The sequence below is a fragment of the Trichosurus vulpecula genome, chromosome 7, assembly GCF_011100635.1.
Source record: "Trichosurus vulpecula isolate mTriVul1 chromosome 7, mTriVul1.pri, whole genome shotgun sequence".
NCBI lineage: Eukaryota > Metazoa > Chordata > Mammalia > Diprotodontia > Phalangeridae > Trichosurus > Trichosurus vulpecula.
This window is the reverse complement of record NC_050579.1, coordinates 109,795,008-110,083,365: the sequence shown is the minus strand read 5'-3', so window position 1 is coordinate 110,083,365 and position 288,358 is coordinate 109,795,008. Positions and strand designations below refer to the sequence as shown.

The window sequence follows — 288,358 nt, the reverse complement described above, 5'->3', positions numbered from 1 at the left end:
AAATTGCAAAACTGTCTGGCACACAGAATGAATATCATACTGGTACACCAATCAGATTGGCAATTGGTTTGCAGTCAATGAAAGCAGAGGTAACTACAATGCTCTGGGAGGCTGCTGGGACTATATATCAAACCTTTCTGCATATTGTCTTTATGGACATTTATTCCCCTGTGTGCCACTCATCAGAAGTATTTCAATTGATAACAATGGATTCAAAAGACTATTGATGAGAATTTTGAACTTGAAATCCCTAAACAAAGACTAATGGTGCTAATAAGATATGAACTTTCAACAATATGACAAATTCATTAAATGTCTTAATCTTAGACAAAATGACTGCAGTGATATACCTTATCAAGGCCTATGTCTGGGCTCTTCAGATTTTCAGGAGCACAATATGCTTCAGTTTTAAGTCTCCTATTTTGTTTGCTTCAACATGGCAGGTGAAGGAATTTGAGTCCATGTTATGTGAATATTGGTCAAAGGGACTAGTATTTGTCCTGGAGAAGAGAAGACTCAGGGTAAGGGTAGCGGAAGTAATGATAGCTTTTTTCACACATTTGAAGGAATTTCATGGAGAGGAGGGATTAGATTTGTTCTTTTTTAGCTTCAAATGGCAGAAAGTGAGTCTGGTCACCAGAGACAAATCTTTAGGGAAAGGAACAGAGCAGAAGAATCAGAAGTATAGATTATAAGCAAGTTTTTGTAAAACTGTAGAGAGAAAGGGAAACAACATCTATAAATAATAAATATTTAAATAAGTTAATAAAAATCCAATAAAGCTTTTTACCTTTAATTTTTATCTAGGAGTCCATGGTAAAGAATGAGCTCCACAGTCTTCATCTGATTCAGTAAGACACTCAATCGGCAGAATTAACCTTTTCTCTCTCATGGCTTCACTGTAACTCAGCTGATACAAATTGCTTTCATTAGGGCATTAACAGGCTTCTGACTGCTAGTCTCAAAAAGAATCTGTTGACTTAGCCTATATGGAAATGGCCAGTATGCTGTTAACTGTGATTCAACCTTAGGAGAGAAAGGAAGAACATTTATAAATAATTGTAGATAATCCCTATCTGTGTGAAAAATCAGGAGCCGTGTAAGTTTCATGTAGGACCAGGGAGTACAAAAAGTCACATTCAAGAGTGGAAGGAAGAAAACATATCTTCTAGAAGGTTTTATCAAATAATACCCAATACGTTGTATGAATCAACCTTCAGCCGTTTTGTCTTAGAAATTTTCCTGATTTGAACAAGTAGGAATAAAGCTAAACGACCAGAAAAGGACATTGGTGACACAATAGCCCACAGTATCTCACTACCATCTGCAGAGAACTGATGCGTTCAAACAGATAATTATAGCTGATAGCTCTCAGGTGGGCTGTGAGGAAAACTAGTGATAATCATAGACTCTCCTATCTAGCAATCTCTAGATGAGAGGTATAGGAATTGAAAAATCTCAGGGGTTATCTACTCCAAACCATTCATTTTAAAGATGAAGAAACTAAGACAAGGGAGGTTGTAACTTGCCCAAGGTCACACAGATTGTAAATGGAAAAACCAGGGTTCAGACTCAGGTCCTATGATTGTAAGTTTTTTGTCCTTTCCACCACAACCTACTTCCCTCCATGCTTTAATGAGGAAAGAACTATGGAATCATAGAGTTGGAAGTGCCCTCAGAGGTCATGTAATCCAACTTTTATTTAGCACTTAAACTCTACAGTGTCCCCAACAAGCCTCTGCTTAAAGATCTCTAGGGTCGTGGAACTCATTAAACTCTGAGGTAACCCGCTCTATGGAGGGACAAAGTCTGTGGTTTCACCTTTTTCACCAGTGTCATCTGGGTTCTGATGAAAAAGATCTTGTCCTGTTGTTTGAAGTTTGATCTAGCCATTTGAAAATAATTTGGGCTAGAACTTTTATCTGAGCTTTAGAAATGCATTGAAGCATGAAATAGAAGGACAATTGCTGACTGTCGAGTCAGAGGACATAAGTCAAATATTACCTCCTCAGTTATTTACTACTATATGACCTTGGACAAGTCACTTACTTCTCCAAGTCTCTCTTTCTTCAACTGTAAAATGAGAAGGCTGGGCTAAATTGACTTTGAGATTCCTTCCAACTCTAGATTTGTGATATGTGTATGTACACATATACAAATAATATATATAACACATATAGTTTATATACGTATGTGATTATATATCTATATAAATATATTTATAGATTATGTATGTAAATATATTTATATCTCTACATAGTTATATTTATAGATATACAAGTAGATATAGATACATAAACATTCATACATGTATTATATATACACATATATATGAAGGGAAGGAGGGTAGAGGAGAGAGGGAGAGAGAGAGAGGGAGAGAAACTTTAATAGCTTCAAATTACAATAAGATTTTTAAATAACTTTAAGGTTCAAAAGATGTTTCATACAGCTTATGCTATTTGATCTTGTCAACAACCTTATAAGGTAGATACTGCAGGTATTATTATCAGAGATGAGGAAACTGAGGCTCAGAGAGGTTGAGACCTGGCCCATGGTCACATAGTGTCAGACAGGAGTCAGATCCAGGTCTTTCTCACTACAAGTCTAGCATTATGCCAGCTTTCGTAGGGGTGGGCAAAATTGAAATTATTATTATGGAATTGAGTAGAGTTTATCATGGAAAGGGTAAATCTGACTTGAAATTTCTTCCCTTTCTATTCTTTTTTTTGATATTCTTTTTTCACATCTTCTAGAAAACCACACATTGCATAGGAAACCAGAATGTTCCCTTTTAGTAATATTATAGTGTGTAGCTTTACAGTGTATAAGAACTTGGAACAAGCCATTCCTTTCTTCTCACATATTGTAGATGAGGAGGCAAAAGCTTAGTATATGAAAGTTAAGGAACTTCCTCAAGGGCACATAACAAATTAAGGCAGAACCAGGATTAACTTTTATAGTGTCCAAGTTTCTGATCTGTTCCTAAGTTGACTCACTCTGCATACTATTGCACCTAGATCCTGTTTAACCCCTCACGGGCACATGGACAAAGGCAGCCTGTTAGAGCTCTTTCTTAATAGAATTTCCATTGATTCTTTGCAACTCAGTTGTCCCTTAAGAAAGATGCTGTAGAGAGACAGTGTGAGATTCTACACAAAGAGCCAAGCTTAGAGTCAGGAAGGATCAGGTTTGAGTCTCTCTCCAACTGTAAGATGTAGAGGTTGTGTTGACCTACATTGGCAGAGGGAGTTTGCCTCATGGAGAGTTCTCTGTACCAGTGAAATCATAGGTCAGATTCAAAACCAAAATGCTATAGTTGGTCCTTTGCAGCATCTTTTTATGAATTATTCTTGTCCATTACAATGTAAACTCCCTGAGGGCAGGGACTGTGTTTCTACATGATCTTAATTAAATGCTTGGCTTTTTTGGCTTATGCTAGCTGCCTGTTTTTTAGAGGGCTAATTTTAGGTTATTTGAATTTTAAAGCTTTAATTTAAAATGTGGTATAATAGGGGAAAAAAAACCCTTACTGGATGGAGTCAAATGACCTTGATCTAGTCCCAACTCTATACTAACTAGTTGTATGGCCTTGAGAAAGTCACCAAATGTCTATGAGCTTTAGTTTCTTTATCTGTAAAATAAGGGGCTTAGTTTAGTCGATCTTTAAGGTTGCTTCCAGATCTAATATTGGCAGCTAGATGGTGCAGTGGATAGAGCCCCATCCTGGAGTCAGGGAGACCTAAGTTGAAATACGCATTCAGATTCTTACTAGGCAAGTCACTTAACCACTATTTCTCTCCTTTTCCTCATCTGTAAAATGCAGATAATAATAGTCCCTACGTCCCATGGTGGTTGTAAGGATCAAATGAGAAAATACTTGTACAGCTCCTGGCACATAGTAGGCACTACATAAATGTTAGTTATTGTTATTATTAATATTCTATTTTCTTTCTTTGGGAGAGGGGAATGTCCACATCTGTGATTTAATCAGTTTAGACACTTTGTATTCCTTCCACCAATATAGACTGGCCACTTGTCTATAATTTATAAACTTAAAGAGTTGTCTGAGAATGCTGAGAGATGAAGCAATACCCACAGTCAGGCTGATAGCGTGCAGGATTCAAATCTAGATCTTTCTGACCCTAAGGACCATCCAGAATGTAGTGTGTCGTAATGTCACTAAAACATTCCATGTCTATCTAAATGAGATAGTCTAGCCTAACCAGCCTCATTTTTGTGGCTGTGCTGATAAAGGGATTTTTCTCATGATCCTTCATTGTTACAGTGACCCTCAAGTAATAGAATTTATTCCTACTGCGTTATTTTCCCCATCCATTCCTTTTATGTCATGGTAAAAACTAAAAGCCTCATGATCTCTGAGCTATTTCTTATTTTTAATGAATTCATCTCTCACAATGTCAGTGCAGGTACCTCCGATGGAGCTCCCATGGAACTCTCCTAGGTCTTTTCCAAGTAAGAGGGAATTCTAAGACATTGTGCCTCCTGATTACAAATGGTCTGTGACATCAACAGCATAGATAACAAAGCTGATCCTTATTATCTATGGCTAGAATAAGTTGTGTTTGAAGTTTGATCTAGGTATTGGCAAACAATTTGGGACAGAAGTAAGTGGCACAATAGATAGAGCATCGGCCCTGGAGTTAGGAAGACCTGAGGTCAAATATGGCTTCAGACGTTTACTAGCTGTGTGACCCTGGGCAAGTCATTTAACTCTGTTTGCCTCAGTTTTCTCATCTGTGAAATGAGCTGGAGAAGGAAATGGCAAACCACTCCAGTATGTTTGCCAAGAAAACCCCAAATGAGGTCATGCAGAGTTGGACATGACTCAGATGACTCACCACCACCACCAACAACAGCAACATCCGAGGTAAATCACCCAACATATACAGAGATTAAGTGACTTGCTCAGAGAAGTAGATGTCAAAAGTAAGATCTGAACCCAGGTCTTCCCAGGTCCAAGCCCTGTGCTCTATCCACCATCTCACACCACTTCTTGTGTCTCCACAAAGACCTTAAAAATCTAATTAGGGAGATTAAGAAATACCTATCTAGGACAGCACTATATATATATGAAATATGACTATAAAGTAATGCATTTTTAAAAACAAAGGAGCAGAATTTATACATCTAAATCAGTGTTGTTTCTCTTCCTCTTGCAAAGGGGTTACCTTAGAAGACTATGGGTTTAATAAGATTAATTTGGGTAATAATGTTTTGGGGAATTTTTTTTGAAGAAGAAAGTGGGTAAGTGGGAGACATGGAGAAGGTAGTAAAACTAAAGTAGAGCGATGGATTTTCTCATTTGGTTTATCAGTTAACAATCGTTAATTAAAAGTGTACTGCGTGTCAGCACCATGGTAAACACAGAAGACAAAGAGAAAGCTAACAAGCTACAGTCTAATGTCGGAGAAAAATGCAAATGACTATGTACAAATGAGCTATATATTAGACAAATTGGAAATGAGCAACAGGAAGCCAAAGAGACCAGAGGATGGAGAGCGAGAAGGAGAAAATGCCAGGCCTGAGGGACAGCCAGCACAAAACCCCAGAGTTGAGAGATGGAGGGTCTTGTGTGAGAAACAGCAGTTAGTCCAATGTTGCAAGGCTTGACAGTGTTACACATTGAGAATTGTGAGAGTACCCTATGTGGCATTATACATCCCACCCCTTCAGGCAGTATAGTACACTCAGATATAATTTATCTCAATTCCCTTCTTCTGTCCTGTCTTTAGTAGTAGATGCCACATCCTCTTCCAAATGTCAAAACTGCACATATATAACATATAGGTATACATATAATATGTATGCATATATACACATTTGCTATATGTATACACACACACACACACACACACACATATATATGTATGTGTGTATTCAAAATACCAGTCATTAATAATATATGAAGGGATATTTCCAAGATCATCTACTTGAAAGTCAGGGCCATTCCATTCCAGAGTTAGAAGGTAGAAAAATCAGACCTTTATTTTACTCCTTTATGGATTAATGGAGCATGAAACTTATCGACAAATGCTTCAGCCAGATATTATAGGTTGCAATGCTGTTTTATCCAAGTTCATTTTCCCATTAAGTGATATTTACAGTTTAATTTCTTTTAAAAATAATAACCTTTTTGAATGCTTAGAAGTGAAACTAAAAGCAGATGGGTCCAGTAACATTTGTCTAAGTTGTCCATAAAAATCCATATGCAGGCATGATGGCATGTAAAAATTAAATGTGGTCCCAGGATAGATTTTCTCCAGAGGTCTTAGATTTAAATTCCAGCTCTAATGCTTAGTATCTATGTAAAATTGTAGGCTTTTTACCCATCTATCCTCAGTTTCCTCATCTACGAAATAGGGGGAGTTAGGCCAGATGATCTCTGAGATCTCTTCCAGTTCTAGATTTATGATCCTATGTGTCATTTGTATATTCACAAAAATCTAAGATGCACTTCACCCTTTTAAGAGGCAGCATAGAGACCCAGAGCTGGGCGGAGCATGCCCTAGCGCCCTGAATCAGTGAGCTGCAGCAGTTACCAGACTTCTCAACCCACAAACACCAAAGACAACAGAGAAGGTTAGTGGGAAAAACTGCAGGAGTGAAAGGAGTTCCCTGTTCAGCTACCGCCGGGGGGGGGGGGGGGCCGCGGAGGTGGGGCAGCTACAGAACTACAGCTGCAGTTGCTTCTGGCCCCAGGCCCACCTGGTGGGAGGAATTAAGTGGCAGATCAGAGCAGGAGTGAAGAGCCTGCTGAAGATCTAAGCCCAGTCTGGACTGGGGGTTCTTGGAGAAGGAGCAGTGCTGGTGTGGCAGAGCTGGCACATCCCCCCAAGCATGGAACATAGAACTCTTTAGTCTACAAGCAGTCATACCCCACTGAAAAACTCAAGGCTCAAGTTAGTTGGTTGGGAATATGGCTAGGCAGCGAAAACGCACCCAGATTCAGTCTCAGACTTTGGAATCTTACTTTGGTGACAAAGAAGACCAAAACATATAGCCAGAAGAAGTCGACAAAGTCAAAGAGCCTACAACAAAAGCCTCCAAGAAAACATGAACTGGTCTCAGGCCATGGAAGAGCTCAAAAAGGATTTGGAAAAGCAAGTTAGAGAAGTAGAGGAAAAATTGGGAAGAGAAATGAGAAGGATGTGAGAAAACCATGAAAAACAAGTCAATGACTTGCTAAAGGAGACCCAAAAAAATGCTGAAAAATACACTGAAGAAAACAACACCTTAAAAAATAGACTAACTCAAGTGGCAAAAGAGCTCCAAGAAGCCAATGAGGAGAAGAATGCCTTGAAAGGCATTTAGCCAAATGGAAAAGGAGGTCCAAAAGACCACTGAAGAAAATACTACCTTAAAAATGAGATTGGAGCAAGTGGAAGCTAGTGACTTGATGAGAAATCAAGATATTATAAAACAGAACTAAAGGAATGAAAAAATGGAAGACAATGTAAAATATCTCATTGGAAAAACCACTGACCTGGAAAATAGATCCAGGAGAGATAATTTAAAAATTATTGGACTACCTGAAAGCCATGATCAAAAAAAGAGCCTAGATATCATCTTTCAAGAAATTATCAAGGAGAACTGCCCTGATATTCTAGAGCCACAGAGCAAAATAGAAATTGAAAGAATCCATCGATCGCCTCCTCAAATAGATCCCAAAAAGAAATCTCCTAGGAATATTGTCGCCAAATTCCAGAGCTCCCAGATCAAGGAGAAAATACTGCAAGCAGCCAGAAAGAAACAATTTGAGTATTGTGGAAACACAATCAGAATAATCCAAGATCTAGCAGATTCTACATTAAGAGATTGAAGGGCTTGGAATACAATATTATGGAGGTCAATGGAGCCAGGATTAAAACCAAGAATCACCTACCCAGCAAAACTGAGTATCATGCTCCAAGGCAAAATATGGATTTTCAATAAAATAGAGGATTTTCAAGCTTTCACAGTGAAAAGACCAGAGGTGAATAGAAAATCTGACTTTCAAACACAAGAATTAAGAGAAGCATGAAAAGGTAATCAAGAAAAAGAAATTGCAAGGGACTTACTAAAGTTGAACTGTTTTGTTTACATTCCTACACAGAAAGATGATGTGTTTGATTCGTGAGACCTCAGTATTAGGGTAGCTGAAGGGAATATGCATATATATACATATGTATATGTGTGTGTGTGTATGTATATATGTATGTGTGTATATATATATAGAGAGAGAGAGAGAGCGGGCACAGGGTGAGTTGAAGATGAAGGAAAGATATCTAAAAGAAATAAAATAAAATTAAGGGATGAGAGAGGAATATATTGAGAGAGGGAGACAGGGAGAGATAGAATGGGGTAAATTATCTTGCATAAAAGTGGCAAGAAAAAGAAGTTAAGTAGGAAGGGAAGAGAAGTCAGGTGAGGGGGAATCTTGCTCTCATCAGATTTGAACTGAGGAGGGAATACCATACATACTCAATTGGGTAACTTACCCCACAGGAAAAAAGGAGGAAGAAGATAAAAAAGTGGGGGGATGATAGAAGGGAGGGCAGATGGGGGTGGAGGTAATCAAAAACAAACACTTTCGAAAGGGGACAGAGTCAAGGGAGAAAATTCAATAAAGGGGGATAGGTTAGGAAGGAGCAAAATATAGTGAGTCTTTCATAACATGAGTATTGTGGAAGGGTATACATAATGATACGCATGTGGCCTATGTTGAATTGCTTGTCTTCTTAGGGAAGGTGGGTGGGAAGGGAAGAGGGGAGAGAATTTGGAACTCAAAGTTTTAAAAACAGATGTTCAAAAACAAAAAAAAAAGTTTTTGCAAGCAACTAGAAAATAAGATACACAGGCAATGGGGTGTAGAAATTTATCTTGCCCTACAAGAAAGAAAGGGAAAAGGGGATGGGAAGGGATTGGGGTGACAGAAGGGAGGGCTGACAGGGGAACAGGGCAACCGGAACATATGCCATCTTGGAGTGGGGGGAGGGTAGAAATGGGGAGAAAATTTGTAATTCAAACTCTTGTGAAAATCAATGCTGAAAACTAAGTATATTAAATAAAATCAAAAAAAAAAAGAGGCAGCATAGCATATTAGACAGGAACTTAGAGACAGGTAGACCTAGACTCAAATTCCCTCTGACACCAACTGTGACACTCTGGGCAAGTCTCATAACATCTCTGAGACTCAGTTTCCTTGTCTGTAAAATGGGCCTAACTGATAGTACCTAATAGTGTTTTTGTGAAGATCAAATAAGATATCATATGTAAAGCGCTTTGCAAATATTGTTATATAAATATAAGCTTTTTAAAGTTAATATTTAGCACTTATACAACCTCCTCTTTTCTCTTTTTCCTTGTTTGATGAATGAAAATAACAAATGTGAGCCAACTATCAATTCTATCAAATTCTCCTCTTTTAGAGGTGTCTGCTAGTCAGCTCTACCTTGATGTTGGACACCTTGTTTCTTTTTTTCTTTAAAAAATTCAATTAACAAGCATTCATTTTCTTTCCTTCCCCCCAGAAAGAAAAGAAAAACAAAACCCTTGTAACAACTATGAATGATCAAACAAACAAAAAAATACCACATTGGCATGTTCAAAATATATTTCCCATTTTGCCTCTTAAGTCCATTATCTCTCTTTAAGGAAATAAATAACAAGCTTCATCTTTGGACTTCTGGTATCATGTTTGGCCATTGCACTGATGGAGTTCTTAAATCTTTCAAAATTACCTCCGTTCATTTATAAAGATTGCAAAAAATTTCTCTTTCCACTGTCCTTAGATAAAGAGCTGCTATGCAATGGCCCTGTGTTTACACAATAACCCAGACGTGTAGCCAAGGCAAAGGAGGAAGGAGAAATATGAGTCACAAAGTGTGCACCAGTCCCTATCCTGAGAAATTGTCATTTAATATAAATACTTGTCTAGACTCATGTTGTCTGTCTACAAGGATAGCCCTGTGAGAAACTGTTGTAACTAGAAATGAATCTTCAGTTTCACCATAAACTCCTTTTCTACTCATAACTACCTCAAAAATGTCAGCCTCTAAGGTTACATTAATATTTCAGGGGAGCCAGAATTCACCGATGTGGACATTCTTTCTATTTGTGCAAATTACTATCCATATGTTATTGTCTTATATGATCTGTGTCTATGTCTTTCCATAAATCCAGCAAAGAAAATTGGTCCAACTGCTTGGAGGCCTTCCTTTGGATCCCTGACTATGTCATGGATACCATTGCAGTACCTGGACTGTCTATCTACTATCCTTCTTACTATATGACTGATCAGTCTGGTGGATGGTCAGGCATATCATGGATAACTTTTCTTAAGCCATTTCTTGCATATGTCATTGTCATTACTGTACTTTAGCCTACTCATACCATGTAGCTTTCTTAGATGATATTTTAGTTAAATGAATTCAGTCACATTTTTAGAATACAGAAAAATTCCAATTTTTACTACTTTCTTTATGCATAACTAAAAAAACTGATGTATTTAAAAATCTCAAACTTCTACATTTAGACTTCCCTGAGGAATAGCTGTTCTATTGTTAAAAATAATGATACAAATGATTGCAAAATTGTTCTCACGTGCACTCAGTAATTTTTTATGCAGTCAATTTCCCATCTTGTTTTGAGCCCTATGGAGTAGATCCAAGTATGGATCTTCCCCAGCAGTCAGTAAGAGTACTAAGTTTGTATTAGTTGCAGAGGGATAGTGAAACAAAACAAGGTATGTGTCTTCATTATTTTGCCACTTTAAGAACTTTGTTCTTGTTGTTGTTTGTCCTTCCTTTCAAAGAGGACCAATGACATCATGGGTGATGTGTTGACTTGCTTGTAAATTGTATTTAAGTGAGTAAAAGTTGCCCAAAGTTACCAGCCTCACCGTCTCTTCCTGAGTCATCGAAGTCCAGTGGCAGGACAAAGGTCGCTTGCTTCAGCCACCTCCATGGTTGTTTGAACAAATTGTTCTCATCCACCCATTCTGCCTGGAAAAGTCTTCAAGTGATTGGGGTAAACATCCCCCTAATTCACCAACAGGTTTGAGTCCCATAGGTTACCCTCAACCTGGTTTAGCCCCTCTGCTGAGACAGTTTACTGGTGGCCACTGAGCATCCTACACCTTCTTGGAGCCACAGGTGAGAGTTGGGTGAAGGTGGACACCAAATGTAGGTGAGTAGCCCCGGAAATGGCTCAGGAAGCCCTCACACCAAAGGTACTGGTCCTCCCTGAACACCCCATACACCCTCTAAGAACTATGGATAAAACAACTAGAATGGGAACTAGCAGGTTCCTAAAAGGTTCCTTGTATCTAGAGGTCCACAAAATTTTAAACCTAGTGTTACATAAAAACCACAGTTGGAAGGTAATGAATGTTAGTGTATTACCCAAAGCACTGTAGTTAGTATTTTCCTCTTTCTGTTGTTAAGGAGAGGAGTGCCTTTTAAAAGGAAAAAAAATGTGGTTAAATTCAAAAGCCAGTATTTATGTAGATGTTTGCCTACAAAAGCCCATCTATGCCTTGGCATAAATACCCTCATCAATTGTGCTTAACAATTTTGAAAGAATTGAGAACTTTAATCACTGCAATGATCAACAATGATTCTAGAGACCCAACTGAAGAATGCTACCCATCTTCTTGCAAAGAAGTAATGGACTCAAGATACAGAATGGGGCACACGTTTTTGGACAGGATCAATATGAGAATTTATTTTAATCGATTACATATATTTGTTACAAAGGATTTATTCTTTTTCCCAGTGGGAGAAGTGGGAGGAAGAGAAAATAAATGCTTATTAATTTAAAAAATAATTTAGAAATAAGGAACTATTCAGAACTAGAATAAAGGATATATCATCAAAAATGTATTACTTCAAAGAAAAGAGGTCTTTGTATTTAACATGTATATATATATAAGTATATATATATATATATATATACACACACACACACACACACATATTTATTAAAATATTTCACAAATAAGGGATAATTGATGGACAACTTATGTGTTACACGTGTATCCTCACAATGTCAGGAGGAAGTTAGGAAAGTCCCTAGAATATTACATGGATGACTCATAAATCTAGGGGAAGACCTGGACAAGAGTACAGAGAATGAGCAGAGAAAGAATTGTAATTTGCATTGTTGGAAGGAATATTCATGCTGACAAGATCATAAGGTCCATTTGAGTATCTGAGTAGAGAATTTTTACATATTAAAAATAAAATTCAATAATTTTAAAGCTAAAGTTCTCAAAACTTACATATCATATCATATATTATATTCTATTAATATATATTATACATATCATGTTATATGGAATATGCAGTGTATATTCTATTATATATCATGTTATAGTAAATATATACTTCAATATTCCAATACATCTGTGATGTTATACAGGTGAGTATTCTCTCCAATGACGCTGATTGCAACCAATCCATTCCTGCCCATTATGTGCAATTCTTGTCCATGTCATTGTTATTGTCGTTCTTTAGTCATTTCAGTTGTGTCCAACTCTTTGTGACCCCATTTGGGGTTTTCTTGGCAAAGATACTGGAGTGGTTTGCCCTTTCCTTCTCCAGCACATTTTACTGATGAGGGATTCACATAATTTCTCTTGCATAATTTCTTATTTGTAATATGTTGCAATGTACTAACACAGTCCTTGAGCCTCTCTGTTGTCCTGTGGGTAATTCTCAATTTCATTTCTTCAGAGACAGCAATATTCTGCTACATAAAACCTTATTGGAAGTTTTGTGGTGTTGAAAAGATTGGTCTTTGTTTAAGGGAGAAACTGGAAGTCATTAAAAGCACTACACAATTTCCCAAAGGTAATACAACCTATAAAAGGATCTGCATGCCCTCACTATCTATAGGAATAACTATTTAACTTAACCTCTGCCTTGGACCTCCTTCGTGACAGTAGTAAAGACATTCCCGGTACAATTCCTCATTTGATACTAATAATCAGTAGGTCATTTACTGAAGTTATCTCTGTTCTTTTCTTCACTAAGGTTCAGGTCTGACCATAATACTCCACACCCTCAGTCAGTAAACTCCAGTAGCTCCCTAATGCTTCCAGGACCCAATGTAAAATCCTCTGTCTTTTAAAATCCTTCATATTCTGGTTCCTTCCTACCTTTTTTTTTTTCCTTTATTTATTTTTAGTTTACCACACACGGTTCTACATAGTTTTGAGTTCCAGTTTTTCTCCCCTCCCTCCCCTCTCCCTCCCCAAGACGGCATGAAGTCTCATATAACTGTCATGTATAACTTCGCATTGAATTAATTTATGCTCTATTCAAGTCGTGGAGAAGAATTTTGACCAATGGAATGAATCATGAGAAAGAAGAAACAGAAACAAAAAAAACAAACAAACAAAAAAAAAAACCCCGAAACCAAAAACAAAAGAGAAGCAGAAAAGGCGAGCATGTAGTGTGCCTCAGTCTGTATTCAAACTTCGCAGTTCTTTCTCTGAATGAAGATAGCATTCTCCATCGTGAGTCCCCTGGATTTGTCCTTGCCCCTTTAGGTTGCTGAGAGAAGCGCAGTATGTCAGGGTTGGTCCTCACGGAATCCACATATCTGTGGCTGTGCACAACGTTCTCCTGGCTCTGCTCCGCTCACTCAGCATTATGTCGTGTAGGTTTTTCCAGGTTGTTATGAAGTCTGCATCATCCCCATTTCTTATGGCACAATAGTATTCCATCACCTTCATATACCACAGCTTGTTCAGCCATTCCCCAATTGATGGGCATCCCTTTGCTTTCCAATTCTTGGCTACCACAAAGAGAGCTGCTATAAATATTCTTGTACATATGTGTCCTTTTCCCGCTTGCGTGATTTCTTTGGGATACAACCCTAGAAGTGGTATTACTGGGTCAAAGGGTATGAACATTTCTATAGCCCTTTGGGCATAGTTCCACACCGCCCTCCAAAATGGCTGGATCAGCTCGCAACTCCACCAGCAATGCAACAATGTTCCAATTTCCCCACATCCTTTCCAGCATTTATCATTCTCCTGATTTGTTATTTTAGCCAATCTGACAGGAGAGATGTGGTATCTAAGAGTTGTTTTGATTTGCATTTCTCTAATCAGCAGTGATCCAGAGCATTTTTCCATATGCCTGTAGATAGCTTTAATTTCTTCCTCTGAAAACTGCCTGTTCATATCCTTTGACCATTTCTCAATTGGGGAATGGCTTGTATTCCTATATATTTGGCTTAGCTCCCTGTATATTTTAGAAATGAGGCCTTTATCAGAGATACTAGTTGCAAAGATTTTCTCCCAATTTTCTGCTTCCCTCCTAATTCTTGTTGCATTGGCTTTTTTTGTACAAAAACATTTCAATTTGACATAATCAAAATTATCCATTTTGCATTTTGTAATGCTCTCTATCTCTTGTTGGGTCATGAATTCTTTACTTTTCCACAAATCTGATAAGTAAACTATTCCTTGCTTTCCCAAATTACTTAGAGTATCAACTTTTACTCCTAAATCATGAACCCATTTTGACTTTATTTTGGTATATGGTGTAAGATATTGGTCTATGCCCAGTTTTTGCCCTACCATTTTCCAATTTTCCCAACAGTTTTTGTGAAATAGTGAATTATTAGCCCAGAAACTGGCTTCTTTGGGTTTATCAAAGAGTAGATTGCTAAACTTGTTGATTTCACCTACTTGTGTACCTATCCTATACCACTGATCCACACCCCTGTTTCTTAACCAGTACCAGGCAGTTTTGATGACTGCTGCTGTGTAGTACAGTTTAATATCTGGTGTGGCTAAACCACCATCCCTAGCATGTCTTTTCATTAATATCCTAGATACTCTAGACCTCTTGTTTTTCCAAATGAATTTTGTTATTATTTTGTCCAGCTCAGCAAAAAAAATTTTGGTAGTTCGATTGGTATGGCACTGAATAGATAAATTAATTTAGGTAGAATTGTCATTTTTATTATATTAGCTCGGCCTAACCATGAGCAACTGATATTTCTCCATTTATTTAGATCTGATTTTATTCGCGTGAAAAGTGTTTCATAGTTATGTTCATATAGGCCCTGGGTTTGTCTTGGCAAATAGACTCCCAAATATTTTATAGTGCCTTCAGTAACTTTGAATGGAATTTCTCTTTCTATCTCTTGCTGTTGGGCTTTGTCAGTAATGTATAGGAATGCTGAGGATTTATGTGGGTTTATTTTATATCCTGCAACTTTGCTAAAGTTGTTTATTATTTCAAGTAGTTTTTTACTTGATTCTCTAGGATTCTCTAGATAAATCATCATATCATCTGCAAAAAGTGATAATTTAGTTTCTTCTTTTCCTATTCTAATTCCTTCAATTTCTTTTTCTTCTCTTATTGCTACAGCTAATGTTTCTAGAACCAAATTGAATAATAGGGGTGATAATGGACATCCTTGTTTCACCCCTGATCTTATTGGGAATGCATCTAGTTTATCCCCATTACAAATAATGCTTGTTGATGGTTTTAGGTAGATGCTATTTATAATTTTGAGGAAGGTTCCCCTTATTCCTATGCTTTCTAGTGTTTTTAATAGGAATGGGTGTTGTACTTTGTCAAAGGCTTTTTCTGCGTCTATTGAGATGATCATATGGTTTTTGCTAGTTTTGTTGTTGATATGGTCAATTATGCTAATAGTTTTCCTAATATTGAACCAGCCTTGCATTCCTGGAATAAATCCTACCTGGTCATGGTGTATTATTCTCGTAATGAGTTGGTGCAATCTTTTTGCTAATATTTTATTTAAAATTTTTGCATCAATATTCATTAGAGAAATTGGTCTATAATTTTCTTTCTCTGTTTTAACTCTACCTGGTTTAGGTATTAGTACCATATTTGTGTCATAAAAAGAATTTGGTAGGACTCCTTCTTCTCCTATTTTCCCAAATAGTCTGCAAAGTATTGGAATTAGTTGTTCTTTAAATGTTTGATAGAATTCACATGTAAAACCATCTGGCCCTGGAGATTTTTTCCTAGGGAGTTCGTTGATGGCCTGCTCAATTTCTTTTTCTGATATGGGGTCATTAAGAAATTTCACTTCCTTCTCTGTTAGTCTGGGCAGTTTATGTTTTTGTAGATATTCATCCATATCTCTAAGGTTGTCAAATTTATGGGCATACAGTTGGGCAAAATAATTCCTAATTATTGTTTTGATTTCCTCTTCATTAGAGGTGACCTCACCCTTTTCATTTTTTATACTGGTAATTTGATTTTCTTCTTTCTTTTTTTAATCAAATTGACCAAAGGTTTGTCAATTTTATTGGTTTTTTCATAAAACCAGCTCTTTGTTTTATTTATTAATTCAATAGTTTTCTTGGTTTCAATTTTATTAATCTCTCCTTTGATTTTCAGTATTTCTAATTTGGTATTTAATTGTGGGTTTTCAATTTGCTCTTTTTCTAGCTTTTTCAGCTGTATGCCCAGATCATTGATCTCCTCTTTCCCTATTTTATTCATGTAGGCATTTAGAGATATAAAACTTCCCCTAAGAACTGCTTTTGCTGCATCCCATAAGTTTTGGTATGTTGTTTCATTATTGTCATTCTCTTGAATGAAATTATTGATTGTTTCTCTGATTTGATCTTTGGCCCACTCACTCTTTAGAATTAAATTATTTAGTTTCCAATTAGTTTTTAGCTTATTTTTGCATGGTTCTTTATTAAAAATGATTCTTATTGCATCATGATCTGAAAAGGATGCATTGACTACTTCTGCTTTTCTGCACTGGATTGTGAGGTTTTTATGCCCTAGTACATGGTCAATTTTTGAGTATGTGCCATGTACTTTTGAGAAGAAAGTATATTCCTTTTTATCCCCATTCAGTTTTCTCCAGAGGTCTATCATATGTGCCTTTTCTAAAATTCTGTTTACCTCCTTAACTTTTTTCTTATTTATTTTGAGGTTAGATTTATCAAGTTCAGAAAGGGGGAGGTTGAGGTCTCCCAATATTATAGTTTTGCTGTCTATTTCTTCCTGTAACTCCCTTAACCTCTCCTCTAAGAATTTGTATGCCTTACCACTTGGTGCATATATGTTAAGCAATGATATTGCTTCATTGTTTATGGTGCCTTTCAGCAGGATATAATGTCCTTCCTTATCTCTTCTAATTAGATCTATCTTTACTTTTGCTTTGTCTGAGATTAGGATTGCTACACCTGCTTTTTTTACTTTAGCTGAGGCACAATATATTTTACTCCAGCCTTTTACCTTAACCCTATGTGTATCCCCCTGTTTCAGATGTGTTTCTTGTAAACAGCATATTGTAGGATTATGGTTTTTAATCCATTCTGCTATCTGCTTCTGTTTTGTGAGAATGTTCATCCCCTGCACGTTCAGGGTTATGATTTCTATCTGTGTCTTTTTCTCCATCCTAATTCCCCCTGTTTATGCTTTTATTTCTCCCTTTCCCCTTCTCCTCCCCAACAAAGTTTTGCTTTTGACCGCCGCTTTCCTCAGTTAACCCTCCCTCTTTATTCCCCTCCCTTATCTAACCGTTACCCACTTGCTACTTCTCCTCTTCCTTCTGCCCTCCCCCCTCCCTTTTTCCCCCCTTTCCCTCCCACTTCCCGTAGGACAAGTTAGATTTCTAAACTTATCCGAGTACGTTATTCCCTTCTTGAACTAGATCAGATGACAGTAAAGCTCAAATACTGCTCTTCTCCCTCCCTTCTTTCCCTCTACTATAATATGTTTTTTTGCCACTTCCTTTGGTGTAATTTACCCTTTTCTACAACCTTCTTACCACTTCCCTCATAGCCCTCCCTTTATATCTCTTATTTATATTTTATATCTTTACATCAGTTAATTTATACAGGCATTCACAACCTATGTATATCCCTTTCATTTGTCACAATAGTTGTACCATTCACAAGAATGACTTATATATGTATATGTATATATATATATATATACATAAAAAACATACATAAGATGATATAATCCCACATAAAGATGTAAACAACCTAAGCTTATTGGTTAATGAAGTTTGTGGGGTTTTTCCCCCTGGTTACCTTTTTATGTCTCTCTTGAGGTTTGTATTTGGAGATCAAATTTGCCATTGAGTTCTGGCCTTTTCATCAGGAAGGTCTGGAATTCCCTTATTTCATTGAATGTCCATCGCCTTGCCTGGAAAATTATGCTTAGTTTTGCTGGGTAGTTGATCCTTGGTTGTAGTCCCAGCTCCTTTGCCCTTCGGAATATCATATTCCAATTTCTCCTGTCTTTTAATGTGGAAGCTGAGAGATCCTGCGTGATCCTGACTGTAGTTCCACGATATTTGAATTGCTTCTTTTTGGCTGCTTGCAGTATTTTCTCCTTAAGTTTATAGCTCTGAAATTTGGCTATAATATTTCTTGGTGTTTTCAGTTTGGGATCTCTTTCAGGGGGTGATCGGTGAATTCTTTCAATGACTATTTTGCCCTCTGGTTCTAGGACCTCTGGGCAGTTGTCTTTGATAATTTCTTCGAAGATACTGTCAAGGCTCCTTTTTTCATCGTGGATTTCCGGTAGACCAATAACTCTTAAATTGTCTCTCCTGGATCTATTTTCCAGGTCAGTTGTTTTGCCAATCAGATATTTCACATTTTTTTCTATTTTTTCATTCTTTACATTTTGTTTTATTACTTCTTGATGCCTCATAGATTCATTAGCTTCCACTTGCTCAAGTCTAATTTTAAATGAGTTAGTGTTTACATTTTGCTTTTGAGCCTCCATTTTCAATTGGTTGATTTCACCTCTCAGGGTGTCCTTTTCTCTCTCTAGATTCTGAATCTCCATAGCCATTTCGCCAATCTTATTCTTTAGGGACTTGATTTCGTCAGTGGATTTTTTCTCCCTTTTTTCCATTTTTTCCATATTTTCTTTTAGCTCCCTAATTTGGTTTTTAAAATCCTCTTTTAGCTCTTCCAGCAGTGCTTTTTGGGCTGGAGACCAGATCATATTAGCTTTTGAGGTATCTGATGTATCTACCGTGTCATTGCTATCTTCTTCTAAGTCGATATTTTGATCCTGCCTGTCTCAATAAAAAGAATCTATTGTCCTCGGTTTTTTTGTGTTCTTCTTCATGTTGGATTGCCTTTTGCTGGCGTTAGAACGAATTTCTATCTGTGAGTCTCAGGGCTTTCTGTCCCAGCTTTCTTATTCTGGGGGTTGTGAGTCTAAAACTATAACCTTCAGTTTCCTGAGGTGTGGGGGAGGGGTCTGGCTCCCTGGCGTCTCACTCCCTGTGGGTGCTCTCCAGCACTTGCTTTTCAGCAATGGTCTCAGCCGTTTGTTGTTTGAGCTGATGACTGGCGCTTCCCCTGGGGGAGCAAGGTTACGTCTGGGCTCCTGGCTTGGCCCCCTGCCGACTCTTCCCCTCTGGGACTAATGAGCTTCTAGTATTTGTCCTGTGAAGCCCCGCTACTCTCTCCTCTGTTTCAGTTCTCTTTTTTTTTTTTTTTTCCCGAGGAATTCTCTGGGTGAGGGGGGGAGGGGTTAGAGCCGCTTACCTAGCCATTGAGTCTTCCGGAAGTTCAAGAGGCCGAGATCCTGGGTTTTGCAAGCGGCAGGACTGGGTGTTTTCGCGGCTGGTGGCGTTGCGCTGCCTCTCGTCGCTCCCAGAGACTGCCGTCCTGTGTTGGGAGGCCTGGGGATCTCTGCCGGTTTCGGGCGCCCAGCTTTCTCCCAGCTCGTCTCCCACGTGGATTTCCCGGCTGGCCGCTTCCGCCTTGGTCTGGAGCAGCTCCGCACCGAGCACTCTCCGCGCCTGCAGGTTCGTTCCTCTGGCCTTTCAGACTCTCCCGGCTCGGAAATTTGCCCCACGCAGACTGCTCGCGGTTTCTGACTCTCTCAAATCTGCTCAAATTCACTTTTTTATGGGAATCTGACAGACCTTGTGAGAGAGCTCCGGTAAGAGGCTGCCTTCATGCGGCCATCTTGGCTCCGCCCCCCTTCCTACCTTTTGAGTCTTCTTATATCTTCCTTCATTCCATGTATTCTATGTGATACCAGCCTTCTTGCTGTACCTGGCACAGGAAATTGCATCTAGAGATTCTGGAGCATTTTTACTAGCTGTCCTTCATGCCTGGAACATTCTCCCTCCCTGTCTCTTCCTCCTAGCTTCCCTGGCTCCCTTCAAATCTCAGCTAAAATCTGATTTTCGGCAAGAAGACTTTCCTAGTTCCAACTAATGTATTTGACTCCTGCCTCTGATATTATCTTCAAATGTGTGTGTGTGTGTGTGTGTATCTATATATCTATATCTATATATATCTATATATCTATATCTATATATTATTTGTTCATAATTGTTTATATGTTGTCTTCTCCACTCAATTGTCAACCTCTTGAGGGGAGGGATTGTTTTTGCCTTTCTTTTTATCCCCACTGTTCCTGGCACAAAGTAGGGACTCCATAAATGCAGACTTGTTAGTCTTTCAAAAAATCCTGTATGATTTTAACACAGAAATGGGATACAACTTGGTGAAGAGTCTCTTTGGTGATTTTTTGCTCTACCAAAACAAATGCCTCTTAAAAAAGAAACAAAAGTTAGTTAATCAACAAACATTTATTAAGTTCTTCTTAGGTATCAGGCACTGCACTAAATGTTGGTGATACAAAGGAAAACAAAAACAATTCTTGTCCTCAGGAAGCAAACATTCTAATGAGGGAGACATTTTGTAAATAACCATGTACGAAAAGATTTATACCCCAGAAATGGAAAGTTGTCTCAGGTGAAAGGTGAGGTCAACCAGCAATAAGCGCAGTAGAATCCTAAGCTCCCCATATCTTTCGGTCAATTGTGTTATTGTAAAAATGTGTTTGACTGTGGAATATTACTTGCCAAAGCCTGTCTGTTTCCATTATAAAACCTTATCATGAATGCCCTTGATCTATGTATAGATTAATCTCATAAGAATTGTGTATAATGGGAAAATTGGTGCATGATTCAGTAGCGTTTTATATTCTCTTGGTCACTTTTCCCACCTGCTAATATTAAGGCCTGGTTTATTTTTTCCTAAGCCTTTGTTTTCCTCAGCTCTTTCATATATCTTGAAAACTGATTTTTCAATGTCTTCATAATTGTGTCCCTTACAGCGCAGACCTCCTCTGTATGTATATAAGCTCAAATATTTAGAGCTGAAAGAGACCTTATATTTTATATTGTCCTATCCCCTCATTTTGAAGATGAGGAAACTGAGGCCCGGAGAAGTTAAGTTACTTGTCCAAGGTCTATAAGCAGCAAGTAGAATAGGGATTCATGCTTACAAATCTAATTCCTTTCCCATTGTGAATGTTGCTTCAGGATTTAGGCTACCTGCTTTCCCTTCTTTGCTTATTTCAATGCCATACCTATTTACTCATGCAGCTCATTTGGAGCTGAATATTATCATCCAAATGGACTGACTGTGCTCTCCATGATGGTGAAAAAGAATTTGTAATGAAAAATCTTTACAGATGTTTTCCATTTTAAAAAGTATGATCACAGAACTTCAAGTTCTATTCTTAAATACACTTGGTATACCTTTGCTTAGCTGTGTTTCTTACCAAGACTTCTTTAAACTGGTTTTTTCCTCCATGATTTCTCTCTATTTTATAAAACAATGTTCTTCATTTTCCAGAGTCCTCTATATGACTGTACAAATGGTTGATCTTCTAAAGCTACACTGCTTTTGAATTTCTCTGAAACTCTCCATCATGCCTTCTTTCCCCAGGAAACTCATTATTGGGAAATTTCATTATCCTGCAAGATTGAATCGATCTGTCACTCACAGCTCATCAGTACCCTCTGTGCCTCTGAATGGACCCTTTCTCTAGGGACGAGGCCATGAGCAACAGGACCTCTTTTTAAGAAAAAGGGCTTATAGCACCATCCCTGTTTTGCACCAGCAACACTGCTTTTGGATTTCTCTATCATGCACACCCGCACTAGCTATCTCTGTCCCCTTCCTCTTTTCCATTTCCTTTTGTCTGTTATCTCCCCATGTTAGATTGTATGGTCCTTGACAGCAGGTACTACCTTCTTTTTAAAATTGTTTTGGTACCCCCAGCACTTAGCACACTGACTGGCACATAGTAGTTGTCTAATAAATGTTTATTGACTGACTAAATCTAAACAAGTTATCCTTGGCTACTATATCACTTCCCTCCACATGTTTGTGGGCTAAGGCATATTCTAGGCTCTTTTGGTCTACTTGTTTTGGCAATTCATTCGCATTGATTAAACTTTCATGGAAATTATTATGACTAATGTCAATACATGTTCCTCCATCCATTTCTTTTTATTTTTAGCATTAATAATTTATTTAAATAGATCAGGTTGGGGGAAGGGGCAGAGCCAAGATGGCAGCTGGAGAGCAGGGACTTGCTTAAGCTCTCCCCCAGGTCCCTCCAAACACCTATAAAAAATGGCTCTGAACAAATTCTAGAGCTGCAGAACCCACAAAATAGCAGAGGGAAGCAGGGCTCCAGACCAGGACAGCCTGGATGGTCACTGGAAAGGATATATCTCACAAAGCTGGGAGCAGAGCAGAGCGGAGCCTAGCGTGGGCTACACCAGGACCAACCAGACTGGGAGCAGGGCGGAACAGGCCGTAGGGCCCTGAATCATTGACCTGTGGCAGTTACCAGACTTCTCAACCCACAAACACCAAAGACAACAGAGCAGGTTAGTGGGAAAAGCTGCTGGGACAGAGTGACAGGAGTTTGAGGTTGGCCACTGCTCCTGGGGTAGCGGAGGTGGTGCATCTCTGAGGCTGCTTACAGAGCTACAGCTGCCATTGCCTCTGGCCCCAGTCCCAACTGGTAGGAGGAATTAAGTGGCGGTTAGAGCAGGATGCTAAACCTGCTTTGCCCTCCTTGGATCTGGGCCGTGATCCTGGTTAGCAGGTCTTAGGGGAGAAGGAGCACTGGTGTGGCAGAGCTTGTTGTGTAGAAGTAATTCTGAAAACAGCAGCACAGCCCCTCAAGCTTGGGACAAACTACTCTATACTCTACAAGCAGTCATACCCTGAACAGGCAGCAAAAAAGGACTCAGATTCAGACTCAGGCTTTGGAATCTTTTCTTGGTGACAAAGAAGACCAAAACATATAGCCAGAAGAAGTCAACCAAGTCAAAAATCCCACATCAAAACCCTCCAAGAAAAATATGAATTGGTCTCAGGCCATGGAAGAGCTCAAAAAGGATTTGGAAAAGCAAATAAGAGAAGTAGAGGAAAAATTGGGAAGAGAAATGAGAAGGATGCAAGAAAACCATGAAAAACAAGTCAATGACTTGCTAAAGGAGACCCAAAAAATATTGAAGAAAATAACACCTTAAAAAATAGACTAACTCAAAGGGCAAAAGAGCTCCAAAAAGCCAATGAGGAGAAGAATGCCTTGAAAGGCAGAATTAGTCAAATGGAAAAGGAGGTCCAAAAGACCACTGAAGAAAATGCTACCTTAAAAATGAGATTGGAGCAAGTGGAAGCTAGTGACTTGAGAAATCAAGATATTACAAAACAGAACTAAAGGAATGAAAAAATGGAAGACAATGTGAAATATCTCCTTGGAAAAACCATGGATCTGGAAAATAGATCCAGGAGAGATAATTTTAAAATTATTGGACAACCTGAAAGCCATGATCAAAAAAAGAGCCTAGATGTCATCTTTGAAGAAATTATCAAGGAGAACTGCCCTGATATTCTAGAGCCACAGGGCAAAATAGAAATTGAAAGAATCCACCAATCACCTCCTGAAAAAAGATCCCAAAAAGAAGACTCCTAGGAACATTGTTGCCAAGTTCCAGAGCTCCCAGATCAAGGAGAAAATACTGCAAGTAGCCAGAAAGAAACAATTTGAGTATTATGGAAACACAATCAAGATAACACAAGATCTAGCAGCTTCTACATTAAGGGATCAAAGGGCTTGGAATATGATATTCCAGAGGTCTATGGAGCTGGGATTAAAACCAAGAATCACCTACCCAGCAAAACTGAGTATAATGCTCCAATGGAAAATATGGATTTTCAATAAAATAGAGGACTTTCAAGCTTTCTTAGAGAAAAGACCAGCTCTGAATAGAAAATTTGACTTTTAACCACAAGAATCAAGAGAACCATGAAAAGGTAAACAAGAAAGAGAAATCATAAGGGACTTCCTAAAGTTGAACTGTTTTGTTTACATTCCTACATGGAAAGATGACGTGTGTAATTCATGACACCTTAGTATTAGGGAGCTGAAGGGAATGTACATATTTACATAGACAGAGGGCACAGGGTGAGTTGGATATGAAGGCATGATATCTAAAAAAATGAAATCAAATTAAGGGATGAGAGGGGAATATATTGAGAGAGGGAGAAAGGGAGAGATAGAATGAGGTGAATTATCTCACATAAAAGTGGCAAGAAAAAGCAGTTCTGTTGGGAAGGAAGAGGGGGCAGGTAAGGGGCAATGAGTGAATCTTGCTCTCATCGGATTTGACCTGAGGAGGGAATACCATACACACGCAATTGGGTATCTTACCCCACAGGAAAGAAGGAGGAAGAAGATCCAAAAGGGGGATGATAGAAGGGAGGGCAGATAGGGGGAACAGATAATCAAAAACAAACACTTTCAAAAAGGGACAAGGTCAAGGGAGAAAATTCAATAAAGGGGGATAGGTTAGGAAGGAGCAAAACATAGTTAATCTTTCACAACATGAGTATTGTGGAATGGTTTTGCATAATGATACACATGTGGCCTATGTTGAATTGCTTGGCTTCTTAGGGAGGGTGAGTGGGGACGGAAGAGGGGAGAGAATTTGGAACTCAAAGTTTTAAAAGCAGATGTTTAAAAAAAAGAAGTGGTTTTTGCATGCAACTGGGAAGTAAGATATACAGGCATAGGGCATAGAAATCTGTCTTGCCCTACAAGAGAGTAAGGGGAAAGAGGATGGAGGGGAGTGGGGTGACAGAAGGGAGGGCTGACTGGGGAATGGGGCAATAAGAATATATGCCATCTTGGAGTGGGTGGGAGGGTAGAAATGGGAAAAAAATTGTAACTCAAAATCTTGTGGAAATCAATGCTGAAAACTAAAAACATTAAATAAATAATAAAATATTTAAAAAATAAATAGATCAGGCTGGAGGTTTCTTTTTTTAATTGCATGTTAAATTTTCTTCTAATTTTTCTTCTTTTAATTTTCTATTAATGTTGATCTGTGCTCTGTCAAGTTGGTGATTGGATTGTTCTTTGAAAACTAATTCAAAAATCATTCTCACATGTACTGAATCATTTCTTTCTGTTAAAATAGAATAAGTGTCATATTTTATGTTATTTTGTGTTCATCATATACTATGCCTTCCAGTTCTTTTCTTGAGGAAAGTAAACACGATGTAGACTTTGGAGGATTTTTGATCTATCTTTGAATAGATCAATCTTTGAATGATCTTACCATGCCCTAGGAAGTTCATTATACAGATAAATTTATCATGCTGTAAGATCTTATCAGGCTTGGTACATCACCTCACCACTACCCTCTGCCCCTCTGACTGGAGGGTGGGGCCATGAACTCCAAACTTCCATTTAAGGAAGAGCCAAACTCAGAAATGCATTTCTCATCGGGATGCATGACTTTGGGGTACCTTCCTCCCACACCACCTTTTCAGCTTCCTTTTGTGGTTTATCTTTCCCCATTAGATTTCTTTCTGTGTGTTTGTATTCCTTGCACTTAGCACAGTGCCATGCATATATTAGGAGCTTAATAAACATCTATTGATTATTGACTATCTTACTCTTGAATGATGTTTTTCAAGATCTTTTTTTCTGTCTTCCTGCTTATGCCTGCCTTTGCACCAAAATCACAAAGTATCAAAGTAAGTGTCTATTTATTTTTTTAGAATGTGTCTATCTTTTCATCCTCTCCAGCTAATGATGGTATATGAGAGAATTATTTTATGGTTGTCTTTTTTGCTAATATTTATCATGAGCACAGTAATAGTTGACCAAATGATGTTTCTTATTGCCTTTGGAAAGTGGTAAAACCAACTCTACCAACTTTTTTTTTTGCTTCTTAGAGAAAGACATCTGAGCCATCTTATCATTTAGTTGCAACTTCATCATTAGGTTTTGTTTATAGTGATGGACAGAGCTAGAGATAAAGAGAATGTTAATATTGATGTGATTAAGTTTCTTCAGTAGTATAGTCATTCATTGGCTTTTGGACAAGTGTTTCACATTTAGAATGGCAACAGGTAAATTAAGTTTTAGAGATAGTCTAAAATTTATGTGATTCCTTTTCACCACTCTGACTCCATCACTGAATAACTGGAAGCAGTGGCACCCCTTTTTATAATTTTGTTTCATGGGTTGCCATGGCCAAAGATCATCAATTGGCTAGTCTACTGGAAATGAGTCTCTTCCAACCTAGTTAGGCCTGTCCTCAGACAGAAGAAACAGTCTGTTGCCAGGACTACAGTAAAATTGTTTTTAGAATGGTAGAACTTCCCAGCATTTGCACCAAATTGGAGTAGTCTTTCAAAAACCTAAGGTCGTCTCCAGGTCATAATAAAGCATTAGAATTGAACTTTGTGAAAGACCATATAAATGATATATAAAAAAATACATACCAGTTTTTATAACTCATTTAACATCATATATTTTTGAAGTACTTAACTCTGGGCAAAGCACTGTGATAAATACTGGGGATACAACAATGACAACAAAGAAAAAATTAAGAGTTGCAAATGACTGAAAACGATTGAACAACAACTAATATACAAAGTAGTTTGGGAGAGAGGTACTAGTTGCTAGGGGGATCAAGAAAGTCTTTGTACAGAAAGTGGTCTACGAGCTCCTTCTTTAAAATAGGGAGCGATTTTGTGAAGTAGAGGTGAGGAGGAACTGAATTCCAGACATGGAAGATAGACACAGCAAAAGCATGGAGATGGGAGATGGCGTGTTGAGGGTAAGGAACAAAGAGAAGGACAGTTTGGCTAGATTGTAAAGTTTTGGAGGAGGATTAATGTCCAATGAAGCTGGAAAGATAGGTTGTAGGGATGGTTATTTAGGGCTTTAAAAGCTAAACAAATGAGTTTACATTGATTTTTTTTCTAGAGGCAATAGGAAGGCACTAGAGTTGGTTGAATAGTCAAGTCATATAGTCTTAGCTGCCTTTTAGAAAAATCACTTTGGCAGTTGGGTGAAAGCAGACCTTTGATTGGAGAAAGACTTGAGGAAAGGGGAGCGACTAGGAGGGTGTTGAAACAAACTAGAAAGGAGGTGATAAGGATCTGTCCCAAGGAGGTGGCTGTATGAATAAAGAGAAGGGGTTGATGTGAAAGATTGGGAAGATAGAAATGGCAGTATTTAACAAGTGATTAGATATTGGGTGTGAAGAGTGAGAAGTTAAGGATTATGCTGAGATTATGAACCTAGACCAGAAGAATTGTGGTGCCTTTGTATCTGGATCTAGCAACAGTAGCTTTTGCCCTCTCTTTTCACTTTGTTACCCTAGTGGGATCTCTTTTTTCCTTCTTGTTTATCTTTCTGTTTAATATTCTTTGTTCAGACTTGGATAAATCTAAGTCACCTACAATTATTGTAGTACTATCGATATCTTTTTCATTTAATTAGCTTTCTTCTAAGAACTTAGATGCTATGCTTTCAGTGTTTATAGCTATATGTGTATATGTACATATACAATTAATCATGATATTGATTCATCGTCTATGGTATGCAAACATAAGCATAAGTGAGTTTCCTGTTTTTCTTGCTTGAAAATGCCCTATCTGAAATTATTATTGCAACCTGTTGCTTTGGGGAAAGGCCTAAAGCATGAAAAACTTTGTTCTAGTCTCATATTTAACTCAGTGCATATCTTTAAGTTTTAAGTTATTGGGCTTTGTTTGCTTGTCCATTCTAATTTTATCTTGTATTTTACTAGAGAATTAATCAATTCATAGTTCAGGTCATAATTGTTTTTGTTTTCCTCCATTAAATTCTGTTATTTATATTAATTTCCCCCTCTTTTTAAACTTTTAAAACGAACCCTAGGATTTTTTGTTTTCTTTTTGCTTCTTTTGCTTACTTTAAAATGATCCCTATCTCCTAAAGCAAACATTCCTAAGTTTGCACAGACCCAAATTCCTTGACTCTATTTGCAGTATTTCTCTCTTTCTCCCTTTTTTCCCTTTCCTTTCCCTGACCTGATAAAAGTACCATGGACTCTCTCTTGTCCCATACAACTGTCTCCATCCAGCTCCTTATTTTGAACATTAATTCGTGGCACTCTTTTCAAAGAAAGTTTTGTTCAATTGCTCTGCTTCTTGACTCCTTTCCCCTTTGAATCTATTCTAGGATCAAATCTCCTATTCGTGAGGTTTTTATATACTTTTCTTTACTGTACGACTCCATAAAAGGTGGAGTTTTTGAGGGGGGAAGGGATTAGAGTCTGGCTTCCTTCTCTATTCATTCAAATTAATAGTGTGACTACAAATCTCTGTCATACCTCCCTTGCCCAAATCTTCATTTGAAAGAACTCATTCTGAGAAACCTCATTACCAAAAACATTAATTTTTTAAAAACTTGAATCATGGCATAAGTTGTAGGCAGCCTATGTAGTAAACAGTGAGATTGAATACACATTGAATCTAATGACCCTGCCTGGAGAATGAAATCAAGTGGGCCTTAGGAAGCATTGATAACAATAAGGCTAGTGGAGGTGACTGAATTCTAGCTGAGCTATTTAAAACCTTAAAAGATGATGGTGTCCAAGTACTGCATTCAATACACCAGGAAATTTGGAAAACACAACAGTGATCACTGGATTGGAAGAGATCACTTTACATCCTAATCCTAAAGAAGGGCAATACCAATGACTGTTCAAATTACTGAATAATTGCACTCATTTCACACACTAGCAAGGTTATGCTTAAGATTCTGCAAGCTAGGCTTCAGCAATATGTGAACCAAGAATTACCAGAGGGGGCAGGCTGGGTTTTGAAGAGGTAGAGGAACTAGGGACCATATTGCCAACTGGATTATGGAGAAAGCAAGGGAATTCCAGAAAAACACGTACTTCTGCTTCATTGACTACAGACTAGGGCCTTTGTCTATGTGGATCACAACAGAATGTGGCAAGTCCTCAAAGTGATGAGAGTCTCAGATCTTACTTATCTTCTGAGGAACCTGTGTGTGGGCCAAGAAGCAATAGTTAGAACTAAACACAGAACAACAAATTGGTTTAAGACTGGAAAAGGAAGTCAACAAGAATGTATATTGTCGCCTTATTTATTTAACTTATATACACAGTATACTATATGAAATGCCAGGCTGAATGAATAAAAAGCTGGAATTAAAGTTGCTAGGAGAAAGAAATATCAACAATCTCAGATGGTCAGATGATACCACTTTAATGGCAGAAAGCGAAGAGGAATTAAGAAGCTTCTTGATGAGGGTGAAAGAGGAGAGTGTAAAAGTTGGCTTGAAGTTTAGCATCAAAAAAACTAAGATCTTGGCAACTGGTCCCATCATTTCCTGGAAAATAGAGGGAGAAGAAATAAAAGCGGTGTCAGGTTTTATATTCTCGGGCTCAAGAATTGCTGCAGATGATGACTGCTAGAGATTAAAATTAAAAGACCTTTGCTCCTTTGAAGAAAAGCTATGGCAAATATGGACCGCATATTAAAAAGCAGCATATTACCTTGCCAACAAAGGTCTGTAGAGTCAAAGCTATGGTTTTTCTAATAGTAATGTATGGCTATGAGAGTTGGACTACAAGGAAAGCTGAGCACCATAGAATTGCAGTGCTAAAGCAGACTTTTGAGAGCCCATTGGACAGCAGGTAGATCAAATCAGTCAATACTTAAAGAAATCAATTCAGACTATTCACTGGAAGGTCAAACACTGAAGCTGGAGCAAAGATGGAATTCATTGAGAAAAAAACACTGATTTTGGGAAAGATTGAAGGCAAAAGGAAAGGGGGCAACAGAAGATGAGAAGGATAGATAATGTCATGAATTTGGACAGACTTCAAGAGATAGTGGAAGACAGAAGGGCCTGGCATCTTATGGTCCATGGGGTCACAAACAGTCAGACATGATTGAATGACTGCACAACCAATACCTGTAGCACAGAGTGATTTCCATCTTCCTGACTTCGCACATATTCAGAATGCACACCACCCTCACTCCTCCTCATAGAATTTCTAGTTTCCTTCAGTATTTGGCTCAGTTGCAACTTTCTACATGAGGTTTTTCCTGATTCCCACCCCAGCCCCCAGCTGATAGTGTCTCCCTCAAAATGACCTTGTATTTATCTTGTGTTCACTTATGTATATTTTCTCTCCTAACAGAATGGAAGCTCTTCGAGAAGATTTTTGTCTTTGTCACTCCATGACCTAGCACAGTGCCTGGCATTTCTGTTTCCTAGATGCCTGTTCACTGATTTCAGTGTCCAAGGAAAGTGATAAAAGATCCCTCATACTCTGCCAGAAAGGCAAACTTCTAAGCCCCTAGTAATTTTCACATGGGAAGAGAAAGCAACCAGGCGTTGTGTAAGTGGTTCTGGAGCCAGAACATCAGTGTGTCTAAAATTGGATTTGAACTTGGATCTTCCCGACTCTAGACAGTGCTCTATCCGCTGCACCACAATGATGGCAATATTAATGAGAAGAAGAAGAGGAAGAAGAAGAAGAAGAAGAAGAAGAAGAAGAGCAAGAAGAAGAAGAAGAAGAAGAAGAAGAAGAAGAAGAAGAAGAAGAAGAAGAAGAAGAAGAAGAAGAAGAAGGGGAAGAAGAAGGAGAAGGAGAAGAAGGAGAAGAAGGAGAAGGAGAAGAAGGAGAAGGAGGAGAAGGAGAAGGAGAAGGAGAAGGAGAAGGAGAAGGAGAAATTAACGTTCCTTGGGAGATGATATGTGGTCTGACAGTTCAGAATGATTAAAAAAAATGCCCCAGATCATCACTCTCAGTATTATGATCAAGCTCATGAGCACCTTCCACTTGGCATAACTAACACTAACTGGTAAGAGGATAGTTCGTCCACAATGAGATCCTAGATAGTCGCTAGCCTATTGATGTTTCCTGAAACCTAAGTCTGCTGGGCTGGACATATTTGAGGCATATGATATGGAAACAGCTTCTGAACAGGGAGCCAAATATGGAATAAATGTCAGACAAGGAGATAGGACATGAAAAATCCTATCAACATTTATTAAATTGAAAAAAATCCTAAAGCAGTATAGAATAAACAGCTTTTAAGACAAGACAGAGGAAAGAACAAATTAATCTGGCAAGCAGTCCGAAGAGACTAAGTCATTTATTTTGATCACGTACTACACTTCAGAAATCCCCTAAGGAAAGTCAGCAGCCTGGGCTGTTTCCTGCCCTGTCAAGGAGAGGGTCAATCACTCACTACTCAGAAGACAAACAATACACTGTGTGGAAAAAGTTGTGGGCCACAGCACCACTCACATATGTGAACAGTAACACCATTAATGTCATTTTCTAAAATGAAGGATAGCAAAAAAAGCTTCCTGAGGAATAGCAAAATGTACTCACAACTTATTTATACAGAAATTTAAGACAATACACCGGGGCGGGGAGGAGGAGGAGGAGCAGTGAATCAAAAATCAAAGCAAGGAATCAAAAGTCAAAGACAGTTTTTGAAAATATGATAATTGAGCTCAGAAATTAAGGGAACGAATTTAAACTCTGAAAAGGAAATTCTACTTCATTATAAAATCTAAAATACTAGGTCTAATGTTTTCATTCTAACCCTGAAATTCAAATGTAACACCTCCTTGGGGAGCTACTCTTCCCTAGCCCTGCCCCAGTCTCCCCCAAAGACTGGATTCCCAGCACTACCACTCCAGGTTCAGATTCCCAGGTTGCTCCCCCCAACCCCTTCCCTTGCAGTATCTCTCCTTTACAGATGCTTCAAATGAAGTCTTTGGGTCTACTCCTCTCTGCAAATCTCTCAATTTTCACAGCTAATTCTCCCCTGAATCTGTAGTTAACTCTCTTTTATGTTGTCCAGGGTCAGCTTCTTCATCAAGAAAGAAGCAAGGTTAACCTGTCAGTTCCTCCAGCTTTCTAAGAATACAACTTGAAGAAGAGTTGATGATTTACATCAATAGTCTCCTCACAGAGAGGTCCCCACATAGATGAAATCATAGATCTGCTTTTTTTTTAAAAGTCCATTTATTTATCAGAAAGGTAGCAAGACCTAACATGTACCATGTCACAATCAGAGCCTTAAATTTTGATGCCTCCTCAAGGAGTAAAAAGGGATCCTAAATTCTCTATATCAACTGAGCACAAGCTTTGGAAAAGAGTGATGTAAGTATAAAAAACCCTAGGGCTGACATCTGAGGATCAATCCAACTGAGTTCAATGAGGTCTATCACCTAAAGTTTGGATATCAGGTTACAATTTTGGGGGAGCTATTTATTAAATTATTTCCATGGAATACAGTAGATATGATCTACCTTATTGGGTTTTTTTTTTGGAGGGGGGAGGGCAGGGCAGTTGGGGTTAAGTGACTCGCCCAAGGCCATACACTTATGTGCCACCTAGGTGCCCCTGTGATCTACCTTAGAATCCAAACTAATTATAACACAGATCTTTGCAGATGCCTTTCCATTTGCTGTATGCTGGAGACACAAAAAGATGAATAACATGAAGATCCCTATGTTTAAGGAATTGAGTAGTTGTTTTTTAAGTACCAAAAGGGTGGGAAAAAAGTTTAACCTCCTAAAATATTATTATAAATGTACTTAGGAAGGGATCATCAGAATATAGCATTGTAGTAGGCCTTGCCTGAAGATCTTTAAACCAGGTCAGTTACCCATAAACTGTTAATAACCAATCGAAAAGTCTTCATTAAGCATCTGTTATATTCCAACCACTGTACTAGTCCTTGGGGATAAAAATATTTTTTTAAAAAATCTCTACCTTCAAGGAGTTTACATTTTGTTGGGGAAGACAAGGTGAATGGACATATATGAATATATAAAATTTAAAAAATAAACACAAGGCAGTTAAACACATGCAGGGTAATTAATTGGAGAATGAGGAAAGACTTCATCTACAAAGATGATGCTTCTTTTGGAAAGTGGAACTTAACCATCTCAAACAGCAAATAAGGATACAGACACACCAAGCTCTACAGATTGAATGAGCATAGAGCAGACACATATATTACATAAGTTAAATGTTTTCATTATGTATCTTTAATTCCTTAGGACTATAAATTGCAGAAAAATTGCAGACAGATTTGCATTATAGACGTTTCCCCTCTGAGAGTTCCCTAGGCCAATGAAATCACAAAAATCAAAATAAAAACTTTTAAAATTATGCATTTTCTTAGTTGATTATTTGAAAAAGTTGAAAATTCAGACTGAAGAGAGGATAAGGAGGAATAGTAATCTCTTTTCCAAAGAAACAGAAAAAAACACCATTGAGGAGATGCGATGTCATGAGTTTTTGGTTTTGTTTTTGTTTTCCTGAATGATAGAAACTTGGAGAGCTGAGAATGGGAGTTGAAGAATTTTTCAGGTATAAGATACAGTCTGGTGAAGACTTGTAGGTGGGAGTGGAATGATTGGTTAAAAGGAAAATTGAGAAGATCTGCCTAAGAAGAACAGTGTGGACATGCTGTGTAAGTAGGGATATAGGACACCATTGAAAAGGGAACTTGAAGATGATGGTATTGGAAAACCATTATAATGTGTATTTGTTATTGATATAATATCTGCTGTCATTGTCTTAATCATTGTTATTTTCATAACTTATAAGCGTGTTTGAAACCATCACATGTTGTTATGTATAGCCTGAAAGTAAATTTTGAATTATGACAGTTTTATTATGTATTCTTCCCCAGTACAGTTTGAGGGCTGCTACTTCTATTGTTACATGTTTCTAGGTTTAAAGTATAATGACAATGTCCTTAAACATGAATATTTTATGAATTAAAAATAAGTTTCTATTTCAGGTAAGAAATAAGCAGCATGAGCAGATGAACTCCTAGCAACAAGGAAATTGTTTTCATGCAAATATACTTAGACCAAAAAGTATACAAAGTGTTTTTTAAAAGTACAGTGCATCCTCCATTTTCCCACAAAGCCCCACCATGATGACCACATTCATAATCGTAACCAAAGAACATTTGTCAACACTGGAAACTATAGTGATGTGACTGATTTTGCAAATATAGTTCATTATTTCAATGTACCTGTGACCTCACATATGTGGGTACACCTCTCAACGGTACAAGTGGTTGTAGTATAGTAGATAAAATACTGGCTCTGGAATGAAGAAGACCCAAGTTCAAATCTTGCCCATTTTGATTACTAGCTGTGTAATCTGAAACAAATCACTTAACTTCCCTGGGCTTCTTTTCTCATCTGTATAGTAAGGGAGTTTTGTTTGGATGGCCTCTGAGATACATTCCATCTCTAAATCTATGACCCTAATAGATCAACATAATTTGTAATATTATACTTTGAGGAAATATGGCATAATGGATTGAAAGCTGAACTAGGAGTCAGGGAGATGGGTTCAAGTCATGTCCCTGACACATCGTGGCTACATGACTCTTGGGCAAACCACTGAACTGTCACTCCCAGGGCTCAGAGCAACTATAAGACTATAAATCGCAGAAAAAGCATATTAGTAGAGGAAGTACCAGGTACTGTGTTTAGTATTTTACAAATATGATTTCATTTTATCCTCAGAACAACACTGGGAGGTAGATGTTATTATTATCCCCACATTACATTTGAGGAAACTGAGGAAACAGAAGTTAAGTGATCATTTAGGGTCAGCTAGTAAGTGTCTGATGCCAGATTTGAATTTAGGTCTTCTTGACTCCAGGACCAGCATTCTGATCATTATACCACCTCACTGGGAGCTCCCTATACTACAATTAAATCATATATGGTCCAATTATACATAAAAAACATGCATACACACAGGAGAAACATCTAACATATATGAAGAGTTGTGATTTATGAATACCGATATTATGAAAGTAAACGATTAATACAAATTTCTTGGCCTGAATTAAGTTAACTTTTTTTTCAAGATCTATTTTATGCTATAAAGCTATGAGATACAGTTGATACTGATGTAGATACACCTACATGCATATATTTTACTAGGTACAGTGGAAGAATATCTCGAATCATTCATAGGGCAAAGAATTTTATAATAATTGTTATTTAACATGTTTTGAGCAATAACGAGATACCAAATTTAGCCCCTGTCCCCAGGAAGATTTGACAGTCCCCTAAAGGACATCCCTGAGATAGAGGGATTTGACGTGGAGGCAGATGTGAATCCTAATTGGCTGAGAGCCTTTTGGGAGAGAGAAACAAGGGAAGAGGGAAAGAGGTGGAGTAAGCAGAGAAGGCAGATTTTGAATGGTGAACAGGGCTTGGGGTTTTTGGAGCAGCAGGCATATGAGAAGAAGATGCCACTCCAACATTTCCCTTCATTTCTAGTACCTCCATCCCAGAAGACTGCTAAGATTAGACTTCATATAAGAAGTCATTCTCTGTTCAGTTGAGCTGAGGTTTCATTTCTCAACCTGGTCACAGACTCCCCTGTTTTGCTCTTATGTATTCTATTGCCTAAACTAATTTATATTGTTTCCTTAATTACTATTTTGCTTTCTTACTTTGATAGATACGTGGTTGCTATCTATGATAATCTTTTGTGTTCTAAAGATTTAGAGGGAGGGGAATAAAATTAAGCTGTTACCTTTCAGATGTGGAGGAGGACTACTCGCCCACCAAGCACCCAGTGATTGTGGTTTTTACGCTGAACCCCCAAACAGAATCATACCCCTAGACTGCAAATATCAGATGTAGGGTAGATAGATTTAATTCCAAGCTCCCCACATAGATAGAACTCCAGTCTCCCTGAGACGTGGAATAAGACCTTCTAGGTTTACCTATAAATTCTAATTACATGGGTCCTTCAATTCCTGATCTGCTTGTTTTACGGCCATTTTTAACAGAGACACCTTTGGTAAGCATATTTCTACCTGTTTTATGCCTCACCTGACATTAGTTATCAGAGGGTTGTTGAACAAAGTTATTTCTATTGTTATGTCCTTCAAAGAATCTGGTATGATTTTGTGATGTGATACGTGAGGGAGACATTCATTTTCAAGGCAATGCTTTGCTCTTTTGAACCTTGACAATGATACAAATAGAATAAATACTGGATCCTTGATTTCATCGGTATAGGGAACTCCAAGATGAAGAAACCTCCTCTACAAAAGCAGCTTGGAACTTTCTCCACCACTTACAGTCTTAGAGAGTTGCCTAGAGGTTAAATGACTCGCTCCAAGTTAGACATTTGGTACGTGTTGAACCCAGGTACTTTTGGCATTGAGGGCATCTCTCTCTCCATTTTGCTATGATGCCTCTCAGTGCCAATGCTGAATGCCTTTTAAAAATAGTCAAGAAGCAATAGGTAAAGTGGGATCTTAGAGTCAACTGGCATCGTGGATAGAATTCTGGACTCAGAGTCAATAAAGTTCTATCTCTTACTAGCTATATGGCTTTGTCTAAGTAATTTACCTTCTCCAAGACTTATTTTTCTCATCTGTGAAATGAGGGGGCAGTCAAAATTGAAGAGAAACAGAGGACACTAAACAATATATAAGGATGAGTGACTGGGGCATACTTCAGACTGACAAGAAAGTCATATATTAACAATAACTACATTCCATCATATTTTGTTAAATATTTCCTAATTATATTTTAATCTGGTGAATTCCTTACTTGAGAATGTTGCCAGGTGCAACGTACAGGTGTTTAACACCTCTGCACTCAATGACCTTTAACTCTCCATCCAGTTCCAGATCTATGATTATATGATTTTTAAGTTCTCTATATTGCTTAGTCAATTGTGTGATTATAAAGATGCGATCTGCTATAGAAAAATATTTGCAAAACCCTAAGGTTCCCTTTCCATACCTCCATCAAATGTGTTTTAAACACCTCATGAAAATTTTATGTCACGTTACAAAGTTTTAAGGAGTTAGAAAACAGTAAAATACATATAGCACTAAGATTATATTGAACATAATTTTTTTTTACTATTCCAAGGTAGTTCATCTTCTGATATCAGCATGAATTCCAGTTATCAACAAGAGACAAACTGTTGCTTAGCTGTGGAGCCAAAACTGGAACACAATATTTGCTTTAATTTTCTCCTACTCCTACTCTGAAGTACCAGAGAACACTATGACCCTGTGATCTTCAAAAGTTCAGATGGAATGCTCATGAGCCACCAGAGATCTTGGAGCCAGAGCCCTTGCCAGATTTGTGGCCAGCCCAGTTCACTAGCAGTAAGGCCTCAAGGAATTTCTCTTCAGCAGTTGAGGGGCATACTCTTCCCTATTCCTTCTTAATACATAAAAAGACTTGGCTCAAACTTAACGTAGCTCTACATAGCATTTGCATTCACCAAGGTCACTTCCAAAATGTGGCATGGCCACTAGATGAGTCTATATCTCAGCTACCTCTTGTCTAGGTCTTAGTGATCTTGGGGTCCTCATTCCTTGGATAAATGGGCTGGCCACAAATCTGGCAAGGGCTCTGGCTCCAAGATCTCTGGTGGCTCATGAGCATTCCATCTGAACTTTTGAAGATCACAGGGTCATAGTGTTCTCTGGTACTTCAGAGTAGGAGTAGGAGAAAATTAAAGCAAATAGTGTGTTCCAGTTTTGGCTCCACAGCTAAGCAACAGTTTGTCTCTTGTTGATAACTGGAATTCATGCTGATATCAGAAGATGAACTACCTTGGAATAATAAAATAAGTTGCTGAGTATCTGTGCATGCTCCAAGTTATGAACCAGGGCCCCTTCCATTACGAGTCATAATGCCTTTCTGGAAGCTGGCTCCCCAAAGCATCCTTTCATACGTGGGGACTGTATCATGTGAGCACACTGCACATTCTTCCCAGAATACCGTTACATATATCACCCCTTGCAAGGTCATTGTCACATGACAATCTTATGAGGCAGAAAATGTGGATATTATTGTTCTTTTTTAGACAGGAGGTGATTGATGTTCAGAGAGGTTAATTCTTTGCCTGAAGTCATCCAATGGGTAGTTGGCAGAGATGGCAGCTTGATGGTAAGGGGGATGGAGCACTGGGTCTGGAGTCAGGAAGACATGAGTTCAAAACCAGGCTCAGACACTTAATAGCTGGGTGACCCTGGACAAGCAGCTTAAATTTCTGTTTGCCTCAGTTTCTTCAACCATTTGAGGGGGAATAATAATAGTACCTATTATCCAGGGTTGTTGTATCAAATGAGATATTTGTAAAGCACTTAGTATAGTTCCTGGCACTCTGTAGGTGCTTATTACTAGCAGGTGTCTTATTATTCTGATTATCGTATTATGTCCGGTTGGCAGCATCTACCAAAGTTTGCATTCCCCTGGCACAATATCAAAATGGCATCTCTCTCATCATCATCATCATCATCATCATCATCATCATCACCATCACCATCCATCATCATTAGATGGAATTCAAGCCCAGATTTTCTCTAAATTTAAGGCTCTTTCATTACTACCTTGGGGGAAAATACAGCGATCAGTGAGACATAGCTCGTCCACTCAGTGAGTGTGTAGTCTAGGCTTTTTGCACACTAATGCTAATATTTATTGTACCTCCCTTCTAAGTAAGAAGGTCAATTGCAGTGAGACAACTCCTGATTTCACCTCACACTTACTCTATATAGTAACTCGATATCTGTAACCCTGTGTCTGTAACCCTGAGCAAGTTACTTAATCTATATTTATTTCCTCCTCTGTAAAATGGGTAAAATGATAGAATCTACCTCACAGGGCTGTGTACATGCCAACTATTATTATTATTACCAGGTTTAAAAGTTTTTGGCCACATGTAACCCATTAGTTTTTTATGACGTGGATGGATTGCATTTCACATTGGAAAAGGGAAGTGCCTACTCAAAAGAAATCTTTAAAGTATTAAAATCACATATCCCCAACATATTTTTGTTACTTATCATCAGATCTTTATGTCTATCTATTAGCTAGGCAAGAGAAATTTACTTGTAGACTGACGATTAACTATGGTTCCATAATATACCTAAAAAGTCCCTGTGAGAGGGGGAAAATCTGGTATGGTGCATAGAGCACTGAAGTAGGAGTTGGGAGATCCTGTTTTAATCCCAGCTTTAACATTCACTGGCTATCCTAATGTGGGCAAATCACTTACCTCTCTAGGCCACAGTTTCATCATCTCTGAAAATGAGGGGCTGGGGATTTGATGATCTCAGAAGTCCTCTCCAAGTGTAAAACTCCATGATTTCATGATTTCTTTGATTAATGGTCTGGTATTACTTCCTTTTAACCATTGGCTCCTATACTCTGTGGCCTGGTCCTCCTGGTTAGAAAATAATAAGCATTCAATATATGGAAAGGCTCTTACAACATGCCCGTGTATTAGACTTTACAGAGATAAAAATCCTCCTTCCACTATTGTCCTTTCTTCTTCTATTTAGCTTTTGGCTAGCAAAGGAGGCCCACTACATCTTAACAAAGGGGAAAATTGTGACTGGTACGAAAATGGAAGAGCTCAAGCATAGCTGCTAGCTCTGTACTTGATACCCTCAGGCTATGCCTTCATCTTGGGTGGAGTTGCTGGTGTTATGGTTGCATTCCTGTGCTGCCAAGTGTGAGGAAAGGCAGTAAAAATATGTTTTTCCACTCTTTAGGAAACCACTGACTATTGTCAGACTCCCTCAACAGCTTTATGATAGCACTTTCCCCCATTTCATCGTTTAAAACCAGAAAAGTCTCAGTGAAATGGCCAAATTTTTGAGGTCCCACTGGTAATTAGACAATATAATTTTTTGAGACCTAATTCATTAATTCCTATGTATTATTATGTAACAACAATGCTACTAGAAGCTGCTGTGGAGGTGTAAGACCAACAATACCAGCACACAGGAGTACTGCTAGCACAAGTTCTTTGATCTGCTTTTCTAAGGAAAAGGAGTTTATAATCTCACTTTAATTAAACGTGCATATATCATTCACTTAGTTCAGGGGAAAAAGTCAGCACCCTGAACTTCAGAGAAAATACAGACAGAAATTACAAGCAGAAATTATGTATACAGAGCAAATAACACACATCAGCAGACAGGGCTTCTGTTTGTCCATAGCAATATGTATATAGTTACTAGAGAGAGAAAAGCACCAACATCTGGGTTTTCAAAGTGGGGGAGAGGGGGCTCCTTAACAACTACCCAGAGTCTCATCCGGCAAAATCACAGGAATGCTCTTCCAATGATTGAGCACCCAAGCAAAATGCTAACCTCAGAGTATATATACACTTCTTCAGGGTCAGCCCACAGAGGGTATCCCAACCATGTGACCCAAACTCATGAGACTTAAGCAGGTCAACAAAGACTCTTGATTCATCAAAGACTCTTGATTCAAACAGAAGTAAGTCTTAATCAAAGGCATTTGATTACCTTAGTGCTGAGAAGAACCAGAACTCCAAAAGAAAAAAGAGTAAAACAAAAAGTCCCACTTTGCTTGCCATCACATATCATTGTCAGTAAAATTAGTTGTGATTTGTAAATCTAAAATAAAAACCTAAAGAAATGTTATTATTATTGATACTCTTCTGGCGGATAACATTCTTTGAAGGGATAATTGCAACTACTATGATCTCACTTTTAAAAAAGAAATTACTATCTATTACTACACAATTTCTTATGGAATTGGGACTGACTGACAGAATAGAGAGATAAAACTAAAAAAATCTACAAGAAATTGAGACATCTGAAAAAACTAAATAAACTAAATAAAACTAAATAATAAAAAAATATATATAATACTTGCTAAACAGATCTGAGAAATGATGTAGTTACAGTTTTCCTAAATTTCAGTAAAGCCTTTGATTGTCATACTATGCCTGTGGATATGATGGATATATGAGCTAGATGAGAGTGTAGTTACATGGTTTTGGAACTAGTTGAATAACTAAACCCAAAGAACAGTCATGTACCATTTAATGTTAATTTAGAGAGAATTCTTTAATGGAGCATCCTAGAGATCTGTCTTTTGCCCTATGTTACTTAACATTATTATTATCAGCGACTTAGTTGAAGGCCATATTGTCATGAATATTAAATTTGCAGCTAACACAAAGCTGGGAAGGATAGTAACATTTTGAATGAAAAAGTAAAAATTCCAAAATATCCTGATTGTTTAGAATGATGTTGTTCAGTCTTTCAGTCATGAGTGACTTTTTATGACCCCATTTGGAGTTTTCTTGGTAAAGATACTGGAGTGATTTGCCATTTCCTTCTATAGCTCATTTCACAGATGAGGAAGCTGAAGCAAATAAGGTTAAGTGACTTGCCCAGAATCATACAACTAGGAAATGTCTGAGGCCAAGTTTGAACTAAAGTCTTCCTGACTCCAGGCTCTGTCCACTGCCAACTACCTGCTCCTAGAATGATGCCCTGATTCTACTAAGATAAATTGAATAGAGATTAAGTGTGAAGTCTTTTACCTGAGTTAAAAAAAATCAGCTTCAGAAGTATAAGATCTGGGAGAAATGGCTAAATAGCAATTACTCTGAAAAAGATCTGACCACATCGTGCTGGACTATATATAAACCCAACATGAGTTAACAGTGTTCTATGACAGACCAGAATGCTGATATAATTTAAGACTATGAAGTATCACACTGATAGTAAGTGCCAGAACTGGGACTTGAATCTAGTTCTTCTTATTCCAGGTCCAGTTAGTACTATATCTTTCTACTATATCTTATGCCTACAGTATAGTCTAGCCTACAGTATAGTCAGTATCGTCTGGACTTAGTCATGGTTTTAGTTTGGACCATGCTCCATGCAGCAGTTGGACACAATCTTTAAAAGTCACTTTAATTCTCCAGGCTTGTTTCAGTATCTGGTTGGATTAAAAATGTCTAAGTTTTTTTCCAGCTTTGAAATTCTGTGGAGCTATGACTTTCATTTCCTCAAGGCAAATAAAAATTTAGCACAAAGGAAATTTAAAATATAGATCTATACTTGATGTTTGATTATGACAAACTACAAATGATATATAAATACTGAAATCTAATTCCTGAAATTTAACATACATACGCATTTTTAGATATGTTAGACTGCAACATGAGAGAAAATGTATAGAATGAAAGAGATGATAATCTTCCCATTCTCTACCCTGATCAGGTCATAAATGGAATGTTGTGTTCAGTTCTAGGTGCCATGTTTTAAGAGGGACATTTGTAAGCTAGCAAGTATCTAAGGGAAGGGAAAGGGATGGTGAAGGTCATCAAAGTCATGAAGTATGAAGATCAGTTAAAAGATCTGTTTAGTTGGGAAAAATGAACAATTATTGGGGGTAGAACAGTGGTGGTGGTGGTGTCATATTTACTTCCCATGTCTTGAGAAGTAAAGGGTTTCCCTTCATCAAAGGCCTTCCAGTGAGGGTTATGGAGTCATCCCAGTCAGATATTGTTTGTACTAGGAGAACCCTGAAATCCTTTCTAATTCTATGATTGTGATTATTTGGAATAGCCAGTATTCATAAAGGCAATAGAGCCTGTGTGCAGCCAAGAGAAGATGTTAAGATGAAAGGCCCTGTCTCAGCAATCAACCTCAGTTGACATCATCGCACTGTGGTGAGACAATCAAGGACTAAACATTTTTCCTTCCTGAGGGGAAAAAAGGGATGCTATTTTTTTGTGTGTTTGTTAGCTTGATAACTTTAATGTAAGTAAGCAGTCCAGTGTGTTCCAGAGTAAGGCTACTAATCAGTCTGTCTGGACTGTGAATATTCATTCTTTATCTTCAAGCAGGCTTATAATGAATGCTATTTTCCTATTTGTTGTGGAGTTAGTGTTTAGTGAAAGCACTTTAGAAGTTTGGGGAATGGCAGTCCCCTAAGAATAACATTTCAGAGCCTGGATCCACATTGAGGGAATTGTTTATTAGAAATATAATTAATTGGTGATTTATTCTCTCTCTCCTTCTTTGAAACTACAAAGTATTTTAAATGGATCAAAAAGCTTATTAAGCTTTGGGACATAGTGTAAGAACTATCTCTGTGAGATGGCCACTGCTTTTACATGTTATGCCATATGATCTGTTTTGTTTTGGGGGGCTTTTGGCATTTAAAATACATAGTATTCTTTCCCCTGCACATGGTCCTGAACTGTTTTAGTGAAGGGTAAAATTAGAGAAATCAGAAGATATCAATATTTTCAGATGATTATATGGAAATTCTAAAATCAAAATACTACTGCTGACTTGTAAGCTAAATCTAAAGTTTCTTCTTCCTTTTGGTAGCATACTTTCCCTTGTGGGGGTTGGGAACAGATATAAGCGATGCTATCTGACATGATATAGGCTGGCTACAAATTATGGGGATAAGAAAAAATATAAGAAAGGAAAAAAACTGTATCCTAAGTGAAAGGAAGAGAGGCTAAAAGAAGAAGGAGATGCCAAGTACATATACTCTAGAATCAGGCCGAATTTGGTTGGATAAGGGAAAGATATTAATGGGTTAACTGGAAAAAGTCTGACGATGAAAATCTGTCTGAGAAATCAATATTTTTTCCAGGGTCATGGTGAAGAGTCTGGTGAAGACAACTTGAATCCTGGATTCATTGGTAATTGCATGACCTTGTGAGGAATTGTCTGAAGATTAAAGTGCTTACTCAAGGCTTCCACAAATATCAAACATTAAACAACAATACCACTGCAAGTACATTAATGGTCCTATGTTTTCCAGATTAAACCCACTAATAAATCTTCCTTAACTCTGGATACTTAATCTTTATTTTACAGTAGGCTTCATCAGTATTATTTTTCATAAAGGATGTCATCAAGGAAATGTATTATAGAAAAGAGGAGATAGGCTGGTCACGTGAAGAGAATGAGGGAGGGATAATAAATACACCAAGTGTTCTATTGACATTCTCTTGATGTCACGTGAAGGCAAGGAAGTCTCCCTGCTCATTCAGTGGAGTCCTTGTAGTGATTTTATGGGAGGACACGGAAAAGGGTCACACCAGACAGGATAGTATGAATAGTTTGTGACTTCCATGGTTGGAGGAAACATCTATATCAATGAGGAAAAAGATCCATTTGAATGTTTTTCATTAATTATAGCTTAATATTTAGTGAAAGTGCTGGAGAAGTTAGGGGACACAGAATGTAGTTTAAGTCAGCTGTTAGGAATTTGGGGGAAGTAAAGACTACTTGTATACCTAATAGTGATATCCTTGGATAACATATAGATTTAGTTTAGATGTTTTTTGCAAAATGACTTTTCCTTTAAGCAAATTCTAATTTCCTTTTTGATGCCACCCATAAAACCAAGATTATATTATTTTAGAAAAGATTTTCATCATTAAAGCAAATGAAAACAAAATCCCTCCCAAACACCCTCTCCCCACCCCCAAACAATCCATACTTCAGTATTGTAATACTTTAATGAATTTGTGGTTACTTTCATGACTATAGGTACTCTCTCCAGTGGTGTTCTCATCTTATGTGACTCTTGCCTATGTCCTATAGGTTCTTTACTGTGAGTTCATTTATACGTTGGTGGAAGGTGTGCCCTTCTTCTTGACATTGCTCAATAATCAATGATGCACATAGGCTGTCCATCTATTATCCCTTATGTTCTTGTTTCAGTTGAATTTAATTCAGCATGCATTTATTAAGCACCTACTATGTTCAAGGTAGTATGCTAGGCGATAGGGAGAAAAAGTCAAAATAGAAGACATTTCCTGACTTCAAGGAGCTTATATTCTAATGGAAACAGTTCTATAAACAGATAAAACATGTTACCCAATAATATAAACAACATGTAAACAGATAACTACAACATATAAAAGGATAAACAAATAAAATGTAAATTGAGGAAGAAGAGAGCACCAACAACTAGGGTCATCTGGAAAGGTTTTCCACAGAAAGTGACATCTAAATTGACATTTTATAGGTTTTAAGAGGCTGAGGGGGTAGATAGAGTATGTTCAAGGCTTATGACACAGCCTGTACAAAAGTTAGGTTGTGGGAGATAGAATGATGTATTTAGGTCAACTTGACTTGAACATGGTGTGCACGAAGGGGAGTAATGTGAAATGAACCTGGAAAGGTAGAGTTAGATTTTGAAGGGTTTTAAGTACCATGCTGAGTCCCTTGTGCTTTATTCTAGTGGCAATAGAGAACCACTGAAGATACTCAAGGAGGGAAGTAAAATACTAAGATATGCTTTAGGAATATCAATCTTACAACTGTATGTGGGATGGATTGGAGAGGGGAGAGATGGGATGTAGGAAGGCCAATTATGAGGTAGTTCATGTATAGGGTGATAAGGAGCTAAACAAGAATGGTGGCTATGTAAGCAGAGAGAAAGGGACAGAGCCAAAAGCTGTTGTGGAGGTAGAACTCACAAAACTTGGCAAGCTTTATAAAGCATCCTCAGTATGTTGACATCACTTCCTGATAGGCTAGGTGCCCTCTGATAGTTAGCTGTGGACAAAGATGGGCAAATCAGGCAAAGGAGCTTTGATCAGTTGAGTCAACTAGGGGTGTCCTCAATGCATGTCCTTGACTCCTACTACAGTTAAATAAATCTTCTTTTATTAATTGTTCATTAGCCTATATAAACCATCATGGAACTGGACTGGGTCAGGTCCAATCCAGAACACCTCCACAACTTTTGGCATAAATGCTGAACTAGGTGATGAATTTTTTGTTCAAAGCAACCCATGAAACTAAGAAAAATGGAAAATGGCTCTCAACTGTATGTGGCCCTCTTCCATTTTTCTGTTGATGGTGGCAGAATGTGGGTAAAGGAAGCACAGGGTGTTAAGAACACCTGAGACAATATATAAACATTCACTTAATTTCTTAGCGGTCTTTTTTTGCTTATATTATTCATGTGGACAGCAACATAACCCCCAATTTCCCATTATAGTTACCTTTGGATAAAACCAAGCTGCAGAAACACCATTGTTTGTCTATCTGAGAAGAACCTGTGAATCACCATTCTCCATTAACTTTAACTTCTTTATATCTTCTGCTTTCATTATAGCAAGAACGTTAATATCAGTATTTCTCCAGAAGTATGTTGTCACTGGACAAGGGTCTCATACTTAGAGTATGTAGCAGCAAGTACCCTAGCATACCAAGACGGCCTGCTAGCACAGGTTCTTTGAGGTGCTTTTCTAGGAAAGAAACTTTAAAGGGGTCAACAATCTTCTTTAATTACAAGCTCTAGTACAGAGGAAAAATCAACCGACTGAATGTCAGAGAAAATACAAGCAAAGAAATTAGCATAAAGACCAACAGACAGGGCTCTCAACTGCCTGAATCAAAACAATATTGCTATACACTTTACATACACCACTAGATCAAGAGAGCCTTTACTTCTGAGCAGTCAGGGAGCTCTGAACATAAGGCTACTCAGAGTCTTGACCAGAGAATCAAAAGATCCTTCTCATAAGGAAGCCACCAAAGCAAAATACCAACTCAGAGTATATAAACACTTCTCAGAGCCAGAGGGCATCACAGCCCTCACAGTGCCTAATCAACTTAGTAACGAAAGATGTGAAAGCCTTTCTACAAAAAAGTCTCCCCTATGGGTGGAGAAGATTTTCATATCCCATTAATATTACAGAGTACCAACAAATAAATTGATCTTTATATATTGGTAGTTAGTATCGTCAGAGTTTGTAATTTACTGGCATAGTCTTTGAAACCCAAGATTATATCCATGCTATCATGAGGCATCACAGTAGGGCTTTTGTGGAGGAAAAACAAAATCTCATTAAAAAAAACAACAGCAATTTCCTTATACAAAATTGATGATGTAAAATACGTTTCAAATGCTTAAAATCTCGACAATGATACCGTATTGTACCTAACTAGACATGTAACCCAATAGTTATAGTTCTAGAGACTTTGGAAAGATGACTACCTGCTTCATTTATTTTCTGCATTGTAGAAATAATTCAGTTGAAGAGAATTTATTTAACTTCTACTGTATGGGCAGCATTTAACAATCTTTAGAACTTTTTAGTAACTTTGCCATTGTTGTTGGTTTTTTCCCAGCCTCCACCTTAAAAATTCTCATTTTACTTCAAGGTTATTTCTGTTATGGTTTTAATTTTCATTTTAGTATTATTTAATTGAAGTGCATAGAAATTTCTCTTTCTTCCTCTTAAAATAAAATTTATTAATATCACTTATATTTGTATCAATCATTTCATACCCCTCTTTCCCATGAACACTCCCTTAGGACAAAGAAAAACAATTAAGCAAAAATATCTCATACAATGACCATATCTGACAGTGTAGGAAATATTCTGACCCAGTAATCATCCCCCTATCTGCCATGAGGGATCGGGTGTATTTCATTTTCTGTTCTTTTAGAACTTAGCTTGTTTTTAAATCTGAATTCAATTTTATTTTGGTGCTCTTTTCGTTTATATTGTTTCAATTATTTGTATATATTATTCTCATTCCACTCTATTTCACTTTGTACAGATCATCTCCTGTCTCTGAATTCCTCATTTCTGTGATTTTGTATTATACAGTAACATCCCAATGAGTTAATATAATAGTACCATAGTCTAAAAGTTATGCTACATGAATGCAATGGGATATTAATTGCTAAAAACATTCATTCTCTAATTCATGGATACTTGCTTTATTTTAAGTTATTTGCTACCACAGAGTGTTGTTATATGTTGCAGTTTTGTTTTTCTTTGATTTTCTTAGGGAATAATGCCTAGTAGTGGGATCTCAGTGGAAGGATATGCATACTTTTCTTGCCTTATTCCAAAGTGATACCTGGAATGGTTGAACTACTTCACATTTCTACCAAGAGTGTATTAGTGTTCCTAGCCTCTCCAGTATTTCAGTGACAATTTTTTGTCATCTTTCCAATTTGCATGGATATGCTATGAAACCTCAGGATTGTTTTCATTTTCATTTATCTTACTATTGGTGATTTGAAGCATGTTTTCAGGTATAGTTTGCAATTCTTATTTTGAAAGCTATTAATATTCTTTAACCAGGTATCTAATGGAGAATGATAGTATTTTTGTCAATTCCCTATATATAGAGTGTTCTAAAAGTCTTCCTGAAGTAAAACTACAGGAAGACTTTTAGAACACCCTGTGTTTTAAGCATCAAACTTTTACCAGTGATTTTTGATGAAAATATGTTCTCTACCATTTCTCTTCTAATTCTATCTTTATTTTATTAGTATAAAAGTTTTTAAACTTTATGTAGCTAATATTTTCTTTTTTATTTTAATTTCCTCTGTCCCTTGTTTAATGAAGAATTCTCTCTTCAGCCATAATTGTGAGAGGTAACTAAGTTCATTCTCCTCTAATCTTTTTTAATGGTATGACCTTTCATATTCAGGTCACTTACCTATTTTAAGCTTTTTGTGATAAGTGGTATATGCTGTTGGTTTAAATGTAATTTTTGCCAAAATGCTTTCTAACTTTCTGAGAAGATTTGTCCAAAAGGGAGTCTTTCTCAGAGAAACATGTACTGGATCCCTTTTATTTTTTATTTTTTTTAATCATCTGACAGTTTTTTATTTCAATTTTTAAAATTGAGGTTCATTAATGATATTATTATAAGGACTGTATTTGTCTCATAAAAAGAGTTTAGTAGAGCACTTTCTTAATTTTTGAGAATAATTTGTGTCATATTGGTACTAATTGTGCATTAAAACTTTGATAGAATTCTCCTGGGAATCCATCAGTGCTAGGAGATATTTTTTTCCCTTTGGTAGCTTCTTCACAGATGCGTCAATTTCTTTTTCTGAGATTGGATTATTTAAGATCTCTATTTGATCTCGTTAGCTTGGATATTTATATTTTTGAAGGCATTTCTCTATTTCTTTTGTGTTCTAAGTGTTGTTAGCATATGACTATGCACAGTAGGTTCTCTGTTGTTATTTCACCTTGTTCATTTACTATTTTATTTGATCCTCTTCTTTTTCAAATCAGATTGGCCAAAGGTTTTTCTTATATTAGTTTTTTCAAAGAACTAGCTGTTAATTTTATCTACTTACCTATTTTTTATTTCTAGTTTCTCTGTTTCTAATTTTTAACATCTCTTCTCTTGAGCTTGTCTGAGTGTTGTTTATGTTATGTAATTCCTTTTTAAATGTACATTCAGTTTGTTAATCTTTTCCTTTTTCTATTTTGTTAATGTATGTTTGTCAGGATATAATTTCTTCTCAGAAGACTGATTTAGCTGTGTCTCAGAAATTTTTTTTATTTGTGGCTTCTTTATTCTCCATGGAATTACACTTTCTAAGGCATTTTGAATTTCCTCTTCTAAGCAAGTTCATGTTATTGCAGCTTGGTAGATCTTGTCTCTTTTTTTCTTTTCGTGCTTCTCTTGATTCTTGTGTTTGAAAGTCAAATTTTCTATTCAGCTCTGGTCTTTTCACTGAGAAAGCTTGAGAGTCCTCTATTTTATTGAAAATCCAAATTTTGCCTTGGAGCATGATACTCAGTTTTGCTGGGTAGGTGATTCTGGGTTTTAATCCTAGCTCCATTGACCTCCGGAATATCATATTCCAAGCCCTTCGATCTCTTAATGTAGAAGCTGCTAGATCTTGGATTATTCTGATTGGGTTTCCACAATACTCAAATTGTTTCTTTCTGGCTGCTTGCAGTATTTTCTCCTTGATCTGGGAGCTCTGGAATTTGGTGACAATATTCCTAGGAGATTTCTTTTTGGGATCTATTTGAGGAGGCGATTGGTGGGTTCTTTCAATTTCTATTTTGCCCTGTGGCTCTAGAATATCAGGGCAGTTCTCCTTGATAATTTCTTGAAAGATGATATCTAGGCTCTTTTTTTGATCATGGCTTTCAGGTAGTCCAATAATTTTTAAATTATCTCTCCTGGATCTATTTTCCAGGTCAGTGGTTTTTCCAATGAGATATTTCCCATTGTCTTCCATTTTTTCATTCCTTTGGTTCTGTTTGATAATATCCTGATTTCTCATGAAGTCACTAGCTTCCACTTGCTCCAATCTAATTTTTAAGGTAGTATTTTCTTCAGTGGTCTTTTGGACTTCCTTTTCCATTTGGCTAATTCTGCCTTTCAAGGCATTCTTCTCCTCATTGGCTTTTTGGAGCTCTTTTGCCATTTGAGTTAGTCTGTTTTTTAAGGTGTTGTTTTCTTCAGTATATTTTTCAGTATTTTTTTGGGTCTCCTTTAGCAAGTCATTAACTTGTTTTTCATGATTTTCTCACATCCTTCTCATTTCTCTTCCCGATTTTTCCTCTACTTCTCTAACTTGCTTTTCCAAATCCTTTTTGAGCTCTTCCATGGCCTGAGACCAGTTCATGTTTTTCTTGGAGGCTTTTGTTGTAGGCTCTTTGACTTTGTTGACTTCTTCTGGCTGTATGGTTTGGTCTTCTTTGTCACCAAAGAAAGATTCCAGAGTCTGAGACTGAATCTGGGTGTGTTTTCGCTGCCTGACTATATTCCCAGCCAACTAACTTGACCCTTGAGTTTTTCAGCGGGGTATGACTGCTTGCAGAGTTAAGAGAACTATGTCCCAAGCCTGGGGGGATGCACCAGCTCTGCCACACCAGCACTCCTCCTTCCCCAAGAACCCCCAACCCGGACTGGACTTAGATCTTCAGCAGGTTCTTCGTTCCTGCTCTGATCCGCCACTTAATTCCTCCCACCAGGTGGGCCTAGGGCCGGAAGCAACTGCAGCTGTAGTTCTGTAGCTGCCCCACCTCCTCTGCCCCCTGGGCAGTGGCCAAACCATGAACTCCTTTATAACTCTGTCCCCAGCAGCTTTTCCCACTAACCTTCTCTGTTGTCTTTGGTGTTTGTAGGTTGAGAAGTCTGGTAACTGCTGCAGCTCACTGATTTAGGGCACTAGGGCCCACTCCTGCAGCTCCTGGTCTGGTTGGTCGGTGCCACCCATGCTGGGCTCTGCTCCGCTCCGCTCTGCTCTGCTCCCAGCTCCCCGCTCTGTGTCGCTCCCAGCTCCATGCAGGATACACCTCACCCAGAGATCATCCAGGCTGTCCTGGGCTGGAGCCCTGCTTTCTTCTGCTATTTTGTGGGTTCTGCAGTTCTAGTATTGGTTCAGAGCCATTTTTTACAGGTTTTTGGAGGGGCTCAGCAGGGAGCTCATGCTAGTCCCTGCTTTCCAGCCGCCATCTTGGCTCCGCCCCCTGGATCCCTTTTAAACTCACATAGCTACCTCCCCAGTATGTCCTTAGCATATCCTTATCACCTTTTTTTTTGGCAGGGGGGCTATTGCAATAGCCCTCTAACTGATCTTCCTGCCTTGGCTCTCCCAACTTCAATTCATCCTGCACTCAGTGGCAAGGTGACTTTGCTAAAGCTAGGTGGTCCATGAGCTCCAGTGGCTCCCTATTACCACCAGAATGAAAAATGAACTCCTCTGTTTGGTATTTAAACTCTTTATAAGCTGCCTCCTTCCTACCTTTCTAGTCTTACACTTTACTTCCTTCCATGCAATTCACAATCCCACTATATCAGCCTTACTATTCCTCAAACAGTCCTCTCCACCTCTTATCTCTGTGACTTTTCATTGGTTTGTCTGCATTGCTGGAACTGGGTGCTTGCTTGGTTTCTTTTTGGACTCAGCTCAAGTCTGACCTTCTGTAGGAGGGTTTCTCAACTCCTCTCCTCAACCCTTGCTGGTACTGCCTCCTCCTCTCAGATTATCTTCAATATTACTCAGTATTTATCTTTTATGTATCCAGTTATTTACAAATTTCCCACATTAGAATGTAAGCTCCCTGGGGACAGGAACTGTTTTTTGTGTCTTTGTATACCCAATGCTTAGCACAGTGCCTGGCACATAATAAGTGCTTAATAAATCATTGTTGAGTGACTGACTGGGTTAACCAGTGATTAAACTATTGTTTTCGATTATTTCATTGGTTCATATTTTTAACTGATACTAACTAAATAACTTTGATGACTATTTTTTAATACAGTTTGAAATCTGGTAATGTTATTTCTTTTATTTGTACATTTTCTCATAATTTCCTTTCTGATTCAGGACCTTTTGTTTTTCCAAATTAAGTTTTATTATTTTGTATAGTTCTATATAATATTTCCTTAGAATTTCGATTGGTATAGCATTATTTCTGTAAATTAAGGTACATGGGATTGTCATTTTATTATTTTGGCCTATCCCAAACATGAATAGTAAATATCCATTTACATTTATTTCTATAAAGAAATTTTTGTAACTGTATTTGTATAACTCTTGCATGGGTGTTGGCAAGTTCACCCTCAGAGATTTTACACATTTTATAGTTATTTGGAATGGAATTTCCTTACCATTTTTTCTTGGTTTTTGACTATATGCAATAGAAGCAATTGTTTCTGTGCATTTATTTTTAAATCTGCTTTCATGTTCTGCTGATTTTTGCTAGATATATGTCTGTGTTGTTGGCTTTTTTATTTGTTTGTTTCTTTTTACATGGTATACTTGGTCAAGAGAAAATGGAAACACATTTAATTGACTAAAATGTTTAGTTCTTGTTTAGCAATGAAGACTCACTTCAATGTTTGCCAGAACATGTAATTATCCCCAAACAGGTTAAAGTCTGGCAAATATGACAATTTATTAGATGGTGCCTGCCTTGACTATTTTGTTCCCAACCTTATGGTTTGTTTACTTAGTTGATAGTGTTTATTAAGCCTGCCAAAGTCCTAATCATTCTTGGACATTAGCCAGTTGCTATAAATAGGTAGATTAGCCATAACACATATACCAGGTGGAGCTGACAACAGCAGGATCAAATGTTAAATGCAACATGGCTTATAAGATCCTTTAATTCTTTACATTTGGAGTATGCTATTCCTCAAAATGAATGTGACAGATTCATATTCTATTAAACGAAGATGGGAACACAAAATTTTATGCACATAAAAACTGTTAAATTGGTAATGATCATAGGATCATATATTTTTAGCTGGAAGAGACTTTAGAGACCACCTACTCCAACCCCTCATTTTACAGATGAGGAAATTGAGGCCCAGAGAGATTAAGAGATTTGTCTAGGGTTACGCAAGTAGTAAAGGGAAGAAGTTCTAACCAATGTCCTCCAATTCCAGCAACCTTTTCATTGATAGTAGGTATGCTATATTATCCAGAAAGTTTCTGTCAAGAATAACCTCCCTCAATTTTTTCCCCCATTTTAGTCAGTTTTCAGACCCTTGGAAGTAGCAATAGAGGCTACTCTAAATATGAGGGAATAAAATAAAAATAAAAAAGAAACCATTTATTTAAATGAAAAATATTCATTTTACAATGCTTAGAAACATCATTATTGGTACTCAGAACAATAGTAGATTAACCATTCAGAACAAAAGTTAATGTTAAAAAAGTGAAAGTTTCTTTTCCCCTGGGTGTAGTTCAGTGGAAAGAGTACTGAATTTGGAAACAGATGACCTAGGTTCAAATCCTAGTTCTATCTGTATGGCCTTAAGCAAGACACTTTAACTCTTTTGATCTGAGGTTCCTCATCTGTAAAATGAAGAGACTGGACTAGATCTCTATTGTTCCTTTTAGTCTTAAATATATGGGCCCAGGAGATATAAAATATGAATCTTCTATTTCATAAAATAGGGACAGAAGCAGAGAAGTAAAATTTTGAATGACTATGCTTATAAACAAAAAGAAAATGAAATATGGAAGAACCCCAAACATTTTTTATAGTATTAAAATGTCTGGTATAATAAAATTATAAATAACATACTGTCCATATGATACATACTTTGAAGGATCTTTAATTTTGTTAGTTTGTGTACTCACTCCATCGACATAGGATGAGGTGGCATGGAAAAGTTTCAATTACTAGTATGATCAATACTTCAAGTTTTCATGATTTCACTGATATGGATATTTTTTTTCCACTGACAAAGATTGCAGCCCCTCTTATTCTTCAATAGAAGGTGCTCCTGAGTTGCTGTGGCAGGAAAAAAATTATCCCCTGGTGGCCAAACTTCTGGTGGTAATATGCCTCTCTGCACTTAGCTAGAGAGATGGCAGATGCACAGTCTGTCACTGCCAAGCTGTACTTGAAGCCTTTCCAGTTTCAATGAGCCTGCCAGGGCTTTCACTCTGCTGCTATAACCTTTGAGAACTCAAGGTTACTTCCACTTGCAAGAAGATACTGGAGTCCTATTTTAGTGGTTAATAGCCTGAAATGCTAGTGGTAAAATTTGAGAATCAAGAAGATTCTTGTTGGTCCTTTTCTTATTACTGTGCTATTTGAATTTGTCAATATATCTATGATCTCATTGGCATGTATGCTTCTTCCACTGGTACAGATGGTAACTCATCCTTGTCTTCTGTATGATTCCTATAAATTCTCCAGAGAGAATCAACTCAACTCACTGGGGGTCTTTTTTATATTTGCATAAGCATTTTAATTTTTGAATTTTAACAGTCCCAACAAAAGTCAGCTAGATAACATAAATATAGGGTATATGCACACAATTTACAGCCACTTACATAGAGGCAAGAATAGCAAACCTCACAAGAATGTCAAAGTATTTCAACTTTCATGTAGCGGACTATTTAGATACGACTGATGGGTCATAATTTTAAAATCCGCATATGTAACGGTGAAGACTAAAAAAAACTACACAAACTCATAAGTGATATTAGAATTTTCAGTTTCTGGAAGGATTAGTAAAAAATGAGCACAGAAGTAACAAGAAGGACAGGCAAGAGGGGATGGGTGGACAGAAAAAAGGAGTATGTTATTTACCCGAGGGTATTTCAGGGCTCATTTTAAAGAGTTTTATACAAAGGTCTTTTTTGGTTTGGTTTTTTTTTTTTTGAGTCATTTCATGGATACAAATAGTCATGCTGCTTGTCATCCCTCAGTCTTACAACATTACTTTTTCTGGTCATATATTTCCTTGATCTATTCTCATGCCACTCAAAATAAATTATTAGTAAAATGCGACAGCTTTCTTATATCATCCCCCTCACCCAAATACCTTACCGGTGATCTTTGGGTGACTAGAAACCTACAGTTTTGAGTTAGTGGCAGTCCATGATTCATAACCTTATGTCCTGAGTGTAATTTATAGTTCTAAACAGTTGCCTGAGGCTCAGAGAAATTACGTAATTCGCCATTGGTCTCATAGTTTTTAAAATGTTGGAAGTGGGACTTGAACCACATACCCCTCTTCTTGACTCCAAGTCCAAGGTTTTATCCACTGCTTCATGCTGCTACCAAGAGAATAATCTGCATTAAAAAGATAAGTCTTTGAAGCTTTGAGAAGCTTGGGTTCACTGAAAGCACCATTCAATTTCCCAAATGTAAGTCCAGCCCACTCCTGTTTGATTTGGAGCCCAGCTCACTGACTCAGATGTGGAGATACACACACACACACATTTGTTGACATTCAAAGTTATTATATTGATACAGACCTCTAATAAGGATTTTGAAATCTCCATTGGAAAACTATAAGATCAAGTAAAGGTCTCTCTTGGTTAGGTTAGGTAGAGTCTGATTGGAGAACTGGGGTTATATTATAAAGTATTCACCCCATGAGAATTCTTCCCGCTCTGTAATCCTTAATAAAAGTGAGATGGTAACTTTAGTATGTCAAATGACAAAAATGAATATGGGATATATTAACATATTATTTGAGGTGGGAGGAATAATCTATTAAATTTTTTATTTTCTCTTACTTGGGCTAACCCTAGGGAATTGTGAAGTAGATAGTTTGCCTTTCATACCTTACCGTTTCTCTTTTCTTTTATGCTCTTCCTTAGCTATATGAAGGGCTCCATGGTCTGGACTTATCTTTTCTTTTTTCTATTCCTACACCCCAAAATATTGCCTATCCTGTGCCCCTTTCTATCTAAGCATAATGGTATAGTGGGAAGAGGATTGGATTTGGAGTCAGCAGGAATCGGATTTGAATCTAGCTCTGCTACTTTCTTAATTTTGTGACCTTGGACAGGTCACTTAATTCTCTTATACCTTAGTTGCATTTGTAAAAATGAATTATTAATAGCTAACATTTATACAGAGTTTTATGTTTTATAGACCTAGTCAATGAGCCCCGAGGCCCCTTCCAGCTCTAAATTCAGTGTTTCTTTGATCTGAAATGAATCCTCATTTAAGTACTACTAATTTCATGGCAAGTCAGTGTAAGAAAGATTTGATTGATGGAAAGGGGAGGGTGGTTAATGAACCTTGAGGATTCCTCACATGACATCATAAGATAGATGCCTGCTTTAACTATCCTTAGCATTGGTTCTGTTCTTTCTTGACTGTTCTTGGCTTCTGGACATCATGGAGACAAACATATTAAGATCACATGCTATCTAGCAGAAACACCATAGCATAGCGGGAGTCAGGAATACATGAAACCAAGTCCCACTCCTGTCACATACTGGTTGTGCATCCCTCTGCAGGTTCCTTTATTTCTCAATACTTTCGGCCAGTAGTGTCAAACTCAAATAAGGGTTACTAATAGGTACAAAAGGATTCCTAGGGGCTAAATATTGACTTAGTTTTGAAATTTAATGTTATCTATGTTTTATTGTATTTTTGTTTATTTTGTTAAGTATTTATCAATTACATTTTAATTTGTCAAACATTGGCCCATGTTTGACAGCTCTGCTTTAGTTAATTCTGTAAGACTTAAGTTGTAGAGAAGATGCACATATGCTCTCTTCATCCTCGAATTCCCTATGGAGTCATATGTCCAGTGGTTAGTCTGTCTGTGTAATTGTTATTCGTATTTCAGGAAGACTGTACATGTTCAATAATCACTAAAAAACAAAACAATTCCCTAGCTCCTACGTACAGGATATTTTGCCTCCTCCTTCTCCCCCCCTCAAAAAAAAAATCTGAATGAACTACACTTCCCAGAAATCTGTGGGGCCAAATCCAACAGGCTGGGCCAATTAATCCTGAACAGTCATTCCTAGTAAGTGATTTTAGGAGAAAAAATTTTATAGGGCGGAAGGGGTAGGTATTTGTTTCTGTTCTTTTCGTTAGTTAATTTTAGCTTTTCTATGCACTTTTGACTCACAACCTCCATTTTCCCCTACCAAAACCCCCAACGATCCAAATACCCTAATATACTTGAGTATATTTGATAACATCATTAGCAGCGGCAGTGATAATTCTGAATGCCAGGAGCAGTGGGACATGCATTTCTTTAAATCTCCCCTTTATTCTCCTTTCTAGTTCAGTATTTATCTCTCCCTCCACCTTACCATATTGAATGTAATAACTGAGATGACAGACTCGATTAATCTAAAACCTTCTAAATTCAAGTTCCTCTTGCCTTTGTTTCTGAAGGGCGGAGGGACCATTGGGAGAGAGGGAAATGGGGTTTGAACAAGAGCTGCATGCCTTCTTCCCCCACCTTCATCCCTACTCCCCTCCCCACCTCACTGTACAGAATGGAAGTGGAAGTGAGAGGAAATGAAAAAGAAAAATGGTAAAAGGAAGCACTCTACAACACAGCCTGGCTACCAAAAAAAAGATCACAATGGATTTTAAGGATTCTATTTAAAAAAAAATGTTGGAATGGGAGACCGCCATCTTCTTACCCCAATAAACAAACATCTGAAAGGGATCAAGAAAGTGATATACCACTGTACGGTGATGGGAACAAGCGTGAAGAGAAACCGATTTACCGGGGAATCCTCAAAATGCTGATCTCATTCTCTCTGTGACAGTGAACTCGTCTGGCCAAGCCTAACTACACACTTCTGTTCTCTGGCTTCCCTTGGACTGTTTTTTCATTTGTAAAATGAAGGGGTTGGATTAGATGGTTTCTAAGATTCCTTCCAGTTTTTAGGCCTATAATTCTATAAGCTTAGAGATAGAAACCCTTTTTGGGTAGCCCAGTTCTGCTTGCTTGGGGTGCTGGAAGAGGGGGTAGGGTATTTTAAGTGTCCTTTTCAACCCATCACTCCGTTTTACACACACGAAGACTCAAGGAGATATTTATTTCTTCTCCTTTTGGAAGATTCCATTTTCCCTTCTTTCCGCAAAATGAAAGTCGAGCCTAGAAATAACATTAAAAAAACCCAAGGAGCCATCCGCACCCAATAGACACAAATATTAAGAAGTTAAGGTAGAGCCTCTCTTAGCCAAGACCCCCTAACCAAAGGCTTGGTGCTTCTGGATGCCGGAGAGGCCAGTCGGGATTGGATGCAAGAGAACTCTGGCCATTGTCTGGGATTTAGCAGAAGATAATTTAAGATAGAACTCTCTAAGGGGGAGGGGGAGGCGGTTGTGGCTGCGCATGCTCAGGAGCTCGGCCCCGCGGCCGCCCAGCTGCTGCTGCCGCGGCGGCCGCAGTTAACTGTGGTTACTGCTCCACCTCCGGGCGTTGGTGCCGTGTGCGGAGAGAGTCGCGTAGCCAGCCCCGGCCAGGAGAAGCAGGAAGGCAGCCAGGCAGCTGACGGGAGGCGTTTGACCGCCTGCCGGGCCAGCCAGCCTAGCGAGCTGCGAGGAGGAGGAGGAAAGTGTCGGGACCGGCGATTCGATTCGAGTCGGGTCGGGTCGGGTCGGGAAGGCAGCGCTGCTGCGAGCGGCCCCCGGGTGGGAGACTCCGAATCTGACACTGACACCCGCACACGCGGGGAGTGAGGAAGAACTGCCGGAGACACTGCGGGGGAGGGGGGCGGGGGCCCCGAGGGAGGGGCGGGGGAGGGGGTGGGGAGAGAGCGGCGCAGCTGCAGCAGCGGCGGCGGCCGCCAGAGTCGGATCCTAAGCTCGAGCCGCTGGGGGCCGGGGGAAGGGCAGCCGAGGGGAGCGAAGACAGGCAGGCAGGGGAAGGGCCATGGACTCGGCGGCGGCTGCTCGCGCAGCCGCCGCGGCTGATGAGGGGATGGTGAGAGGAGGCGGCGCGGCCGGGAGCCACTCCGCCACTAGGTGAAGGGCTTGGTGCGTAGGGTCTGTCGGTGACAGAGGAAGAGGAGAGCCTGAGCGAGGAGCCTGCGGGCGGGCGAGCTCGGCTGTCACCCGGGCGCTGCTGTTGCTGTTGCCGCTGCTGCCTCCCAGCGGAGGGGAGGAGAAGGAGGCGGCGGCGGCTGGAGCACCAGCAGCAGACACTTGGCAGTCGGGGAACCCGCTGCAAGGGGCGAGCCGGGCCTCCGTCTATCCGTCTGTGTGTCGGGCTGCCCTCTCGGGTGTTTCCCGTCGTCGCGGGATTTCCTGCTGGGATATTTCACCCCTTCCTCCCTCCTTCCTTCCTCTGCTTCCCCACATACCCTCCTCCTCCTCCTTCTTCCCACCGTCTTCTTGTCCCTGACCATCCTGTCAAAACTGCCGCCCCGGCTCGCCCTCCCCACTCCCTCGGTCCACGTACACGGGGGACGTCGCTCGCTGCCCTCCCTCGGAGCCTCTAGCTAGGGGGCCGCGGAGGCGCCGGCGGGGAGGCCGCGGCCGCCGCGCGAGGAGGAGGAGGAGGAGGAGGAGGAGGAGGAAGGCGGCTGGGGAAAAGGGAGTGCCCGGGGAGACCATGAAGAAATTCAACATCAGGAAGGTGCTGGACGGCCTGACGGCCGGATCGTCGTCGTTGTCGTTGTCCTCGCAGCAGCAGCAGCAGCAACAGCAGCAGCAACAGCAGCCTGGAAGCCGGGAGAACGAAGTGCAGGAGACGCTCCAGTCCGAGCACTTCCAGCTCTGCAAGGTGACTGACCCGAGGGGGCGGCCCGGCGCGGGGGCCCGACGAGTCCCTTATCCCGCCCCGCTACATAGTTTTCTCTGCCTCGGTCTCCTTCCCCCCTGCCTTTCGCTGCCCTCTTCGCCTTCCTCCCCCTGGTTCCCCCCAGCACCAGCTCGCTCTTTCTCTCTCACTAGCTCTCCCTTTCTCTCTTTCTTCCGTTCTCTCTGTGTCTCTCTCGCACTTACTTTTCCTTTCTCTTCTTCGTTCTTTCTCTCCTTTTCTGTCATTCTCAGTCGCTCTCCCACCACTCCCCCCTCTCTCTTATCTATCAATCAATCATCTATCCACCTATCTACTTGTCTGTCCATCTATCTACTTATCCATTTCTAATGTATTCGTCTGTCCCCTTACCTGTCCATCTGTCTACTTATCCACATCTCTATCTTTGTCTGTTCCTCTCTCTACTAATCTATCCATCTTTCTATTCCTCTTTCTAATTACTCTTCTCTGTCCTTCTCTCTCCCCCTCCCTCCTCTCACCCTCTCTTTCTCCCTCTCCTCCCCCCTTCCTTTTCTCTCTCTCCCCCTTCATATCTACTGGACCCTAGAAAACACTTTGTGATTAAAAGCCTCATAGGAGACTATTTTCCCCAACTTCTTTGCTCTGAACTCTGCTGACCCTTCCTTAATGCAACAGCGATTCCAAGATTGCCTCATTTATAATGCTGACCATTAAGTTGGTATTTGGAAGCATCGGTCGCAATAATCTGGAAGGGTGTGTGTGTGTGTGTGTGTGTGTGTGTGTGTGTGTGTGTGTGTGTGTGTGTGTGTGTGTGTGTGTGTGTGTGTGTGTGTAAAGCATAAGACACAACCATAAAACCCTTGTGGCCTCCTTTGGAAATAACTTTCTAATGAAGATTGGTTAACAGACAGCCAGACTTAATTAGCAACTTTGGCATTCACCTGTGCCTTGCGTTTTCTTCTTTAAAATGTACTGCGGTTGACTTCTAACTTGAATTTATGGATCCTTTTTTGTGGTGTTGGTATAAAAATCTAATATTGGGATTCTTGCCTGCAGTCCTGTAATAATCACAAGCCAAAGTCCTTAAATTCAGGAAGGATGATGCAGCAAATTAGTTCCTTGTTCAACGAGACATGGAAATTAATTTGAATATTGATATTTTTTGTCATCCGAAATAAACTCATGCCTTCGTATAGACAGACAATTTTGAGGATGTACAAATATACTTTTAGTCTTATTGCTCTGTCTTTATTATGGACTTGGTAAAAGTAGCATCATAAGTAGGTATATTCGAGTTCTGCTGTTCCCTTGAAAATGTTGAAGTAAAAGGTGATTGCTTTATATTGGCCAAAGTATGCCTATAATACTGTTTCCCAAAAAAAGGCATTGTGTATATGATAGAGTATGTACTTTAAAAAAATGTGGAAGAAGGTTAAATATAGCTGTAAAGTAGACTTGTAGGTGGATTTTGGTAGCCACTACGTGGATGTTTTAAGGAGGAAAATTGTTAATGATGACTTTCATTTTGATTAGGAAAAATAGGCTTTCCCCCTAAAAACTCCTGCGAATACTTCTCTTGTCTTTTCTGTAGACTCATCCTTTGCCTTAAACACATTCTAAGTATCCTATTTATTTGTGTATAAGTCTCCCCCCCATCAGATATTAAGAGTGAGGGGATTGTATTCTTTTATGTTTTTGTATTCTTAGCACCTAGTACAGTGCTTTGCCTAAGGGAGATGCTTAATGTTTGAAATGAATAAGCATCTCCCACACTAGTCTCACACATTAATCTGTTTAAAATAAATATTCTCTTGTTAGGGTTTAAGTTTACAAACTGATAATCACATAGAAACATTTTTGTTGAAAGAGTTTTTTGAGATTATACATTTTAAACATTTTTCTAAAATAGAGTAGTAGTGCTTTTTAGAAAGCAGGCTTCTGGGAAAGAGAAAAAGTGTGTATTTTTTCCATTAGAGAACTCTGTCTTGAAGGGATTTGACTGAGACATGGAACTTGTTCTTCAGTTTCTCTTTAATAACTTTGATGGCTTCATTTACAGTTGACTATTTTAATAGAAGTTTTCAATCTTCTTTTATTTGTGTAAAAGTGTCCCATGATTTAAATGACAGACTTTTTTTTTGCCACTCTAGAGAGAAGATAACCAAAGGGAAGATGTTCCACAGTACAACGTTTGAGACATTAGGCTAAAATCACAATTTCACATGTTGTTGGATTTTTTGCCAGTCTTGAACAACTTCTGTTTCCAAACATGAATAGGTGTTCCAGACATTAATGTTTGTGTTCTTTTTTTAAAATAGAGTTGATATCCTGTTCTAATATGAGATAATGAATTCTCCCTCTTCCCCCCCCCCCTTTTTTTGTCTGTTATTGCTATTGATTTCGTCACTTCCTCATCCCAAGACTGTTCGCCATGGATTCCCCTATCAACCCTCAGCCTTGGCATTTGATCCTGTGCAGAAGATCCTGGCAGTTGGAACTCAGACTGGTGCTTTAAGGCTGTATCCTTTGATTTTAATTTTTAAAATCTGACTTTATTCTTTCTAACCTTTCTCTAACCACATCTGAGCAATTGGAGTTGCCTCCTGTTATATTCAGAAAGTGAGAATCAGGTGTTTAATAGAGGGAGAAGGGAGGGTTGTACTAACCTTGGTGATTGGTATTAGGCTGTATGTTTCTGTGTATTTTGCTGTTTTGTGTAGCTTGATGTTTTCAGTTGTAGGTTTACAGTCTTTATTCATGAACGCAAGGTTAAGGTTGTGTAGTTTTCAACTTTCTCTGCAAAGAGCTAGAAGTTTAAGAAGGGAAGTGGAAATAGTTTAGTTGCATCTGTTTGTAAAGTTATGGTTCAGCACTTCATATTTAAAGCATTGAAGGAGTTAAATTTGAAGAATTTCTATTTATTAAAAGAAGTAAAGGAATAAAATCTCCAGATTTTCATTAGTTTCCTAAATATTGTACTTATTAGTGTAGTATCATGATATAGTGAATATTAAGAGGGAGAGACTTAGAGTTCATTTCTCACCTTGACACTTTCTAGCTGATCAATTTAAACCTCTCTGAAGTCTAGTTTTCTCTGGGAATGACAGCGCCTGCAGTTTTTATTCTACAAGATGGTTGACTGTGATCAAATGTGGTATATGTGAAATTCTTTGCAAATATTAAAGAACTACATATACATTGGCTATTGTTAGATATTAAAGTATAATATTATCTTAAATGAATCTGGGATTCTAAAATTGGTTTATTAAAAGGTGACATTCCAGCTCTTGTCAATCTGAAGAGTCATCCAAATGTAATAAATACAGAATGCTGAGGGCTAAAAAACAAAACAACTTAGTTTTAAAAAGGCCCTTCTAAATCCTCATTATATTCTGTAAAAATTAGTATATAGAAAACATTTAATTTAGTTAACTGTATTTAAAAGAAAAAAAAAAACCAGTGCCACAGAGGAGAAATATATTGCATTGCTTCTAATTCATCCAAAGAAAGATAAAATATCTTGCTATTTGGTAAAATTTTTCCAAACTCCTTCCTGTCTTTTTTGAAGGTTACATTTTATAGAAAATGTTATTTCTGTTCAGAATTTCTTTTAATCTGAGTTATCTAGAAAGATAATTTTCATTTCCAAATATTTGTCTTAGGTATTTGTCTTTAATACTGTGTTATTGTACTGTTTATTTGTTATTAATAACTATATCACTATAAACACAGATGCATTTGTTGTCAAAATTTAGCTGTAGCTCAAACTGTACAAATGACAGTATAATAGTCATTTCCTACCCAATGCTAGGTAATATGATGTTAGGTAATAGGAAAAGGCAGTAGTACAAGCAATAATAATCACCAAGTTAAACAGAGTTAGTTATTTACTTTTTGTTGTTTGGGGTTTGTCTGATTTTAGCTTTAGAAGAAGCACTAAACAGTTTAAATTTCATTTATGATTAATTTTAACTTCTTAAAATGTAGGCAATAAAATCTTCAACATAAAATCTTCAAATTTTCTTAGCATGTTTTCGGTAACTACACTGAATAAGGTGTGCCATTCACGGCACCACTGTAGTAGTTAGTCCATATCCATGATAATATTTAAGGACAAGTCCACAATCTCACTAGACTAGATCTACTTTCCTAAAATGCTTGGATTATTTGTTTAAACAATAGACTTTGTATTTCAATATCAGGGCAAAAACTACTTTTGCTTGAAATTTCTGAATAATTTCTGGTGAAGTACTTGGTTTCAATTATCTAAATAATTTCATATCCGACATTCAAGAATGTTCTCGATAAGGAATTCTGTTTTGTCATTTGAAATGAAGTAGAGATTGTTACCGAAAGCTTATTCTTTGGGCATCAGAAAGGATTTATGATATTATAGCACTTAGTATAGTGATTTCAGTTGTGCATTGTTATATTCCAGCTATTTAAGGCCTGTAGCTTTTTTTTTTTAACTAGAAAATATTTACTAAAGTTTAAATCAGGTATTTGAGAGGATATTTTTCTGTTTTTTTTCTAATGAGAAATTTTTGTGTGACTTTTTTTTTTTGTTTCTTTGAATTAATACTGAATGTTTTCTTGAAAGATTCTTGGCTTTCTTTCATAGGTAATTTTGTCCTTTTATCAAAGTGGTATCCTTACAAGTGAGTGCTACTTATGAATCTGTAGTTACAAAACATCAAATCCTGATTATTTGATTTACAAAGTAATTTCTTCTTAGTACATTTGAATAGATATAAGATTTACCAAAACTTAGTACAGTTTCAGATAGCTTAAAACTGCACTAGTGCTTTTGGGATACCCTCTACATATATTTTAAGGATATTAACTACTTAGACTCAGAGGCTGGAGTAGGGAGGAGTAGGGGGGAGGGAAGCTACAGATATAATTCTTACCAAGTGTACATGAAAAATGAAGATAAAGCATTTGTGCAATTATAAGACAGTTCGGGAATATTATGAGTTTGTACACCATTTTTACTGGAAAAATCTAGTATATAGGAGGAGTTATGCCATAATTGTTGTTTATCTGTCCTTTGTTCTTGAGGAGGACCATGACATCAGGAAGGTGATGCCATGATTTGCAAGTGAATTTGATTTAAGTGAGGGAGGGCTGTGCATAATCACCAGCCTCACTTTTTTCTCCAGAGCCATTTGGGTCCAGTGGCAAGACGTAGATCTGTAGATCTGGATGCGGTGAGAGCCCTTGGCCTTTTTAAGCTAAGGTCTTTCCCAGTTCTCATTTTGTCTGAGGCAATGCCCATTCAGTGATTAAGGCTAGGTAAGAAATGAGCCAGAGAGTGGCCATAAAAAAGAAAAAGAATCAATCTGGGAGGCAAGGTTTCTGGCCAAAACAGGAACAATTGCTATTTACATTCACTCTGAGCCATCTGAGTGCCCAGACTGCCCAAATAATGACCAAGTTTGGCTTAGGCTGGAACCTGTTGTTGGCCTACCTTTGAGAACCAGAGCAATTTCGCTTTAAGGCATGATTCTTAAGAAAGAAGTCTAGCCTGTAAACCCCAAGATATCTTACAAGGTTTCAGTGATCAAGATTTACATTCCATTGTGCAGAGCACCCAGAGATAAGGGTATGATACCTTTTGTGGACAGAAGGAGGGGAGGGAGGGAAGGAAAGAAGGAAGGAAGTGGGCCTTAAAGGGCAGAACTAGATAATAGATAAGGAAAATTTTTTTAATAGACCTTTTCAAAGGGAAAGAAAACATTCCATTCTAGGTCTTCACATCAGTGCTGTTGAATATTTTGTAGAAAGGATTTTTCATGTATGAATTGGACTAGATGGCCATTGAGATTTCTTTCATCTCTGAAATGCTGAGAACTAATTGGCTTTATGTTAAAATATGCTACTAAAGTCCTACTTTGATACCCAAAGCCTTGTGGTATGGTGGAAAGAGTACCATTTCTGGAGACTGAGGACCCTAGTTCAAGTTCTTCCTTTGCTACTTATTACCTTTGTGACCTTGGGCAAATTACAACCTTTTTGGACCTCTGTTTTCTTAATCCATAAAGTGAGTATATTGACCTAAATAGTTTCTTAAGTTCTCTTCCAGCCCTAGTTTTATGTACCTATGAGCCTAGTAATATCATGTCTCTCATTGGAATAACTTAGATAAGTTTGAGAGGCCAATCACGGGGATATGAATGCTTGGATGATTTTTTTTTCTTTAACCACAGCATTCTTTAATCTACAGCATCATTAGAGGGTATATCTATGCTGATAAAATAATGAACTTTTGAAATATCGAAGTAATTTATAAATTTGATTTGTTAAAAAATGACAGAACAGGATATAGTTTTTTAGATGTGCAAATATAATCGTCTTTATTTCTCAATCTCTTATGTAGCCTAACTGTTTAATTTACTGTGTTTATATAGATCCTTTTATTGAGTGTCTTAAAAGGTTTTGTTGGGTGATATTGTGTCCATTTGATAACCGAAGAACAGCTAATAGCATAGCTGAAGATCTCTAAGAAATCCATCAACTGTACAGATTGTACTTATGAAATGTTAAGTTTCTGGTTAATTTGTAAAATTATAACATACTTGATATTAGTTTCTCTGTATTTTTTTCCTTCCACTAGTACTGCTTTCTTGTGATATTTTTTCTTCTATTCATATTAATCCTGTATTAATTATAATGTCTTTAAACTGAGAAAATATTTATTAATCTCCTACTATGTGCTAGTCATGGGGGATACAAAAAAAATAGTCCTTTCCCTGGAACTTATATTCTACTTGGTGTGATGGGAGTGTGCTGGAGTATAGCCTATTTATAAGTACATAATAATATAAGGGGGGAGCAAGCTCTTAATTGGAAGTAAGATGGTAAGAGGAAAAAGGATTGCATTCTAAGCATGGGGCCTATGCAAGATATGGTGATGGGGGTAGAATATAGAGTTTGGAGAATAGCTAGTAGGATTGTGTGACTAAAACATGGTTTATGAAGAAAGGAATAATATGATATCAAAGTAGAAAGACAGTTTGAAGACTAGTTGGATTGCTTTAAATGTTAGATTAAGGAGTTTGTATTTTATCTTAGAGGCAACAGAGTGCCATTCAAGATTTAGCAGTTGAGATTGTTGGTAATTTTAGAGAATGGTTTCATTTGAGTAGTAGTGTTGGAAATTAGATTGCAGTGGGTCAGAAAGAGTTGGGAGATAATGAATGCAGAAAACTCTTCTGAGGAATTTGTCTGTGAAAGAGAAAAGAATCACAAAACTTGAGATTTGGTAGGGACCTGATTGGTTCTTTAGTCCAACCCATACATGAAAGAATTTCCTACTATAACATCCCAGACAAGTCATTGTCCAACCTTTGTTTGGAGGCCTTCCAAGAAGGGCAGCCCAGCCTTTCTAGAGGCAGCCTATTTCACTTTTGGAGACCTCTGTTATGAAGATTGAACAAGGGGTAAGAGGGTGTGAGGGGCTTGAGGTTGTGTGTGTATTGGGTTTTTTCCCCCACGTCAAGCTTAAATTTACCTCTTTGCAACTTCCACCTATTGCTTCTCATTTCAGTCTTCTGGAACCAAATAGAACAAATCTAATTCTTATTTAACTTGAAAGTCCTTCATATATTTGAAGATAGTTCTTGTGGCCCCTGGCACATTCTCTTCTCCAGGTAGTTCTTTCACCTGATCTTTATAGGACATATACTCAAAGTCCCGTTTGCTATTCTCAAAGCTCTCTAGCTTATCAATATCATTCTTAAATTTTCATGCCTAGAACTGAACACAATATAAGAGACAGGGTAGAAGGGGGATATTTCTGCTTTTGGAAGCAATATCTTTTTCATGAAGCCCAAGATTATATTAACTTTTTTGGGTTGCTGATTCATTGAGCTTTCAGTTCACTAAAACCCCTACATCTTTTTCAAAACTGCTATCCAATCATACCTCCTCCATCTTAGACTTAATGAATTTTTTTTGTTTTTGTTTTTTTTAATCCAAGTGATATGGTACAGATATCTCAAAGGATACTGGGGTCAAAAAAAAGATTTGTTTTTAAAGCTTCAGAGATCTAGGCAGGTTTTTAGATAGTTGAAAAAGCAGATTGATAATGGGTAAAAAGATAAGAGATTGATGTCAGAAAGGGAGAATATTTGAAGGTTAAAATCTGCAAAGAAATGAGAAGGGATATAATTAAGCATGCAAGGAAAAGGAGACACCTCTTTCTGAGACATTAGGGTAAACTAAGGAATGATGTTGAGGGTTTTGAGGAATAGCATATGGAAGAAAAGCTCACAATGAACAGCTTCTTTTCTCTGTAAAACAAGAAGCATAGTTCTCTGCTGAGAGGAGATGGTGAGTATAGGGGGCTTGAAAAAAGAGAATAGAGTTATGGGGTTTGTGATAGTCATGTTGCCTGACTTTCATCTGTAGCGGGCAGCTGTCAATGAGTAGAAGCAGACATAGTGAATTGTAGGGGGTTAATGCAGCATTGGGGTTTGGCAAACTTTGAGCATCAAATGGAGTGAGATGGTAAGGGACTCAAGGTGGAGTTTAGTGTATAGTAGAACTGGTCAACCATAAGATCAAGACTGAAGGTATGAAGGGAGGAGATTGAGGCTAGAGGTGAGGTGATAGTTTGAGAAAACAGGAGAAAGTGGGGGGATTAGAAGTCATAGTGAGGATGAAGAATAGGTTTAGCTGAAGTAAAAGAGAAATAGATGGAAGGAGTAGGAGGTTGCAACCAGAAGAAGAATTTTAGTTCTGGATCATGGAGATACTTAACCAGTTGGTCAATAGCCATTACATTGAAGTACTCGCTATGAGTGAGCTACTTATTAAATGGAGAATACAAAGACAAAAATATGAACCATTCTTTGCTTCCAAAGAACCTACATTCTGCCATAGTAACTGGTAATAATGAAATCAAGGGTGTGATCATACTTAAGAGTTGCTGGGGATGGTAAAGATGTAGGTTATGGGGATTGAGGGAAGTTAAATGAACTGAGAATACAGGGTTTTAGAAGGTTCATCAACACATATCAGTATGAGGGTGGGAGTTGGGGATGGGGTGGGGAAGTTAAGGAAAAATCTGTGAGTCAGATACTCATGTCTTTGAGAAAAGAAGAAGAATGATATTAGGGCTGATAGAAGACTAAGATAGGAATTTTGGCTATATAATATTAGATTATTAAGCAAATGAATGTATAAATGGGTCAAGTACTGGGATACAAATATAAAAGTAAGACTACCTGCTCTTGAGGACCTCAACATTCTAATAGAGGGAGGCAGCACATTTTAGGAAGCTTTAGCTGCAAGTCAGATGGAAATGTCTAGTGGTCCTTAATTGCAATGACAAGGCAGATGGTAATGCCTCTTTTTTTGTGTGTACTTTAATAGAACCTTATCAGTTTCTGCCCTTGAACTATTTGTTAGTGTCAAGGTTTTCAGTGTTGTGAACTTCCTTATTCTCCTAAGCCTGAGTGAACTGACACTAGCCCCATATCTAATTCTGAAATGTTGTAGGATGAAGCATGGCTTGAATACACTCAGCAAGTGGAGCACTTAGTTCTCTGATTGAAGATGTTTTTGAGGACTGTGCCAAGTAGAACTACCTTAAATAAGACAAAAGCAGTATTGCTGGGTTTTTTTGTAATGTCTATAGAGTAGAACTGATGAAAATCTGAGTACTTGGATAATGTTTTAGCATATTTATTGAATTCATATATGGAACCTTATTAAAAACATCATTATAAAATGCACGATTAAATCCTAAATTTCTTGGCTTCAGAAGAGGATTTGAAAGTGTATAGGTTGAAATTAAAGAAAAAAACAATTATCACTTGCACATGAATAAAATTAAGAGGGTTTTTACTGAAAAGTGAAATAAAATTTCATAATTGAGTCTGATATCTTTAGTTTCTCCCTATTATCAAAAGAACCCCAAACTGGTTCATATTGTATATAACCATATGCAGCATATTTGAGGGCATTGAAGGTATCTATTTTAATGAGTGAACAGAAAGCTCTAATGATAAATTTTATTTCCTTCTCATTTCCCTTAATCATGTCTGACTAGTAGTCAGTTTTCATAGATGTAGATAGTGAATTAATTTAAGTTTTTAACTACACAAATATTATTAGATTAAATATAGCATTTGTCTGATGGTCTCTTGGTTTGTTTTTATGGCATATTGTAATGGTAATGTAAAAAATTTGAAGATCTTCCCATCCATTAATAGGCCCATGGGACTTGCTTAAGTCACATGGAAGCCTAAGTTACATGAAGCCTGTGGTGGGAGGAGCTTGCTGAATGGATGGAGCAGGAAGGGTGGAGCAGAACAGAGGAAGTTGATCAGAGCAGTTAGAGCTGAGGGGGAGAGAGGATGCAGGCAGGCAAGCAGCTAGCTGTGAGTTTTTGTTTGTGGGAAGGCCCCAGCAGGGGGAAGGCTTTGGGATGGTGGTGCTCCCTGCAGTGATAATGTATATTAACTTCTTTGTTGCTATGATGGATTCAGTTTTGGTTCTGTCTAATATATGGAGAGCCTGTTAGATTTTGTGATTCAGAACTACCCCAGCATATTCATAGTCGGCCTTCAGTGCTGTGAATATTGTGTTGGCGATCCGCATATAAAAATTCAGTTTGATAGAGATGCTTCAGTTTGATATGGAATCTGTTCTTTATTTTGGATTGCAGTATACTATACTCTTTCTTAAGCTTTTGCAGGTGACTTTATACCATTGGAGTTTTTTTTTAATTGTCTTTTGTGAAGCCTCTGAAAGAGATAAATGACTCCTGCCCTTACAGTCTAGTTAGGTAGATGAGATATAATAATATCAAATAGTTGAAGAATTTCGGGCAATAGAAGATTGCAGGAAATCTTCATAAGGGGAAATAATCCTGCTGGGATTAAAAAGGCTTTATAGAATAGGAAGTCTTCAAGGAAATGTTGAGATTAAGATTGCCTAAGAAGTTGGAGGTAGGGAGGACAATGTAGACAGGAGGTAGCATGATTTATTAGAAATAGTAAGAATTGGAGTTGGAAATCTTAGACAGAAGAGGGTAGAAGATTCTAGGATTTTTCATAGTAAAGTATATTTAATTAATTGAATGCCTAAATGCCAACTGGAACTTAATGTAGCAGTTAGGAGCAACTTATGATTTAAATGGAAGAATGTTATAAGTGCCACTGCATTTTCTAAAGACCACTAGGGTTGTGGTGTAGAATGATGGGACTTTAAGGCAAATAACTTAGCATTTTGTGGGCTTCCATTTACTTATATGTAAATTGAGACACTTGAACTAGATGATCTCTAAAGTTTCTTTTACCTCTAAAATTCTGTTTTTTGGAGTAGTTAGAAAAGAAAGACCTGAGAAGAAGAAAACTTAATGGTCATTCATGAGATGGTGAGAGTCTAAGCTTAGACACTGGTAATAGGCATGGAGAAGCAAAAGATCAGAAAGTACTTGATTATAGAGTGTGAAAAATAATTGTGGGTAATGTGAAGGTTTGGAGACAGGAAAAATGGAAGACAAAAACTGATGATATTGGGGAGGAGAAATTGGTTTGAGAAGAAAAATTTGTTTTTAAACATTCTGAATTTGAACTTTGCTTGACTAAGGCATCTTGGTACAGTGGAAACTACACTGGATTTGTTGTCGAGACCCCGGTTCAAATTGTAGTTGACCACCTCCTGCCTGTAGGACTATATGCAACCAGGACCTCATTTTCTTTATCTATGAAATAAGGGGGTTCGACAAGATGAATTTTAAGCTTCTAGCTTTAAATTTATGATTTCTACTGGAGTGGAAATGCCCTCTAGGCAAATACAGGACTGGAGTTTTTATTAGGCATCAGAACTAAGCTGGTGAGAAAAGGACTGTCATTTCAATTTTTTAAAAAAGTACCACTACTCTCCTAACCCTTAGCTTTTTAAGGGTAGTATGAATAAAAGGAAACCTCCATTTTCATTAAAGGTGAATCTCCTGGGTTATGTAGCTAAATCCTACCTTATTTTCTAGCTTTCTTAATTTTTAAGTAGATAAATTTCACTTAAATAGTATTTAAAAACAATTATTACTAACATTTATTTCAGATATGTAGTTGATGTACATCTTATTGAGCAAAATTGAATTGTAAACAAATATAAAAATATCAGGACAAGCATTATCAAATAACAACTGGCATTAGTGTTGTCAGCATATTAATGGAATTGGTAAAGAAGGTTCATAGAAGAGATGTACAGATTATGATTTTTTTTAACCAAACAAAAACTCTTGATAGCACCGTAATGGCAATACTTAAAAGAAACACAAGAAAATGGAATATTTTTTTACTACTGTTTTTCTGGAGTTACTGCTTTGCGTTTAAGTAGGAAAGTTACCAGTGCAGGTATGTGTTTTGGCCATCTTCAGTTTTGGCTTATATGAACAGAAGTTAAAGAGAAGAAAGGAGGTCATCCATTTAATCCTTTTTATGTTTGTAGAAGCTTTGCACCTTTTGCTTTGATTCAGTGAACAAACAAAAGCAAGAGGGGTTTCCTCTCATGCCCCGCCCCCCCTTTTAATCAGTACTTTACCCCATCATTGTAAATAGCATTTCTGTTTCACAGCTACTATTTAATGTATTTTTTACTTAAAATCGTATTTGGATAAAAAATACTATATCATGAAATAGAGTAGTATGTACAAAAGGCTAATATCTCTGGTTGTAGCATTTGATTAATTATGTTAAACATTCTTATCCAGTATGTTATAGTTTAGGACATGAGTTGAGTAAAAGGTTGTTAGAGACAGCCAGGAATAGAAAAACATCTGATTGTTAAAGTGATGCCTTGTAGCATCTATTTTAAAAGTGCTTTCCGTGAGTGAGGTAATCCAAATCTCTGGAATAATGGTTCCCAATATTTTTGGAATTAAGCTATTTTTCATTTTCTTGACAACTCCTAGCGGTGTAGATTAATTTAAAATGAAAGAAATTTAATTTCCTTATGAAATTTTTTTGCTATCCATTGGAATAACTAGACACACTTGTAGATGTTTAAAAAGCCAGAGATAGGATCACTATTGTATAATAATTTTTCTTCAATTGGAATGAGTGTAGCATTCTTTCAAACTATATTGTGAGCAAAATATGTAGTTTAGCACAGTGTCTGACACATAGGTGCTTAATAAATACTTATGGACTGATTGACAAAATATATCCAAAGATAAATTCAGCTTTTGTCATAGTATTGAAGTTTCATATATAGTTTATATCTGTAGCATAAAAGTCCAGGTTGGGTGTTATTCGTGTATTAGACAAGATGAAATAGAATTTAATTGATAACGTATAATTGTTGTGTTGGTAGATATTCTCTAAATCATCAGTTAAAGGAGGGAATGGTGTGAAAAATATTGTTGAAGAATGTATGCTATATGAGAATGAAATGAGTAAACTCTCAATTTTTGTACTGACATATCTACTATTCTATAAACACCAGAAATTTGAATTCATTGTTAACATTCTCTTTTCATATTTACAGTAGACTGTAGCTTGTTGCCTTCCAGAAAAATCTGTATCTTTCTTCAGTATTTGTATTTAATCACACATGGAGCCCCTGTAACAACATATGAAATAAGTAGAGATTTTGACAGAGGATGTTGGAGAGAAGTCTTCTGTTTTTGGATTGACATGGAAGCACACTGCCACCAGGCTATTTTAAAGCTTCTTTTAAAAACATTAAGGAATTTTGATGACTTCCTTTTGTACTTACCCTTAATGCTTTACTGAGTTGTACTTAGGAAATTTGACTAGCCAGCTTGGAACTCATTGAGACCCTTCCAGTAGTTTTAATTTTCAAGTCAAGCAATGATATGTGAGATGGCCTTTATGATGTTTAGTTTATTGTTGACACATTGTTTGAGGAATATCTATTCTATAAACTTTTTTCTCCCAAATATGTTTTTACCAATTTCAGTTGTAATATAAATGCTTAGAGTTATAAAGCTACATTTAAGATGTGATAGACTGCTTATTCCCTTATTAACATGCATCAGAAATAGCTATCATATTGGAAAGATTTAGTAATATTTTTTGAAAAAAAATAAATGAGTGGACATTAGTTAAATTGAAGAGTCAACCAGATTCACATTCTCTTAAATCAGGGAATAATAGTTTTGTAATGAGAATAACCATTTCCTCATTGGCACACATAGATTCTAAAAGGTAAGGCATCCTGGGCTGTATGTTACCTTTTGCTCTTAGGAAAGTGCTTGTCATTTGGATTCTTGAGGGTGCAGAATAGATGAGAAGCAGGAACATTTCTCTATATTTCTTATTCTTTCCTAGGATGGCATGGACTTAGGTAGACACGTAACTTTGAAGTCTTAGTTTTGGAGCATAGGGAGACCTCCTTTGGTTTAGAGATTTAATCCCTTCCATGCCTCCTCCCCCCTTTTTAGCCTGTATCAGTAAGGTAATAATAACAATGTAGATGATAATTGTCAAAATGCCTATGTGGTTCTGTATCTGACACCCTCCACATAGAAGGTAGAAGAAGTAAGCCATTTATTCAGACACCAGAGAACCATATCCCACAAGCCATTTATCCAGACTATCAGAGCAGTGCATTCCACACATGATATCACAACGTGGAGCCTTGCCGTCCGGAAACCTCTCAAACCCCCTGCTGGGGTCTTCCCAAAAACAAACTCACAGTACAGCTAAGTCAGTCTGTTCAGCTTTAACTATCACGATGGCCATTAGCAGCCACAACTTCTCTCTCCCTCTGTCTCTCTGTGTCTCTCTGTCTGTTTCTCTCTGTCTCTCTCTGTTTCTCTGTCTCTCTTCCTGTCTCTCCCTGTCTCTGTCTGTCTCTCTCTCTGTTTCTCTGTCTCTGTCTCCATCTCTCTCTCTCTCTGCATTTCCTGTGACACAACTTCCTTTTCCTCTCAGGAAGCTCTTCCTACCACGTGTGACTTAGGCTTCCTGTGACATAAGCAGGTCACATGGCCTATTAATGGGTGGGAAAGATCTTCAAATCTAAATTGCTACTACAGCCCCCAGAGAAAAGGGCAGGAAGAACTGCTTCCTGTGAGCACAGAAAAGTAATGAACAGTTGTATAGATGTGGAGTTGTTTTTTTTTTTTTCCAAATTGCTTGGCCATGGAATTTCTTTGAGTAGGGGATGTCCTTTTTGGTTAGAGAACAAAGGCCCATTTTATTTGCCTTATAATTTTTCTTTGAAGCTTTACATGTGAATGCTAATCTGGTTTGGGGTGTGGGGAGAAGTTCTGTCTGGGAACAAGACTTACAATACATTTTGGCAAAATTGAAAGTCTCCATCTGTGTCCTTTCTCCTGTTTGGGGGTTTGAGACTGTTCTCTCTTGGTTCCTCGCACCTGTTTGAGCAGTCTTTCTCAGCTTCTTTGTTAGATATTCATCTACATCATGCCCATTAACTGGGAATATCCCAAAGCTCTTTTCTCTTTTCCTTTTATATTATCTCACTAGATAGTTTCATCAGCTCCCATGGGTTTAATTGTCATCTCTTTGCAGATGATTTCCAATTTATTTATTCATCCTTAGTCTCTCTCCTCATCTCCAAGGCCAATATTCATCACCCTGTTGGACATTTTAAACTGGATGACATAGTAATGACAACTGAACCCATGGGAACTGAGATCACTGAGAGAGGGAATAGAGATAGGAGAGGGCCAGGATAGAGTCTTGGAATATTCCTGTAGTTAAAAAATGGTACATGATGCAGCAAAGAAAACAACAGTGGTGGCTACACAGATAGGATACCAAGGAAGAGCAACAATATGAAAATCCAGAGAGGAGACAGTATCTAGGAAGGACATCGGAAAATTAGTGTGCTCCATTTTTTTTCTATATGACATTGAAAAGAGATTAACTATTATTTCATTACTTATAAAATACTTTATATAAATTTACCATCTTTGGAGGCAGTCCATTCTATTTTCTGTTGCCTGTGCCTTCCTTATGTTCAGCTTTAAATTTATCTCTCTGCATGTAACATAGTAAGTGATTAATAAATGCTTTTTGACTGACTGACTTGTAGGATGGTCTGATCCTTCATTCATTTGACAACTCTTTAAATATTTGAAAGCTGCTATTCTCCTATAACAAGTTGAACACCCTAAGATCCTTCAATAAAAGGCATCATTTGGAATGTCTTTATTGTCTTGATTGCCTTCTTTTGGATTTTCTCTAGTTTATCATATCTGCCCTGCTTTCATACATGGTAAGAGGACAAAGTATTTAAAGAACATTAGAGATAAATGTATAGTCTATGACAAATTAAGACCCTTTTAGTTAAACTGCTTTTTCTATTTGGTACCACAATTTGTTGTTTAAAGAAGCAAAAATAATATCTACTTAATAATTATTGTTTCCATTTTAAAATTCGTAGTAATGAAAATAGTTATTCTCATAATTCTCGTTTTTAATCTTTAGAACAGTGCTATGAAGTAGATTTTTTTTTACCTTTTGGCAGACTTGTGATTTCATTAGTGTAGGAAACTGGGGACTCCACAAGATTCTTACCAATCTGTTTTGTAACGTGAAAGCTTTCAAGTTTTCTAGGACATTGATGTCTAACTTGAACAGAAATGGGTGAGTGGGTAGGGGCACTAAACCATACATTAAGATCTCTGCAGGCCTCATAATGATGTAGAAAACCACATATCGCTGTTTTCTGGGGTTTGTTGTATTTTTGCTTATTTTGTTAAATATTTCTCAATTACATTTTAATCTGGTTTGGGAGTCTCTTGGGACTGTTGTGAGCTACATGTGGCCTGCAGATCATCTGTTTGACACCTCTGGTCTAGGATACTGAAGGATTAAATGATATGTTCAGGCTTACGCTGTCATTGAAAGGATTTCAACCAACTTCTTGCTCATTCTGAGCTAGGTTTTCTGTTTACTATAATATATTACCCCTCATGACTGTCAATGAAGTGTATAGGTAGACGAGTATTTTTAGTCCTATTTTATATAATGAGAAAACTAAACTAAGGAGAATTAAGTGATTTGTTAATTTTCCATAGCTACTCATATGGCAGTTAGCATTTGAAGCCAGTTGTTTAACTTCAAATTAGTATTATTTTCCTCTATACTACAGTTGTGTTAATAAGACTAATTATTTTATTTTTCTGAAACCTGTAATCATCAAAGCATATGGAATGGAAAAATGCTTCTAAAAGTTATCTAGCACTTCTTCGTTCCTTAATTGTATTTAATTTAGATCTGTTCTGAATTCATAAAATGATTTAAAAACCTGTCTCATACTGCAAGTCCCCTTTTTGTGAGAAAGTTGTTATATCTAACTTAATTTTTTTCTGTTTTAACTCGTTTTAAATTTTCTTTAAAATTTTTTTTTCTCTAGTGAAAATTGTTAATTTCTATAAAATTATGTTGAACATAAGCTACTTGGAAGTACAATGTCTTATTCTATTTATTTATGTCCCTAGAACCCAGCACATTTCCTGGCATATAGTGAGTGCTTAGGTAGTAAATGCTTGTTGATTGATTTTAATTTATATGAAGATTTGTTACTTGTCACCTTTCATTTATTGTGGCTCAGTAGACCTGTTGGTTTAGTCTTATTTTACTTTATCTGTAGTCTTTAATGTTTGATCACTAATATTGATTCCTATGTGTTTTTCTCATAAAATCTTGAAATTTGTTTAAGCATGTATTCTTTGCCAACTTGGCCCCAGAGGATAGTTAAGAACATGTACATCCCTCTATTAGTTGCAGAGCTAATGGGGAGGGGAAGGAGTGACACTGAGAGTGTGGACAATTGCATACACTTATCACATATTTGATGTGTTCTTTTGCTGAACTGTTTTTCTTTTAAAATTTTTATCACAAGAGAAAGTTTATTGGGTAGGGCATGGTGAGGAACATATTTGGAAATGACAGTTATATATATATATATATATATATATATATATATATATATACACACACACATATATAAAAATATATAAACTAAACATAATATAATAGGACAAGTACTTTCTCTGGAGTCAGAGGTTCTGGGTTCAAATGCCACCTGCTTGTTTGACCTTGGATCAAGTTAACTTAACATTGCTTTGCCTCAGTTTCCGCATCTGCAAAATGAAGATGTTAGACTATATTGCTGCTGAGGTCCCTTCCAACTCTAGATCTATATTGTTTGAATTTTGTTTTTAATAAGAATATATTTAATGAGCTTCAGGTGCTATTTTAATAACTATTATTGTGTATAGAAATTAAAGTTCATTGTTAATTTTCTTAGAGAATAGCAAGTCATGATGGAATGTCTTAAAATTAACTTTCTGGTAATCAGGATGAAGTTGAATAGTGTTTTCTTCATGAATAGATGGCAAGGATTATCATCTGACATTTGTAAGGCACAGTATAGTTCCAAATGAGGCAGATCTTCAGAATGAACAATTGCCATGTCATATGTAGAGGAAAGAAGCCATAGTGAACATTGTGTAATTAATATAAGAATTAAATAGTTAAAGACTTAAGTAATCAATTATTAATGACTAAATATATTTAATGAGGCTTATTCATTGATGATTTTGTTGTTGACTCTTTTAAAAGTTGTTTGGGCACAAATTATTAGTGTTAAGATGCAAATTCCTAGGAAGAGATACGGGCCTTCCTTGATGATTCTTTGTTTCATATGAAGAATAACTGTTAGTTTAGGAATTTTTTCTTTTCTTGGTATTTTTGACAGAGGCTTCATGGTATTACTGTATTAATACTAATATATTGATGTGTGCTTACTTTTCTTTTGTCTGCCTTCATACTATAATTGGGTATTATTTGGAACACTTCCTATTAATGTATTAATTTTGTTTCCATATACAGTTAAACTTTTTAACTCAATTTTGTTACCTTAATTTTACAAAATCACTACTTTTCTGTCTTGTTTTACAAAAATTATTTCACAAATCTAGTATGTTTTCAAAGATTTTTTGCATTTAAACATTTATTTTGAAAAAAAAAACAACTTTGAATTTTAAGTATCTATGAAAATCCTTCCCCCAATACCCTTATCCATACCACCAATAGTACAGCCTAGTTCTAGGTAATGCTCTAAGGAGAAAACTGGAATGATAATCATTGTAGAGAATATGTAAAAATTTCTGAGTACATTTCCATTAGTTTTAGCAATAGATTCATGGCAAATTGACTTCCAATAAACTCATACAAAGGTTTTCCTTTTGAGAAAAAAATTCACATTTTTCTCTACCTTTTTGCCCTCAACAATTAATTTTGGTGGATATACAAAAATTACTTTCATGGTATCCTTTTTGCAACTAATTATCAGAAGTTCAATACCAGATTGCCAGATAATTTGTGAAATAATCTTACTTGTTATTCTCACATTTATCTGCAATTTCCTTCTTTTTTTCCAGTTTTGTTTGGAGTAAGAACACCTCTTATAGTTAGGAACTGGAAGCAGATGTACTTTAAAAATAGGTTTAATAGTTGCCAACTCTACTTATTTTTCCCTAAGATAGATAATATAGACGTATCCTGGGTAGTTTGGTTTTGGTGCTCAGGCTCTTTACTACTTGTTTCCATCAATTTTCTCTAAACTAGAGTTAGTCTTTTGCACAGTTACTTTATAAAAGACAAACTCATGAGATGTATAGGTATTGCTTTTATCATTTTTTGATAATTTGTTGTTTGGATGTAGATATGTCTCTGGAGCAAGTCTTTTTTTTTAATTTCTAAAATGCTAAGGTCTTGTATTTCTTATCCATTATAGGTCATAGTCCCTATAGAGTTTAGGGACTATATAGTTTTAAAATTTCTATTACCTCCTTCACTTAGCAAAAGACCTTGCTTGTATTGTAGTAGATGATGACAAGTGTTTGCTTGATTTGAGCTGTTGAATAGCTGTTGTGGAAAATATGCTACTGAGCTAGTCTGTGATAATTGAGGAATTACAGAGAAGCTAGGAGTTTATTGATTATTGAAACTATGTGCATATCCAGGTGAATATGTTTGTATGGCACTTGAGTATAAATGATATTTGTTCTAGAGTTATTATTAAATAATGACTATTTTTTGGCTTTCTTTTATTACTAGTAGACTAATAATTTTTCTTTCCCATCATTTTCCTTCCAAATATGTAGACTTGCTTGATTTTTAAAGGCATTCCGGGTTAGGTTGTCTGTTGTGGAGAATGATTAATTCTGCCCTTTCTTTAAAGTACATAATCTTTTCTTGTAATGGCAGTGACTCTGCTTTTTCACAGCAGTGCCCTGCCAAGGGTGACTGTAAATCCAGTGGCATCAACTGCCTCCGGATTTTTGTGCTGAATTGATTTCCTTTTAGGGTGTTTTTTTCCTTCCTTTTGAAAAGGGAAAAAAGAGAAAAGGTATTCAAACAGAGTTTCCCTTCATTTGTTAGTTTGCGTACTGTGATGTTGTTTTAAAAAAATCTATTGGTTTATCTAAGAATGGAAATTATCTTTGTCTGCTTTTGATAGAATCTATGGCCATGTATTTTTTATAATGCCTTCCACAGAATCTTACTGTGATGCCTCATCATGGTGTGAGGATAACCCTAGGTCACCTTGAAGGCTATGCCAATTGGGTGTAAGCTCTGGCAGGTTCTATCATTCTGGAAGGTCTTTGAAAATGGCAACAAACTATTTTCTGAGGCCCAGTCCAGTTAAGTACAGAGAAGCTCATTACCAGTAGAGTGGTCAGGTGATGAATCTTTTGGCCATGGGCACCCCTGAAACAAAGAAAAGTACAAAACACCATGCAGTGCTGGAGATACCCTTCTACTTCAGTAGTGACAGCTGCAAAATGAAGTAAAAAGTAACAGGATGTTAAGAATCACATTGTATTAACTTTAATTTAACTAAGAATCACTTGCAATAACTTTAATTTTGATGCTCTTAAGTGGAAGATCTTTGTCCATTGATGAAGTGGATGGAGTTGCTGAATTAAATCAGTCTTGACATTCTTACTGTATACAAAACTAGAAAAAAAGAAGGAAGTTGCGGGTAAATGGGAGAATTAATCTCAAGGAACATTATTTCATGAGGTATTTGGTAAGTTAGTATTGCAATTCTGATACGGACTTGCAAAAATGTGACCATTGAATTGCAGAGGGTAAAAAGCTAGAGAAATTTTCAAACTTGGTAAGACCTTCCAAATTAAGTCAATTTGGTGACTTAAGTGCACAGACGAGAAAAGGTGAGGATGCAAAAAACATTTTAGGAAAGCAAAGTTTAGGAAAAAGGTATGAGAGGCCAAAAACTTGAAGACTACAGAGAAGCCTTAAACCTTAAGAGCATGATACTTTTTTTAGGAAAAGAATTGGTAGGCCATATTTGCAACGGTTAGGGATTACCCGTGTGAATGAAATAACAGACACCGAATGAAGTCACACATTCACAGATATTTCATTTGTGTAGCTCTGAGTAAGGAAGGAAACTCCTTTACCAATGCAAATCAGCAAATATTTTGTAACTTACAGTTACCAAAGACATTGAGACATTAAGTGGCTTGCCTGGATTTATACAGCCAGTGCCTGTTAGAGGTTAGATTTGAACCCAAATCTCCCCTCTCAATTCAGCTCTTTATCCACACTGCCACATTAAGTATATTAAATTACTTTTTAGCCTTGTTTACTTAATGTTAAAAAAATTCCAACTTATTTGCCAGAGCAAAGATTAGAATCAGTACAAAGCAAGAAGAAAGAATAACAAAGATACGACATATGATTGAAATAGCACCATTCAGAACTATTTTAATAGGCATTCAGCATTAAGAAATGGAAAGAGAACATTAGAAATAACATCAATAGTAATTATAATAATTTTGTACAAATGTATAACCACAGTAAATGTGTTGCCACAACAAGAGGTCCAAAAGAGCTAGGAAAGTATCTTAGCAAACATTTGACTTATTTATCAAGCTGATAGATATGGCAGCCAAAGGCTATGCTACTTAAGATTATATATTCATTCTTATAAAGTTTGATGGATAATTACAAGCAGTATTGTTTCATTTAATAGGTTGTAATTCTACCCTTTTTGCCCTCCAGAATATAATATTCTGAGCCCTTTGATCCTTTAATGTAGGAGCTGCTAAATCTTCTGTTATCCTGACTGTGGCTCCTTGATAACCTGAATTATTTCTTTCTGGCTGCTTGAAATATTTTCTCCTTGACCTGGGAACTCTGGAATTTGTCTATAATATTCTTGGGAGTTTTAATTTTGGGATCTCTTTCAGGAGGTGATAGATGGATTCATTCAATTTCTATTTTGCCCTCTTGTTCTGGAATATCAGGGCAGTTTTTCTTGATAATGTCTTGAACGATGATGTCTAGGCCCTTTTTTTTTAAATCATGGCTTTCAGAAAGTCTAATAATTTTAAAATTTTCTCTCCTGGATCTATCTTCCAGGTCATTTGTTTTTCCAATGAGATATTTCATGTTGGCTTCTATTTTTTTCATTCTTTTGTTTTTGTTTTATCTTTTCTTGATTTCTCATAAAGTTATTAGCTTCCATTTGCTCCATTCTAGTTTATAAGGAGTTATTTTCTTCAGTGAGCTTTTGGACCTCCTTTTCCATTTGGCCAATTCTGCTTTTTAAGGCATTCTTTTCCTCATTGGCTTTTTGGACTTCTTTTGCCATTTGGCCTAGTCTTTGTTAAGGTGTTATTTTCTTCAGTATATTTTTGTTTCTCCTTTACCAAACTGTTGATTCATTTTTCATGTTTTTCTTGCATCACTCTCATTTCTCAACCCAATTTTTCTTCTGCCTCTCTTATTTGATTTTCATGATATTTCTTGGGCTCCTCTGTGGCCTGAGACCAATTTATATTTTTCTTAGAGGCTTTGGATGTAGCTTTGACTTTGTTGTCTTCTTCTGAGTGTGGGTTTTAAACTTCCTTGTCACCATAGTAACTTAAAATAGAGTTTTTTCTGTTTGCTCATTTCCCCAGCTTAGTAGTTGACTTTTAAGTCTTTGTTAAAGTAGGGCTCTGCTTCCAGGATGGAGGGTGCACTGTCCCAAATTTCAGGGTGTTTGTGTAGCTATTTTCAGTGATGACTTCTAAGGACCTGTAAGTTTTCAGTTCTTACTCCTCCCCTGGCCTGTGCTCTGGTCTTTGAGAGACCACAAGCACTCTTTTCTGCCTTCGAACTGTGAGGACAGTCCCTTCTCCACTGTGGCTGCAAGCTCCAGTGTGCTAGTGCTTCTCTTTGCCCTGGGACTGCCACCCAGGACCTGGATCTGAGTATGGGCAAAGCAACAGAGTCCTGCCTCAGTGCCAGCAAAAAGCTCCTTATCTCTTTCTGAGCTCAGGAGAGTCCCTGCCTTTACTGTGTCATCCTGGCTCTGCTTCCTGCTTATTTATTTCTATTACATTTAGGTTTTTACCACTATGTTACTGAATGCTAGTATTAGCATTTTTAATACATTTAAAAACTTATTATTAGTAATCAGTTATTAGCTTACACTTAGATGCTACTTTAGTGTTTGCCAAGTCCTTGTAAAAGACAAAATCACTACTTGTATACATAAGTTGGGGTGTGTGTGTGTATGTGTATGTGTGTGTGTGTGTGTGTGTGTGTAATTTGCTGTTTGGATATGATTCTGGAAAGAATTTCCTAGTGATTAGAACTATCAGAAAATGGAATTGCTGGTTTGAGATGTAATATATTCCACCTGTTGGAGGTCAAGTAGCATTTGGATTACCCCTGGTTGTAGCTACAAGAGACTGCAAAGACCACCTTGTCCAACCACACTTGACCAAGAATCCCTTTCACAGCATCTGCAACCAGCAGAATCATATCCAAACAGCAAATTTTTGTATCTTTCTACACTATATTGATTTGAGTCTGATCTTAACATTATTAAATTTTGTACGTTAATCATAAGCCATCATTGCTTTTAGGTTTAAAATTCATTCACTGATATTTCTGACTCCATTTAAGTTTTTATAGTTGATTTCCTCTGACACTTCACCCCAGGCTAGGCTTGTAAACTGCATTAAAGGAAAAGAAGCATAATTAGAGTTAAATTTCTAATATGTTTATGTTTATCTGACTATTAAGGCATAATGCCTAAGCTAAGATTTTCTTAGTTACAGCTCTTTATGAGTTACCTTAATAAGCAGCACTAGCTTTAAGCTAAATCTATGAGCCTAAAAAAACCTTCGCCTCTCAAGTATGTTCTGGTTTAGACAGAAATGCATTTTATTTAGGAAGTAAAGTAACTTCTCTTTTTAATGGGTTTAAAGTATGAAAGTTTTTGAACTGGGCTTTTCAGGTGGCTATTTGATTTACCTTTCCTAGCATCTTTTTCATCCTCTGGCAGAAACTCTTACAGAAAGGCAGTTCTTTTTTAAATAGTTATGTATAACATGATTTTTACTGTTAAACAAGACATTGTTTTCTGATAACTTTGGAGAAATGGTACAAATGATCTTAAATTTCTTTTTACAATTGTAGTTCACATATTTAACAATGTGGGTATAACTTAGGCTCAGGGATAAGTTGAGGGAATAAAGCAATAGGGACATACCTGAAAGGAGACAAGGAGTATCTGAAACCCCAAATTTTGAGCCCATTAATCTGGATTTTTTAAATAAATATTTATCAAAGGATATTTAGAAGCACATTTTATTCAACATAAGTCTACCATAGGTAGAATACCTGATACTCTGTTTTAGTGGCCACATCTTTTTTCTGCACGTGTTAGAGTTGTTCTTGGAATTGGTAGAAATTGAAGAGGAGAATTGATCAAATTCTCTTATTCATGGTGCTTTCTACATTTCGCTGCAGTCATCCTCTAAATGAGTGATTTATGATTGAACTGTTGAATACAAGAAAATAAGAAATAGATCACAGCATAAAATTTTTGAATCTAAGAGATTTGATGAAGGATATTCTTTGCAGTTAATAGAGTTCTCTGGATGACTGAGGATAAGATTAAATGTTCTTCAGATCTTTGTCTTGAGTTGGACCTCCACTAGGTGTCTGATACCATAGGGACTTTGAGGTCATACATCATCTATTGGAGGAAATGGCAGTAGCTCTCCAAGTAACTAGTGGTGAAATGGGGGTTGATGGTAATTCCCAGAAGTCCAGGGACTGTTGCAGGACCAGAGATGATTTTCTACCAACAAGCATCTGCTCAGATCAGCTCTAGGGGGATGACTGTGACAACTCAAACCCCCAGGCTTAGTATTGAAATTAGCAACTCACTCTTCCAGGTCTTTGCACCAAAAGATGTCTTATGGCAATGTCAGTAGGAAGAGCTTTGATTGCCAAACAGGATTTTATATTTTTGATCATGAGGTAATAGAGAGCCCTTGTAGTTTATTGAATAGGGAGGTGAATGTGACATGGTCAGATCTGAGCTTTGGAAAGTTTGATAGCTGAGTAGAAGATGGACTGGAGTGGGGTGAAACTTGAGGCGGGCAGATCCACCAGAAGACTATTGCAGTAGTCCATGTGTGAGTTGACAAAGACTTGTACCAGGGAAGTGGCACATCAGAGGAGAGAAGCAGGGCAGATAGGAGAGTCGCTATGAAAGGTGGAGTTTACAGGACTTGGCAACTGATTGGATAGTGGCGGGGGGATCGGGATGGGGCAAGGTTGAAAGAGCGAGGTGTCAAGGATGACACCTGTGTTTCAAGCCTTGGTGACTAGGAGGATATTAGCATCCTCCTCAAAGAACATCCAGTCCAACTCTCTCATTTTACAGATGAGGAAAGAGTCTTAGGGCAGTTAAGGGGATTGTCCAAGATCACATAGGTCGTCAACATGATAGCCTGGATTTGAACCCAGCTTTTCTGACTCCAGAGCCAGGGCTCTTTCTTTTCTTCCTTGGGTTAAACTGAATATTATCACAATTTTGGAAACATAAGGAAAACACCCCAGTAGTTAAAAGATTATAAGGCAAAATAATGAAATCCCATAGTCAGGAAAAACAAATAATCAAAATATCCCAATGGATTGGGTTTTTTTGTTTGTTTTAGTTGCTTTTAACTAGCTAAACTGATGATGTCAAGAGGAAGACTTTAGCACTTGCTTCTCTAGGGAGTATAACAGAGCCCTTCCCTTGCAGGTTTCCCCCTGGCTTTCACGTAAGAATGCTGACCTACACAGGAGTGTGAGGAAGGGGGAAGCATTATAAAATTCTGATGTTAAGGGAATAAAATCTATATCTTAATAGTAATTTATTATTACTTATGTAGTTACGTATGCTTGTTTATATACCTTAGCAAGCAATATCATTTACCTTTGGAGGGGAAGATTGACACTTGAAATTAGTTATAAGCATCTTAAAAAGGAAACATTTATATTATAAATAAGGGGTTTAGAACCTCAGAGGCCAGACATTATTGAAATCATTGCAGCAGTTAAAGTTTTGTTGGCCCTGCAACGCATGCTAGGGACATTGCATGCATACCAGTGGAGCACTTGGGTTGTTATCTTCTGCTGTTGCTATGTGAAAGATTATCAAGTGAGAATTATCTATTACATTATTCAAAATATCTTGCATGATTTTGATCAGTGGGTAGGAGACAGGTTATTGGAGATATTTTAAAGTTATATTTTGTCCTATTGTATGAAATACTTTTTAAATAGTTAACCAATGATAAGCATAGTGGGATTTTATATTCTTCATATCTTTCAGTCAATTATATGATTACAAAATTTGATCTACCATAGGATATTGAGACCTACCTGTTCCCTTTTCATATCTTCAAAAGTGTTGCTTCTGACACATACTGACTCTGTGACCCTTAGCAAGTCATGTAACCTCTCACTATGTTAGTTTAGTCAAAGACTGCATTGCAAAACAAGAGCTAATCCTGATTGATGGAATGAATTTCCTGATTTTAGGAGTTGGTCAGTGCACTCTTGTCCAGTCCAAAAAAATGGAGGGGGGAGGGGTTCTTTAATGATTATAGCTGGTCCTGCTATCTGTTTCATACTTCATTTCTTTTTTTTTAATACATGTTGCAAATATGCAGTCTAAAATTGGATTCTATATTTAATGAGCTTGGCCACTGAAGAGTAGAGATAGAACATCATTTCATCTCATTTTGGGTTTTATAATTATTCTGGCTTTAAAATAATAGTACTATGTTGAAAAAACAACAGCCACATCCAAACTTTAGTTTCCGATTCATTTTCAGACACTAGCTATATGACCCTAGGCAAGTCACTTAACCTCTATCTTCCTCTGTTTCCTCAAATGTAAAATGGAAATCATAATAGAACTACTGCATAGGGTTATTGAGAGTATGAAATGAGATAGTATTTGTAAAGTGCATGGAACAGTGCCTGGCACATAGTAAATACTTATTCCCTTTCTCCCCTTTCCCTTATGAAATGTAATAGAAATACAGTGGGTATAAATGTAAAGACCTGCCCATTATCTGCAAAAGTGCAGGCTTGGAGAGAGGTGGCTGTATAGCAGTTACAGTTACTGTGAAAAAAGAGCTCAGATTTTAGGAAAATGCCGGTTTAAAGGTAGGCAATAAAATTAAATAAATGCATTCCAAAGCTACATAAATAGATATATAATATCCTTTATGAGGGAGGTTCTCTCCTGTACTCTCTCCTTATTCCTTTACCCCTAGAGTAGCATGAAGATACTGCAGCTAGGTGGCACAGTGCACCGGCCCTGGAGTCAGGAGGACCTGGGTTCAAATTCAGCCTCAGACACTTGACACACTTACTAGCTCTGTGACCTTGGGCAAGTCACGTAACCCCAATTGCCCTGCCTTCCCCCCCCTGCAAAAAAATAAGATATTGTAGCTGATAAACTAGAGTCCATCCAGAAGAGGGCAGTGAATTGGGTGGGGAGACCGTGCCATCCATGCAGAAAGTTGTTGGAGAAAGTGAGGACTTCAGCCTAGAGAAGACTTAGATTTGAACATGGAAAGGATTGCTATTGAGAATAGTGGAAATAACGGTAGAAGTACAAAACACTTTGTGTGTGTTATAATTCCATCCTCACGGTGCTGTGAGTGAGTGTTACTGTTGTTCTTTACATTTGAAAAAACTGAAGCTGACTTGACGTCCTGGTGCTACTGAGTGTGTAAGAAGAGATTCAGACTTGCCTTCATGACGCAGGTGCAGCATGGATTTGGATGCTGGATGTCCTTGGTCCTCATTCTAGACCTGTTTCATACAGAACCTGTTAGTTGAGTCTGACACCAAGGTTGCATGTTGGGTGATTGGAAGGATGGTGGTGCCCTTGAGCAGAATGAGGAAGTTTGTAAAAAGAGTGGGTGTGGGGGGAGAGAGAGGATAGATGATGTAATGAGATCTGAGAAGCCAGTTACAACCTATCCATCCCTGATAATCCTGTGCGACTCCCTCTATCCCACACAAAAATGAAATAGCTAGTGGGCACTCTTACCCACCAGCTATTGTCTGGGAGCACAGAGCCTACCTTTTGAGAAATTTGTCCTGTAGCCACCTGCTGATCTGTGAGTCAGGGTGTGGAGGGGGGAATGATTCCACTTGCAAAGCTGCTGTACTTCTCTAGGTCATAGGCCATAACTGGTGTGAGGGGCTGTGGAAATAGTAGGAAAGTATTGAACAATAATAAGTATAGAAGGTAGTATGATTGTATTCAAATTGAGCCCATGATTGGCTGTGGTGGGGAGGGTATATATAAAACTAAAAGTGAGTCAAATGTCATTTAAAATTTTTTTTCTAGAAATTATTGAGATCGTGTTTGAAAATGATATACTATTGCAGATTGTTTAGGCTTGATTTTAGGAATATTTTACTAATAATCAGATCTATCCAGAAGTATAACAAGCTGGATTCACAGATAAGAGGTTTTTTTCATTGAAAGTCCTCAAATACACACTAGATAAGTACTTTTAAGTTCTGGGTTTGTACTAAGAAGCCACGTTGGTCTCTTCTGAGTAAGTACTGCCCTGTAAGTGAAATATTTAACCCACATAGAAGTGAAGTTGAGTAGTGAGGAGCTCTCCAATCAACTTGAATTTATGGGATGTGAGTCTTTGAAGGTTTTTAAGGGGTACTTCCTCATGGAGTATGATCATGCCTACTAACTAGTACCTCACTTGTAGGACACAACTTCCAGTTGCTTTTCAGTGACAGTGTCACTGTCTCTTAAGATTATTGGCTGGCGATTAGGGGCAGGATGTACTCTGATAGAGCAAAGGTGAACCTACCTGACCCTTGGAAGTCTTGCCTCCATTTCCCAAATTTATTACTGTTTTGAAGTTTGAGTATAGTGCCATAGTGGAAATTTAACTGGGAAATAAAATGAGGTGACTTTTCTGAGCATAATATCATTTATTAACGGAGACATGCAGATCGATTAATAAAGGACAGGTGGATGGCATGCCTTCATTTTCATCAAAGACTTCTTATTGGAGAGAAGTGGCTGTATAACAGCTATAGTTACTGTGAAAAGAGAGCCCAGATGACAGTTCAGTAGTATTGTAAGGTGGGCAATAAAACTAATGCATTCTTTTGCTGGCCCTCAGATGTGACTTTCTGACTCCTAAGGAATAAAGTTGCTAGCAATCTTAACCAGAAAAGCATAAGTCATCTCAACCAGGTTTTTGCTGGCTTTTTCTCCTCTTTGTCGACCAGGTCACCAGGAACTTTAATGAAGAGAGCAAGGACAAAGCTCTTATTTCCTGGGGCGGGTCTGACTCAAAGGGGTCTGTTTATTGAGTAAAACAAAGGTAAGAGTCCCATTCGGGTGGGGCCCAGCCCAAACTAGTTAATGAGCAGATGCTTTGGGGGCTAGGAGTAATCAAATTACTTTGTCTGCCCTTTAGGGACTACCTGACCTTTTCAGGAGTTTTGACTAAAAAAAAAAATAGGAAAAAGGTTGGATCACAAATTAATAATTGGTTATTAATGTAATAATACAATGTTATTTTCCCTCAACACTATATATTGGGACATGGTGCTCAAACAACATAATTTCTATAACCAAAAGAAAATATTTGAAAAATTTAAATAATTTGTTCATATTTCTAAAGGTTAATGCATGTTAATTTGTTTGTAGATCACTGATTTTTAGAAAGGGTTTACTTTATATTGGAGTACTTAATTTTGATTTCTTTTTGTTATCGTTTAGTCATTTTGATTCCTAGTGAGTCTGCAGTATTTGTGACCCCAATACAAGCAGGCGAAATTCTTAAGGAATCTGTACAATTTAATGGGGGTAAGATTGATATTTTATACAGAATGACTGTGGGAAGATCTGGATTAAGTATTGAGGGTTAGGGGTTCTCAGGCCAGGTTCTGCCTGAATGGATTCGACTCAAGCCTTCTTTCAGCCAAAGAGAAAAACAGGGTTTATCAAAGATTAGCCGTATTGGGTAGACTCTTAAGGAGCCTGAGCATTTGTGGCACTTGTATTGACAAGCAGGCCAGTTAGAATCTAAACTAGATTGAATCCTAGCACCTTCATGGAGGCAAGATGAGATTTATGTATAGAAGGACTGTGGGAGGGATCTAGGGTGGTCAAGTGGTCTGGGCTGACTAGAGGAGGGTTTTAGGGTAGGTCTTGATAGGAGTGGCCAGTAGCTGAGGTAATGAGATCAAGATGCCAGGAACCAAGAAAATTGATTTTAATGGGATCTAGGGTGAGAGTAGCTGAAGCTACTTGGAGATAACAGAAAATGGAGGGCTAGGCTATGTTAAGGGTAACAGATTTGGGCCCAGCTATAATGGAAGACTTATGGCCTCTGGAGAACATCTGATCCTGTGGGAAAATTCTAGGAGAGTTCAAGGGGGTTCCCAGAGCCTGTACCTCATCATAAGGAATAGCAAGTAGCCAGGGGACTAGGTTCAGACAATGAGGGCCACAAGGAAAGGGCAGGTAAAAGGATTATACTCTGATGGTCCTGATGCCTTAGGGAAATGCCAGCAATTTGGCTGCTGAAATTTGTGGGAAAGTTCAAGGACCCTTTTTTAGGGGTCCCATTGCTGTCTTAGCGCCATCAGTTTCAGTCATGTCCAACTCTTTGTGACCCCATTTGGCATTTTCTTGGCCAAGACACTGCAGTGGTTTGCAGTTTCCTTCTATAGCTCATTTTAGAGATGAGGAAACTTAGGCAAACAGGGTGACTTGCCCAGGGTCATATAGCTAGTTAGTGTCTGAAGTCAGTTTTGAACTCATAAAGATGAGACTTCCTGACTCCAGGTGCATGCACTCTATCCACCTAACTGCCCTTTAATGTCTTAACAAAAGAAAATTTATTAATTAGTTGGACATACAATAAATAATCAATAATCTAAATCTTATACTGTTTATTGCATTAACAGGTAAATAAAATATGTATCTCAGACTATTTCTTATATCTTTTGTCATCTTCTCAACGAAAACACCTTAATAGCATTAATCACAGCTTTGGTCGTCCAGGAGTAGAATGTTATTGCCAGCATGACAGTGGTGCTGCAGTAATCCAGCTCCAGTTCCTGATTAATGAGGTTGGTGAATTACTTTAATCTCACTTAGTTATTTGAGAATTATTGATACATCATATTTTTCTTCTGGTTTCTAGATTGTGGAGAACAGTCAAAAAGGTATTTGCAATTCATTTCTCAGTCATAGAGAAGTAATAGAGTAAGAGGTGGAAAGGAATATTAGAGATTAACTGGTCCAACCCCTCCATTTCGCTGAGGTCCAGGGAACTTGTGACTTGCTCAAGATTACACAGGTAGTAAGGGGGCAGAGTTGGGATTCAAGCCCAGGTTCTCTGATTTCAAATCCCCATGCCTCTTTCCATTACACTATGCTTTGTGAAAATGAACTTAGTTGTAACGAAAATGAAATTTAATCAATGTTAGTTATCTAAGTTTTATATACTTTAATAAATTCCCTCAAAGTATGGGCAGATATGAAATAGAAAATTTGTTGAATAATTTTCACAGAAATTGATTTTGAAGCTGTGATCAACCTGTAAATTAAAGGAAAAAAAGGTATTCTGTATGCAGCAGAGGTGTGGTTTTGCTATTAATCTCCCAGTGAAACTTCAGCAAATCAGTTAACATATCTGGGTCTTGATTTCCTCATATAGTAAATGAAAGCATTGGACAAAATCCATAATCGTAATTGATATTTGCATAGCTCCTTAAAGTTTGTTGACAATATTAATAACAATCCTTTGGGAAAAATTAGAGGCATTATTATCCTCATCTTACAGGTAAAGAAGCTGAACCTCAGACGTATGCAACTTGTCTATGATTATATATTTAATAAGTGTTAAGAGTAAGGAATTGAACCCCATTCTTGACTGCAGATCTAGTACTTTCCCACTGTATCATAATATCTCTCTTAGATGATTTCTTTTTTTTTTCATTAATTTATTTATTTATTTTTAGTTTACCACACACGGTTCTACATAATTTTGAGTTACAGATTTTCTCCCCTCCTTCCCCTCTCCCTCCCCAAGACGACCTGGAATCTCATATAACTACCATGTATAACTTCGCATTGAATTAATTTATACACTAGTCAAGTTGTGGAGAAGAATTATGACCAATGGAATGAATCATGAGAAAGAAGAGACAGAACCAAAAAAAAAAAAAAAACCCAAAAACAAAAGAGAAGCAAAAAAAGGCGAGCATGTAGTGCGCCTCAATCTGTATTCAAACTTCACAGTTCTTTCTCTGGATGAAGATAGCATTCTCCATCGTGAGTCCCCTGGAGTTGTCCTTGCACCTTACGTTGCTGAGAAGAGCGAAGTATGTCAGGGTTGGTCCTCACGGAGTCCATGTATCTGTGGTTGTGTACAATGTTCTCCTGGCTCTGCTCCGCTCACTCAGCATTATGTCGTGTAGGTTTTTCCAGGTTGTTACGAAGTCCGTATCATCCCCATTTCTTATGGCACAACAGTATTCCATTACCTTCATATACCACAGCTTGTTCAGCCATTCCCATCTTAGATGATTTCTAAGGTCCTATTCAAGTCCAAGATTCTATGAATTTATAGGTCTTGAAATATCTAACATGTAAATAAAAGAGAGTGTTAAAAATATTTAGGAAATAAGATTTTGGAAAATAGGCAAAAATATAGCTGGTCTATAAAATTTCAAATAACCAGGGGAAAAAAATGTAATAATTGCTTTGTCAGGCATTAGTAAATGAAGGAGGGCTATTTACCTATCCTCAGTGTCTCTGCCTTTGTTGGAAAGAGGTAGTGATACTTTATTTTGATGGAAGAAAAGCTGAAGAGGAAAGTAGAGGAGAGTCTACTGAACAGCAGAGGGAATGCAGACCCATCAGAAATAACAGTGGCAAATAGGTCCAGAAATAGGAGCAGCAGGATGGCACAGTGGGGAGAGTGCTGGACCTGGAATCCAGGCCTGAAGTCAAAGGCATGTGGCCTTAGACATTTACTAGCTCTGTGACCCTGAGCAATTCACTTAACCTGTTGCTTCATTTTTCTCATATGCAAAATAAAATGAGACATTTGTAAGGTGCTTATCAAGCCCTAAAACCCTATAGAAATCTTAGCTATTATTAAATAGGCCCTGCCAGGTAGTAAAGATAGGCAGAGTATATAGGTGATAGAAAGTGTTGGTTTGGAATTGAGTTGGTTTTCTGATTTATATAGGCTGAGTAAGTCACGTAATGGTGTAAAGACTCGAGTGGTAAGGAATAGCGGTGCCAGGAAGTTCAGTGCTTCAAGTGAAAATTAGTTGAAACTACCTTTGGTTATCTGATCTTTCTTATTCTTTTTTTTTTTTTGGTCTACTTGTTATGGCAATTAATTGCTTTCCCTTAGTTAAAGTTTGTATAAAATTATTATAATTTGTGTCAATTCCCAACTGCCACTCCCTGCTATCCCCGCTCCCTCAATGAGGTTACTTCATTGCTGCGATTTTCTGCAATGTTGTACAAAGCATTCCATTTGCCAACAGCAATCACTTTATTCTTATTCTGAGCTCTAGCTATATGTGTTTGTGTATCTGGTAGAACATCTATGCTTCTCAACTGGGTTCTAGTGTTAAGAAATTTCACTTTAAGTACCTAAAAAAAGTTGAGTACACGTAAATTATACTTGTCTTAACATTTTGATTAGAGAAAGACTTTCCAAATCTAAGTTTCTTAGAAATGGGTCCAGAAAAGGACTTTGAAATACTATAGAAATTTTTGTTAGATGCTTAATGATATTTAATATTTATTTGTAATATGTAATATAACTGACATTATATTAAAGGGAGCTCTTGTGAGTGCCTTGGCTGATGACACTTTACATTTGTGGAATTTACGTCAGAAGAGACCTGCCATACTGCATTCACTGAAATTTAGCAGAGAAAGGTAAGAATTGTATCAGTTGTATGATATGGGAAATCTGTTATTCTAGTCTCTCTTATTTATTTGTTTGTTTGTTTATTCTTTTCTTTTCCCTCTCTCTCTCTTTAAAAAATTATACTAATGTATTATAAAAGCACCAGTCACTTGTGTTATCTCTTGATTCTTATAACCTGAAAGTCTGGTAAAACAAGAATACTTAATACTTCTTTAAGAGATGAAGCACAAAGAATTTAAGTGACTTATCTAAGGTCATACAGCAAGTTAGTGAAAGAAAATGAGAGCATTGCTTCTTTTCATGCTGAGTGCAGGACACTTTGGACTACATCATATTTGTTTCATAACTAAATGCTCTAGAGACCTTGAGGGCACTGTCTTAAATAAAGTTTATTAAAGTTTCAAAAGAAAAGTAGGCTTTGGTCTCTGGTTTATTTATTGTGGCTGAAGGAAGGTAGTTTTTTAAAGTTTGCTTATTCTATAGTTTTGATATAGTGTTTCAAAAGCAGTCCAGGGGTTCTTTCTTAACCTGTAGTCTGTGAACTTGGTTTTTATTTTTAAATATTTTGATAAATGTATTACAATACAATTTATAATCCTATGTATTTTATCATGTATTGAAAAATGTAAATTTGAGGAGTCCATGACAAAAAGGTAAAGAACACAGGATTTTAGTCTGTCTCATTTTGTGTGAGAAGAAACTGAAACGTGGAGAAGTTAAGTAGTGTGACTGCCCATAGTCACAAAGGGAGTAAATGACAGTAGATATATGAATCATGAGCCTCTCACTCTATATTCAATGTACTTTTTGTTCCCTCAATGCTAATTTATTAGTTCCTAGTTACCCTCCCTCCCCATCTCATTTTATTTAAAGAGTCACATAATCTGGCCTTTTAAAGTCACATTAATCTGGATTTATGTAAGCACTTATGTATATAACTCCAGCTAAAAGGTATAGATCTACTGAGTATGTATATTCTCTAAACTTTTCTTAGTATCTGAACATAGATATTATAGTTATAAAGTTATGTTTCACTCTTCCCATCCTCACAGTGCTCCAAGCCATCAATCTTTCCTTATTCTTCCCTCAGTTGTTACTCAGTCATCTCTCCTACACATTCTGCCTGAGTTGATTACTGTTGTTTTCTTAGCTTTGCATGTGCAGCCTGAGCCAGAATCCTGTCATTTTCTTAGCTTAGCTTTTAGTACATTTTTAGGTCAGAGTTTAACTTAACTTGAGTTATACTGATGCTACATTCTTGTGGTTACTCTTGGAGCTATTTCTTCATTAGTATCCTTTGTGCAGATATTTAGTATGACTTTAGTCAGTTTCTGAGGAAAAGGACCATATTTATATTCTATTCAGTCTGTTCGTATAACCTAAAGATGATGTTTTAAAAAATAACTTATTTGACATGACACTGGGTAGATTCCACTTGTGTGGGAAAGACTTTCTTCTGTTCTGAGTTTAGATGAGCCTTATACCTATACCTTTCTTATACTAGTATGTTGGCAGACAAACTGGGCTTTTAGCACTTAGTTCAACCAAGTGCCTTTGAAGAGTTTGGCCTTTGTTTCCTTGATAGATTGGGAGTCTTTGGTGACCTCCTTGCCTCAGGGGAGGGCCTAGTTTACACATGGGTTTGAGTGACATGTTTGGAACATCAGAGGCTTTTAGACCACGTGGGTTTAAGTCTTCTCTTTGTGATGATTTTAGGTCACGTGGGTGAGTCGCATGTGTACCCTTGACCCTGAAAAAGATATAAAACCAGGGGTGGCTCTGACCCACAAGCATGTGGTGGCGCATGTGACTCTGGGCCACCCCTTGTTATGAGCTCCCGGGCTGAACTTAGATGTTGGTAACTATGAATTGTATTTGGTCTATCTGTCGATGTTTGTAATTTGTTTGCATTTTGCTCTGAAGTTCAGGGTGCTGGGTTTTTCCTCTGAGCTAAGTGAATGGTATTTGTATGCTGGATTAAAGTAACTTGTCAACCCCTTAATGTTGCTTTCCTTAGTAAAGTGTAAGAAGACTGGAAAAATAAAGAGGGGCCAGGTTGCCAGGGGCTTTAAAAGCCAAAGACAGTATTCTATATTTGATCCTAGAGGTAATAGGGAACCATTGGAGTTTATTTATCATTTTTTTCTGCCTTACTATTATATATAGCACTATTTGCAGTCTTTTGTACAGATTTGTCTTTTCCTTCCTTTCTAACCTTCTTACACATGAATTTAGCAGTGAGCTCATTGAGTTCAAGAGTATGAACATTTTTATAATTTTTACTATTCAATTCCAAATTGCTTCCTAAAAAGATTGAGGTTATTTGCAACTTTATCTGAAGTTTTAGGGTTCCTATTTTTCTATAGCTGTGTCAACATTTAATTTTATTGTCTTTGCTAATTTCAAAGGTGAGTTGTCTTAATTTGAGTCTGATTATTAGAGTTTTTCATTGGTTGAGAATGGCCTATTTGTACATTGGTCATTTCTCTCCTGGAGAATGGCTCTTATTCTTTCAAATTTGTGACATTTTCTTATACATTTTTAGAAGTCAGATTATTAAGATAAATTTATTATTGCAATGATTTTTTTTTTCTAGCCTGGATTAAAAAGGGAAGAAACTTGAGGAAGAAAGACCTAATTAGGAGGTTATTGTAATGTCCAGGACAAGAAACACACTTGACACATAAAAGATTTATACAAAATTAAAGGATTGGAGCAATGTCTTTTATTCTTTAGCTCAGTGGTATCAAACACAAAAAGAAAAAAGATCTCTGTAGAAAACCACAATGTTGTATTGTATTTTTTATTTATTTTATTAAACATTTCTTAATTACCTTTTAATTTGGTTTGGTCCACAGCAAGAGTGAAACCTCTGAACTAAACAACAACAATAAACCCTGAAACTTAAAAAATAAATAAGGATAGCAGTCATGTACTCAGAGTAGCAACAAAAATAAACTTAGTTAAAAGAAATAAACACAGAAACTACATCTGCCCTTAAAGGGATCATAGAGAGTGAGTTAATATCAATATTTACCTTGTATGCACCAAATATCATAGCATCTGAGTACTTATAGGAAGAGTTAACCTAGTTACAGGGAGAAGTAGACAGCAAAACTGTAAGAGTGGGATTCCTTAATGAACCGCTTTCAGACCTATGCAAATCTAACAACTGAAAAATTTTTTAAATGAGAGAAGTTGAGAATTTAAATAAAATTTTAGAAACATTAGATTAGAAATATTGCTATGGTGATTATTAAATAGTACCTATAACAACAGTGTTGCTAGCAGCTGCTGTGTCTGTGTGAGACCAACAATACCAGCACCCAGAAGGGCTGCCAGCACAGGTTCTTTGATATGCTTTTCTAAGGAGAGCAACTTTAAAGGCTTAACAATCTCACTTTAATCAAACATACATATATAATTCACTTAGTTCAGGGGGAAAAACCAGCACCCTGAACTTCAGAGCAAATACAAACAGAAATTACAAACAGAAAATATCAACAGATCACATAACACAAACCAGTAGACAGGCTTCTAGTTCTTCTGTCCAGCATCTCAGTACTTGGTTACCAGGGTTTTCAAGCCAGGGGGCTACTTAACGACTACCCAAAGTCTCCATGCCAACACTCTTCCAACGAGTGAGCCCCAAAACAAAACACCAATCTCTGAGTTTATATACCCTGTTCAGGGTCAAAGGGAGTCACAACCATGTGACTCAAAACCATGTGATGCTTCTTCAGGCATCACAACCATGAGACTCAAACCTATGTGAACTAGGCTTTCTTATTTCTTAAGCAGGTCATCAAAGACTCCTGGATTTAATCAAAGAAACAAAGACACTTGATTACTTCAGTGCTCCAAAAGGGAAAACAGTAAAAAATATCCTACCTTAATTACCAATACAGCCCCACAACTACTACTAAAAATAATGTTGTTCAGTTGTGTCTGACTCTTCATGACCCAATTAGGGAATTTATTGGCAAAGCTACTGGAGTAGTTTTCCATTTCCTTCTCCAGCTCATTTTGCAGATGAGGAAACTGAGGCAACCAGGGTTAAGTGATTTGCCCAGGATCACACAGCTAGTAATCAGTTGTCTGAGTCTGAATCTGAACTCAGGTCTTCCTGACTGCAGGCTCAGTGTTCTTTTTACTGTACCACCCAGCTGTCCCTACTAAAACTAAAATTAATGACTAGCTTTTATATAGCACTTTAAGGTTTGCAAAGCACTTCATAAATATTTCATTTTTTCCCTACCAACAACCCTGGGATATAGATACTATCTAGATAGTATCTATCCCTGTTTTACAGAAGAAGAAAAGTAGAAAGAGGTGAAGTGAGTTGCCCAAGGTCTTGGGTCAGATTTGAATTCAAGTCTTTCTGACTTCCAAGCCTAATGCTGTTCACTGTACCAGCTGTATACATATATCTGAGCTGTGCATGACATCTTTACAAAAAAACTGACCATATATTAGGCTATAAACACCTGACAAATACAAAACAAAATATGTTATTTACTGATGACAGTGTAATGAAAATTATATTTGTTGGCAAAATCATTTCTGGGACTTCATTGATATGGAGAGGTCTCTAAATTTACACATCTCCCATTTCTTTTGAGCTACTGCAATTCTTCTTGTAAGCATGCTGTCATGGAATTTTCATACAATACTGATGAACTTCTGCAGGCAACCAAATTTTGCCATGGTCTTCCACAAGCCCTCATGACTGACAATATCAAAGGCCTTGATCAAATCGACCAACATTGTGTACATACCTCTGTTCTGCTTCTGGCATTTCTCCTGGAGTTATCAGGCAGCAAACACCATCCACAGCTCTTTTTGAAGTCTTACTGGCTCTTGGGTAGATGACCATCTTCCAGATGAAGGATCAGCCTATTAAGGAGGACTCTGGCAAGAATCTTGCCAGCAGTGACTAAGAGAGGGACCCCTCCTGTGATTGTCACAGGACAACCTATTTTATTTTATAGAGGTGGACAATGGAGGCATTCTTGAACTCCCTTCTTGCAGTATAACCTGGAAAATTTCAGTCAGCTTTTGTATGAGCAGCAAACCCCACTGCCTTTTAAATCTCAGCTGGAATAGAATCAGCACCAGGCCCTTTGCCACATGAGAGGAGTGTAATGGCATTGAAAACCTCTTTTTCAGTTGGTTTGACTAGAAAGGGATAGACTTCAATATGAGGTATACAGTTAGTGGCTTCAGCATTGGTTGATGACTGTCTGTTGAGTACACTATGGAAATGTTCAGCCTATCTCTCCAGGATCATGTCCTTATCACTGATCAGTGGGGCTCCATCAGTACTGAGTAGGTGAGATGTACCATAGGTCTTTGGTCCACAAATAACCTTCAGGGCATCATAGAAGCTCTTTGGGTTGTTTTTATCAGTATAAAACTGAATTTCATCTGCCTTCTTACTGAGCCAAGAATCCTGCATCGCTCCACAGTTTGCTTGTACTTTATTTTTGATGGAATTAGACACTGCCTTCTTAGAGATGGAAAATCCATCCTGCTGGTAAACCCTGTAGAATTCTTGTTTTTCATTTAGTAGCTGCTGAATTTCCATGTCATTTTCATTAAACCAATCCCAGTATTTGTGAGTGTTTTGAGCCAGATGAGTAAATGTGATGCTGTACACCAAATCTTTGAAAGTTGCCTCCTCCTTTTCTGCTCCACTGTTGCCAACTGTGGATCGGCTTAGCTTTTTCTTGAAGTCAGCAACAAATTGTTCCTTCCTGGAACTCTTAATTTGTTGACTTTGTCTTCTGGTAGTCATTTTGCCTTGGGGAGATTGCTTTTTTTTGAATGCAAATGTTTAGCTTGGAGAGGATAGGTCTGTGATTGGTCTAGCACTCTGCACCACACATTGCCTTCATCACTCTCTCCTTACAATGACCTAATCTGTTAAATGCCCATGTTTATTATAAGGGTTCATCTACCCAGTTTATTGCATTTAGGTTAACAGAAGTGTTGGTGATAAGAAGTTCATGAGACACATAAGTTTCCATAGTAAGTGACCATTGCTGTTGCTGTTTCTGACTCCATTCCTCCCAAGGAAATCCTCCCTGGCATATCTGATAGTCTGTGTCTGCTCTGGCAATAAAGTCACCTAGAATTACAAGCTTATCCTCTCCGGACACACCGATAACAAGGGTCTCTGGGTCTTTGTAAAATTTTTCTTTGACCTCATTAGGATTTGTCATGGTGGGAGGATACGCACTGATGATGGTGGGTGGCATGGCACTTTCCTTGCATTGTCATTAGCCTGTCATTTACTCCTTTTTGGAGTCATATAAACTTGTTGACTAGATTAGATTTAAATGCAAAACCTATGCCAGCTTCATTGCACTCCTCATGGTGGCCACCCCAGAAAAACATGTGTCCAGCTCTGACTTCAATAAGATGGCCTTTGTTTGCCAGCCTTGTTTCATGCAGGACTATTTGAATGTGATACCTGTTGAGTTCTCTCACAACAGGAACTGTTCGTTTTTCAGGTTTACTGGATTTTGTGTTGTTCATAATTGTACACATATTCCATGTATCAATGTTAAGTGGAAACATCTTTGCAAAAGTTTTTGTATTGTTTTTGTGTTTCAAGCACAAGGTAGGATCCCCTCCTGCTGTGGTAAGCAGGACAGGATTAGGTTAGGGGAAACAGACAATTTTTAGGGCACCTTTTCTTGCCCCTTCCTCATGACAGGAGGTGAGCAGTGCAGTCCTTCAGAAAGGCTGCTCAGAAACCCAGGGGGCTGCCGAATCCCACTGCTGCTTCAGTCTAGTGAGAAGATGGCTCTATGCCTTGGGCTCCCTCTGTGCAGGATTGTGACTACAGCTCTCAGTGTATCTGTAACCAGCAGCTTCATCACTTGCTTATCATCACAGGACTTCAAGGTAGGTAAAAATAATAAAATTACGTGGATGACTATCTTTTGACTGGTACATAAATTGGATTTAAGTGAGGCAGAGTTGTGTGAAGTTGTTGACCTCACTCTTCCAGAGTCATCAGAGTCTAGTGGCAAGACAAAATTCAAGGTGACCGGTGATAGCTTGGGATGCAGTGGATGACTGTGGCATCTTTGATGTTTAACCAAGCTCTAAGCACTTCACAGCACCTGCTTCAGCTGCCTTCATAGCCCATTGGAACAAATTGTTCACATTTGCCTATTCCACCAGGGGAAGTCTCCATATGCTTGGGATAGATACCCCCTTAACTCACTGACAAGTTGGAGGTATGTCAGTTACCCTCAAACTGATTTAGCCTGTCTGCTGAAACAGTTTTACCTGAGTGTGGCTGCTACACATGCTATAGCTTCTTGGAATGATAGGTGAGAGTTAGGTGGCAAGTGGACACCAAAGGTGAATGACTAGCCCTGAAAAGGGCTCAGCAAGCCCTCACAACCAGAGATGCTAGTCCTCCTTGAACATCCATATACCGCAAAGGTAGTAATAGTTAATCTGGGGAAACAAAAGGTCAAGAATCTCAAGAGAAATGGAAAAAAAAAATAGTGAAGGAAGAGGACCTAGCGGTACCGGATTTTAATCTTTACTGCAAAGTCGAAATAAAAATGATTTGGCACTGGTTAAAAAATGGAGGGGAGGATCTGTGAAACAGAAGCAACATATAGAAGCAAAAGAATCTTGTAGGGTAGTATTTGATAAACTCAAAGACCACCTACTGGAGTAAAGACTTACTATTCTACAAAAACCACTGGGAAAATTAGAGCACAGTCTGGTAGAAATTAGGTTTAGATCAACACCTCACACCATATATACCAAGAGAAGCTCCAGGTGGATGCATCAGCAAAATGTAAAAGTTCATGTCATAAACCTTATAGGAACAAAGATTACCTTTGGATCTTTTGGAGAGAGGAATTCATGACCAGATGAATTGATAGAGAAGATGACAGGAGATAAAATGGACAATTTTGATTAAATAAAACAGTGTCTATGTACATAAATATATGCACAGATATATTTATACATACATGCATACACATATATATTGCACAAAAAGAACCAGTACATTTACAATTAGAAGGGAGACAATTTGGGAAACTTTTTTCAGCAACTTTTTCTGATAGAGGTCTAATTTTTAAGATGTAGAAGGAACTGATTTAAATATATATGAACAAGATCCATTTCCTAATTAATAGTCAAAAGATATAAACAAACACTTTTCAAAAGAAGAAATGCAAGTGATGTCAAAAGAAATATTAAAATCACTAATAGAGACTTACAAATTAAAGCAACTCCAAGGTTCTTATATCTCTCAGATGGACAGAAATCACAAAAAAAAAAAAGAAAATGAAAAATATTTGAAGGGCTTTGGGAAAATGGGCATACTAATGCACTATTGGTGGAGCTGTGAATTGATCCAAACTTTTGGAAATCACTTTGGAGGTATGCTCCCCAGATCAGTAAAATTTGCATACCCAGTGATGTAACAATGTTACTACCAGGCCTATAACCTAAAAGGATCAAAGAAAGAGGACAAAGATTCCTTTATACAAAATAATAGTTAAAACAGGTCCTTTTTTTTGTAGTGGTAAAGAACTAGAAACTGAAAGGTTGTCCACTAATCAGGAAATGGTTGAACCAATTGTGATATATAAATATAATAGAAAACTATTGTGCAGTAGAAATACTCAAAGAGACTCTCTAAGAGAAACCTGGGAAAAATTTTATGAACTGAATCAGAGTGAAATGAGCAGAACCGGGTGAACTGTTTATATAATAACATTATGAAGGCAATCAACTTTGGAAGGCTTAAGAACTCTAATTTCTAATCAGTGAAATGACCAACCATGAATCCAGAGGACTGATAATGAACCTCCTAACAGAGATAATGACTTAAAATGCAGAATGAGCAATGTATTTTTGGACATGAGTAGCATGGGAATTTGTTTTGCTTGACTATTCATATTTGATAGAATTTTTAATTCATTTTTGTTTTTTCTTAATGGAGATGGAAAACAGATCTAAGGATAGAGTTTACCATAACCTAAATGAGAAGAGAAGGAATCACAGAAAAGCAGTGCAACTTTGAAGTGAATTTATTAAATGCTTAAAAAGGAAAGCAAACTCTTAAGTAATAGATGATCAATTTCACATATAGCCTGTTCTTGTCATAAAATACATATGAAAATGCTCATTTCATTTGGTGTTTGCTATCTTTGTAATTAAAAAAATAAAAAATAAAATAAGCAGCAGTTTATATTTCATCCTAAAGGCAATAGAGAGCTATTTGAGAAATGATGTGGCCAGTCCTTTGCTTAAAGAAAATCACCTTGGCAGCTCTATGTAGAGGATAGATTGAAATGGAGAAAGACTTGAGGAAGGGAGACCGTTTAGTAGGGCATTGCTGTAGTCCCAGAAAAAAGCTGATTATGCCTTGAACGAAAATAGTTGCTATGTGGGCAATGAGAAAAGGACAGAATGAGAGGTGTTGCAAAAATAATGACAAATTTGACCACTGATTGGATATATCTAAGTCATATGATCAGTGTACTTGTTATGGGTCTACTATGTGGCAGGCACTGTGCTAACTAGGGATACAGAGTTAAAAATTATGTCATCCCTTCCCTTAAAGAGCTTTAATGCGATCAAGTCTCTTGTCCTCTAATTTTATACTCTTTCCATCACACTTCAGTTGATTGTAGTGACAGTGCTATACTATTTTAGACTGATGTTTGTAGGACATAGATAAAAGTAGTCATTCATTTTTCTTTTTTTGATGGTGCTGTCTTATGGTTAGGTACCCCAATTACTACCTCATTTTTATTCTTTTGATTATTATACTTTTTGATGTTAAACATATTGTAGTACCATATGTTTCTTACTAGCTTGGGATGTGGGCCATACACTATGACATTTCTCTTAGAAAGTCTTCAATAGCTTTAATAGTGTAATTTCTTTAACCAATTAATACCCCTTCAGTTTTACCAGAATAATAAAATGCTAAAAAAATTCCTATTATTATTAACAACAGCATAGGAACTAATCATTATTATTATCATGATTAACTTTATTTGGGTCCTAATTAATGAAAAAAATATCTTTTGTAGTAAATGAAATAACTACCAGAAAAAAAGTTTGGTATTTATTCTCCTGGGATTGTATTCTTGCCACCTGTATAATACTGATTTAATAGTATATAAATTTAGATTCTACAACCTTGCTATCTGCTTGACATTGGGAATGAATTATATACATGTGACAAGTTTAAATATGCATTATTCTTCAGTGTGGTTATGGTCCTGGCATCTTAGATGAGGTGTTAAAAAAATCACTTTGCTAATGCAGTGAAGTAGTACTGAATTTATTGTGTTTTGCTCATGTTTTCAAGCCAAAAATAACAGATATCGGTATTTTCTTTTTTTTTCCTTAAACCTTTTCTTTAGAGGAGAATATGTTGCAGGGTCATGTACCTTGTGTCTTATCACTGTAGTTTTTCTGTGGCAACTCTTTGGAAAATGTTTCTATGTTCATTGTTTAGTATCAGGTCTAATTGATTTCCTTTAAAATATAATGAGATAGTTTAGGATAATTTTCTTCTAAGCTGGTACATCTTTTCCAATTTTTAGAAAATATAGCTTAATTGAGCTTAAATGGAAATTGGTAGTTTAAGTAGCTGATTCTGATTTTATTAGAGCTGGTATCTGAAGTGATGAGAGGCAGCATGCAAGTAAGGTAAAAGGTAGCCTTTAGAATATGAGCTACTGGAGAGTAAGGATTTTTTTTTGAGCCTTTCTTTGTATTGCCTAGAACTTAGCACAGTGATTGGAATATAGTAAAGGCTTGTCAATTGACAGACCAAATAGGTATTGTAAATGTGACTTCATTGATATGGAACTGCTGGATAAAAAAAACCTTCCTTTACCAATGCAGGTCAGCATCTTTTCTGCAAATTATAGTTTTAGAAAATCACCTGGAGAATTGAAAGGTTAAGTAATTTTTTCAGGGTCGCTGAGCCAGGATCTGTTGGAGGTCAGACATGAATACTGTATAATTGATTTACCTTATTTTCTAATCCGTCATGTCCTTTGGGCTATTTTTTCTGCACAATTCTTCTTTTATAATGTTAGAGTGTTTACTCATGTGTGACGCATAGCTTTTCATTCCCTTCTAATGACCATCACTTTTGATTCTTTAGAGATGGTGGTCTTCCACGATTTGCATATAGCTATATAGTATCAACTAAAGAATTGTGATATTAAAAAGATGTGCATTTTTTTCTTAGGAGGAAGTAATAAAAAAGTTATAAAAAAGGGATAATAAAACATTCTATATAATTTTACAAATGCAAGCCAGCCTGTTTTCTTATTCCTCTTCATTTTAGATAGAGTGGTATTGTCGATAGAAAGCCAGGCTTTGGAGTCTGGAAACCTTGGGTTTTAGTCTCAGCTCTGACATAAGTCAACTGTGTAACACTGGACAAATTACTTACCTTCTCAGTACCCTAGGTAATTCCGTAAGACTAACTTGCAGAAGAATTCACATGTGTAGTCTATATCATATTGTTTGCCTTCTTAGGGGGAGGGAAGGGCAGGAGTGCAAGAGAGAATTTGGAACTAAAAATGTTTTGAAATGAATGTTAAAATTAAAAATGTCATTGGGAAATAGCAATACTAACAAAATAAACAAGAAGACTTGTATCAGACTGCATTGGTAAATGGAGTTTCTTTGTAAGGACTTACATCAATGAAATCACAGGTCCAAATGGGGAAAAGAAAAAGAGAGGAAAGGAAAGAAATGTGCTGTAAGATGTGGGAATACAAAGAGAGAAAGTAAAACATCCCTGCCCTTCAAGAAGTTACATCATACTCGGGGGAGACATCGCCTAAAGGGCAGTTGTGGCTGGACCAGCAGTATTTTGGGTCAGGAACGTTACAGGGAAGGTGTATGGAGTCATAGTGTAATTCTCAGAAAAGACATGCCCTTTCTGGGAATGATGGTGTTGATTTGATTTTTTTGTTGGGGATAGGGAGTCTTTTTTGTGGTTCAGAAAGGCAACTCCTATTTTTTTCTTCCTTTTGGTTCTCTACTTGCTCAGAGGATACTTTTTTCTTTGTCATCTTGATGGTCAGTATGTCTTTTTTTACATCCTGTCAATTTCTCCTTGTTTGTTTTTCACATATAGGTAGATGGTTTGTAGTCTCTCAGTCACTCTCATCTCTGTTTATGATCTTATGAATTCATGGAAGTCTGGATTGAACTAAAACTGGTAAAAGTTTACCAGTTTACCAGGGACTCAGGGCAGTTGATGGAATGCTGGTTCAGAGATGAACCCTGTGGCATTGTAGCATGGTGTGAAGGTGGCCAGGAAACAAAGTGTGGGGATGTGGGCTGGAGAATGATTTGAACACACACGCGCGCGCACACACACACACACACACACGCACGTGCACACACACACACGCACACACACACATACACGCACACAGAGTTCCATAGTTATGGTCTTTTGTAAAGAAGAAGTACATCCTTTTTCTTTTTTTAATTTTTTTCTAGGGCCAAGGGCAGCTAGGGGGCGCAGTGGATAGAGTGCTGGGCCTGGAGTCAGGATGATTCATCTTCCTATGTTCAAATCTGGCCTCAGATGCTAACTAGCTCTGTGACCCTGGGCAAGTCACTTAACCCTGTTTGCCTCAGTTTCCTTATCTATAAAATGAGCTGGAGAAGGAAACGGCAAACCACTCCAGTATCTTTGCCAAGAAAACCCCAAATAGGGTCACAAAGAGTCTGACATGATTGAAAAGGACTGAACAACAACAAATAGGAACAGGTTTAAAATGACACAGCAATTTTTCTTTTTTTCTTCGTATTTTCATTGTTGTAAATTATACATATTGATATTCTGGTTTTGTTCATTCTGTGTCATACATATGCCTTCCTAGTCTTGTTGTAATTCTTCATATTCCTTTCTTATAGTGTGGTAACCTATTGCATTAATGTACCGCAACTTGCTTATTCTTTCCTCAATCTATAGGCATCTCTTTGTTTCTAGTTCTTTGCCGCCACAAAAAGTATTGCTGTAAATATTTTAATTTGCAGGGAACCTTTCTTTCTTTGACATCGTTGGGGTAGGAGATCATGGGTATTTTATGACTAAGAGTTGTTTTGGATTTTTCTCATCTATGACTTTCTGTGTCTCAACTGTTTTTTCCCCTATGTTATAGCTGTCCTCTCCTATCTAGTTTGGTAGACAGACATAGGCAGTTCTACCCCTTCCCCCCACCTCATTCTTTTTCATTTTATTTATTCATTTAATAAATATTTATTAGTTATCTAATACATGCCAAATACTATGCCAAGTGGTGGGCATATAATACAAAGATAAAATGAAAGGGTCCTTAACTGTATGGAATGAATGTCCTTATTTTTGGTTTTTGAAAATATGATCATTGTACTTATATTGCCTAATCCTTGATAGAATTGATGAGGGCATAATATGTAGGGAAGAAATTATCTTAAACTTATATATAGTTTTTTATGCTTTGTTTCTTTCTGCAAGTATGATTTCTCCATTATTTCTACATTGACTTTAGCTTCCGTATGTAACAATGCATCCTCATCTCCTCTCTCATTTGTCCACTAAAAAAGTCTGATATGTTGGGAATTCAGGTTGTCAGGGAGGGGGTAGGCAACTATAATTTTTTTAATTAGTGCTTTATACAGTGAGTCCTAAATTAAAAGGGATTCAGTGTTCTAGATCTTGTTAAATTTTGGAATCAGGTAAAAGGAATGCTAATATTTATTATTAGACTATAATATTAGTCTGTTTTAAAAATTAATCTTAAGTTGTTTGGTATTGTGAATAGTAGGTATTAAAATCACTTTATAAGATTTTACTGCAGGTGTTCCCCTGAAGTATATATATATATATATTTTTAAGATAAGGGTTATACCACTACAAAAGGTTTAACCACTTAACTCCACAAATTCAGACACATTCAGTGGCTTCTAGTAATCCATCTCTGGGTGTAGCCTGATGGTAAACTCTTAATAATACTCAGACATCAGAAAGGGATGTATGCAAAAGATGTTGTGAAAGTAGAAATGACAAGACTTGGCAACAGATTGGATATGTGGGATGAGAGTGTTCGAGGAGCTGTTCAGATTGGAAGCCTGGGTAGCTGGGAGGTTGTTGATGCTCTCAACAGTAATAGGAAAGTTTAAAACAGGAAAATTTTGGAGAAAAAATGAGTTCTGTTTTGGACATTTTATTTCAAGATGCTATCAGCCATCCACTTGGAGATGTCTAAGAAGCAAATTGGTAATGAGAGGTTAGGGCTAGATAAGTAAATCTGAGAGTCATCTGCATAGAGTTGATGATTGAACCTAAGAGAGGGTGTATTACCTCTGGAGTCAACACATTCTGCTTTTAGACACACCTTGAATTATTAAGGTTTTTTTTTTTTTTTTGGTTATATCAGGCCTTAAATCAGTCTCTCTGTAGTTTCTGCCCACTTCCTACTAGTTTTCCTGAGGGCAAAAAAAGACAAAGCAGAACAAGTCTAATCATTTTTACACAACTGGCCTTCAGACACCCGAAAACTACTATTATTCTGTCTTCCTGCAGCCTAGAGATCCAGTACAGATGACATTTAGTAAATAAATGTCATTTGAAGCAATGTTGCCTAAAAATTTAAATTTTTTTTTTTAACCAAGAATGATAGCAAAAGAGATTCAAAGCAATATGGCTATCACTTATGGGAGCATTATATATTTTTTAGTGGTAAGAGTATATACTTTCATTTAAAAAGGAAGTGCTGCAAAACTGATACTGGTTTCCTTATTTATTTTTAAATCAGACACTTGGTTTTGGAAAAGATTGAGAATTTTGAAGTCATGCTAATTTTTGTAGTCTTGCTCTCTTAGGAATTTAAAAGTAAGCCAAGTATGAATAAATAAAACTCCCTTTACCCCCTTCTGATATTCATTATGGAGAGCAAAATCATTTTAAAGATGAATTTAGTTTATTTCTAATATTGATGACATGCTTTTCTTGTCTGTACTATTAAATTGTTAATTTTATTAATGGCAAGGACTATCGTGGGCAAATCACTCTTTAGGCTTCAGTTTTCTCATTTGTAAAATGGGAGAGTGGACTATGAAGTCCTTTTCTGCTCTAAATCCCTGTAATCTTATGTTCTTCCTGTAACACCCTATATAACCTAGCCCCATTTAACTATATGGGCACTCAAATATGGCAAATGTAGTAGATTATAAATCTGTTCTATCAGGGATCTTTAGATAGCAAGCTTACTCTTAAATTTTCATTTCACTTTTTAGGGGCCTCAAAATGAGATTAAAGAATTAGAAGTATAGATAGGCAAGCTTAACTACTTTATGAGAAATATTCAACAACATTGATAACTTGTCCTATGAATTTTAGGTCCTATGTAGTTTTCTTTGGGATGGATGCTTGCTCCACTTAACTGTACAGTCTACCACTTTGATGTCTTGCTGTCTTTGTTTCTATATCAAAAAACTCGTTTAGAATTTTGGGTCTTAAATTCTTACTTGGGTTGTGTGAGATTATTTAAAAGTAAGGACATTTTACATAAATTGCCCAACAATGTTGTTATCATTTGAATACTTTTTAAAATGTAAATGTGGGCTCTTCAGAGTTTTTTTTAGTGGTTTGAAAATCTGATCTCATGAAGACCTAAAGAGAATATTTATAATATAAAGTAAAAGAAAGTCTGCATGTTATAAAGGAAAATCTGTGTTACATGCTATGTGGTCAGGTCACAATATTTTAGGTTGGAAAAATGCAAAATGAATATAAAGCAAATATGAAGCCATTCATATTTCAATATAGAATATTTGTTTTTAAACTATTGAAACATTAATTATTTTAGATATCTTGGCATTTGAAATTTTATCATATAAGTTAGAGTACAATAATGAAGCTTATTTACATTTTCATAGTTTGAGTAGGTAATTTTGTAGTGTAATGTAAAAACACTGGATTTAGAGGGTGAACAGAAGACATGAATTTGATTTTCTTTACACTGCTGGTTATTACTCTGTGACCTTGAGCAAGTCATTTGATCTCTCTTGACATCGGTTTCTTCATGTGGAAAAAAAAGAGGGTATTAGAATAGAGTATGTTAGACCTCATACTCTAAAGTCTGTTCCACTACAAAATAAGGACAATTTCATTTAGTTCTTGCCTTTGCCTGAGTATTATTTTCTAATGGTTAACTTGCCCTATGGTTCTTTAGGGTTTACTGAAGATTCTCCTAATTCCTTTTTTGCGTATATCTTCTCTTGCAGGATAACATTTTGCCATCTGCCTTTCCAGAGCAAATGGCTCTATGTGGGCACAGAAAGAGGTAACATACATATTGTCAATGTTGAATCCTTCACACTCTCGGGCTACGTCATTATGTGGAATAAAGCCATTGAGCTGTAAGTTTGGTCACATATTCCGTATTTTAAAATTTTATTACTACATATGAAAGTATCATATATTAGTTGTTTAATAAATGCTTGTTAAAAGGAACAGAATTCCTGCCAGATGCTTCTAATGTTAGATTTGTATTCTTCCCAATGGTGGTCATCACAATTCTCAAAAAAAAATTGTTGGCTTATATTTATATTATAATATATTATATTATAAATATGTTGTATATAATTATTTTTTAGAATATGTACATTATCAGCTAGGTGGCCCAGTGGATCGAGTGCTGAGCCTGAAGTCAAAAAGACCTGAGTTAAATACTGCCTCACAACACTTACTAGCTGTGAGACCGTAGGCAAGACATTTAATCTGTTTGTGTCAGTTTTCTCGTCTATAAAATGGGGATAATAATAGCACTTACCTCCTGGGGTAGTTGTGAGGATAAAATGAGATAATACTTGCAAAACGCTTAGCACAGTGCCTGGCACAGAGTAGGCATGACATACATATTATTATCATTATGATGATAACGAGGAGTCCTTGTAGGTTTAGTGTTGTCTGAATTCTTACTTATCTAAACTACTACAGTTACCCCTTCCTCATTGCGGTTTCGATATATTGTGGGTTGGCATGAGAAATTAAATGGGAATTTTTGGGGAGTTTTGCAGAAGCTGCAGATGACAGAAAAAGTTTAGAAACTCAGAAATGTGTAAAACGTATGTATAGTATTATATAATATCAATAGTTTATCTTTTGATACCATAAATATACCCAAATTTTACAATAAGGTATTATAAACACCCCATAAAAGAAAAAGAAAAAAATCAGACTTCTTTAGAATGAAGGGAGGGCCAAAAAAGTTTACATGGATTTTGCAGTTCACAGGGGTACTCCTCGATATGGAAGGGATAACTGTACTTGACAATATTTTTTAAAAGATGTTTGTTAGAATTTATATGGCCATTGTATGGGCTACATTGAGTGAAATTTTAGATTTCATTTGCTTATTTTTAACAAATGTACTAATGTGTCATTGGTAAGCTATACAAAGGAGAAGAGACAACATGGTGTTGTGAATGGAGACCTTGCCTTGGAGTTCAAACACTTTTCTGACAAACTTTGGCTGTGTGACCCTAGACAAGTCACTTAACCTCTCAAAACTCTGTGCATCTCTCTGAGACTGTAAATTGTAGAATGGTTGCTGATCTGCATTGATAGAGGAAGTTTCCTCAATTCTACACCAGTGAAATAATTATTTCTTTTTAAAATTTAATTAGCTGATGGTACAAAAGTCTATGGATCTTCTAAACAGAACTGATTATAATGGGAGTATAATAACTTTTAATTTTTCCTTTCCCCCCCACTATTCTGTTACTTACAAATACCTTTTTTTTTTTTGAAATTCATTGTAAATATAAAATTGTTGAAAGGTATTTCATTTACTAAGCGTTAGTGGACTATTTGTATTCTTTGTTATATCTCTATCTTTGACATAAGAGTAATTTAGTGATGTGCTTCTTATGTGTGGGTATAAATGTAATAGACATGAAATTTCAAGCTTTTTTCCTTTTCTATCGTAGGGGTACAATTATCATATATTAGTCCCCTGTTAGTTTTTCATTATCTTTCCCTACTTTCAGTAGAGCACAACTTCAAGTGGGTGGGACTGGTAGCAGGTGTCCATATAATCTCACAGATGGCTCTCAAAGTGGGAGTGGTCTCTCAACTTTATAGGGATTTAAGAATAGGGACATGCTTCCTCCCACTGAATAGGCATCAACTCAACCATATTCTTATCTGTAGGGGCCCTATTTCTCTGAGCAAGAGTGGGTGGCATTGCTTTCGTTGATTACTTACATTAACATAGGCCATCACTTTATCTTTAGTTTGGTCTATTTGTGATCTGGGCTATGAAATTAGATAGGCTGTCCTCCCAAATGATAATACTACAGAAGAAGGGAGAGGACTATATGACATAATTCTTTGTGATAGCTTTTAGCTCTGCCAAGGACAATCTTCATTTAGTTTCTGTATGTAGATTTAAATGCAATTGCTGCCTTGAACAGGTTTTTTTTTTCTTTTAACAGTTGTTAAATAGTAGGGATATTAGTATAATGATTCAGTGCTAGCTATATCTTCATGATGGTTCATCTCAGTTCATTTATATACCTTTTGTAGGGCAGAGTCAGTCAACAACGTAACTTCTATCTTTTAAAAATATTTGTTCACATCCTACTTATTTAGCTTCACGTGAATATATTTAAGTCTTTGCAAATTGTTAATTGAGGAAAATCTTATTATAAATTTTTTCTTCTTTAGGTCATCTAAATCTCACCCAGGACCTGTTGTCCATATAAGCGATAATCCAATGGATGAGGGAAAGGTAGGTTGTATTTTAAATTTTATTACTTAAATATTTTTGAATGTTTCACATAAGGACAAAGCATGTTAAAAACCAAAAAATACTTAGCTTGATATCATAGGTTATATATCTTACCCATTTTGTTGTTTGTCAGGAAAACAATAGAAAGATTAGAATAATTTTCATTGTAGGAAATCTAACCTGTGACCTACAAATTTCCAAATACAATAAGATAGATTTAAGCTGTACTCTCCTGAAGTAGTATTTGTGGTAATTATTGGGGCTAGCTTTTGTATATATTGATCTGGTTGTCCCATAGGCATCTCAAACTTAACATGTAACATGTCCAAAACAGAATTCATTATCTTACATACTTCTTCCTCCCAACTTTTCCCTCTTCCAAACTTGTCTGGAATTATTGAAGTTACCTAGGTATCATTCTTGGCTCCTCACTGTCACTCAATCCAGAGGTCAAACCTTGTTTTTTACCTTCTCAGCAAGCATCCCTTGTATGCCTCCCCTTCTGTTCACCCACACAGCCACCACTCTAATTTAGGACATCATCACATCTTGCCTAGGCTGTTGCAAAAGCCTTTTATTGGTGCCTTTGCTTCAAGTATCTCCCCACTCCATACTTCACCATCAAGGTGATTTTGCTAAATGTAGGTCTGACCATGTTACCTCCCTGCAGAGTGAAGGAAGTGAAGGAAAGAAGCATATATTAAGTGCCTATTATGTGCCAGGCACTGTACTAAAGTAGTTTTCAAATATTATCTCATTTTATCTTCATAACAACCTTAGGAGAGGTAGCTATTTTTATTATTCCCATTTAACAGTTGAGGAAGCCAGACAGAGGTTAAATGAGTTGCTTAGGGCCACACAGCTAGTAAGTGAGTTCATATTTGTACTTGAGCCTTATGACTCCAGGCCCAGTGAGCTATCGACTGTTCCACTTAGCTGCTTCCTAGGTGGAACTCCTGTATCTCCCTGTTACCTCTAGGATCATATATGAACAACTTTAGCATTTAAAATGCTTCAAAACCTGTCACCTTCCTCTCTTTCCGGTGTTCTCATACTTTATTCCCCTCTACACAATCTAGAATATAACTTTATTGGCCTCTTTGCTGTTCCTTATACACTGCATTCTGTCTCTGTTCTTAGTTCCTTTACATCAACTGTTTTCACTCCTGGAATGCTCTGCCCTCTCAGTTCTGCCTCTTATTTTCTCTGGCTTCCTTTAAGACTCAGTTCAAATCTCATCGTCTTCAGAAGACTCTTGATTCTTCCTCCCCTTTACTCCCTAACCCCTCTAGTGCTTTTCCCTCAGATTGCCTTTCATCTACTCTATAAATATTTTATATGAACCTAGTTATATGTTTTCTATCCGTACTTGATTGTAAGTTCCTTGAGGGCAGGGGTAGTTTTTGCCTTTCTCTGTATCCTCAGCACTTAGCACAGTGCCTTGGTACATGGTAAGTCCTTACTAAATGTTTTTTGACCAACTGAGCTGAAATATAAATCCAGCAGACATTTATTGAACACTTTATACCAATTTCACCAAGTCAAAGTATGTTGATTTAATTTGGAGGGTCTTATCAAGTTCTTAGAATTTCTCTGTCTCCTCATTTTCTGTCACAGATGTTAGTACATAAATATTAATCATCTTCATGGTAGTCTTTTTGCAAATGTTTATCTTGAGTGCTACAGTACAAAATGCTAAAATGTTCTATGATATTATGTTTCTTGTTGCCTTTGCCTGCACAGTAAAACTAGCCCTTCCAATCTTTTTATTTTCTTTCTCAGGGAGTAATTGTGAGCTATCCTTTTATTTAGGTGCAACTTTCTTTTATATGGTCAAGATTGATCAATTGTATTTCTTCTATTAGTATGTATACTCAGTCATAGGACAAGGATCTTGTCTTTAGAATACTAAAAGCTAAATTAATATTCATAGACTGAACACTGTGAGTCTTTCTTCATGCCCCTTCTTCTGATACTTTGTCACAGTCATTTTGGAAGCAGAAGGGAGTCATATAGGACCGAAGTGCATTTTGCATTTTTCTTTTTTTCCTAGGTTGTTCTGTCCAAAAAATTGATCACCAGATGTCTAGCCTGTGATGATGAGCCACTCTGTACTTAGGGCTATTCCTCTGAAAGTAGACAGCATATGGCTATGACTGTAATTGAAGCCTTTGTAGCGTCATGGTAGAAGAACCTGCTGAAGTTTGTGCTCTTTGGCACAACTTGTGAATGAAAGCAGGATTTGTGGTTGCTGTTTGCTCTACCTACTGTTCCCCAAATGTGCTCTTCCCTAGTGCTGAGTTTATTTCATTCCTTCTCCCTGGAGTGCCTTCCTCCCCACAGATTTCTCTCCATGGCATTTGAAAAATGGTATAGTCTAATTCCCTAATTCAACTAGAGTCTAATGCTAATGTATTTTTAAGATAAGATCTCACTTTAATCCCGCTTGTCTATATTAGACAAAAACCTAGATCTTATTTGTATAGGTGTGTGACTTTGTTATTAAAAACACTTTGAAGTTGTTGAAGAAACAATAGCTTTTTAGTGTCTTTATGGCAGTGTGCATTCTTGGTTTGCTGTCTCTTTGGAATCAGAAGAACCTGACAAGAGTAGCACAGACAAAGCAAACTTATCTTAGGGATGTTATTTATATAAACAGGAATAAGTATGCAATAAAAATCATTTAATAAAAAAGAAAATATATTTTGATGTTAATTTTCCTTTCTAATGATTCATTTAATAACTTCTGTAAGAGCAAAGGTTAAAATAAAACCCCTCTAAATATGATTAAATGTACCTTGTAACCAATTTTTATTTCCTTTAGATATTTATTTTGTTTATTTTTTTCCTCAGCTTAGAGGCTGTCTTAGATAATCTTGGTTTCTGGTCTGTGTTGTCTTATCTTCTGTTCAGCTGATATTTAAAACAGGGGTGTTAATTTTCTTTTACACTACTTCTTCTTAGCATCAAATGTTCCCAGGTAGGTCTTACTTTTTCTGAGTTATAAGCCTCTGCTACTCCTATTTCAACTTTACTCCTAAATTGCTCATTGGACTTGTACCAAACCCAGCAATTGAATCACCCAGGCCTGTGGTATGAGGCCAGTGATATAACATGTCCAAATAAATCTTAGTGTAACTTTACTGTTAAAGAGTTTATGCTTAAAATTGCACTTAGACTTTAGGTTCACCCTGAACAACCTGCTTTCTTTTAAAGTGAGAGACTTTAGTTTTTTTCACAGAGTTTATAAACTGGCCACTACAACAAAATGGGTTAAATATGTATCTTTTCAACATCTTCTGAAGATTGTTCCCATAACTCACAGTAAACTTATTTTTATGTAACCTCATTATCACTAGTGCATTTTTCCTTATAGCTACCGATAATTCCTAATTTCCTAGAGAAACTCAATTACATGTTGTTCTGTCCCCATAGTAAAAGAAAGATTTTGGGTCGGTAATACCCAAAAGTAATGAAAGCTTCAGTGTCACAGTAAATGTACATCAAAAGCATTCAAAGCATAATTTTAAATTCTTTGAGTAAAAGGATCATGTCTGTTATTTGGCATTTTACTTGAATATAGTATAATATTTTTATAAATATTAAGTGAATACTTACATACTTCCTTGAGTGTTTATTAATTTTTTTTAAGAATTATCATTTAGTTGTATCCAAAAACTCATCACCCAACATCCCCTTCCTCAGTTTTTGTAGTAGTTCTATGCTTTGGGGAGTCAGTTTTTGAAAATGACCAAAAACAATACGTGAGAGTGAAATAGGCATGGAAAATATTTGAACCCTTGAATAGGGAATGCACAAATGCATAGGTCTCCTGTAGAAAAGTATTATGAGCAAATGCAGTATTAAACTTCCTTGTACTCTTTGACTTATTTTTCAAAATATCTTTGTTATTTTTGTGCATTATTGAGGTGCTTTTAAAAGAAAATATATACCAGTTTTAATCCTTAAACCTGACATCTAGTAATAAAGGCCTGCCTTATCATTATAATGAAATGTTAACTTAGTAGATTTCAAATGACCAAGGTATTTAGAGGGGGTGAAGAAAGGGAATATAAGAGAAAGAGAAAGCAGATTTTACCAGGAGGTTTATGGAATTTTAGATTGTTCAGATGAAAAATTTTGATTCTCATATGTTAACCATATACCCAAAACTTTGCATTTATCTCTAGTGGAGAGCCTTTCCAAATTCCTTAGAGCTCTGGTATATACTGAACTTTGTCCTTATTCCAAGATTCTGTAGAAGCCCATAGCCTTTGAATTCTGAAAGCGAGTACTGAAAAATAAAAGAATTTAAAAATACATTTTTTAATTGACTTTGAGTTATATTCAGAGTATCTTGTACTACATTGGTTATAGTATAGTTATAAGGGAAAGATAAAATAGTATTTTCTTCCTCAGGTTCTACTCTTTTTGATTGAGAATTTTTTCCTGTGTTTTCCAGTAGAACCTTGGACAAGTAATATAATCAGTCTTAGCTATTATATACCTTCCACTAATTTATACTAAAATGGTAACACTTAAAAGTGCTTTAGCGGGAAAAAAAGACATTATGCACATTCAGTGTAGTAGGGATTTAAAAGAAGTAACAGTAAGTGTTTAATGACAAAATACCGTTCTAGAGAACTGAAAATGTACTTCTTGGGTACAACTCTGTGGTCATTTTTGTGATTTTTAGAGTAGTTCCTTTTAAAAAAAAAGTAACTGAATAATTAATATATATTGAAAATGTCTAATTCTCAAAAACCTAAATATTTATATAAATGAAATACCCACACTTGACCTTTGTGTATGATAACGAGTGATGAAATAGTTCAATGATTTTAGAAGTTATTACTTCAGAGCAAATGAGAAAACATAGAATTAAGATGTTTGTTCCTGCTAAAACCTTTACTTTCTGATGATAAATATTGCATGTAAATGATAATGTTCCCTTTGATAATGGCTTTCTTTTATTACAGCTTTTGATTGGCTTCGAGTCTGGAACAGTAGCATTATGGGACCTCAAATCAAAGAAAGCAGATTATAGGTACACACATGATGAGGTGAGTCTCTTTAATTAAAAATCAAAATATTTTGGGAGTGTTTTATTTTTCACTGTTTAAAGAATACTGAGCAAGATTCCACTAGTACTTGAACTAATTTGTGTTTAAAAGTTGAGCATCATTTCCTTCCCTTATTTGAAGATATGGGAGATTATGTGTGGAACCTTTCATGTACTATCTGATTTAGTTATTGTATTGGGTCATTTTTGCTGAACTGCTTTTTTCCTCCTTTCCTTTTTATCTTTTACTGTAAGAGAGAAAAGATTTGCTAGTTGAGGACTGAGGGGCTCTATAAGGTTATATAATAACAAAAGATATGAATAATTTTTTAGAAATACAGTAAAACAAATTGGGCACCTTTTTAAAAACTGATGTTAGCTTTTTCAGGCCACAGAATACATTTAAACAGTAACATATTAGATGACCATTTAAGTTAATGGACTTTCCAAGGGTTACATTAATGTAAGCACTGTCAAAATCTCACTCAATTTTTAGAATTGATCTTTCCACTTGTGTACAGTGCTGAACATTAATATATGTGCATATACGCACACACATTTACATATAGCTATATGGTGTATATGTATACACAATGTATATATACTATAGTTTAAAACATTAAAATAGCCTTGCATGTCTCCTTTTGTCACTATGTATGTTCAAGAAGGTAGATAACTTATAAGACTTCTAGAAAAATGAAGTAATATTTATGTATAATATAGGTCCTATTCAGAATATTAATTATTAGTAGTGTTTTGCTTAATGACTTATGATGCTAAGGAGAAAATTAATATCCCCATATGAAAAATTATTGCTTGAAGTTTGCTTAATACTTGTTTCCCATATCCAGAAGTCTCCTTCCTGCACTCCACCCCATCTCGTACTTATAGTAGCTCAGTTAACTTTCTACTTCACTGAGAAGATTGAGATTGTCCACTGATAGGAGTTCATTCAACTTCCCTCTAACAGATGTCAAAATATCTCAACATTATCAACTTTTCTCTCCTCTTTCCCTCCTATTTCAAGTGAGGGTTAGCCTTGTTAAATTTGTTAACCTATTTAATTTTGATCTTTTCCCTTTCTGTTTTGTATAGACCTTTCTTCAGCCGTTATCCACTGTTTCTCTTGCATCTTTAGTGTCTCTCCTTCAAATTAGCTTACAGATTACAAAAAAAAGGAAACCTTCCCATAACCCTTCTTATCTGACTGCTCAAGCTACTGACCTATTTATTTCTTGCTGTTCACTGCCAATCTTACTGGGAAAAGTATCTGTATCTCGTACCTTAGCTTTGCACCTATACTCTTTTCATTTCTTGCCATCTGGGTTTATTTTCAACCTTTCTACTTAAACTGTTCTTATAAAAGTCACCAATAACTAATGATCAAATCTGATGGTCTCTTTTCAGTCTTTATGCTCATTGATCTCTCTATTTTATTGGATATTTTTTCTTCCCTTGGTTCTTCTTTTCTTAAATGTGTTTTCTTTCTTTTACATCTTTTTCCACTCCTTTGTTCTCATTGCCCCTATTCTAGTCCTTATGGATGATTTTAGTAGTCTTCTAACATATTTCCCCTATATTACACTTCTTCCTCCTTCAACCCATATTTTACCTTGCTGCTAGACTCATTTTTATTATGTATAGATCTGGCCAATAAATGTTTTTAAAATAAATAAAGTAGGTAAATATCCATGATAGAATGGCCCTCTTCACTATAAATTGATGGAGCTATCTGGGGACTAGGCATGGAAAGGTCGGAACAAAATGGGTAGTGGGGAATTGCTTTCTGAATTTAGGAAAGAGTAAGAACACCTAACCAGTCTAGACCATATAAACTCTGTATCCTCCTGTGATGTTAGATTTATCAGATTTGATTACTGAACCATTGACAGTGATCATGAAGAACTGGAGAAGTACCTGTGGGAAGGGTTTAACAGGCCCCAGTTAAGTGTCTGTTAGATGCATTTGTATATATGACGAGGAAATAGAAGGAGCTCCAGTCTTCACCTGGAAAAGAAGCAGCAGATAATTGAGGCAGGGCCAGGGAGCTGACATGAGTGTGAACATTTACCCATGTAAAATAAAGATCTGGACTCACATAATCATATGAAGTCCCTTTGTGGCTCTGGGATATGACTTTATGATGTTTTCTTATTGTTTTTCCCCCATTTGTGAATTTAGAACTTTTAAAAAAAATCCTTTATATTAAAAAGCGAAGCTTGTACAATCCTTTCCATAAACATTTTAAAGGTACTTTTCCTATTTTAAAACTTCAGTTATGACCCAAGCCTAGGCCCAAAACAAATGATTTACTTTTAAAATAAATCATCGAAGTTCATTTGAATTGAGTTTTTCTTTTTAAAAATTAGTGATAGCAGCCAGACAAACTAATAATTTGCTCTTAGATATTGACAGAATTGATATCTTACTTATGTTTTGAACTACTTGGATTTGATTAATAAAGAACACAGGTGCGAGATCTCTTTTTAATTTGACCTGTTCAAATATAGCAATCAAGTGAAGGCTACTGTATTCTTTTTTTTTTCCTTTTTTTAAAATTTTTTTTAATTTATTTAACAAATTTAGTTTTCAGCATTGATTTTCACAAGAGTTTGAATTACAAATTTTCTCCCCATTTCTACCCTCCCACCCACTCCAAGATGGCATATATTCTGGTTGCCCTGTTCCCCAGTCAGCGCTCCCCTCTGTCACCCCACCCCCCTCCCATCCTCTTTTCCCTTCCTTTCTTGTAGGGCAAGATAAATTTCTACACCCCATTGTCTGTGTATCTTATTTTCTAGTTGCATGCAAAAACATTTTTGTTTGTTTTTGAACATCTGTTTTTAAAACTTTGAGTTCCAAATTCTCTCTCCTCTTCCCTTCCCACCCACCCTCCCTAAGAAGTCAAGCAATTCAACATAGGCCACATGTGTATCATTATGTATAACCCTTCCACAATACTCATGTTGTGAAAGACTAACTATACTTCACTCCTTCCCAACCCATCACCCTTTATTGAATTTTCTCCCTTGACCCTGTCCTCTTTCGAAAGTGTTTGTTTTTGACTACCTCCACCCCCATCAGCCCTCCCCTCCATCATCCCCCCCATTTATTTTTATCTTCTTCCCTCTTCTTTCCTGTGGGGTAAGATTCCCCATTGGGTATGTATGGTATTCCCTCCTTAGGCCAAATCTGATGACAGCAATGTTCACTCATTCCCCCCCTCATCAGCCCTCTCCCCTCCTCCCACAGAACTGCTTGCTCTTGCCTCCTTTATGCAAGATAATCCACCCCATTCTATCTCTCCTTATCTCCCTCTCTCAGTATGTTCCTCTCTCATCCCTTAATTTGATTTTATTTCTTTTAGATATCTTCCCTTCATCCTCAACTCACCCTGTGTCCTCTCTCTCTCTCTGTCTCTCTCTCTCTCTCTCTCTCTCTCTCTATATATATATATATATATATGTACACACACACACACATAGATATATACATACATACACATTCACCCATGTATATAAATAAACGTATATGTATGCATATTCCCTTCAGCTACCCTAATACTGAGGTCTCATGAATCATACACATCATCTTTCCATGTAGGAATGTCAACAAAACAGTTCACCTTTAGTAAGTTCCTTGCAATTTCTTTTTCTTGTTCTTTTTCTTGATTACCTTTTCATGCTTCTCTTGATTCTTGTGTTTGAAAGTCAAATTTTCTATTCAGTTCTGGTCTTTTCACTGAGAAAGCTTGAAAGTCCTCTATTTTATTGAAAATCCATATTTTGCCTTGGAGTATGATACTCAGTTTTTCTGGGTAGGTGATTCTAGGTTTTAATCCTAGCTCCATTGACCGCCGGAATATCATATTCCAAGCCCTTCGATCTCTTAATGTAGAGGCTGCCAGATCTTGGGTTATTCTGATTGGGTTTCCACAATACTCAAATTGTTTCTTTCTGGCTGCTTGCAGTATTTTCTCCTAGCTCTGGGAGCTCTGGAATTTGGCGACAATATTCCTAGGAGATTTCTTTTTTGGATCTATTTGAGGAGGCGATCGATGGATTCTTTCAATTTCTATTTTGCCCTGTGGCTCTAGAATATCAGGGCAGTTCTCCTTGATAAATTCTTGAAAGATGGTATGTAGGCTCTTTTTTTGATCATGGCTTTCAGGTAGTCCAATAATTTTTAAATTATCTCTCCTGGATCTATTTTCCAGGTCCGTGGTTTTTCCAGTGAGATATTTCACATTGTCTTCCATTTTTTCATTCCTTTGGTTCTGTTTTATAATATCTTGATTTCTCATAAAGTCACTAGCTTCCACTTGCTCCAATCTAATTTTTAAAGTAGTATTTTCTTCAGTGGTCTTTTGGACCTCCTTTTCCATTTGGCTAATTCTGCCTTTCAAGGCATTCTTCTCCTCATTGGCTTTTTGGAGCTCTTTTGCCATTTGAGTTAGTCTGTTTTTTAAGGTGTTGTTTTCTTCAGTGTATTTTTCAGTATTTTTTTGGGTCTCCTTTAGCAAGTCCTTGACTTGTTTTTCATGGTTTTCTCATATCCTTCTCATTTCTCTTCCCAATTTTTCCTCTACTTCTCTAACTTGCTTTTCCAACTCCTTTTTGAGCTCTTCCATGGCCTGGGACCAGTTCATGTTTTTCTTGGAGGTTTCTGTTGTAGGCTCTTTGACTTTATTAATTTCTTCTGTCTGTATGTTTTGGTCTTCTTTGTCAGCAAAGAAAGAATGCAAAGTCTGAGACTGAATCTCGGTGCGTTTTCGCTGCCTGGCCATATTCCCAGCCAACTAACTTGACCTTTGAGTTTTTCAGTGGGGTATGACTGCTTGTAGACTACAGAGCTCTATGTTCCACGTTTGGGGGGGAGGTGCCAGCTCTGCCACACCAGCATTGCTCCTTCCCCAAGAACCCCCAACCCGAACTGAGCTTAGATCTTCAGCAGGCTGTGCACCCCTGCTCTGATCCGCCACTTCATTCCTCCCACCAGGTTGGCCTGGAGCTGGAAGCAGCAACAGGCATAGCTGCCCCACCTCTGCTGCCCCAGGGCTGGAAGCCGAACCCGCGAACTCCTTCCACTCCCACAGCTTTTCTCACTAACTTTCTCAGCAGTCTTTGGTGTTTGTGGGTTGAGAAGTCTCTAACTGCCGCAGATCACTGATTCAGGGCGCTAGGGCATGCTCTGACTGGTTACTGGTCTTGTTGGTCCACGCCGCTCCGGCTGGGCTCTGCTCTGCTCCACTCCGTTCCCAGCTCCGAGCTCCGTGTGGGATAGACCTCACCCAGAGACCATCCAGGCTGTCCTGGGCTGGAGCCCTGCTTCCCTCTGCTGTTTTGTGGGTTCTGCCATTCTAGAATTGGTTCATAGCCATTTTTTATAAGTTTTTGGAGGGACTCGGTAGGGAGCTCACGCTATTCCCTGCTTACCAGCCGCCATCTTCAGGCTACTATATTCTTAAAAATTTTATTTCCAAGATACTTCTGGGCATATTATAAGGTCATCACATATAATAAAACCTTAATCATGTGATATTACTCTCCTGATATTTAAGCATTAGGTGGCAGAAAAAGCAATATTTTTTTTTACACTATTTATACACTGATTATTTATAGCAGGAATTGACAAACTATGACTTGAGGGCCAAAGGCCAAATCCATTGCAGCCTGTTTTTATATAAATCAGTGAGCTAAGAATGTTTTTTTTTTAAGTATTTTTAAATATAATGAAGCTTTATTTGAAAATGTAAAAACATTCTTAGGTCATAGGCTCTGCAGAAACTTGGGAGATAGAGCACTTAACTATACTTTAAAGTTCAAGTCATCTAGATGTGATGGGCTCTACCTCTTTATGCAGTGATAGTTCTGTCAGATTTGATTACTGAACAGATCCGACCCGTGAGCCATCTTTTGCTGACCCCTAATTTATAGGAAAGTTCATGGTTTCAGAAATGCAAATATTTGTCCTATTTTTAACTTAAGCCCATTCTTCCTTACAACTAACTCTACTATATGAATATTAGCTATTATTATCAGGATCACCCTTATTGACATACTCCATGACTGTTCTGGGCCCTCTTCTTTTCTCTTTTTACTCTCTCAGAGTGATCTCATCAGCTCCTATGGGTTAAATTATTACTGTGATATGACTTCCAGATCTATATATCCAGCTCTAGTCTCTCTCCTGAACTCCCATCCTGAATTACCAACTGTTTATTGAAATTTCCCCAACTGTGTATCCCATAAGCATATCAAACTCAACATGTCCAAAACAACTCATCCTTCCCTCTCAAACCTACTCCTCTTTCCAACTTTCCTATTCCTGCAAAGGTACCACCATCCTTCTAGTCTCTCTGGTTGCAACCTCAGAGTAACCCGCAGTTCTACCATTTTTCACACCCTTTGTCCCATTGAAGTCTTGTCATTTCTCACTTCAAAGCATCTCTTACAGTAGACCTCTTCTCTTCATTCACAAGGCCACCACCTTAAGACCTCCTTTATGCTCTCTCCCCTGGAATATTTCAGTAGTTTTCTAATAGTTCTCCATGCTTCTGGTCTCTCCCCTTTCCGATTCATCCTCTACACAGCTGCCAAAGTGATTTTTCATAATTACAGATCTGATCATATTGCACTTTTGCTTAATAAGCTCCAGTGGCTCTAGGATAAAATACAAACTATTCTATTTGTCTTTTGCAAGCTGGCCCCAACATATCTTTCCAGCCTCGTATACATTGCTTCCCCTACTTTAATGTATGGGTCATTCTGAACAGGCATTTCACCCTTACTCATATCTAGTAGTCCATTTCTTATCACTTTGTTTTCACCCCCTTTTAAAAATTTTCATTTTTTTTATTCTGAACTTAAACACTAAGAAAAATTGATTTCATTATACACAGTAGAAGACAAAAAGAGGATTGTACATGATACTATGGATCTTCATTTCATACTGCTTGCTACTTTTTAAAAAAGGATATATTTCCACATACTACTTTCAAAACTCTTCTGCTTATCTGTTCATCCTTCAGAACTTGCTTCTGTTATCCTCTGTGCATTTAAAAAAATGTTTCATGGCCCTCTTTTTTTTTTTGGCATTGCTATTCCTTATCTTGCTTCACCTCCTCCCTTCCCCCAAACCCCATAAAAAACAAATGACAGGAATTTTTTTTAAGAGAAAAGCATAATTAAGGAAAATGAATACACATAATGACCCTGTCTATGCCTTAAATTTATCACCTCCTTGTCAGGAGGTAGGGAACAGGCTTCTGAAGATATGATTTGGTCATTGCAAATATCAGTATTTATAGGTCTTCTCTACAGTATTGTTTTTCTACTGTAAATCATTCTTGGAGTTCTGCTCACTTCATTCTGCAATGGTCCGTTCTACCCAGGAGTCCGAAATCTTCTTGTCTTTTTACAGCATCACAGTATCTGATCGCACTCACACACCACGGCCTGTTCATTTATTCCCCAATTAACTTGAGGTTTAACAGATCTTTTTTGTTGATCTGTTCATTGTTTTTGAGAGTTGCTATGGCCAAAATATTGATCACCCTGCAGCCTTTGAAGGTGGTGAGCTTCTCTGATGTAAGCTACAGACGTGTGATTTGTCACCAGGCATGTACTGGCAGCACTCCAGATGTGATTTAGGACATTGTAGAGTTTTTGTTGCACTGGAATAGCCTTGAAGAATTCAGTGCCCTCTGTGCATCAGAGTTGTTTTTGGTAGGATGTGACTAGGACTTTCGTGGATGTGTTACCTATTACCATAGGAGTAATTGGGTTCAATAATTACTCACAAGAGCACTTCTGTTTCTTCTCCTTTCCTTTTTTCTTTTGGTTTACCTGAATTTTTTTTGCTCTATTACCTTTTAGTCATTCACCTACCTTCTCACAGGTGGTCAGCTCTAGTTTACATTCTGAACCTTGTTCCTTTCTTTTTCTTTCAAGGCTTATTAGCCTTCTGCTCCTATGCTGTCATCTTATTTGAAAGTGAAAAGAGCCCCAGATTTGAGTTAGATTGAGACTTGAACTCAGCTCTTCAGACTTCAGATCCAGACTTCTTCCCTACACCACTCTATTCTGTTACTTTCCTTGTATTACGGTCTTACAAGGGCTCACTTTTTTCTCTTCTTTCAGATGCTATGCCTCCTATCTTACCTTCACTTTTCTGACCTGGTATCTTCTTCCATTGTTCCCCACCTGGGGCTGCCCTGTCTACCTTCTACCTATTTCCTATTTACATCTTTCCTGTTTCCTAAGTTTTTTTTTCCTATTGGTTACTCACCTTTGATCATAATCTGGCAGTATCCTAGCTCTACAATTGGCAGCAAATGGGGTAAATGACATTTGCATCTTACACATATTAATATAATTTTTTGGTGTACAGTCTGTACAAAGGTGGTGTATTTGTGTGTAAAGAAAATTAGTGGAATAAAAGCTCTTTGAGAGGAGGGATTATTTCATTTTTTGCCTTTGTATCTTCAGCACCTAGCATAGTGCCTGGCACTTCAGAGGCATTTAATAAATGCTTGATGATTGGTAGATTTGAAAGATGATAGGGAATCACAGAAAATAACTATAAACACTTGATGATCTGTATGTAAAATACCTCTTTCAGGATTTAACTCCTTCAAATATTTAATGACAGATATTTCTACCTCTCTGTTGTTGCCCTCCACATTTCTGGGCCATTCCCACTGAGGGGTATGTTTTTCAAAAATTCTCAGTAAGCCCAAAGAAAAAGAAGAAAAAAGACTAAGTTTGCTTTTTTGAAAATAAATAATGTTTTCCTAGAATCCAATAGAAATGACATTTGGAGTGGTTAAATTAATTTTTATTAATAGGAATCAAGAATTGACTGTATATATAGAAAAGAAAAAGGTTGATAAAATAATGTAATTTGTGGTATAAGCAGTAGCTTATAGTCTTTATGAAACAAACAAAAAAAATACATTGTGTAGTAGATTTTAGACTTTCATTGTGCCGTGGTAATACTTTGGTAAAGTTAAATATTTCTGTAAAAGCTACTCAGACAGTGCTTATTTTCAGGGACGTTAATGGAAATTATTATCTATTTTAAAATGGGTTTACTGATGCTTTTAAGTGTAAAGCATTTTGTTAACCTAAAGCACTATTTAAAAGTAAACTTTCGTTATTATTATATTGATACACTAATATATATGTGTATATAGCACTAGCAAAATGTTTTCATCATGTTGACTGGGTTATTTAAAAAAAGGCAAAAATTAATTATTCATTAATTTCAAATGAAATCTTATTTTTTTTACAGTTAATGTATTAAGGAGTAATCTTGTTGCTTCTTATGGCAAGCATACTGATTTGAGGGTATTCTAAAATCTCTAAAATATAAATCATTTACAAATATAGGAATATCTTAGTTTTTAATTACTCTTTTAAAAAATGCATTTTTTCTTCTTCGCTACCCTACATAGGCTATACACTCAGTTGCCTGGCACCATGAAGGAAAACAATTCATTTGTAGTCATTCAGATGGCACTTTGACAATATGGAATGTAAAGTCTCCCACCAAGCCTGTACAAACAATTACTCCACATGGTAAGGCTACTTATGATTTAATACTTACTGCACTGTGACAGGTTTTTTTGTACAGTCTCCTTATTTCAAGATTAACTGAAATGGTTTTGACATATGCACATATACTTTTATATTTTAATAACCCAAAAAGAAAAGTCACAAATTCATTTTTTTAATTGTAATTATATATTTTAAATCCACTGGTATTTTTTCTGCCAAAGATTTATGAATTTAAGCTTTGGAAGGCTGAGGAAAAATGTATTTTTTTATTAAGGAATCATTTTTTGAGAATGTCCTTTCTCCAGTAGTTTTAAAAACAGCTTTGTGTTAATGGATGAGCAAGTAATTTATCTCTCTGGAACTCAGTTTCCTCATTTATTAAATGAATGAGTTGGAATACTTGAATATGAATGTACGTAGCATCTATTAATGTTTTGTGACCATGACTTTGGGCATGGGCTAGATCTGTGATTTCACTATTAAAGTGAACTAATTCACTGTACCATAGTAGTTCAGTACCTTTGCAATTTATACACCCTAGAGAGTTGACTAGATCTTGGGGATGTTTAGTGACTTGCCTAGGGTCATACAGCCAATATGAAGATGCTAGCACAGCTTCCTAACTACAAGGCCAGCTCTCTAATCACATCTCAGGAACCTATGACTATTTAAAAATACAGAAAAAGCTTTCCTTACTATGACATACATGGGAGTGTCAATAAATACTTTCTAAGTGCCTTTAAGAATATCATATGATTTATTTTTTCCAACAGTGTATGAACTTAATGATTTTTGCATAATGGTTTAATATTTAGAGTATTACCAGTTAAATTAACATTTGTAGATGATTCATACACTGTGACTCTTAGTTACTACTTATGTCCCACTGCCCCCCAGTATTTCTCCCTTCTGCCACTACAACCACAGAAGCAGCTGTGTAGAGCTAGGGGTAATTTTTTGTACAAAAATATAAGTCTATATTAAGTACTTTCAGTTTCATAAGAGAGTTTATATTAAAGTTATATTTTAAAATAAGTAAATGGGAGGTTGGATTTTTTAATGTAGTTTTCTTTTGGCATCTAATAGTACTAAATTGTGTGTGTGTGTGTTTTAATGTGTGTGCATCCAAAGGCATCGCAGTAAATAAATTTAAGAAATAAATAATTGAGTGTGGCTTTTATTTTCTGAAGCAACAGGGATTTGTAGAGGGTTTTTTTTTCCTTGCAGTGGTTGATTAGTTTAATATTATCTGAAGCAACATAATATGCAATATAAATTTCTAACATTTTATAGCAGTAGTCATCATTTAGAAATTTATTTTACATTTTCTGCAATAGAATTTAATGGTATATTCATAAGACATTTCTCTTTGGTAGAGATTTCCCCTTGCTGTCATTTACTAAGCATATTTTCTTCTTACTACCATTCCAGTAGAGGAAGTTTGGTGTCTAGATAACCAGAGCAGCAAATCAGGTTGCTTACACAGTAAGCCTTGAAGTGGTGCAGAAGTCTCTAGCAAGATTTAAGTCTTGCCAACTTCACTGAAGCCTGGGAAGCCAGAGCAGCAAAACATCAGCAACAGTGGCTAGTTCATTTTAAGGCATTTCTGTCTTCTATTTCTAAATCCGCAAGAAAATGAAACAGAGCAGCAACATGTCATAAAGGATAGTGTGCTGGACTTGATGTCAGGAAGATTTGAGCTAAAACCCCCAAAGCAACATTTAGCTGTGTGTGCTTGGGCAAAATCAAATAACTCTGCTGAACCTTATCAGGAAAGTGGGATTGGTTATAATATCTGTAGTACTTACTTCATAGCGTTGTTGTCAGGCTTGAACGACTATGTAAAGTGCTGTGTAAACCTTAACACATATGATAAATGTCACCTATTGTTATTAAGCCAGTAGAAGCAAATTGGTCTTGATCTAACTATCTGAAATCTATCTGCAAAAAGAACAGATAATAATTTATTGATTTGCCTAAGTGAAAATTTCATCCTTTAAAAGATAGAGAAACCAATAAGGGTAAACTGTATTCTGGATTTGATTCTTACTCATGGGGAAGAATTGGTTTCTGTGATGGAAATGAAGACCTGGAGGGAAGTAACTACTCTGTTTTATGGTTTGTGAATGGAGAAGAGGAAATCTGGACATAATCTGATATGCATTGTAGATTTTGGGAAAGCAGATTTTCAGAAGGTTTCAGTGGAAAATGTACTAAAATTTTAAATGGGAAACCAGACTATACGAATGATGCTCAAGAGTAAAATTTTGAAGTTACAAAGAGAAACGGTTCCACTGAGGATGAATAAAATTGGATGGAAGGAGGGGGTGATGTATGAGTTGCCTAAAGAGGGATAAATCAGCCCAGGTTAGAAGTGGAGCAGGTTAGAGCTTCTAGGTCAGTCAGTGTGGAGAATTGGGCCTATTAGAGTAGCTCTGGCACTTCTAGACTGCAGACTAGTCATAAAAATTTTAAAAATATATATATATAAAAAGAAGTCATGCTTATTCCAGTTTTTAACCAGTTTACTATTAGGTGCAGAAAATACTGTAGATATATTTTAACAAAGATTTTATTCTTATATTACTAGTTGTAGTTTAGATTAGATAATACAGTTAGGTGGATTAGAAAATGTTTGAATGGCTAGACTCAGAATAGTTGCTAATGACTCAATATCATCATGACAGAAGATCATCAAAATACTCCAGGGACCTATGATGGCTGTATGCTTTCTAACATTTTTTTTCAGTAACTTAATGGCATGTAAAACATGATCATCAAATTTACAGATGATGCAGAGCTGGAAGGCTTAGCTAACATACTGGAAAATACAATCAGGAAACAAAAAGATGTTTCTAGGCTAGAGCACTAGACTGAAGCTAATAAGATGAAATCCAGTAGGGACAAATGTAAAATATTACATTTGGGTAAATAAAAATGATACAAGTACAAGATGGAGGAGGCATGGTTAGATTGCAGTTCATTATTTTTCTTTTCTTTTTTTTTTAAACTATACTTGAAATACCATTTCTAAAGTTCTTCTTTAGTGTGGTAAGGAAAACAAAATTGTCATCTCATTTATTTTGGTGTAAAATACTGGAAAAATCCTAACTCTAAGCATTGTATCTTACCAAGTTGGAAGATAAATACCATGTTGTATCTAAGTGGTATTACAGCTTTGCTTATTCTATTATTATTTTCCCATTAAAAAAATAAGCTAGCATTTATATAGTGCTTTCAAGTTTGCAAAGTGCTTTACATATTATCTCAGTGTGTCCTCACTGAGACTGAGAAAGGTTAAATAACGTGCCCAGGGTCACAAAGCTAATTAGTGTCAGAGGCTAGATTTCAACTCAGATCTTTCTCATTCCAGGTTCAGGGCTCTAGTCTCTACACCACCTAACTACCAAAAACTCTCAAATTCAGGGTTGTAAAACTTTTTTTTTCTGTTTATCTGAACTGTTAAAGTTGATTACATTGGATGAGGAAAAGGAAAAAACAACCAGGTCCTAACATAATCCTTCCAGCAAGCTCAAGAAGTGTGGCCCATTAATTGCTGGCATTTCAGTCTTATCCATTCCTGCCTCCTAATTATATCAGCATTTTTTTTTCTGGGGAAATTGCTATTTTATCCTAGAAGAGGGCATACCAGAATTTTCCAGCTTTGTTCTACTTCTATCAGACCCAAGTTAGCATATCAAGCCAGAAATTTCAATGGTGGCAACCTTAGGGCTTGTAGCCTCACTTTCTGCCTATTGGGAATTGTTCGAATTTTCATGAAGTGAAGTAAACACAACTTAATTGAATTTTCCTCTTTACTGATATAGCATAACCTAAAAAGGATTAAAATGACACCTAGTGGTAAAGTCTGGTAGCTTTTTTTTTTGATTTGGTCTTTTTCTTTAAGAAATCACTAGAATATAGCTAGTCTGTGGGCTCATTGTACCAGCTGTTCAATGTTAAATTTCATGTTCAAAGACTACACTGCCTTAGAGATGCATGTTGTTCTTCAAAAGGAAAGATTGGGCAAGTGGTTGATTGCCATTATGTCAGCATTCCTTAGATAAGTAACTCAAAACACATGACCTATAGGTTGTCATTAGGGTCATTTTCAAGAATGAACACTCTCAAAAATGTGTGTGTGTGTGTGTGTGTGTGTGTGTGTGTGTGTGTAGAGGAAGTTGATTTCTAAAACTTAGACTAGTTTCTTGTCTCCTCAGAAATCCAAGTAGATTGGTACACTTAGTTATTGCTATTCATGAAGTTCTCATTGACCTTCCTATATTAGAGAGGTTGTTGCGTAGGGCTGGAGAGCCAGCCTTGAAGGTAAGGAAACTGGTTTTAATCCTATTTCTAACTGATACTATCTGTGTGACTCTTGGCAAATTGCTTAACCTCATTCATAAATTATAGAGAAAGTCTATTTGTAGAGGTGATTTCTTCACCTAGGAATTCCTAATATCAGTGAAATCAGAGGTCCTTTCCCTTTACTAGGTTACTTGATATATCATAAGTTTCTCCCTTCTGTCTACTGCCCAAGCAATCATGACAGACATTTCATGGATTATTTAAAATTCATCTACCTAGTGAGCCACAGCAACAACGTTAAATACTTAGACACTGCTAAATATTATATTAATAGCTGATTTTCTAATAGTAACATTCTAGGTATCATTTTGAGCTATTTATTTGTCCCTGGAAAACCTGAAACTGGAAAAATAAAGGGCTGCTTGAATTTAAGATTCTCTTTTCTAGAATTGCCTTCAAAAGAGTATCCCATTATTAACCCTTCACAGGATTATTATGCCTTCAAAGGATAATCCCTAAAAGATTTTCTCACAAAATGATAGAATGAAAAAGGAGTTGTAAGATCCAGAGTAAGTCAATCAGCTACTATCATTCTCAATTTCCTTAGCTTTAGAAAGAGGGTATAGGATTAGGTTGTGCTTAAAGTTCCTTAGAATTCTTAATTTAAAAGTCAGTTTGGGAGGAAATAGCAATTTATCACTCATCTAAAATCATTTCTATAATTCCAGTTGTGTGTAAAGAATTGTAGTAGAGATTTATGGGTCAGAGAAGGAAAGGGAAAGATAAATAGAAGGGACAGTTTTTCCAGTTGAGTTTGGAAGAGAATGCTACGTATGAAATACTCTAATAATAATCAGAGCTGAAAATGCTTTTAGACACTACTCCAGGGGTGGGGACTTCCCAGAGTTTGGATTCAAAGGGCTGCACTTGACCTGGAGGGCCGCATGTGGCCTCACCTCAGGTTCCCCACCCCCGAACTAGTTCTTTTCTTCTTCTTATAAATAAGAGATCTGAGGCCCAGAGAGTGGAAGGAAAGTGGCCAAGGTCACATCCGTAACAGAGTCCAAACCTATAACCTTTGACTTCAAAGGTTTTTCATTGCAAAAGCATTGATCAAGTATCTGCTATGTTCCAGTTTTCACTCTCTCTTCTTCTCTTTTCTCTGAGCTCCACTAGACCTGTAGAGACTTAACTACAATCTTGATGCCCTGTTCTCTTACCTTGAACCCTTAGGCAAAAGAATTATGTCAAGTAGTATGCTCAAAAATAGTATAGTACAAACCAATTCTTGCAATGTCAAGGAGCAGAATAGTGATTAGTAAGCTGAATTCAAGGAGGCTTTTGGAGCAGTTAACTTTGAAGTTGTGAAGGAGCTTACTGGAAGAGAAGGAGTACTTGAAAAGGATGTGCTGGTGTATACCAGACACAGAACGATTGGGGAAGCAAGTTATTTGCAAGAAGCAGTAAACCAGCTAGCTTAACTGGAGCAGAATATGAAAGAATTCTGTTAGTTTATGACTTGAGAGATATAATGAAGGAGATACCTGTGATATGTGATAGTGATGTATCAATACAGTATGTTTTCAAGCTAGTCATAGCCATCAGGTAACATTTTAAAATGTCTTGCCTTAATTTTTCTTTCCACTATGTCTTCAAGTAATCAAATTCTTTAAGAAAAACAAATCTGAAGGTATATGATGTAATATATTTTTCTAAACCCAGTTCCTTCTGTGCTGATTTCCACTTAACAGTTCTTGTCAAATAGGGAGTTCTTATCTAAGTATTCTATTATTGGGTTTATTAAATATTTGTGAATGTTTTCCATCCTTATTTTTATAGAAACTTTAAAATTTCCATTATTAAGCATTTATTTTTTCTATTTTCTACCCTCCCCGTGCTCACTGAAAAGAAATTGAAAAAGAAAACCAGGAAGGAAGATCAAAGTTGAAAGAAAGGAGCAATTGATGTATTATTATAAGCATAATCTAAAGAATACAAATTGACACTTCGATCATGTCCAAAAATGCATTTCTCATTCTGCGTATTAGTCCACTGTGTTCCCATCATGAGGTGGGCAGCATTCTTCATCACTCCTTTGGCATCATCGTTGATCATTTAGTTGAATAGAGTTCATAAGTCTTTCAGAATTGTTTGTTTTTATAATTTTATTGTCATATTATGCATTGTTCTTATGATTTACTTACTTCACTCTGCATTACTTCATACACCTATTCCCAGGTCTCTCAGAAGCTGTCTTTTTCATTTTTTTAGTACAGTAGTATTCCATTACATTTGTATGCCATAATTTATTCTGCCAGCCCCCAGTTGAAAGATACCTCCTTAATTTTTAGTTCTTTGACAAAAAGAGCTACAATAAACATTTTTATACATAAAGGAATTCTTTTTTCTTTGATCTTTTTTGAGTCTATGCCTGGTAGTCATATCAGTGGGTCAAAGGTCATATGCTCTTTAGTAATTTGTTAGGCATAATTCCAACCAGTTTTCCAGAATTTTTGGACCAATTTGCAGAACTGCCACCAACACGTCAGTGTACCTGTTTTTCCACAGCCCTTCCAACATTTGTCTTTTTAAAAAATTTGTTACCTTTGACAGTCTAATAAGTGTAAAGTTGAACTTCAGAATTGCTTTAATTTGCATTTCTCTAATTATTAGAGATTTAGAGCATTTTTTCACATATTGATTGATAGCTTAGATTTATTCCTTTGAAAATTGCCTGTTCATATCTTTGACCATTTATCAATTGGACAAGGACTATTATTCTTAGAAATTATTATTTTTTATTCTTTTTTTTTAATTTAAATTTATTTAACATATTTAGTTTTCAGCATTGATTTTCACAACAGTTTGAATTACAAATTTTCTCCCCATTTCTCCCCTCCCCCCCACTCCAAGATGGCATATATTCTGGTTGCCCTGTTCCCCAGTCAGCCCTCCCCTCTATCACCCCCTTCTCCTCTCATCCCCTTTTCCCTTCCTTTCTTGTAGGGCAAGATAAATTTCTACGCCCCATTGCCTGTGTGTCTTATTTTTTAGTTGCATGCAAAAACTTTTTTTTCTGTTTTTGAACATCTGTTTTAAAACTTTTAGTTCCCAATTCTCTCCCCTCTTCCCTTCCCACCCACCCTCCCTAAGAAGTTGAGCAATTCAACCTAGGCCACATGTGTATCATTATGTATAACCCTTCCACACTACTCATGTTGTGAAAGACTAACTTCATTTTGCTCCTTCCCAACCCATCCCGCTTTATTGAATTTTCTCCCTTGACCCTGTCCTCTTTCCAAAGTGTTTGTTTTGATTACCTCCACCCCCATCTGCCCTCCCCTCCATCATCACCACCCTCTTATTTTTTTTTTTATCTTCCTCCCTCTTCTTTCCTGTGGGGTAAGATACCCAACTAAGTATGTATGGTATTCCTTCCTCAGGCCAAATCTGATGAGAGCAAGGTTCACTCACTCCCCCCTCACCTGCCCTCTCCCCTCCTCCCACAGAACTTCTTCCTCTTGCCACCTTTATGCGAGATAATCCACCCCATTCTGTCTCTCCCTATCTCTCTCTCTCAGTATGTTGCTCTCTCATCCCTTAATTTCATTTTATTTCTTTTAGATATCTTCCCTTCATCTTCAACTCACCCTGTGTCTGCTCTCTCTTTTACATATATGTATATATATATATATATATATATACACACACATATATATACATACATACATATACACGTAGATATATACATACATACATATTCACTTATATATATATATATATATATATACATAAACATATATATATATATATATATGCATATTCCCTTCAGCTACCCAAATACTGAGGTCTCATGAATCATACTTGTCATCTTTCCATGTAGGAATGTAAACGAAACAGTTCAACTTTAGTAAGTCCCTTGCAATTCCTGTTTCTTGATTACCTTTTCATGCTTCTCTTGATTCTTGTGTTTGAAAGTCAAATTTTCTATTCAGTTCTGGTCTTTTCACTGAGAAAGCTTGAAAGTCCTCTATTTTATTGAAAATCCATATTTTGCCTTGGAGCATATTACTCAGTTTTGCTGGGTAGGTGATTCTAGGTTTTAATCCTAGCTCCATTGACCTCCGGAATATCGCATTCCAAGCCCTTTGATCTCTTAATGTAGAAGCTGCCAGATCTTAGGTTATTCTGATTGGGTTTCCACAATACTCAAATTGTTTCTTTCTGGCTGCTTGCAGTATTTTCTCCTTGATCTGGGAGCTCTGGAATTTGGCGACAATATTCCTAGGAGATTTCTTTTTGGGATCTATTTGAGGAGGTGATCGATGGATTCTTTCAATTTCTATTTTGCCCTGTGGCTCTAGAATATCAGGGCAGTTCTCCTTGATAATTTCTTGAAAGATGGTATCTAGGCTCTTTTTTTGATCATGGCTTTCAGGTAGTCCAGTAATTTTTAAATTATCTCTCCTGGATCTATTTTCTAGGTCCGTGGTTTTTCCAAGGAGATATTTCACATTGTCTTCCATTTTTTCATTCCTTTGGTTCTGTTTTATAATATCTTGATTTCTCATAAAGTCACTAGCTTCCACTTGCTCCAATCTAATTTTTAAAGTAGTATTTTCTTCAGTGGTCTTTTGGACCTCCTTTTCCATTTGGCTAATTCTGCCTTTCAAGGCATTCTTCTCCTCATTGGCTTTTTGGAGCTCTTTTGCCATTTGAGTTAATCTATTTTTTAAGGTGTTGTTTTCTTCAGTGTATTTTTCAGTATTTTTTTGGGTCTCCTTTAGCAAGTCCTTGACTTGTTTTTCATGGTTTTCTCACATCCTTCTCATTTCTCTTCCCAATTTTTCCTCTACTTCTCTAACTTGCTTTTCCAACTCCTTTTTGAGCTCTTCCATGGCCTGAGACCAGTTAATGTTTTTCTTGGAGGCTTTTGTTGTAGGCTCTATGACTTTGTTGTCTTCTTTAGGCTGTATGTTTTGGTCTTCTTTGTCACCAAAGAAAGAATCCAAAGTCTGAGACTGAATCTGGGTGTGCTTTCGCTGCCTGGCCATATTCCCAAACAACTAACTTGACCCTTGAGTTTTTCAGTGGGACTAACGAGTTCTATGTTCCACGTTTCGGGGGGAGGTGCCAGCTCTGTCAGACCCGCACTACTCCTTCCCCAAGAACCCCCAGCCCGAGCTGGGCTTAGATCTTCAACAGGCTGTGCACTCCTGCTCTGATCTGCCACTTAATTCCTCCCACCAGGTGGGCCTGGGGCCAGAAGCAGCAGCAACTGTAGCTGCCCCACCTCCACTGCCCCTGGGGCTGGAAGCCGAACCACGAACTCCTTCCACTCCCGCAGCTTTTCCCACTAACCTTCTTCGCAGTCTTTGGTGTTTGTGGGTCGAGGAGTCTGGTAACTGCCGCAGCTCACATATTCAGGGCGCTAGGGGCCCCATCCGCTCGACTCCAAGTTTGGTTGTTCCACGCCACTCAGGCTGGGCTCTGCTCCACTCTGTTCCCAGCTCCCAGCTCCGTGTGGGATAGACCTCACCCAGAGACCATCCGGGCTGTCCTGGGCTGGAGCCCTGCTTCCCTCTGCTGTTTTGTGGGTTCTGCCATTCTAGAATTGGTTCAGAGCCATTTTTTATAGGTTTTTGGAGGGACTCGGTAAGGAGCTCACAGTAGTCCCTGCTTACCAGCCGCCATCTTGGCTCCGCCCCCCGAAGTGGATCTCTATTCTTAGAAATTTAAATCAGTTCCTTATATATTTTGGAAATGAGACCTTTATCAGATAAACTTGCTGAAAACATTTTCCTAGTTAACTATATTTCTTATAATCTTGGCTATATTGGATTTGTTTGTGCAAAGCCTTTTAACGTAAATTAAATTTAAAATTGTTTATTTTTTAAAGATATAACATTTTATATCTAGGTCATGTATCTGTTTAGTGCTTATTTTGGTATATGGTGTGAAGTGTTTATCTAAACTTAATTTCTTCCAGATTGCTATTCACCAATTGACCAATATTTTTTTAATCAGTAACAAGTTGTTTGGGGAGTTACTACTTTGTAGTATACTTTGAGAGTTGGTATTACTAGGTTCCCTTCCCCACTTTTCTTTTTACTATTTCCCTTGAGATTCATGATCTTTTGTCCCTCCAGATGAATATAATTATTTTTTTCTAGTTTGATTCACATAGTATAGAATAAATTACTTTAGATATGTCCACTCATTACAAGAGTCTTTTAATTTCTTTAAAGTATTTTGTAGTTTTATTTATATAATTCTTGTGTTCATGTTGGCATGTTTAATTCCAAGTACTTTATATATTATATAGTTCTTTTAAGTGAAATTTCTTTTTCTATCTGTGCCTATCAGTATCTTTATGATTCCTGACTTACAGTGTTTTAGCAGTCCCAACCATCTTGTGCCTTTGGGAGATAGCATGGCATATTAGAAAGAGTACTTGACTTGGAGGCAGGAAGCCCTGGATTTAAATTCCAGCTGACATTCACTAGTCGTTTGACTATGTGAAGGTCATTTAACCTCTTCAGCACCTCTTCCTCATCTTTAAAAGAGGGATAATAATACTTGTATCATGTAATTTATAGGGCTATTATGATGATCAAATAAGATCATGTTTATAAAGAGTCAGTCAATAAACATTTATTAAGCACCTATTGTGTGCCAATTACTGTGCTAAGAGGTGGTGATAAAGTGCTTTGCAAAACTTAAAGTTGTATAAATGACAGTTCTTCTGATTTTAAGCATGTCTTCTATTCTTTTATCCAAGTCATTGATAAATATATTGAATAAAGCATAACCAAGCGTATATTCCTTAGGTACTCTATGATCTATTTAGCTCCAGTTTGACAATGATACATTAAGTTCTGTTCTTTGGATATGGTCATGCAATCAGTTCTGAATTCATCTAACTGTATTTGCAAAATAATTTACTGAATAGTTACTGAAATCAAGTATATATTGTCTCTTACATTCCTCTGAGACAACCTCCAATGAGAGGATAGGCCCAAGTTAGCATTTGCCATATTTAATGGCCTTTTTTCAATCTTTGTCTTTATTTACCTCTTTGCAGTCTTAAAAGACTGACAATCACTACTTTCTTTTTGATATTTTCTCCTCTTTAGATTTCTGTGACGTTACTATATCCTAGTTCTCCTCCTATCTATTGAAACATTCCTTGTGAATCTTTTTTTGCTGGATGTTCTTCCAAGTCATACCCCCCTGGTATATTACCCATGGCTTTGTCTTTGACCCTCTTCACCCTTTTTTGGAGATCTCATCAGTTCCCATGGATTCAATAATCATACTGATGCTAATGATTATCAGACCTACTTATGCAGCCCTAACCTCTCTTTTTCCTACTAGAAATCTCAAACTACATGTCCAGTATACATCTTAAACTTAATGTGTCCAAAATTGAATTCATTGTTTTTCTCCTTAAACCCTCTCTATTTCCTTTCTTATTACAGTGGAGAATGCTCCTATCCTTCATATTGCCCAGAGTTACAGTCTAGGTGCATCCTCAAGTCCTGTTTTATTTCCTTACCTTCATGATGTCTTTTGTATGTGCCTCTTTTTCTCTCTGATATTGCCAACCAGGCCTTCATTACTTCACACCTGGATAATTTCAATAGACTACTTAGTGGTCCTTATAAGTCTCTGCTACAAGTCTCTCTTACTTGAGTTTATCCTCAAATCAGTCATCAAAGTGATCTTCCTAAAGCACAGGTCTAACCATGTCTACCCTGCTCAATTCAATCAACTTCAGTGGCTCCTCCATCACTTCCATTGTAAAATGTAAAATCCTCTGATGTTCAAAATTCTTCATAATGTAGCCCTTTCCTAATTTTACAGTCTTCTTATTCTCCCACCCTTACCCCCCGTACTCTGTGATCCAGCGATATTGGCCCTATTTGTTGTTCCTCAGACAAGACACTCCATCTCCATAGTCCAGGTATTTCACTGACTGTACTCTGTGTTTAGAATTTTGTTCTACCTGCCTTGTTGTGGTGGAAGGGCTTTCATAACTCAATGAAACTATGAATTGTGCTGTGCAGGATTACCCAAGGAGGACAGGTCATAGTGGAGAGTTCTGACAAAACTGGATCCACAGAAGAAGGAAATGGCAAACCAGTCCAGTATTTTTGCCAAGAAAACCCCATGGACAGTACTAAAATGATAAGAGATGACATCAGAAGATGAGCCCTTCTGTTCAGAAGGTGTCCAATATGTATGCTTCTGAGGAAGAGTAAAGGACAACTACACGCAGCTCCAGTAATAATGAAGTGGCTGGGCCAAAGCCAAAAGGAAGCTTAGCTGCAGATGCCTCTGGTAATGAAAGAGTAGTCTGATGTTGTAAAGATCAGTATTGCTTAGGAACCTGGAATGTAAGATCTGTGAACCAAGATAAGCTAGGTGTGGTCAAACAGGAGATGGAAAGGTTAAACGTCAACATATTTGGTGTCAGTGAACTTAAATGAATGGGAATAGGAGAATTTAATTCAGGTGATCACTACATCTACTACTGTGGGCAAGAATCCCTTAGAAGAAATGACTTAGCCCTCATAGAATATAAAAGGTAAGAGATATAATTTCAAAAATGTCAGAATGTTATCTGTTCAAATCCAAAGCAAACCATTCAACAGCATAGTAATACAAGTCTATTCTCCAACTGCTGATGCTGAAGAGGCCAAAGGTGATCAGTTCTATGAAGAGCTACAACTCTTCTAGATATGACACCAAAAAAGATGTCATATTCATCATGGGGGATTGGAATGCAAAGTAGGAAATCAAAAGATAATTGGAGTAAGAGGCAAATTTGGCCTTGGAGTACAAAATGAAGCAGAGCAGAGACTAATAGAGCTTTGTCAAGATCATTCACTGGTCATCTCAAGCACTCTTTTTTCAGCAACCTAAAAGGGAACTCTACACATGGACATCACCAGATGGTTAGTGTAGAAATCAGATTGGTTCTATATACTTAGTAGCCAAGGGTGGAGAAGCCCTATACAGTTAGTTAAAACAAGACCTGGAGCTGACTTTGGCTTAGATCATGAACTTCTTACTACAATATTCAGATTTAAATTGAAGAAAGTAGGGAAAATCATCAGACCATATAGGTATGACCTAAATAACATCTGTTATGAATATGAAGTGGAGGTGATGAATACATTTAAAGGATTAGATCTGGTAGATAGAGTGCCCAAAGAAGTATGGATAGAGGGTCGCAATACTATACATAAGGCAGCGATGAAAAACATTCCAAAGAAAAAGAAGAGCAGAAAAGTAGCATGGCTGTCTGATGAGGCTGTACAAATAGCTGAGGAAGAAAGGAAAGGTAAAGAAGAAAGAGAAACATATACACAACTGAAAGCAGAATTCCAGAGACTAGCAATGAGAGATAAGACAGTTTTCTCAAATGAGCAAAGCAAAGAAATAGAAGATTAAAAAATAAAATGAGAAAGACAAGAGATCTCGAGAAAATTAAAGATATTAAGGGGATGTTTCATGCAAAAATGAGGATGATAAAAGAAAAAAATGGTAGGGACTTAACAGAAGCAGAAGAGATTAAGAAAAGGTGGCAAGAGTATACAAAAGAACTATACAAGAAAGATCTTAACATCACCAATAACTATAATGGTGTGGTTGCTGATCTAGAGCCAGACATCCTGGAGAGTGAAGTCAAGTGGGCATTAGGAAGCATTGCTAACAGTAAAGTGATAGAATTCTAACAGAGCTATTTTAAATCCTAAAAGATGATGCTGTTAAAATATTGTACTCAATATGCCAGCAGATTTGGAAAACTCTACAATGGCCATTGGATTGGAAAAGATCAGTTTATATCCCAGTACTAAAAAAGGGCATTGCCAAAGAATGTTCAAATTACCAAACGATTGCACTCATTTTACACACCAGCAAAGTTTTGCTTAAAGTTCTGCAAGCTAGGCTTTAGCAATATGTGAACTGAAAATTACTGGAAGGAAAGGATGTTTTTTGAAGAGGCAGAAAAACTAGAAACCAAAATGCCAACATTTGCTGGATTATGGAGAAAGCAAGGAAATTCCAGAAAAAACATCGACTTCTGCCTGTTTGACTACACTAAAGCCTTTGACTATATAGATCTCAACAGAATATGTCAAGTCCTCAAAAAAGTGAGAGTACCAGATCATCTTACTTGTTTCCTGCGGAACCTGAATGCAGGCCAAGAATGATGGTTGGAACCAAACATGGAGCAACTGATTGGTTTAAGATGGAAAAAAAAATTACAAGAGTATATATTGCCGCCTTATTTATTTCACTTATATGCAGAATACATTATTCAAAATATCAAGCTGGATGAAACAAAACTGGAATTAAGGTTGCTGGTAGAAATGTCTACAATCTCAGATATGCAGACGATACCACTCTGATGGCAGAAAATAAAGAGGAATCAAGAAATCTCTTGATGAGGAGGAAAGAGGAGAGTGTAAAAGCTGGCTTGAAGCTTAACATCAAAAAACTAAGATCTTGGCAACTGGTCCCATCACTTCCTGGAAAAAAAGACTGAAAAGAAATGAAAGTAGTATTAGATTTTGTATAATTGGTCTCAAAGATCACTGCAGATGGTGACTACAGCCATGAAACTAAAAAATGTTTATTCCTTGGGAGGAAAGCTATGGCAAATCTGGACAGCATACCAAAAAGCAGAGACATCACCTTGCCAACAAAGGTCTGTAATAGTCAAAGCTGTGGTTTTATACTTTTGGGGCATAATCTCAAATTGCTTTCCAGAATGTTTTGGAGCATCTAAAGCTCCACAAGCAATGCACTAATGTATCTATTTCCCCATAGCTTTTTCAACCTTTGTCATTTTCCTCTTTTGTCATCTTTGCTAGTCCATTAGTTGTAAGGTAGAACCTCAGTGTTGTTTTAATTTGTAGAACTGATTTTTTAGTGATTTAGAGCATTTATTCATATGTTTACTGATAGTGTGGATTATTCCATTTGAAAACTGCCTGCTAATATCCTTTTTACCATTTATCTATTGGAAAATGGATGTTAGTCTTATAAATTTGAATCAGTTCTTTATATATCTTGAAAATAAGGCTTTTGTCCAAGAAACTTGTTGCCCAGATTTTTTCCCCTCATTTATCTGTCTTTCTGATTTTTGCATTAGATTTATTTGCACAAAAATTTTTAAATTTTATACAGTCAAAATTGTCTATCTTGTGTGATCCTTGATAATTATCTTGGTAAATTATCTTATGTGATCCTATTACTTGTTTAGTTATGAACACTTCCTCTATCTACATAGATCCCAAAGGTAATTTCTTCTTTGTTCCTATACTTTGTTTATGATAATACCTTTTTCTAACTAGACCAGTGATTTAGACTCTTATAGAAAAGGTCTGCATGTTGACTTGGAAAAAAAATTAACATCATCTATGTTTTATTTTGATTTATTTTGTCAAGAATTTCTAAGTTACATTTTAATGTGGTTTGGAGTGGCACTTGGAAGTTTGGCCAGCAGGAGTTTTGATACCTGTCATCTATGCCATGTATTCATTTGATGCTAATGTTGGTGTGAGGTGTTGGTCCAAATTGAATTTCTTCAAGAATGCTGTCCAGTTTTCCCACTAGCTTTTACCAAATAGTGAGTTGTACCCCAACCCACCTTGCCCCAGTAACTGAGTGTTTGGGTTTATCAGAGTCTTAATGTTACTACATTTGCCTCTGTATATTGTGTAATTCATTTTTTCCACTAATCAAACTTTTTTCAAATCAGTACTAAATCTTTTTAATGATTACTCCTTTATAGAACAGTTTGAGATCTAGTATTGACAGTATTTCCTTCCTACTTTTTTCATTATCTTCAGATTTTTGATCTTTTTTTCCCTCTGTGCAAATTTCATTATTACATTTTCTAGTTATGCAAAATTTGGGATATTAATTGGTACATCAACAAATAAATTAATATTGCTAATGTCATTTTTTATTATATTGGATCAGCCTATCCATGAGCAATTGATGTTTCTCCAGTTACGTAAGTCTATGTTTATGCAATGAATATTTTATAGTGAGATTCATGTAGTTTCTTATTGAATCTTGGTAGATGCCCTCCCAAATTTTATAGCTTTGTCATTATTTTGATTGGAATTTCTCTTTTTAACTTTTCTTGCAGGGTTTGTTTGATTATATACAGGAACAGCGATGCTTTATATGAATTAGTCATACATACTGCAACTTTGCTAAAGCTGTTAAAAATTTCAGCTAATTTTTTTTGTTGACTTTCTTAGAGTTCTCAAAGTATAACATTATATCTTCAGGAAAAAGCAATAATTTTCTTTACTCTGCCTGTGTTTATTCCCTCAGTTTTGTTTTTCTTGTCAGATTGCTTTGACTAACACACAGCCTGTTTAAGATGAATCCTTGCTAGTTCTTAAGTTACCTCTTCCCATTATAAATGCTCATAGACCATCTCTTTAATATTGCAGTTTTTGGCAGAATTCAATTCATTATTGTATTAAGTACTCAAATGGATCTATGATCTCATAAATTTGGGCATTCTGAGCCATCCCTGACCATCTTATATAACTTTTGTCCATATAATCCCATAAATTCACCGTAACATGTCTATCCACTTTGTTGGAGGCCTTGTTTGCTTTCTCTTGATTTTGTGAGGATACCAGTGGAATGAACAGGCTATTTAACAGTTATCCTTTACTCTCAAATGCACCCAGGTCCATCTTCTTTTTTGCTCATACACTTCTTTCATGATAGCCATTCCTGTATTTCCCTGGAATAATTCCTCATTTACAGACAATTCACATTTGCCTTATGCTTCTCAATTGATCTTTGTGTGATTTTCAGTTTTAGTTCTTTGGAGAGGATATTCCATGGTTTAAAGCCATAAAACAAAACTGAGAGAATTTTAATATTTAAAAGATTGGCCTTTGTTTCACAGATATAATTTTGTGGTTCTCCATAGACAGGACAGCCTGCTCTCTTCCTGCTATTTAAATTCAAGTTATACTTCTTGTTCACTTGAAGTTTCTGCCCAAGATATCTTTATGATTATATTTCTATGTCTATGTGTGTGAATGTAATTATATTTGAGTTGTGTATGTATATATTGCTAACACATATGGACTGGACCTATGATTTCATTAATATAGGATTTCCTCTACAAATGCAAGTGAACGTTTTCTTTGTAACTAACTTAAAGACAGTGAGATTAAATGACTTGTCTGGGGTTACATAGCCAGAATATATCAGAGTTGGAGCTTGGATGTAAGTTTTCCTGGCTCCAAGGCTAGCTGTCTTTTTATGTGTGTATACAGCCCTAGTGAAATATCTCAATATTGTCCGTCCAACAGCATATCATAGTCTGGATAATAGATATTCTTTGTCCACTTTGTTTTTCCTCATTGAATAGTTAGGTCAAACTCTTTTGAGTTAGCCATTATCCAGTTGATGGACATCTGCTTTTTCCCAGTTCTTTGTTATTCTAAATATGTCCTTTTGACATTTATCTACTTGAAATATATATACACCTAGTAATGGAATCTTTAGGTCAAAAGATCTGGGCATTTTAGCTGCTTTATTCACATAGTTCCAATTCAGTTGCTTTCCCTCTTTTCATTATTTCCTATTATCTTAAAGTTTGCTTTGTATATTTGTTTGAATGTAGTCTCCCTCATTAAATTTTAAGTTCCTTGAGAGCAAGGACTGTGTTTTTCCTCTTTTTATATCCCCATTGCTTAATAAAGTACTTAGCATAATAAATGCTTAATAAATGTTTATTGAATTGAAATTGTTTTCCAGAATTGTGCCAATTCAGAGCACATGTCTTTCTACAACCCATTTAGCATTGACTTTTCCTATCTTTCTTTTCCAGCTTTTCCAATTTTCTGGGTGTAAATTTAGACTTCAGAATTGATATTATGTACATTTCTCTTTTGGAGGATTTAGGGCATTCTTTCATGTGGTTATTAATGCTTTGCAGTTCTATCAAGAAATGTTTGTTCATATGCTCTGATAACGTTGGCTGTTGTTTGACCATTTATCTATTCAGGAATTGCTTTTGGTCTTGTTTCTGTTAATTGTCTATATAATTTAGATATTAAATGCTTATTAGGGATATGTAATAATTTTTTCTTAGTCAACTGCTTTCCTTCTCCCTAAGTTTTGTTTAAATTTGTTTTTATTCCCATCACTGCTTGTTTCTGTTTCATGTGGTACTACTGTTCGTATTCTACTGCCATTTTCCATCAGATTTTACAAATAAGTTCCTGTTCTAATGCAGTATTGCCTTTAGCTGCCATGTCTGTGCACTTGGTAAGTGAAAGGTTTGCTGCTTAATTGAATGCCATATCTTTTTTCTTGTTTTTTTTCCTTCTGTCTTTGTATTAACTCTTGTCTTTAACAAGTCAGCAGTACACCAAAAGGTGATTCAAGAATAACTTCAATGTCAGTTAAAATCAGTTTCCTTTTTTGTGATATTAGTGTTTAGATATTATTCATGTTGTCCAAGTCTTGATGATGTCTTTTCCTATTTATGTAGGATGCTCTTAAGAAAGCAGACAAAGTTTGTTTCTGAGACCACATGCTAAGTTTTTTGTTTTGTTTTCAGGTTGTTTTTGTTTTTTTTAACATGTCATTGTACTTCCCTGACATAGACTTTAGGAACACAGGGTCACTTGATGAAGCATTTTGGAGTAGGAATTCTTGGTTGCTTTTTCATTGTGTTGTTTTCATAAATAAAGTTCTTTATGAACCATTCTATTAAACTTACACTTATACTGTGTGCCCTTTTTAAAAATATATATTAAAGATATCTTATTATTTTTCCTTTTGAGTAATGGGCCAATATTCTAAAAAGTTAAGGATTGTTAAGGAAAGACAAAAGATTGCAAAGTACTTATTTTAATAATCAGACATGAATAAAAAAAGTGATAAAATATAACTCTCAAGTTCTGTTTGGATTCAGAATCTGCCTTTTGCTATCGTATTTGGAGTTTCTGTATGTTGAAAGGAAAAAGGAATTTATTTATGGAGAAATGACAGAAAATCAGTTAAATAAAACTTTTAACCTAATTTGGATCACTTTTCAGGAATAAAGACTTTGTGTTACCTGTACAGTGAACTATATTAAGTGGTAGCTGCCATTAGCAATAATTTCAGAGTAACTTTTGACTTTTTTTTTTCATTTCTTCAGAGGAGTTTTTAGCAAGGCAGTTTTTGAATACATATCACAATGCCTTAATGTTAGGCTATTCCCCAAAGGCAGTTTCCTCAGATTTGGAAATGCGAATCATCTCCAGTAGCCACTTGACTATGGCAGTTCTTGAAACAAAGAAAAATAAGCTAAGTGGATCTTGCCTTCCTGTGGTCTTCCTATTTTGGTAGTGACAATGTCAGTGTGGCAGCAAAAGACACTGAGAATCATGCTATTTTTAGGTAGTCTTAAAAGCATTTAAAATACTTTCCTGTTGATGTTTTTGAAATTGGTTTCTATCACTATAATTTTCCTCTCTATCCCTCTGCCACCTCTCCCAGAGAGCCAAACAATAGTAATAGTAATACTACTAGCTCCTATAATAGTAATAGTAATAATGATGATGATGATGATGATGATGGTGATGATAGCTGGTGTTTATATAATGCCTCCTGTGTGCCAGTACTGCTCTTAGTGCTTTGCAAATATTATGTATTATTTAATCTTCACGGCAATCCGGTGAGGTAAGTGCTGATAAGGAAACTGAGGCAAACAGGTTATGTGATTTGCCTAAGGTCACACAGCTGTTAACATGTCTGAGATAGGATTTGAATTCAAGTTTTCCTGGCCACAAGCCCAGTGTTTTATCTACTGTGACACCTAGCTTCCTGTATTAAAAATAGATTTTTTTTTTAAAGATGAGAGAGAGGAAGAGAGAGAGAATATAATAGAGCTATTCAGTACACTTAAAAAGTGAATATGTGAAATGTACCACACTTACTGATCTCTGACCTCTGCAGAGGTGTAGGGGTATTCTGTCACATCTCTTCCTTCAAGCCGTGTTTATTTTTTTAAATTTTGAAATATTTACTTTTGACTTTTTTTGTTTGTGTGGTTCTTTCCATTTACATTGTTATGGTCATAGGCCATATTGTTTTCTTTGGTATGTATGGCTGTAGATACTTAACTGCATCAATTCATATAGATCTTTAAATATTTCAGCACATAAGTCATTTCTTATAGCCAAGTAATATTTTGTTACATTTGTGTACCACACTTTATTTAGCCATTCCCCAATTAATGATTATTCACTTTGTTTATGATTATTTGTTATCACAAAAGTTCCCCTATAAATATTTTCATATGTTTCAACAATCTGGGTAGCAGCTGCTATGGGGGGTGTTAAACCAACAACAACCAGTTCACAGAATGCTGAAAGCCCAGGTTCTTTTGATCTGCTTTACTAAGGAAAGCAACATTAAGGGGTTAACAATCCTACTTTAATCCAGCATACAAATATCATTCACTTAGTTCAGGGGAAAAAGCCAGCACCCTGAACTTCAGATTAAATACAAATTACAAACATCAACAGACAGACCTTGTCTGATTCAAACCCCAATGCATAATTACCAGAGTTTAACAAAGTCCCATCATCCCAATTTATGAGCTGGAGGGCACTTAGCTACAGCTGCCTGGAGTCTCCACATCAGCGTGCCACCAAGAGTGCAAGCCCTAAGCAAATAGCTCTGTCTTCTCTTTTTATACAGTTTCAGACATCATCAAACCTCATCTGAGTGACCAGAACTTAGGCTCCTATGATTGGCTCTGGTGTTAGCACCTCCCTTCATTGGCCCCACCTGGAGCCCCACCTTAGTTACCAATTCACATCCACATAGGCTTAGCACCTAATAGATAGGGGTTTGGGCCTGGAGGCTTAGTAAGACTCAGTCAAAGACACTGAATTAATTAAAGGAAACAAAGGCCAAACTCTTCAAGGATCCCCAATACAGTATATAGGAACTTTCTTTTTATCAATGGCCTCCTTGAAATATAAGCCTAATAATAGAATCTGATTCAAAGGATATGGAAATTTTAGTCATTTCATTTATATAATTCCAATTTGTTTTCCAAAATGGTTGTATTGATTTGCAGCTCCATCACCAAAACACTAGTATGCCTATCTTTCCACAACCCCTCTAATATTGACATTTCCTATCTTTTGTCATTGCTAATTTATGGGTTATAAGGTAAAAACCTCAGGGTTGTTTGATTTGCGTTTCTCTTATTAATGTTGTAGAACATTTTTCCATATTGTTAACCATTTGAAATTTTTCTTTTGAGACTTCTTTATTTATAACCTTTGGCCCTTTATCTATTGAAGAATGGCTTTTAGTTTCATCTGTTCCTTGTTATATCTGTTAATGGCTTCTATATTTAAGATACCAACCTTATCAGAGAAATTTTGATAGAATAGAGTTCCTGTATTCAACTACTTTCTTTTTTTATCATAGGTGCATTAATTTTATTTGTTTTTCAGTTGCATATAATCAGTCATTTATTTTATCTCCTATAATTATACCTCTATCTTTTGTTTATTTAAGAATACTTCTCCTAGTCTTAGCTATGAGAGCTATGTGATCTGCTTATTTTCTAATTTTTTTTATCATATACTCTTTAATATTTAAGGTCAGAATCATTTAGAACTTTTATAGAATGCGGTATAAGGTATTGGTCCTAGCCCAGTTTCTTCTAAGCCATTTCCCAGTTTTCCTAGCATTTTTTTTTAAATCAAAGAGTCTTTTCTTAAGTAGCTTATGTTTTGTGGTTTATTGAACACTGAGTTATTGAGTTCCATTGCTTCTGATTTGTCCTTTATTATTTTTCTTTGATAGACTAGATCCTTATTTTTCCAAATGAATGTTGTTATTTTTGAGATGTTAAGTATCTTCTTCATGATTTGATTGGTAAATAATTAAAAATAGTGATTTTTTTTTGTTATTATTGTTATTTTTGTTGTATTGGCATGACCCATCCATAATCACTGATTATTCCTAAAGAATATATTTACTGTTTCTGTGTTTTTACATTTTCAATATTTCTGTGCCCTAATACATAGTCAATTTTTGTAACAATTCCATGACTTGCCGAGAAAAATATGTATTCTTTAGCAATCCCCTTTAGAAGATGCCTTATGTCTTCTAGCTCTAGTTTCTCTAGCAATTTATTCAATTCTTTATTTTCTTTTTTATTTATCTTTCTGTTAGAGTTATCCAAAACTGAGAGAGGGATACTGAAATCTCCTGCCACTACTATATTTTAATTGTCAGTTTCTTTTCATAGTTCTGTTAATTTTCTTTATGACCTTAGATGTCAAGGTATTTGGAGCATGTAAGTTTGATACTCATTTTGGTTTATTGTCTCTGATTCTTTTTAGGTATAATATAATTACCTTCTTTATCTCTTTGTATTTGCGAATTTTATTTTTTTCTTTATATGATAGAAGATTGCAACTCGTGTTTTTTGGATTCACCTAATCCTCAATACATTTTTCCTGTAGTCTCCTCATTTTTATTCTTGTGGTTTTCAGGTTTGTTTCTTGTAAGGAGTAGATTATGGGGTTTTGTTATCTAATCAAATCTGTCATTCTTTTTCCTTTTACTGGATTGTTTAATACATTTACATTAATGTATGAGGTTTAGATTTATATTTTCCTCTGTTTTTCTCTAATAATGTTTTTTTCCTCCCAAATCAGGATTTCCCCACTCTGTTAAGACAGTATTATGTTTCTTTAGTTATTTTAGCTTAGTCTACTTTAAGGTAATCGTTTTCTCACTGGCTTTCTTCCCCTTATCCCCTCAGGCCTCACCACCCCTTCCTTCTGTTTGTTACCTCTTTCCTAAGTTTTGAAGTTTTTCTTAACTTATTAGTTCTTTTTTCTTTTTTTCTTTAGTTATTTAATTCTTCTACTCTTTTTTCCCTCTCACTTAAGCAGTCAAGCAAAATTTTTTATCTTCTCCCCTTCAACTTGTTTTATTCATTAGTTTTAAAAATTTCATTTTCTTCCCCTTTTCAAAAAGATTTATTCCATTTATTCTCCTCATTATTCATCTTCACTTTCTGTTTCTTCTAGACTTTTATTCTTTGATTTATAGCCTTTATTCTTATTTAGTCTTTCTTTACTCTCTATATTCCTAATATAGTTAAACCTTCTAAAGTACCTATTTTGGGTTCTTTCTTCTCAATAGTTTCTCTTATTGCCTTGTTGCCTTGCTGTCCCTTCCCACCTTCCACCCCAAACTCCTTTTTAGGTTGTGTCTCACTTTCAGAGATATTATTTCTTGCAGGTGAGAGTGAGGATATTTCCCCATGGTAGAAATCTGTGACCCTGATTGTACAGTTCATTTAATTTTGCTTTCTCTTATTCCAGACCTATACATCTTCCCACTGTTTTGGGTGTCAGTTGCCCACAGGAACCCTGACTCTCCTTCCCCTGGGACAGGATGAATAGTCTTTCTAAGTAGTGAATCTCTGCAAATTATACCCCATTATAATGTCCTAATAACCATTTACAGAATATCTCTCATCCATTATGGGGATGTTCATCTGTGGTACTCCCTCCAACTACTTAAACAAAATTTCCCACTTTCTTTTCCCTGGTTTTAATCTTTCCATTTGCTTCCTTATTTTTTTTCCTATAGGCTTCTTCTCTTTCTGTGAGACTTCAGGAGTCCTTCATTATTAACCTTGGATTTGAATAGATAGGGTACATTATATTTCTTTCTCTCTTTTCCTCTCTGTCCTTTTATGTACCCTATTGTTCTATAATTTAGTCTGCAAAAACATTGATTCACCTGTAGGCAGAATGTTGTAAGGTTTAGACCTGTTTCTACACCATCTTCTATTTACCTTTTGCTTTGGCCTTTGTCTCCTTGTTTATTCTTTTTTAGAAAGAAATCTCTTAATGTTCTTACTGTTATTTTATTGTCCATGGTTGCTGAATGTGTTTACCTTTTTTTGTATTTCTATTGTCTGGGGTGTTTGGGAAGCAAATGATTTGTTCAGGTCTGTTGTTTTATCTAGAAAAGCATCAAACATCTCTTCTTTTTTTAAAAAAAATTAAGAGTTGGGCTTATGTGTGTGGGATATGTCACCATGGGTGTCACCTTGAGCTCTTTTGCTCTTCAGAACTGTTATTCCATTCCCTCCTGTGATTCTTGGTGGGTACAGAATCCAGATTTCCTTTCCTTTACATTTGGAGATCTGCTCTTGGTCACTTACAGAACTTTTTTTCATTGGAATTCTTTTTTTTTTAATATTTTTAGTTTTCAGCATTGATTTCCACAAGATTTTGAATTACAGATTTTCTCCCCATTTCTACCCTCCCCCGATTCCAAGATGGTATATATTCTTATTGCCCCATTTCCCAGTCAGCCCTCCCTTCTGTCACCCCACTCCCCCCCATCCCCTTTTCCCTTACTTTCTTGTAGGGCAAGATAGATTTCTGTGCCCCATTGCCTGTATATCTTATTTCCCAATTGCATGCAGAAACAACTCTTTTTTTGGATATTTGCTTTTAAAACTTTGAATTCCAAATTCTATCCCCTCTTCCCTCCCCACCCATCCTCACTAAGAAGGTGAGCAATTCAACATAGGCCACACATGTATCATTATGTAAAACCCTTCCACAATACTCATGTTGTGAAAGACTAACTATATTTGCTGCCTCCTATCCAGTCCCCCTTTATTCAGTTTTCTCCCTTGACCCTGTCCCTTTTCAAAAGTGTTTGCTTTTGATTACCTCCACCCCCATCTGCCCTCCCTTCTATCGTGCCCCCTTTTTTATCCCCTTCCTCCTTCATTCCTGTGGTGTAAGATACCTAATTGAGTGTGTATGTTATTCTCTCCTCAAGTCAAATCCAATGAGAGCAAGATTCACTCATTCCCCCTCACCTGCCCCCTCTTCCCTTCCGACAGAACTGCTTTTTCTTGCCACTTTTACGTGAAATAATTTACCCCATTCTATCTATCCCTTTCTCCTTCTCTCAATATATTCCTCTCTCATCCCTTAATTTGATTTTTTTTAGATATTATCCCTTCATATTCAACTCACCCTATGCCCTCTGTCTATATATATATATGTGTGTGTGTGTGTGTGTGTATATATATTTATATTCCCTTCAGCTACCCTAATACTGAGGTCTCATGAATTACACACATCATCTTTCCATGTAGGAATGTAAAGAAAACAGTTCAACTTTAGTAAGTCCCTTATGATTTCTCTTTCTTGTTTACCTTTTCATGCTTCTCTTGATTCTTGAGTTTGAAAGTCAAATTTTCTGTTCAGCTCTGGTCTTTTCACTGAGAAAGCTTGAAAGTCCTCTATTTTATTGAAAGTCAATATTTTGCCTTTGAGCATGATACTCAGTTTTGCTGGGTAGGTGATTCTTGGTTTTTATCCTAGCTCTATTGACCTCCAAAATATCATATTCCAAGCCCTTTGATCCCTTAGTGTAGAAGCTGCTAGATCTTGTGTTATCCTAATTGTGTTTCCACAGTACTCATATTGTTTCTTTCTGGCTACTTGCAGTATTTTATCCTTGATCTGGGAGCTCTGGAATTTGGCAACAATATTCCTAGGAGTTTTCTTTTTGGGATCTTTTTGAGGAGGTGATCTGTGGATTCTTTCAATTTCTATTTTACCCACTGGCTCTAGAATATCAGGGCAGTTCTCCTTGATAATTTCTTGAAAGATGACATCTAGGCTCTTTTTTTGATCATGGCTTTCAGGTAGTCCAATAATTTTTAAATTATCTCTCCTGGATCTATTTTCCAGTTCAGTGGTTTTTTCAGTGAAGTATTTGACATTGTCTTCCACTTTTTCATTCCTTTGGTTCTGTTTTATAATATCTTGATTTCTCATCAAGTCACTAGCTTCCACTTGCTCCAATCTCATTTTTAAGGTAATATTTTCTTCAGTGGTCTTTTGGACCTCCTTTTCCATTTGGCTAATTCTGCCTTTCAAGGCATTCTTCTCCTCATTGGCTTTTTGGAGCTCTTTTGCCATTTGAGTTAGTCTATTTTTTAAGGTGTTATTTTCTTCAGTATTTTTTTGGGGTCTCCTTTAGCAAGTCATTGACTTGTTTTTCATGGTTTTCTTGCATCACTCTTATTTCTCTTCCCAATTTTTCCTCTACTTCTCTAACTTGCTTTTCCAACTCCTTTTTGAGCTCTTCCATGGCCTGAGACCAGTTCATGTTTTTCTTGGAGACTTTTGGTGTCAGCTCTTTGACTTTGTTGACTTCTTCTGGCTGTATGTTTTGGTCTTCTTTGTCACCAAAGAAAGATTCCAAAGTCTGCTTCTGAATCTGAGTGCATTTTTGCTGCCTGTTCATGTTCCCAGCCAACCACTTGACCTTTGAGCTTTTCGTTGGGATACTACTGCTTGTAGAGTATAGAGTACTTTGTCCCAAGCTTGAGGGGCTGCGCTGTTGTTTTCAGAGCTACTTCTACACAGCTAGCTCTGCCACACCAGTGCTCCTTCTCCCTCAAGGACCACTAACCTGAACTGCGACTCAGATCTAAGCAGGCTCTTCACTCCCCCTCTTATCCTCCACTTAATTCCTCCCACTAGATGGGCCTGGGGTCAGAAGCAGTGGTGGCCAACTGCCAACTCCTTTCACTCTGTCCCAGCAGTTTTTCTCACTAACCTTCTCTGTTGTCTTTGGCGTTTGTGGATTGAGAAATCTGGTAACTGCCACAGATCACTGATTCAGGGCGCTAGTGCCTGTTTTGCTGAGCTCCAGGTTTGGTTGGTTCAGGCGTGGCCCACGCTGGTCTCTGCTCTGCTCTGCTCCTAGCTCCGTGCAGTAGACCTTACCCAGCAACCATCCAGGCTTTCCTGGGCTGGAGCCCTTCTTCTCTCTGCTATTTCATGGGTTCTGCATTTTTAGAATTTGTTCAGAGCCATTTTTTGTAGGTGTTTGGAGGTACCTGGGGGAGAGCTTTAGGCAAGTCCCTGCTTTCCAGCTGCCATCTTGGCTCCACCCCTTTCATTGGAATTCTTAAATGTAGCTACTGTGTCTTGAAGTTTGCAACCTGGGTGGTTTTTTTTCTTTTTCTCTTGGAAGTGATGTGTAATGATCCGTTGTCACTTTTTCTTGTTTGATGGTTTAAGTATCATATGTTACAATGTTCAACTTTTTTTGATTCATCAGATTCTTCCAGGAGAGCTAAAGTTCTCCTTGAACGTCAACAAGAAAAAAAGTAAAAACAAAGTCCTTATAAGCATTCATAGTCCTGCAAAACAAATTCCCACGTTGGCCATGCCCCATGCCCGATAATGTATATCTTTCTCTCTACACTTCAAGTTTATTACCTTTGTAGAAGGAAGTGAATAGCATGTCATTTTATCCTCAGTCTTCTGGACGTGTTTCTCATTGTATTGATCAGAGTTCTAAGTTATTTTTCTCTACAATGTTGTCATTTTATAAATTGGTCTCCCAGTTCTGTTCACTTTATGCTGTATCATTTGATATAGGTCTTCCCTGTTTCGTCGGTAACTGTTCATTTAATCAGTTATCTATGGTATGGTAATATTGCATTACCCACATATACCATAATTTGTTTAGGACTTACCAATAAGATAGCTCCTTAGTTTTCAATTCCTTAGATTCTCCTCTTGGCCCTGGTCCTGACTTCCATGCCTTCAAAATCATTCCTTTAATGCTGTCTCATCTTGGAAATCCCTTCAGTTCTTTGCCCTAGAACATTTCACCACTCCTGTAAGCTTTCATTTTGTGAGGTGCCTAGCCCCATCTGCCAGCCTTCATTTTCCTCCTTGACTAGTTTCTGACTTTCTGGACTTCCTCCTACCACCTCACCCTCTTTTGTGTGTTATCTTCACCCATTAGCGCGTAATCCCCTTCAGGGTAGACACTGTTTTTATTTTTCTGTGTATTTGTATCCCCCTTGTTTAACACAGTGCCTGGTGGTACCAAAGGAATAATAAGTACATGCTCACATATCTACTTTATCACCTTTATAAAAAAAAACTTTTGATTTTGTAGGGGTAAAACATAGTTTTAAAAAAATACATATATGTTCATTTTTGCATATGTCGACAATCTGTCCTTCTTCCACCTCCCATTGAACAATATCAACAAAAAGGAAAACAAAAGTACGTACATAGTGTTGAACAATTGCATGTTCCCTTCATTCCTTTTCTTCCCTTCTTTCCTGCCCTTCACCCCTTCCTCTTTGCCCTTTTCCCTTTTCTTTTTGATGCCCTCTCCCTTCCTCCCTGACCTCCTTCCCTTTTCTTGCCTTCCTTCCTGACATCCCTCTCAATTTTTGGCTGCTACAAACATAAATAATACAATTATTTTTGTTTCCTATTTCTTTGATTTCTTTGAGGAATAAGCCTAGCCCTAGTATGCAGAGTTTAGTAATTTTGGGGCCATAGCTCTGTATTGCCTTCCAGAATTTCTGAGCTAGCGCACAGCTCCACCACCTGTGCGTTACTATGCCTATACAACATAGTTTTAATAATTGTATTTCAACAAGATGTATCCCCACGCACATGTCAAAATTATTCAAGATTCTTCAAAAGAGATAACAGCAGAAAAAATGCAGTGGTCAATCATGAATTTAGAAGACTGATGATGAAACATGTCAGCTAGCTCTTAGCAAAAAAGTTGCCTAAGGAGACATAAATTTCAAGACGTGATCAATGTGTTGAATTGCTTTGATTGATTAAATCTTTAGTAAAACAGTGGGCTTATATTAGGAGGTAGGGAGTAAGTTAATGAGTAGTGAGAAATTTTTTAAAAAAAGGAAGGAATGCTGAATACACTGAAGAAAACCAGAGATACAACGTGCAGGGCAATTTTGTCATTATTGCGTTTAATTTAATGTACCTTTTAAAAAACTGTAACATTCCTCATTTTGTATAGAATCCTTTTACTGTTCTTCATATTTAGAAATGTTCATTTTGTTGATATTTGTTAAATTCATCATAAAAAAGAGAATTTTATTGTAAAAGACACCACATAGCTTTAAGTCGTGGTCTGTTAATGTTTAGAAAGAACTAAATTGAGATTCATACAGAGGACACTGGAAAGAAACATGATGGATTGGAGTAGGCAGCAACATTTTACAAATAAGGAATTATTCAACAGAAGTGATGTAAAGGATGTCCTTCAAATATATGTTCACAAAGAAGACAGGGTAATCACATGACTGAGAAAAGGAGATAATCATTGCACAACTTTTGTGCCTTATTGGTATCCACATGATGTGAAGAGAAATCAAAGAAGACCTCTTAACAATTTTGGTAGACACCCCTATGATAAATTTATCAGAGAACACAGATAAAAGTTGCATGGATTGGACAGGGCATTGATATGTTTCCTTGTTGTTACAAGAAGTACCAACAGTGAAGAGATAATAGATTCATTCAAGTTTGGAGTTTTCCAGGTGTTTTGCTGTTGTTGTTTAGTTGTTTTCCAGTAGTGTCCAACTCTTTGTGACCTGATTGGGGATTTTCTTGGCAAAGATGCTGGAGTGGTTTGCTATTTCCTTCTCAAGTTCATTTTAGAGATGAGGAACTGAGGGAAACAAGGTTAAGTGACTCGCCTAGTGTCACACAACTGCTAAGTGGCTGAGGCTGGATTTGAAGAAGATGATGAGTCTTTCTGACTCTAGGCTCTGCCCTCCATTGAGCCACCTAGCTGCTTCCAGGTACTAGTTAACAACAACAACAACAAAAATTCCTTTTCTTTTTTTCATTTAAAGTTAGTTTTATAATGTTTTGGTAATTTAGCAACACCCATCGAATTATAGAAAAAAGAAAAGTTTATTGGAAAGAAACTGGCTGTGGAGTCCAGAAGTCCTGAGCAATGGGTTTAATTTCTCTGGACCTCAGTTTCTTCATTGGTAAAATAAGGAAAGCGAACTATGTGATCTATAAGATTTTTCCTTCTTATTCTGGCATTTTTAAATTCTGTAATTAGAGACTTCTTTAGGCTGTATCAGAATCAAGTTTAGGAATCAGGCAATTAGTAAGTAATTAAGTGCCTACTATGTCCCAGGAACTGTAGGATACAAAAAGAGGGAAAAGATACTCCCCGTTCTCAAGGAGCTCACACTCTAATGGGGGAGACAACAAATAAGCAAGTATGTACAAACATGCCTACATATACTGGATAATGAAGTAAATAAGAAGAAAGGCACTAGAGTTAAAGAGGATTTGGGATAGGCTTTTAGTAGAAGGTGATTTTTTAGTTGGGACTTAAAGGAAGTTAGTGAAGGCAGTAGGTGGAGTTGAGGGACTGCCAGAAAAAAATGCCTGAGGCTGAGATATGGAGTGTCTTTGTTCATGGAATGACAAAGAGACCAATGTCTGTGGATGTAAGAGTATGTGTCAGGGAGTGAGGTGTAAGAAAGTTGGAAAGGCAGAAGTGGGTTAGGTTGTGAAGAGCTTTGAACACCAGAGAATTTCCTATTTTTTCTTGGACGCAACTGGGAGCCCCTGAAGTTTGTCGAGTTGTGGGGTGAGTTGTCACATGGTTGAGCCTGTGCTTTATTTAGGAAAATAGCTTTGGTGGCTGAATAGAAGGTAGATTGGAGTGGGCATAGATTTGAAGCAGGCACACCTATCAACAGGATATTGCTATAGTCCAATCATGAAGTGATAAGGGCCTTTACCAGGACAGAGGCAGTATCAGAAGAGAGAAGGAGAAATATTAAAATTGATAGGCAACAGATTATATGTGGTGAATGATAGTGAGGAGTCCAATGGGACTCCCAAGGTTGTGAGCTCAAGGGATTGGGAAGATAATGATGCACTCAAAAGTAATAGGAATGTTTGGGGTGGAGTTAGGGGGATAGATAATGAATTTAATTTTTTACACATTTAGTTTTCTTCAGGACATCAAGTTTGAAATGTCTGAAAGGCGGTTGGAGATCTAAGACTGGCGATAAGTAGAATAGTTAAGGGAATATCATATCTCTTAAAAGTTATTCCTTTTGTTTTTCCTTTTTGTGAGTGTGTATAAGAAGCATGTTAAAACTTAGCAATTATAATAATAGTTATGGTTACTTTTCCCTTTTCAGTGGTCAGTTAGGTTTATAGATAGAAGGATACGTGAGTGCTTATTTAGTACTATTTTAATTCTGAATTAGGAGTAGAAATTCATCTATAGTACAAAGGATGAAATTTTCATCAATAGTTCCTTATAGGGCTTGATGCATACTTTAATTTGATGTAAGAGAAAGCTTCCTCATAATATTCATCCAAAAGTTACATGAGCTACTTTAGAAAATAGTAAGCTTTCTCTCATTTGAGGGCTTTAAACCAAAAGCTGGATGACTCCCTACTGGAAATGTTGTAGAAGGTTTTTTTTGCTAAGGTGTGGGTTGGATTAGATAGTTTATGCTATCTCTTCCAACTCTTGATTCTCTCACTTCATAAGCCAAGTAGAAAACATTTATGCTAAAAGTTTTTGTCAAAGTCTAAATGCTCATAAATGTATTGAAGCTATTTTATCAAATGGCAAATCTGCCCTGCTCATCTTCTATACTTAAGAAATTGAGATCTGACACCACCCCACCCCCTTTCAGGAAATATGTTGATAAATGAAGGTTACTAATCATATTTTTTTCAGTACTATTTTCTTAAGCACACAGATTGTATGTCTCTCTTCTCTTCTCCAAAATAACTTTAAAATGTATCCAGTTACATTTTATCACATTTCACTTTCATTTTAAGAACTATCATGTAGAATACTTTAGAATTTAATACAAGGCAATATCTTTTAGGAAAGCAATTAAAGGATGGGAAAAAACCAGAACCATGCAAACCTATCCTCAAGGTGGAATTCAAAACGACTAGATCTGGGTAAGGTTTTACTTCATTGCCAGCATTCATTGTCTGTGATTATTCAACCTGATATACTTTATATTTGTTTGTTTTAAACAACTATTCCACATCCTTTTAGCCTACTGTATTGTTTCTGTGTTCTCTTGGTTTGAAAAATTATGGATAATTGAAACATACTAACATTCTACATTATAATTTTGATAATTGTTTTACTATATTTCTCAAAATAGTTCAAAATTTTCTCTGGCTAACCTTTTATTTTTCATTTTTTAACTTAGTTTCAAACACCAATATCTGTTTATTTGCTAGTGAAAATTAGAACAAAGTTAGGAATTAAATCTCAATAATAATCCCTTACTAATTTTTTTCATTATAAAACATGTATTTTTATTAATTTTTAATGTATCTTTATTCATTATTTAAAAACTAATAAAAATTGGCACAATTTAACACCTGTGTAAATAATCCATAAAAGTGGTGTTGGAAGTCATGTATTCAAGGCAACAAGTATTTATTAAGCACCTATTACATACCAGGTACTGTGCTAAGCACTGGGGATATAAAGAAAGGCCAAGAAAACTGTCCCTGTGGTGATGACATTTATAATAAAGAGGTTACCATTTTGAATTTTCTTTTTGTTTAGACCCTTCAGCTCTCAATACTCCAAGGGAAAGACTCTTAATAATAGGAAATGAGAGATTGAGTGTTTGTTTACCATGATTGCTAGTGGAGCCATCCTTCTTTTTTTTCAAATGTATACCTCTCTTTAATTCAACCCTATTCTCTTGTGATTCAAGTCAGTTAAAGAAGCCACAGAGCCTGAAGTTATTATTGCCATTCTGTGCAAACTTAGTATCTTTGAGTTTGGATCCTTGAAATATTGTGGGAAACAGATGATGCTGAACCTAAAGAGTCCAAATTTTTTATGGTCTCCAAGCATTGTTTTGGTCAGGATGATGTTTATAATTTCAAAGTTATTTGAAATAGTCTAGAAATATTCATTGTTCCCAGTAAAACATGTAACATGAGGAGATAGTCAAAATGTATGAAATTTTTAATTGCCATTAATAAGTCAGTCGGAGTTAAAATGGGGCCATTTGTTGAATGAACTCCAGGAAGCCACCTGACAAATGTCCTCATAAGGGGAAGCTTTGCTTTCCATGTTTGCTACAAAAATGGTGGAAATGAGAGAAGCAGAATATAAAGGACTATTAAAACATTTGCCCTGGTTAGAATACTTTTTTTTTAGTGAGTTGATTGCATTTGAAGTCCTTTAAGATGATTTTATTTTAATTATTAATTCAATTCAGCAACTTATGTGTACCTAAACAAGATAATTACTTAGAAAAGACATTTCCCTCTCATGATCTGTTCTTTCTTTCCTTCCTATGTAGTATTTGAATTTACAGATTTGTTGGCTCCTTCAGAGATAGTAACAATTGTACTGGATAGCAACAATAATTCTTCCCTTCCTAAAACTACATATGACAAAAAGCTCTGTTTTTTTGACTGGTTGGTAGAGAAATTACTGGGCAAGACTTGTTAGAGCTCTTCAGACCTTTCTGTGGCTTTCTCAGACCACACCTTCAGAAGATAAGTTCTTCAGTTTCTCTTTTTGAATCATAAGATCCTCTGTAGTAAAACAGAAACCTTAGAAGAAATCTAGTCCAAATTCTTGCCCAATGAATAAATCCCTTCTAAAACGTTGAGCCTCTGCTTGAAAACCTCTAGTGATGAGGAATTAATTCATGAACCAAGTCCTTCCATTTTCAGACAGCTCTAATTTTGTTCAGTATTATCCACTCCAGCCTTGGGGGTAAGCTAGATGGTTCTCAGTTATTCTGTCTTTCTTCTGTTTAGTAATTTGTACTATCCATTATAGATCTCCACATCCTGCATATAGTTGATTCCTGGGACTTCTGGGGCAAATGTCCAAAGTTGCAAATTTTTAGATATTTGGTCCCATGATGAACCTTATTTAGGAGGTCCATCAATTGCTGATTAGCATACTGTTCATAACATCGTGACAGGATTTGGTTGCTTCCAATTTGTAGGCAACTGGTTTTAGCAGCAGAGAACTGCTTGCTGACTTGATTGTTTTCCAAGCTTCTTGAGGCATCCGTATAGCTATATATATTTAAGAGAACATTGTTAGTCATACAAAAGTTTGCTGGGCTCCAACATTAACCTAATATATAGCATACGTTTTGTTGTGATGAGATTTCTTTACTCTGGAACCCTAAAGTCTGATCTTGCTATATTTAAATGCATAGTCATTTTCATTACATCTTAATGAGCATCTCTAAGAGCTGGAGAATATTTTATCACTTTAGTTGGAAATATCGGCAACTTTTTTATTAACAAATAATTATTTATTTTTGAAGTAGCTTTATTTTTCCATGCAATTTCTATTTGTGTTGAATGTTTTTAGATTTGGGAAATTAACATTGGTAGGTAAAAGGACTTTCAAGATCTTAGAGAATTTGAAGAGTTAGAACATTTATTAGAGCATAGGATGGTATAGAATATTTCACGTATTCATATACATATCACGTTTCACATATCACATGTTTCACATATGCATATTTCACATGCACATCTATCAACAGGCATGTGGCTACTTATTCTACTCTACTGTACAGTGAGACACAGGACATTTGGTCAAAGGTCACAGAGAGAAGGATGTGGCTTTTATCAATCTGCCAGTTGGGAATGGACAATATAATAGTAAAATTATGAAATCATACGTCTGTACCAAAAGTGGAGAAGAGAACACACTCTGGTCCAAACAAATTGGAAGCCAGTCTTATTTAAGAAACACAACACTTAAAAAGAGACAGAAGTACCTGTATGTTGTTAAAAGGTCACAACCAGAAACCAGCAACTTTGAGTCAAGTTAGTAAGCATAAAGCTGATAGTTTGTCTTCTACCTCAGTTTTCAGGTGAACCAAACTTACGACTTAATATATATTTGTACCTAAGCTAGTATCTTCTCTCTCCCTTAACTAGGGCATTTTCACACTGCAAACCCTCTCAGGAAAACCCATCCTTTATGTTCTTAATATTATGAAGGCCATTTTTAATATTTCTGTTGATGTAAGGACATCAGACTGAGAAACCAGAATTTTATATCAAGCCAAATATTTATTGAATGCCCACTATATAAAGAGAAAGGACATGATATTTTGTCTTGGATAATACTTCGTTAGAAATTCTTTATTAAATGATTTTCTGCCTCTCACTCCAGTAGAGGTTGGACAACCATTGCTGCTATGGAAGACAAGACATCCTTTCAGGCAAAACTTCAGGGGCAATATTTTGCAGTTATTACAACTCTGACCTTGCCTTCCACATGGACTAAAATTTTGGTCTTCTTATCCAACTGTGTTTTTATCTGAAAAAGTTTATTCCTTATTTCTTTAACAGTTCAGCTTTTCAGTGGACTACTATACATTGCCATATGGTGCAACTATTACTGTGGGTTTTTTTAAGCTAGGTATAACTTATAATTTCATTCTTCAAAGATTTGTAGTTTTACCAGACACTAACATCTCCATTTTGGAGGTTCAGGGTAGTTCCACTTTCTTTTGATAGCTTTGTGCCCTATTCTATACTACTAAAAAACTGGAGGAGGCATCTCCATTCAGATAGATACATCTGAGAAGTGCTTCTAACAGTCAGCTTGGTGAAGTCATTACCTATCTGATATGGCTTCAGAGCCTTTAATCATGTCCATTGCTGGGGAGAGAACTGCTGATACCATCTGGTGTGGCTATATGTCATCAGTGAGCCAAGGGTACTAGGTAAGTAGTAACAAGCTATATGACACTTACCTATAATAATTACTCACTATGGCTTCCATCAATTCAGAGGAAAAATAATGGCCAAGCCATTTTTTTTCACTTTATGTACTTATTCACATGCATTTTTTTCTCCTAAGGTTTTTGAAAACCAATTTCGTTAGATTGACAGACTTGTTTTTATTCTTTTTTGTTGTGAAATGTGGGGAAATAGAACACTTTGTCCATGCTCTGTTTGTATTTATTTTATCAGTTTAAAAATTGTCCCCATCATTTAAAAACTTTGGATTCTAGGATTGACCTAGGAGAGTAATAGCTTCATACTTTTTGTAAAGGTTTTGAAATGTACTTATTTTCACTGATATTTTAGATTGAGTTACAAGTGCAATACTTAACTACTAACAAGATACTTAAATGAAAATCCATTAAGGCCCTTTAGATTATTTACAATTTTATTTGACAAGTAACATAATAATTATTACACTATGATACTCATAGCTCCCTAGCAGTTCAAGGTCGCAATTGCTTTAAAGCTTATAAAAGTAATCCTTTTTTAATGTTAACTAATATACTTCCATATCTCTCTTAAAAAATTAAAAGCATTTATAAGCTTATATAAACATTATTTTAGATTGGTAATTGTGCTTATTTTCTCCCTTTTGTAGCCTTTATTATTAAACGGACAAATGTGAATTTTATTAAAAACAAAACTTCAGATAATGTTAAACTGAAGCCCAGAATTTTCTCATTGTAAGAATGTTCTCATTTCTCTAGAATACATTATTTTACTGCTATATTGCAAATTAGCCAGAATATTGTTACTGAATAAGAAGTTATATATACACTCCCCATCCCCCAAAGGAAAAAAAACCTCCAGTTTTCATGGTCTGAGACATTTTTGCCTAAACAATTACAACCACAGCTTAATCATGTGCCTTAATCTTCCCATGGTAAACAATATAATAATTCTTAAAGCAAGTGAATTTTTGGGAAATATAAAGACTAACAAATAGTGAGTGATGATCTCATTTTTCAAAAGTACCTACAAATATATAATATGTTTCTTAAATTATTTTACCTTTAAAGATTGCAATAGAACATAGTAATATGAAACAAAAAAATCACAGTGCCATTTCCCTAAATATTACCTTGAACAGAGATTTCATCTACTAAGATATCTTTAAATTATCTCCTCTTGTGCCAATACTTTAAAAAAAAGTCTTTCATCTGTAATTGGTTTTGACAGACATCCTGAAGTATCACTTTTATCATTGATGTGCTACCATCTAGAAAGTCATTGCATGTTAATTTTTCCAAAACGTGATTGTTAAACTTTTGGGAATAATTTTGCTCGTATGTCCAGCAACATGGGCAGTTAGGTGAAGTGCTGTGGCTACAGTCAGGAAGATTCATCTTCCTGAGTTCACATCTGGCATCAGATAGCTGTGTGAACCTAGGCAAGTCACTTAACCCTGTTTGCCTCACTTTCCTCATCCATAAATGAACTAGAGAAAGAAATGGCAAACCACTCCAAGAAAACCCCAAATGGGGTCACAAAGAGTTGGTACATGGTGAAAACAACTAAATGTCACATGTCCAGCAAATAAGATAGAATTTTATTATTGTTCCCTATGATTTCTTATGTGGCATTTATAAAATTCCCCAACTTTCCCTAGACTATTTTCATAAATACTGAAATGGATCTGTGACTCAATTTGCACTGTCTTTTCAGTGATGCATATTGCAGTCCATTCATGCCTGCCCATCCTTTGTGACTCTTGTCTGTGCCTTCCTAGAAGTTCAGCACAAGGGTACCATGTATCATATTAGTGGCCTTCTTTGCTGTATTCTAAGGGTTCCAGTCTACTAGTCAGGATTTCTACCTGTCATTTCTCACCCTAAAAACCATTGGACCAATCTGTCTTCTCTTCTTGTCATAAAATTCTCTGATGACATTATTCGCTCCTATATTTCTTTGGAGTGACTCATTAAATGTGTGTCATAGTCTCCTCACTAGGCCATCTTCAGTTGTCCTGATCTATATCTGGCCCCTGGATCCAGATATCCAGAGGAGAAAGGTGACTTTGCACAGCCCTTCCTCATTTAAATACAATTCACTTACAAGTCATGGCAATATCTTCCTGATGTCATAGTTCTCTTCAAGAATGAAGGGCAAACCGCAACAGCCTACTCACAACAAGCATGTTCGTTTCCATTACCCTCTGTGTAATAGTAATTATTAATTCTATGGAGACTGTTATGTTCTGTGTTTTACTGCTCAGCAAAACTGGTGAAAGTTTGGTATTAAAAAGATAGGCCTTTGTTTTCATAGGAATTTGAGGGTTATTATTGAAGCTTTGCCTTATCCTAAAGGCAATCCAGCCTTTTTTCTTCTATGTGTTCAACTCTAGACCTTACTTCTTGTCTTCTCTGGTGTCTGAACAAGGCTCACATATTGATTGGCAAACTCTATAGGTTGTCCAGCCAAATCCATGTTAAAATCTGGGCAATAGACATTCTCCATCTAATTGGTATTTCCTTTGTACATAGTCAGATCAAATTCTTTTGAGTGATTACTGATCTTATCTAGGAGACACTGAAGTATTAGGAGCTTGATGCCATCAGCACAGTATTATTTATAAATAGGTCATCTGGAAAACTCAACATCCAGAGGGAATCAGATTTCTCTTCTATTTGGACTCTATGATGGATCTTCTCCATCATAACGGGTAACACTTTTAGTGAACACCAGTCTGTTTTGTTCTTCACTTGATATTTATTTTCAGCAGGTTGTTGAAAAGAATTATTTCTATTGTTATATTTTTCCATTGAATCTTGAATGATTTTGATATATGCATAAAAGACACCTTGTTGAAAAAGAGCCTGTAAAGCAGCATTTTGTTGTACCAAATCAAATGCTTTTTCATAATCAACAATTCACAGGATATTATATTCTTTACATATTTTTGTCAGTTGTGAAATGGTAAAGATGTGATCCATTGTTGAATATCATTTGTGAAAACCTTGTTTCGTACTACTATCTTCATCAAGCATACCATTGATTTATGTATAAATGACTCTTACAAAGATTTTGTATAAATAACCTAGTTTATAGGTCAGTAGTTATTGATGTTTTCTTGGTCACTTTTTTGGGTATTGAGTTCAAAGTTTTTTTCTATGCTTTTAATACATTTTTCTCCCTCAGGTACTTTGAATATCTGTTTTTTAATCCCCTCTTAATTTTCTCTTTCAGCACTGGTCACCTTTACTTGGTCCAATTAGACTGACTTTCCCATTTTGTTTTCTTTAGTGCCATTTTTATCTTCCTTATAATTCACCCAGGATGTAAAATTAGGATTTGAGTGTGGTACTACCACTGTCTTTGATGGAGAAAACATTTTTAATAATATTTATATATATTTTTTCTGTATCTCTCACCCTCCTTCCATTTTAATCTTCACATTCCCATGGGATGACTTTGTTCATTGGATATCTTGTACTTTTTTTCAAACAAAATCCATATGAGACCTCTTTTCCTTCTTCAGTAACAGTGCCAGCGAAGAAGAATACCAATAGTCATATTAAAGTTCATTGATTCTCTAAATGTGACACCCTTGTCCAATGACTAGTAGTGGAAATATTTCTAGAGGAACTAAATCATTTCAACCTTGGCCTCCTTCTTTTGGACTGAAGTAAAGAAAAGAAGGAACTTGTAGCCTACTTAGCTGCAAGATATCAAACTGATACTCCTTGGAGAGACAAAGAAAGGAGTTGGTAGAGGGTTTTATAGAAAAACCAAAGGTAACAAGAAATATTCTATAATGGATTATTAGATTATCATACATAACAGTTCTGATGATAAGTATTTGCAAAAAGACCACCTTAAAAGTATCTGCAGCTTATGCAGCACCATTGATTGCTAAGGAACAAAGAAATAGAGAAATTCTCCAAAGATTATTTTCCAATGTAAATCAACATATATTCTGATACTTGATGACTTTCCTGAAGAGAGGAAGATGAAGTTGAGAAGATATGTACAGGAAAGCATGGTTCAGGGTAAAAAGAATGAGAGAGCTTAAAGACCATAGAGTATACATGTATTTCTTTGCCTTTTTCCTTCTAGTTGTGCAACAGCACCATCCATCCCCTACAGTTGGACCCTGCTGATTGTTGAGAGCTTACTACATGTAGCTAGCCCTAGATACCCATCCATGCCATCTTCCTACGATGCCAATCCATCACCCCTCCCCTTTCCATCTCTTACTCTTAGAACAGAGAAAATGCTAACTAGTATTGGTAGAGGTAGTTTCCTCATTTAGGAGTTCCTTCTGCCAAAGACATCACAGGTTCAGTCCTATCTCTGGTTAATTTGCTAAATTCTTCTAGCCTTCCTTGTTCCAAACTGCATCCTTCTTCCACTCCACCTAACCCCCCACCAAAAAAAAAAATCCATCCTCTTATCTTACTTCTCCTACCTTTGAATTTTATTCAAAATAGCAACATAAGGTTTGGACATCAGCCAAGGTCTCCTGTCATCAAATAACTAATATCTCTGACAAACAAAACTATTCTAGGTTAATTAGAAAACTCATTTGTATGTAGAATTCTCTTGTTACCTGTCCATAAATACTTTTTTTGTCAAAATGTGATGTAAATTCTTTATTATCTATTGGTCTGTTGGTTTTATTTGACTTTCTCTCCTATTATGATGAGATAATCAGAGTATCTGACAGACTATAAAGTCTGTAATTCCTTTCAATGGCACATTTAAATACAGCAAATTATTTTTGATGAAATAAAAGTTGAAAACCCTAGGGAGGCTTGAGGCTTGATTATATTACAGATTTTAGTTCTGTTGACATTTGGCCTAATTGAAAGAAGATGAATCATTTTTTAAATCTCTAGTTTCAGTTAGATTCAACAGACATTTGTTAAGGAATAATTTTATGCAAGGCACTGATTTGAACTTTTAAGATGTGAATTTGATCTTTGATACTTGAGTAGATCTGTAATCTAATTGATGGGGATGCATGAGCAGTGGTTTATATTGCAGTCCATCCATGCTTCCTAATTCTGAATGATTCTTTTCTGTGTCTAATATCTCCTATTCAGTCAATTCCAGTGATTCCCACTTGCCTTCAGGATTAAATCTAAAATCCTTTGGTTTATAAAGCCCTCCATAACCTGGCCCCTCTCCTATCTTTCCAGTCTAATTGTTCTTTATATCTCTCCATGTACACTTTGATTCAATGACTCTGGCCTCCTTGTTGTTCCTGAAACGTGACATTCCATGTTGGGAGTTCTTCTGACTCTGCACGTTTTCCTCGCTGTCCTGGATGCCTGAAACTCCTACCTCTTGTCTGCCTCTGAGCTTTATGGCTTCCTTCAGTTTTAGTTTAAGTTCCACCTTCTTCAAGAAGCCTTTCCCAATCTCCCTTAATGCTAGTACCTTTTCCTTGTTTATTATCTCCAATTTATCCTGTATATATTTTGTTTGTATGTAGTTTTTACGTTGTCTTCTGCATTAAATTGTGATCTTCTTGAGACCAGGGGAAAGTCCTTTATATTTTATCTTTTTTTTAATATCCCCAGAGCTTGCATAGTGCCTGGCATATTGTAGGTAGTTAACAATAAATGCTAGCTAACTGATTAGTACCAATTGAGATCATGGCCTGTCCTAGAGTATTGAGTTATCTCTTTCTTATTTTCTGCCCATACATCTATCAGATGATATCCTTTATGTTCTTTTATCATAATTCCTTGTTGTAGCTGATTCGCACCTATTATATATCACTTTCTTGAGCTTTGGATGAACTGCAACTTTAATTCTTCAGAGCCTTTATTATCTAGTAGCATCATCACTGGAACAATATTGAAGTTAGAAATATGGAGTTTAGTTTTAGGCAAAAGCTTAGAGTATAAAGGGAACTCTGTGATTTTTCACAGGCAACCCAGCCATTGCTTCTGCTCCTCTTCAATTCTTGACCTAATTCATTATCTTCAGTGACTGTCCATATGGATCAACTCTATGATTTGTTTATCCTCCTGAATGTAGTGTCAGTAGTAGGCATTCTTAATGTATTTGGTTTTTCCTGTGAGGATAGTTAGGTTAAACACTGTTGAGTCATTGTGAATATTATTTAGGAGACCCTGCATTGTCCTAAAAGTTGTTACAGTGAAGGCAAGATCATCTGTAAACAGGAGCTTATTGGAAGGCATCACTAATTCCACAGGGATTTTACAGGGAATCCTTCTTCAGGTTAGACTCTGCATTGGATTTCCTCCTTGACAGTTTCAAACACCTTTTGTTAGTATGTCTGAGGAAAAAAAAAACACATCTGAGTTGTGTTTAGTGTCAGATCTAATAGTATAAAAAAGCTTATTAAATACATCATGTAGTTACAAGGACAGTGGTCTTCTAGACCAACATAATTGGTAGTTAAAGAGATAACATTAAAAAGATCACTTTAGAAAGCAATTAAAGAGATAACTGAGTAACAGATGATGTGATCTGGTAGCTTTTGTATGTTCTCAAGCATAATCCAAGGAGGTATTTGAAAGAATCCCAGCCAAGAAAGCCTGGGCCTGAACTTGTATATTGGCTTTATGAATACACTTAAGGGAACCTATGCATGAGATGTTGTGGAGATAGAAATTAGCAGATTTAAAGGCTTAGCACATAGGCAGTGGAGCTTAATATTATGTTTTAAGGTCTTAATTTTTAGTTTAACTTCAGTTTTTCTTATTTTTGCTTCTACACCTACTTTTTCTGTTATATCTTACTTGATTACAATAATGGAGCCAATTTCTTATGTTATTTTCAAGAAATATTTCAAGAATTCTTGATTTTGTCATGCATGAGAAACAAGTTGTTGAAAAAGAGTCTTTAAGACAATAATAGGTGCCCTACTGAATCAAATGCTTTTTTTGAGTAGTCACCAAACAATAGAAACTTGTGTTTTGAATAAATTTTAGTTGATTACTATAAAGATGTAGTCTGCTTTGTAAATATCAGTTATAAAAGACTTCCTGTTCTCTTCTGATACCTTCAAGAACACTCACAATGTGTGTATAAAATTTTCCCACCAAAATTTTATAGAAATAGGAAAGTAAGCATATATGGATCAGTAATTTTTATCCTGAGCTGTTTTTTTTTTGTTACAGAGCTTTACTAATCCTCTAGTGCCCTCCCTTCTTTCATATAATTTGAGAATCAATACTGAGGCACCTTCATAATTTTGTCACCTTTAGCATTGACCTCCTGTGTATATATGGTCAAGTATAGCTGTTTTTCCTATCTTTATTTTCTTTAGTGCCATTTCTACTTCTTTGTGAAACACATTGGAGACTGTGATGTTTAGAGCCCAAATGTGGCATCATTAATGGGGGGAGGGAGGGAAGTTCGATGTTGAAGTTTTGAGAGAGCTTTTCCACTCTTCAGCTGTTTGTTTTCCTGTTTCCATTTTCATCCTTAAATGTCTTCAGGAAAGATCTTGTTTAGTTGGACCACTTACCAAGTTGTGCTCCTACCTCTCAATGCTATAGGAAGTACTATTGTTCATAATATTCCACTATCAGTGTCTATAAAATTTGATAAACACCTTTTTAACTGGAGAAATAGATTAAGTTTGTTGATGGAGTTTGTTTTTCTAGGTTCAGTTGATCTCCTCAACTGAATTTAAGTTTTTTAGCCTTAAGAAATAGTATTAGTTTGTCCTGATACATATTTTTCAAAGTCCCATTCCCATTTTTTGACATCTTTAGTTTTTTAAAAATGGATCAAGTTCAAGCTTCCTCAATTAAGCACCATATTTTCTTATTTTTAGTCTGATTTGGTACTGATTTTGATCTTTGCTATAATGCGTTGTTAGTCTGACTAATCAGAGAAATGATGTAGAAATGACTCCCACAACATTAACAAGTTATTTTCTATTTTAAATGCAATCAATTTCTTTTAGATAGATAGAGATAGATTTATAGATATCCATATATACATGTCTCTGTACATAGAGGAAATATCTCTATTTATATCTATATCTATTCATCTATCCTTAGCTTCTCCAGTGCCTCCCAGTGCACCTTTTAAAGGAAATATTCATGATTAAAAAATTTCTTATTGCCTAGTTGGTGAGTCTCTCCAATCCTTTATTAGCCTTTGGTTTCTTTTAGTCTCCTCAGTCTTGCAACAAACTTTGCTGGGTTCTGGTTTCAGTTCCATTCAAATATTGTCCAGGAACAGCATATGTAATTGGTAAAAATTGTAGCTTGCACTCTTTTAGAATGCCTAGATCTAGGCTTCCCCTTCTCAACATTGCTAATTACCTAAGAAAATAAACTGCTGTCTGCTTTGAAGAAGAGCTCTTCTTTTCCTTCTTCCATATTCCATAAAGGAATTATAAGTATTTTCTAAAAGGGCAATTCTGGTATTTCTATGCTGAGCAAATTAAAGACATTTTTATAAATTGCTTTAGGAGTACCTATTGTATCAGAACATGTCAAGAGTGTCATCAGGGCCAAACAAGCAGAAAAAAATTTTAAAACCAAGATGACCAAACATTCCAGAAAAGATTAGTCAAGTCATCAAGAGATTTTTGCCACTCAAAGCATAGTGCTGGTATTATACTGACTCAAATCATGGTGCATGATGCTAATGTGATACCAATTTTACCTTTTCCCCCAAATGGAAGAACTTAGGAAGTTGGATCAGAAGCATTTTTTAAGTTAGTTATTTTTTAGAAAATCATTTTTAAAAATTTTGAGTCTCCCTGCTCTCTATGATATCAGTTATACATGTGAAGTTATGCAAAACATTTTCATATTAACCATATTGTAAAAAATATATATATATATATGTATACACACACAAGAAAAAAAATAAAGCGAAAAAAGTATGCTTCAATCTGCTCTCAGAGTTCATTATTCTCTCTCTGGAGGTGGATAGCATTTTTCATTGGTGTCCTTTGGAATTGTCTTGGATAGTTGTATTGATTAGAATAGCTAAGTCTTTCACAGTTGATCATCATTACAGCTGTACACAATGTTCTCCTGGTTCTGCTTATTTCACTTTATATCAGTTCATATGTGTCTTCCCAGATATTTCTGAAGCCATCCTACTCATAATTTCTTATAGCACAGTAGTATTCCATCACAATCATATACCACAGTTTGTTCAGCCATTCCCCAATTGATGAGTATCCCCTCAATTTCCAATTCTTTGCTACCACAAAAAGAGTTACTGTAAATATTTTTCTACAAATAGGTCCTTGTCTTTAGTTGTACACTCTTTGGGATATAGACTTATTAGTGGTATTGATGGATCAAAGAGTATGTACAGTTTTATATCTCTTTGGGCATAGTTCTTCAGAATGGGTGAACCAATTCACAACTCCACTAACAGTGTATTAGTGTACTTAATTTTCCATATCCTCTCTAACATCTGTCATTTTAGCCAATCTGATAGGTTTGAGGTAGTACCTCAGAGTTGTTTTAGTTTGCATTTCTCTAATCAATAGTGATTTAGAGCATTTTTTCATATGACTATTGGTAGCTTTGATTTTGGTCAGGAGTATTTTTAAAAGAACTATGTAGCACTGAAAGTTTTCTTTCTCTCCCTGATGAATCAGAAAATTTTTGAGTAGATTGTGGTCTCTTCACAGTGCCCCTTGATACTCCTTCTAGCCCCACCAGCTCAGCCATACATTTATTGTTGCACAATAAATATTAACCAGACACCCCCTTAGTTTCATGGAACCCAAGGAGCAAAGGGATAACTTGTTTTGTATTCACCTGTGGAACACTAGTCATGCTATTCACCATAGGTTAGACTTACTGAATGTGTACAACAAACCTGACTTCTTTGGAGTGCTATTGAGAAGTCAGGACCTGTGACCTCATATTATTTATGTAATCAAGATAAGATAAGCTTTAGTGTTAAAGATAATTGTGGAACTCAAGGCCATAGAGATACTGATATGGAATCTTTATAAACTACAGGTCAGATAAAGCCTCCAAACAGTTGCTCCTCCTCCTTCAGAAGAGAGCCATTTGAGTTGGGACTTAGATCCATAGTGGGAAGCTTCTGGGAGAGTTCTGAAAAAATACTGTCTCAAAGCTGTTATGTGATGATAATAGTAATTATTATTCACCTGACTTTGGATAGGATTTCATTTTTAAAATTAAAAAACTTATATTCTTATTTATATTATGTTTATCTGTGCACACATAACATAAACTGCTTGAGAACAGGAACTTTGTGTTATTTATCTTTGACATTTTACCTAGCATGGTATACTAGGCATATTAAGTGCATACTATTTAACTTGTAATAAATTATTGGATTTAGCTGCTGAATGTGAAGGATATAAATATGGCAGAAAATAAGTAACATGCCTCCTTTACCTCTGTTCTTGAATCAATAAATATTTATTGATCACTTATATGTACTAAGTACTTTTGGGGATCTAAAAGAAGCTAAAAAATGGGGCTATACAATTTATTTTAGTGAAACATGACTCAGATTCTTGGAACAAATTATAGGATATATAGGATAATATAACAGACTGTTATTTAGTGTTGTCAATTCTAAGAATTTAAGAAAATGGAAAGATTATTGAGGGTTTGGTGAGTCAGGCAAGCCTTTATGCAAAAGGTTTAACTTTGAACTTTAAAGGGAGAGATATGTTTTACATAGGTAAAATAAGTGAGAGGGAAGGGCATATTTAGTATTGAAAATAGCCTAAATGATGGCATTAAGGTAGATGTGAACATACTGTCAAGTTTGGAAGTAATTGAATATATAGTTTGATCGGTGTGATGGACTCGATAACAGTGGGTTTTTAAAACTTCATTGGGAAGTTTTAGACTTTATGAGGTATATAGTTAAGAAATAATAAACAATATGTTTTAAGGAAGACTTGTTGAGCCACATTATTTATGGTTTAAAAGAGCCTAGAATCAGAGACAATTGCTGTTGAGCCAGTAATGAATTAATGGAGGTCTGACTGAGGTAGTAGTGGGATTAGAGTGAGAGGCCTGGGAAGGGAATGAAGCCTAGCAACAGTTCAAAGAATGAATTGCTAGGACTTGTTTTTTTTAAATTAAATATAGGAGAAGGGAAAAAAAATATGAAAGGAGAGAGAAGGCACAATGATAACTCATACTAAAAAATATAAAGACCATTTGACCTTATCATGGATAAGCTTTTAAAAACTCTTTTTTTTGGTTGTGACAAATTTAATATAATTTTTTTCATAATAATAACACATTAGCATAAAGTTATTTTTGGTCCTTTTATCAAATGATGGTAATGTATGAGAAACCTAATCCATACATTTTGTAACCATAAGTGTTTCTTTTTCATTTTCAGGGAGCCTTTTATTATTCTTTCAGGAGGTTTGTCCTATGATACTGTAGGAAGGAGACCTTGTTTAACAGTTATGCATGGGAAAAGCACAGCTGTGCTAGAAATGGACTATTCGATTGTCGATTTTCTTACACTCTGTGAAACACCATACCCAAATGGTAAGCTATATAATATTCCTTAATCTTTATTTTGTCCAGCCTTCTAATTTCATTGACATAGAAACTCCTTTAATGAATGCAGATCACCAACTATTTTGCCAATGACATAAAGTTTTAGAGAGTTGCCTGAGGCACTGAGAGGCAAAGTCATTTGTCCAGGCTTAAATAGCCAGTATATGTCAGAGACAGGACTTGAATTCCAAGACTGTTTTTCTAGTCACTGTGCCATATTGCCTGTGCTGCCTTTGCTGCCTCTAGTTGTTCAGTTGTGTCTGACCTTTAGATCGGGGTCGGTGTTATAAGAACATTCCATTTCAGTACTTTTGATAACCTTTCTGGGGAAAGGATACAACTGTCACAACTTCTAATTTTTATTGCCTTCCCCAGTCCCTTTTTTTCTTGGTCTTTGTTTTCAGTTGTGTGCTATGGAACCACTGCACTATTATAACAAACTTCCCTTCATCCTAAGCCTTTTCTTTTCACATCCCTTCCATCTTCATGCATTTATGACAAATTGGCCTTCTCCAGAAAACACTGTGTCTCTAGCTACCCTCTCCAGTTCTGGCTTTCCCTCTCATGTCCAGTGATACACTAGGCCAGGTAGGAGTTGGCATGCTCTTTGTTCTCTAATGCCACTTCCAAATCCTCCCTCTTCCATTATGACTCAGAAACCTCTCCTTTTAGGTTTAATCCATGCATTTATAGTATTCTGTCCTGTTCCTTTTAGCTGTGATCCATCAGTCCAATCATTGTCTCTTTTTTTTTAACTTGATTAGTTTTGTTAACATCATTGGGGGAATAAAAGTACTTTTTCTGTTTAGTGGTTGAAATTTGTCTAAAGTTTCTTTTTAACACTTAGTTAACTGTGGAAAACAGTTTTCTGAATGAGGCTATTTCCACCCCTTCAATGAATCTGAAATCTTATAATATTAAAGTGAAGAAAAAAGCTTTATGTGTTAATAGAAATCAGGGCATCTTCTGGGTCCAGTTACTTCCAGAGTGTCTGAATTTAAACATCCTGTTATAAAATATAAAGTGAGGAGCAAAATAAACTAACTCAAGGCTTACCTGAGGATCATTTAGATTAGGTTATTTTTAACAACTAGTCAATATGTTTTAGGGCATGGGAAAGATCAGGGTTATTGAGATACTGTTTTGTCACCTCCAGTCACAGGAAAATGAGAGTTGTAGTATATTTAAGCCAAGATGGCTTCTACACCGTACATATTGTTTTCCTGTATATGCTTATTTTTCATTAGTTCATGTAAGTCTATTCATGGTTTCCTGAATTTTTCATATTTACCATTTCTTACAATGCACTAATATTCTATTACTTTCATATGTCACAATATATTCAGATAGTTACAAATTGAAGGTTATCTACTGTATTTTCAGTTATTTAGAAGCACAAAAAATGGTGCTGTTTGGTATATGAAACCTACCTTTATTTGACTGCCTTGGCTTATATGCTTAGCATTTGGATTTCTGGGTCAAAGAGTAGGTAAGTTTTTGTCATTAGGTAGGCATAATTCTTGAATAATTGAACCAGTTCTCAATCAACAGTGTTCCTTTTTTTCTATAAACCCTACACTTGCTGTTTTCATCTTTTCTCATCTCTGCCAATTTTCTGAGGGTGAGGGCCCTCACTCCTTTCTTTAAGAAATTATTAGTTGGGGGGGTGGGGTGCGGAGCCAAGATGGCCAAACAGTGTCTTACCAGAGCTCTCTCACAAGTCCTGTCAGATACCTCTAAAAAGTGAATCTGAGCAGATTTGAGAGAGTTAGACACAAGTAGACTGAGTGGGGCAAATTTCCAGGCCAGGAGAGTCTAAAAAGTTGATGGGACAGATCTGTAGGCTGGGAGAGCGCCTGACATGCAGAGCGGCACCAGACAGCACCAAAGCAGAAGCAGCTGCGGACACCAGCCAGGGATTCAGGCTGGGAGAAAGCTGGGTGCCAGAAACCAGCGGAGATCCTCAGGCCTCCCAACACAGGATGGGAGTTGGTCGAAGTGACGGGAAACAGCACTGCAGCTCTCTGTGGCTGTGAGACATCTGCTCCTGAGGCTTGCAGCCCAAAGGTTTGAAACACACCTTATGGAACTTTTGGGAGACATGATGGCCAGGTAAGTGACTTTCATCCCTCCCTCTCTCCCTCACTGACCCGCAGAATTCCTCAGCGAAAAACGCTGGAATAGAGGAGGCAGAAGTGGGGCTTCAGTAGCCAAACAGTGGTAATTCCTGAGTCCCAGAAGCAGGGATCCAGCAAGGGTCAACACCAGGAACCCAGAAGTGCCTTTGCACAGCTAGGGGAAGGGACAGACACCAGTACAGACAACAGCTGAGACCACTGCTGCTGGAGAGCACCCCCAGGGGAAGAGGAGACTTCCGGCAGCCAGAGACCCCTGCCCCACACCTCAGGAAACCAAAGGCCATAATACACAAAGCCAGTAACTAGGCTCACAATTCCCAGAACAAGAAACCTGGGACAGAGATCTCAGAGCCCCAAAAGAAGAAACCCATTGTAAAGCCGGGAAAAAGCTAACCAACATGAAGAAGAACATGAAAAAACTGAGGACCATTGATTCTTTTTATGGAGACAGGGAAGATCAAAATACCAATTCAGAACAGGACAACATTGACACTATATCCACATCTGATACCTCAAAAGGGAATGTGAACTGGTCTCAAGCCCAAAAAGCATTACTGGAAGAGCTAAAGGAGGATTTTAAAAACCAAAATAGGGAGATAAAAGAAAAAAATGGAAAAAAAAACACAGATGAGATTAAATCTTTAAGAAGTAAAATTGGCGAAATGGCTAAGGAGATTCAGAATCTAAATAGAGAAAATGACTCCCTGAAAGGTAAAATTATCCAATTAGAAAAAGAGACTCAAAAGCAAAATGAAGACAGCAACTCATTAAAAATTAGAATTGAGCAAGTAGAGGCTAATGACTCTATGAGGCATCAAGAAGTAGTCAAAGAAAATGTAAAGAATGAAAAAAAAAATAGAAGAAAACATGAAATATCTGATTGGAAAAACAGCTGACCTGGAAAATAGATCCAGGAGAGACAATTTAAGAATTATTGGTATACCGGAAAGCCATGATGAAAAAAAGAGCCTGAACAGTATCTTCGAAGAAATTATTAAAGATAACTGCCCAGAGGTCCTAGAACCAGAGGGGGAAATAATCATTGAAAGAATCCACTTCTCACCCCCTGAAAGAGATCCCAAATTGAAAACACCGAGAAATATTATACCCAAATTTCAGAATTACAAAGTCAAGGAGAAAATTCTACAAGCCCCCAAAAAGAAGCAATTCAAATATCGTGGAACTACAGTCAGGATCACGTAGGATCTTTCAGCTTCTACGTTAAATGATAGGAGAAATTGGAATATGGTATTCTGAAGGGCAAGGGAGCTTGGACTACAACCAAGGATCAACTACCCAGCAAAATTGAGCATATTTTTTCAGGCAAGGAGATGGACATTCAACAAAATAAGGGAATTCCAGACCTTCCTGATGAAAAGCCCAGAACTTAATGGAAAATTTGATCTTCAAAGACAAAACTCAGGAGAGACATGAAAAAGTAAACGGGGGGAAAAACCCCACAAACCATGTTAATAAGGGCAAATTGTTTACATCCTTATATAGGATTATGTTGTTTTACTATATATATATATATATGCCAGTCTTGAGAATAGTACAGTTATTATGACAGTTGAAAGGGATACACATAGACTGTGGGTGTCAGTATAAAGTAACTGATATAAGGATAAAAAACATAATTAAGAGATGTAAAGGGAGGGTTCTGGGAGAAGAGGTAAGGAGGTAGTAGAAAAGGGTAAATTACATCAAATGAAGAGGCACAAAAACACATTATAGTAGAGGGAAAGGTAGCGGGGAGAAGAGTAGTATATGAACTTTACTCTCATCAGATTTGGTTCAAGAAGAGAATAACATACTCTGAAAAGTATAGAAATCAAACTTATCCTATAGGCAGTAGGTGGGGAAAGATGAAAGGAAAGTGGGGGGTGGTCAGAAGGGAGGGAAAAAGTAGCATGGGGAAAACAATAAGATAAGGGAGGGAAATCAAGAGGGAGGGTAAATTGAGGAAGGTGGTGGTCAAAAGGAAAACTCTTGTGAGGAGAGGAAGGAGGGAGGGAGAAATAAAAGCATAAACAGGGGAGGGAAACAGGATGGAGAAAAGACACAGCTTATAATCATAATTGTGAATCTGAGTGGGATGAACTCTCCCATAAAATGGAGGTGGATAGAAGAATGGATTAAAAACCATGATCCTACAATATGTAGTTTACAAGAAACACATTTGAAAAAGGGGGATACACACAGGGTAAAAGTAAAAGGATGGAGTAGAATATATTGTGCTTCAGCTAAAGTAAAAAAAGCAGTAGTAATTCTAATCTCAGACAAAGCAAAAGCAAAGATAGATCTAATTAAAAGAGATAAGGAAGGACACTACATCCTGCTAAAAGGCACCATAGACAATGAAGCAATATTATTACTTAACATATGTGCACCAAGTGGTATAGCATGCATATTCTTAGAGGAGAAGTTAAGGGAGTTACAGGAAGAAATAGACAACAAAACCATACTAGTGGGGGAACTCAACCTCTCCGTCTCTGAACTTGATAAATCTAACCTTGAAATAAACAAGAAAGAAATTAAGGTGGTGAATAGAATTTTAGAAAAGGCAGATAGGATAGACCTCTGGAGAAAACTGAATGGGGATGAAAGGAATATACTTTTTTCTCAGTGGTACATGGCACATATTCAAAAATTGACCATGTACTAGGGCATAAAAACCTCACAATCCAGTGCAGAAAGGCTGAAATAGTAAATGCATCCTTCTCAGATCATGACACAATAAAAATTAATTGCGATAAAGGACCATGGAAAGATAATCTAATCCTAAAGAATGAGTGGGCCAAAGAAGAAATAATAGAAACAATTTAATGACTTCATTCAAGAGAATGACAGTAATGAGACAACATACCAAAACTTATGGGATTCAGCAAAAGCAGTTCTTAGGGGAAGTTTTATATCTCTAAATGCTTACATGATTAAAATAGATAAAAAGGAGATTGATGAAATGGGCATGCCATTGAAAAAACTAGAAAAAGAACAAATTGAAAATCCCCAATTAAATACCAAATTAGAAATACTGAAAATCAAAGGGGAGATTAATACAATTGAAATCAAGAAAACTAAGGGCTAGTTTTATGAAAAAAAACCAATAAAATTGATAAACCCTTGGTCAATTTAATTTAAAAAAGGAAAGAAGAAAACCAAATTACCAGTATCAAAAATGAAAAAGGTGAATTCACCTCCAATGAAGAGGAAATTAAGACAATAATTAGTAATTATTTTGCCCAATTGTATGCCCATAAATTTGATAACCTCAGGAAAATGGAGGAATAGTTACAAAAACACAAATTGCCCAGGTTAACAGAAGAGTAAGTAAATTATCTAAATAGCCCCATGGCCATCAATGAACTCTCTAGGAATAAATCTCCACAGCCAGATGGTTTTCCATGTGAATTCTATCAAACATTTAAAGAACAATTAATTCCCATACTTTATAGACTATTTGGAAAAATAGGCGGAGAAGGAGTACTACCAAATTCTTTTTATTATACAAATATGGTACTAATACCTAAATCAGGAAGTGTCAAAACAGAGAAAGAAAATTATAAACCAATTTCCCTAATGAATATTGATGCAGAAATTTTAAATAAAATATTAGCAAAAAGATTGCAGCAACTTATTAGGAGGATAATACACTACAACCAGGTATTATTTATTCCAGGAATGCAAGACTGGTTCAATATTAGGAAAACTATCAGTATAATTGATCATATCAATAACAAAACTAGCAGAAACCATACGATTATCTCAGTAGATGCAGAAAAAGCTTTTGACAAAATACAACATGCATTCCTATTAAAAACACTAGAAAGCATAGGAATAAACGGAGTCTTTCTTAAAATTATAAATAGCATCTACCTAAAGCCATCAGGAAGCATTATATGCAATGGGGATAAACTAGATGCCTTCTGAGAAGATCTGGGGTGAAACAAGGAGGTCCATTATCACCCCTATTATTCAATTTGGTACTAGAAATGTTAGCCATAGCAATAAGAGAAGAAAAAGAAATTGAAGGAATTAGAATAGGCAAAGAAGAAACTAAATTATCACTTTTTGCAGATGATATGATGTTTTACTTAGAGAATCCTAGAGATTCAAGTAAAAAAGTTTCAGGATATAAAAAAAAAAGTTGCAGGATATAAAATAAACCCACATAAATCCTTGGCATTCCTATATATCACTAACAAAGCTCAACAGCAAGAGACAAAAAGAGAAACTCCATTTAAAGTTACTGTAGACACTATAAAATATTTGGGAGTATATCTGCCAAGACAGACCCAGGGACTATATGAACATAATTATGAAACAGTTTTCATGCGAATAAAGTCCAATCTAAATAAATTGAAAAATATCAGTTTCTTGTGGTTAAGCCAAGCTAATATAATAAAAATGACAATTTTACTTACATTAATCTATCTCTCCAGTGCTATACCAACTGAACTACTAAAAAATTATTTTGCAGAGCTGGATAAAATAATAACAAAATTCATCTGGAAGATCAAGAGGTCTAGAATATCTAGGTTATTAATGAAAAGAAATGCTAGGGAAGGTGGCCTAGCCATACCAGATATTAAACTGTACTATAAAGCAGCAGTCATCAAAACTACCTGGTACTGGCTAAGAAACAGAGTTGTGGATCAGTGGAATAGGATAGGTACACAAGATGGAGAAGTCAACGACTATAGCAATCTACTCTTTGATAAACCCAAAGAATCCAGCTTCTGGGCTAAGAATTCACTATTTCACAAAAACTGCTGGGAAAATTGGAAAATGGTAGGGCAGAAACTGGGTATAGACCAGTATCTTACACCATATATACCAAAATAAAGTCAAAATTGGTACATGATTTAAGAATAAAGGCTGATACTATAAGCATTTTGGGAGAGCAAGGAGTAGTTTACCTGTCAGATTTATGGGAAAGCAAAGAATTCATGACCCAACAAGAGATAGAGAGCATTATAAAATGCAAAATGGATAATTTTGATTATGCTAAACTGAAAAGTTTTTTTATAAACAAAGCCAATGCAACAAATATTAGGAGGGAAGCAGAAAATTAGGAGAAAATCTTTACAACCAATGTCTCTGATAAAGGCCTCATCTCTAAAATATACAGGGAACTGAGCCAAATTTGTAGGAATAAAAGTCATTCCCCAATTGAGAAATGGTCAAAGGATATGAACAGGCAGTTTTCAGAGGAAGAAATTAAAGAGATCTATGAGCATATGAAAAAATGGTCTATATCACTATTGATTAGAGAAATGCAAATTAAAACAACTCTTAGGTACCACATATCTCGTGTCAGATTGGCTAACATGACAAAACAGGAAAATGATAAATGCTGGAGAGGGTGTGGGAAAATTTGAACACTGTTACACTGCTGGTGGAGTTGTGAACTGATCCAGCCATTCTGGAGAGCAATTTGGAACTATGCCCAAAGGGTTATAAAAATGTGCATACCCTCTGACCCAGCAATACCACCCCTACGGCTGTATCCCATAGAGATCACACAAGTGGGAAATGGACCTGTATGTACAAAAATATTTATAGCTGCTCTTTTTGTGGTGGCAAAGAATTGGAAATCTAGGGGATGCCCATCAATTAGGGAATAGCTGAACAAGTTGTGGTATATGAATGTAATGGAATACTATTGTGCTATAAGAAATGGGAAGATACGGACTTTGTTAATAACCTGGAAAGACCTTCATGATATGATGCTGAGTGAGAGGAGCAGAAGCAGGAGAACATTGTACACAACCACAGACATATTGGTTCTGCGATGACTAACTTTGATAGACTTGTATCTCCTCAGCAATACAAGGCTCAAAGACAGCTCCAAAGGACTCATGATGGAGCAAGGGAGCTACATCCAGAGAAAGAACTGTGGAATCTGAATGCAGATTGAGGCAAACTATTTGTTCACTCTCTCTCTCTCTCTCTTTTTTTTTTGGTTTTGTTTCTTCTCTCTCATGATTCACTCCATTGCTCATAAATCTTTGCAACTTGACTATTGTGTAAATAAGTTTAATGTGAAGGTTTAAGTAGAAACTATATCAGACTGCATGCCGTCTTGGGGGGGCAGGGGAGGGAAGGGAAGGGAAGGGAAGAAAATTTGAAACTCAAGAACATTGAAAACTAAGTGTTGTAAACTAAAAATAAAAAAATCTAATTTAAAAAAATAAATATAAATTAAAAAAAGAAATTATTAGTTGATTCAGTCAACTGCAACTTCTTGTCCACCTCAACTTCTACCCTTATATTTTCGGACTTCAGACACCATTACCTTCCTAGTGATCAGTTTCCTCAACATCTATGACCTTCACTTTCATTGTGCTTGAACCATTCATAAAGCTGATGGATCTCACCATCCCATAAGTGTGTCACTTGTATGATTTTTGAATTGACATTTTCATCTCTGATCATTCATTTCTCCCCCATCCTCACTCCTAAATATATTTTGCATCTTTATGAGCTTAAATTTTTCTATTCCTCTTTGTTTGCCCAGTCCCTCACTAGGTCTCACTTTCCTGTCATAGTCTTGACTCTATAGTTAATAAATTCTTTTTTTTTTAGTTAATAAATTCTTTAAAAATTTCTCCCCACCCCCCATCTCTCTCTCCTCCAGTTCCCCTACCTCCATTTACTCTCTTCATATGTGTGTATTCAACCCTCATTTCTTTTCAGATTCTACCTGGATATTTCATCATCATCTCAGTCAACACATCTAAAACAAAATTCATTATCTTTCCCTGAAAATCTGCTCCAAACGTTTCAGTTTCTTTACCATCTTCTCAGTCTCTCTGGCTGAATCTGCAAAAAGGTGTCAACCTTAACTCTTCCCTTAACTACCCCACCCCTTTTAGCCACCACCTCAATTCAGGTCCTATCACTTTTTGCCTGCATTAAGTATAATAGCATCCTAATTGGGCTCACTTTTTCCAGGTTCTTTCTCTTTCTCCTCAATCTGCCTTTCACATAGTTGTTAAAACAATTCATCCAAAGGCACAGTTCTGGCTATATCATTCCCCTGCTAAAAACAAAAACTTTTCATGCCTCCTCAGAGCCATCAGGTAAAATAAAGTCCTCAGTCTAACACTTAAGGCCTCTGCAACATGACTCTTTTTCCAAGCTTATTTTGTTCCACTTACCTTCAAAAATTCCTTTTTTTCACCAATGTGAACTACTTGTTCTCAGACTCTATTATATTAACCTCTTCATCTATACCTTCCAAAGTCTTTATCTTGCTTTAATGTGTGTCTCTAATACCACCTTGTCAGTAAAAGATTTCATTGATCTCCCCAGTCACTATTACTATCACTCTCCTCAGTAATTATACATACATGTGTATAATATATGTAATATATGTATACATATTTTATAGCCCTTATTATAGATGAAATTCCTTGAGAGCAGAGCCTGTTTTGTAAAAGTTTTAACTTGTTTTCCTAATAAACCTCATTTATGTTACTGTACCTTTGTTAAGTTTTGATAAAAGCTTTCAAGGAAAACATATAACTACTTGTATGCAGACATATTTATAAGTGTCAGTTAAAATAGCCAAAATTGTCATTATCTCCCATTCATTATTTAATGTATATAGCAGTAACAAACAAAAAACATAATGCCTGATTTTTTTGTTGTTCTGTAAACACTTGTGTAGCTATGACACTGAAATGGTGATAAGTTTACAAATATTCTGATTTTAATTTAGGTTTTCTTCATAAAATGAAGGCATAGGAATTTGAAATATTATGAAAGTCATTATTTTAGCAAAACCTGCTTTATAACATATGAACCCTGAAGTCATCAGGGAGTCAGAATGTTAGATAAGGTTTTTGGAAAGTGAAACAAGTGACAGCTAAAAATGTCATCATGAAATTTCTAAATTCTATTCTATTTTCTTATGTTTTCAAAAAAATTTGTTTTGGTATTGTAGATTTTCAAGAACCATATGCTGTGGTTGTCCTTCTGGAAAAGGATTTAGTACTTATAGACCTTGCACAAAATGGGTAAGATTTGCAACTTTGAGGAGAGCAAGAGGATTCATTTGCAGTAGAATGCAGTATTGCAGTTCTTTGAAACTGATTTCAGCTGAGCAGTTTCTGAGTTATTTTCTTTGCTTGGGTTTGAAGAAATTGCCCTTTCTCTGATGAAAGTTTCTTCTTTCTAGTGAATAAAGTTATGTCCCAACTTTGTTTTATTATAGATTCCAGACTCCTACCTTACAGTGTAGAAGAAAATATCATATCCGTTGTAGAATTTTTAAAAAATCAAATTATTGGAAGATTCATATAGTCCTGTAATCATACATCCTTAAGTAATTTGTTAACATTATCTTAAAGTTCACTTTAATTAAGTGATTGAGAAACCAAGTGGTTCTTCTTTCACATTAGGTCTATAAGAAGATTTTGTTAATGGACTTGGCCCTATCAAAATTGCACTTTTGTTTTTATATGTACACAATACTTAGCACAGTGTCAGATATAAAGTAGGTTCTTAATAAATGCTTATTGATTGATTAAAAATGTGTTAAAAGTATAAAATCGTTATTTTAGCTAAAATGTGAATTCTGTGATGTGTTACTATTAGAAAGAGCTTTAGGAAAATAACTATCATAAAATAATTTTTATTTACTATCTTGTCAATACAAAGTTAATTTTTTATTTTATATTATGTCTTATTTATAGGAACCTTCTATGTTCCCCTCTTCCTCCCATACTTCCTTTTTTTTATTAAGAAAAGTTTAGGTTAATTGAATGCTAAATTTTATTTAGGACACAAATGACTTTGTGGTGAGTAGAATGGTTTCTGCTTCTTTTGATCTTTTTAATGAGCTCATTGCTTCAGCTTAAAGCTCTAAATCGTTGTTTATTTAGCAGTTTGTTCATATTAAATGCTTTAAAACCATACTTTTTTTTAATTCAAAGGACTTGGAGTTAAGGGAGCATAGCTCCACCTCCTTCATTTTACAGATGAGGAAACTATCCAATGTGGACCTTTCTAGTTAAATTTGAGGTTGGCTAGAAGTCAAAGACAGATGGATAAAAAAAAAAAATGTGTGTACCTTCAAGCATAACAATACTTGTTATACTTTTTATTTAGGTTCATACTTTTCTAAAGAGTTCAACATTTCAGAGAGCAATGATTTAAATAATACTTTCCTGTGGTAAAATCTACTTACATTTATAGAGTTGCATTTAAAAAAATAGAATAAAACTTTAGCGTAAATTGTTTATGTTTCACATTTAAATTGTTGTGAGATTGTTTTGAGGATTGTATGAACTTTAAAGCTATGACAAAATTTTGATTTTTGAAATTATCACTGTATACTGTTCCAAATCTAATTTTATATATATGTATATTTATTAGAATAATTTGCATTTTATTTTGCATTCAAATGCTAAATTATTGTCATTTCAAATTGTTTTGATTTAAAATTTTTTTCTTGTTTTAAAGGTATCCTATATTTGAAAATCCTTACCCCCTGAGTATACATGAATCTCCTGTTACCTGTTGTGAATATTTTGCTGATTGCCCTGTGGATGTCATCCCAGCACTTTATTCTGTTGGAGCCAGACAGAAGCGCCAAGGTTACAGCAAAAAGGTACTTTGCATTTATTTTAGCATTTGAATATATTTATATTAAGGTTCATAGCTGAATCAAATGAATCCTTGTGATTCATTTATGTAATGCTATTTCTTTTCTTATAGGAGTGGCCTATTAGTGGAGGTAACTGGGGATTGGGTACTCAGAGTTACCCTGAAATTATCATCACGGGGTAAGTAAGATTCTAATTTGACAAAAGCAGTAAACTTCACCTGATTATGATTTTGACTAACTCAAACAGCCCTTTGCATTGTGATCTTTGTGTAATCAGTAGTACAATGCAAAGCTCTTACTTTGAAGGTCATGTTATGTTGACATTAATTTTAATCTTTTTTCTTGTCATGGCAAAGCAATTCTTATTTTTTTGAAATTAGAAAATGATCATTCAAAATTTAAGGCTGACAGCTATTATTTATACTGAGAAATAAACATGTTTGGATATTTTTGCTCATGTTTTCACTACGTTCTTGCCTTGTATTAATTCCATAGGCATGCAGATGGGTCTGTCAAGTTCTGGGATGCCTCTGCAAGTAAGTGATTTAGATAATTTTAAATTATTTATATTTGATATGTCAATTATGTACACATTCTCTTTTTATAATTACATATTATGAGTTTTGTGGGTACTTTCAAGTAATCTTTTAAGCAAACCTTAGATGAGATTAGTTTTAGTGTCCCAGATTTAAAAGTTTTCAAAATTGAATAAACATTCACTCTACCTAGGTCAATACATTAGCACAGCAAGAACTATGATTTCATCTTTGTGAAAAATCAAAGCGTGTATATTTCTTTCATCTAAATATATCACAAGTGTTTCATAATGCTTAGAGAGATTAAGTGACTGGCCCCTGGCCACAAAAGCTTCTATGTCAGAAGAGGGACTTGAACCTGGGTAGCCTTTTGAATCAAAGACCAACACTTTATTTACTCCTCCATGATGACTCTCATTAAATGTATCTATGGGTATCTTAATTAACCAAGAGCAATCTCAACAAAAAATACAGATTCTTTCATTTACTTCTGTTTTTCTTCTCCTCCAACATAGAAATATTTGAGAGGGGAAAAGCTATTTTTCTTGATAGTGGAATATTCTAAATAATTTCAGATCCTGATCAGTAATTTAGGTCACAAAATTTCTGCATGTATAGCGACAAAAAGATTTAATATAAAGGGTCCTTCCAGTACTTCCTTCTTACAATTAACATGTACTCATTGGCATTCATTAGGGATCTAGTTGATAAATTGGACAATCCCAAGATAAATGTGGGATATTTTGCTATCTAGGAATACGTAATGACAATAATGAATTATTTTTCTGTAAGGGAACTTTATTTTTTATACACTAAAATGACCATCTTCTTGTATACATGTTTACTAAAATGAACAATGTGTACACATTGTTTTAATTTTTCCATTTTCTTTTATCAGTTTAAATAAGCAAAATTTTCAAAATTGTAGAAACTCTTATATAATTACTAATGTAGCCATATATCTATATGTATATGATACATAGAAAATACCCATTTGAGATGAATGTTCTGAGCAAAAGTCATTAATGATACACAGTAATTTAATTAATAATGTATATAGAAACATTTGATTATATTAATTTATATAACATTTCTTTTCTTTCTAGTAACACTTCAAGTACTATATAAGTTAAAAACATCTAAAGTATTTGAAAAATCAAGAAATAAAGATGACAGACCAAACACAGACATTGTAGATGAAGATCCATATGCCATTCAGATAATTTCATGGTGTCCAGAAAGTAGAATGCTGTGCATTGCTGGTGTCTCAGCACATGTCATTATCTATCGGTTCAGCAAACAGGAAGTGACAACGGAAGTTATTCCGGTAATAGGCCCTTATTTGTGCCTGCCTTTTTTCAACTTTATCAACTATTTAAAACCCATATGCTATGAATGTTGTTCCCCAACAAATGTTTGACATTAGTGGTTCTTTGTGGGTATACTTAAACACCTTTCTAAGGCCTTTTACCGAGAATTGTTTAAATTAAGGGTCCTTAATCTTTTTTGTTTCATGGACCCCTTTGGCATTCTGATGAAGCCTGTAGACCCCTTCTCCAAATAATGGTTTTAAGTACATAAATTAAATGCATAATGTTACAAAGAAGATTATTGGAATGCAGTTAACAAAACTATTAGAAAAAAAAGTTCATGACCCCTAGGTTAAGAATGTTTGATTTAAATCCTTAAGTAACTTTTTTTCAATCTTCTGATGACTTTTAAAATGTATGACTCATTAGGTTTGATATTCATATAAATTGCATTCAAAAGAATAATTGCTTAGAAAAAAAAAACTAAGTTAGGATTAAGTATGTTCTTTGCATGCCTGAAGTCTGCCTTCACAGTGTACTTTTGCAGTATATGTGTGAATAAGGAAACAGCTTTTAGAATAAGCATAAAGCTATCATTATTTGCAGTAAGGAAACACTTAAAATTTTGCCAGTAAATAACAAGGATATACTCCTTTTCTCCACTGTTACTTGACATAGTTTTAAAAAACTATTAATAAAAAACAGTTGAAAGAATTGTAAGCATAAACACAAGCAAAAAAAGAAGACAAAATTATCCATTGTACAATGGAAAACGCACTGAACTTGGAGTCTCAGGACTTAAGTTTGAATTTCAGCTCTGCTACTTATTAACTTTGTGACCAAGGCATAGTCACTCAGTTTCTTCATCTGTAGCATGAGAGAATTAAGCTAGAAGACATCTAGGGTCTTTTCTAGCTCTAGATCAGGGCTGTCCAACCCTAGGTTTTTATTGAAACAATAGACAATATATTTTGAATTGCCATTTTAGTGAGAGCTATGCAGTAGCTCTGCTTCATTTACTAAAGCATTTATGTAAATTTCTATGCTTGTAGGCCGGCCACATAAATTGCACTGTGGGCTGCATCCGCATCCACATGCCACAGGCTGCATTTTGGACAGCCCTGCTCTAGATCTCTAATCTGTGTTCCTGTGATCCTATTCCTATTTAAAGATGATGTAGTGACTTAGAAAAGCCCAGAGAACCAGCAAAGCAACTAATTGAAATAATAAATAGCTTTGGGAATGTAGCAGGCTACAAAATGGATCTACATAAATCAGCACCAGTTATTTAGTAATAACAAATGAAGGAGGAAATAATAGAGAGGATAACCCCATTCTGAATAACTACAAAACACATGATATATCTGCAAGTCAGTCTTTCAGTGTTTAGTCAAGACTTTTATAGATACATTTGCAAAATATCTTTTAAAGAAAAACAGCAAATAATTGGTTGTCTATCTGTTGCTTATGGTTAAACTTGATCAGTATAATAGATGTTGAGTTCTGCATTGATTTGTGGGGTTTTTCTAAAAATTAATTAATTTTTAGTTTTTAACATTCACTTCCATGAAATTTTGAGTTCTAAATTTTCTCCCCCCTCCCTTCCCTGCTTCCAAGACAGCATGCAGTCTGATATAGGCTGTACTTATCCATTCTTATTAAACGTATTTTCACATTAGTCATGTTATAAAAAAGAATTAGAACCAATGGAAGAAACCATGAGAAAGAAGAAACAAAAAAAAGAGAGAGAGAGTACATAGTATGCTTCAGTCTGCATTCAGACTCCGTAGTTCTTTCTCTGGATGTGATAACATTTTCCATCATGAGTCTTTTGGAGTTGTCTTAGATCCTTGCATTGTTGAGAAGAGCTGAGTCTATCAAAGTTAGTCATTGCACAATGTTGCTCTTACTGTATACAATGTTCTCTTGGTTCTGCTCACTTCACTTAGCATCAGTTCATGTAAGTCAAGGTTTTTCTGAAGCCTGCCTGCTCATCATTTCTTGTGAAACAATAGTATTCCACTATATTCATATATCACAGCTTGTTCACCATTCCCCAATTGACGGGCATCCCCTCAATTTCTAATTCTTGGCCACCACAGAAAGAGCTCCTATAAATATTTTTGTGCATGTGGGTCCTTTCCTCATTTTTATGGTCTCTTTGGGATACAGACTTAGAAGTGGTATTGCTGAGTTAAAGGGTTTCTGCATTGATTTGTAAATTTGGTACTATCTACTCAAGCTACCAATGTGGTGGTATACCAATCAAGGTACTAATGGGAAAACTTTATGGATGTTAAAAAATTAAATTAAATTAATTTAGAGAAATAGAAATTCTGGAATAGCCAGAGAAATTATAGGAAAAATAGGAAAGAAGGGAGAATAGTACTTCTAGACATTACATTATATTTACAGTAGTAAGGCAAAAATCATGACCTTGGAGAGGGCCATAGACATGCCTGAGTGGTTCAGAATCACGAACTATAAGAAATTCTCTAGGTAGAAGGCAGAGGAATTGTGACATTTATTTAGACTCCAAAGGATCAAATCCAAGGACCAATGCCCCCAATTTGATATAGTAGCAATAATATTCCAAAACCGGTAAGCCCACCTCACTGTAATAACAAGGAAATTATAACAAAATATTATAGCAAGGAACTAAGCCATACTTGTAACTTCCCCTCACTGCTAGGGTCTTCCTATAAAAGATCCCTCACAAATCCTAACTCTTGGCTCAGCACTCTCTCCTGCAGCTCTGCTGACTCCAAGTTCCTTGATCTCTGCAACTCTCTCTTTTTCAGCACTCTCCACTCTGCACTCTATGGATGCTGGCTCTCTGTTTCTGAATACTGCCGCTTTCTTTTCCGCTCCCAGTACTGCTGCTCCCAGTTCTGGGCTCTCTTTTTATACAGTCCTAGCTGTCATCTGATTGACTAGAACTCAGAGCATATACCATTGGTTCTGGTCTTAGCAACTCACCTTAGGGCCCTGAGGGCTCCAGGACTCTGGCAGACCTGTAATCAGGCCTCTCTTTGTTGGCCTCACCTGAAGCCTATTCAATGGGCTGGAAGGATCTTTCACTTACTAATTGGCTTTACAATGCTATAAAACATCAGTCATCAAAAATGTTTCTTACCAGTTTAAAAACACAAATGTAGATCTGAACAAAGAATCAGAGGCGATTGGACTCAGTAATACAGCAAACCCAAGAATGTAACAAATTACTTGGCAAAGAACTACTATTATACACCAACTTCTAGAATAATTGGAAAGCTGTTTGGTAGAAATTAGATTTAGATCCACATCTTATATCACAATAAGCTCCAAACGGATACATGATTTGTAACCAAAGATAACAAAAGATAAAAAGATCCCGTTGATTGTGTGAAACTGGAAAGCTTTTTCACAAAATCACTACAACTAGATAAAAAATTTTTTGCCTCAAATGTCTCTAATAAATGTCCAGTAACCAATATATAGAGAGAACTGATACAAATATATAACACTAAGAGCTACTCTCCTAGTGGATAAATGTCGAAGAATAAGAACAAATAGTTTTCTAGAGAAGAATTGCAGGCCATTACCAACCTTCTGAAAGATTTTTTTCAAATGCCTAATAAGAGATATAGAGATCAAAACAACCCCGATATTCTACTCCATACTCAGCAGATTGAAAAAGATGACAGAAAAAAAAATAATAGTCAACATTGAAGGGGCAGTAGTACTTTCTGAATAGCAGTTTGGAAGTTCTGAATAGTAGGTTGGAAATTCTGGATAGCAGTTTGTAATTATAATTTAAAGAAAAAAAGAGAGAGAGAGAGCTCCCACTAACAGGTATAATATGCCAAATAAAAAAGGATCATATATGTTTATATAAGCATATACAGTTGTACATACTATGTGTGCACATTTAATCATATATATGTATATTTATATATACACTGACATGAATTCACAAGTCTTTCCATGCTTCTCTTTATTCTTTTGATTTGTAGTTTCTTACAGTGTAATAATGCTTCATTATATTCATATACCACACAGTTTGGCCATTTTTCAATCAATTAATGATCATCTGATTTATTTCCAAATCTACAGAAATTATTGTTTAAATACACACATGTACACACTCCAAAATATGCACATGTACACATGCATGCTCTCCAAAATATTTATAGCAACATTTTTTGTAGACCTGGAAATAAATGCCCATTGGTTGTGTAATTGCCAGACAAATTGGGATGCTTGAATGTAATGCAATATTACTACACTGTAAGAAATTATAAATCTGAAAAAATACAGAGAACCATGGAAAGACTTATGTGAATTAATGCAAAGTGAAGTAAGCATAAACTGTTAAACTATACACAATAAGTTCAGCAACTAAGTGGAAATAACAAAATACGGTGGAAAACAAAATATAATAAATATAGGTTCTAAGCTTAGTCTTGAAGAAGAAATGAGAAAGTGCTTCTTTTTCCCTTCTTTTCAAAGGGTGGGTATCTACAGGCATACAATATCGCATACTTGTTAGTTTTACTGAATTTTTTCTTCTTTTTTATTTGTAACAAAAGGATTACATCTCTAGGTAGGGGAAAGAGGAATGATATCTTGGGAAGTTAAAGTGATATAAAATATATCAATAAAAATAAATTAAACAGTATGCAGAATTCATTAATTTTCTATTTTGCTATAGATGCTTGAAATACGACTATTATATGAGATAAATGATGTGGACTCACCTGAGCTTGAGCAAGTTCCACCATTGCCAACACCTGTGGGAGGTTCCAATCCTCAACCTATTCCTCCTCAGTCTCATCCATCAACTAGCAGCAGTTCATCTGATGGACTACGTGACAATGTCCCATGTTTAAAGTAAGTTTTAGGTGCTTAGAAATCTTGAGGGGCTATGCTATTTTGCTAGTGTTTCTTATTACTTATTAGGATATCATGTAAACTCTGGTCAAATGATATTCTAGTGGTTCTGGAGTAGAATAAGAAACACGATTGTTTCTCTTGAGTTTGACCCACACAGTGTTCTGACAGCAGTACCGATGGACATTCTGTGGTAGGGTATTTAACCATGAAAGACTTCCTCCCAAATCTCTATAATTCCCTAGATGCATTAGACTTGATATGTTTATCTAGGTCTTTTTGAAGTTCTTTGTAATTTTGTGCTAAATTTGAATGTTTTTCATGTTCTCTAGTTTTCTGCCCTTACTGTATCTTTTGAGTTTGTATTCATAAGCATCTCTCAGTTTCATTATCTCTTTCAAGGAACTGTGAGCAGAAACTGTACAGCATCCAAAGGTCAGATGTATCTGTCTTAGCTTAGTACTGATGGGTTTTTGTTTTTACTTATTTATGGTTGGTTTGGTTACCCTCATTGACCAAACCCTCTTTGGGAGATGTATCCTTTTCTCAGGGCATAACTAGTAGCTCAGGTCCTATAATTCTTTAACTATAGTTTAGCTTACTTTTTGCCTAAATGCTTATTATTGTTGAAATTCATATAGAACTTTATATTGGCTCATTTAGTCTTCAGAGATGATTCTATAAGTTATCCTGTTAACTTGTCACTTCTCTCCCTAAAATTATTATCTTCTGTAAGTTGAGAAATGCCTGTGTGTACTTTCAAATCAATTATAAAAAATATAAGACCCTTCTCAAGAGTGAACTCTGAGGTCTGTACTGTTAAGTCAGTCATATACTAAGAAATTCTTATATTCATTGTAAAACATCTCCTGGTCCCTTATTGCTTTAGATGTATTCTTTTAATTTGGCCTATCTTCTTTAAAGACCATTTGGAATAGTACTCCACCTGATATCTTCCTCATTAAAGACAGAGGCAAATAATTATTTTAGTTCTTTGTTATATCTCTTTTACCCTCAATGACCATTTGTGCACTGTGATAATCAAGTAGCCTTACTGATTCTGGCATTTTGTGTTTGGTGTATTTAAAGAAACTAATAATTGACTTCTACATATTTACAGTATGTTCCTTCCAATTCTTTTTTGACATTTTGTTTGTTTCTCTGCTTTTCCCTTTTGGGAAATATTTTAAAATACTCCCTTTGCCTGGGGTAAAAAAACAAAACAAAACAACAACCAAAAACCTCTTCCTTTGTCAGTGAGCCTTTCAAGACATTTTTTTCCCTATTAAGCTATGGTGTACTTTTCATATCAGTCAGTCAGTCACGAAAGTTTAATGAACATCTATATGCCAAGTATTATTTTAGGTACTAGAGATATAAATACAAAAATTGGAATAGTCCTTGTCTCCAAGCAGGTTATATTTTGGAGAAAACATGTTCATAAATTTCTAAGATATTTCAGGTGGATTCTAAGTAATTTCAGGTAATAAATTCAGGTTCTAGGTGCTGGGGGATATAGGAAGCAGAAATGAGAAAATGCCCCATATGAGATGTGAAATTCAAGCAGATCTTTGAAGAAGTATGAATTTTAAGAAGTGGAGGTGAGGACAGTGTCTTTCTGGCTTTGGGTATAGCCTGCGCAAAGGCTATTCGGTAAACTCTAGTGGCTCCCTATCAGTCACTTCCAGTCTCAAATATGAAATCTTCTTTTTGACATCCCTTGTAACCTGGCCTGTTATCTTCCCAGTCTTCTTTCACCTTACCCACCCCCACATATGTTTTGATCCCATGACACTAGTCTCCTTATTCTTCCTTGTACAAGACATTCCATTTCCTGACTCCAAACAAAATCTATGCAGCTATAATAATAAGAAAAATAATGAATTACAGGAGGGGAGGGGGACTTTGCATCAAGCATTTCTAATAAAGGAATTACATCCAAAATTGGCAATAGAGAATTGACCAAAATCTATTACAGCAAGACCCCAAGATATGGTCATTAGTGATCAAAGCATATGAATAGTTTTCAGAGGAAGAAATTCAGGCTCTCAATAGCCATATAAAAATGAAATCACTAGTAATAAAATATATGAAAATTAAAACAACCCAGGAGTATCACCTTATATGCATCAAAATGCACAAAGACATGAAAGAGTACTGTGACAGAGAGTAGAGAAGGGAAGACATTTAGTAGTGCTTTAAATTAGTTCAATCTTTTAGGAAAACTAGAAAAGTTAGTTAATTGTTCATACCTCTTGATTCAGCAGTCCCACCACTGGATATTTACCCTAAGGAGACTGAAGACTGCACTGTTTATAGTTAGAAAAAATTAGAAACATTACCCCATGATTTGGATGGCTGAACAAATTGTGATATATGAATGTATTAGGGTGATGTGTGCTGTGAAGCCAGTTTGTCCTTAGTATTCGAACAGGACCAAAATGACATCACTCTTTTGGGGTCAATATACAGTGTGTCTGACTGGCTGATCAGACCAATCTGAGCTTGGAAGGTTCTACCACAGGTTGGATACAAATAGCCCGTGTGAACATTTGGGATGGAAATGTCTCTAAATTTTGCATCTTAGGTTTATTTTGAGCTACTGCAATCCTGCTTTGCTCATAGAATATGGCTCCTTCTTTGATACAGGCATGGCATACCATCTGGTCCTGTGCCAGTGTCTGCCATGTTTCACAATTGATGCTAAAGTTATTCAAAGCATCCTTGAGAAGTGCATCTTTGTGTTTCTTCTTCTGACCTCCATATGAGCACTTAGCTTGTGTGAGTTCTCTGTACAAGTCTTCTAGGCAAATGTGCATTTGTCCAGCCTGTTGGAATGGCACTCTCTGAAGTAGGGTTTGAGTGCTTGAAGTTATGCTTGAGAAAAGGCCTCAATGTCTGGTACTTTATCTTGCCTAGTGATCTTCGGACTCTTCCTAAGACAATTTAAATTGAAGCAATTAAGTTTCCTGGCATATACTGTCCAGTATGCACAGGCATACAAAAATGAGGTCAGTACAGTGGCTCTGTAGACTCAGTTTGGTAGGCAGCCTAATAACTCTTTTCTCCTACACTTTCCTTTGGAGCCTCCCAAACACTGAGCTAGCTCTGACAATGCATGTGTCAACCTCATTATCTTTGTGTATATCCATGGAAAGTATACTGCCTAGTTTAGGAAACATATCTGCAGCATTCAAAATTTCTCCATTGGCTCCACATATGGATGGTGTGTATGGTGCTGCCTGGTGGAGAATCTTGGTTTTCTTGATGTTAATTGTCAGACCAAAATTAGCACAAGCAGCAGAGAACTGATCCATGCTTCATTGCATCTCAGCCTCAGAGGCTGCGTTGAGCATACAGTCATCTGTGAACAAAAAGTCACGTGTAAATTCTCCCTCCACTTTGGTCCTGGTTTGTAGCCTTTTCAAGTTAAATAATATACCATTGGCACAGCAGATGACTTTGATGCTGTTTTCATCCTTGTTAAAGGAGTCTGACAACATTGCTGAAACTGTCATGCTAAAAAGCATGGGAGCAAGCACACAGACATGCTTCACTCCATTGGTCACTGGGAAAGCACTAGAGCATTGTCCATTATCTAGAACCCATGCAAGTCATGGACCTGCCATATAATGCTGATGAACTTCTCTGGGCAACCAAATTTTTGCCATGACCTTCCGTCAGCCCTCATGACTGACAGTATCAAAGGCCTTGGTCGGATCAGTGAACATTGTGTACAGACCTCTGTTCTGCTCCTGGCATTTCTCCTGGAGTTGACTTGTCCTCGGTCATTTTTGAAGTCTCACTGACTCTCTGATAGATGACCATCCTCCAAGTGAAGGATCAGTCTGTTAAGGGAGGACTCTGGCAAGAATCTTGTCAGCAGTGATTAAGAGAGAGACTCCTCTTGTGATTGTCACAGGACAGCCTATTTCCTTTTTCTTTATAGAGATGGACAATGGAGTGAGTCATCCTTGATCTCCTGGGGGATAACCTGTTCTTGCCACATAACCCAGAAGATTTCAGTCAGCTTTTGTATGAGCAGTAGAGCTCCTGCCTTATTGATCTCTGCAGATTGGAATCAGCACCAAATTCTTTGCCACATGAGAGGAGTCTAATGCCTGGCATTCAAAATCTCTTTAGTTGGAAGTTCAGCTAAAGAGGGATTGACTTCAGCCTGAGATACACAGTCAGTGACCTCAACATTGATTGCTGACAGTCTGTTGAGAACATTATGGAAGTGTTTAGCCCATCTGTCCGTGGTCATGTCCTCATCACTAATCAATGTGGCTCCATCAATATGGAGTAACTGATATGCATCATAGGTCTTTGGCCTATAAATAGGCATCGTAAAAACGCTTTGCATTGTTACTATCAGCGTAACACTGAATTTCATCTGCCTTCTTATTGCGCCAAGAATGCTGCATCTCTCTAAGCTTCACTTGTACTTTACTTTTGATGGACTGCCTGCTTAGAGATGGGTGAACTATCCTGCTGGTAAACCCTATGCTGTGAAACACAACAAATATGAAGAATTCAGAGAAGTATCAGGGGAAAAACATTTGTATGAAGGCAAGTTAGGGAGTGAAGTGGGATAGTGTTGGATTTAGAGTTAGCAAAACACAAAATTTTTTTTTGAGGGGGGAATGCAGGGCAATTGGGGTTAAGTGACTTGCCCAAGGTCGCACAGCTAGTAAGTGTGTCAAGTGTCTGAGGCTGGATTTGGACTCAGGTCCTCCTGACTCCAGGACTGGTGCTCTACTCACTGTGCCACCTAGCTGCCCCCAAACCCAATTTAAATCCTGCCTTGGACATTTAATAGCTGCATGACCCTGTGCAAGTTATCTAAGCTTCCTCATCTGTAAAACGAGGAGATTGTACTTCTAGCCTTCACGTTCCCTTCCATCTCTAAATGTATGCTCTGTTATTGTGTGTACAGAGTAAAGAAAGCAGTAACCAAAGAACCATATACACTGTGGTTACCATGGTGTGAATGAAAACACCAATGACAATAAAATCCAGGTCAAATACAATAACTAATGTTGGTTGCAGATAACTAAAATTAAAACATTTCCTTCCTGTTAAGAAACTTTAAACCATAAGAATGCAAAGTTACTTGTGTTGTACAACCACAGTATTTGTTGGTTTTGCTCAACTATTTTATGTGTAAGAATCTTGAATGGAAAATAATTGTTGTGACCAAATTATCAATTAAAAATTTAAAAAATCATTAAATGACTTTGCATTTACCAGAGAGAGTGCAGGTGTCCAAATAAATGAAAGTCTGCTATCATTTTTGTATCATGCTCCTGTGCTACATTTGTGTTTTCTCCTAAACTTTTCATCTATTTTCTCTTTCTAATCTAGTGGAAAGAACATGGGTAATGGAGTCAGAGGACCTGGGTTTAAATACTTCCTCTGTGTGACCTTGAGCAAAGTACTTAAGCTACCTGGATCTCAGGTCTTCATCTTTCTAATGAGAGAGTTGGTCTTTATGGCCTCTCTGATGTCTTTCAGCTCTCTAGATCTGTGATCCTAGGCTTTAGTAAATTGATGGCAATGTTGCTTTTGTTTCTATATCTATTGCCACTCAAATATTCTTTGCTGTGTTTATCTCCTACCTATTCTAGGATTTCCTATGATGAACACACACACATACATATATATGTAATGTGTACATATATATAACATGTACATTATATACACAATACATGTGTACATCACATATATATAGATGCTGTTGCATCTAACAGATGAGAGTAGGGTAGGTGCCAGAAGTGCTTATGGTACTCATTTGCATTTCAACTGCTAGGAGTAAGTTAGAAACACACCTTAGTGCACAACAACATTTCTTCACTTGTGAAGGTTTGACTGCTGTTGAGGAAGGACACAGTGAGGCTAAGGCTATTTATGGTGGGTACAAGAAGCCCATTCCAGGAAGAACACCCTGTCTTAGAAGGTGGGGAGGAACTCGCCAGTGGTGTAGCTCCTGGCAAAATGTCCTGGCGTGATAGTATTATTGTGGGGTTCTTAAATTTCAGGCATCAGGAACAGAACCCCAGTCATCTTACCCTACTTGTGGCTCTGATACTCCAACCTCCTTCCTCCCTTTTTTACCTATCCTGTTGAATAAAGTATATCCTTTAAGAGTCATAGATCCCATCCCACGGATTTTAGTAATATCTCAACTCTTTAATTGATCACCATTGATTCTTGTCAACTCTTGTACATGTCCTCTCATAAATTAACAACAAGGGATACATCCAATATACTGAGGATGTTCCTTTCTTTTTCTTGATGTTGTGAGTCTAGTGGTAAAGCACATAGACCTTCGAACAGTCGGCCCATGTTCTTGCCACATGATGACTTGGTCTACTTTTTGATCACACATTTCTTTGATTACATCTTTTATCCAGGTTCTTCTTTGTCATTTGAGATTTCTTTCTGAGTGGCATTCAGTTTTATTTTCTCATCTGTAAGATGAAGGTATTGAACTAGATGGCCTCTTTTGGCCTCTTGTAACTCTATGATCATACTCTGTACTATAGTTTGAGATATTTTTGTTTTCCCTGATTTACAGCCTTATAGCACTACAGTGCATTTAATTGGCATTAAAATGAAGGGCCTTTGTCTCTGAGAGAAGTTCAAAATCATTAAAGAAAGTCTAAGATTTCCTGAAAATAGTCCAATATTGCTCTCTTTCTCTTCCTGTTTAATTCCAGGCACAATTCATTGTCCATCTATAGTGTCTTTTCCAAATATCAAATGGTTTTTCTTTCTTTTGCCTATGTAATATTCTTCAACTGACAGACTTGAAACAGTTCTGTTGCCTGCACCCTCTGCCCCCTGACTCTTCATCTTCTTTTTTGTTTTTAGTCTTTATATTAAATCTTAGCCTTCCCTCATTGTTTTGAAGAACACTTCATTCTCTACAACAGCCTAGAGACTTGAGAAGTATTATTCAAGCCTCTTCACCTTGTCTTCCAGGAGTCTGAGTTATCTAAACTTTGAGCATAGGTAGTCATTTGGCTGTGGCAGAAATGGAGACTTCATTCAATCAGTGCAGGTCACTGCAGATTCCTCCCTATCCTAAATGAGATCATCAGTACTTTTAACAACTTCCCTGGAAAATTACTATGACAAACTCTTTTGGGTACTTTTATTTACTGGATTGTCATCCTCTTGGAGATGTAATGCTATGATTATAGTCAAAGAGCATAGGTTTGAATACCACCCCTGCCACTGATTACCTTTGTAACTTTGAGCAAGTCATTTAACTTCTCTAGGTGCCAATGCCCTCATCTGTAAAAAAAGTGAAGGTGATTGATTTTGATGTGTTTTAAGGTCTTTTACTATCCAAAACTATGATCTTTTTCAACATTAGCACTTCATCACTTGACTGGCACCTTCAGCTTTTTTTCTCTTTTGTTATTCACCTTTTACCTTTTTTGTTTTAACAACTGCCTCCTCTTTCTCTGCCTTTACCTAGAGTCATTCAGTTCCTCAAGTCCTCCCAAATGTCCCTTCCCAAATTCATGCTTCTTTTCACCTCAAAATTCCCAAGTCTTCCCAATCACCTTCATAAATCCTTTTCCTTCAGAGCAAGTGTTTCTTTTCCTTATTCCTTGAAAACCAGAAGTAGAGTTTTCTTTTGTAAAAGGTATTTCTACTCTTTGATCTAAGATGGCAGAACTAATAGCAATAAAGAATCCAGTTTGGTGTAAGGAAAAATATAATAATTCATTGTTCAAAATCGGAATGTCCTCACCTCAAGAAGTAGTCAAGTCATCACTGAATACCTTCAAGCAGAAAATGGATAACCACTTCTCAGGAATTATAGAGGGAATTCCTATTCCAAGTATTAGGTATAATAGAAGTAATCTGGGAGTGCCTTGTTCTTGTTACAGAGCTTATATAATCTTATATCTAGTCAGATTGGACTCAATAACTTCCCCTTCTGCTGAATGCCTATAACTCTTATGATCTTTGTCACCAATCAGGCACTTATATAAGGTCTTAAAATAAGAATATTTGTGTTATATGCCTATATAAAAACACCTACAGGGCAATATTGTGCCTTATAATTTTTTTGCTAATTTTGCACAATGTCTTCAAAATATATATTCTCAATAAAAAGTTGTTGATGAATCAATCATTATTATGTTTTCAATTAAAGCTTCAGGATAATGAATAATTAAAAGGAGAATGGAAATAAAGAAACACATTTTTATTTGTTTTAGGGTTAAAAATTCTCCTCTCAAACAGTCTCCGGGCTATCAGTCAGAACTAGTTATTCAGCTCGTGTGGGTAGGTGGAGAACCACCACAACAAATAACTAGCCTTGCTGTCAACTCTTCCTATGGCATGTAAGTATAAATTGTGTTTATTACCAATCTCTTCATAATAAGGCTTTACTCTCTCTTCTCTTTATCTAAATTATAAGTCGATACTGTTATATCTACTTTTTTTGCATGTGCACTACAATCCATACTAAATAATCTCTGATAACACTGCATTGACATAAAAGTAGTTGACTGATAAAGCAATGTAATATTTAGGGTAAAATTGTAATATTATTTTATCCTCCTCCAAAGAGTATTTCTCTTTACATTTTGGTCTAATAGAAGTTCTTGAAAAGGATCTTGTTGTTCTTTCTATAGCATGAACTAATATATAATAGTCTATAGTATGAACCTAAAATACAATATTATAATTGGATGATTGAATCTCATTAAATGGTTGCATGTATTCAAATTAATACTGTTCAAAGTTATAATTATATAAAATATGGTCAGTTGTTCCAGCACAATGGAAAGATGCAGTGCTAAGTCAAATACTGTAACCACATCAGGATTCATTATTTGTAGTAATTAGGACCTAGCTGTAATTATTTATGTAACTCCCAATGAACTTGTAAACATATAAATGTGGAAATACCATATTACACACAATATATCAAGGATTCTGTGACTTATTTAGTGTGAAAACACCTTCTACTGTTCTATCTCACAACTTCTGTCTAACTAATAAACACAGAAAGCTATCTTAGAATCAGAGTGACTAGGTAGCTTTCCTGTAGTCTCACATCTACTAAGCATCTGAGGCAGGATTTGAACTCATGTCTTCCTGACTCCAAATGCATCACTCTTTCAACTATGCCATTCAACTTCTCTAGTATATTATTTAATAAGATTTAATATAGATCACATCAAAACATAGCTCATGAACATGTGATTCATTTCTTGTACAATAATATTGAAAAGAAAGTCTGCTAAATGTATATATTTATCTTCCAATCACAAATCTTAAAATGGAATTTTACTAATTTATTCTCTTTTTCTTTTGAAACATAATCTTTTTTATTTCTCCATTCCCAGAGTAGTTTTTGGCAACTGTAATGGTATTGCAATGGTTGATTATCTCCAGAAAGCAGTGCTTCTCAACCTTGGCACCATTGAATTATATGGTTCTAATGATCCTTATCGACGAGAACCCCGATCACCACGCAAATCTCGACAACCATCAGGAGGTAAGAGCAAAAATCATGCAGTTCAAAGAAAATTCAAGACCTTTTCAAAACCTACCTAAACTATTCCTTATTTCTGTAAAATAAATACAAGTCATTCAGTTAAGTTAAAAAAAAACTATAAAAATTTCCAAGTCTTTATCTCATTATTTGTAAGGTTTGTTTTTAATTTTTTAATTTGTTTACATATAAAAACTTTTTTGGCTAAGATCCTCTTTATATAACTTTTCACCGTCTTCATATAAATCAAGGGTTCCTAATTTATTGTGTGTCATGGACTACTTTTGGAGTCTGGTTAAGGTTTTGGATGGTTTCTAGAGTCACATTTTTAAATGCATAAAATATGGAGGATTACAAAGGAAAGTAATTATATTGAAATACATTTATCAGAATATTTTTTTAAAAGTTAGCAGACCCTATGTTGAATACCCCTGATCTAATGATCATGACAGGGAAGTAAATACTATACTTTGAAGAGCTAGAAAGCAGTAACAGCAAGGAGGATCAGAGAAGGCTTCACAGAAGAGGTGACATCCAAGTTGAGCCATAAAGGAAGATAAAATGTGGAGATAAGGAAAGAGAGCTCTAGACTCACCAGCTCGTCTCTGAGTATTTGATGGTAGGACGTGGAACTTTGAGTTTAGGGAGTAGTAGTTTGACTGCAATGTAAAGTTTGTGAAAGGAAGGGAGCAGTAGAAAATAAAGCTGAAAGTGTAGTTAGGAGCTATAGCAAGGCCTTAAATTCCAAGGGGATTTATATTTAACCTAGAGGCAATGGTGCATCTCTGAGAATTGTGAGTAAACCTCTTTCTTTGTAAGTTTATTTGAGCAGTTCTATGGAGTGTGGATTGAAGGGATAAAACTGAAAGCAGAGAGACCGTTAGGATGCTCATTATAGGAGTCCAAATAAGAAATCATGAAGGCCTGAAATAGGATGATGGCTTTGTGGGTGGAAAATATGAGATGGTTTTGAAAGATGAGGTAGAAGTATCACCATGTAAATATGTTCACAAGTCAAAGTATATTTGGTGTTTTCAGCTAATATTAAATAAATTGTAAACCCATTTGACTAGGAATCATCTTCATAAAGTTCTTAATTGTGCTTAAATATAACAGTTATACAGTATAATTCTAACTACAAAAATATCAATTCCTTGATTATACTATATATTGATAATGCTTAGCAAAATAAATCACTGTAGAATTTATTTAAACATCCTTCCTCTACCAGTGTTTGTGTGTGCATGCACATATGCAAATCCTCCAGATAATATTAACTGATTTCTTATTCTTTCTGCTATTGACTTCTATCTTATGAGTGAATTCATCCCATTCACTATCAGAGCTATGATTAATAATTGTGTATTTCCTTCTATCTTCTTCTCTTCTATTCTTTTCTCTCTTTCTCTTTCTTTCTTTTTTTTGGAGGGGAGAAACCAGGGCAATTGGGGGTTAAGTGAGTTGCCTAATAAGTGTGTCAAGTGTCTGAGGCCGGATTTGAACTACAGTCCTCCTGACTCCAGGGTCCGTACTTTACTCACTGCGCCACCTCACTGAGTCTTCTATCTTTTTTAATCCTGTCTCTCCACAAAAGTCTGTTTACTTCTGATGACTACCACTTACCTTTATCTTACTTCCCTTTTACCATCATCCTTTCTGTCCCCCACCCCTCACCCTTTGTCTTGTCCGCTTGTAAGCCTTCCCTGTTGGGTAACATGGATTTCTATAATCAACCGAGTGTGTATATATATTCTTCTCTTTTTAAATTATTTCATATTAGAGTGAGGTTCATGTGTTGCCCAATCTACCTGCCCTGCCCATTTTCCCCTCTATTGTAAAAATTCTTCTCTCCATGCCTCTTTTATGGGAGATAATATTTCCCATTCTTTTTCTCTTTCCCCCCGTCTCCCAGTACATCCCTCTTTTTCAGGTTTCTGTTTTTCTTTTGAGACCATCTCAATAAAATAGCCTCACATCCATGCCCTCTATTTATGTAGACTCCTTTTAACTGCCCTACTGGTAATAATGTTCTCGAAGGTTACATATATCATTTTCTACTTTATAACATAATTTAATGTCTGGAAGTACTATTCTCCCTTCATTCACATTTTTGCTGTAATTTGGGAATGTAACCAGTTTAATTATTTTCCTCATAATTACTTGCTTTTTTTGTGCCTCTCCCAAGTCTTATGTTTGAATGTCAGATTTTCTATGACCTTTTCATCAGTAATACCAGGACTTTTTCTGTTTCATTAAATGTCCATTTTTTCCACTTTAGGTTTATATTTAGTTTGCTGGATAGGTTATTCTCAGTTGTACCTGTAGGACTTTTACATCTGGAACATGAAATACTAAGCCTTCTATTCCTTTACAGTGGTAGCTGCTAAATCTTATGTTTTTCTGACTGTGATTCCATATTTGAATTTTTTTTCCTGGCAGCTTTTAATATTTTTTTCTTGAATTGGGAGCTCTGGAATTTGGCTATAATATTCATTTTGGGATCTCTGTCAGGAGGTGATGCATGAATTCTTTGCCCTCTTGTTCTAAGATATGAGCAGTTTTCCTTTATAATTTGTTAAAATGTGATATTGCCCTGCCTTCTCCCCTCCCAAAAAAAGGTTTCCATGATAGAACCAGTCATTAGTATAAATTAAATATTAGAATTCACATCATCTTCTCTTTCATTTAAAGTATTTTTATTTTTGCATAGGGTTCACTGATACTTATTGCATTGTCTTTGCAAGCCCACAATATTATTTATATTGCTTATCACTTAAGTAATATAATTTTATATACAAAAAAACAAGGTAAATAGCTTTTCTTCATTTCTTTGTAAAAAAATTACCCTGCGGTATTCTTATTTTGTCAGCATTAGATACATATAAAAATTATAAAGAAAATTATTAACTAATGAAAAATCACTTTTTTGCGTTTTATATGTAAAACTAAATTTGAAATAATGCCAATATATTTTAAAATATACTGTGGCATTACAAAATTAATGTTTAATGTTAATGACATTTTTTTGAATGTTTCCAATATGTGAATAGCATTTCAGGCACCAGAATTTTTGGTTACAAGAGTAGAATAGCTTATTTCAAAAGTCATTTCTTCTCTCATATCTAATATATACTACATTTTTTTAAAAAAAATCATCAATGTAGTGGTGTCTACCATGAAATTATTAAACAAAATTTTAAAAATTGTCCTTCTGTTTAAGCTACAATGCAGGCATTGGGCAGAAGTCTGGTTCTGCTATAGTTAGAACAGCTGATTAATTTTTCATTTAAGTGATAATATACCTTGGAAGAGAGGGAAAGTAACAATGGAGAATTGCTAAACTATATACTTAAATTCATATAAATAAGGAAACTTGAGTTGGTGATGTAGAAGTGATGAGAACTTTGATGGAAAAAAGGAACCTTGTCATCTGGTAGTTCGCTATGGAGAGACAGGGTAGTATAGTGGAAAATATATGAGGCATGGAGAGACACAGGTTCAAGTTCTGGCTGAACACTTGTCAATGTTTCTGAAATTGAGTTTTATCATTTGTTAAAATAAATGTAATAATAACTGAAATACATCCCATGGTTATTATGAGGAAGGCAATTTGCAAATCTAAAAACTATATACATGAGTTATTGTTATTATTAGTATTACTGTAAAATAGGGAAAGGTTCCCCTCCCCCCTTTATATATGTAGGAAAAAATAAGCATGATTATGTGAGAAGGAATATAAAAAGGGAAAATATAAATATAAATAAGGAAGGAATACAAATATATAAAAATATAAATAAATATAAATACATAAAAATATAAATAAGGAAGGAATACAAAAATATGTTTCAGGGGCGATGGAAGATCTTTGAAAATGAAATACTATTTCATTTTATTGTGGAAGCAAAGAGAAGCCTATGTGACTACAAAGGGAACTTCAATCAGCTCAGATAAAGGTGTAGATATAAATATTGTTTTAACTATATCTGAGCTGATTGAAGTTCCCTTTTTAATTTGTGTGTGTGTTTTGTTGTTGTTGTTGAGTCTTTTTCAGTCATATCAAATTCTTTGTGACCTCATTTGAGGTTTTCTTGGCAAAGATACTAGAGTGGTTTGCCATTTCTTTCTCCAGCTCATTTTACACATGAGGAAATTGAGGCAAACAGAGTTAAGCAACTTGCCCAGGATCATGCAGCTTGTAAGTGTCTGAGGCCAGATTTGAACTCAAGTCTCTGTGATTCTGGGCCTGGTGCTCTAATCACTGCACCATCTGGCTGTATGTATGTATGTATGTATGTCTGTTTTATATGTGTGTGTATACATATACACGTAAGTGTGTATGTATATATGCATACATACACATACCCACACAAAGTTCTAGGAACTACACATGACTGAAGACAAAATAACATGTAAAGGATAAGTGTAATGAAGCTTAAATTCCAGAATAAACAGAGGCACATAAAAAGATTTAAAGAAAAGCAAAAGATTATTTGAATTTTTTAAACTATACATTCAAAGCAAGAAGGTGAACACAGAAGGAATAAGACAATTGCTTGGGATAGGATAATATGATAACAGAAAATAGAGCTACTCATTTCCTATTTTGCTTTTTCTTGAAGAATAAACATTTCAAACTTGAAAGGGTAAAATATAAATGTAATTGAAACCCAGAATAGCAAAATGATAGCAAAAAAAGTATCTATCATCTTTAAATATATATTCAAGGATCATATATTCGAGGATCTAGGCCTTGACTTTTAGAGTACAAAAAAAAATTTCATAGGTGATCAAAGAACTAATAGTAGTATTTCTTTGAGAAATAGAGAAGGGGTGATATACTAGAAGATTAGACAAATGTTCTTATTTTCAGTGTGTGGAATTGAGATTCTTAAGATAAAAATCTCGAGTAAAACTCTAGACTGCATTATTAAAGTTTTGTAAACAGAAAATAAAATGCATTTACAATATGATATGAACTCAAAAAGTGTTAATAAATGGAATGACAGCAAACAAGGGTACACATTTCTAGATTATTGTTCTTTTGAAAAATGCAACTGTTATTTTTTCATTGATCTGACAAAACATATCCTTATATAATTTGGAGAATGTACATGGGAGATGCATAACTAATACATTGGAATATAGATACATTGGTCAGATTGAAAAACTGGAATGATGTACAAGTAATCAACTGGATGAAATTTAATACTGATAAATTGAAGTCCTCTATTCAGGCTTAGAATATCAGTTGTACAAGTACAGGCTGTAAGACCAGATAGCTCTTAATCTCAAAAGATGTGGGAGTTTTAGTAGACAAAAGATGAATATGAGCCAAAACTTTAGAAATGCTATTGAAATATAAATGGGGTTTTAAGCAGAATTAAAGCATATCATCTAGGTCAAGGAAGGTAAGAATCCTACTGAACTATGTGTCAGACCACATCTTAAAAATTCTCCTTTGTACTGGGTGTTACACTTTAAGTGGGCATTTAACAGATATGAGATTTTTGAGAGTAGAACAACCAAGGAAAAATGCATTTGATTAATATTAAGGAAAAATAAATATTTGCCTGAAGAAAAAAATTATTGGAATTGATAGCCATCAAGAATTGTAAGGACTGTCACATGAAAGAGGGAAAATTTTTCCTCTGTGTTGCTCTGAGCAGGGGAGGGCATGATAGCATTGCAGAAAGATCAGTAAGTAAAGGTCTGTTCAAAAGACATTACATTATGGACCTGCAAGATGCCTGCTTAGGTGTGATTATACAAAGATAAAAATGATACAGTCTCTACTAGGCAGCCAACAGACATTTAAAAAGCACATACTATGTTCATGTATATATGTAAACGAAACAGTGTAAAGTGTTAAAAGGGTAAAGTAAAGGCCTAAACAAAAGACTTTAAGATAGTGGTAAGAGGTAGTTTTCAACTGGAGGGAATCAGGTAATGCTTTGTAGAACAGGTAAAAACTGAATAGTCCTTGAAGGAAGAGGATAATTTCAGCAGGTAAGGTTACACAGGTAATATATTCTAGTCATGGGAAATAAGACTGAAAATACGTAGAAATAGTAGAGAATAGGACAAGATCAAGAACTAGTGGTTCAATTGGCTAAACCTGTGATTCCTTCAGTGTAGGGAATTCTCAGTATAAGAAACTAACTCCACTAATGCAGACAGGCAACTCCTCTTTATCTTGTCTTAAAGAGTTTCTTGGAGCACTGACAAGATTATTGAGATAATCTTGAGAATATGATTTCTGTTGATTTTATTATTGACATGGTCAATTTTGATGATAGTTTTCCCAACATTCCCAACATTCCCAACAGCCCTTCATTCTTGGTATTACAAATCCCATCTGGTCATAGTGTATGATCCTTGCAATATATTGGTGTAATCTCCTTACTACTATTTGATGTAAAATTTGTGCATCAAAATTCATTAGGGAAACTGGTTTGTAATTTTGTTTCTATTTCTGCTTTTCCTGGTTCAGGTGTCAGCACCATATTTGTGTCATAAAAGGAATTTGATAGGACTCCTTTGCTATTTTCCCAAATAGTGTGTACATAGTATTGGATTTAATTGTTCTTTAAATATTTGGTACAATTCACTTGTGAACCCATCTGGCCCTGGGGATTTTTTTCTTTCAGAGTTCATAGCTGGTTTGTTCAATTTCTTTTTCTAAAATGGGATTATTTAAGTATTCTGTTTCCTCTTCTATTAATCTGGGCAATTTATATTTTTGTAAATGTTCATCATCTTCAGTTAACTTGTTCTCTAAGAATTTGGAGACTATACCACTTGGTACTTATATGTGTCATATTGATATTACTTCATTGTTTATGGTACCTTTTAGTAAGATGTAGTTTCCTTCCTTGTCTCTTTTGATTAGAACTATTTTCACTTTTGCTTTGTCCGAGGTCATGATTGCTACCTCAGCTTTTTTTTTTTTTTACCTCAGCTGAAGCACAGTTGATTCTGCTCCAGTCCCTTACCTTTACTCTGTTTGTCTCTTTGCTTTAAGTGTTTCTTAAAAGCAGCACATAGTAGGATTCTGGTTTTTAATCAACTGCTATTCATTTTGTTTTATGGGTCAGTTCATCCCATTCATATTCAGTTATGATTACTTATTGAGTATTTCCCTCCATCCTATTTTTCCTCCTATTTATCGTTCTCTCTCTCCTTTCACCCTTTCCCTACTCACCAGTGTTTTGCTTCTGACCACTACGTCCCCCAATCTGCCCTCCCTTCTCTTAATCCTTCCCCTGTTTCTTGTCCCCCTCCCCTCTTAATTCCCTTTAGAGTATGATGGATTTCTATATCCATACAATACTGTATGTTATTCTCATTTTAAGCCAATTCCAATGAGAATAAGGTTAGCAATGCCCAAGCCTCCCCTCCCATCTTCCCTTCCACTGTAATGGGTCTTTTGCACCTCTCTGAGAGAGATAATTTACCTCATTTAACCTCTCCCTTCCTTCTGCTCCTAGTGTAATCCTCTTTCTCACTCCTTAATTTTTTTAAATCATCCCATCAAAGTCATCTTATACCTACACCCTCTATCTATGTATACTCCTTCTAACTGAACTAATAGTGATAGTTAATAGTTAATAGTCACTAATAGTAACTAATAGTGGTAGTTAATAGTTTGTAAGAGTTGCAGGTAACTTCCTGTGTAGGGATGCAAACAGTTAGCCTCATTGAATCCCTTATGTTTCCTCTTTCCTTTTTCCCTTTTAATGCTTCTCTTGAGTCTTGTGTTCAAAGATCACATTTTTTTTTTTGTTCAGCTCTGGTATTTTCATAGGAAAACTTGAAAGTCATCTATTTTATTGAATGACTATTTTTCCCCATAGAATTATGCTCAGTTTCACTGGGCATATGATTCTTGGTTGTAGTCCCAACTCCTTTGCCTTTCAGAATATCATATTTCATGCCCTCCAATCCCTTAATGTAGTATACACATGTAATCCTTACTGTGGTTTCACAGTATCTGAATTGTTTATTTCCGGCTGCTTCCAGTAGTTTCTCCTTCACGTGGGAGTTCTGTAATTTGGTTATAATGTTCCTGGGAGTTTTCATTTTGGGATCTCTTTCAAGAGGTGATTGGTGGATTCTTTCAATGTCTGTTTTACCCTTTGGTTCAAGGATATTAGGGCAGTTTTCTTTGATAATTTCTTGAAATATGATGTCCAGGTCCTTTTTTTTTCATTATGGCTTTCAGGTAGTCCAGTGATTCTTAAATCATCTTTCATGGATCTAGTTTCCAGATTGGTTGTTTTTCCAGTGAGATATTTTACATTTTTTTCTTTTTTTTATTCTTTTATTTTGTTTGATTGATTCTTTATGTCTCAGGGAGTCATTAGCTTCTACTTGTCCAATTCTAATTTTTAAGGAGTTATTTTCTTCAATTAGCTTTTTTTAATCTCCTTTTCCATTTGACCAATTCTACTTTTTAAAAGGGATTTCTTCAATAAAAATTTGTACATCCTTTTTTCCATTTTTTGTGCTTCCTTTATCAAGCTGTTGATTCTTTTTTCATGATTCTGTTACATCATTCTCATTTCTTTTCCCAATTTTTTTCTCCCTTCCTTATTTGATTTTAAAAGTCATTTTTACACTCTTCCAGGAGTTCTTTTTGGGCCTGAGACCAGTTCTTATTTTTACTTTGAGGCCTTGAACATAGGCATTTTAACATTGTTATCCTCTTCTGAGTTGGTGTTTTGGTCTCCCTGTCACCATAATAACTTTCTATGGTCAAGTTCTTTTTTTCTTTTGTTGCTCATTTTTTTCTGCCCTATTTTGTTACTTTTATTTTTTTCCTCTTTTTTTATTAAGATTTTTTATTTTTAGTTTACAACACTCAGTTCCGCATGATCCTGAATTCCAGATTTTGTTCCCCTCCTCCCCCCACTCCCTCCACAATATGGCATGGAATCCGATATATCTTTTACATATAACTTCACATTGAATTTATTTACACAGTAGTCAAGTTTTAAAGAAGAATTATTACCAATGGAATGAATCATGAGAAAGAAGAAACAAAACAAAATGAAAAAAACAAAAACAAAAGAGAGGAAAAAAAAAACAAAAGAAAAAAAACAAAAGACAGCAAACATTTTGCCTCAATCTGCATTCAGTCTCCATAGTTTTTTCTCTGGATGTAGATAACTCTCTCCCTTGTGAATCCTTTGGAGTTGTCTTTGAACCTTGTATTGCTGAGAAGAGTGAAGTGCATCAGGGTTAGTCATCACAGAATCCATATATCTGTAGTTGTGTATAATGTTCTTCTAGTTCTGCTCCGCTCACTCAGCATTATATCATGTAGGTTTTTCTAGGTTATTATGAAGTCCATATCTTCCCCATTTCTTATAGCTTAATAGTATTCCATTATATTCATATACCACAACTTGTTCAGCCATTCCCCAATTGATGGGCATCTCCTTGATTTCCAATTCTTTGCTACTACAAAAAGAGCCGCTGTAAATATTTTTGTACATATGGGTCCTTTTCCCACTTGTGTGATCTCTTTGAGATACAACTCTAGAAGTGGTATTGCTGGGCCAAAGGGTATGAACATTTTTATAGCCCTTTGGGCATAGTTCCAAATTGCTCTCCAGAATGGCTGGATCAGTTTACAACTCCACCAGCAGTGTAACAGTGTTCAGATTTTCCCACATCCTCTCCTGCATGTATCATTTTCCTGTTTTGTCATTTTAGCCAATCTGCCAGGAGAGATGTGGTACCTAAGAGTTGTTTTGATTTGCAATTCTCTAATCAGTAGTGATTTAGAGCATTTTTTCATATGCTTATAGATCTCTTTAATTTCTTCCTCTGAAAACTGCCTGTTCATATCCTTTGACCATTTCTCAATTGGGGAATGACTTTTATTCCTATAAATTTGGCTCAGTTCCCTGTATATTTTAGAGATGAGGCCTTTATCAGAGTTGTAAACATTTTCTCCCAATTTTCTGCTTCCCTCCTAATCTTTGTTGCATTGGCTTTTTTTTATACAAAAACTTTTCAATTTAACATAATCAGAATTATCCATTTTGCATTTAGTAATGCTCTCTATCTCTTGTTGTATCATGAATTCTTTGCTTTTCCATAAATCTGATAGGTAAACTATTCCTTGCTCTCCTAAATTGCTTATAGTATTAGCCTTTATTCCTAAGTCATGAACCCATTGTGACTTTATTTTGGTATATAGTGTAAGATACTGGTCTATACCCAGTTTCTGCCCTACCATTTTCCAATTTTCCCAGCAGTTTTTGTGAAATAGTGAATTCTTAGCCCAGAAGCTGGATTCTTTGGGTTTATCAAATAGTAGATTGCTATAATCATTGACTACTGCGTCTTGTGTACCTAACCTATTCCACTGATCCATGACTGTTTCTTAGCCAGTACCAGGTAGTTTTGATGACTGCTCCTTTATTTTACAGTTTAATATCTGGTATGGCTAGGCTACCTTCCCTAGCATTTCTTTTCATTAATTCCCTAGATATTCTAGATCTCTTGTTCTTCTAGATGAATATTGTTATTATTTTATCCAGCTCTGTAAAATAACTTTAGGGTAGTTTGATAGGTATGGAGCTGAATAAACAAATTAATTTAGGTAAAATTGTCATTTTTATTACATTAGCTTGGCCTAACCATGAGCAACTGATATTTTTCCATTTATTTAGATCTGACTTTATTCGTGTGAAAAATGTTTCATAATTATGTTCATATAGGCCCTGGGTTTGTCTTGGCAGCTAGACTCCCAAGTATTTTATAGTGTCTACAGAATCTTTAAATGGAATTTCTCTTTCTATCTCTTACTGTTAGGCATTGTTAGTAATGTATAGGAATGCCGAGGATTTATGTGGGTTTATTTTATATCCTGCAACTTTGCTAAAGTAGTTTGTTATTTCAAGTAGCTTTTTACTTGAATCTCTAGGATTCTCTAAGTAAATCATCACATCATCTGCAAAAAGTGATAATGTAGTTTCTTCTTTGCCTATTCTAATTCCTTCAATTTCTTTTTCTTCTCTTATTGCTATGGCTAACATTTCTAGTACCAAATTGAATAATAGGGGTGATAATGGACATCCTTGATTCCCCCCTGATCTTATTGGGAAGGCATCTGGCTTATCCCCATTACAAATAATGCTTGTTGATGCTTTTAGGTAGATACTATTTATAATTTTAAAAAAGGCTCCATTTATTCTTATGCTTTCTAGTGTTTTTAACAGGAATGAATGTTGTACTTTATCAAAGGCTTTTTCTGCGTCTCTTGAGATGATCGTATGGTTTCTGCTAGTTTTATTGTTGATGTGATCAATTATACTGATAGTTATCCTAATATTGAACCAGCCTTGCATTCCTGGAATAAATCCTACCTGGTCGTAGTGGATTATTCTCATGATAAGTTGCTGCAATCTTTTTGCTAATATTTTATTTAAAATTTTTGCATCAATATTCATTAGGGAAATTGTTTTATAATTTTCTTTCTCTGTTTTGACTCTTCCTGGTTTAGGTATTAATACCATATTTGTGTCATAAAAAGAATTTGGTAGGACTCCTTCCTCACCTGTTTTCCGAAATAGTCTATAAAGTATAGGAATTAATTGTTCTTTAAATGTTTGATAAGATTCACATGTAAAACCATCTGTCCTGGAGATTTTTTCCTAGGGAGTTCATTGATGGCTTGCTCAATTTCTTTTTCTGAGATGGGGTTATTTAGAAATTTTACTTCCTCTTCTGTTAACCTGGGAAATTTATATTTTTGCAGATATTCATCCATATCCCTAAGGTTGTCAAATTTATGGGCATACAATTGGGTAAAATAATTCCCAATTATTGTTTTAATTTCCTCTTCATTGGAGGTTAATTAAACCGTTTTCACTTTTGATACTGATGATTTGATTTTCTTCTTTTTTTTAATGAAATTGGCCAAAGATTTATCAATTTTATTGGGTTTTTTTTTCATAAAACCAGCTCTTGGTTTTATTTATTAATTTGATAGTTTTCTTGATTTCAATTTTTTTAATCTCTCCTTTGATTTTCGATATTTCTGATTTGGTATGTAATTGGGGATTTTCAATTTGTTCTTTTTCTAGCTTTTTCATTTGCATTCCCAAATCATTGATCTCCTTTTTCTCTATTTTATTCATGTAAGCGTTTGAAGATATAAAACGTCCCCTAAGAAATGCTTTTGCTGCATCCCATAAGTTTTGGTGTGTTGTCTCATGATTGTCATTCTCTTGAAAGAAGTTATTGTTTCTATGATTTGTTCTTTGGCCCACTCATTCTTCAGAATAAGATTGTTCAGTTTCCAATTAATTGTTAGCTTATTTTTCCATGGTTCTTTGTTACAAATAATTTTTATTTCATCGTGATCTGAAAAGGATGCTTTGACTACTTCTGCCTTTCTGCACTGGATTGTAAGGTTTCTATGCCCTGGTACGTGGCCAGTTTTTGAATATGTGCTATGTACCACTGTGAAAAAAGTATATTCTTTTTTATCCCTGTTCAGTTTTCTCCAGAGGTCTGTCATATCTGCCTTTTCTAAAATTCTGTTCACCTCCTTAACTTCTTTCTTGTTTATTTTGAGGTTAGATTTATGAAGTTCAGAGAGGGGGAGGTTGCAGTCCCCTACTAGTGTGGTTTTGCTGTCTCTTTCTTCCTGTAACTCCCTTAACCTCTCCTCTAAGAATTTGCCCTCTATACCACTTGGTGCACATATGTTAAATGATTATATTGCTTCATTGTTTATGGTGCCTTTTAGCAGGATGTAGTGTCCTTCCTTATCTCTTTTAATTAGATCTATCTTTGGTTTTGCTTTGTCTGAGATTAGGATTGGTACCCCTGCTTTTTTTACTTTAGCTGAAGAACAGTATATTTTACTCCAGTCTTTTACCTTTACCCTGTGTGTATCCCCCTGTTTCAAATGTGTTTGTTGTAAACAGCATATTGTGAAATTATGGTTTTTAATCCATTCTGCTATCTGCTTCCATCCCATTCACAGTTATGATTACAAGCTGTGTCTTTTTCTCCATCCTATTTCCCCCCTGTTTTTGCTTTTGTTTCTCCCTTTCCCCTTCCACTCCTCAACAGAGTTTTGCTTTGTTTATTTCTCTTTCTTTCTTTTGAAGACTTTGACATGCTTCAACGTAATTCAGGAGGGAACCAGTAGATAGAGTTTAAAGATTAGATTAGAAAAAACAAAGTATGATTAAAGCTGCAGTCTACTGGAAGAGAGACATATGAAGGCATTAATCTTTGCAAGGAAAAGGGCCACTCTAAGATGAAGAGAAAGGGAGAAGGGGGTGTTGAGTCAAGAATATGTTGTAATCACTATCATTATATGTAGAAACTTGCTGTCTTTCATGAACTTCAGATGATAGATCAACATAATACAAATACAAACCTCATAATATCATTGAGAATTCAACCAAAAAATTTACTGGGAACTGAAGCATTTATTACAAACTAGCAACAGCAACAATTAAGTTTATGAAATGCTCATTTGTCACTAATACGGTGTTATCACTTCTAAGGCTTGTCATTTCTTCAGCAGCCCACTTTTAACTTTACTCTGAAGAACTGCATGTTCATAGAATGAATCTTATCTTTAAAAGTGTTTTTTGAAAGCTACTTTGGTTGTAAAATGAAAGACTTTTTGATTAACATATTGTGCAATTCAAGTATCTTGGAAGAAGCATTTTCAATACTATTTTTTTGTAGTAGACTAACAAAATTACAGTATTTTAAAATTTAATCATTTTGACCCAAATGAAATCTTTTACACTAACATTTAAAGTAAACATTTCTGAAATACATTTCAAAGAAACCATTTTCAGATTGTAATTTAAATGCTTTTAGTCTTCAAAAGAGCAAATTCTTTGCAAATAATTTATTTTCCATTCTGAAAGAGCTAATAATGGCATAGATGTTATACTCTCTTTAAAACAGTTTTAAAATAATATGTAGTCTTTCAGATGAAATTAAACAAACATCAGATTAGTAGATTAAATATGTGCTGACAAGTCTATCTTCCTAATCCCCCCCAAAAAAAAAAAAACAAAATACATTCCTGGATGTTATCTTATTATGTGGTTGTTCATGTATCACAGTCAACTTAAAAAAACATTATCATTAATATAGTTGGCCATACCTATGTGACACTGCTTCTACAACTATTTGTTAAGCCTGGTAAAATGATTAATTGTACTTTTACCCCAAATATGATATCCTGTTATTTTTTATATATTCAGAACAATTCATAAGTAAACTATTAATGTAAGAACTGTAGCATCAGCACAATCACTATCTATTAATTTGCCCATCAGCTAAAAGCAGGCAAAAGCTAAGTAGTAATTATTTTAAAAAACAGTGTAACTTGTATGTATGTATATAATAATTGTATTATGTTTGTATTTTTCAGCAGGTCTCTGTGATATTAATGAAGGGACTGTAGTGCCAGAGGATCGTTGCAAATCACCTACTTCTGGTAATTGTGGTTTTTCTCATCTTTGACAATTATGGTTGTATAGAAGCCAGTAATTATTATGGCTTATCAATTAATACACCAATTTAATGAAACAAGTTTACAGGAGCATTTTGTATTTGATATATGGGTGGGTGTCCTTAAGACAGGAGTTCTTAATTTGGTTTGTGAAATGTGTGTATGTGTACACATATGTGCATATATGTGTATCTATACACATATGTATGTGAGTATATATGCATAGATGGGTACACATTTGTAACTTCAGTATAATTGGTTTCTTTTATGATCCTATGTAATTTATTTTATCTATTTCAAAACATTCTAAGAAGGGGTCCATGGCACAAAAATGGTTTAGAACTCCTGCCTGAAGGATTTCGTTTTGATTAAGTTGAAAAGGGGTATAATTTCCTTCATTGGAAAATCCACACCACTTACCTGGTAAAAAGTCAATAGAATAACATGCTCAGTTTTGGAATATTTTATTTCCTGTAAAATATTGTGTTGCTCTTTAATCCAAGGTTTTAATGAGCTCTAGTATTTTTGATAATATAGGCATTCCTGGTATTTTTTGATGGTGTGGAGAGTAAAAGTATTGTGAATAATAATTTACTTTCCAATAGTCTGTAAATAAATATTTTTTCAATGAAAAAAAAACCATTAGCACTTAAATTACCTTTTATGTTAGGTTAAAAAGGGTGGTTTTTTAAATTATGAAAATTTATAAGATAAAAGGGCAAATCTATTATGTAACTAGTATAAAATGATTTCTTACTTCTGTCTGATCCATGATTGTATGTGCCTTCTTTCTTTGTCGAGATTTTCCAAGAACATTTTGCATGATACCTGGAACCTTCCATCTGCTGTTCCCTACTTTAGGTTAAGAAGATATGAAGTTAATGAATTAGTGATTCAGCATAGGCAGAAAGTTTTATATATGGGTGTGTGTGTGTGTGTACATATATAAATAATCAAAGCTAACAACTGTATTTTATTAAAGGTCTTGTCTGTGAGTAGTCTTCAGTTTTCTAATATTTTAATATTTCTTTCTAGTGTGTTTATTTTATAGTCAAGAACTTAGCTATAGAGTCTTTTAAGCTTTGAGAATAATGTGAATAGTATATTCAAAAACTAAATTTGAACCTATTTGCAATATAATGTAATTTCCAGAATATAAAATAAGTAACTATAGTCCATATTTCTTAGGAACACTGAAGTTATTAAAAATTTGTGTTTATACACATATGCTTCCTTTTGCCTGTTGAATGTCACAAAATTCTGAATGTCTTAATTTGTTTCAAGATTGACAAAAAAATTTATTCCATCTTCCCTAAATGTTGAGTGAATACTTTGGAATAAGGGAAGTATCAAGGCTATAGAACCAAATATATATCATAGATTAAATTGAGTGCTTTACTTAAGGAAAGTTAAGTAGCAATCGAAAATATTTGCAAAACATTCTCATTTGGCCCTGACAATATAACATTGTAGATAAAGGGCTGTCCTCAACATTAAAAAGGCCTTCATCCTGCCTTTGATATATGCAGTGTGACCTAAGCACATCAGTTAACCACTCTATTCTCCCACTAAACACTTAAAGACCCTAAATTAGTTGCTGTTTTAAACCAGAGGAGGGAATTTCCTCCCTGGAAGTTCCTCACACTGATGAAATCACAAATCTAGGTTCTGTCAAACTCGCATACATCCACAAAAGGCCCTGGCAACCCATGAAACTTAATGACAAAGTTCATCTTAATAAACCAACATTGTTTCATCAAGAGTTTATAGATTTGACTTTGTGGGCAGCCTAACTAAAATAATTGGAAATTATGGTAATCATGGTAATTTTTGTTAAAAATAACATCACATGATTGCTTCTGACGTAGTTTAACCATCATGATAAATATAGGCATTGAAATGTTTTTAGTCATACTGCCAAAAGTATAGAGTAACTGAATTTCCTTAACTCAAGAAATTGCTATTAAATTCCTATCTTACCACTAAAGTTGAAAAAAATGTGTATCTCCGGATACTCACTCAAAAGTTAATAGAAGCCTATCCATATTTCATTGCATTTAATAAGCATTTGGTTCATATGAAAAGGTTCATGTCAATGTTTTTACTATAGTAATGATTCATAATAACCCCGGATATGTCTTCTCTCTGGCTGAATCCCAAGAATAAAGTAGGTAGGAAAAGTTAAAACTGTGATTCCATTGGTATAGAGAACTCCTGGGTGAGAAAATGGCCTCTACTATGCAACTTTTAGTCTTTAAGAGTTCCTACGGAACAGAGTGATGATGGTAGTTTGTATCATCAATGGGACTTGAACCCAGGTGTTCCTGGCTTTCTGACTGACTCTCCATATACTATGCCAGCTTTTTCTGCCTTTGAATAAGAAATGTTACAAAATAAACCATTTCTAGATTGTTTAGAAGCAACTACCTTCTATATCACTCATCTACTGTGAGAATTCAGCTCTCTTTACCACAAATTCATTGTTCTTTCTATTGTGCCACAAGTCAAGCCATTCCAACTTGGAAAGAATAATGTAAACTATTAAATTAATGCAAACTACAGTCAGGTAATGAAGAGAAAGAAGTAGAAGAGGGATCTACTGGAAATTATAAAATTAAATTTAAAAAGTTAGAATTATCCATAATTTAAATCAGGATTTATGTGTCTTTGTGATATAACATATAAGGGATAAAAGTGAAATTTAACTCTTAAGTTACCTTGAATTCAAATTTTTAAAAATCTTAATTATTCCAATAATTAATAACATTTTCTTCCATTGTCATACAGAAAAATCCAAAAATGCTCTCTATTTTCATACTTTATACTTTTGTTTCTGAAAAATTAAATGTTCCCCTCCTTTATATCTACTTCATTCACTACCATGAACATGTGATTTGTTTATAATTTCAGCTTACAAATAACTCTTAATTATTTCTGGGAACTTCAATCATATTTGTATTTCTCTAGAACTTTAAAAAGTTTTTGCATATAATCTTTATATCATTAAATTATAGAATGAAATGCGATAAATTCATTATACTTTTTAAAATTTGAACATTTCATAATCTATGCATTGAAGATATTTCCCATGATAATTCAGCTAATATTTCAAATATAATTACTGTAATAGAGCATATTAACAATTTTAGACTATCTCAGATCACTTAGGACTATAACTCAATATGGATGTTTTCTGAGGGAAAAGTCTAACTTTAGTTTCATGTAAGTGCATATATGTGTTTATGTACTCAAATATAAGAGTAATTATTCTCTCTCCTTAAAAGAACATGTTGTAGAATTTTGTATTTGTCATTGACACATTTTAAAACCTAGCCAATGCGAAATACAGATCTTCCAGGATTTTGATTTTTATCCTTGTTTTTTAAAAAATGAGATTTTAAGTGTGTTTTTATATGATAATCTCACTGTGATATAAATAAAGTAATATTTAAAGGAGAGGAGGCTGGCCCTTTTCCCACCATAAAGGTGATTATTTTTAATAATATATACTGGGTAAGATAATTTATAAAGAAGAAAAATAGCAGAAAAGTCAGGGAATATTTGCCACTCGGTATTTTTACCTGAAGTATAATCATAATTAATCATAATTTTTCTTGAATTAATAAACGCAAATTCAGTTGCAAATTCTTTTGCTTGAATGAAAAAGAGGTGAAATATTTTCTTGTGTTAACAGTTATAATGTGCATTTGTTTGTTACATGTGAGTGGAAAAAAGAGATACCGTTGAATTCTGGCAACTGGAATCTGGCTTGGGGTGATGCTCATAGTAACAGTTCATACATATACATATATATATATATATATGTGTGTATATATATATACGTATATATATATATATATATATATATATATATATATATATATATATATATATATATATATATACACACACACACATACACATAAAAGCAGAAACCTTGGTGAAGGTGAGAGAAAGAAAATCAAAAATAGGAAAGTGACAGATGGAAGTATAGAAAAATAGAAATGCCTAGACAATTTTATCTAACAGTTACTGGCAATAATAGGCTTTAAGAGCATTACTTCATATAGAGTAACATCAAGCATTTACCATATCAGGAAATTCTTTAATCCTGAAAAATTTAAGATAACTTTTAAGTTGAAAATATAATTTAGATCAAATAATTATTTGTGCTTCATTGAGTTTTCTGTATTTCATCCCATTTTTAAAAATATTTTCCTAAGAAGAGAAAGGAATTTCAATTATATTTTAATACATAACTCTAAATAGAGATTTCTGTACTATATGGCACCACCATTCCTAGTTGTCAACAAGTCTTACAACCTTTGAGCCATTCCAACTATTCACTCCCTCTCAGTCCCCATATCCAGTTAGTTGCCAATTCTTATTGATCCTGCCTCTTAAACAGCTCTTGAATCCATCCTTTTCTTTCTGATCATAGACCTTCTACATTTGTGCAGGGCCTTGTCTCTAAATGCTTGTTGACTGATGAGTAGCCAATTGAGATTATTGAGGTAGCCGCCTAAAGACTGCCCCAGTCTTTCTTCTCTCTATCATCCATGAATTTGCTAAATTGGTATTCTTTGGGCACAAAGCTTTACATATCCTGCTTCTTGGCTTTTTCACAGGCTTTCTTACATGCCTGTATATTCTCTTTTCCATCTCAACTTCTTGGAATCTTTAAGTACATTCAAGGTTCAACACAGGTTTCATGTCCTAAAGCCTTTCCCAGCCCTTCTCCTCACTACTTGTTTTCATCTCCTCCTCACACTGCAGCTATTAATTATTTTTAATATTAATTTAATTTAATGTTTTCTCCTCCAAGTAGACAATAAGCTCTTTCAGAGCGGGGTCTATGATTTTTTTTTCTTTGCATCCCCAATGAGTAGCATAGTGCCTTGTACATTAAAAACCTATTAAATACTTGGATTGAATTGAATCTTGGCTTAAGATTTAGTTCTGATTGTTGTTACTGTACTTTACTAGGAACTATTGCAGTTGTTACTAAATAAAAGTCCTCCTACTTTCTGTAAATAATACAGTTAAATTTTAGAGATTATTTTAGTTTTTTCTTTTCTTCTTTTATTATAGTTCTGCCTTTGGCAAAACTACAGTATTTTTGAATGATGACGATTCTGCATGTTCATTTCATTGTCTTCATTTATGTAGGTTCTACATCGCCAAACAATTCTGATGATGAACAAAAAGTGACTAATTTTATAGAAAAGGGTATAGTATGTTATTTAAAGCATTTCATTTATTTTATTTGTACTTCATTTAATTTTCTTTGAATAGATTTTGACATTTTATTTCAAAATGTTATTTCCAGTGAAGACCAAAAGCAGAAAATTTTCCAAGATGGTAGCCAATGATATCGGTAGGAAATAGAAAATTCTCTTTTTTCTTCCTAATCCAGTGCCTTGCTGTACAAATGCTAACCCAACTTTAAAAAATTATCATATGGCATTTCATTGCATTCTTTGTATATTAATTTATTATTCTTTGTGATAATAATCTTTTAAGCTACTTCTTCTAAACTCATTGGGCCTATAATTATCAAAAAAAAATCAATTACATGTGGAATGCAGCTTTTTCTGTTAATTTAGTGTGAATTTGTCTGGGGTAATATTTTAAAAATATAGCAGGGTTCAATTTATTTAGTAAGCATCATGTTTTTGGCACTTTTTTTAGCTGTTCTTCTGCCCATTTATTTCCTTTCAGTTATTTCTCCAACTTTTTTTTAAAGGTTTTTAATTTATTTTTTTAAGAGTAGTAATTTTCAGCATTTTGTCTCTGGATGCTTTTGATTCAAAGGAAATTTTATATAAGTTCCATGATGAAAATGGATAATAGAAATTAATATTTTATCTACCTAAATTTTCTTTTGTATTTTTTAAATAAAATTATTCAGTGAAGGAATCTTAAAATGTATAACATAAGGGTGTTATACTAAATTCATAATCTCATGGTAAAAATATTTTCAAATATGATTTAGGAGCCTGTAGAGATTTGTCACGGTTTTATTTTTATAGTTCATAATTTTGAAAATCACAGTTCTGGAAAATAAATAAATGTTATCTCTTTTTCTCTTTACCAGATTTGTATTGTTCACTGTTTTGATTTTTTCCCCCAAGAATTTCTGGACTAATTTCTGAACAACAAAATATCTCAGATTTTTATCAAGTATAAGCCTTTAAAATGCTTAGGTAGAATTTTCCTGTGTCCTTTGAAATTTGATTGATGTTGCATGCAATTATAAATTGAACCCTGTTATGGTCTTGTGAATGAATATTATTGGGATGCACAGCGGGAAAGTTATGTGTTTTTTTCTGGGAAAGGAGCTTTTCTTAATATCGCAAACAGAATCTCTTTGACATTGGTGGTTTGTTAGTGAATCAATAATTGTTATTAAACGATTAAAATTGTATACAGGAAATCTATAGTACAATTTTTTTTCCTAATTCTGTTTTGCAGCATGTATAGTGATCTTCCTGAATAATAATCCTTTCCTGGAACTCCTCCAGGACTTTCATATATAGATTAGGAAGTACACTTTTGAGAATTAGATTATTTGGCAGTTTAACTTTTAATGAAAGAAAATATAGAGATGTGCTATTTCAGTATGGATGTTATTTAAGAGAATGTTATGTGATAAAAATAGTTCAAACTTTTTATCCAGCAAATGAGTTTTTATTAGTTTAAGAGCTTGTTAATTTAGAGATCAAGTACGAAGTTCACAAAGTATTCAATAAGCAGTTTGCCATGGAACATAACACTTCGTTTTGCCAAGGAATGATGTCTACTTTGCAGTATCCGAGGATAAAATATAGTCCCCTAAATCATCAGAAATATCAAATGGATGAATGTTCTCAGTTTCCCTTAAAGGGGTCAGGACAGGGTTTTTTTTATGCTACTGTTAATGCTTTTATTAGAAAACCAAGGCAAAACATGTTATGGCTTCTTGTCTGGATCCCAACTGTCTCTTAAGATAGACTTCCCTTCTGCTACAACCTATACTCTGGAGTTCCAAATCCTTGAACTGATAAAGCTTTTCCTCCTTGTTCATTGAATATAGACCTATCTTATTATTATCTTTGTCCTGTTTTACCGCTCTGTCACTTTTACTCTTTTGGTGTCATCTGCACCACCATGATTTGCAAAGGGTCTTTTCAAATGCCCTTTCATACCATACCTTTCAAGAATGTCACCACTTCTCTTTGGTAGATAGTAGCAAAGCAAAAATCCCACAGGAATGGCCAGGAAGAGATTTCTTGGGGATTTACTTTGTATTTTCATTTTCCCAAAACTCTGTTCTTCCATCTGGGGAAAGGCTGTTTTAAGAAGCATTTTTATTGGTCATAGGTTCATAGCTTAGAATAAGATCCAAAAGGAACTTCAGTGGCCGTCTAGTCTAACCTTCTCTTACTCGAAGACCTTAAATGAATGTTAGTTAGATATGTGAGTGATGTGTACTGGGAGATAGATGATATGACAAAATCAAGATTTGAAATTGCATCAATATGTCAAAACCAACAAGATGAAATATAACAGGAATGGGGTTTTACATTTAGTTTTAAGAAATGCCACAAACCAAGAGGAAACCTAGCTTGGCAGCAACTACATATGATGCATGTGCAAGAATTCTGGTTATTGACAAAGGTAATATAAATAGTTTGATACACCTGCTAAACCTAATGTAATCTTAAACTATATTGGTAGAACAGTAATGTCTAGATCACAGAAGATAGCACCATTAAAACCTTACTTCTCAGTCAGTATCTAGACTTTTCTCTTCCTTTCTGTATACAGCAGTTTAAGAGAGACATTAACAACCTATATTTCATCTAGAAAGATGGCCACTGGAATAGTTAGGGACCTAGAAACTTTGTCATTTGAGAAACAGTTGAAGGAACTGTGTGTATTTAGTATTGGTGAAAGGAAGACTGAGGGAAGATAGGAGAGCTGTTTTCAAATGTTTGAATGGCTGTTGATGAGAAAGATGGAACAGACATTCTCTGCCTAAATACAGAAGGCATTATTGAGGGACATTGTGGTAGACAAGCCTAATCTGGGAGTTGAAGACCTGAGTCTTAGTCCTTATTCCTCATTTGAACCTGAGTGAGTCTCTTGACTATTCTGAGCCTTTTTATTTTTCTATTAAGGAGGGAAAAAACACTAAAAATTACAAGATAACATATAAGGTAATATTATCTTAATTTTCCAAATGGCTAGTATTAATGGATATAAGTTATAGGATTTTGGCTCACCAAAAGGAACTTTCTAATAACTGGAACTGTCCTGCAAATTTCATGGGTTGCCTCCATATATAGTAATCTGTCTAAACCTCTGCAGAGGTACAGTGGAGAGTTTGCTGGGCATAGAGTTAAAAAGACCTGAATTCAAATGTGGCCTGGGACTCAGTAATTCTTTGGTCCTGAGCAAGTCACTTCATTTTTATTTTTCTCAGTTTTCATCAAATGTAAAATGGTAATGTCACCTAACTCCTAAGGTGGTTCTGTCTGGCTCATAGTAAGTGTTTAATAAATCCTTCCTCTCTTCTCCTCTCCCCATCCCTTCCCTCCTGCTTTACCTGCCTTCCTTTCCTTCCTGCCTTCTTTTCCCATCTTCCTTTTTTTCTTTACCTTTTTTTTTCCTCAGCTTCCTCTCCTTCCTTCCTTCACACCTTCCTTGTACCTTCTTCCATTCTTGCCTTCCGTCCTGTCTTCTTTCCTACTTTTTTCTCCTGCCTTCTTTTCACCCTTCCTTTCCCATCCCCCTTCTTTCCCTTACTCCCTGGAAAACAGAGACTGAATGATAGTTTGTGTGGGATGCTTTGAAAAAAATTTTTATCCTGAGTGAGAATTGATAATAGATGATTTTTAAGTCTAAAATTCTATGATTTCATCATGCTATATCTTATAAGACAGATTAGAAAAATTGTTTGACTTGTGATTGATTTCCTCTTTAGGATGACTATTGAGAGAAATTTGTATTTTTTAAAGTATAGAAGAGTGCTCTATTAGCATAGTCCTGATCTCATGCATTCAATAGTTACACATTATATTGTATGAAGCAAAACATTTTAGCATGTTCATTTTAGCATATTGTTTGTCATTTTAAGGTACCCTACATCTATTTTAATTCATGTAATCATAGACTAAGAAATCCAGAAGGAACCTTGGGCATCTAAACCAATCCTTTCATTTTACGAAAAAAGAAAAGAGGGCGACTTGCTAAAATCAGTTAAAAAAATGGCATCCAGATCTCCTGAACTCAGTCCAGTGATTTTTCAACTGTGTAACACTGCTGTGCATATGCTTCATATTTTATACACAGTACCTCATTTTTTTCTTTCTCATGTAGACTCTTTTGTGCTTTGCTTCCCCTCAATCCCCTACCCTCAATTTTTTTCTAAATTTGCAGGTTTAAAAATGGAATCCATAGCAATCCATTTGGGATTCTTTATTATTTGAACAAAAAGGTATGTACTAGTTGCATCTAATAGAGTAGTGAATTTTTTAAATCATTTCTTCACATGCTATAAATCTAAGATGAAATAATTCCCAAATGTTTTGTCTTCTATTAAAGGTATCTGTTGCCACACAGTTGGCTGTTGGAGATATGTTTAAAATGGGATTGTACAAGTCTGCCTTAAACAACAGTAACTAACTGAATCTGTGTACATATATGTAACAGGAATATTTTTGTGCAAGGTAACTTTAATATTCTCTGTTATTAACTAGCCTTAATTTAGGTATGGATGGGTAGGAATTAAATTTCACACATAAGAACATTTGTCTTTATCCTACAAGGCAATGTGTATCCTAATGAGGCTTCTTTTTCTTTTTCAGGATAATGCAAATCTGAAGATTATTGACATACTGAATGTTTTAAAATTTATTTTATTTTATTATTTATGTATTTTCATTTTTAAAAATAAAATATGTTCAGCAAATTTAGTGTTCTGGAGTATCTTTCTACCTATACCAACACAACCTAATTCTTTGGCAAATTGTCTCCTCATTTGTTTGGGTACTTCACCCATTTGCGTAAATCACAACCTCTCCATGCCGTCTCATCTTATTCAATTTTTTCCGTTTCTTTTTGTAAATCCCTCATAAAGTTTCTACTTAGCATATAAAAGAACTTCTTCTTGTTCTTTTACTGTTTAGAGTGTAATAGTGAAGTACTAGTGCTATCTGTTATCCTTCTCTCTCAGTATATAACTAATCTACTTTCTGAGTCATACATGGTATTCATCACATCTTTTCCCACCATTTCACTCATAAGTCATTGTTGGTAATATGCCACAGTGTACTTATACCTCCCGTTCATGTTTCCATTTTATTTGGATTAACTGCAATTTTGCTTCTCAGATTGTGGTCTTTCATGACTTAGTCATACAGCTTCAAAAGGAAAATATTGGCATTAAAGATGAGCTTTTACATCAGCAAACATTCAGGAGCATTCAAAGTGTTAAATAGTTTCCCAAATGAAATACACCCTGATCATTTCCTAGTCAAGTCTGGGCCTACCTCATTGTCCATGTTCAGTGCCTACCCAATGTATTATATATACTAGTGGACTAACCTAGTGGGCTACACCTCCAAGTGCATATTGTAATCCAGGAAATACACATTTTTCATCTACTTTGTTTTTCCAGTGTGAATTGGTCAGACCAATCTCTTTCACATGACCATGGATTTCATTGAGGAAGCTTTGTGTGGTGTTCTGAACTCAATGCAGTTATCACAGTGTCATCTACAGATAGTGTTTGGAGAACCTCGCCATTAATAGGGCATCCCTCTTCTCTTTGAATTCTGTGGACAGCTTCCATGACACTGGTTAACACCTTAGGTGAGCATATATCTCCCTCTTTAATGCCTTATGTAATATTGATACTTGGTGGATCATTGAACAAAGTTATTTCTGTGGTTACATCTGTTATGGAATCTTGTATTATCTTACCATACATGTGAGAGACATCTTGTTTGAGGAGTGCCTTAATATTGTATTTTGTTCTACTGAGTCTCCTAGACCTAAAGTATCTCAATAGCACCAACCTTTTATCCTTGGGTTTCTCCACCTTATTGTCTTGCATTTTATCTAAATACTATTCATCTCAGCTACAGCTTGTTCTTTTGTTCATTAAAAAATTAATGAACAAATAAGAAATTACCTCAAGTAAATATTATTTTTAAAATTCTTCATATTTTTCTTGCACTCAAAGAAATATGTATGAGATTTGAATTTTACTCTGTCATTGTGGGTTTTAGAAAAGGCACTGCACTAGGAGTCCAGCGACCAACATTTCAGTCTCTCTGTGCTACTTAACAGCCATGACATTGGGCCAGTCCTTTAACCTCTGAGTCTCAATTTCCTCATCTGAAATATGGTGGGATTGAGAGACATCTCTAAGGTCCTGTCAAGTTCTGAAATTCTATGATTCTAAGTCAATTGCTTTTTTAAAAATTCAGCTCATAATAGATACAGTACCATCTTACATTCTCTGCACCTCTCAATAGTATGATTGTTATGGTATTGTCTGATATAGAAAGTAAAATCTGAAATATTTCTTGTTCCTTTATGTTTTCATCAAGAATCACCTTTGCATATATAACATAGTGTAATAAATGCCATGTAAAAATCAGAAAATTAACACATGATAATGATCATTGCTGATATCTTATGGGTCACCTCTTTTTGGTAAATATTGAAGGCATGATCTATTCAGTTCTTTTGGAATCTTCTCCTCTTTGAGGTATCTTGATAATCTATCAATGAATTCCTTTAAAATTATATAACTTCAGAATGGATTCATCTATACAGTTTAGATCATGTATAATCACTTCACAACTTCATTTTTTCAAATGCTAGGTCCTTGCATTATATATCCAGTACTGATGTTATAGCTTTAGTTTGTTAATTACTTATGAAAATGTGTCACTCCAGACATGCAAGGGTGTCTCTTTCATGGTGTCATAGGATTTTAGACCTGAGAAGGACCTTAGAGAACATTTGGTTTGATTTCCTTCATTTTATGTCCATTTGGTATCCTTCCACTTTCATTTATTCAAGGTCCCAGAATGCCTTGGATTACCTGGTTTTCCATAATGACCTTTCTGTAGGGTTTGTTTTTCACTGAACTAATTTTCCTCTACTTTCTTAGGCAATACTACCAAAAAAAATCAGTCATACACTTTGTATTGTTTTGCATAGAAGCTTGTCCACTTAACTGGTTATCATTTTTTGGTACCTTTGAAGATCAAAATGTTGACTACCCCATGTGATTTTCTGAGCTGTTTCTGCCTTTTCATTATAGTGATTGGTTTGCATCATTTATATTTCTTTAAAAAATTATATCAAATAGCTACTTTACTTCTTGTTTATTTCAAGAGCCAGCAGATCATTCACATAGGAAAGGGTTGAAGTTGCTAGAATCTAATCGTTGTCTTCCACTTTCTTCTGATTTAATTTTAATTTTTGAAGCCCAAATCAAAGTAACATTTCTAAAAATCAGAAAGAGATAAATTAAAGATCATTGGACCATAGGCAACAAAAAGTCTCTTTTTAGTTCTAGTCCTGAGACTTAAGTTGTGTGACCTTGGGCAGGTTGATTGACCTTTCCTGGCATGGATTACTTGGTTTGTAAAATGAGAATTATGATAATGGCTCTCTGGGTATTAGGTTTGCTTCTTATGGTGATTGTAAGGAAAAATTCAATTCAATATGCAAATACTTTATAAACTGTAAATCAGAATGTAAACATGAGGCAATATTGTAATACTGCGGCTCCCTCTTAGATATCCTTTACCCCCTCCAAGATCTTTCAACTTCTTTTCTATGGTATCCCATTATACTACTAAACCTAAGTTCTCTGTAAGCTCTTATTTCCATTAAATGATTTTCTTTCTATTGTAAAACAATACTGCTCAAAATTTTTCAAAGAGAAGAAATTTCCTAGTACCAGTAGGAGCTATAAAATGTCATAATAATGGGTTAAAGGAAAGAATAAAGGGAATAAATGGGTATTTAAAAGAAATACAATAGAATATAGTGTTGCATATTTTATAAACACTTCATTAGACAAGAGAAAAAACCAGAAACAAAGACAGGAATATTTAGATTTTATAATGATTTTATGATATAGATAAGCTTAGAAATTTGAGCTTGCAAATGATTATGATAATGAAAATGGCCTGTGAAGTATATAATTACACCTAATTGACATAATGAATTTCTTTGTGTAATATATATTTTTATAAAGTGAGAACAGTAGAAGCTATAAGTGTGACTTTAATGAAGTAAAATATTAGGCCATAGGAGATTTCTGGAACCCTTTTGCAGCAGGGTAGGGAAATCAAATGACATTATTTATGTAGGATTAGATGGCCTACAAGCAACCAGATGGTACAGTGGATAGAGTGCTGGGCCTGGAATCAGGAAGACCTGATTCTAATTCAGTTCAGATTCAGCCCCAGACACTAATTATGTGTGTGACCCTGGGCAAGCCACTTAAATTCTGCCCCACTTTTGCCCCAGTTTTCTAATCTGTAAAATGGGGAAACTAATAGTACATACCTCCAAGGTGGTTGTGAGAATCAAGTGACACAATTATACAGCACTTAGCACAGTGTCTGAAATTGCTTACGTATTCTAGGGAATTTGCTGAATCTTTAATTCTTCAGATCACATGACGTGTGTATGTGTTTGTACATATCTCTGTGTATATATTTGCATGAATATTCACACATATGTCTTCATACATTTTGAGAAGCATGCACGTATATGTTGAGATATGTATATGTGCATATGATATATATTTATTTTTGCATACCACATTGAGTAGTTATTTGTACAAGTAAATCTTTAAGTAACATTCCAGTAAGAAGTCATTCATATAGGAACAGTTATTTATTAAGTAATCTTTGATTTAGTGACTTTCATTTCATAATTTTTGATAAAAAGAATTAGATCTAGGAAATCCTCCCAGACCTTTTTCTTGCCTGTGTTTTCATTTTTCAATATAAATGCTGGTAATACAAATGAAATGTTGACATTATTGATTAAATTAATGGGTATTACTTTCAAAACATATCAGTTATATTAAGATGTTTTTCTCCAATTAAGGACCTCAAATGGAAACTTTAAGAATTTTTAAATTCTACAAAACTGGATAAATTTTCAAAATGTTTTAAATATGTGAAAAAATAAATAGATTTTACATTGTAGAAATCATTAGTGACATCAAAAATTAAATTTATGTTTTGTGTGGGAATTTAGAGTCATAATTCTTTCAATAAGAAAAATTATTTAAATTTCAACTAACATTTTCATTTATTTAAAATAAGTGAACATTTATTTTACAATTAATGTTTTAAATGTTTTAAAATAGATATTTATGCTTAACCTCTTTAAGGTTAAACATAAGTTCCTAGGTCTAGAGTTGGAAGGGACCTCAGAGACCATCTAGTCCAGTCCTCTCATTTCATGAAGGAGAAAACTGAGGCCTAGAGAAATTAAGTAACTTGCCCAGTGTCACACAAGTAATGACCATTAGAGACAGGATTTGATACGAAGTACTTCAGAGCCATTGTTCTTTACATAATTTATACTGCTTCATTATACATTATATATAACAATTTTGAATAGTACTTTGTCTTGTCTATGTCTCCAACTAGTTACTCATATGTTTGCAGGTTTCTTCCCCAAAGGGGAGCCTATTATCTTAGATCAAAGGGGTACTTTTTAGATCTTTACTCCTAAAACTTTAGTCTTTACTTCTAAAACTAAAAAGCTCATAAGTCCCACTATTAAAGCTTACCTTTAAAAGTAATCCAATAGACACATTCAGAGCAAAGGCATTTACTAAAATAACATAGTAAGAATAGTAGCTACAAACGACCTGGAAAAGTTTTCGTGGGAAGAATGGACACAAATTTAAAGTATACTGGTAGTGAGCACATTTATAGAGAGCACAAATAGACAAGATAATTGAGGCCTCCAGTACTACCAAACATGAGCCCCATTGTTCCTGCCCTTTTCCTTTCTTGGTTCGGCATGGCTTTTGGGAGGCTTTCTCACCTGGATTCCCTGTATTTGTTCCTCAACTGCCAGAGCTAGTTCTCACTTTAATCTATAGTTCTCTTCTTTGCTGCCAGTGGTTACATTCGTTAAAGCTACTACCTACTCTGTTTCTGTATCTCTTCTCCCTCATGGATTTGGTATCTCCTAGTGGGCCTAGTTCCTCTGAAAAATGCCATGACTGATGGGAGGGAAGGGCAGAGTAGAGGAGAAAAATCATTTTTTCTCCCTTCCTCATACCCCCAATTCTGCATGGTTACAAAGTGCCCTCCTTTCTATACTGTGCTTCAGTTACCCACAACTTCTTCCAGAGCTGGCTAGCTTAGCTTTTTAAAGAATGCAGGGCTGTGCCCAATCTTCAACCAGGCAATGCCAAAATGCTTTTTTAATTTAGTCAGGAAAATGTTTTCATATTTCCTAAAGAAATTGGGGAGGTGGCATTGGGAGATACATTTTGGTACTTTGTTTTAATGTGTTAATACCTTATCTCTCTTATCTTGTCCTTTACTCTCTCTGATCATAGCAACTGATTTGGAGGGAAACCAAATAAATGTCTCTTTTATCTTCCCACCTCACTGGAGAGATTTTTTTTACTTATTGTAGACTTAATTTTGCTATTTAGAACATGAAAATTGGCCTGGCATAAAGTTACTAAAGTTATTTAGATTGTTATTTGTAGTTGTTTTGTTTACTTTTTTAAAGTAAACTGAGAATGAGAATACTTCCATTGCCTAGTAATTTCTTAGAATTTCTAAACACTATTAAACTTTTTTTAAGCTTTCATTTACCTTTCTTCCCAGACCCTATAGGGCATGGCTAGAGTACCCAGGCATCAAGCAAAAGCCCAGTATCCCTACCCTTAGATACACAAGACCCATTGAGGGTACCTGGATGGCCTCATCCACACCTGATACCAAGCAGGACTACTTTCTACTTCTCCTACCCCAGAAATCAACCTGGATCTTCTTGATAATGTTCCCCTACTACCAAAGACCCTTCTCTCCATTCTCTATCACTACTAGAGATAACCCAGAATCTTTCTCTACTCTGACCCTCATATTCACTTTCCCCTAATGGTGGATGATTGCTCATATGGGGCAGGCACCTTGTTACGTCCGAAAGACTTCTGAACCTTTCCATCTGCCCTAAAGCTGAACTCTTATATGTCATTGTCTTTCTCAATAAGAGTATATGTGCTTTGAGAGGGAGGGCTATCTTCTTTTTCTATTTGTCTCCTAAGTTCTTAGCACGGTGTTTGGCACATAGTGAGTGCTTAGTATTTTTTAATTGATTCATATATTCAAGCATTTTGTATGTTACTAGAGAGCTGTTTAAGTAAGCAACCGTCATTTAATATACGTCTTCCTTTAGTATAGTTCTGCACATAGTAAAAAATGAACATTAATTCAGTGTCTTTAAGTTGTACATTTAAGCTATCATTAGCTAACCCCACTGGCCAGTTTTGTTTGATTTTTTTAATTTGTTATTTTTAGTGGTTTTTGATATCTAGAATTTTGGTCCCCATGTAATGGCAGGGATAGGTATGGTCAGCATGCTTTGAATCTTGTTCCTTCCTTGCTACATGGCCAAAAAAACCTAGTGCTAGATTTTATAAAGTGTGTCATAGTGTGCAGAATGAGAGAGGTAGTAGTTCTGTTATATTCTTGCCAGATCAGGCCATATCTAGAAAATTGAGTTCAATTGTAGGCATCAGATATTAGGAACTACTCAAACAAACTGGAGAATATCCTGAAGGTAATAGCAAGAGAATTTGCAATTTGGGATCTCATAAAGGAACTTGGCATGCTTAGTCTGCCCACAGGTAATGATAGCTGTCTTTAAGTATTGGAAGATTTGTTATAAACAGGAATTTTATATATGTATATTATATATGTGTACTATATCTATATATGTGTGTATACACATATACATGTACATATGTACATACTTACATACACACACATACATGCATATTTTTCCCCATAGAACAGAATCATGAATAGCATTGGCCTACCTCAGTTCCTTCTCATTAGAAGTTTGCAAACAGTGGTTGGATGACCACTTGTGGATGTTATAAAAGGGGATTCTTGAATTAGATTGGACTAAAGGGCCTTTGAGAGCCCTTCTAGCTCTTAGATTCTGTGAGTAGCCAGGAAATATACTATAGAGAGCACTAGACAAAGTCAGAAAGCCTGGAGTCTAATCTCACTTCTATTGTTTATTAACTACGTGAGCCTCAGATTCTTCTTTAGGATGGTGGTGTTCTGTCCTGCATAAATATCTCATGGAGTTGCTTTGGGGATCCAGGAAGAGAAGACATTTGAAAGCAATTTGTAAATGTTAAATCTAGTATCATGTAGCGGATTTGCAAGCTGCTGTAATATAACTGAATATGAACTTAGCTATGAGTAGCTATGTGAATATATGGTGTTATTATCATTATTATTGTTGCTGGACTTTTAAAAAACAAAAGGGGATGAGTTACACATATACTATTGTGATCATATTGTATGGGCAAATGGTATCAGAGTGGATCTTAAATTTTACCATTTTTTATAAAGGAATATGTTTTGCTAAATTGTGAGATTAATACTTAATTTTCATCTTTCTTTTTCTAAGGGATAGGGATAGGGAGTACCCCTTTTAATTGTTATCAGGAACTCCTTCAATGAAGAAACTCCGTCTGCCAAGTTGTAACTGCATCATCCCTTCAACTTGTAGCCTTAGAGAGTTGCCCAGAGCACAAAAGATATTCAACAATTTGCCCAAGGTCACACAGCCAATGTGTTCCAGAGATAGAAACTAAATTCAGGTCTTCCTGGTGCCAAGGCTTGTTTTTTTTTGTTTGTTTTTTACCTTGTACACCATGCTGCCTCTCTTCTCTTCCTAAAACTTACCTAAATAGCATTATCCTAACATTGATTTAAAGTCATTACTTTAGATACAGAAAGTATCTTCTTAATTACCATATACTTTGCATACATGATAACCATTAATAAGAAGTGGGCCCCAATTGCCCTGCCAAAAAAAAAGAAGTGAAGCAGGTTTTATTTTTTTTAAAGGTTCTTAAGTTTATTCCTGAAGAATTCATTAGTGTGTTAACAACAGAAAAAAAAATTCTCCAAATTTCTACTAGAAAGCATTATTTGTATTGCATGTGCACTAACAGATAGTCTTAGACATTATTTCAACTATTTATCCCTAATTTGAAATCACAATTGGTAACAAATATATAGTTGGGTAAAAAGAGAATAAAATATACAGAAGTTTCTCTACTAGACTAGTATTGTTGAGTAAGCATAGAGGTGAATATTTTCATGTTTTATTAGTTGTATTATTGAGTATTACTGTGTAATTAGCTTTTTTCACCATAAAGGCAGTAATGTATAGTAGATGGAGTTTAAGAGTTGGGACTTAGGAGAAGAGCTAGTTTCAAATTCTGCCTCTGTCACTTACTAGTTATGTGGCCATTGGTAATATACTTAACCAATCTGAGTCTCATTTTCATCATCTGTGGATGATGGAGACAATAACTATTGTCCCCAACACCCTCAATACTGGTGAGGTTCCAGTTAGATAATGGATGTAAAGCATTTACAAATGGTAAAGTGCTAAATAAATGTTAGTTGTTCTTACTTTCCTCCCTGAAAATGGCATTAGGAGCATGGATCATCTGAAATGGTAACTCATCAAAAGATTCTTATTGATTTGGCTTTGGGATGTTGTTGTGTACATACATCAAAATGAGAGTATCCTGTGTTCTGGGAATTCAATTCAAATATAATGAAGACATACTATGAAGAATTGAGAGAAAATGAAAAGTTTCCAAGTTTTACCTTCCTTTCCCTCCCTTGACTCTATCCATCCTGGGATGAAGCATCAACCTGAGTAAAACTACCATTTTCTTGTAATGAAAACCTTGCTGTAAATGTTTTACATGATTACATATGTGTAACCTATATTTGATTGCTTACTGTCTCACGGAGGGGGAAAAGGATGGGGGCGGGGTGGATTTGGAACTCAAAACTTTTTTTTAAAATGTTGAAAACACTGTTTAAAATTTAATGGGGGGGGGTGGGGAACGACAAATAAATAAGGATGAGGAAAAAAACCTGTGATGTTTAAGGGGTAATTAAAAATTAATGATTAAGATGATTTCTAGATGGCTAGCTAAAAGCACAGTAAGAGTAACTTGACAGAGATATTAGTAAAAATGAACAATAAAGTAGGTGTTAACTTCTAGGAAGCTCAAAAGAGAGATGTGCAAGTGACAATCTGATAATTAAAAGAATCCCAAATAACTATTTCTTAGTAACAAATACTATATTATATAAATAAATTAATAATTGTACCAAGTCTCATGATAATACTGTTTATTGGATATGAGTGTAGGATTATAGCATTCTAAAATACGGTTTTTCATGTGTAGAATAAGAAATATGTTAAATTATAAAGCAATATGCTTATAGAGGAAAGGACTAGTGATTATGACATTGAGAGGTAGTGAAAAGAATTAACCTTGACTAATTTTAAAGATGAAATAATGGGTCTTTTAAAATTATACATACATATACATGTGTGTATATATGTATTTATCTGAAGTAATATGTATTTCTAAATTTAAAGTCACATTTTATTTTACAGCCAAGATGTCAAGAAAGTTAAGTTTACCTACAGAGCTGAAGCCTGATTTAGGTAAGTAAAAATAAATTAAATCTGTAGTATTTAAAATCACAATAACTGGAGAATATTAAAATAATTTTGAAAGTACGTCTCATAAATGGCCTTTCCTATAGTTCTCTCAGTAGCAGATATATGTGTCTGTTGATGGGGGTCTGAAGGAAAACCTCAGATTTCCAGAATTCCCTCATCAGTCTTTTCTACTCTTAAAATTCACATCTGAGAGATGGGAAGTCATTTTTTATTATAAATGAAAATACATAGAACTAAAATCTTTTTCATATGTTTAATTGTCTAGCTGTGCTTCCCTCATTCTGTACTATTGCAGTTGTTACTATTTTTTTAACCTAAATGTAGTGCTTTACATTTATCCCCATAAAATGCTGTAACCAATGTTACTAGCAGCTGCTGTGAAGGTATAAGGCGAATAACACCAGGACACAGGAGGGCTGCTAGCACAGATTCTTTGATCTGCTTTTCTAAGGAAAGCAACTTTAAAGAGTTTACAATCTCACTTTAATTAAACATACATATATCATTCACTTGATTCATGGGGAAAAATCAGGACCCTGAAAACTTCAGAGAAAACACAAACAGAAATTACAAGCAGAAATTATATGAACAGAGCAAATAACACAAATCAGCAGACAGGGCTTCGAACCGACTGTGCATAGCAATACATACGTAGCTACCAGAGAGAAAAGCACCAATATCTGGGTTTTCAAAGCCAGGGACCTCCTTAACAGCTACCCAGAGTCTCAGCTGGCCAAGTCACAGGAACATTCTTCCAATGAGTAAGTCCCCAAAGCAAAATGCTAACCTCAGAGTATATATATGCTTCTTCAAGGTCAGCCCACAGAGGGTCACAACCATGTGACTGGAACTCATGTGACTTAGGCTTTCTTGTGACTTAAGCAGGTCATCAAAGACTGTTGATTCAAACAAAGGCAAGTCTTAATCAAAGGCACTTGATTACCTTAGTGCTGAGAAGAACTAGAACTCCAAAAGAAAAAAGAGCAAAACAAAAAATCCCACTTTGCTTGCCGTTACAAATACTACCTTATTATTTTGGCCTAATCTTTGATTCTATTGAAATATTTTTAGGTTCCTGATTTCTTCTTTTAAAATGTAAGCTATCCCTCTGAATTTTATGTCATCTGGATATTTGAAAATGCCACCTATGCTTTGCCAATATTACTGATAAAAATGTTAGCCAGTAAGGAACCAAAACTGATTCCCAAAGAACTCTGCTAGAGATGTTCCAATTGGATCACCTTGATCAATTAATGACAACATTTTGGGTCTAGCCATTTGCTCACTTCTAAGTCTATTTAACTGAACCATCATACAGTCAATTAATCCACAACCATTTATTAAGCACCTATTATGTACTAGGCAGGCCCTGTTCTAATCACTGGAGATACAAATAAAATGAATGAAATGATTTCTACTTAAAAGGAATTTACTTTCTAATGGGGACAACAAGTTCATATAAAAGTAGATAGAGAGCAAATCTAAAAAGGATAAATATGGAAATAGTTAAATACAAGGTGGTTTGAGAAGGACTTCATATAAAAGGTCTCAGTTGAGCTATGTCTTGAAGAAGAGAGGGATTCTGTGAAGTGGAAGTAAGAAGGGAGTACATTCCAGGCATGGGGAAAGCCTGGGTGAAGGCATGGAAACATGAAACGGAGAGTATGACAGGGAGAAGAAAGACCATTTGGCTAGGTTGCCAAGGGCAAGAGAAGAGTCTAATGATGCTGGAAAAATGATTTAGACAAGTTTTTGAAGGGCTTTAAAAGCTAGACAGGAGCCTATCAACCTGATAAAGAGAGCCACATCTATTTTATCCAAAAAGTTGGCAGAAGTAACCTTAATTTGCTGAAATCCAACTCTTTGGCATTCTCTTGACAAAATTTAATAGCTGTCCCCAAAAAATGAGATTAGTCTGGTGTACCCTCATACTCATTGAAGCCATGTTACTCTTTTCCTTTGTAATGCTAAGAGACCTGTTTGAAAGCCAAACAGAAGAGTTTATATTTGATACTGGAAGTAATAAGGAGCAGTCAGACTTGTGTTTTTAAGATCAGTTTTGGCTGAGCAACCAGCTAACAGCCTATTGCTATAATTCAAGCATGAGGTGATGGTCTGCACCAGGGTGGTAGCTATGTCAGAGGAGAGAATGCGACAAATATGAGAGATGTTATGTAGGTAAAATATACAGGAGTTGGCAACAGATTGGATATAGAGAGAGAGTGAGAAGTTGAGGATAACACCTAGGTTGTAAGGCTGGGTAACTGGGAGGATATTTGTGTCCTAAGTAGTATCAGAGAAGTTAGGAAGAAGGAAAAGATGGGGAATAAAGACAGTTACTGAAGACCCAGAAAAGAAAGTTCTCACTACCAAATTCCTTTCGACCATCAAAAACACATTGGCAGTTATCTGCTTTGTCACTATATTCTGAGGACCACTGGGCCTTTCCATCCACCTGGTAGCTAAAACCTACCGTATGTGTTGTCTCCCTCTATTAGAACATGTGCTCCTTAAGAGCAAGTCTTCCTTTTCTGTTTGTTCTCTCAGTGCTTTGCACATAATGAGTACTCAGTAAATTTTTTTTTTCGTGTATTCATTTGGTGTACTAATAGCTAAGTTAATGTTTATCAATGAATTTTTAAAAGGACATGCTTTTATGACTTTCTGTCGCAGCATAAATAGAGGCTAAAGGTCCCTTTGCATTTTCCTCTTTCTCATGGGTTGCCCTACCCCTCAATGTCCTGAGCTGCTGGTGAGTTTCTTTTTACATAATTGGCCCAGTGCTTTGACAGTAGGTATTCTCTTGTCTGCATCATACTTGAAATTTTTCTAGTAGTATAGGACCTTCCAGGGTTTGTGCTCCACTGGCATTGCCTTCAAGTCATTTTTATACAACAAAGGCATCAAAATAGGAATGGAAGACTTTAAAATGTGAAGCATAAAAACATCATGTCTTTTAATTTTTTCTGTAACATAAGAAGTATATATTTATTTCAGTCCTGAAAAAATAAGTGTCTCCAGTAAAGCACATTATAATTAGGTTTATGAATTAATCTATCTCATGTGGTAAATAGAAGTTATTAGAATTTGATTGCTTGTGTTCTAAAATTAAATTATATTTCCTTTCTAAGATTTAAATAGAAGATAAAACAAGTATAAAATAATTATAATACAGAGTATATTTGCCAAGACTGCATTAAAAAAAAAACTCAAAAGAAGGAAAGTATGTAGTGGGTAGCATCAGGGAAAGCTGCTAAAGCTATGTTCCTAAGTGACAGGGACTGTTTTTTATTTATCTTTGCCTGTCTCTGAACACATTGCAAATAGTAAACATCTAATAAATGTTTGTTGATTTGTAATTTGGTTCAGTTTAAGACAATATTTATTAAGTCCCTATTATTAGCAAATACCATGTTGGGTGTTGGAGATACAAAGACAAAAAAAGAGAATCGATTTCTGCCTTTAGGCTCTTATAGTCTCCTAGAGTGAAACAGTAGGCACTCAAAAGTTTTAATGGAGATTGATTATCTGGTATTGATTGGACTAGATGGATGTTGAGCTCTGTTCCAACTATAAAATTATGTATAGTATACATAGAGATGAATACAAAATATTTTTCAAAGTAAATTCAAATAATTTTGAGGTGGGGAGGGAGCATTAATATTTGGAGGACCAGAAAAACCTTCTGCTCATTGTTGGCAGTAAGAAACAGAGATGAGGAGACAAAGTATTCAAGGCATGGAAGACAGCCAGTAGAAAGGCACAAAGATGGAAATGTCACATACAGGGCATAGCAGGTAGGCCATTTTGACTTGAATCATGAGGGAAGTTAGGTTAAATGGGTTGTAAAATAGGTTGGAGAAAAATCAATGAAAGGTTTAAGTGCTAGAGACGGTAATGTTTAATCCTAGAGGGAAAAGGGTTTCAAGCTTTCTTGACCGGGGGACTAACATGATCAGATATGATGTGTAGACATATCGATCTGGGAACTATGTGAAAAATGCATTAGAGACGGTGAGAGATAGAGGCAAGGAGACCAACAAGTAGGAGACTATCATGATAGTCCAGGTGAGTAATGAAGAAGATGGAGACAGATTTTGCAGACATAGACTCCTCAAAACTTAACAGTTTGATTGGCTATAGGGGTGGAATTAGAAAGCAAAGCACTGAGAACAGCTCCAAGATTGGGAATATGAGGTAACTAGGAGGATGGTATTCCCTTAAATGGGAGCTGATCAAGAGTCTCATTGTATACATATCTGTCAGGGAACTAGAGCAGTTTATGCAAGCAAAGATACCTAATGATACCAAGCAGGGTGGATATTTAACCTACTATATAGGTAATCAAAATAATTGAAAAACATTAAGTCATGTAGGTAGACTAATTTTCAGTTGTAAGGAAATTAATCTTAAGGGAAGAGTTCATGCAAAAATATCTGCCATTTTCTTACTTGACCCATTTATATTGAACCAATTTATGGTTGTTTCAGACATAAAAGACAATTCCTTCAGTCGGTCACGGAGTTCAAGTGTAACCAGTATTGACAAAGAATCCCGAGAAGCAATTTCAGCTCTTCATTTCTGTGAAACTTATACAAGAAAGACTGATTCTTCACCTTCCCCATGCCTATGGGTTGGGACTACTTTAGGTACAGTGCTTGTCATCGCGCTGAACATTCCTCCATGTGGAGAACAAAGACTCCTTCAGCCAGTAATTGTATCTCCAAGTGGTAAGTATTTCTGATGAATATATTTAAAACCCACACAAGTTTCCAATGTTGTGTTTAAATAGGAGGCTTTTTATTATTATTATTTTCATAATCAGTTGATCCCAAGAATTGATGAATTTAGTAAGGCTATTTTTTTTTCTATACATGGCATAGGACCTGAGAGGAGAGCTTACAAACATTTTTTTCTATGAATGTTGACTAAAATTATTATTGGGTGAAAATGACAGAATAAATATTTTAGGGCAGAATGATATAGTAATAAGTTCTGCTTTTCAAGGCAAAAGTACAAATAACAGGCAAAATATAACATTGTTGAGCGTTCTAAGATTGCTTTTTATGGATATGAAGTCTTAAAAGACATTTTCCCCACTTAGGGTATAAGAAAATACAACTCAAAGTTTTTGTTGCCAAGAAATGTAACAAACAAAAATCATGTATAAGTCATTGTCTTCATATATTGAAAATGAGGTTAGACTGTATAAACACTGGACACTAATATACATGGAAACAATTAAGTCCACAAGATTGAGTGTTTATTTTAAACCCGGTTATCCTGAATTACATAAGTATTGATCGTTAGTATGCTTCACTTCAGTCATCAATGTTGACCCCTCATAATTTCCTTTGGAATAGTTTTAAAATACTACATAAAGCTTAGAGTTTGTATTAAGTTATACTTTTAGTGTGTTAGTTATGAATTGGCCTTGTGTTAAACAATTCAGTTTTGTTTAATGCATTTCAGTTTTATTTACTTGAACATATTTTTTCGATTTAAGTAATTGACCGTTCATGTGTACTAGCATAGTGCTAGACTCTCTGAAGGATAATAAAGAAGTCAAAGACTTATGCCCTCTGGAAGTTAAAAGCTTTTGTTTTCAATCAATCAACAAGTATTTTTAAGTATTTTTTAAGTATTTATTATGTGCCAGGTGCTCTTAGGCACTGAGTATATTCAAAGAATGAAACATTCTTTACTCTGCCTATTCTAATGGGAGAGACAACAGTTAAATATATAAATACATACATAGAATATATACATATATATATAAATATAATGAGTACAAAGTAAGTAAATGCAAATATATTTGTTGTTGTTCAGTCGTTTTTCAGTTGTGTCTGACTCTTTTTGACCCCATTTGGGGTTTTCTAGGCATATATACTAGAGCAATTTGCCATTTCCTTCTCCAACTCATTTTACAGATGAGGAAACTGAGGCAACAGGGTTAAGTGTCTTTCCCGGGGTCACACAGCTAGTAAGCGTCAGAGGCCAGATTTTTGAAATCAGATCTAACTGATTGCAGGCCTTGTACTCTATCTGCTGTGCCACCTAGCTGCAAGTATATGCAATATAAAATATAAGACATTTTGGGAAGGAGAGCACTAGCAGTTGGAGAGAATGAGGAAAGACGTTGAAAGTGCTGCTTTGAACTGTGTTTTCTAAATGAAGAAAGGAATTATATGAAGTGGAGTTAAGCATGGATTACTGTCTGAGCATGGGAAGATGGTTAATGCAAAGATAAAGAAATGAGAGATGGAGTGTCATCTGTAAAAAAAAAAAAAAAAAAAAGAGAGGCCAGTTTGACTGAATTAAAATGTGTAAGAGGAACTATAATGTCCAGAGAAGCTGGAAATATAGGTTAGTTCCAAGTTGCATAAGGTTTTAAAAGTTAACAGAGGAATTTTATTTATTGTAGAAGCAAAAAGAAGCCACTGGAGTTGATTGAATAATAGTTATATGACCAGATTTTACTATTAAGGAAAATTGCTTTGTCACTCATGCGTAGGATGAATTTGAATGTGAGAAACTTGAGGCAGGAAAACAAATTAGGGGACAGAATAATCTATCAAAAGATGATGAAGTTCTAAAGTAAGATGGTAGTAGTTTGAGTAGAGAGAAGAAATGAGAGTCACCTTTATTTTTTGCATTTAAACATATGTAAAAATTATATATTAAATTGCTTAACTTTTTTTAAGACAACAATAGACATGATTTGTGCTTTGGAAACCTCTGTAATGTGATCTGGGTGGGGGGAGGGGGGGTCAATATAATCAGACCATGTTGTAACCAACAGTCCTATAAATAAGACCAGCAATAGCATTAATACAAGATGATTTGGGGCTGTCTTGCCTATGTGTCTACTCCAAATTATTGTTCTCTCTAATCTTGCTAGTAAAAGCCAACATTTACCTTCATTATTGTGAGATGCATAGTGGCACACAAGTTTCTAATTAATTACAAAATAAATCTTTTAAATTAAATTATTATCTGGACTTATGTACTAGGAAATCTAGCTATCCAGAGCCTATGCATATACTCTGCCATCATTCATTAAATCTTATTTACAAAATTATCAGAAATACTTGTATCTTTCATGTCACTCATAATGCAAATGTATAAAAAGAATGAGTCTCTAAAATAATGAAGAACATGACTAATCGGTCTAGAAAGAAAATTAGCTTTAGAATACTCTAAGAATTAAATATTGGTATAGTGTATATGGTTTCAAACTTAATATATTCCACTTAATTAACCAAGCTGCTCAAATGGTTTCATTTAATTAGTAAAAACCCCTATGAGCTTCAGAAGACAATGAATAAAAGTTGGAAGAAAAGAAAACAGGTATCTTTTTGAAAGGTAGGACTGGAATACTAGGTTAATTCCACATGTACTTGCAGACAGATTTAAGGACATTGCCAAAATTATTGTGTCATGTTTTTCTAAATGAAAAGAGATAAAATACATTTCACAATTTTTTAGGAAAAAAATAGTAGTCATATGAAATAAAGAAGCCTTATTACTAAACTGGCTGAAGTAATGCCATGTATGTGTATCTTTAATTTTTCTTCAAACAGCTAAAAAAAATAGAAATCTCATTTGGAGATTAGATGATAGAAGATTATAGCCATTAACTCCTAGTCTACTTCCTCTAATATAAGTACAGTAACCTGTGGGAAAAACTGGATGTTGATGAAGAAATAGTTCTAGGACACTTCAACTAGTATACCAACTTAATGGCATGGAAATCACTTAATAGTAATCTAATTGAGTTTACAGAATAAATAATTTCTGATTAGATTGTGAGATTTGTAATTAATATTTCTCTCTTCGAGGCTTTATCTTGAGGAAATTCTCTTTCCTATTTCACTACTTTAGTGTCTGAAATTTGAATTCAATTTTTGTGGATAGTAAGTTGGGGGAAATTATTTCAGATTGGGAAATTTGTTAATGTTGAAATTTATTTAGCTTTATTTGATGAATTTCTTTGTCCTAGGTACCATATTGAGATTAAAAGGGGGAATCCTAAGAATGGCATTTCTAGATACCACTGGATGTTTAGTGCCACCAGCATATGAACCCTGGAGAGAATATAATATGCCTGAAGAAAAAGATGAAAAGGATAAGTTGAAAAAACGGCGACCAGTCTCTGTATCTCCCTCTTCCTCTCAGGAAATCAACGAAAACCAATATGCAGTGATTTGTTCTGAAAAGCAAGCAAAAGTGATTTCACTGCCAACTCAGAACTGTGCTTATAAGCAAAATATAACAGACACCTCATTTGTTCTTCGTGGAGATATAGTGGCATTGAGCAATAGTATTTGCCTTGCATGTTTTTGTGCCAATGGACATATTATGACTTTTAGGTAAGAGAAATTTAGGATTATTTTGCAAGGTTTTTTGTTTTTTTTTTAGAGAGAGGAGAAAAATGTCTTCCTTCCATGACCTTTCAGTATTCTATTTAAGTATTTAATCCTTAATCACTGAATGAATGTTTCCTCAGTCAAAGTGAGACCTGTTAAAGACCCTAGCTTAAAAAAGCTGCATCCAGGGCCTAAGTAAGTGCTTATTCCCTTCCCCTTCCTTTATGTAGAAGACCACTAAATTTATATAGGTAATTCATGACCTTCCTCTCAGCTCGTGTCTAATACTTCTAACTACTTGTTAGACTTAGCTTGGGTTTCTTATTGGCAGATCTAAATCAATATGTCTCAAGGTAAACATCTTTCCACTAAATTGTCCTGATCTGTATCTGGCCACTGGACCCAGATGGCTCTGGAGGAGAAAGTGAGGCTGGTTACTTTGCACAGCCCTCCCTCTTGTAAATCCAATTCACTTACATGTCATTGCATCACCTCCTGATGTCATGGTTCTCTTCAAAAATGAAGGACAAAAAACAACAGTATTCTGTTTAAGTATGAGGTTTTTATTGGCTCATGAGTTTGTTTTGTATATTTAAATAAGGAAATGCCTTTATATCAAACAAATATATGAGCCCTAGATGGAGACATAGCGTGATTTAATCTCTTTATATATTTGTAGATACTGGATAGCATTTTCTTTTCCTACTCCTTTGAAGAACAAACCATAAGAGTGTGTGGGATAATTCACATTTATATAGCAATCTGGGTTTTATAAAGCACTTTTAAAAAAGCTTCATAAGGTACATAGTGCAAATGTTAATCTCAAATTTACATATAAGGAAGTTAATCAGCCCATAAGTTAAGTACATATTCTAAGGTATGCTTCACTATTTTTCTATATCCTAAGTATGCTACAGAATAAAATAGCAATACATGGTATGATAATGGCCATTGTTGTTTTTAACTGTTGACAATAATGATTTACATTCTATAATATTTCTACAGACCTGTTAAGTAGCTATGTTGTTTCTATACCATAAGAGATATGATTTTGTGCTACATCTGAGGGAGCTGCCTGGTGACTCTTCCAGAGTTATACAAGTAGTGTCAAGATGTGAGATTTGACTGACTTCAAAGGCCAGCACTATGTTTACTATACCACAGTGACTCTATAACTATAATATTTATATTAATTTTATTTTTATGTGACTGCTGGCCTCCAAATAATTAAATTCACTTTTCAGAGTTTGACAAGTAAGTAGTAAGCCTGATAAAATTTTTGAGGTAATTGAAACCTAAATAAGTTATAAAACATACTCATCTTTTACTCATAAAAAAGTCATAAGAACTTTCCCTCTTTAATTAAAAAGTATCACTTCTAATAATGAATTAGTACTTAGAATTAGTATTCTCTCACCTTCCTTTTAGCTTGTATACTTTAATGTAATTTTAGTATAATGATGGAACAAGGGAAAAAGAAGGCCAAGGTGTTTGTTAGAAGTATAAGAGAGTAAGGGAATGTAAAGGAAACGTAAGGAAAAACAGAAAAGAAAGATTACCAAGTGGGGTCAAGATGGCCTATGAGCAACAATCACCCACATGTATATAACACTTGAAAGCTTAAGTGCTTTCCTCACCAAAATAATGAAGAAAGTGTTCTGGCATTTAAAGCCCTTTACGATATGGCACTGTCAAACTTTCCAGGCTTATTTCAAATTTCTGTCCTCAGTACATGCTACATTCCAGTCTAATTGGGTTACTTATTCTTCATATATGTTGTTCTCTCTCCAATCTCCATGCCTTTGAAGGAATACATTCCTTCCTGACCTCCACATATTTGAATGCCTACCTTCCTGTAATGTTCATTTTGTCACTCCTTATACTAGGCCTTGTACTTCCTGACATTCTGCCCACCCTGCTGCCAGAAATTACTCTGCATTCTGTGTGTGTGTGTGTGTGTGTGTGTGTGTGTGTGTGTATTTATATTTATATGTTCTAAAAGCCTAACACATAGGAGAGACTTCATAAACATTTATTTGGTGAAGGAATGTATCCTATGAAGTAGGTAGAGTGGAAGGATAATTTTGCTCATTTTACAGCTGATAAAGGTAAGGATCACAGAGTTTTAGGAACTTACTCTATGACCATGGACAAGATGTTTAAAAATTGTGATTGGGACCCAGAATCTAGTCTTCCTCTCTACAGTATACTATTGCACCTCCACTCTTTGATGAGGAAGAAGATCTCAGTGGATGATGAAAGAATTCTTCTTGACCTCCTCTCCGTCCGTCGTGGGTCCCTGGAGATCCCAGGACATCCCCCAGGACACTCCCCCTCTCCCCTGGACCTGAACCCAGGTGCCCTCCTCCCCCCAGGGGCCCTCAAGGGGCTGATTGTTTTGGGGTAGGTGAGGGGATGCCTCCTTTCAAAATTGTCCATTTCCTGGATCATTCAGGGGCCCCAGGGAAGCAATTCGGTGGAGCCCCTGCTCCAGATCCCCTGGGGGCAGTCTCCTACCCCCAAGGAAGGATCAAGAAGCAGAAACATCCCAGTCTGAGGGACTGGGGAGAGACACCCGGGCCTCTGACTGTGACCTTTACTGGCCTTAGCTCTTCAGGGCCTATCCCCCCCAGAGGCCCAAGATGAGGAAGAGGAGCCATGTGGCATGGAAATGGCGGAATTGAGGATGGACTGTGATTGTGCTGCTGGAAGGAAGGAGGAAGGGGACGCTTCTGAGAATCCTGGGAAGATTCCTCTGAACTGATGCAAAGTGAAGTGGGCAGAACCAGGACAACTTCTACAGTGGCAATGATAATGAAATGAGAAATGCTTCTAAATGACTTGGGAAATGCTGAGGAGATCCATGACCAATGTGGACTCTAGAGGATGAACAGTGAAATAGAGTCTATCCACCTCTACTCACCTCCCAATAGAGGTGAAGGACTCAGGAATGCTGAGGAGCTCCATGACCAATGTGGACTCCAGAGGACAGGAGACAACCCACCTCTTTATGGAGATGAAGTACTCAGGAAGGTTGTCCTTGGTTATCCATGTTTATAACTGGGCTTTTGTTTGCCTTTCTCTCTCAATTTGAGGCAGGTAGGAAGTGGAGGGCAAAGGTTTGCTGATTGAAATAAAATTCATTTTTAATGGAAGAAGAAAACACATTTAGGTATATTTCACAACTGTGGCTGAGAGAATCCAAGATCTACAGTTGTTGTTTTTTTTATTCCATAGATAATTCTAACTACATACAATTTAACAGGTTTGAATAAAATAAATGAATATCAAATAGGAAAAGAAATTGTAGACTGGAGAATATATCAAATGATATATCAAATAAGATCAATAAAAGTCACTCATATCCATGATATAGAAAGAATTGACACCAGCGTGTATGAAGAGCCATTGCCAATACACGTATGGAGTTTTTGAAAGGACTGACAACTATAAGTGACCCCATGAAAGCACATTGCAAAGAAGGAATAAAGTCATATTGAAACCATTTTGACATTTCTTGTCAGGCCTTGAAAACTGGCAAAAAATCACAAAAAGTAAATTGTCAAGATTTGATTTTTTAAAATGTCGAAATCCATAAACAAAATCAAAGAGCACTTTATATACACAGTGCAACAGGAAAAAAAAAGAATTCTTCTTGATCCTCAAATAATCCTACAAGATTTTTTTTATAGCAACCAACAAAGAAATTTAACTAAAATTCACCTAACCTAAAATCAGTTAGTCTTTAAGCCTTTAAGTATCTACTGTGTGTCAGGTACTTTGCTTAGCACTGAAGATACAGGAAAAAGGCAAAAGATAGTCCCTGCCCTTGAGCTCACAATCTGCTTAGGGAGACAACGTGCAAAACACCTACGTACAAACAGGCTAAAATAGGATAAATAGGAAAATAATCAATAGAGGGAAGGCACTAGAATTAAAAGGGATTAAGAAAGACTTCCTATAGAAGACTGTTCAAGGTGGGATTTTAACTGATACTTGAAGGAAGCCAGGGAAACCAGCAAGTGGAGATGAGAGAGAGCATTCTGGGCATGGGGGACAGCCAGTAAAATATACAAACGTGAGAGATGGGATATCTTGTTCAGGGAGTACCAAAGAGGCCCTTGTCACTGAATCAGAAAGGACTTGATAGAATGTAAGGTGTAAGAAGACAGGAAAAGTTGGGGGATTAGTTTAGGAAGGGCTTTGAATGCCAGAAGATTTTGTATTTGATCCTAGAGGTGATGGACAGTCATTGGAGTTTCTTGAGTTGGGGGAGGAGTATGTGTGGCAAAGGAAAATCATTCAAAGTACCTTGAGCTGGAAAATGTTTCAATATTTTAAAAAATATTAACAATGTGGTTTAATAAATGTTAGATGACTGTGAATTGCATGAGGTACTATTTTAAAAAACAGAATTATCTTCTATCTATGTCAGTAGTTAATAGCTTCAATCCATTTCAGGAGGCATTTATAGCAGATGGTCTGCTAGAAGCTGACAAATACACAGACAAGAAACAGTTCTTGCCCTGAACTTCCATTTTCCAGGAGAGAAAAAGTTTAGGTGGGGGTGCCTTTAAATTATCCATGAGACTCACTTATTCGCTAACCTACATAGACAGAAGTTATACAATAATATAGTCTAGCAACTGTACTAATGATGTTATCACATACTACTATAGTAATTGTAACTTCCTGTTAAGCAATTAAAACTCCATTCCTTTTTCAAGAACAGAATCTTGAGGATTGCAATTGGGGTTTATTACATAGAAGAATTTTGCTTCAGTACCAGTTACATATATAGTTGAAATCCCTACAGACTATCATCCAGAAACCAATGCTGTCTAGAGATAAGAGTTTCTTGGTGATAACCTAAGTAAAATTCCTATTAATTAATTAATCTTTGGTTCCCTCAGTATATCTTTTTTAAGGATTTCATCTTTAAAATGGTTTTTTGATTAATATTAATTGGGTTTCATATTTTAAAGTTCAGATTTACTAATGTTCTAATTGATAGTGACAAAAAAGATATTATAAACTTAAGTAAAAAAGCTAATCTTTTTCGAGGCTAAAGTCTACCCTTATATATTATTAATAATGTTTTAATTCTTTTCTCAAGTTTGCCAAGTTTAAGGCCACTATTGGATGTATATTACCTGCCACTTACCAACATGAGGATAGCAAGAACATTCTGCTTCACCAACAATGGACAAGCATTGTATCTTGTCTCACCTACAGAAATTCAGAGACTCACCTACAGTCAAGAAACTTGTGAAAATCTCCAGGTAAATAACAAACATATTATTAGTTTCTTCAAAGGTGATTTCTCCTGTGAGGATCCATATACTCTTGGTTCTTGATACCATAGTGATGACTTGTTTGATGGCCTTGCATGATCAAATTTAAAACCTGTTCTAATAAGACATTTATGTGGTGCGTGTGCTACAAACAGTTTCACAGTGGAATGAGTGCTAGAATTGTAATCTGGATTCATATTCTGCCCCTACCACTTAATACTTATTTCACGTTAGACAAGTCGCTTAAGCTCATTAGACATCATTTTCTTTACCTCTAAAATGAGGAGGTAGTACTAAATTCTTGTCTTATTCTACATGATTTATCTAGTGGCCTATAAACATATAAACTATTTTTCAATATATCTATTTTTCCTTCCAGTTAAAGAATTAGGAAATGCTGTATTGCCAACACTAATATAGCATATAACACTGGGGGGAAAATTAAGTATTACTTGAAAAGGTGATTGTGTAGCTTGCAGAGAATTCTAATTCTGTTTCAGATCTTTGTAGATATATATTTGAGTTTATCTGTAGAGTTGTGTGTATACATATACATACAGACATTTGAGAAGGAAAAAGAGAAAAAGATAGTCTCTAAATACTTTGGCCTATTTGTATGAAAATATGCATAACTCTTTAGCTAAGGAGCTATGACTCCTACCACTCGTACCAAGTGATTACTGTACTGCCAGTATTAGAAACACTGCAGTTTGTAATCATTTTGCAAAATAGATGTGTTCTTGAAATATATATAAATCTTTAAAAAGCAACTGGCAAATTGAATGTTACTTCATATTAAGAAAAACTATTTAAATGGACCTTTGTCAACCTTTTGATGTAATATAGATACTACTAAATCATCTATTTTATAAATTCAGCTTTTTCTTAAAACAAATTATATCTGTCCTTTGGCATGTACTATGGTATACATTATTAAATATGAGAGGGAAAATTCACAATCCACTAATTATGGATAACCTAGATTGTACATTAATGGATAAACATTCTTCATGGATACTGTTTGTCTTTTTCTGAGAAAAGTTTACATGTGATATTCCTCTGGTAACAGTTTTAGTATTCACTAAGATAATAATTCAAAAAGAAAGCAATCCTACTCAAATTTCAACTCAGATAACATCTGATCATGAAACCTTTCTCTAATTTCATCCTCTTACCTTTCTCCTTTTAGCAGATCCTTTGTTCTTCTATCACTTAATTCTGCCTATTATTATATTATATATTATATTACAATTATTTGATTACATGTTTAATTTTCCTTAATAGTTTATTAGCATGTCCAACAGTGATTTATTCATTTTAGCCATCCACAATACTTATCTTGGGGCATATATATAATGGATACTTAGTAAACATTTGTTGAATTGAACACAAATAATGGCCTATATTTTTAATGTAGTCCATACAAAAATGTAGCCTTTACACAACATTCCCTAAACAATGAACATCTGTAGACATTCCTTTTCAGTCTACTTATTTTTCTCTAATAGGTTTATGTACTATTTTTTCTTAAATATTTGATCTTTAGAAATAAAAAAAAATCCTCATTCTTTCAGGTTTTTAAATGGAATGTCTACATACACATTAATGAATGAAATATGTTATTCATTGAAATGTAAACATATTTTATTTAGCTCTGGTCATAAATTTCTATAGTAATCTATACTGTTCCTCTAATTTAATCATTTAACCTGAATTCAGTAAAGAACAAGTCAAACCCAACTCTACCAAGTTACTTTTTTTTTGCTTTCTACTAGGATATTGAATGAAAGGACAACATTGCTATCCCAAGTCTTATATGCAAACATAAGGGAATTTTAGAACAAGGTTAATCTATTATAATTCATCCCATTTAATGAATTCTGGTTGCTCCCTATTATCTTCAGGATCAAAAAGAAAATCGTTTGTCTGGCTTTCAAAGCCCTTCATAACCTGGCCCCTTCCTCCCTTTTCAGTCTTTTCATACCTTACTCTCCTCTGCATATTCTGAAATCCAGTGACACTGGCCTCTTTGTTACTCCTTGAATATGGCACTCCAATCTTCCATTTTCACTGGCCCTTGTGCATCTCTGTCTCTTAGCTTCCTTCAAGTCTCACCTGAAGTACCCTCTTCTCGAATTCTTTCTCATTCCTCCTTAATCTTAGTGTCTTTACTCTGAGATTACTTCCAATATATCCTGTATATAACTTGTTTGTACCTAGTTGTTTACATGTTGTCTCCCCTATTAGATTATGTGCTTCCTGAGAGCAGGAGTTGTTTTTTTATCTTTCTTTGTATCCCCAGCATTTAGCATAGTGTCTAGCACTAGTGCTTCATAAATGCTTGGTGATCAGTTGAGTAAATTACGTTTTTAGCCTCCATAGGAGGACAACATAGGTCCCTATTAACTTTTCTTAGTTACTGAATTTCCTGTTGGATCTTATTTTAAGTCAGTACATACTTTTAAAGAATTCGAACTTGTTATTTTTATTCTCTTAGTCTTAGTTTTTAATTCTAATGAGTATATAATTTTGTGTGTATGTGTATATATATATTTTATATATTTATGTGTGTGTGTATATATATATGTATATATATATACACACACACATAGAGAAGGAAGAGGAGAGAAGAGGGTCGTATACTTCTCAAAGCACATCCATTGAATGCTTCATGAGTTCCAGTCTTTTACCATGTAAGCTTCTTGTTCTGCTCATATAGTGATAAAGTAAAGTACAATAAAATCTATAGTCATTAGAAAGCTTTAGTGAAAAAGTAAGCCATTTCTACTTATTATTGTATCATGAAATATTTTAAAGTGTTTATATTATAATAGATAATAATTTAGGAAAGTTTAGTAGACCACATTCTAGCAGAAAATGTATCCTAATATCATTAGATTTCATTACTTATTCTCTTAGCAATGTAGGTTAGCTTTAGATTTTGCTAAAATTGTACTTCCATTGATCCATTTCAACTAAACAAACATGAAAAATACACTTTTGGAAGGCACCGATCAGTAGTTACAAAGACAAAAATAAAACAGGAACTCACATTTTACTGGGGGATGCAACATGTACATATGTAAGTAAATACAGGACAGTTAAAGGGAGGGGAGATCATCAACAACTAGGGTTCTAGAGAAGGTTTCACAGAAGACTTATTACCTGAGATGAACCTTGAAGGAAGATAAGGAAAGACAGAAAATATAAATAAATAAATGAATAAACAAACAAAATACTATTCTAGACATGGAGAAAAGCATGTAAGAATGCAGAGAGGGTAGGGATGGAATTCCAAATTTGAAGAATAGGCGTTAGTACAGTTTTACTAAAATGTAGATTGCATAAAAAGAAAGAGCTAAATAAAGCTGAAAAGGTAGGTTGTAGATAGTTTTAAATACCAGAGTGAAGTTTGTATTTTATATTAGGCAATAAGGAGTTAAGTTACTAAAAAAGATTTTGAGATGGGAAATGACATGCTCAGATCCATACCTCAGGAGGCATATTTTGGGAATTGAATGGAGGATGATTTGGAGAAAAAGAGGCACCAATTTTCTATGAAGCTATTATAGTAATCTAGGAGAGAAGACATTAAAGCCAGAATAGGAGGGCAACTCGATGAGTACAGAGAAGAAGGCAGATGACAGGGATGGTGTGCAATTACTATCAGCAAAATTTGACAATGAGAAGTGCCTGAGAGGGAAGAATCAAAAATCATTTATTAAGCTCATCTTGTACTTGAATGGTGCTGAATAAAAATAAAATTGTCCTTTTCCCCAAGGAGTTACATTTTCTTATGGGAGATGATGTATACATGTTTAAGTGTATACAAAATTCTCATAAAATATATTTGAATAATGTAAATAATTCACAAACAGCTAGATCAGGAAACTTCTCATGTAGGAGATGGCATTTTAACTGAGTTTTGAAGGATTAGGAATTTTAAGGGTGGGCATGAAGAGAATCCCAGCCATGTAGGACAGCCTTTGCAAAGGCATAGACACAGGAAATGGAATGTCCTCTATCAAGAAAAGCAAGGCCACTTTGGATAGACCATTACTGTATAAAGGGGAGTAATGTATGATAAGCCTGAAAAGGCATGCTAGAGCAAGGTTATGAAGGGCTTTGAAGTACAGTTTGGCTAAAAAGTAGATAGCATAGAAGGGCTTTAAATGCACAATAGAAGTATTTACATTTGATCTTGGGAATAATAGGGGGCCACTGGAGTTTGTTGATCAGGGGAATGATACGATAAGACATGCTTTAGGAATATCACTTTTGCAGCTGTGTAGGGTTTGGATTGAAGAGAGAAGAGACTTAAGGAAGGGAGACCAATTAATATTCTGTTGCGATAGTCCAGGCAAAAAATTTGAATATGAGTAGAGAAAAGAGGTCAAATATAAGAAATGTTATGGAGTTAGAATCAACAACTAGGAAGCTAATTGGATATGTGAGGGTAAGAGTAAGAAGTCACAGGCAACTTCAAGGTTTCATACTTGGGTGATTAGAAGGATGGTAGTCCTCTTGAGAAAATTAGAGAAGTTTGGAAAAGAGGTTGGTTTAGGGAGAAAAGAGAGGTTTCTTTTGGGCTTGATGAGTTTGAACTGTCTAGAAGCAGTTCATGATATTGAACCGAGACTGAAGAGAGGGATTAGGGCTAGATATACTAATCTGGGAATCATCTACAAAAGAGGATATATACATAGAGATGATAGTTGAACTCAAAAGTTAATGAAGTCATTAAGAGAGAGAATAGATCCAGGAAAGAGCCTTTAGGTACAAGCACATTTTGGAGTGGGGGTGGGATATGGGTGATATCTAGCAGAGGAGCTTTAGAATGGACAGTTAGGCAGGAAGGAGAACCAAGAAAAAATAACATCACAAAAACTCAAGAGGAGATAAAATCTAGAAGGAGAGCGCATTTGACATCAGTTCCTACAGAGAGGTCAAGAAAAGTGTGTATTGTCTCCAAATTCATGGACCTGGATGTCTAAAAAGTAGATAGATCATCTAATAAAATTAAAGAAGTTTGGAAGAGCAAGAGAATGAGTTTTGTTTTGAGAACAGAACAAACTATAGAATTTTGAGTTTGAGATGGCACATTTATGGATTAGAGTTTATGAGCAATATACATCAAAGAATCATCTCCATAGGGCTAATATTAATCCATAGTAGCTGATGAGATCATCAAGAGAGAGAAGTCAAAGAGTGGAAGGACATCCACATTTAGAGAGTAGGAAACGGATGGTAGCAAAGGAATCTGATGAAGGAGTGTTTTGATAGCTCAGAAAAAAGCCAGAATCTGGAAGCAGGATTCCAGTATTGTGGAAATAAGTGAAAGAGAATCTAGGAAGGGATAGTGGTTAATAGTGTCATAAACTGTAGCTTGGTTAAGAATGACGAGGACAAGAGGATTCTGGGAGGATGGCAGAGTAGGTCAGAAAATTTCAAGCTCTCAAGATTTTCCTCCACAAAAGAGATTAAATAGTGCCTCTAGGTGGAACATAGAGCAGTGAAAACAAATAAGAGTGGGGGCAGAACAGGGGTCCTCCTGGGACAATCAGAGAAGACCTGAAGAAAAATCCCAGAACTAGATCTTCCTTGTAAAGAGTAAATACCTCCAGGCTAGGGTCTGTTTTAACAACAAACAGCAAGACTTAGGGTTAGCTGGGTTGGGAGGCTGCCTCAGCCACCTCAGGAACTTTTACACCCTGGAAAGTGAGGGGATTTGGGCATCTGATCTGGGGAAGATCTAGGGAACCTCTGCTGACAAGGAACACAAGACCCAGCTGTGCTGTGCAGGGAGAGAAGGAAGCAGCACTGCCCAACACCCCACCCCCACCCCTAGCCCTGTGAGTGCAAAAGCAGTGGGACAGGGACACTGCTGGCTGTGGGCACTTGCAGGAGGCCAGAGGTCTTGGTTTGAGTTCAAGATCAGAGGGGAGAACTGAAGAGGATCAGACACGAGAGGCACCATCCCCCATGCCCCAGGACTAGAGGTGATTATAAAAACTAAATTATTGCCAAAAAAAAAATGTACAGGCAAAGGAGAAAGAATCCAACCATGGAGAGCTTCTATGGAAATAGAGAAGACCAGGGTTCATCTTCAGAAGAGGATACTGAAGCAAAGAAACCTTCTTCTACCCCAAAGAGTAATGTCAATTGGTCACCTGCCCAAAAAGAAATTATTGAGGAATTTGAAAAAGACTTTAAAAATCAAATGAGACTGAGGAAAAATTAAAAAGAAAAATAAGAATAATACAAGAAAAACAAAAAGATTATGACAAGAAAGAAAGCCAGTTAAAAAAGGAGATCCAGAATCTTAAAGAAGAAAATGACTCCTTGAAAATCAGAATTGGGCAAGGGGAAGTCAGTGGAGTTATGAGAGATGAAGAAATAAAAAAAAAATATAAAGAATGAAAATAATAGAAGAGAATGTGAAACATCTTATAAGAAAAAGAACGGATCTAGAGAACAGATCAAGAAAAGAAAACATAATAATTGGACTACCTGAAAGTTCTGATCAAATAAAAGAATCTTGGTACAATAATACAAGAAATAATTAAAGAAGATTTTCCTGAAGCATTAGAACAAGAGGGGAAAGTAGAAATAGAAAAAAATCTATCAATCACCACCTGAAAGTGATCTTACAAGGCAAACTCACAGGAATATTATAGTTAAATTCTGAAACCCCCAGGTCAAGGACAAAATATTACGAGCAGCAAGAAAAAAACAATTTGCATATGATGGTACCACAATTAGAATCGCACAAGACCTAGCATTGGCAACACTAAAAGATTGCAGGTCTTGGAACACTATATATTGAAGAGCAAAAGAACTGGGCCTCCAGCCAAAAATATACCCAGCAAAGCTAAGCATAATTCTGAATGAAAAAAATGTACATTTGATCAACTGTCAGACTTTCAGGACTCCATTAAAAAAAAAAAAAACAACTTTGTTAAAAAAGAACTCAATAGAAGATGCAACATACAAGAACCAAGAGAAAATATAAAGTACATACCAATGACTGATTACAAGTGACTAAATAAAGATAGAATGTTTACCTTTTATGTGTGAAAAATGTAAAACCTTTGTCTAAGATTGTTCCTAGTAATTAGGTAGCCTATAAGAAAGGGTAGACCTGAGTGTGATATGACTTTAAAAAAATAAAACTTGACCAAGCAAGAGATAGAGAACATTATGAAATGCGAAGTGGATAATTTTGATTACATTAAATTGAAAAGATTTTGCACAAACAAAGCCAATGAAACCAAGATTAGGAGGGAAGAAGAAAACTGGGAAAGAATTTTTACAGCTAGTGTCTCTGATAAAGCCCTCATTTCTAAAATATATAGAGAACTGAGTCAAATTTACAAGAATACAAGTCATTCTCCAATTGATAAATGATCAAAGGATATGAACAGGCAGTTTTCAGAGGAAGAAATTAAAACTATCTATAGCCATGTGAAAAAAATGCTCTAAATCATTATTGATTAGGGAGATGAAGGAGGCAGGACCAACAAGACTGGGAGCAGGGTGGAACAGGCCCTAGCGCCCTGAATCAGTGAGCTGTGGCAGTTACCAGCCTTCTCAACCCACAAACACCAGAGACAACAGAGACGGTTAGTGGGAAAAGCTGTGGTGGGAAAAGCTGCAGGAGACAGAGTGAAAGGAGTTCGCAGTTCGGGCCACCGCCCCAGGGGCAGCAGAGGTGGTGTAGCTCTGGAACTTCAGCCGCAGTTGCTGCTGGCCTCAGGCCCATCTGGTGGGAGGAATTAAGTGACAGATCAGAGCAGGATGCACAGCATGCTTAAGATCTGAGTCAGGTCCAGGTAGGTGGTTCTTGGGGGAGGAGGAGCACTGGTGTGGCAGCACTTTCTGTGAGAAATAGCTCTGAAAACAACAGTGCATCCCCTCAAGCCTGGAACAAAGTACTCTCTACTCTACAAGCATTCATACCCCAATGAAAAACTCAAGGGTCAAGTAGTTGGCTGGGAACATGGCCAGGCAGTGAAAAAGGACTCAGATTCAGACTCAGACTTTGGAATCTTTCTTTGGTGACAAAGAAGACCAAAACATACAGCCAGAAGAAGTCAACAAAGTCAAAGAGCCTACATCAAAAGCCTCCAAGAAAAACATGAACTGGTCTCAGGCCATGGAAGAGCTCAAAAAGCATTTGGAAAAGCAAGTTACAGAAGTAGAGGAATAATTGGGAAGAGAAATGAGAATGATGTGAGAAAACCATGAAAAACAAGTCAATGACTTGATAAAGGAGACCCAAAAAAATACTGAAGAAAACAACACCTTAAAAAATAGACTAACTCGAATGGCAAAAGAGCTCCAAAAAGCCAATGAGGAGAAGAATACCTTGAAAGGCAGAATTACCCAAATGGAAAAGGAGGTCCAAAAGACCACTGAAGAAAATACTACCCTAAAAATGAGATTGGAGCAAGTGGAAGCTAGTGACTTGATGAGAAATCAAGATATTATAAAACAGAAGCAAAAGAATGAAAAAAATGAAAGACAATGTGAAATATCTCATTGGAAAAACCACGGACCTGGAAAATAGATCCAGGAGAGATAATTTAAAAATTATTGGACTACCTGAAAGCCATGATCAAAAAAAGAGCCTAGATATCATCTTTCAAGAAATTAACAAGGAGAACTTCCCTGATATTCTAGAGCCAGAGGGTAAAATAGAAATTGAAAGAATCCACTGATCACTTCCTGAAAAATATCCCAAAAAGAAAATTCCTCGAATATTGTCGCCAAATTCCGGAGCTCCCAGATCAAAGAGAAAATACTGCAAGCAGCCAGAAAAAACAATTTGAGTATTTTGGAAACACAATCATCATAACACAAGATCTAGCAGCTTCTATATTAAGGGATTTAAGGGCTTGGAATACGATATTCTGGAGGTCTATGGAGCTAGGATTAAATCCAAGAATCACCTACTCAGCAAGACTGAGTATCATGCTCCAAGGCAAAATATGGATTTTCAATAAAATAGAGGACTTTCAAGTTTTCTCAGTGAATATATATAGACAGAGGGCACAGGGTGAGTTGCATATGGAGGGATGATATCCAAAAAAATCAAATTGAGGGATGAGAGAGGAATATATTGAGAGAGGGAGAAAGGGAGAGATAGAATGGGGTAAATTATCTCACATAAAAGTGGCAAGAAATAGCAGTTCTGTTAGGAGGGAAGAGGGGGCAGGTGAGCGGGAATGAGTGAATCTTGCTCTCATTGGATTTGACCTGAGGAGGGAAGAACATACACACTCAATTGGGTATCTTGCCCCACAGGAAGGAAGGAGGAAGGAGATAGAAAAGGGGGGATGATAGAGGGGAGGTCAGATAGGGGGAGGAGGTAATCAAAAGCAAACACTTTTGAAAAGGGACAGGGTCAAGGGAGAAAACTGAATAAAGGGGGATAGGATAGGAAGGAGCAAAGTATAGTTAGTCTTTCACAACATGAGTATTGTAGAAGGGTTTTGCATAATGATACACATGTGGCTGATGTTGAATTGCTTGTCTTCTTGGGGAGGGTGGGGGGGGTGGAAGGGGAGAGAATTTGGAACTCAAAGTTTTAAAAAAAGATGTTAAAAAAAAGTATTTGCATGCAACTAGGAAATAAGATATACAGGCAATGGGGCATAGAAATTTATCTTGCCCTACAAGAGGGTAAGGGAGGGGACATGGGGGGGAAGTGGGGTGACAGAAGGGAGGGCTGACTGGGGAACGGGGCAACCAGAATATATGCCATCTTGGAGTGGGGGGGGTGGAAATGGGGAGAGAATTTGTAATTCAAACTCTTGTGAAAATCAGTGCTGAAAACTAAAAATATGAAATAAATTAAATTAGAAAAAAAGATTAGGGAGATGCAAATCAAAACAACTCTGAAGTACCACATCATACCTATCAGTTTGGCTAACATGACAAAACTAGAAAACGATAAATGTTGGAGAAAATATGGGAAAGCTGGAACAGTAATTCATTGTTGGTGGATCTGTGAGCTGATCCAATCATTCTGGAGAGCAATTTGGAACTATGCCCAAAGGGCTATAAAAATGTGCATACCCTTTGACCCAGCAATACCACTTCTAGGGCTGTATCCCAAAAAGATAATAAAAATGTGAAAAGGACCCACATGTACGAAAATATTTATAGCAGCTCCCTTTATGTGGCAAAGAACTTGAAATTGAGGGGATGCCCATCAATTGGGAAATGGCTGAACAAGTTCTGGTATATGAATGTAATGGAATACTATTGTTTCATAAGAAATGATGAGCAGGTGGACTTCAGAAAAACCTGGAGAAACTTATATGAACTGATGCTGAGTGAAGTGATGAGCTTAGAATCAGGAGAACACTGTACACAATAACAGCCACAGTGTTCGATGACTAATTTTGATAGACTTAGCCCTTCTCAGCAATGCAAGGACCTAAAACAATTCCAAAGGACTCATGATGGAAAATGCCATCCACATCCAGAGAAAGAACTATGGAGTCTGAATGCAGAGCAAAGCAGACTGTTTTCTTTGTTTTGTTTTTCTTTCTCATGGTTTCTCCCATTTGTTGTAAATTCTTCTACACAGTATGACTAATGTGAAAATATGTTTAATAGGAATGTAGATTGCAGGCCATTTTGGGAAGGGAGGGGGAAAAATTTAAAACTTATGGAAGTGAATGTCAAAAATTAAAAATAAATAAATTAACTAATAGAAAAGAAAAAATAAACAAATGTTCTTTCCACTGTAAAAAAAAAAAAGTAAAACCATTTAAGAACAGCTAAAAGAGTAATTATACAAATGAGGTGCAAGAGGAAGAACCAGTACAGAGGAATTAGATTGGGGAGGGGGGCTGTTAGTTCTGGAAACCTACTTTCATTGGGAATATGTTTAAGAGGGGAAAATGCATATACATCTAGAAGAGTATAAAAGTCTTCTAAATTTAAAAAGAAATAAAAGGGGATAGGGAAGGGAGAGAGATGAAGGATGGATCTTTAGTTGGGAGGGTGAAGGAATAGGTTAAAAGGGGGATATAGAAGGGTGTTTAGATTTAGGTGGATGGGAGGATAAGAGAAAGAGCTTTAGAGGGGAGGGGGATAGAATAGGTCTAAGCAGTGTACAAAAGGGTGTTTAAATTTAGGGATTGGGAGGATAAGAGAGGGATTGCTGGAGTGGGAGTAGGTTAAGTAATAGGAGAGCAAGGTAGCATGTAGAAGTAAAGTAGAGGAGATAGGAGAAATAGGAAAAAAGAGATATGCACAAACATAACAAGATTAGGAGTAGAATCTCATAGAGAAAGTCTATGTTTATATATGTATGTGTGTATGTATATATTAATACCTATATATAAATATATCCATGCTCAATTGTAGCCTTTGGGTGGCGGTTAGTGGGGAGGAAGGGGGAGAAGAGAACGAAGTAAAAAGTGTACAGCAGAGAATGAAAGAAAACGTACAAGGAAGCAAAGATGGACAGCTTTCAACATAATGCATAGTATTTAATATATAGATTTTCTTGAAATGATAAGTTATTGCTATATATTCTGAAACCTCTCATATATTCTACTGTGCATATGACGTGTCTTATTTTGGTTTTCTTATTTTATATTTAAGTTTCTAATGTTTTTTTTTCTTATTATGTATTTAAGTTTTAATATTTGTCTAAAATAAATATTTTTTTTTTAAAAATTTAAAAAGAATGATGAGGACAGAGGCAGGGCTATTAGATTTAACACTTAAGATGTTCTTTTTTTTTTTTGGAGTGGAGGAAGGCAGGGCAATTGGGGTTACATGACTTGCCCAAAGTCACACAGCTAGTAAGTGTGTCAAGTGTCTGAGGCCAGATCTGAACTCAGCTCCTCCTTACTCCAGAGCCAGTGCTCTACTCACTGCACCACCTAGCTGCCCCTCACTTAAGACATTCTTGATAACCTTGGAGAGAAAGTTTTATTATAGTAAGTCAAGAAGTCTAATTGTAAGATGTTCCAAAGTAAGCAGGCCATGAGGAAGTTGACTCCTAGGAAGTTGAGATTTACAGAGAAATAAGATATAGGACAATAGTTTGATGGAATGGTAGCATCAATTGAAGGTTTTTGTTTGTTTTTTAAAAATGAGAAAACCCTAGGTATATTTATAGGTAGTAGGAGAAAATGTTGAAGATGAGAAATATTGATCCTGAAGAGAGGTTTCAGAGGGGATGAAATCAAGGATACATGTGAAGAAATTAGCCTTAATAAGGTAGAAGTCTACCTCTTCTTCAGAACCTAGAGCAGAACAGAGTTGAGGATGGATGAGAACAATGCTGTTCACATGTGAGATAGTATGGATACAAGAATTCGTCTCCTGGGAACAAGGGGTGTAAAGGAGGTATTGAGGGCTTGAGGAGGAGGGTTTAAAAGAACTGCTGTGCTGGTAAGAGAAGAATGTGAAGACCACCATATTCTAGCTGAGATTATCTCAAATGAATTTGTAGTAAAGCCATTCGTCACAGATGCATGATGTTTATAAATAAAGGGATAGGAATGGAAAAGGTAAATGGTAGGAGTGATTACAGGTTGAAGATTGGCAGTTCATGAATTGTGGTAGGTCAGGAGATCAAGAGATTGAAGGGTAGAAGACAGTATATGATTTAAGTGGTCAGTAGTAAATCCAGGACTCTAAAAAGAGGACATGAGATATAAGCAAAGGATAGTTTATGTTCCTGTCCAGTTATATTCTGCCTACTTGTATTATATGTACAAAGCTTTCCATATTACGTCTCCAAACCTTTGCATGGGCTGCCCCTCATTGCTGCTATAAGGGTGGGTCTCCATTGATTATCCCACTCCACTTAAAAGACTACTTCTTGATTAAATCAGTCAGCCAACCATCTGAGCCTGTATACCTCCTTGAATCAGCCTAGAAACTTAACCATGCTCTAATAAGCTTGCATAAAAAAAGAGGAGCTATTTCAAAATTAGATGAAGATTCTGAGAATCTGCAAGCAAAGAGCAAAAAACAGGGTCATAAAGAACTGATGCAGAAAGAACCAGCAGCTCAGGGAGAACCAGCAAATGAAGAAAGAGAAGGTAGGACTGATCTATGGCAGAGGAGTGATCAAGGAGGGCCATAGGCCTATAGGCATCTCAGGGCAAGAGACTCAGGCTGATGCCTCAGTGAGAGGGGTGTCCCAAGGAATAGTCAACTCTTTTTCCTTTCTCCTCTCATTCCACAGACAGTAAGACATAATCTGATATTTTGTTTCCCAAACTTCTTGTTGTAGCCAGAATTTTTGCATCAACCATGAAGAGGCCCTGGGTTAACTAGAAATAGATATAATTGAAAATTTAAGGTAAAGTGCCCAATTTCTGCCTAAATGTTAGGCATTTTCCTAACTAGGGGCTTGGAATGATTGTGATTGAATTCATAACCTTTCACCTAAAATAAATTCCCTAAGATAGAAGGCAACCAATCATTAGGAGTCATTGCCCCTGAGCTTAAAAGACCTAATTATTGTAGTAGAGTGTTATGGTGGAAAGTAGTCCCTCCTCACCTCCTCACCCTCCTATTTACTTTAGGGCCTACCTCAAATGCTCCCCCCTACCTGAGGCCTTTCTTGATCCCCATGCCATCCCCTCAAGTTATTGGTACCTTTATCTTTATTTATTAATATGTATAGTACAATAGGCATTTACTTTGTTTGTGTACCACTATGACAGTGAACGAAACTTCTTGAAAATAAATTGAGTCTGAGAATAGATTGAGCTCATTTTGGCTCCTAGACCCCTGTCAATTTGTTTTACTGGATAAAATGATATGGTGATAGGTGCTGGAGTGAGTGTAAGCAGATGTTCGTCCCTGAGGAAATGCCAGCTTCCCCAGGGAAGAAGTAAAATTGGGGCACCTGGGAACAAGATCAGTTCCTTCCCCTGTCCCTGAACAGTGGAACAAGAGCAGCATGTCAGATAAAACTATCTACTATGTGTTTTGATTAGTGTCTTACACCTATTCCCAGAATGGATGATCATTTTGCACATCAGAAGTGCTATGGACTTCCACCATAGTTCCCTCTGGCTTTGTCCTGCTCAGATATAGCATACCATCTTTTGAGTACTATGTGAAAAAATTAGCCTTGGAGTCAGGAAGATTTGGCTTCAAATTTTACCTCTGCCATAAACTAACTGTGGGCAAGTCACTTAACCTTTCAGTGCTCCTTGGCAAATCTCTGAGACTATGACTCGGGATCACAAAGAGCTAGAAGTAGAACCTCGCCAGCCACAGGTTAGGAAAGGAGCCAGTTGATTAAGGTCCCCACTCATATTATTCTCTGAAGTCTGATCATGACTAAAAGTTTCCATGTCTTACCACTGCAAACACTGGTGTAAGTAACAAACAAAGGAGAGAGAGTGTGCTAGCCAGATTTCTGACTCAGTAAAACCCAGTAAATATAGAAACAGATCTATATGAGTGAGGTCAGTCTTTGGCTTTGACCAGTTCAGCATTTTTGTTGAAATGGCCAGGATGAAAGTAGTTGGCAATTAGCAAATTTTCAAATGAAATGAAGCTGGAAGGGATAACTTACATGTTTGTTGGAAGACCGGATCAAAATAAAAATGATACCTGATATTTTGGGGTAGCATTTTAAGGCTTGTAAAGGGCCTTATAATTCTTGTTTCAGCTGCACTACAATTTTGTAGATACTATAAATGTTAATCCCAATTTATAGATAAGGGAACTGAGATTCAGAGGAAGTTGAAGTAAATTCTCTATAGTCAAATAGGTAGTCAGTGACAAGGCACATCTTCCTAATTCCAAATTATGTATTCTACCTGCAATATCACACTGCTTCTCCTTAATAAATCCAAACTGGGTTTGGACGATAGGGTACATCTAAGATTAAATTAAATAGGGATAAATGTCAAGTCCTTCACTAATGTTTTGTTTTGTTTTTTTAAGTTACAGGCCTGTACAAACGGTGGCTCGCCAAAGAATTTCAGATGGCCCGCAAAAAATGTAGAAGAAAGTATCTTCTTCATTTTTTGCAGGCCACCCAAAATCCTTTGACATGCCTGTGGGCCTCGCAGGTTGTGCAGGCTTGCTGTAGTATAAGATGTGTTACATGTGGCTAGAGAGGCATCATTATTTAGTGGAAAAAAGCACCGAAAATGAATCAAAGTAATCCTGGCAATGGCACTTGGTCAAATCACCGCCTTTCTGCACTTCAGTTTATCCATCTGTAAAATGAAAGGGTTGGACTCAGTGGCTTCAAAGGTCCTTTCCAGCTCTAAATCTATGATTCAATATGAAAAAGAGTGTAGAGATTTTATTGGACTATAAAAATTAAACGTGAGTCAACAGTGTGAAGTGGCTGTCCCAAAAGTTAATAGGAATTTAGGCCATAAGTGATATAGAGTATAAGAGTGTAGGGTATTTGATCTACTCTGCCTTGCATTTGTCAGACCACATCTGTAATGCTGTGTTTAATTCTTGCTACTCTTTTTAAAAATAGTTCTTGACAATCTGGAGTATATCCAGGGGATGGCAACCAGGATCATCAGGGAACTCAAAAGCATGTATATGAGGAAGGGTATATCTAGCCTGGAGAAGACGACTTGTTGGCAGAAATATGGAGGAAATGGTAGCTATCATGAAATATTTGAAAGAATACCATAAAAAAGAAACTAGATATCATCTCCTTGACTTCAGAGAAAAAAAAATAGTACTAGTTGCACTAAAAACAAATCTTGGCTCAATTTCAGATAGAACTTCCTCACAAAAGTTTATGAAAGTAAAATGAGCCGTCTAGTAGACAGTAAGTTTCCTGTCACTGGAGAGGTTCAATCAAAGCCTTGATGATCACTTGTCAGAGATATTGTACAGTGAATTTATTTGTCAGATAAATAGTTGGATGAGATGATCTATCTCCATGTTTAATTTCATCTCAGGGATTCTATACCAGGGTTACCCACTTTTATTTTTTACTTTTTATTTTTTTATTTGCGTAAGTAGTCTTAAGTACTACAAGTTTTGTTTTGTCCTTAAAGTATTTCCAACATACTAGTGGGAACAGCAAAGATAACGTAGTGTAATATAGCTCCTTGGACCTCTCATAGGGTTGAGGCCCAAATCAATGTCACGTATCTGAAATTATTTGGAAAAAAAGATTTTGCAAAACTAAAACTTAGAAATGGAAACATTCCATTTCAATTTGAACTGTAGTAATTTAAAGTAGATTATAAACCTTTTTGTTATAACTCATATTTATAGTACTTGGAAAAGTACTATAATCATCTTAAAATGAACTGTACTTTATTATAACCTACTATATATTTAAATTTTGATTTTAGAAATTGGCAGCAACATATTCACTGAGTGGTATTAGTATTGACTTGTTGGAGTTACAACATTTGGAAAGCCTTTTCATTTTTTATTTACCCTTGTCTTATTGGAAATCTGATAACCAGAAATTCAGACTTTAAGAAAATGAAAAAGAAAGGAGAGTTTGATCTACCTCCTGACACTTGAAACTGATTATAAATGTCATTCTCAGTCAAGGTTTCTGTAGGTGTTTTTGCCTTCTTTTCTTAACTTGCGCACACTCAGCTCAATTGACACTTCAGAAAAATCCTCAGATTTTGTAGTTGACACTGGGAGGTCAGCCTTATCCCCTGTTGACTCTCCTGTCAGGTTCCCAAAGTAAGCTAAATTATAGGCTTGTTCTCTCCCCGTAAGAGAGGAATGCTAAGACATTGCTATGTGAATACACCATGCTTCTATTAGTGACACATACTGACATTGCTTTGATATTGCTGAGGAAAATGCATGGCAGTCTACAACTTTTTTTTTCACTATGCCCTTAAGGTGGGCTCCTATTTGTATTTATAAGTTCCTTTTTTATTTCCTGATGTTAGTTGGGGCTAATTATTATCACGAATGCTGATACTTAAATAATTAGGAATTTTTGCACTCTGAATAAAAGATTGAGTCTCTAGTATATTCGATGTCAAAGGCCAGGTATCAGGTGAATAAGCAGTGGAATCATAAAAGCTCAGAGCTGGAAGTCTCGTTTGGCGTATAGAAAACTATAGTTTAGAGATGAAGTTATTTCTCAGTATTACACAGTGAATTATCATAAAATCCTAGAAGTTCACAGTTGGAAATCGCCTCAGAAGTCATATGTTCCATTACATACCTAAAATCAGTAATGTTCTCTAAAACTCCCAAATTAATGATCCTCTATGGTATAACCAAGGCTCAGACATTTAATTCCAAATGGTCTTCTCCATTACATCAAGTCACCTGTCATTCAATGTAAATATAGTGTTTGTATTTTGTTTGTAACTTAAGCTGACTATAATTATCCATATTTATTGGAAAGTTTTATTTCCTTTTTGAACATGATTTTTAAAATTACTTTATTAGTTACAACTTTTGCTTACATACTGGGGATAAAATGCAATATTTAAATGTATATCTAGTTTTATAATGAAATTCAATAAGAAAAATATCATTCAACTTAGAGAAATATACTTTATTGCCAACTTTTTAGGAATACATTTCTAGAATAAAGTTTTGTTCATCTAATTCATTAATATGTACTTACACAATCTGTTTGTAAATCCTAGTAAATATTATTATAAGGTTAAGCTGAAAATATATCCTAATCCCTTTTGGAATTGCTTTATTTTTCACTTAGGGGATTTTCATCTACCTTTTAACAATTATTATTTATTTTGGTTTCAAAGGAAATGTTAGGTGAACTCTTCACTCCAGTAGAAACACCTGAAGCACCAAACAGGGGATTTTTTAAAGGCTTATTTGGAGGTGGTGCACAGTCCCTTGACAGAGAAGAACTCTGTAAGTTAATTTATTTTTATTTTAGAAAAAAAAATCAGCAAAAGGAAACATTTAAGCAATATAAAATTTCTTAAACGTATGAAATCCTCCAGGAATAAGGAAGCAATGGTCTCTGTACTCTACCTTGTTTAAATCATATCTGGTATATTGTGTTCAGTTTGGGAGCCTACAGTTTAAGAAAGACACTTTTGGTAACCTGTTGATCATTGGGAAATTATTTTCCATATTTCAAGCCTAAATTTGTCCCTGCAACTTTCTTTCACTTCTGCTCCTTCTTCTGTCCTCTGATGCCAATCAGAAAACATTTAAGTTCTCTTCCACCTGAGAACCCTTTAGATACTTAATCATAGTTATCATGTCCTTCTTGAGTCTTCTTTTCTTCAGGGTAAACATGCTGTTCTTCCAGCCTCATGAAAGAATTAAGGACAAGGCCCTTAATCATCCTGGATGCCCTCCTCTGAACATCCTCTAGTTCATTATAAATTGACGGACAGACATCCTCTAGTTTATTATAAGTTGATGGATTTGACCAAAAATAAAGGGAATAAAATAATCATTGATAGAGAAGTTGTGCAATACAATTGCGCTGTTTCTATATTTTCCTGTCTATCTATAACTGTATTAATTAAGGAAACGTTTGAATTTTGTACACTTAAGTAAGATTGTTATTGTCAAAGGGTCTTTTTCAATATACTTGCTTCAAAACATCTACTACTAGGATAATTTTGTCAATGTAATAGGTTTACATGAATAGTACCAGTTGACCATTCACAAATTTCATGCTTAATGTAAGTACTAATTTTTTAAAAAATTGTGACACCCTCAAACTTGCAAATAAATGGTGACAAGTATTATAAATTGTTTGGAATTTTGAATGACAAGAAAATTTTCTTTTTTTTTAATTTGTTGTTATCAATGAATATTCAGTTGGAGAATCAGCATCTGGAAAGGCATCCAGGAGTCTTGCTCAACACATCCCTGGTCCTGGTGGTATTGAAGGTGTTAAAGGAGCAGCATCTGGTGTAGTTGGTGAACTGGCTCGAGCCAGGTTGGCATTGGATGAAAGAGGACAGAAACTTGGTGATCTTGAAGAAAGGACAGGTGCAATGCTATCAAGTGCAGATTCATTTTCTAAACATGCTCATGAGGTATGCCTAGCGAAAATATATTGACTGAAAGAAACATTCCAGAAATGAAGCTTTTTCTGTGACTGAATATAACAAATTACTGTTTAGTCAAGTAGAAAGAGCCATGGGCTAGGTATCAGGAAATCTTGGCTCTTGCCAGGTCTAGCCCAACACACTAGTAGCGCAAGATACATGAGCACTCTGAGCCTCAGTTTCTTCGACTGTAGAGTGAGAGGGTTTTGCTAAATAATCTGTAAAAACCCTTCCATATCCACTATTCTGTGTCTCCATGATTCTCAGACTCTTTGTGCACATGCATTTTCATGTGTCAGTAGATGGTATTCTGGTACCATATATCTACAAACATATTCTAGAACTTAATTAGACTCAGTATGGTACTAACAAAACATGCAATTTCTCATTGTATAAAGAAATACTTTTAGAGCTTGCCTTATGCCTTCTATAATTTCATCTTCCAGGATTACAAATTACAGTCCATTCATACCCTCTCATCCTGTGTGACTTTTGGCTATGTCCTCCTACAAATCTTTTTTGGAGAAGTTTAGCCAATATTCTAGGTACCTTTCACACTTTTGACATTACTTAGATACCAAAGAACATGTAGGCTGTCCATGAGTTATCACTTTCTCTTGCTATACAAACAGTCCACTTTTTCTCATAATACAATTTTCCTGAGAGTGTGGCCCAAAATAAATCAAAATACAATAAAACATGAATAATGTTAATATGTGGTTCTCTAAGTCAACATGCCGCTCATAGGGATCCTTATGCATGGTGTAGTAGACAGTGTTTCTATTTGAATTTGATACCACTGTTCTAAATCAGTTTTGCTCTTTTCTGTTATATTTCTCTACTTTGGAAGTAGATGTAGTGTTTGTTGGGTGAGGCAGTTTCTAGGCTTTTGATTCTGATCTCTCTGTTGTACTGACCAATTTACATCAGTTAAGTTTATTTAGGAAATGATAATAGTCTGTGTCAGTGTCTTTTGTGAAATTCTCATTTTCTAGCATCGGTACATTGTTCAATTAGGTTAGGTTAGAGTTGCCTCATCTGCATGCAACACAAGGAAATATGTCCAAAATAAACACATAACAAGAACTTGTCTTAAGAGATTTCCTCCTGCTTTTATTTCTCTATAATTTCATAACCTATAAGTAAACCTAGTGTTCTAGTTGAATTTACAAGCTATTGAAGTTTGTAAAGCTTTGAAGCTATATCAGAAATAGTAGCAGGCTGCAGAGTATCAAGACTGATTGATCTCTACTGTTTCAGTCATATCATCATCAATAGAGCTTATCTAGTACTTCAAATAAAAGGATGCAATAAAATTTTTGTTGGATGAATCAATAAGCAAGGACTTCTTAAGCATTGACTTGGGCCTGAGGACATAATAACAAAAATAACACAATCATTTCCCCCAAGTTCTTGGGTGGGGCTGTAGGGAAGATTAAGAGTTGGGCAGACTATGTATAAATAAGCACATACAAAATATATACAAAAGCAATACAACGTAATGGGGAGAATGAATAAATATCAATAGGCATTTATTGAATACCTCCTGTGTAGAGGGTATTACTGTGGTCAGTAGAAGACAGATTACCTTTTTGGTATTTATCCCTAATTCCTTCAACTGTTATTCTTCACCTCGGGGATACCTCCAATCTTGTTACAGTTTTATTTCTCCAGAATCAGGAATTTCCACTCATATTCCCATGTTTTACTCATGCTGAGACTGAAGGTTCAGATACCCCCTGCAGCTACTAGAAATTTGAGAATATATAGTTTCAAATAATTCTGATTCTAAATATTAATATTTTATATTTCTATGAAGCCAAAGCTCTTTTGAGTACATTGGAGAATTTGGGGGGGAGGGGAGGTCTTGGACTGGGTATTGCTTTTTCCAATTATATTGTATAATCTTTTTTTAGAGGCTTAGAGGTATTTGTGCTTATTCTAAAATTTCTGTTGAAAAGTCCCTCTATTCAGACCCATTCCCTCTAAGTGTCTCTTTAATTAGGTAACTAGCCAAATAGTTAGTACTCTATTCCTAGAACACCTGATGCCATCCCTGCCATGGCCCAAAAGGAACTATTTTATTTGTGGTGTCTCCTCACAAATGTGTATACCTTAGTCTTCACTTCTGTAATTGGAAGACAAAAAATGAAGAAAATCTAAGCAAGATCTTATTCCTCCTGAGCTGTGTAAAACCTGACACTTCCCTCCCAATCAAGCTGGCCACCTTCCTTGTATGTCAGTCTAACTAACTCTCACTTTCTTTCTGATCTTTAAAGCATAGGTTGGTGTAAAAGTGAATTTACAACAAATTCTAAAAAACTCTCTAAGAACTATCCTAGCAATCTTGGTACTGTCTCAAGCCTGCATCTTAGATATATAAATTTCCCTTTTATACCCTCTGACTATTCTAAATGTGAATAAAATAGATTTCAAACATTTATACAGTAGTTTTTATGACTTTTTTATACTTTAAACTTTTAATGATAGTGTTGTTACTAACACAAATAAATGAATTTTAAGTTGAAATTTTTATTACTGGCCATTTTCCACACATATATTATTTTTTTCTCTCTCTTTCTCTTTAGATGATGTTGAAGTACAAAGATAAAAAGTGGTACCAGTTTTGAAAGCCAGAATCCAGTTACATCCAACTTTGTCTGGAAGAGGAGGAAAATTCCTTTTTTTCTTTCCATTAATTTCTTTAAGACAGAATTGAAGGGGTATTCATCACTGGATGCTGTTCTTCCCTAGCAATCATGCACTGTTTTTACCTCAGTCATGTGGCTTTAACTGAGGAGCATTGTATTTAAATGCATACACACACAACTGGAGTATCCAAGTATCCCAGCCATGAATTAACAGCTTGAGAACTGAGCAGATCACACAAGACACATGAAGAGGAAAGAGAAAATTGGCACAAAATGGCAATGGCAGGCTTGGATCAGTCCTTTACTAAAATTTCACATGCCTAGAGGTTTTGTGCTATTGTGTCAGCTATCGGTGTTGAGTTTCATTTAAGGAGAGGCAGTAAACCAGGGGTTCTGGAACTAGAACAGTAATATTTGCATCATTGAACTGAACTATTAACAACTGTCATGGTTGGTCATCATTATCAGTAGTGAAAAAGAATTAAACTGTTTACTACCATCTGTTGAGACAAGACAAACTTAAAGTATTGGCTATTGATAAACATACAGTTGACCTGTGGATGGGCTATTCTTGGATCTCTGTTGTTCTATTCCTGTATTCAATCCATACTCTGTCAAGTTCAAAACAAAGAGAGGAGTCACTTTTCATTGAAAAGTGTAAAGAACATGAATGAACTGCTCATATTTCTGGAAATTTCTTTGTAAAATGGCTATGCAGTATGAAAAGTGAAAAACCTCCATTGTGGTGAGGAGAATACTTCAATGTCTGTTGTTTTTGTTCTCATTAACTCAGCTAATGGTAGTTTTGACCAAAAAAGTTATTGGTTAAATTTGTAAAAATGTTAAAATTGGCTAAGGTTTTAATTTATGCTTGAATTTTTTATAAAATGTTTAACCAAATGTACCTTTGCATCTATTTAATTAAAATTGCTAACATGGTTTCATTATTTCAGTAAAATGTGCAGCTCCATAATTAGGGGAGAAAAGACCCTTTATTTGTTACCAGTACACTCAGGTGATGAGCCAGTTAAAACTTACTGCACATACTATCACATGGAAAACACCAAGCATCTAGTGTCAATAATTAACTCTATATGAATCTATTCAATGACCTATTTTCTGTAGAATTAATATATTATAAATCTGTACATGTCCTTTCAAAATTTTAATGAGCCAAAAGAGAAGAAAATGTACATTTTGGTAACTAAATTATTTCCAGTACTAGGATCTAATACCAAACAAGACCAGCAATGAAAAATTAAGTACTGGTTTCCCAGTATAGCATTAAGGACAGGAATGAAATGATTAGATTGGGAAGCAATCTCACATTATTAATACAGACTTAATACAGTGAGATTCTCGATTGCTCTGTTATAGCAGTAAAAGAAAAGCGCAAAATAGCCACACTAAGGTTAATGTTCGTGAAATTAAAATATTTTGTTCTGAAGGCAGTGATTGTCTTGTTTTTTTTTTCTTTAAAGAATAGTCAGAGCACAAATTGATAGTATACACAAGCGATTTTTTTTTCTACTATAGGGTCATTAAGGCATACTTTACAACACCTTAATTGTATAGGGCTCGTTATACATCTTTTTTTTCCTCTTTAACCATTTCATAATGAGACTTTTCTGTTTACATCTCATGAAAAGTGCACTACTGGACAAAAATGTTTACATTCAGGTCAGTTTTAAATATCACTTGATAAAGACATAATATAAAAGAGTTGATTCAAACCAGTTCAAAAACGATGCACGCTTTTTCTGCAGAAAGCTTTTTGGAATTTGTGCAAAGCTCTGGTATTCTATTTAATACTATCCCTATGATGAAAATGTAATAATTCACAAATTGCTTTATTTGTATCATAGTCTTATATCCCACTTTTCTGTGTTATGTTAGCATAAAAGATATTTAGTACCTCTTTGAAAAATAGTTCAACATATGCCATGCAAAAAGTTAACAACAGATTTTGAAAAGTTGACAAGAAGCACTAAGAAAAATATTTTATTGGTTCCCACATGTGTGGATTAATAATATCAGCTATTTAATATGCCACAGGATTATTTTATGACTGTTAATTATTTCATTTGTTGGTTCACCTATCATATATAAGATGAAATAATATTTGTTTGATTTAAAAATGAAGGAAATTTGTTAAATTTTACATGACCTCAAATGGATGCTTGGCTCCTTTTCTTCCTGTCAATGACAGGTGGCAAACTAAAAATTCACTTTAAGATTAGAAAGCTAAATACATTTTTAAACATAATATTGGAACTTTTTCAGGGACCTACTTAATTCAGTTTTTGGTGGGAGAGACAGCCTGTAGTACTGATCACAATTCCTTAACAGTTATTTTACAAAATTCGATACTAGTTTTACGTAATCTTCAGTGAGAGAAACAGGTTGCAGTAATAACAATTCCTTAATGATTAATTTGCAGAAGTTGTTTTTCTTTTAAGAGGCGAAACTACTTATCTTTTTTTGTCTTTAAAAACATGTAAAAAGTTACAAGCAAGCTAAGAAAAAAAAGGGCAGGGAGTAGGTACAACAAAATGTTAGTAAAGCAAAGAATCAGAATAATGAAAATGTTTATTGTGCTTCTTTCATATCTTTCTTAATATTATTCTTTGTCTCATCTGTCCTAACTTACAGATCACTATTCCTTGGTTGATATCTCAAAAAGTAAATGGTTTGTACATGTACTATATGCCCAATTCATCTCATTTTTTTCAAAATGAAAATTCATTCATATATACGAATGTATATGTATGTGTGTATGTGTATACACACATATACTTGGAAAGGAAGTTGTGACACAGATCTCTTGTATTTGCTGGTATTTTAAAAATTCTGTATAGTATGTCTGTATGACATTAGAAAAGGGGGTATCATAATCCCCTAGATTTGCATTTTAGTCAGAGAAAAAAAATTTAATGTTTTTGGGACGAATAACTAAAGACACAATGGAGCTATTGTTGATTTCTCTTAATTTCATTTTTGATGGGAGTACAAGAACTGCTCTTTATCTGTTATATGTAGCTTATTACGTTTAATTACATTCAGTGCTTTCAACTGAACCTTTTTTTTTATTCTGCCAAATTGCAGATTCTTCTAAATGCTATTTGATGTAAATATGTGTGTGTTTCCAACAAGTCTGAAAGTGTTCCATATGTTTAAATATCAGGGGTGGGATGGGGAGGAGGGTGATTATTTGGACAACACCATAGATTTCAGAGTTTTACCCTGATTTGTATTGTATTTACATTTGTGTTTGCTCAAAACACTTTTCACATGACAAATTAGAAAGCTATATCCAAAGGGTTTTTTGGGGTTTTTTTTCTTTTAACTTTTTTTTTTTTTTTTTGCTTAATAAAAAGCACTGATATTACGTGAATTTAAACTTGAATTTTTTTTCTGCACTTTTTTAAGCAATGAAACTTTTTATTATATTTTGATTTTCCACATTTCTTGGTTCAAATGAAATAGCACATGTGTAGAAACACACCAAAATCATAGCCATGCAGCTAGCTTTACTTTTGAAAATTAGGTGATTAAGAGTTTAAAAACATTCGAGAGAAAGTTTTTCAAGGATAAAAAATACATATAAAATCAGTTGCTGCTGTGTCAGCATTTTCAGTCTGAAATTCTTGCAACACTTTCAGATTTGTTTCAAGATCATACAATAATAATGTTATATTTATACATACTGCTAAAGAATATACTTTTAGTTTTCAGAAGAAATTTTTATATATGTACACTTTAATTTAAGAAAAGATGAACTTGTTAAGTTTAAGTCAGAGTACTTAAAAAGTATGTATATTATCCATACAAAAAGTTATGTTTTATGCTTATAATAAGAAATATATTCGTATCTCATATCGAGATACAAGTAATTAAAAAAATAACGTACTTCACTAGAATTCTTTCACACACTTGGCAGGATAATATAGGTCTGGTAACCCCTCTTTTCAGCATTCTCAATTATGACATTTTGGGGGGGGGAATACCCACAAACACACTTAATTGCAAAATCTTTCTCAATAGCTGCAGCTTGCTGTTGGATGCCTACCTTAACTTTTGTTTTAAAATATAAATATATATATGATATATAAATAGTTTTTCAGATATTTTCTTCAGCATTTTTAAAATAAATTTCCAAAAACTAAAACAGAGTTTATGTATTTTTGTCAATGAAGAGATTTCTTTTGTAGCTGATAGAATTTGTTTTTTCAGTTTGATATTTAGTAAATCAGTAAATTTACTGTGTAAATTTTTTTCCAATTTTGATTTTGAAAAGTATAGCACTTTTTTTATCTAAATGGTTTATTTATTCACCTGGGTTGAAATTTATTGCCCATATGTTAAAATTGTTGGATATTTAGAATTTGAAAATGGGTATGACAATAATGTTTGTTTTTATTTACAGCTTTTGTTAATTGAACTTTTCCTGATCTCGAATGATTTCTTATAAAGTGTGACATGGATCATTTTCCCTGTGGACACAAATTACTTCACTGCCACAGAAGTTTCAGGTTCTGTAGACAGAAATGATTTGTTTTGGGGAAATTAAAAGTGAAAAGCTTACAATATTTTTTGAAGACAATTAATCCACTTCAGTCTGTTCCCAGCTCAAATAGTTACAACTTTTGCTTTCCGCTGCTAGTCAAATATTTCACTAAACAATCCTGTAGCTATGTGTTTCTATCTCCACAAACCCCATATGTATATCCTCATTTCCTACATGTATGATATTCCAAGCCAGCAAGTAAGTGTATTTCTGATTTGACTACACCTCAGAGGAATAATGAATGTCAGTTTTGCCAGTATTTTTCACATTTGGATAACAATTGATGAAAATGTATAGTGTATAGATTATGAATAAATCAGTATTAATTTGATGTGGGTTTTTTGGCTCAAGGATGGGAACAAGTTATGATAGAATTGTGTTCATTTGAAACTAGCTTTTTTAAATTGTACTTTCATTATGAATGGTTAAAACATTCAGCTAAAGATATGCACGTTGAAAAATGAAAATAAACATAGCAGAAGGCAACACAAGGGGATATATTATGTTTTAAGTATATCCATTTTTTTTCTTTGTAAATAAACAGTACTATATTACTTTAGACTTGACCTCTACTAAATGTAATAGAACTAAGAGATACATCCTGCTTTCCAGTTATGCAACTGCTTCATTGTAAAAGCACCACCAAAAGTTAATGTGGTAAAGAACAAGAGTAAGTTTTTCTACCGTAGCCCATTCACTGGGCAAGCATGCTTAAAGTAGAGTTCTAGCTTCTGTATACTTTATACTGTACATGCAGATTTTTTTTTAGTTCACTGATATTTCTTTTTTAAGTTGGTCTTGCTAAGCCCCAGTTGCTGTCTTGAAGGTAATTATTGGAATATGCATTTTAAATAAGGTTGCAAATCCATTTGTATAGTTTCATATAAACTACAAGCATACTGTTGCAAACACTGAAATGTGTCAGACTTCATAGTTATCTTACATTCATATAATTGAACTGTGTCATTACAACAAAAGGGTTAAAATAAGATAATGGAATATTTTTGTAAATAAGTACCTGTCCAGCTGGTATTTTAAAAGAAAAAATATGTATAATATATGTTTCTGGAAAAAAATGTTCATATATATGTTTATGAATGTGTCATTATTCTGAAGGAATCTGATTGGGCAAAATAAACTACTCAAATCTCTCCTGAAGCAAAATAACCCCTTTTCTGGACATTTAAGTGTTTTTAGTTTTTTTTTCCTCCTAAATGTGAGCTATAATTCTACCAGAACTGTTAAATTTTAGGCCAAAGAAATATATAGAAATTGCCTATACTAGTAAAGGGAAGAATTGAGACAAGTAATCAAATATTTAGGGGAAAAGAAAGTACTGTTTCTCAAATAGCTGGATACTCAAGGCAAAAGATGTTTGTTAAGATTTTGTCTAGAAACATCCTTTGCTATTGTTATTTAAGACTTTGCTAGTATGTATATATGTGCTCAGAATGCCAATAGCCAATAATAATTCCTGATAAAAGACTTCTGGAAATTGATTGGAGGGGAGGTAAAAAGTTGAAATTAAAGAACCCCAGAGGTATCACTCCTTTTCATGTTATTTCCATTACACTTGGGAAGTTAAAGACTGTGGCAATTATATATCCTTAAATGAATATATTAAAAAGTTGGGGAGGAGCATGGTGTTCTTTTGTAATTTGACCTTTCAACACATGGTGGCAGTCTTGTCATGCTTCTTTCAGCATTAGGGAAGAATCTGACCTCTTAGATTTCGGCCAGATGAAATCTGTAATCTTTTGAAATAGTCCTGTTTTGTGCTAGATTTGTTGACTTCTTTTTGAGTCCTTAGTTCAGTCCTTCAAATATAGATTGGGAAATGAGTTTCAAAGTTATATATCATTAAATGAGAGCTTCACTAATAAGCCTATGCTTGTGCTACCTGGTTTATTGTTTAAAGATCCTTCAGTATCTTTGCAAATGATCTCAGCCATCAAGGAATGATACAGCAACAAATGGGGAAAAGGCTGGATATTTGAATATCTGTTAAAAAGATTCTTCTTGGCTTTGAAAAGAATCAGCATGCCATTACTTAAATGGTATATGTTTAAATTTTAGTGTGTATTCACAGATATCCCAGTATGGCCTAATGTACTAATTATGAAGAAATAAACAACTTCAATATTTAAATGAGTTTTAACAAATATACTGCATTTTTACAATTGAGATAAAGCAGTGAATTATGACCACTTCATATAAATACACAATATTCTGTTGTTGTTCAGTTGTTTCAGTTGTATCCAACTCTTCATACTCCATTTGGAGTTTTCTTGGCAGAGATATTGGAGTGTTTGCCATTTCCTCCTCTAGCTCATTTTGCAGATGAGGAAAGTGAGGCAAACAGGGTTAAGTGACTTGCCCGGAGTCACACAACTAATAAGTGTCAGAGACCAGATTTAAACTCAGAAAGATGAATCTTCCTGACTCCAGACCTAGCACTGTGCCACCTAACTGTCACATAAGTGCATCATAATTTTTTTTTCTTTTCCTGTTTACACTATAATTTTAATGTTCTGTATTAGAAACCATTTTCTTCCCAATGTCAGCACAGCTAAACCAGCTTAGTTTCAATATGTTAATATGGTAAGATGAATGTTTTAACACTTTTACATTAGATTAAGAGACTTTCAAAAGTCAAATTTTAGAACTTTATTTCACATTTTCAAGCTTTATGAATTCATTTTAAATTGATGTTCCTGTGGCCTATATTCTGTACTCTTGGAGTAGAGAAAGGACCTGATTTCAGATACTGTCTGTCATTTACTATCTGTATGACTTTGGACAAGTTACTTCATTTCTCTGGGCTTTTGTTTCATTATCACTAAGGAGGTTGGACCTATAGGACCTTTAAGATCCCAGTTCTAAATCTACCAAAGCCTACAGAAATTCATTTCTGTATAAATCAATCAATTGATTAACTAATTAATCAATTTCTGCCTTGCACTGTGCAGGCACAAGCAAGCTCTGTTAAACATAATGGAATTAAATCTACCATATCTTCCACTGCTACTTTTAAATTAAGGTCAGCTTTTTCTTTATTATTTTCTTTCACAGCATGTCATGTTTTTTAAAAGTTCTCAAATTCATTATTTTTTCTTACTAAATGCCTGACTTTGAGTGTTGGGATAGAATAGTCCAATTATACATACTGAATTAAAAGTGAAAGGCAAACATCTCAGAATTTGGGCTTTTGGTATACTCTTACATACCAGCTTTCTTAATATTACTGAATCTTAAGAGATTTCTGTGATCCATGAAAGATCTGAAGTATTATAATTGGCAAAATACCTTGGTGTATAATGCTACTCTTGGTTAATGGTGTTGCTCTCAAATTCATTATTTCTCTCCAAGCTTCACTATAACTTTTGATTTATTTTCCTTTTATTGTTTCTGTCTTTCAGTGTGACTTTTTGTCCCTCTCTCTTGACTCCCTTTCCTAAAATTAAAAAAAAACTGTCTCATTAAAAATAAAACCAACTTCATTAAATTTCCTTACTGTCCAGACACTCCCGGAATGCGTGAAAACACACATACACATTCATCAGGGTTCTGGGTTTGTGTTTAATAGAAAGGGTAGGTCTCTATTAACAAAACAATACCAACTCAGAAGAGAAAGTTTGTAAGGGGAGATTTAGAGAAGTGTAAGAGTACAAGAGAACCATGGTTCAAAAAGTACTATCTAGTGACTATTATGATTGACCCCATCATCAAATTTAGTCAGCAATCAATTAAGTTCAATAATTGCTCAAATTTGCATATATTAGTAAGAAGACAGTGTGGGATAGTAGATAAAGGATTGTCCAAATCAGAAAAATTTTCAAGTCCTACCTCCATGGTGTTTGAGGTCTTAGGTCAATGCACCAGACAACTCTCTAAAGAGGCACTAGGAATTCCTGAATCAGCCTTTCTTTGCGCACATACACATTCAATTGCATATATTTTTTTTCACAAATACCATGCTAATTTTATGTGTATATATAAATCAACCCATCGATATATTACATTCTAATGACTTCCTGTTTTTAGAACATTTTGTTGGAAATATTGTTCATGTGCTCCATCTGGTGGCCAAAAATATGCTTGGTTGATAAACTGAATTACTAGTTACTTAGAACTGTCTTCTGTTTTAAATCCCAAATGTTATTTAAACTGCAGTTTCCTATGCAAAGAACATCAAGAGTCAAAAAACCTGGGCTCTCTCTAGCCCCGATTTTGCCACAAATTATATGCATGGATTCTTGGGCAAGTCCTTGAAACTCTTTCAATTTCCTAGTCTGTAAAACAATAACACCAGCCCTACCTACCTCACAGGGTTGTTGTGAGGATAAAATAAAATGAGATTATATAAGAATACTTGAAAATATAAAAAATAAACAGATACAGTGTGTTACTAAATTTTTTAAAAAATATTAATGCCTCAGAATCTGTGTGCCTGAAAAATATGTAATATATGTACAAGTAATTTGCTCATGTCTGACTTGAAGCAGGGAAGAACAATTAGCAAATTCAGTAATGAAGGTACTGACCATTGGCAAAGATAAACATGGATTTATTTTTGATAGTTTTTCCTTTTAATCTGTCATCATTATCTGAAGCGAGCTGGAATTTAATGCATTGAATTTTTGCTTGCATTGCAATGCTTTAGGGACAGCTGTAATCAGAGGTGTGGTCTTATTCAAACTAACAAGTAATTATCAAAACAGAACTAGAAAAAGGAATACCAGTACCTTATATGTTATAGACACCAACAAATATTTGTTGAGTGAATCCCATTTTATCAATTTTGTTAAGTTGTGCTTTTTTGCTCCATTGTGCCACTGCTCAGTTTTTATCCATGATATATCATAGCATAACAGCTAAAGGGGATCTTAGGCATAATCTAACCCAGTCTCCAAAATTTACAAATGAAGGAACAGGCCCAGAGAGGAAAAAGGACAATACTTTAAACATCAAACATAGTTTTAAAAGATGGCTCAAAATGTTTCTGATTAACTAAAAATGGGCAGGAATGAATTAGGATTCCTATTCTTGTGTAATTAGAACAAACCATGCTTAAATTTTCTTTTTACCCTGTTCAAACAGATTCACAAACTCTGACTGGAGGCTCTTACAAATGGGGTACTTGCCTAATTCTAATTTTTAGATTTTTGGTTTGAGCCTAAATTCTCCTCTGTTTTACTAAATACAAACTTACCTGCCTTTGATTCATCAGCTCATCAATCATCCAAAGAAATGAAGGACACATGAAAAGATACATGGGCCTTGGTAAATTGGGTGAGCCCATTGTAAATATATATATATATATATATATATATATATATATATATATATATATATACTGATTTTGTATCATGGACTATTTTTGAGAACTAAAATATTACTCTAGTAAAATATGCTTAAACTTTATTCCATTATCAGTATGCCTGCTTGATTAAAGCATACATGTCAGTTTTAAATTTTTATCAATATATCCAAGGTGGGGGGAGGGTTGAAGAATCAACATTGAAAGAGACCAATGCTGGGACCAATCTAATCCAAACAATACCTGAAGGAATCCCTGTTTCAACATTCTGGCAAGTAGTCATTCAGTTTTTGCTTGAGGTGGTTCATTTTATTGTGGGCCATCTATAATTGTTGGGAAGTTTTCCCTTGCCTTAAGTCTTAATTTGCCTCTTTGTAACTTCTACCCATGATGCAAAACAGAAAAAGTCTAATCCTTCCACTTTACAGCCCTTCAAATACTTGATTTGGATATCCCTCTAAGTCTTTTGTTTCTTCTGACCAGTACCTATTTATTATATTTATTAACCTATTTCTTATAATCATCAAAGCTTAATCTCATATAGGAAAAAGAGGGGAAAATTTGCAGAAAATAGTTTTTTAATAAATGTGAACTGCCAGATATGCAAAAAAATGCTTCACTAGAGAATTGTTTAAAAAAACATACCATTCAACAGTAATTTTGTGAGTTTATTATTATGGCTTGCTACATTCATAATCTAATCCATAGGAAGTACTCCATTGGCTACATCGCAATTCTGCCACAACATTCTCATCCATATGCTTACCTATGTTGCCTAGGGAGGACCTAATTCTCTGAAAGACTTATGGTTCTTTTAATATCGTAACACACTTTTTACTCCTTTTTCATATATATATACATATATATATACACGTATATATGTAACTATATATACGCACATATATATGTGTAAATGTGTGTACGTGTATCCTCAAGGGTGTCTTTTATGCTACTTCTTGTATGTAAGTCATCCTTAGTTATATGACACTATATTTACATCCACCATATTCTGTCCCCATCACCTTTTGGCATCCCCTGCATTTATTGTGAGTATCATAATATAAATTTAGAGTGGGAATATACCTTTCAGATCACCTAGAGTAAGTTCCTTATTTTATAGATTAGAAAACAGAGCCCCAGAGAAGTGTCTTGCACAAGGTCACAAGAGCAGTATGGAGCAAAGTTGGATATATAGCAGACCCAGGATTATAAGCCAGGTCCTTTGATTCCACCAGTGCAAGTCTTCATCATGCCATGCTAACTTTCTAATATTCTGAGAATATTGTATTTCATGTTTTCTAACCGTATAGTATCAGTGGAAGAAAACTGATGTTAAATAGATAACCTGTTGCACCAGTGAGTAGTTTAAGATTATTATAAAGTATTGTACACACAAAAAGGTCTACCCCTATCTCTTCCCACTCAGTTTTGGACTCAGCTAATTATTCATTTGATGCACATGTTCAATATTACACATGGACTTAATCAGTGGACTTTGCAGCTATTTTACATAACGTGGAAAACATACTTTTTCATCCATTTTATCTTTCAAAGACATATGTCTAATCCTTTCAAGTATTCCAAGGCTCATTGAAATTAAGAGCATGGCATCCATGGATGGGAATGTTTAGAAGAAAGAAAAAGAACCCTTTGCAACAAAACAGCCTCCATGACACTGCTACTTAGGTGAGCATATATCCTTGTCTTATGGCACTGGAAGTATGTGTGTATATATATATATATATATATATATATATATATATATATATATATATATATATACTGGAAATATATATATATGTGTGTGTGTATACACATATGTATACACACATATATGTGTATATATATTCACATCTGCTTTACAGTCATATGATGTAATAAGAGCTTTTAAAGTAGGATTTTGCTTCATGGAGTCAAATGCTTTTGTGAAATCAAACAGTAAACATGGTGGTATCTTTTATTCTCTATGACTGTCCTTAAGATAGGTAATCTTTTAGAAAATTGCGATAGGTTATCTTTTAGAAAATCACCTACAAAATACCAGTTTGTTTCCTGTTCATATTCTCATTAATAATATCCTCAATGAGTAGATAGGTTTTTTTTCTCAAATACAGTCACTCAAAAGAGAGCAGCCTAACAATGTACACAGTAGATGAATGCCTAATGCCCACACATTTCATTAGGTTGGTGGGGCAGCCTGTTCAGTAGTCTATACAGTTGGATGATGACATGGGACAAGGATTGAATAGGAGCAAAAGTTAAAAATTGTGCAGTGTTTTTAATGATCCCAATCTTCTCTGTCACAAAACCCAACTTCTTAAAACATCAATGGCTGTGAATCGTGGTACCACCTCCAAAGAATCAAACTGGATTTATCCCAAAGGGCAATGATAATACGTATTGTGAGAATAAGTGGGCTAAAGTAAATATGTAACAGTGGATTGATTACCTATGCACAAAAAATGAGTTGAAAGATATCTTCCATGAAATTTAAGGTGGAACAGTCATGTAGCAGGAATGATGGAGAACAAGAACTGTACTGGTACCAACTAAATATTAAGGGACCTAGAGAAAGATCACCAGCACCTTGAGTGGATCTTCTAAGCAGAAGTTATGAGTGAATACAGACACAAATCACAGCGGGTGAAAAGCGTGAGTGAGTTGCAAGTTAACCCTTTTGAAGGAATAACCAGACCAATGAATTCATTGAAATATGTGTTAAAATCTGGTCAAGTCTAGTTAGTCCTAACTATGTCTTTTTAGACATCATTACTGTTCCTCCTATAGTATGTTGGATAATAATGTAATAAAGTATAAATGTTAGTTATGGTTAAGGATAGAAACACTAGTAAATCCTGTTCTTTGAAAATCAGAACATTTTTCTATCTCTATTCTTATCTCTTATTCTCTATAATGCTACTTATTAAAAATTCATTCCAGTGCAATAAGCTAGATTTACTTTTATAATAACATAATTTGATTTTATCCTTATTGCTCTTCAAAACCTAGAACAGGCACCTCCAGCACCAGGCACCAAAGGGATAATTTTCACAATGATAGTACGTATTTTTGAGGACCATTTCCCTCACCAAGATTGTAAAGTAAACAAAGTTTGTATTTAGTGACTAACTCGATCTCTACACCAATACACAGAGCCTCTTGCTCTACTTCATCTTCATATCCAGCCCTGCTCCAAAATTAATCTTCCCAATAATAATAATTGTCATTCGCTCAGTGAAGTTGATATGAACTAGTAAAAAAGCAATCTCATTATCTGTTTAAAGTAATTCATTTTACCGAGTTAATTACAACAGGAGGAATAATGTAATCCTTCCAAGGGTATTCCAATTTTAAAAGAGGACCAACATTCCTATTTCCCCAAACAAAAAGAGGTCAGTACATTTACACCCCATTTTGAAAAGTAGACTTAAATTATAAAATAATAAGTTATAAAATAATGCATAAGCTTTGAACCTGAGATCATTGTATTATCAAATCAAGTCAAATCACACATTCAGTACCTACTATGTCCCAGGAACCATTCTAAGAAATAGGTATAGAAAGAAAGAAAAAAAAACAGTCCCTGTCCTCAAGGAGTAGAGACAAAAGCAAACAACTAATATATATAGGATAAATTGGAAGCAATCTCAGAGGAAAGACACTGAGATTAAGGAGAACTGAGAATGACTTCTAGCATAAGGAAGGACTTCAACTGACCCTCCATAGCAATTTTTCCTTTTTTTCTTGAAGGAGAGCTAAAGAAATCTAGCTTATGTAGCCAAGCAGGCTAAATAAACCCAATATCTGGTTTGGTGGAAATTAGATAAATCCATATGGCAATGAGTAACGTGCTTCAACGGATCCATGATCTAATTGGTATGAATACTCTTGCTGCTACAATCCATGTGCTCATTCTATGCATTTTTGTCAATATATTTCTGTAAATTGTTGATAAAAGGTCTCCATGAAGGACTAGGGATATGTACAGTGGCTTAGCATCTGCCAGGCAGGGCCTCTAATGGTAGGTTGGAGGGTGAAGCCATAGCAGCAGCAGGAGCAGCAAGTTGGAAAATGACCTATATGAAGATGAGGATGAAAAGTCATAGGGAAAGGGTGAGATCAGTGCTTCCATCTTTTTTAAAACTACATTTGAAATAGAGATTTTTAGTGGATTTTTTTCCTTACAAAATAATGGCTAAACAACTCTTTTGTGGTGGCATAGAATTGGAAATTGAGAAGATGCCCATCAATTGCAGAATGGCTGAACAAGCTGTGGTATATGCATATAATGGAATACTATTGTGCTATAAGAAATGATGAGCAGGCGGACTTCAGAAAAACCTGGAAAGACTTAACATGAACTGATGCTGAGTGAAGTGAGCAGAACGAGGAGAACGTTGTACACGGTAACAGCAACATTGTGTAATGATCAACTTTGAGAGATTTGGCTCTTCACAGCAATACAATGATCTAAGAAATTCCAAAAGACTCATGATGGAAAATGCCACCCACATCCAGAGAAAGAACTATGGAGTCTGAATGCAGAGCAAAGCAGACTATTTCACTTTTTTTTCCTTCCTCATGATTCTTCCCTTTTGTTCTGATTCTTCTCTTATAACATGATTAACATGGAAATGTATTTAATCTTATTGTACATATATAGCCTATATCAGATTGCTTGTTGTCTTGGGAAGGGGGAGGAGGGAGGGAGAGAGATAAAAATTTGAAACTCAAAATCTTATAAAAGTGAATGTGGAAAACTAAAATAAATAAAAAAAATTAAGAAGAAAAATAAATAAACATTGTGACTGTAAGTGCTCAAAAAAGAATGACTAAAGTGCCAAAATGACGATAGGAATAAGGTGTCCAGCTTTGTTAGGTTTATACTAAAGCGATAATGCCACAGGTGTCAAGATTTTAATTTAATTTTTTATGCTCCTTGTTCAGCAATATATAATCATGGTTTGAAAGATGCAAATGTAGCTGAATGAAACTACTGAAAGACTAGCTCCAAGATACGGCCTCTGGTGGCACCTTTTCTTCCCTTTTCATGTCTTTATGTGATTCCTCCATTTGCATCTATAAATGATGAGGCTTAGCTAGGTTTTGTCTCAAACTCTGCAAGCTCATTTTCCCCTCCATTGCCTTTTACTGTCTGAAACCCTAGCATCATGATGTCATCAGCAAGTCTTGCAATAGAGATCAGAGTTTGGCTAATGAAGGCGGAAAAGAACAGAACTGATTATCCCAGGCTACAGTTGTCTCTGCCTGTGGGACTTGGCTTTGAACCTAACCACCCCTTTGGCCAATGTTCTCTCCTCTCAGCTCCCTCCCTTCTCTCGCATGGTGGTTTGAGGAATGGGAATAAAAGATCACTTAGCCTCAGGCACACACTTTGGCTACTAACAACAGCTTGCATCGTTTAGGAGAAAAAGAAAAATTCCCAAACCAGCTTGTGATCTGCCTCTTGGGACATTTATATAAATTATTAATAAATAATCATAAACCATATCTTTGCTAAATCCCCAAGCCACATTAAACGCCTAGACGATTGAAATGAGGTCTGTCCTTCTGTTCTAGTTAGCTTATGTGTATTCAAATACATGACCAGGGTGTGCTGGCAATGCAACACTTGTGACTTTTTTATTTGTTTTATAAACAGAAAACCAGAATAAAGAAACAGTCAAGACAACTTGTTTTTATAGCATCTGATAGCCCACCAGGCACAGGGAGAAAAAGCTATACAGGATTTAAACTTCTGCCACTTTTCCAGAGATCTTAAAGGGTGGTCACATTACAAGAGGTCCCCTCAACTGTGCTTTCTTGAAACAGCTCAGCTCATCAAGTCCAAAGGCTGACACAGATGATGCCA

At 35.7% G+C, this 288,358-nt stretch overlaps 1 protein-coding gene across 2 annotated transcripts; it reads left to right on the top strand.

The window, feature by feature from the left end:
* The first annotated feature begins 59,544 nt into the window (after window positions 1-59,544).
* STXBP5 (syntaxin binding protein 5) lies at window positions 59,545-273,546 on the top strand. Of its 2 annotated transcripts, XM_036767271.1 has the most exons (28): window positions 59,545-59,743; window positions 62,162-62,259; window positions 91,128-91,209; window positions 93,945-94,045; window positions 110,343-110,477; window positions 112,789-112,852; window positions 117,832-117,915; window positions 127,372-127,495; window positions 159,588-159,666; window positions 174,814-174,968; window positions 185,070-185,142; window positions 186,590-186,737; window positions 186,845-186,912; window positions 187,230-187,270; window positions 188,377-188,597; window positions 193,274-193,452; window positions 201,693-201,818; window positions 202,830-202,981; window positions 217,404-217,469; window positions 222,654-222,713; window positions 222,814-222,861; window positions 237,213-237,263; window positions 241,772-242,011; window positions 245,284-245,653; window positions 250,767-250,932; window positions 268,677-268,788; window positions 269,716-269,936; window positions 272,537-273,546. In XM_036767271.1, exons 1-28 carry the CDS (start codon window positions 59,573-59,575, stop codon window positions 272,576-272,578), a joined length of 3,477 nt encoding a protein of 1,158 aa, XP_036623166.1. In that variant the 5' UTR covers window positions 59,545-59,572; the 3' UTR covers window positions 272,579-273,546. The 2 variants fall into 2 exon arrangements, with proteins under 2 accessions (XP_036623166.1, XP_036623167.1); XM_036767272.1 differs by lacking the exons at window positions 222,654-222,713; window positions 222,814-222,861.
* The last annotated feature ends 14,812 nt before the right edge of the window (window positions 273,547-288,358 follow it).

Excerpts from the sequence above, each read along its gene's own strand:
- STXBP5 (XM_036767271.1), top strand. The coding sequence starts at position 59,573 with ATGAAGAAATTCAACATCAGGAAGGTGCTGGACGGCCTGACGGCCGGA. Across the intron at positions 242,012-245,283 it reads AGTAATTGTATCTCCAAGTG|GTACCATATTGAGATTAAAA; the intron begins GTAAGTATTTCT and ends TCTTTGTCCTAG. Across the intron at positions 268,789-269,715 it reads CCTTGACAGAGAAGAACTCT|TTGGAGAATCAGCATCTGGA; the intron begins GTAAGTTAATTT and ends ATGAATATTCAG.